Raw genomic sequence first — 288,358 nt, forward strand, 5'->3', positions numbered from 1 at the left:
TTTGTTATCTTCCATACTTAGAAACCACATATTATAAAGTGCTAAGTTCCTTCACAATTGCTTGCTCTGGTTTAATATCATTGCCAAGCGTGACTTTTCGCATATGTATCTTGCTTCAGAAAACATCAACCAGGGTAACCTAGGGAATACCCTTAAATCACACTTCATTAAATGTTGGTAGTTTAAGCGTTTTCTCATATGTGGCTAGATCTACATTATTATTTAATTATCGGAACGCGGAAAAAATATTTCAGAGTACCTTTAATTAAGGATAATCTGCTGAAATCAAGTACCTATTCTAGAGAAATGACAACCGAATATGAAATTATGACCTTAAATTACCTATGTATTTTTTCGGTTATATTCGAAAATAATATAGTAGATTGGTTGATGAGATCAGGACTAAGAAATCATAATTAATGTGTCGAAATCGTCTATAGAGTGGCAGAATCGCTTGCTATTCCCATTTATTTATATAAGTTGATCGTTGGATTTGCAACCCTCCTAAATGAGGCGATCGAAGACAGCTATTATGACCTCCGACTATTACTAAGCAGTCCTCATATTGATTCATCTTTACAATATCCGAAGAGATTTCTCAATTCAAGGACATCTCTAGTTCTGAGTTTTATATGCTGGAAAAGCAACAGAGAGAGAGAGAGAGAGAGAGAAAGAGAGAAGGAGAGTTCTGAGCGATCGCTGTCTCGGATCGATACATATACATATATCTCAGATACATATATAAAAATTTCCCACATTTATCCTGCCATTTATTGTGTCAAGCCCTTTTCACCGTATCTGCAGTACACTCGTATAGAATTATACCAAGTTTATCTAGGAGTTTTTGAGAACGCAACGGTTGTATGTTATAATGCTTTCTGACGCTTGGCCGGTTTTGAAGGACAACCAGAAGATGCGCGAGTTTTTTAAATGGTTGCACGTATAAAAAATGTTTCTGATGGTACTTATGTTAATATATATATGTTGTCTTGTTACTATTTTTACCAAAAACCCCGATTTTAGATTGGGAAGTTTTTTTAAGATTTTTTTAAGATATCATATGTGTATGTATGTATATACGTTACACATATCTAATCGCCTTTTTAATTACATACAAAAAATTACCGCCCTAGTATTAATACCTTATTTGTGCTCCTGATCACACCGGTAAACAAACCAATTAAATATTACGATTTATTTGGCGCCGAAGTATTTACATTTTTCCTAGAAAGTCAAAATTATTCATAGCCTAAAGCCCGGTACCAATGGAAAATATACGAACTTATCAACACCGCAAAAACAGCAAAATATAAACAAATACAACACAACAAAAACACAAAGCAGCATCCGCAAAACCAAGGAACTAAATAAATATCACAACAACAACACTGTGTACGAATAAAACAAAATAAAACCTGAGACTGGCGACACAAGGAATTTCGCATTTGTTTAGTACAATATGGCAACAACAAGAAACAACAAATATGTTGACGTCAATGAACAGAACGGTAGGGTGGGGAGGGCTTATCAGAGATCCAACGCAGTGCATAAAAAAATTCCGGTGGCTACTTTGAATTTTCTCGGCTATAAATTTGGAAAAACACCAACACCATAAATTAGGGCAGTGCGGTCTCAACGAGGGAAACAGGTCGACGCGTCTGACTGGAGCCACTGTGAATGCGGGATTAATCGGTATGAGGCGGTTGGAGCGATCCGAAGATGTTTGAAAGTCTTAATACAGTTTTTATACGCTTGACAAATTGCTAATTAATTGGAACGACGCAGCGCGACAGACCAGTTTATCAGCATCAAAACAAATATTTACCATTCACCGAATATCAATTTGCAACGCAACATGAGCGGTGTATATACTCGATGACTCTCAATCAATGTAGAGTATGATGTTTGCTTCAGCTTCAGAAGTCGCACGGTTCTCTTGCTGTAGTGGAGAGTTTCGCTCAACTTCATCATGAGTGGTATGTCTGCAAACTGTAGTTGCGAAGCACAGTGTTTTGTTTGGTAAAAAGAGTGTTTATAAAATTTAAAATAATTATTCTAGATATTATTTGCTTCTGAATGACTACGAAATAAACAACTTGTTTGTCAAGTTCAATCAAAGGTTGAATTACATTTTCTCAAGATCATTTTGTTGTAATTGTAGATGTGAAAATTAACCGAGGATCTTAGTTAAGGGAGGAATTAAGGTTATGGATGGCTTGCATCTCAAAAACTCCTACAGCATACTCGTAAGTATATTAATAATTTTGACGAATATACTAGAGTGTAAAATTCCATACTAAGTTAATTATTTGCCAAATATGCCCAAACAGAGCTTTGGAATCTTTTTCAACACAACTGCAACCTGAAAATTCTGCTGATACTTATCATAAAAATAAATTGACCAGATATTCGAATGAAAATCCTGAAGCTAATACATTGTAGTTTCCCTTCTACTTAATTTAACTCATATGTTAGCAGGCATTTCCTCACTGCCCAACTTGGAAACATTTATAAGATGAGCGAGAGAACGCTATACTTTTAAGGGCTATATTTTTATGGACTCAGTCTATTCAAAAACTGACTGACGAGTGGATTGCTTTTATATAATTTTTACTAAACAAAAAGTCTATTTACTTTTCAAACTATACCCTAAATTGGGTATAATGTATATACATATGTATATGAATGATCAGAGTGACGAGCTGTCAATTTAGACATGTCCGTCTGTCTGTATATACGCGAACTAGTTCCTTAGTTTCTAAGCTATCGAAATGAAATGCACACGCTGTTTTTCCCCCAAGGAGCTGTTCATTTATCCGAACCGCCGATAACGGACCACTATTGATATGGCTGCTTTACAAATTGATCGATCAAAATCATGTTCTTGTATGGAAACTGTTTTATTTGACAAGATATCTTTACAAAATTTGAAATGGATTATTGCCAAAGGCAATGGTGTAATTTCAGAATAAATTGTTCATATCGAATAACTATAACATATAATATACCTGCCGTACAAACTGACTGATCAAAATCAAGTTAAAGGTTTTTTAATACCCCTAAAAGAAATGCACCTGTGAAGGTTACTATAGCCTCAGTAAAGCTTAAGTTAAATCTATATGTATGACGATGCCTTATAATTTATAATTTGTGACACGCATTTTTCCTGTTTACGTTCGTGTGTATGCCTACTTCGACTGAGCAAAATATGTTGGTTAAGGTGCTTAACAGATTTTCTTCAACGCAAGGAAACCACGATGCATGTGTTGGTTAGGTGTAGAAACCGATTCTTTTCCTAGTGAGTAATTCTTTAAATTTAGGATTCCATATAATACACAAATTTTTCTAAACAAATAGATTTTTTTTTGTCTTATGTTAAGAACACAAAATAAGATTGATACAGACAAGATTGCGACACGAGGCGTCATAAATGAAACGAATTATCAAACTATCATAGAAAATGTTTAAAAAAAAATTCTACACCTTTTAACGTTCATGAAGGCACGCACCAATATATTTTTCTGTCATACGCACTTCAACTGGAAGAAACTGTTGTCTTCGATTCGCCATTTCTCTGCTTACAATCTTTTGACACTGTCTTGTCAAACAAAATTAACATGTAACAAAGTTAGCCCAACACAATTTCTGTAATTACAAGATGATGGCAGTCAATTTGAACATCTGCTAAGGTGTTTTCGATTTGCTGCTCTCTAAAATGCGGCGAGTCGATGAGCGCATTCTATTTCTTTCATTCTTGGAAAGAAAATCGCTTCTTGTGCTTACAGATATAGAAAACGTTTCCCATAATTCTAGTTTATTGATAAGTTCACTCGTATTGAAAAACCAAGAGCTTATGCTCTTTTGAATTTTCTGAAGATTTTTTTATTACTTAAGTGATTTTAGAACAAGAAATAAGTCTTTACTTTAGTGTCAGCTACCCGTTCACATTTTGTATGCCTACACTTGAGTTTTATTCCATGGTTATTCAGCATTTTTGGCGCATCACTTTATTTACAGATAGTTTCAACAAATCATGCTTTTATGGCATAATTTTTTTAATTGCTTATCAGCATATTTTCTTTAGATAGATAATATATGCTTACAGATATGTATAAGTGGTTATGCGAAGAGATCAAAATAATATTTTTGCCGAATCTCACTATAAGAGATCTTAATCTGTTCACCTTTCATCTCGCTATTATTTCACTTGCTAAATTTGTTGTATTTTGTTGTTTCGCTTTTCTGTTAGCGGATTCCCCAGTCGTATTGTCATGGCATTTTTAACGGCCAGCGAATATTTTACTGTAATTTTGTTGTTGTGTGATCTGTTTGTCCTCTTCTGTTTCTGTGACTATTGCATGATGTTCGTTGAAACTATTTTAATACGTATGTTTGTATATGTACATCTTGTACAAAAATGTGCTATCTCATAGTTCAGGTTAGTGTTCATTAAAGGTGGACAGAAAAAAAGCGAAATCAGTCGATATTTTTAGACTATGAATTGTCAACGATTTCAGCTGAAATTCACCAAAATTCATTGGAAATTCTGGCGAATAACTGTAGTCTGACGCGAACTTTATGCTTGTTGAATTTTGGCAACAGCTTGTTAATTACCTTTCCGCATGCCTAAGTTCAGGATATGCGGCAAGCTGTTGGTGGCGGTTGAGGTGTGAATTGGATGAATCACACACACACACACACATGTAAATGTAGCTGTACGCTAAAAACCATAAAACTGAGCACATAAATTTATTGCTGAAAGAGACGTCAGCAGACAACTTGCGAAAAATTCTTTAATATTTAATTCTAAAAATTATTTTTTAGTGCCACAACTTGTAACATGTACAACATGTAAATCTCACCAATTTAAAAATGTCCGCTAATTTTACAAGAATTTTAACAATCGATGGCGCCAATTTTTGTCATTTGTTTTTACTTTTTGTTTTGAATTTTGCGGTTTTCTAACTTTTTTGCCGCGGTATAAATAATAAATACATTTAAATTAATATACATATTCGGTATCATCACATTTAATTAGCACCAACAAAACTGGTAAAAAGTTTGTTGACTTAGCCAAGGCCATTTCAATGTCCAACAAGTTGATTGACACTTTAGATCAAATACTTGCAATGCATACATACATGAATACATACATACATGTTTAAAGTTCTAATTTGTTTTTCTAGAATTCTTTCAAGTGATATCAGCGAGTATCAAATTAAAATGGTTTAATTTTCAATCAACGCCAATGCCATTACATATTTAAAAAAAGTGCTAAAAAGCAAGGAGAGGGTTAGTACGTGCGCAACCGAATAATCAATACCTACAATGTCTACATACATAAATAAATCGGACTATCCATTACCATTTATAACTCCAGAACCTAGACCGGCGGGACAGATGATTTTAAAATATCAGAAGAATTTAATTAAACAAATAATCTAGATAAATGTTCAAATACATAAAAAATACTTCAGTGTAAAATTAGTATTTAAATACAGGCCTAAGTATTTGAAAATAAAATCTTTTATTCATTTAAAAATTATCCATTTTGATCATAATAGCTCTTTGATTTATGGCAGCTATCTTTTGATCTTATTATGTGCTAATGTCGACTAAATAGGAATACCCCGAATTCTTCATAATATTGTATAAAACGCAATAACCAAAACTCTAATTTAATACCCTATGTAACACATAACTAGTCTCTGGCATAATTAACTTAAAATTAAATAAATAACAAATAAAAGAGAACTCGTTTACTTGGTGCATAAACATTCATCATACCTTCGACGACAAGTAAGGAACTTGGGCATATTTGCTTGAAAGTAAACATATTTAACTACTTGTTCTCGCATAAAAATGTCAAGTCTGTTTCTGTCGGTCCATAAAGTTGACTTGTTAGCCATGCTACCAATAATTGCGTTGAAGTCATCAGAAATAAATTGATTTTAATTATTAAACTCCTTTGTTGGCATGAACAATGATACTTGTTATTTTTATCGAACACCGAAATTTTTGCAATAAAATAATTATTCTTAAATGCTTATTTAAGCAAAAATTTGTAAGAAAAGGAGAAAAATAAGATCCATAAAATCAACTCTTATAAAAGAATGATTTAATCCTCCTATATCAGGCATGTTTCAACATATAACTAATGGGCCACGAAAAGCAGACTGAATATGGTTAGCAGTGGTGGATGGAGATCCCTGCAAACAAGTAAGAAAATCTGGCCAAATTAATGAATAACGATAAATATTATAGCGTAGTATGATGGAGGGAGGAGAAGGCGTAAAGCTACGCCAATTCAATTTAGTGGAGAGACAAAGATCTCTAGAGTAGCAGGTATTATAAGAAATTTCAAAAGGTATGTGCCAATATTAACATAATATCTTCTGATTAACTCATTGTTCCTTCTTTGAAATATGTATTGCCTATAATTCATACATATGCATGAATCGTTCCCAGAATTTTACTCTCTTTCTGGTAACAATCATTCTAAGTTCATATTCAAAAAAACTCAGCAGAGTAAAATCTGTAGATACGTGTGGATAGCCGTTGTCAATTCTTTTGAAACCACGCGATTGGGTATTTTATGTTGCAGAGCTTTAACGTAAATTGTCAAGTCAATCAATTAGTACATTTCAAAGTAATTCAACATATCTAAGTAAAATGTTGAACTGTATTAAAGCATGCGAAGTAATATTAAATTGCGCTGCACGATGGACGAAAATTAATCTGGCACGACTAAATTCAAATTTTAAATTTTTATATTGCACTGATATTTTTTTATTTTTCGATGGACAATACATCACTGCAACTGTTGACAATTTTTGGTAACAAGTGTATATTTGGAAAATATACGCCGATCTTCCATGACGCAAATGTTATGTTGATTTGGGCAAATTCGGGCTAGTCATTGTTTGTTTTGTTAAAATTATCTATTATGAATATTAAATGTGTAAAATTAACTTCTAGTTTTTCCGTTTTCAAGATTTTGCTCTTTAAAGTTAAAGTGTCATACTCAAAACGCAACCTGTTTTTAATTTGGCGCAATGCAAAAGCACCAACAAAGAAGTTTTCTGCAATTGAAAACTATGTTCTGAATCAATTTATTGGTGAGAATAAATATCAAATCGATAAAATCACTCAACTAAAAAAGCAATTGCGAAATTTTCCCGAAATTTTAATTCTTTTTTTAAATAATATCTATTTTTCGAGTTTAACCAAGATTTGATCTTATTTTTTAACAATTAAAAATAAAATCCAAAAACGGAGATTGTTCTATTCGTTTAAAGTTAATAATGAGTCCATGCCAGATTGGTTATTCCGTCCAGTGTGCGTTGGTGTGAAATTAATTATAATTTTTTCTCGCCTGAAATAAAAAAATATTAATAAAAATAAATTTAAAAAAACTCATAATGTAAAAGGGCTACCACATTTAGTATTTAATTTATGTCTTAATATATTGTCTAAATAAATAATTAATACTGCTTATAATTTCGTAAAACAAATGTTTTTATTTTGTTGAGTGCACATAAAAATAATATTAATATTTCCATAATACTCAAATTAATTTTTAATATTTACCGTTTTTTTTGCAGGTAAGCGAAATTTAACGTCAAGCATTGCATTTTATAGCAGTGCCCACTTGCCCACAATCGCAATTCATGGCAATTAAATTTTTTTTTGGGCTTTTGTTTGATCAATACGATTGCCATACAAAAGACTTAAGGCACAAACCTGATTCGAAAATGTGAACAAAATGCGAGCAAGCCACTCACTTAAAGTACATTTCAGGCACTTAAATACAATTTACGAATAAAAATTTAAAATAAAAAAATTCGACCACTTTCGTGCTAATAACATACAATGCAATTATTGCGAGAATCCATCACAGTTTTATTAATTATGAAATCACGTTTTTTTTGCACAGAAAAAGCTCATTATTACGCATGCAAACGTCATAGCAATTAACAGCACTAACAAAAGAATTTACCAATTTCCAAATGAGAACATTAACCTTCAGGAAAGAGAAGTAACACGAGTTTCGTTAACCCCTTTTGCACGTCAATCACAATAGAACTCAAATATGTTGTTTTTTTTTGCATATAATTGGATAGAAAGAGTGCCAAGCTAGTTTGGTGAGAAAGCTGTTCACTTGTGAAAGCGATTTGTTAGCCTTGAAATGTGAGCAATAAGCGCCAGTGTTTATACAAACAATAACAGTGTTATATATTGGCGAGATGTGAAGAATGTTTCGTCCACTATTTGTAGTGTTGCGTTTGAGAACAATCTATGAAAAATTTCGTTAAGATATTTTGTCAAATAAAAAAGTATTTCATACAAAGACTTGATTTTGATCAATCACATTGTACGGCAACTATACTATAACTTTATAGTGGTCCGATATCGACTCGTCCCGCTGCTCATTTATATATGGTATATTCTTTATGGAGTCTTCGACGTTTTTTATGGGTGGAGCGAAAAAAAAAAGATTTTTTTTGCTTAGCCTGAGGGTAAAATCTGTAGATTATAAAAAAAAAAATGTTGGACAAAAAAAATTTTTTTTTTTAACATCTAGAGGCTTAGTTTTAAAGTAAAGTTTCGAGTTAAAATTTTTATTTCGTAAAAAAATTTTGATAAGTGTTCTGGAAGCTGTGGTGAGTCCTCTTTCTGGCCGATTAAAAGTTATCGACTTAAAAAATTTTTTGGTGGTCATTATTGGAGTTTTAAAAAAAGTCTTAAGTCTTTACTTAAGCGTTAAAATAAATTTTGAGTCAAAAACCGTCACATTCGGTAATTTTTATACAAATGTAAAGAATTTAAATCAATAATAATTTCTTTTGTCCAAAAAAAATGTTAACTCTAAATTTACTTAAAAACTGTCCAAAAATTTTCTTTTTTTATCTTTCTTTTATTTTTCGCTCCACCCTATTATTCATCGAACAACAAATATTGAATTCATATACAACATTTCTGGTTATGAAGATTTGCCAACACACGAATATATCATCCAAATCAAGATTAACTGACTACTATAAATAATTGTTTTCCTAAGTAGATCACATCTTAAGGTTGTTTCGGAATGGTATTTTAAAATTTTCAAAGGAATAAAGGAGGGGAGAAACAGAAGAAATATATAAAAAAAAAAAAATTTTTTAATTTCAATTCGAAAGAATATTTTGTCAGGGATTTTTGAGAACATGAGGTATTTGAACTTGGTCTCTTCCAGTTAAAAACGTAGATTTTACAATACAAAACTTTATGATATCAAATCTGTTGATTAAAAACACGCGCAATTTCAAGAAAAAAATAAAAATAAATCAACAAATGTACTTTTTTATGTCCAAAAGAGCATAGACCTCATTAATTCATTCAACGACAGCAAATTAAATGTCCAAGATACTAAATAATAACAATAAAATATGTTTGAAACGATCGTTAAGACTAATTTAATAGAAATGCGCAATAATTTATGTTAAACACAAAATGCAAAGGCGTAATTGTTCCACTTATATACAAACATACAAACACATTTGTACATCTACGAGTATGCATACATACACACTAACAGATGCAAAAGTAGACTATTTGAGGTTTGGCCAAAGTATATGGGCGCCTAAACGCTCAGTGTCACCTTTCTCTCCAATCAATGTGACGCATGCACATACAAACATAAATATTTTCTTCGAAACCATTTATTCAAATAAAAACCTAATTATAAAAATAGGGTATAAAACAAGAAATAACGTTATATTCGCCTGCACCAAAGCTATAATACCCTTCACCGGTGCATTTCTTATTTTTTTGATCGATCAGCATATATATGTATGTATATATGGCAGCAAAATACACTAGTGTTTCGATCAAAACAATATGTTCGGGGATTGTAGCCTTGACTTGAAAAACAGTCTTTATCAAATTTCATCATGATATCTTGTCAAATAAAAAAGTTTTTCATACAAGAACTTGATTTTTATCAATCAATTTGTATGACAGCTGTATGCTATAGTGAGTGGTCTGATATTGGTGATTCCGACAAATGCGCAGCTTCTTGAGGAGAAAAGGAGGTGTGGAAAATGTCAGTCCAATATCTCAAAAACTGAGAGACTAGATCCAGACAGGCAGACATGGCTAAGTGGACTCAGCTCTGATCATTTATATATAATATATATGTACATATACTTTATATGGTCTCCGGTGTTTCCTTCTGGGTGTTACAAACTTCGTGACAACCTTAATATACCTTGTTTAGGGTATAAAAAACTCAACGAAAGAAACAAGGCGTAGAACCAGTAGCTCGCATGGAAATGCAAAACACAACGCGCACTCTCCCGTGTCCGCCGTTTTAGAATTCGAAATTTATATGCGCGCATGAATAATGCAGACACATAGCAAAAACACACAAATGTGAATACATCAATATGTATGGGTGTTTGTGTAAAAGAAACTTACTAAAACATTCAAATTTCCATTTAGAGCATATTCAGTGCGAAGGTCATCTCACAGTAGCCACATTTCATTTTGACAGCATTCCACACGAATCGCGCATCCGGTTCGCTCAGTTATGCTCCAGAAATACAAAAACAACTACAAAAACTCACAATTTATTAGCAGTAGTAAGAGCATCACCCAAATGAGGATAAAATACCAATTTATATCATTATTATTCACCTGCTGTGAAAAAAAAACAAAGCAAAACAACAACACTAGTCAACAAACCTTACAAAAACACCAATAAAACAAAAATATTATTGATAGAGCAGAAAGAAAATAATTAGCATTTCACTGCCTGAGGCGATTTATGTTTACATTGTGCATTGTTGTTATTTACCTTTCTATTTGTGTTTCTGTTTTGACCGTTCTTTTGTTTGTGCAATTTAAAATTTAAAATGGGAATTCCCAGTTTCCAATTCGTATCGCACAATATGACGTTTGGCTATCTTTTTTTTTGGCGCTTCCTTTATCATTTTTCTTTCATTGTTTTGGTGTAAAAGACGCCAACAAATATGCTCACATGCGAGCATGCATATGTATTAGGGTGGAGCGAAAAAGAGAAATTTTTTTGGACAGGAAATTTTTCGGTTTAAACTACTTACATTTACATAAAAATTACCGAATGTGACGGTTTTTGACTCAAAATTTATTTTACCGCTTAAGGAAAGCTTGCTTGTTGTCGTTTAAGACTTTTTTTTAAAACTCCAATAATGATCACACATTTTTTTTTTTTAAGTTGATAACTTTTAATTGGCCAGAAAGAGGGCTCTCTACAGCTTCTATAACACTTATCAAAAAATGTTTACGAAATAAAAATTTTTACTCGAAAATTTACTTTAAAACTGAGTTTGGGGCAGCCTATCTAGATGTTAAAAAAAATTTTTTTTTTGATCCAAAAATTTTATTTTTTTATAATCTACAAATTTTATCCTCAGGCTAAGCACAAAAAAAATCCTTTTTCGCTCCACGCTAATATGAATTAAGGGAGGCTCATAATATATCATAAAAAGTTTAAAATTAGTATATACAAATTTTTTTTTAAGTTTTATAAAAACTCCTGCAAAACTTTTTCCCAAAAAAAGTTACTTAAACAAAACTTCACATTTAAGTATTTGTAAATCCAGTGACAATCTGACAGTTTTGCTATATTTCTACAATAATTTTGCAGAAAAATTACTACAATACTATTTTTCACGACTATTATCAATTCCGTTTAATTTAATTAATTGGTATAAAGTCGCCTATAAATTCATAACATCGATATTCGATTTGAGAAATTTTGGCTTACTCGGAACTGCAAAGCCACTCTTCACTCTTTCCCGTTTTTTCTCTTTTTATACCCTGAACAGAGTATAGTTTGTCATGATATTTGTAGCAATCGAAAGTCAACGGGATATCGATCTGAAATTTTTTCTCCAAGAAGCTGCTCATTGGTCGGAATGGCCGATATCGGACCACTATAGCATATTAGCATATAGCTGCCATACAAACTGAACGATCGAAATAAAGTGCTTGCATGGAAAACTATTTTATTTGAGGAGATATTTTCACGAAATTTTGCATGAGCTATTGTCCAAGGCAAGGGTGCAATCTTCAAAGAAATAGTTCAGATCTAGTCAATATAGCATATAGCTACTTTACAAACTGTCCGATCAAAGTTCTTGTAAAAAATCTTTTGTATTTGAGAAAGGTATTATAGCTTTGCTGCAACCGAAGTTAACGTTTTTTCTTGTTCACTAAGCTTTTGAAATAGTGCGCGCACTTTGATTCTACAATTTTTTTATTAGCATAAAAGTTATGTTTTACACTCACCCAATTTTTTTATATTTTTTTTTGTACTAAATAGGTACTATTAGCTGTCTTCGATTCACCAAGCGTTGGCGAGCAGTGAATCGAACAAACATACCGGTTGTTCAAACAAATTGGCAGCACTTGCGTTGCATCCATGGATTAAAAGTCAATTGCACAATGCGCAATTGCGTTGCGTTTTTTTTGAAATTCTTCTTTTCGCGACAAATAATATTTTGTAACCTCTTAACTTTTGAGATTTCTGTAAACAACTATACTTTATTACAAGTCTTAGATTTTTAAAATCAATAAAAACAAATCTAATTTTTTCATTTTATAGAACTATTTGTCATGTGAGCCATACAGAATGGTAAATCTGGTCTAAAGTGTCTAAAACAGAACTAGCATAGAAGATAATTCAAGATTTAACAACATCAAACGTTAGATTTTAAAGGGGTATTAGATAACTAGTATATGTTAATTCTAAGACAATTCTCTAGTAGAGAAATCAACTTCATTAGAGAGCTACTCTTTGACACGATTGGTGAATAAAAAATTTCTGTATTGGAGAATTATTATATTATTATGCCCCGTTTTAATGCTTATGCAGTTCTCATCTAACTTTTAGATTTAAAATTTAATAAAATAAAGAAAAATTCAAATACTAAAATATTACAGATTTATGTAGATTAGTTTTATTAAATAGCAAATAGCTTAATTTATTAATATTCAATATTTATTCATCCCAAATAATTTGAAATTTGTTGAGTATGTGGGCATATCTAATCGGTTCGGTGATTGTGAATAATCAAATTAGTGTTTTTTTTTTTGGTTTTTAGATTGTTTTTGTTTACCAGTGATTTGCTTTCATAATTCAGCATTATCATTGTTTATCTTGTTTCCTTTCCGAGCTATTTCTTTTGTGTCACACTTAATAACATAAATTTTAAACGCGACAAGATACGTGCTCCTATCGAACGTATTTTTCGGCCTCTGGTTTCATTTTGTTCAAAAATAATACTTTGGCGCCAGATAAAACATTTAGCTAAATGATGCTAGAGACCGAAGAAGTTTTATTGTATAATAAACAAAATAAGTGACAACCCCAGGCAAATTATTATTGATTGCTTTATCCCATATATTTGTCAAGAACTCTTCATGATTCTCAAACCACTTTAAAAACTCTTCAAACGATGATATCGTACCAGCCTCGGTGTGGTATACTCGTACACTGGTACAACGTGATTGAAATGAAGTTTTGAAAATTAACTGATGACGGAATTTAGTGCGAATTCTATTGACTTACTCCATTTATTATTATTCAGCGACTGGAACTATTGCTTGTACATTACAAAACAAAAAAAAAAAACAATTTTCACAATTTAAGTTTTGATTTAAGTGTTTGGAATGGTTCGACCTGACTTTGACGGTAATGATCGTTTCAAACTCTATCCTTATCTTCGAATGCTAACCTTAACTAGAATATTGTCAAAGATTTTTGACATTTCATCCAATTGCTCTCAAGTAACGCTTACTCTGCCATTTTTGAATCTTCGTCGAGTTGTAAGCACTTTTTCGATTGCCCAGGAGATTAAGATAAATTTGGCACAAAAAGTTTTTGAAACCATTTAAATAAAGCTGAACACAAAAACAAGCTCTATGTATGCTAGTTAACGCAAAAAATCACATGGACTGCATTTCAATCTGCGGAGCGCTGCTGAATCGCAAAAAGATCAATACATTTTTGAAGCGGATGTTTACTTCTGATAGTCATGATCGAATCACGAAGTTCACCACTCCAGGACTGACTGTCAAGAAGGTTTTGCTATGTATTTGGTGGGATTGGAAGGAAATCAGCTACTATATATACATATCTACCCGCTTAGAACCAAACTCTTAATTCGGACCTGTTCTGTCAGCAATTGGTTTTCAAACAAAACCTCATCCTAAATCAGACCATAACTATGCATAATGAAAGTTTCAAAATAATACAATAATAACGGATTTCTTATTATCCACCATATATTTAACAAAACTTCAAAACTATGAAAGTCAAAATTAACTTTAAACAAAAGATTATTCCTTGTTTCGTTATTCACTACATTATAATCTAGAGAATAGGTAATCAAGGGCGCAGTCGTGAGGACCGATCATTTAATGATGTTCCAATAAAACGTTATAAAACAATAATCCATGCCAAATTTCATTTAGATATCTCCTCAAATAAAGTCTTCTATACATTCTACTAAAGTTTAGTTCGCGTATATACCGACTGACGGACGGACATGTCTATATCAAATCAGGTCATCATGCTGATCATTTATGTATATATTTTATAGGGTCTGCAACGTTTCCCTTTAGGTTTTACAAATTTCGTTAACATACATATCCTGTTCAGGGTATAAAAAGATGCAACTTGTTTAAAGACTTGAAGAACTTCCTGTACAAATTTAACTACATTTCCTTAGTTTAAGAAACGTCAAGTGTCAAGCCACTTATTTACTAACATTCCTTATTTAATTATTATTTAATATTTAACGGTAGCTAAATGAAATATTAAACACTGTCACTATTTCGTGAACACAAAAAGTTTGTTCGGCGAAAAAAACGTACTATCATCAATAACATTTGTCAAATTTACGATGTGTTTAAAAAAGCAGAAGAACAATAAATTTTAAACAAAATTTGCATTTACTGTAACTTTTAAACATTCCCAAATTTATACATACATACATAGTCACATATGTTCGAAAAAAGAAATTAAATGTTTTGAAATTAATCTCCATAAATGCCAACTTTACCAACTCACTGGCGCCAGCATACTCATATATCAGACGAGCTGAATCGTTTTCACATTTAAACACAATTTACGGAATTAATTAAAACCTCGATCAAAAGCAATAGGTAAATAAATAAATTTATATAAATATTCGCAAAAATATTTACCATAATTAGCATATTAATTAGAACATTAGAACACTAGAATATAAATTGCCAGCAAGTATACTAAAGATCATATAAAAGTACATACTTATACATACAAACATAAATACGAGGTGTGTTCAAAGGAAAAGGTGAATTTTGAATTTTTTTGAAAAGTGTTTATTTATGCATCAATATATATTTTTCCCTCTACAAAGTATTCCCCTTCGTATATAATACACTTGTGCTAACGCTTATCCCAGCCCTCGAAGCACTACTGAAATGCGCTTTTCGGTATGGCCTTGTGGCAAAACGCTTTCCATTTATTGGTTCCTTCAATTTTGGCAATAGGAACAAGTCGGGATCCAAATCTGGTGAATACGGTGGTTGAGGCATGATTGAGGTTTTTTTTTTTTGTTTTGCCAAAAAATCACGAATTAGCGATATTAATGCGACATTGCTTTTGCTCAAAAATTAGCAATTTCGGAACTTACTTCGTTGTGACACGTTTCATACCCAAAACATTCGAGAAAATGGAATGGCATGAGCCGATTGATATGCCAATATCCTCTGCAACTTCCCTAATAGTGATTCGACGATTTTCAAGAGCAATTATTTTCACTATTTCGATGTTTTCTTTGCTAGTTGCTGTGGTCGCACCTCCAGGATGCTCATCATCAGCAACATCTTATCGGCCTTCTGTAAAGCGCTTGTTACACTTATATGCCACAGTCAACATTTCAAAAATTGAATAACACACAAAAACGTGACTAACCTTTTCTGTTGTCAAAAACTGTTATCAACCAGATGATAAACATATGTGTCCGATTATAACAAAACAAAAAATCGATAATCACACTTGTATGTATACAGCCCGCGAAAAATCAAAATTCACTTTTTCTTTTGAATACACCTCGTACATAAAGAGGTGAATATTTATACATAAGGAAGTGAAATACGAAACTTTGTTTACATGACATTTTCCGCACTTATACGATTCTAATCACTGATTTGAATTCTGACACAAGTTGCGTATTTTAATATATAATATATCGGACTTGACAAAAACTTGACCAATCAACATTTAATATATTAAATTATTTTTTTCATTAAAATAGATTTTATTTAGTTTAATTAATTAAAATTTTTGTAGCGTTCGTCATCAAATAACCCTCTTATTCGGAGACTGTTAATTGCTTTCTACAGTTCTATCTTTCCATAGTTCTATCTTTCTATAGTTCTAACATCCGGTTATTCGTCATGTACTTAACCTACTCGGCTACTACAACATTCTACAGCATTCTAATTACACATGTAAGCTGTCGGTAAAATTGTACAATGATGCACAGCGATCATTTAAGATGAGCACGAAGTTTATAACATTTATTTGAAAATGAAAAATTTAAGCCAAAAACTTATAATCATTACTTTTAAGCATAGTCACGGAGAACTTTATGACGTACCACTTAAAAAATCTCACCGATATATTCTCGATTTAAGTGCATGAATAAACATAAAATTAATTAATTTGAAATGTGAAACGTGAAATTCCCTCCCAGCTACCCACAAAGTTAGCGCCCTTTCTAATTTTTTGGCCCAACCCAGTAATTTAAATATTAACTTTTTACATTGGCGCGCAATTTGTAATAAAATATTAAAATTAATGGAGACAATTAAAATTGCAACGAAGAGTAATTACGTTTAAAATCGATATAGCAAATAATAAATAGTCGATTGTAAAATGCAAATTCGACCTTTAACGAAAATCGTAAAAATTCACTGAAATAAATTCAACGAGCTGGCGCTACTAATTTGAATTAAATTAAAATAAATTGTTCACCTTTAATTAATTAATTTGTTTGTTTGTCACCACAACATTCTTCGAATGACAAAATAATATTCTAAACGACTTATCACAAAGAGATGATCTTGTTTAAACTTGATATATTTTCAGAATATTTTTTTGATAATGTCATGAAAATATTGACAACAGCAAGGATGAGCTACTATTAAAAACTAAATTATCGTTTTAGCCACGAAAGATCAATTTAGCATTCAGTTCCTTTTGAATATTTGGAAGTTTTGTTTATGCAGGTTTTGGTAAAATGTGAAGTTGATAATCAATTGCTTATTTCTCTTCGACGCACTAATTTAATGTAAATCCAAAGTCTTATTTTTAGGGCTTCGCGCTCAATAATATCGTTATAATACAAATCGAGTAGATTAAATACATACAAGTATATAATAATGAAAACATCGTACTTAATCATAACGTGTTTTACCAATAAGTATGTATGTGCTAGACTCGTGCCAAAAGAATTGAATATTTGGCAAAAACGGCCACAAGTATCACAAGGTCGCAAAAGAGTTTCGGACAAGACCTGAGTTTATGAATATAGCGTCGAAACTGTTCAACATTCTAGCGAATGGCATTCCAAAAATGAGCCGAAACCGAAAAAACGAGGCTTATGACGAGCGTTGGCACACTTGTATTGGCTCGAACTAGTTCCTTAGTTTTTGAGATAATCGTCTGAAATTTTGCATAGGTCCTTTTCTACTCAAGAACATTTGTCAAAACCGTTGATATTGGACTACTATAGCATATAGCTGCCATACAAACTTATCGATCAAAATGAAGGCATTGTATGAAAAGTTTTTTTTTTATTTAAGAAGAAACTAGGCATAGATTATTTTTCAAGGGTACAATTCCCAACGAAATAGTTTAGATCGCTCCGCTATAGCATAAATGTATATACAGACTGACTTTTTGAACGTTTGAAATTTTATTTAACAAGATATTTTCACCAAATATAGCGTGAATTATTTTCCAAAGCCATTTTTTCATTTTCCATTTATCCAAAATGTTCGCTTACACCCGAACTAAGTCCTTCCTTACTTCTTAAACATTGAGCAAATGAAAAGAAAAAAACGTTAGAAAAAATATGCATTTCGAAGTAAATAGAAAAAAAGACGATAAAAACAAAAATGATCTCAATATTGATGTGAACAACAAACTAGTTGATGAGTAAGCAAAGAATTTTGTATAAAAAAATATTCATTGCATATTGCTATATATGTACAAGTATGTACAGTTACTGACAATAAAATAGTATCATCATTTTATTCACAACTATTTGCTAAAAAAAAGTATTACCACAGTTCTTAGGAAGAAACAATTGTTTTGTATAGCTAATAAAATATATTTTAAACATTTCAGAAGCAAATATAATTCAATTTAAATTTAAGTATTATCAGCAGACAACTATTAAAGGAACTGTCAGGAACTTGAATTACCAATAAAATATAATAATGGAACCAAAACTCGTAAATGGAAGATCAGTATTCAGTAGAATTTTGTTGCAACCCCTTCTTTGCGAGTACTGCAAAGCACCTTTTAGGCATAGATTACACTATAGCCTTATAAACTGAATGCGGTATTGAATACCACGCCTGTTGAAGTTTTTCCCATAGTTCCTCCCTATTTCGTGGTTTAATGGATCCCAACTTTTCCTTTACAATCTTCCATAGGTTTTCTATTTAAATACGGAAATTGCGCCGGCCAAGTCATAATATCGATTCCTTGATACTGTAGCCAAGTCTTGACCTATGCTTCGGGTCATTATCAAACATTTCTATCGCTACCTATCATATTTATTTTCAATTTATCTGACCAAGAATTATACGGCACAAATTTGTCCATTCACATTTTTTTGAGGTTTCAAAGCACTAAACACAAATTTTTGGGATCTTTTTATAATTTTTGCGGTTATCCTTTGGGTATAACCGCTATTTTGCTTACGCTCAGCCGCTGTGTACTGCTTTTTTGGGCACATTTCTTCTACAAATAATACCTGATTATACAAAATGTCAAGTTTTAATAAATATCCTTCAGATACACGACGACAAAAGCACTTTTTTTTATTTGAACACAAAGATAACAGTAAAATGTAACAGAGTTACCATCATGGTGTTTTAAAAGACAAATATTGTAGGAATCGATTACAAATAATAAAGATTGTTAATTATTGCGGAATCAACTATTTGATTCTATTTTATTGGCAGTAACTGTATGTTTGGAAAAAAGAGTTTCAAAATATTTTCTACGAAATTTTTATACGCAAAAATGCAAATTAAAAATTATAGCCAACATCAATTGAAGTGGTCGTATGTAATATTTAGAACTGGTTGAGTTGGCTTTGTCAGAATGAGTTGTAAACAATGGATTTAATGTCGTTTACAGCGAAAAATCATAGCAAAGTTAATATTCAATTGCTATTTTTGCAAATCATCTGATTTGAATCGAGCGCTTATAAAAATTAAAATATCAATTTTGAGTAAGCAATACGTACACATACATACATACTTTAAAACGGTTATCACTTGTTTTGTTTGTTGTTGCAAATTTAATTAAAAGCTCACCATAAAATCCAATCTAATGGGCGAGTATAATGTACAATAATTAATTTGTGCAAAAAATTCCAAAACATTTTAGGCATTAATTAAATGTAACCGGTTTTGCATTTCTCGGCGAAAGCGTTAAAATCATGAGTGCATAGCATTAATCTGATAATTGCGGTACGATTGGAAAACAAACAAAATTACCCATTCGGGTGCAATAGCCGCAAGAGACTACATCGCGAACACATTAGTCACGTGCGACCGATTATCCAGTAGTCGGTTTTTCAGTTACATACGCATGGCAGAACTTACAAGTTGATCCAGTTTAATAACCTTTCTGTTGTTATCGAATTTGCAATTTTTGCTACGTCACATTATGAGTTCAAATATGACAGCCCATGCCCGAGTCAACTGTAAATGTCACAAACAACTGTAAATGTAACAAAACAGGTCGGGAATGGCGAGATTGGAGTTCACACTAACTGCAAGCACACGTAGCGCAGGGCTTGAAGAGCATGCCAATAATCGCATATTTTAATTAATATTAATTATATTGTTCCTTTGGAAAATTACGAAGCATTGACCGTTATTCTTCTAAATGTTATTTGCTCACAAAGTTTTCCCCTTTCAGCAGGCAACGAGGCAAATAAGCATATATTTTTGAGAAAAAATTATTCTCGAAGAAATTCCATTGCCCTTCAAAGCTATCCAAAATTGTAGGAATCCTCAGTTGTAGTTACGATTATAGCTTCGTTTAAGCTAAAGCAATATGCTTCCGCCGTTAACTAAACCGACAATATTGTATAAGGTCAGCAAATGAAGACTGTCTTCTTGTTACTTCTAGACTGCGATATGTATATTAAAAAGTTGAGGCAATGAAATGATATGCAGTAATGTGGTATTAAGATTGCTCTGTTTTTAGATTTAACAAACGATTTCTTTACGTAATATGGTTGCTGTATTCCTTCCCGCTTTATTTAAAAGTAAAGACATCTTTATGAAACTTGGTACACACATATGTGTGTTGACACTCTGAATGGGTAGAATTGCATATAGGTGGACTGAATTGGTCTATTGCCCTGCACAACCCGGTTTTTTTGAAATAAGTGCTACAAATCAGTCACACATTAAGTTAATTACTAAAACTTAGCATACGGGTTCACTTTAGGGCAGAATTTTTCGAAGATAATCAAACGGCCTACAATTTGTTTATTTAGGATGATATTATATAGATTTTTTATTGGAGTGGAAAGATATATTTTAATCATAAATAGATGCAAGAATTAATGTGATGAATTTACTAAATTCAGTTCGTTAGTTCGTTTGAATATTTGGGATACTAACTACACTAAGTTCAACTGGCTGATGAACTTGATTTCACAACGGCTACTGAGTTGCTGTTACGAGAACCCTTTATCGGGATGGGACGCCATAATAAAAAGTAGGTATTTCAGAATCCAGAAGAGCGGCAAATGATAACAAACTTCTGACACGTGTCAGGCAAAACTGATACTTCCAGGATATTATCTTAAAAGGTTTAATCAAATTATAAATATTCTTATGGATAAATTTTGGCTACTCGTGACAATAAATAGTGGTCACTGCATACTCAAAAGGCACCTACCGAAAATGGGTATTATCTCTTCTGCAAGTTATCGGTTCTATGGCATGAAGCCAGAAACTCCTAGGTGACTGCTTAAAGATTGCGCAGCTTTTACAGACGCAGAAATAAGACCCTAGCATTCATATAATATATCCGAGTTCGGACCACGGTACCAGATCCTAGAATTTGTCAGACCTACATATAATATATGAATCTTTATGAAAAAGGGAAGGGCACAACAGACTTCATATCGCAGTGCATACCTCTATATTCAAGTATTTATTTATCTAGCCCTGCCATATTTTTTTTTCTGTCACTTATCATATTTATATAAAGTTTATAAAAATTGATTAAATCGGTACTATCACTTGGAAGAATGTGGGTTGGATAATAATTTGCAAACAACAACAAAAATGTTGTTGCTAAGAGTGATGGCTGCTCGGCAGGCTATGTTAAACATCAGATTGTATTTCGATCAATGGTTTGAAGGCGGCTTAAAGCGTTAAAAAAAATACGTTAACAATTATTTTATTTTTTTTTAAAGACACCTTTATACAAAACTAAATGAATCTACCGTTATTTTTGAGTTTTCACAAATATTTTCAGATATTTTTAATTTTTCAAACACTTCTTTCTACTAAGATTTTGACATACCTAAAACGCTTTGCAAATAAAAGTCTTGCAATTGTAACAAAAACATCAAGCTAAGTGAAGCAAGTCATTGCATGTTTGCATTTCAACTTCTGACGCTAAGGTTTTTTAAAGTGAATTCCAAAAAAAATATCTAATAAAAAAGTTTGATCGCATATATAATATAATATTAAACGAGTGCCCAGCACTACTAAGAATTTGACCGCAACTGTATGTATTTTGACAAAAAAAATTAACACTAGGCGTGGTCTTTAAATGTTTATGGAATGGGATCGAACTGTATATGTTTTGGAATTGGTGCCTTCATTCCTCGATTCAAAAATATTCCCAATATACCTGTACCGAAAGCAAATCGAGAAGCTCTGACAGATGCAAAAAAATGTTTACATAATCAATGGTACTCAATTCACTTCATTCAAATTTCTTTTTTTTAATTATTACTACTTTTATTTACAATATGCATTCATATATATCTATATTTTTACACAAATATCTGTGTGTATCGTCAGCTATCAGATATAACCAATTTATAACCAAAAGTTAAATTCCATTTCAATATGAGTAGTTTTCATTTTATATCGTATTTTCTCTCCTGTACTCCGCTCCTCACCTAAGAAAAGTGCTTTTATGTTTGAATTGGTTAAAGTACTTATTTAAAAATGGCTAATAACCTTGTTTTGATAGCCCAAAATTCTAAAGATCTAATATAATATAATAGTAATAATAAACTTTATGTAAAGTCGCTGCTTAATTAAAATTATTAAATTTACTTAGTATTTTCATCTAATTACTAACTGCTAATGGCTAAACATTTACACATCCTTACAAATGTTCATACTAATTTATTTGCATTCTGCATAAATTATCTTCTTGTTTTGTCTATTTTGCTCGGATCTGTTATTATTAATTCAATGTCTAAATTTTAAATGTTCTTGGCGCAGTTCACTATGGACATAAATCAGTTTAAAATCTGTTTGTTTGTTCGACTGAAATGAAAACAGATTAGTTATTAGCATTAATAAATTAATTGCAGCTACTCATTTGTATTGAATTATATTTATTAAAGCCTGAAATAGCTTTCTAATTAACCAATTGAATTGAATACTGTTTGGAATTTCTAGCCGAAACTTTGAGATAAATTACTTTTCCTTACTGGTAGCGATTCAACAAATTAAAGCTATTTTAAGCAGAAATGTTAAATAATAATATTTTAATTAATGCAAAAACCAAATTTATGTATGTATGTATATCGGTCAGCCCATTGAAACGTAGTACAAACGTTTTATACAAGCTGTGGTCGCGGATCTAAACTTATAATAAAAGTGTAATACATGCTAGAAATAACACATTACAATGTTGGAAATGTGTTATGTGGGTTCTGTTCTGAGGTTCAAATACAGATATATACACTGTATATTACATAAACATGGACTTTTATAGAAAAATAATTAAGTACTTACATAAGCGGTGAAAAAATTAAACAAGTCCTAACAAGTGACATTGTTACTGCCTCAGTCCACATGTAGTTTTTGGTTTAAACATTGATTTATACTTTATAAAGCTTTGAGTTTTAATTTCGCAAAACTAATATTGCCGTTAATCATATCACTTTTCAGTTCCGTGCATGCAAAATTATTTCATGTTTACGCGACTGTTAAATCAATATTTTATTTTTTTAAATAAATTTAATATCAATAAAATCGCACAATCGTCAAATACTTTCTTTTCCGCACATTATCAAAAAAAAATAAAAATTAAATGCAGGCACCGGCAAATTCTACCGAATCAATTTGAAAGCGATTAATTCAAAAATGTAAACAAACAACAGCTGTTGCTTCAACTGCTTGAAGACAACAGGATGTGGGTATTCATTACTTACATAAATACCGTAACAACAAGGTTGACAATACAAAAAGAGATAAAATAATGGAAATACAGTTTCTATTGTCAAATAAATGTCAATGATTAAAATATAATTTCGATATACGAAATTCCCAAGCTTGTTTTAATTGTTTACTCTTCCCCAAAGTTTTTTCCTTAAAGTTATCGCTTTTTCGATAGCATAGCAGGTAATGACAGCACTTTTCCCAAAAAAAGATTGTAATGGCAATGCTGTCTAAGCAAATCCAAAACAGCTGGTCAAAGGGAATTATTTACTTGTTTTTAATCAACAACCGGCAAAAATCAAACCGCGTTATATTAGTGAGTGTATTTTCTTACAACAATATTATAAATTGTGAAACCAAGATGAAAGATTTAAAGCTAAAGATTACGTACAATAATGTGATATCACAAGCCATTTCAGAATCTGGCCGTTTTTTGTTCGCCGGTAACCGCTTTGGAGATATATTTGTTCAAGAGTAAGTGATTAAAAAATTTAAACCCATGCTATTTTTCTAATAAATTGCTTTATTTCAATTTAAGTTTACACGACCTAGAAAAAACAGATACCCCAAGGTCTAAAGTACTTGTCTTCCCGCAGCCCAGTCAAACGGAGATTAACAGCCTCTGTTGTCATCGCGATTTTCTTATTGTGGGCGCCATCGGTGTTGTGTACGGTCTATCTTGGAACGAAGAAAAGCGAGAACTAAGCACTACACGTAAATGGGAAGTGAAAATACCGCTGGACGTGGATGCCGTTGAGGTTCCCGATGTAAATTTCTTATGGCTACGTGCCGGCACCGACACACTGTATGCGGGTTGTGGTGATAATATAATTTATCAAATCAATTTGGAAGATGGGCACATTGTACGCGACTATCGAGGTCATACTGATTATATACATGGTGTAGCCGGTAGCGACAGAGGTCGCATCTTTTCAGCTTCCGAAGATGGCACGGTATGCTTTTGGAGTGAGCAACAAAAAGAGGCAACCGCAAAATTAGAACCAAGTGCAAATGTACAACTAATGCGTCCGGAATATGGAAAATGGATAGGAGCGGTAGCTACCAACGATGATTGGCTCATTTGTGGCGGGGGACCAAAGTTTTCTATTTGGCATTTGGGAACTATGGAGTGTATGCGTGACTTCGAGTTTCCAGGTAAGGTGCATGTCTGCGATTTCGTCGAGGAAAACCTCTTCGTGGCCGGTGAACACAGTCATGCACAGTTTTATGCGATGAACGGTGACATACAAGCAAATATACCGTTAGAACATACCGCAGCTTATTCAGCTGTATGGCAGTTGGAGCCCATAAAATTCATCTCCATTGCGGGCTATAGCAATAAGTTACATATTTTAAATGATTTCCGTTTCTTAGACAGTAAAATTGATTTATATGGCAATACTGAAGAATAATAATAAATATTATGTGTACAATAAAAATCTGTTTATATTTTTTAAAAGGATGGCAGTGTTAAAATAGCCTTATTAATACATGTATCATTTGTAATAAACATTAGCTGATACTCCTCTTTCCCAACATTGTCGACAAATTTGCAATCACCAAAACTTAATTCATCACTAAAAAGGGAAAAAAATGTAAAATGTTAAAAAAAATTATAAATCACAATTTTTATCATTTTATTAATATGAACAGAATATTTTAAGTTTGCAACGAAGTTTGTAACACCCAGGGGAAATATCGGAGGCACTATATAGCATAATGTATATAAATGATCAGCGTTACGAGCTAAGTCGATTTACGGCCTCAGTTTTAGAGATACCGATATGAAATTTTGCACACGTCCTTTTCTGCCAAAGAAGCTGGTATTTTATCGGAACTCGCGATATCGGACCACTATAGTTTATAGCTATATAAATCAAATTCTTGTATGGATAACTCTTTCATTTTACAAGATATCTTCCCGAAATTTCGCACATATTATTATTCAAGGCAAAGATACAATCACTAAAGAAATTGTTCAGATCGGATCACTATAGCGTATAGATACCATACAAACTATGGTATCAAATCAAGTCCGTGCATCGTAAACTTATTTATTTGACGAGATATCTTTACAAAATTTGGCAAGGATTACTGTCCATGGCAATGGTTCAATTTCCGAACAAATTGTTCAGATCGAACCACTATAGCATATAGCTGTCATATAAGTCGACCGATCAAAATCAAGTTCTTGAAAAACTTTTTCATCTGTGAAGATTCTTATAGCTTCGATGCAAACGAAAGTATGGTTTTTTTTTGTTTTACCTCTTTGCTGTGAAATTTTCCAACATTCTAACAAATTTCTGCGATATTATTTGTTCATCGGCGCGTATTTTAGTTCTTCCAACTCTATTGAAAATTAAAAAGAAGTCGTCTCCATGCACAGTACCTATGAAGTGAAAAGTTTAATATAAATAAGTAAATATGGGAAAAGAAAAGATTGGTTTAATTTTTACTCACCCATTTTCACATCCTTGCGGTGTGATAATGCTTCACCTATACCCTCCTCCGCTGGATTATCATAAACATATGCATAAATTGGACAACTTGAATGTTGTCGCTGCAGACGTATCGCTTGCTCCACTCCATTCCGGAAGAGAACATCCGTGTACATGCGTTGCACATTCGGATAAGTGTCAATGGAGAATTCCTTCTCCCCTAGGTAGCGACGTTTCAACGCTACCGAATAATCATCCATTTGTTCTACAGTATGCATAGTGTCCTTATAGAACAAGTTATATGGCGCCAAATCATACCACCGATCGTTAAATACTTCAATCAACTCCTCTCTACGTGGCATACGTTGCAATAGCTCCGCAGCATTAAAAGCGCCATCCTGTGCTGCATACGACACTAGCCAAGGTAATTGGGCAAAATCACCTGATTCCACTATCTGCTGAGGTGAGCGCGTCAAAAATGCATCCTCAACAGCGGCATCTTCAATGCTAGGCCCAAAAGTGGTGAATGGATTATAACCGAAGACAAGAAAATTTCGTACACCGCGTACAATCGCCGCGGCCGGTTTACGCTGCAGGCAGTCTTTAATCAGCTGTGCGCTGCTGACGTCTGGACAGTTCAGGTGTTTCGCCAATTCAAAGGCGCGCTCGCGTGTCTTAAGCGTTATCGCCCACGGATTGAAGGCGACACCACTAAAGGATACGGCCACTTTAGCATATTCTGTAAAATTTCGTTGTGCCAGAATGTGTAAATGTACGGCAACGCCACCTGAAGAGAAACCCAATACCGTAATACGTGTAGGATCACCACCAAAACGTGCGATATTCGTCTTGATCCATTGCAGCGCCAAACGTTGATCCTTCATACCGAAATTACCCGATATAACGGTATCTGCAGTACTAAGAAAACCCAAAGGACCCAAGCGATAACCCATTTTCACAACTATTACACGTCCGTTACGCATAAAATTCTCATGACCATTAGCACGCACTGAACCGAACATAAAGGCACCGCCGTGTATAAGCACCACCACCGGGATTCCGCTTTCTACATCTGCAACGGCTGGCAACTTTGGCTTATAGACATTCACCGTGAGACAATCTTCGACACCGTGTAGTTTATCGGCGCCAGATTTATATTGATCCCATTGCATGCATTCGATTGGCTCACGGGTCGCATCAAATGTGTCGTTCCAATTTCTAACGTATGGACGCGGTGATTCAAATCGTAATGGACCGAGCGGTGGTTCTGCATACGGAATCGATTCATAACTGTAGTAGTAGTCATTATCGCGTCCGCGTATTCTACCGTTTGGTAAATTTACAATTAATGCATCGTTAAATGCACTTACATCAGCTGCAAACAGAACCGTTATAAACAAAAGCAAACATTTAATGTGCATCTTAAAGCGTTGTCATTTAATAACTGACTAAAATCTGTAGCTCGTTAATTAATTAATTCGTTCCATATATAAATGTATGCGTGTAAATAGTATATATTGTTTATATATAATTTTGTGTATATTTGTGTAAATATTGTTTTCGTAGCTATGCTTGCATCTCAAGCCAAGTAATTCTGCTGGGCGCCATAAGCGTTTAAATACATACACATACACATAAATACACTGCGCGTCATCAGATTAGCGCCCGCCTAAGCATACTTGAGCCGGAGCTACACACTTTTTTCTAACAATATACCTCAAAATGAACTTATAGGAGGACACAATACGATTCATTATTATATTTTATTTTATTACAAAGCAAAACAATACAAAAATTTGCGGGCAAAAATTGGGTCATCAGGATGGCGCCTCCAATGCTAACTTTTTTCTGTTTATTTCATATAAAAAGTGGAACTTAACACTTTAAATTTTAAACTAGAATATTTTTAAAAGAAATGAATAATGGGTGGTTCCACCTTTGTTGACAAGGACTTTACAATCTCAATTTGGGAGAGAATCATATAGTTTTTATAAAATCTAATGTATTCGTTGACCAAGCTAGTCTTATGCCGTCGATTAGTTCCTCTTTGGTGGTATATTGCTTACCACCCTCGTACACTTTTCTAGCGGACCATCCCCAGACGTTCTCTATAATATATACATAGATCTAGGGAGTATGATGGTCACTCCAGACCATCGACATTTTGACTTTGTATCCAAAGTTCTATAGACCAAGCGGTGTAAATTGGCGCATTGTCGTGCTGGAAATGCGAATTTAGATTGCCAAATATATTTGAAAAAACAGAAGGGAAATGTAGTTTTTAGACCGCACTTATATGCGTTAATTTTTGGCGTTAAAAACTGCAATTCGCAGCTGCCGTAATAGGATCTGGCTCCCCATACCATCGCGCCAACGATCCGACTGTGTAAGCGATCCAAATAATGCTCCTCAATTTCTTCTCATCAAAAAATACGACATAAGGCCACTCCTTAGATCAAGTCATGTGTGTTCGGCCAATACTAAGGCAAATTTCTTTTCGCAACTTGTTAAGTGGTGATTTTTTTCTTCTTCTTCTTCTCCTGCCTTTTTATACATTTAGCTTTCTTAATCATCCTTTGAATATTTCATTTGCTGACTTTAACACCAGTTTTTTGTTTAATATTATGCAAAGACAATCCACACTCATGAAACGCCTCGATTTTGACAAACAATTCATTTTCGTATATTATACACCAATTTGAAGAAAATTATTTAATTATGTACTAGAAAAAATTTGGTGACCGTAGTTGAAAAACTCCCCGAGATATTTCAAATCGTATTTGGGAGCGCTAATCTGATGATGCAAACACGTGTATGCTTTCTCATCGAATATAAAAAAAAAAACAATAATAAATATATAACGGTACCTCCCATAAGCTCTATTTTACTGTTAGAGAGAGAGAGCGAGAGAGAGAGAGAGAGTCTGTCGATTTAGAAGCAAAAACAATAATTAAGAATTTTCTTCTTAGAAAAATATTTAAGAGCAGTTAAAATTGAACGAAAGGCGAGCGTTAATCTGATGCGCAGTGTATATCTCTACACCCAATACACCCAAAAATTAAATGATTTTGTATATTAAATTCATTTTAATGTTTCTACAAGTATGTCTGAATTTATTAGCAAATAATGAAGTGACTACAGCCCGTTTAAGAATACATTTAAGTAAGTCTGTATATGTAATTATGTATATACATATATTTACTACAAGTATGTATATATGTACATATAAAAAATTTCCTTATCAGTAAACCAAAGAAATGCTGTGTGGGGCTTGAAAATTTTTATTTTTGAAACATGTATGTTTTGGTATAATTGGCAAAATACGAATTTATACATATTGTCTGATAGTATTGTGTGCAAGTCTTTGTTTGAGCGTGCCAGCGCACTGATAACAATAAAATATATATAGCAGCTGCTTTATACTTGATAAATAATACAATAAACTGGAAAGCCGGCTCTATGCCGCTAAACACCCACTCCAGAAATATTTGCGGAATATTCATGATTTATTTTGGTGATAAAATATTAATAATAAATTGAAAACTCCACAATATTACCATAAAACAAGAAAAAAGTTAACGTTACAAAAGATGTTGATCGTTCAGTTTGTATGTCAGCTATATAATATAATGGAGCGATCTGAAAACTTTCTTCCGATATTATAACGTTACTTTGGACAATAATAAATAATTGATTATTATCGTTCAGTTTGTATGACATCAATATAATATATTGGTCCGATTTCAGCGGTTGCGACAAATGAGTAGCTTCTTGGTGCAAAAGGTAAGACGGACATGGCTTAATCGACACAGCTCGTAATGCTGATCATCACATTATGGTATGTTACGAACTCCGTGGCAAATTTAATATACACTGTTCAAGAAATTAAAAATAGTATATCTCTTAAACAAAAGAATCCAGACATTTATGTGCGGTTATGAATACTTTTCAACCCATCCTTCAAGTAAATCGCCTCATAAGTAATTGTGAGACTTGCTTAATTATATTTATGCTAAATTCGCAAACATTGCCGCTTCTAATCTCAACATAGACTCTGACCTTCTCAAACATTAAACGAAATTGTAAATTTTTGTGCGCACACAAAGCTGTATAAATACATAGGTGTGTATAAGTATGATGTTTGTATATTAAAATTGCAGAATATAGCAACCTAATCTTAGCACACACACACTTTAAACATACAAACATACTTGTACCGAATTTTGTATCTGTACACGGTTATTGTTCTTACAATATTTTTTGGAATAATTTGACTAATCTTGTCTTATGACGTAAGGTCTTTGATTTATCAGCGTCTGTACAAAGGGAGTGCTCATACCCACTTTAAACGATTAGTTATTTATACTTTAATAATAAATTATGTGTGTTTTAGAGTCCAATAAAACCGATTATTTATTTTTATTATTGTTATTTTTTTATTTTTTTTTTTTTTGAAGAAAGCAATCTAACTCAAGTTAAGAACAACGGTAATTATAAACTGTATAGACTGCCTTGAATAATGTTAGTGAGTGGATAAAAAAGTACTATAGCATTGCCAATTTGTATCAGAATCAATAAATGTATAGCATATATATGTATATATGTATGTGCACGAGCGCTTTGAACTTTTACTGTTAAATTTCTTGCTCATTTACTCCATAAAACTTTAGAATTAACACAACTTTCTTTTTATAAACAACACAATATGACACTGTATTTTTTTTAGACACGCGCACTTCATTAGTAGCGGAACAATTACAAGCGGAAGTATTGTAATTAATCGCAATTGACCTCCAGACCTTTTGTAACAATTCCATTATAGGTATAATATACATACATACATTGAAACAATAAGAAAATTTATTTTTAAAACCGAAATTTCTTCATATTTTTATTGCGAATATCATTAATGGTTGTAAGGAGTACAATATGTATAAGTTAAGAATAATTCTTTGAATCGTTCCATTTCTAAATTTTTAATATGTATGTATATCAATTAAAGTATACAGCGAAAAATCAAAAAGTAAATTATCGATAAATGAGTAAAATTGCCTATATAACTGGCACAAAATTTTTGGAAGATTCTGTACAAGCCAGACTTAAAATGCAAATTGTTGTTATAAGCCAACTTTTTTAGTTTTCAATGTGTAATTTTTTTTCAACAAGCTTCTTTCCAAAGCATACTATTTTACTTAATAATTAGAGAAATCATGCAAAAAGAGATTTAGCATTTTATGAATTATTAATTAATTCGGCCAAATGTAATATAGTATGGCATATCAAATTTTCATTGAGCATAGAACCCGCACAATTGACACAAAATTTAAACAAATTATAAATTAATATGTATTTTTATATATATTTTTTCTAAATCCAATAAAACCCAAAATTGATCACAATTAGGTTTAACCTTAAAATGCGTATGCTTACGCTTTATTTCAATATCATGCTACAGTTTAAAAAATTAATAAATATGTGCTTTTCTAATTATATGCAATATTATGCGCAAGTGTAAATATAGTCAATTATACATTATTGCTCGATTTCTAAAGCTATATAAATGTTAAGGTTTTTTTAACATTATTTTCGGCAACCACAGTATAAATCGTAATATTGACGGCCATTGTCAAATGGCTTAAAGTCTACAAACAACCAATTCATGCTGTTTCATGGTCAGTAATAATTATTTATGATCGAAATATCGTCCTACTATGTTAAATAATTGAAGATAGGCTGTACACTAATGTTACTAATAAGTACATGTATATATGTATACTTTTACATGTAGTGCAGGTAATGGGGAATACGAATTAAAAATTCTGCCGAACTTTGCCCCTTTTACTCATCAAATTATTGAAGCAAACACAATGCTCATACTCGTATTATGAAAGTTAATTTATGGCTATATACATACGTTCTCATGTTTATAAAATTTGTAATTGTCGCTCGCAGAGATGCACTAGTACATATGTATGTATGTATGTATTAGCATGCAAGCTCAGAGCAATTACTTCGTCTTTGCATCCGTTTTCGATTCGGAACCGTAGGATGAAGCTTTGCTGATTTTCGACATATTGATTGATTTAACCATTAGTATGTAGACTGAAAAATGCGAACAAATAAGTTAGTATGAGAAAATATAATTACAACGATATGCACTTACATGCCCCAAGTATGCCCACAGCAATCGAAAGACCGATCCAATTTTGTGATAAAATTGAAAAAATCAAATAGTAGAGTATAAGCGATATGGAGAAAACAGCCCAGACGGCAAAGTTGATTAAACTGCATGGACGATATTTCAAAACAGTTACGGGTACCTCCTTAAAGCCAGATGTTTCAAAGAAACTGCCTGTTGTGTGGAAGCTGTCGACCAAACGATCCTTCTCGCGATACACATTTTGTAACCACTCAGCCGCCTCCTTTTCATTTTCTGGCACACTGTCTACTGGTATACGACGTGCATACAAATGGCCTTCGACCGAGTAACCGTTGAGCAAAGTGGAAATAGTCGGTGCGTTCTGTATAATATTTAACATACATATTGTAGATTTATAGTATTATAATTAAACATAATTCTTAATGTAAAATAGTGTAATACGCACCTTGGCATCCTTTCTGAAAGCCAAAGTAGTGCAATAAATGGCGGGACAGCGACCACGCATGCTCGGTAGGCTTGTTGTAAAACCTTTTGTACGTGGTATCAAATGGTGTTTCAATACGGGTAAACCACGCTCCTCCGCAAACTTAACGGAAGCTTCGTGCTTCTTTGGTGTGAAACGTGTACCCTCAGCATTGAGCAATAGCCATGTGGGGTCTGGATAAGCAAAGATCTCTTTTAATTGACGTGCAATTATCTCAATGTCCTTATCGTACGAACGTTCCAAAAATACAAATTCAGCAAATTTCCATGCCCAACCCATTACAGGCACATAAGAAATAGCTTTCTTTGCATAAGCTTTGCAATTGCCCAAACATTGTACTTTGTCGGCGAACATCCAACCGCATAGCCAATCAATTTCATATGAATGATTCTGAATAATCATAGCATGTTCCTTTCCACTGAATTTTTCTAACTCTTCTGGATCCATGTATAAATGTAGAGTACTATTTGAATACCATTCGGCAATGAATATCAACTCTAAAATTACAAAGGAAACGTTAATAAGTGATGATAAATTAAGTTCATATTGCATTTCAACTTACGCGAGTACAGAGAATAACAGAGATAGTACATGATGTGTCTGAAAAGCACGACGTTGAAGGGTTTCAAAGTGATATGCAATATTAGCTGCACCAAATTTATCACCAAACCCGATATGAAGAAGGTGACGGCTATGCCTAAATGCACAATTGTCAGCTTTTTCAACTCCGCTAACGAAATCATGATTAACGTGTTGTGCTAAAAAGCTAATCAAAAATCAAAAGAAAAACAATATTACTGTGGTTCATGCCCAAAATTATTTGTTTTTTGTATACTAAATTGAAAAAATTTGCATATGTGTGAGCAAATTGTTGCGGTGTTGTTTTTCCCTACTCAGTTGGAAGTATAAACGAAAGGAAAACAAATAGTGATCCACTACTAAATGTCTACGTACAATGGATTTTCACTTTTACAATATAATATATACACATATGTTTATTTGATTAATATTAAAAATTATATTTACTTGTTATATTTTAAATATATTTACGCCTTGGCGATCAATACACCACCGATCACAACAATCGCTAAAGAAAGACTGAAATATCTCTCCAAACAGGTATGAAGACGTAATTGCAGCTGATAGCGAATGCTTTCGTTAATATCATTTACATTAATTGAGACCAGATAGTAACTCAGTTTGGTTTAAGTGTGGCTTGAATAGCTCACTTTGGTGCAATACCAGTACCCGCACAATCTTCAAAAATTTGTTCCAAAGGTCACTTCAAACTATGCGCATATACATAAGTAAGTAAATATGCTACCACAATATACAAAAAATACAATACGGGTGTAATGATGAGGGTTGTGCAATAGGCGCCTGGTAACTTCGAAATGAATGTTGTTGAAATATTCTTTTCAAGTTTTAAGCTAACACTCACTTTATCACACTAATCTCAATCATTAAAAATTGATTTTATAACTCGAGAAGGTAATATAATTGATCATATACCTTTTTTTTTAAATAAATTGTTGTTTTATAAAAGCGCATACAAGCATACATATGATTATATGCATGTGTACAATAAGTCAAAGATATCGATTGGCTAAAACGCAAAGCCAAATAATAATCACTTCTAATAACAGAAGTACCTTAAGAAAACGTGGTAGTCTTTAGAAGCAGTAAAAATGTTTATCAATAATATAAATATGTATGTTCAACACAACGTGATAAGTTACCTAAATGTTGAGAACGAATTTGTTAAATAAAACAATAACAATAATTATATACTAGCTATGTAATAGTGCGTCTTCTTATATCCCAGCTGATTTTTGGCAATTGACTTTCGTTCGTGTCAAAATGGCAACAGAGTTTGACAATAAAATGGTCTGTTATCTAACGATTTATGAAAATTAAAATCGAATGTATTTTAGTAATGGCTATATTTCCTGTCATTCATTTATTATTTTTTGTGTGCATATTTATGTGCATATTTTATTAAATATAAAAAGTGAAAGTAATTAATACATTTATTCGAATTAATAAAAACTCAGATATGGCAATGAAAGAATTCACTGCAAACAGCTGATTGTGTTTTTAAAAATATCCAATGCCTTGGTTACTTTTAAATTCATGAAATGCTTTTCCCCACTGATTATAGTCAATTGTGCGTTAATTGATTGATTAGCTCAGTACATAAATGTGTGTAGCTATTTTCAAATATATACTTACATTTATGCATATTATTAATTTATAAATAGAATTTACCCATCAAAGTGCACTGTATCCGCCGCTTATGCAGTGTGGTTCAATTGTTTTTGCTCCTTCCATACAATTATTGTGTTCGTTGTAACAAATACATACATAGTATATATTCAAACTGTAACGGAGTTTCTAGGAAATAATTATTGCATTTTTGATTTAAAACTATTAACACACAAATGAATTTAATTTGAATTTACTGTTTAATACAATTGTACCGAGGCATATAAAGATTATAAAGAATTAATTTCGCAGCTTCAGTTATTAACTAGCCACTATGCTATTTAAATATATTTGACCTAATAGCATCAAGAAATTTAACATCAGACGAAAGTTCTTTCATTTGAATGAGATAACAATTCGCCCCTAATGTTATACTTCTATATTTAGGTAACCATATTTGTCCTGGCAAAATCCGGGACGGTTTTTTTTAGTCATTGATTTTTTCCATATTATAATTCACTGAAAATCGCGACATATAATAGGTGAGAGAGAAACACAATTTTATTCAATTCATTCTTTGTTTTTTTTTTTTTAATTTCTAAGCCTGGAACGGACGGGACGCTTAACTCGGAATCCGGACTGTCCCTCCCAAACCTGGACGAATGGTCAGCTAAGTCTATATCCACACGAAAATTCTCCCAATAACTGAAAATGTTAGTTTTTAGATAAGCATACTCCATAAAAACCACTCTAGCATAATGAAACAATCGTTTACAGTTTGTAAAACAAGTACTTCAATACAATTTTAATATAATTTTTGTAGACATTCATATATGTACATAATAAAAACAGATAATATTATTCGTGTACTTTTCTAATATATTACTATAAAATTTATTCGTACATAAAATTTTACCCATAAAGTCTATTTTTAATATAAGCCTAACCTCTAACGACATGTTCCTATAACAATAACATTCTAAATTGGTTTATATAATAAAAAATAGTTTTTATATCAAATCTTGTTACAAACAGTAGTGTACTTCCCATCAAAAGCAGCAAATTTTTGCTAGTAAATTACCAGATATACCAACACAAGTGTAGCTCAAATTTCCTGTCTGTATGTATGTATGTATTCCGTACTTTCTTTAGTCCCTTTTATTAGTAATTAATGACTATAGATATGATGTAGATAAAAAATCATAAATTGATATTTGATAGATACACTTCATAAATTCACAACTTGTATTATTTAAGCAGTATTGTCATAATTTTTCTAAACTTTAGACAGGTTTCGAACTATATGAGTGTAATTACTAAGCAAAATGAAATTTTTAATAATTCGATTTGTAGAACTATTCACATAAACACATACATACATTTAAATTTTCTATATATTAATTTTTAAAACATTTAATTGATAAATTCATTCCATATATGTACTATATTTACTTGCGGTGGTCCTATTCAAATAACTCATAGTAATTAACTTCTTATGGAATAAATTTTTTAAGTCAGTTAAATAGTGTACTTAAATTCCATATTCTGTGGGTAGTTTTCAAGCTTAATTCACAAAATTTTCTATGGTCCATTTAATTTTACTAATAAACAGCTTTTCGGAATTCACTTTGAATTTAATTTATGTACTAAACCTGGAAGGCTACTTGATTTTCTTTTGTAAATTCTAAATTAGTGCATTTTCACAGCTGTCTTTTCAGATACCGCTTTAAATATAACAAAAAAAAAATTATGAGAAATATAACATTGCTTTCTTCATATATTTCTGCTTCTATTAATAATAAGGTAAATGAAGCCATTTATATTGACAAGTTTGAAACCTGAACTTTGCCTGCTTTAATATATAATGATAATAAAAATATAAAAAACAATTGTAAATAAAAAACAAATAAAAAAGATGAAAATAAAAATTATAAAAAAAGGAAATACATTTAATATAAGGTTTGAAGTGAGCGAATTTGGTTATAGCTGCCAGAACAAAAAATATTATATATAAAAAATTTAAATAAATATTAAAATAGAAAATAGCGAAATATTGGAATAAAAAAAGTTTATAAATAAAAAAAAATTATTGAATTGAAAAAAAAGTTTATAAATAAAAAAAATTAATAACAGTACAACAATTTAATATTGGGTTAAAGTGCGAATTTGGTTAAAGCTACCCATGAGTAAAAAATAATAATAATTGTAAAACAAACATGCACCACATAAACAATATATTTTTTAACAGATTTTATTTGCATACTTACTTCAAGTTAGTAAAACTTCTGTTCGTCTTATTTCAGGTTACAATAATTATCTCCATTTAAACTTCTGTTTTGGTTTACATTTAAGACTAAAGGAAGTTTTTTTCTTAAATCTCATGCTCTAGGGCTGTTTTACAATCGTAAATATCTTATTATTACAATTAATAGGTGGTTTAATTCTGTTTTGTGATTATGTGGGAACATTTCAAGAAGACATATAAATTCTCATTCGAAGCTGAACCATATTACTGACATTGGAATGCTAGGTAGTTGTACAATTACACTTACAATTCATTTAATTTAGACCACTGTTGGCCTAACATATTCCACAGACAATGCTAATTTAGTATAATCCAATAAAATTATTTTAATTTAATAATTACAATGTGTTCTTCACTCACTTTGTTTTAAACACATTCAAATGTAAATTTGTGCCTATATATTTATGTAAATATATTTTCGCAAGTGTATCACAAATATACATTAATTGTTCGCTGATATTTAGTTTGATGAAATAAAAACTAAATGATTGCCGTTCTACTAACGAACATGACAGTTGAATTACATTTATGACTATTTATGCTACAATTTCGTCATTTGTACGATTGTTTTACGGTCTAAACTTCTGCGTATTGATAAAATTTGTTATGGATGGTCGCTCGCAAGTCTCATACAACTATATGCTTGACATATGTATGTATTACTTCGATTTCGATGTTTCCGAGCCATATGAGGAAGCTTTACTGATTTTTGACATATTGATTGACTTCACCATCATTACGTAGACTAGAACGATACAAGAGAGCCAAACGTATAAGACATTTTGCAATGTAAATTATATGCAGTTAACTTACTTGCTAACAGTATGCCGACGGCAATGGAAAGACCAATCCAATTATGTGCCAAAAATGAAGACACTAGATAGTATAGTATTAATGAGATGGAAAATAATGACCACAGTGCAAAATTGAGTAGATTATATGGCCGATATTTAAAATGCTTTACTGGCACTTCCTTAAATCCGGATGTTTCAAAGAAACTGCCTGTTGTATGGAAGCTATCGATAATACGATCCTTCTCGCGGAACAAATTTTGAAGCCACTCCGCAGCTGCTGTCTCATCTTCAGGTACATTCTCGAGTGGGATACGACGGACAAACATGTAGCCCTCTATTGGGTAGCCATTTAATATCGTAGAAATAGTCGGTGGGTGCTAAGGAAATTGTTGAAGTTAGTTGTTAATTATGCTTTGAAAGACAAGCAAGGCGAAAAACATTAGTTAATACAGTTAACAAACCTTCGCGTCATTTTTGAAGGCCAAATTTACATCGTAAATGGCTGGACAGCGGCCACGTAGCGTGGGTAAGCTAGCAATGAAACCTTTGGTACGCGGTATTAAATGATGTTTCAGTACGGTCATACCACGTTCTTGGGCGAATTTAACGGAGGCCTCGTGCTTTTTTGGTGTGAAGCGTGTACCTTCGGCATTTAGCAACAACCATACAGGATCTGGATATGCAAACACCTCCTTCAATTGACGCGCAATTATTTCTTTATCCTTATCGTAGGAACGTTCTAAGAATACAAATTCCGCAAAATACCAAGCCCAACCGATTGCGGGTACATAAGAAATAGCTTTCTTTGCATATGCTTTGCAATTACCCAAAACACGATTTTTCTCCGTAAACATCCAGCCGGCTAGCCAGTCAATTTCATATGCATGATTCATCATTAACAAAACATGTTCCTTGCCACAGTAATTCTCTAAGTCATCTGGATCTATATAAACATGTAGTTTGCTATTCGAGTACCACTCGGCTACAAATAGAAGCTCTGAAGGAAGTTTCATAAATAAGTAATTTATTTAAAATGATTTAATGTGCACAGATATTGCAGATATTACTTACGTGAGTTTAGCGAATAGCAGAGATAGAACATGATGCGTCTAAAGAGCACAACATTGAATGGCTTCAATGTCAAGTGAAGTATTAGCTGCACCAAATTGATCACCAAACCCGATATGAAGAAAGTGATGGCAATACATAAGTGTATCAGTCTTAACTTTTTAATATCCGCAAGTAAAGTCATGATTGGACTCATTTACTGCTCGCTGTCTTACTTCGAATTTTATTTTGCTGCAAAATTTTGAAAAAACACTAATTATCAATTTAATACAATATATTTGATATGCTTTAAACTATGTTAATAAACAAAGAATATGGCAAATTCTCGCTTTTTATTGATTAAATTAATTTTAGAATTCAATTATACAAAATTACTAACTTATTTATTTATTATTTTAAATTCTTAAATCTAATAAAAATAACCAGCGATCTGTGCACAACCAAACGCAACAATTTAACAAGAATTACTAAATTGTACAGCATAAAATGTTTACTAAATTAGTTCAAGCAATAAAGTTCCCTCGATACTAATTTCACCGATAGGAAATGAAAAAGTAAAATTCGAAAGAAACCGTAATACATCACTTGAATACAAAGTTTGAAATACAACAGTAGTAAAAGCATTAAAAACGCTAATCAAACTCTCAATATATACCATATACTCATTGTATACTTAAATATGTATTTATATATGTGAACCTTATAATGTAGTTCTAAAATCGATTATCGTATAATAAGTGCCTTGTGATGACGCCGTTTTATTCGTGTGAGAAGAATAAATAATCGTCCATTAAGAATTGCGATAGCAACTGTTATTATAGCAAAGCAAAGTCTAACTGAGACTACAACAAAAACCCTCTCCGTAGAACAAATATAAACAGTCTTTTAAGTAAACTGTAATTCGGCGCCGGCCTTTAACTGTAACTTCAACAGCACTTCCCAAAACTATATCTCCTTACAAATACAACAACAATCTGTTAATTAGTCTCAGCGAATGGATATACTGGAAGAAGGATATAATTATTAGAAGCTAAAATTTTTTATACAAAAAATAATTTGTGGGAACACACATTGTATGTGTCATGTAAATGGTTATTCTCTCGCTTTACTTGATGAATTTTTGTTTTTTTTTTCAAATATATTTGTCCAAAGTTTCAAGGAAAAATTTTAAAATTTTAATTAAATTTATTTTCTTGTATTCACTGAAAAATTTCCACACAAGAGATCTTAAGGTTGCCCGCAACCACTTTAAAATTTATCTGTAGCTTTACAGTAACATTATCTAGGTAACTGCGTACGATGTTTTCATTATTTTTTCAAATTATTTTTTGTATAAACAATTTTCTCTTTATATTTTCGGTCAAAACTTAAACTTTGAAGTCTGCCATTTTGCGAAAACTGTATGCAAAGCTAAAAACGTTCGATTTGTACTCTTAAATCTTGTCTATATTAAGATCCCCTTTTTTATTTTCTTTCAGAGAGCACGAGCTTCTAGGATCGTCGTCGCACATAGATACACACTTGTAAAAGGTTATTACGAAGATTGGTTATTGTTGGAATCGAAACACTATTCATAATAATTCGGAATTTTTAACACACTGTAATTCGTCACCTAAAATCCAAAAAATCGGATAGCAAAAATCATGCGTTATATTGAACTTTGGTTATAACTTAGTTTTATCTGATAGTAGAACTGAACTTTGTAAATACATATACATAGATATGTACTCTGCTTAATTTCGAATTACTTGATGATATGTTCTTTTGCATTTTAGATGACTATATATTTGTACATTATTTGTAAAGATTTTTGGACCTGCACTCCAACTAAAAATTAAAGAAAATACTACATATATATACTTGTAAAGTATGCTCATAGCTCGAAAGTTCAATGCTTCGAACACACACTATTATAAACCGCTCACTTGTTGCGTCAAACTATTACTAATATACTTATTGTGCTAAGCAGCTAAGAGCTGTGAAAAGTCAATTGCATAAAAAACACATTAAATTAAACGTATTTACAAAATAAAACACAACAAGCAATAAATTTTTTTTTTGCAGGCGTGGACAGTCCAAACAACTAGTTAATTGCCTTTCAACGCGAGTACCTATTATCATACAAATCCTAAATTTTTTTACATTAACGCAAATACTATTATAGCGCCGGCACACATGTATGTATATTTTAATTGAGAAAATATTAAACGCTGATTTAAAAATACCCTGTTGTAGGCTATAATATGCAATCGCTTTTATATGATAACACGTTTTTAATCTGAAAAAATACTATTTATTTCACATTTGTGATTGTTTGTATAATCACAGATACATACATTTGTATTAAAATGAGGTCTTTATACGACACTTGGCCTAAGATTCTTTGTGACTAACTCATATATAGAAATAATATACTGGAGCATTTTTTTAGATCAATTATTTGTAATTTTGCTGGTTGTATATTATCGCATAATGTTTTGTACCCTTTATATGTTCCTGATATGCCGCAAAATGCATTTAGAATTCATCAAGAATCTATTTATACCTCTCTTTGCTAAGCACAACTGCAACCTCTAGGCCTCATTGCGGTGAAAAAGAATATGTAAGCATTTACAATTGGTAAATAATATACGTCTATTTACACCGCTTCTAAATTTTTGCAATGCAAAACTGCAACCTGTAGGCTGTAAGCATGATTGCAGAAAGGGTACACTTATATGTATATTGTAAAGTTTGTATGTACTTTAACTATCTAGCCAAAAACTAATGATGACGCATGGATTTTCCCTATTTCTCACAATTTCTAATGCGTTGTGGCTAAATATTTATTACTTAATGTTAATCAGTCTTAATGGAGTTCAGCAAAAAAAAAAATCAATGAAAAACTCGCGATGCAACTTTGTAACCTGTATAAATCTTATGAACACTTAAACACCTAGTTTTTTACTTTTATGTCTTAAATAACATTTAAAATATAGTAAATCTACGTAACAATTTGCACACTATCTCAAAAAAACAAACGCACGAAAAAATTTTACTTTCGCCACACTTCAGCAATTTCGTGCCCTTTTAATTTTTCACACTTAACAACGTTTCAACTTACGTTCATTTACAACTTTAAGACACCTTTTTTAGTCAATATAAAAATACTTTAAAAAAACTTGGCAATTTGAAAATTTCAGTACTATCACCAGTTATCCAAATTTTAGAATAAACATAATTTTGTTGTTGGATCAACGTCAATTGTCATATGGTTTAATTCGTGATGTTGCCAGCTTACATGGTTCACTCAGTTAACCCTTAGAAGTCGTAACGAAGTTTTAGTGTGAATACACTATACCCAAACTGAGATAAATGTAATGAACATTATATTTATTTAGGAAATTCGCATATCAACTCTGAACTATGAACTCTGAAAAAAAAGTTATTACGATATTTGTATACTTTGTTATAAAATTCAAACTAAAATTAAGAAAAGTATTCGACGGCGTCATTTTAAATCAGTATGCTGCCACTTAGTGCTGCCAATATTTATAAATGAGAATAAATTTTGACAGCAGTAGCATAATACGAACACACCAACTATTTGTTTCTTATCATATGCGGTAGAAGTTCATTCATAACTACTCTAGTTAAATATTAACTCATATAGGATTGAACTTGTGAAATAAATATAATACAATTATCAAGCGAATAGGACGCTTACTTATAGTGTCGAAGGTTGAAGGTAAATTGCGAAACTTGTTAAACAATTTATAAGTTGATTTAATATTGTATGTTGAATTTATTATCGATAATTTAAAATGGATGAAATTAATAACAAGCTTCAGTTATATTTCCGGTCACTAAATCCTTCACTGAAATCGAATATTTTCGTATATAGTATTACTTTTTTGTTTTATAACTTAGCCAACTGTATTCGTCATATCAAAAAAATCAAATCAAAGTTCAATTACTTACATACATATGTATGTATATCTGCACCCCTATATTTACAGATTAATCATACTAACACAGTTAATTACTTTATTGGTAATACTGATATGAATATTAGTTCCTAATACCAAGTAAATTACTTTACGCCACTAAAAAGTATATCCAATTTTAAAATAAAGTCTACATTTATTTAATCCAAAATAGATTCTGAAAAAGGTATGGATTTAAAAAAAGGTGGAAACAGGCGTTATCGTCACGCAGGTGATTTAACGGATGAGCCACCTACTCGTAAGGTAAGTACTTTTGTTAAACATTTTCGAAAATTTGACTATTAATCGTGTATCTTAACTCTAGTTTGCTGAAGTTAGTATCCCCATGCCTTGGGGTCATATATCCGGTAAATGGTATGGTCCTCAAGATGTTCAGCCTATACTTGGGCTACATGGATGGCAAGATAACGCTGGCACCTTTGATTTATTAGTACCTCTTTTGTCGCCAGATGTTCCCTTCCTCTCCATAGACCTGCCCGGACATGGACTTTCATCACGCCTTCCGAATGGATGCTACTACAACACCATTGACAATTTGTACGTTATACTAAATATAATGAAACAATACAATTGGAAAAAGGTCTCCATAATCGGACATTCCATGAGCTCCATTATTGCTTTTGTATTTGCTGCGATTTTCCACGATAAAGTTGACATGGTTATTGGTCTGGATGCATTGAAACCACATCAACGTCTACCCGCCAGTGTTGTACGTAGCATGGAAACGCGTATGGATGGTTTTATAAAAGAGGATGAACGCAACCAATCGAATGAGGAGCCACCAAGCTATTCATATGACGAACTCATTGAACGCATTTTTATCGGAACATTCCATTCCATCAACAAAGATCTCTGTAAACATATGTTAGCGCGTAGCATACAAAAATCGGAAAAATATCCTGAGAAATATTTCTTTTGTCGCGATCGTCGTTTAAAGTTCTACAATTATATGGTTGGTACACAGGAAATTTGCGTAGAAATGGCTAAACGCATTGAGTGCCCCTATTTGTTTATTAAAGCACGACAATCCAGTTATTTCGAAGATAAAAAGTATTATGATGAGGTATTAGCCATATTGCAAACGAAACCAAGTTTTGAATATTTTGAGGTCGATGGTTCGCACCATGTGCACATGAATCATCCAGAGCGTATTATTGGACCAATCAACGATTTCATTAATCGTAATGGTCCTTTGGCTAAGCGAAGCTCCAGCAAATTGTAGAATGTTCGTTAGTTAATTTACACTAAATTTTTATCCGAGCAAATTTTCATAACTAATTGTAATAGTATAGTAATTGTAAATAGTTGTTCATACTTTGTATTACAGTAGAAGTTTGGAATAGACTTCGTTAAGTTTGAATACATAAATAATACACCTATAAAACAGTTAAGAAAGAGATAAGAGCTAACATTTTATACTCCCGCAACTTGCAAGAATCAATCAACCGGAGAAATTCTTTCAGGTGCTGGCTAAACTTTATATTAAAAAATGTTGCGAAAAAATTAAACATCCATTATTCGATGAAATGTTAATAAAGTACAATCAAATTTGGTATCTTCTTGACTTATATTGAAGCTTGTCCACCTAATTTCGCTAATATATCACACGTTTTTACCATCCTAATTGGTTAAATTATAGGTGAAAAAACGGAAATCATTTTATGGGGTATATTGTGGATAGAGAAAAGAGCACACCCATGCGTTAATTTTGAAATTGCTCAGGGATACTCGAGAACAAATTTTGAAGCAATTTTATACAATATATAAATAATACTCACAGTTCGACATATACGGCATAAAACTTGTTGAAATAACGAAAATAATTACAAGTAGTATATGGAAGTAAAGGATAGTATTGACTCGATTTTATCAATTTTTGCCAATACTACAATACATACAACTAACATGCCATAGGATTATAAAATGCTCCCGGGGTTTCATTAAAGTACCTCACATACCATCACCAATCAAATGGAGTTAAGTGAGTCGAATGTTTGAAAATCCTGATATTAGTTAGTTTTCGCCTAATTTTATCCATTTTAGACACAACGATACACTATTATGATTAAAACACGCTCTCTAGTTTTCATTGAGATAACTCACATATTGGCCGATATATGCGGCATAAAGTCACCCGAAAGTTCAAAATATTAAGATATATGAAGGCTAAGCGAAGTATCAACCCATTTTTTACATACAAATGAAAGGATCCTCTCTGAATTTCAATTAAAAATCTCATACATTGACCGATGTTTCCGATAAAAAGTATATACATATGTATCTACTGAGGTCCATATATAATATTCGGCACCTAGGAGCTTGTACAGTTTTGGTTCGATTTGGAAAATTTTTGGTCATAGGTGGTCGTAAAGGCATTATTCGTCCAAAGTTTTATCCCGATACATAAATGTTTGCTTGATTTGCATACTATAAAGTGAGAGAATCAGATGGAATTTAAAATTCCGTTATTTAGAAAGTAGGCGTGGTTGTAATCCTATTTCACTCATTTTCGCACTGTAAGAATGCCAGAAGAACGTTACGTACCGAATTTGGTTGAAATCGGTCGAGCAGGTCTCGAGATATGGGTTTTCCCTTAAAGATGGGCGGTGCCTGTCGTCTATTGTCAAATTTTTGTTTTGGCTCCTATAAAGCTTAATTGCATCATCCTATGTGTAAAATTCAACGTCTCTGACTTGTTTATTTAATAAGTGATCGCATTTCATAGTTTTAAATAAAACTGTTATATGGGAGTGGGCGTGGTTATGACCCATTTTCACACTGTCGATAGGGGTGTATCTCAGTGTGGTTATCTTAGTTATGACATTTTATATGTTTTCGATTAATGGCGTTATGTGGGCGTGGCAATGGTCCGATTACGCATATCTGCAATACCAACCGTCTTACGATGCCCAGAAATATGTGTTTCAAGATTCATCAAGATATCTCAATTGTTACTAAAGTTACAGCTTGCAGAGACGGACAGAGAGTCAACTCGTCTCTTCATCCTGATTTTTTATATATATATAATCCTATATCTAACTCGATTAGTTCTGGGTGATGGAAACAACCGTTAGGTGTACAAAACTGTGATACTCTGTAGCAACATGTTGCAAGAGTGCCTTCTTACCGAATCGATTTGTTTTTGCAGTCGTTGTTGATGGTTGTCCAGGAATAACCCATGATTTTCTCCGTTTTGGATTCTTAAAATAAATCCCTTTTTTATCGCCAGTGACAATTTAAAGGAAAACTAATTGTATTTCACAAGTGTTTCATCGGTTTTCCATTTATCTTTCATTTATTTCATGTGGTACCCATTTTCCACACTTCTGGATCTTTCCCATAGCTTTCAAACGGTCTGAAATTCTTTGCTTGTGCAACATTTAACATGGCTACTGTTTTCTTTTTACTCAAAGTATCATTTTCATCCAATATTGCTTGCGATTCGGCGTCTTCAAACTTTTTTGGTGGTCTTCCATGGTCTTCATTTCTCACATCAAAATCATTATCTCTTAACCGTTTAAACCATATTTTGCATGGTGCTTCTGATAGAGCATGATCGCCATATGCTTCGACAATCGATGCGACTCTGCAGCACTTTGCTTCAAATGGAAACAAAAAATTTATGCTTGCCGTAAATCATCACTTTCCGGTACAAAATTTGACATTTTTAACACAATGAAAAATATGATGTTATTGTTTCAATGACTGTAAGGTTATTGAATATGTTTGACAGATATCATGCCAGCCAAACAGAAAAAAAATTAAGACACATTCACAACAAGTGTTCCCTACCAACACATTTGTATCTTAACGCTCACTTCATTCCGGTACACCTGGTATGTATGAAAATCCCATATATGACTTTACCTTGCGAGGGTATGAAATGTTCGGTTACACCCGAACTTCCCTATTCCTTATTTGTTATCAATAGCATTAATTCCATACTTTTAAACAACTCGATTGAATTAAAGTCGTATATTGGTCTGGGAAAACACGATGCCTATTCTGCATAGTTGATTTTTTCTTCGAAAAAGTTTCAAAAATATTTTTGTCTTCCATTATACTTAGTTATTTATATTAACAATATTCTACGATTTATGACGTGGCTCAGCAATAAACTATGACGATATTGATTACTTTGTAAAGAACCGGTCGGAACGGATGTTACGGAAATCTTTCGCAAGCATTTAATGAAAAAAAACAAATCTTCTTACTCTTAAAGCTGCATAAAGTCAAGGACGCGACATATGAATCAAATTATTCAAACAAGTGTAACTAATGGATTAATAAAAAAAAAGAAAAGTGTGCAAATCGCTGAAAGAATGTGGTTTTCCGTTCTGTTCGATGAACTCATCAATTATTGAACATTAGAAACAAAGCTCCGTCGAGGCCTATGACATAAGCATACAGATGTACATTGCAAGAACATCGATTTGAATAAATTATATTAACTGTTAAACTTGGCATTTGAAAGTCAGCAGCGCACCGTAGCCCAGACGTGATTAAAGAGCTCATCGGTATCGATCATAACCTAAACTCGGATGGCTAATTCAAGCTGTCATTAATTATAAACAATAGTGCGCCAACGGTTAATTTTTTACGCTGTTAATTAAATATGTATTAATTACTTGAATACGACAACTATGGAAACTAATAAACATCAAGTTTATTATTAGCTCTAATCAACATCGAATGCCGATTAACATTGATTTCCATAAATAAGTCTTAGCCTCCGCAGCAACTACCGGAAATGCATTTTATAATTTTTATGTCAAGATGATTAATATTTTGATGAGTATTGATGATGTGACATTCATGATCGAAAAAAAAATTTCAATCCGATAAGTTTCATGTTATGTTAAGATAAACGGGAGGCCCAAACAAAATAATTATGTCAAATATATATATCAGAGAATGTAAAATATAGAGAAGGTTCACAGTGCGGCCATTAGCAAAATATTTCACGTTTCGAAGGGGTACTGAAAACGATGAGGGTATTTCACCACTTTTGGAAGGGGTACTGAAAACGATGAGGGTATTTCACCACCGAACATCAGGGGACTGAAAAATAGCAGAATTGAGCATTTTCAATGTTAATTGAGAAAAATAATGCTAATTTTAATGTTAAGAAATGTACGCTTACAGATTCGTATATTTACAATGAGCAAACGACTTTTCATATAATTTGAATATATTCTGCCTATACAGGGTGGCTAACGAATCGTGCTACAAAATTAAACCGTAAGAAGTTTCTTTTTAGTCAATGCATTACATTTATTTTTTTTATTGTATAGAAAATTTTATTTTATTTAAACAATTAATTATTCTTCCATGCTCAACCACGCATATGCGACACCTAATTCGGGATTGCCTCAATTATCTATTTAATGGACTGCTTCAGCTCAGTCAGATTTCTGGGTTAGATTTTGTACACCTCTTGCTTGACATAATCTGATAAGAAAAGACCAAGCGGTCGCAAATATTCTTATACATAATATATGTATAATTATGTGTGCATGTAAACAAATATGAAAGTACCCATTATAATTATTAATTTGTCTACATGCAACATATATGTGTAAGTATGTACGCTCATTGTTTCATGCGAAATCTCCGTTGCCACGGACAACCAATGGCCGAAGCTCATGTTTTTTGTTTTCTTGTCAAAGAGTCACTGTGTCGAAGGACTGACGCGACGACAAAGCGTCACAACATTGTGTTGTTGGTAGAAAATCCGAGCTATGCCGAAAAAAAATAACGAACGGCCGCCGATTGTCACCGCTTCCCTTGCCGCTCTAACAGCTTTGCCTACAAACTATCGTAAATATGTATGTTTATGTATGAGCATGCATACATATTGACGGAGATTTTTGTCATGGAAAAAAATGGAAAAACGAAAAATATTTTTGAATTGTTAAATATTTTAAATGGACAAAAGCTTTGTTGCCACTTTTGTCACTTTTTTTCTGTATTTTGTGGGCTTGCGGGGCTGCAACTTTTCCCTTCTAGAGGGAACATCAGAAAGTTTTTCAATTTATTTGTTAATTTGTCTACATGCAACATATGTATGTAAATATGTACACTCATTGTTCATGGGAAACCATACACACTTTTACAAACATATATCGCATATGGGCAAGTGCAAAATCAACCCCTATTCATATACAACGTGGCATGCGTTAATGGAAACAAAGTCAACAAGTCATGTGCATATATACGGGCAGATGTGTGTACAAAAAATTCGAATATTTACATTCTTTCACAAATACAGTCAATCCCGATTAAGTGCCAAAACCAAAGTTGCAGATTTTTTGTGCTTTGTAGTACATAAGCGATTGTGGTACTTAAGCGAGTGGTACCAAAAAAATAATTTCTATGTATTTAAAAAAAATTACCGTTTTCTTTAAAAAATTAAGAAAAAAAACGTGAGATGCAGTAAGACACTGGCAGATAAGAGGGATTGGAGGAGCGATACTTACCCGGGGCTTACTGTATACATAAATTAAAGGAATATTGAATATTTCCTTTAAAAAGTTTCTTGAATTGTAAATCGACAAATATACTATGTTGTGACTTTTATTCTAAAATATTTTAATACTCATATTTGAGGGGTTGTCACTTTTCCCTTCTAGAGGGAATATCAGAAATTTGTTCAATTTATGATTTTTAGCTTTTGCCATCGTCGTGAAAAGACGCTTGTAGGCAAACACGTGCTCGGGGAGATGTGAGGGTGTCTGTTTTTATGAATGAAGCGAGGTTGCTTGTTAAAAGTACGCCTGCGTTCATGAATGAAAATGTTGTTGTTGTTTGATTTACTATAAATTTGACCTTGGCCTATTTGGCTGACATATTGACTTGTGACGATTGTTGTTTTTGTAGAACAATGTTTGTAGTTTTTGCGGGTGACATATTTACATGTGTACGAATATATGAATGTAGGTTTGTGATCCATTATTTGTGTGACAATGTCATAAGCACATATGTATGTATGTACATATAGAGCAGTGCGCGCAAATGTTATTACTGATAAATGATAATAACTTGATTTGAATTTGAATTTTACTTACATAAGTACATACATATGTATGTATGTAAGCTTTAAATCATGAAAGGTGTGATTTGCATATATTACTATTTAAATATATTAAGATTTTTAAGATATTATGTTAGTGTGTTATATACTTATGTATGTATGTATATAGTAAAACATAGCAGATACATACATATGCATACATATGTACTTATATTTCATAATATCAAACATAAGCAATATCTAAAAAGCAACTGCAAATATTCCTTTGAAGTAGCATATTTTAATTAAAATGTAATACATTTTTCATGATATCATAGATATTCAGAAAATGAATTTCATATCTATGAATATGATTGCATATAAACGTATAAAAATATAAGCTAACATGCGGCTGTAATATCAATGCCAACTTCTGAGCATAATTTTCATACAATGCTCAGCTCTGTTCACGCGCCACTGTTAAAATTTCTCCTTCCGAGCCGACTGTGGTGAAATACCCTCATCGCATTTTGTTAGGTTTTGACAATTCACACGCTGGTCCGTAGTTGGACCTTCTCTATATTTTACATTCTCTGACCTAACATTAACAAGAAAGCAAATTTAATACAGATATAATGAAAGCATAAAACACTACGTCATATTTTAGTATATCAGTAAGTGGGAAAATTTGTAAAGTATTAAAAAAAATTCTTGTAGGTAGGGGCTCGCACTTTTTTACCTCTGGGCCCGGTTTTACGCGAGTTACGCGCTTCAAAACAGGTGATTTTTGAAATTTTTTTACAAGAAAACTACTACCTACAGAAAATGTTGTAAGAATTTAATATATACAAAATAAGCAGAAAATATAAAGCGATAGGATGTTTTAGTTACAACTGTAGATAATTTGAAAAATGTAGTTTTGAGAAAAACGGGTTTAAAAATAAACCGATCTATAGAGCTGATTAAACTGACCGGCAACACTTTAGAAAGCTGTAACACAAATAATATTAGAAATATTATATTAATTTTTTAGTATGTTACAAGTATTTTCAAATTTATAGACTATCGAAATATGGAAAAACAAAAAAATTGATTTTGTCGAATTTTCACCCTTAAAATCATCACATAGCCTTAAGGCATACCGGTTGAAGTGAAATATCTCATTCAATCAAAATGAATCAAATAATCAAAACTGGGTCATCAAATGCTGACTTGCCCTCAACCCATGCGACAATTGGTGGTCATGATTTTGAACATTTCTATATTTTAAATATTACATATGCAGCTGGTGTCTACTTTTGCTTAATAAAAAAAATTTATTTGCCGATTTCGCAATTGTGAAGACAGTTTACGCTTTTTTGTTTGCCTAAACATATTATTGTATATTTATTGAATTTTTATGCGTCAATTGATAAATAAATAAACAATGATAAAAATAAAAGTAAAAAGCAATAAAATTTGTAAATAATCCGTTAGTGATATGCCATTTAACTTGTTAATAAGCCGCTGCTGGAGCTGATGTTGGGACTGGAGCTGGTGTTGCGGCGCGATGGATGTGCTTCTTTGTAAATATGCTTGTGTATGTATGTCTACATAATTGGCCGAAAATACGAGAGCTATTAAAAACCAGATTACCGAAAAATAAAGAAGCTTAAATTTAGCCACAAACCAGCAACACACACACTCACATTCACACGCTTTTACACTCAACACTGACCTACATTCATATGTCAAAAAGTCAATTGGCGACTGCCTTTGCATGTAAGATACTTGTATGTATGTGTATAACATATACCATAGTATGTTGTACGAGTTGGTGCAGGCGGGAAATGCAGTATATGTATATAGTACGTATGTATGTTTGTATAGAGCAGCCGGTGGCTGGAAGCTGGATTGCCCCCACGCTGAGCGTTTAACCGACGCCAACAAAGGAGCTGCGGTTGCGGTTGAACTTGTGGTCGCTGCGAAAGCGAAAACAAATGAGGTATATAATATAGATTACGGTAATGACGATAATAGGGCTGGAGAATGCGTCACTGAGTGGACCTTCAGCAAGAATGCCAATGAACATGCTGTTCGCGGTACCTGTGTCAGTAGACAAGTAGCATTAGTGGTTTTCTACCTCATCCTTATTTGTTACTGTTTCAGTCAGCTAAAAAAAAGACAACAATAACATGCATAAAAGCATTAAAGCGCCGGTGTCTGCTTTAAGAGCATCTGGAGCTATGTGCTTGCTGTAACCAGCGCCATGTAAACTTCTTTACCTTCGATTTTCATGTCATTTACGTTGTTTTTTTTTCATTAACATCTTCCCCAGCTATAATTTATATGGGATTTTAATATGTGAACATGCATATTTATATTTCTTTATACTCTCGCAACATGTTTCTTACAGTATAATAGTTTTGTTCAACTAACGGTTTTTCTCACATGTTTAACTAATCGAGACAGTTATAAAATTTTATATCAAAGAGATCCGATTGACTCGGCGATTTGAATTTCGGATTTTGTTATTGTTGTTGTAGCGAATCAAACCAAAAAACTTCTACAAAGATGTTCTGACTTTGAAGTGACTTTTCTCTTAAACTATTTCAACTTTTAAGCTGCAACCAAAAGTAACAAAATGTGAATCTTATGTATTTTTCGTTTTTTTTTTTTATAAAAAATTGTAATATAATATTAAATCAATATTGATATTAACCACTGCAAAAAGTTTAAATATCTCACTTTTAAGCGACAAAAAAAAAAAAACTTGTCAATGTACGTTGGCAACACTTTAAATGCATTTATCTAGTAGGTGTCGTAATTTTTGTCTACTACACCACGAAGCAGGAAGTCAAAACGCTGATATATAAACATTTTAATAATACTCTCAAGCGTGGTGGAGGTGCATTATGGTGTGCGGGGCATTATGGTGTGGGGTGCAATGGGTGCAAATGGCGTTGGTAACCTTGCTTTCATTCAAGGAATTATGAAAATATTGGACTACTTGGCAATATTAAAAAAATGTGGCTCCGTAAGCAATCTGCTTTAGTAGTTAGGAAATCCCACTGATCACCTCTGAGCTTATATGGACACGAAGTTTCGAGAGCGCAAAGTGAAGAGCAAAAATTAGTTAACGCTGCTCTTCAGAAAATATGGGCAAATAAACCTTTTGAACTTATACAAAATTTGGTGCAATCTATAAATATAAGACTCTAAACCGTGATAGAAGCCAAAGATACACGTACAATGTATTATTTTTTCTTAAAAAGTGTTGTAATGTCAATTAATGCAAACTGTAAAAGTTTTTTTTTTTGGTTTTCGAAAACGGCGTCATTTTAGATTTTAAAATTTTTTGTAAAATACTAGATTTTTTAATTACTTTTTGAATTTTTAATAATATAACGGCTTCTTTCACTTTTGGCTGAAACTCAAAAATTTTAATAGTTTAGAATATAAGTTACTTTGAAGTCAAAACATCTCCGTGCATAAGTTTTTTCTTGGTTCACGTGATCCTTTGGTCGTAAAGTGTAGGGTTTTATAACTAAGTCCCAAAATAAGCTACAAAACTTAAATTTAGTCGAGTATAGTCTGTAGGAGGATGGAAAGTCTGTAGTTTCAAATTGTTTAATATCAAAATAACTATGAAAGCTATATCAACCGAACTTAATTTATTAGTATTTTGCTCCAACATTTTAAGACAAAGTGTAAAAATTGAATATTAACCACACCCACTAACCGAACTACAAACACGTTTATTTATCATATGATTATCTATTGCAGATCAGTTATAGTCAGTCATCAGTCAGTCATCAGTCATTCACATATTGAAATAGTACTTTGAATCTAGTGTTCTAAAGATTTGGCAACTCTTATTCAAAAATGGTCGAAACATTCTCAATTCCGCATGTACAGAATGTGGTAAGCTCTGAAGCTTTAGCACACTTTTTACGTTAATATATAAATTTGCAATATATCTTAATGAAATTATTTAAAGTGGTCGGTGTGAAAAGTTAATATGTTGGTTCAGCATGTCCCTAGCCCCATCTACTTAATATAATGATATTTGAACTTCAGGTTGACTTTATACTTTATATATCGATTATTAATAAGATATTTTAATAAATTTGGGTGAGAATATTTTCTTCGATATACGAGTATGAAATGAAATCCTTCCATGACTAGTTCTACACTAAATACGTTTTATGATAGCTAGTATAATGTTGATTATGAAAGCGGTCTACCACTTCGTTCAACCCACATACACTTAATATTATGATATTCACCATTGTTCTCTATTCTAAAGCCGAATATATTGGTTTATTTATACAATATTTTGAAGCAATTATGTGTACATGTTATCTAAGACATAGTGTGGTTTATTCCACGAACATACTTATATGCATTATAATCACTTCCGTCCTCGGGCTTGATTCGTCGACACCTGGGAATATTTCCCGACCTTTGAGCTTTGAAAATTACGATGTTATATAATATTCGGCTGAGCCCGAACTAAGCTCTGCCTTTCTTGCTTGTTATACATTTTAGTACAGTTATTGCATAATCTAATTAATTATTGGTAGACTGTAGATCGGCGCGCGGCTTTAGCAATATCAGCATATCTCTACATACATAAAAACATACATATGTATATACTATATGTATCTGACAACTGTCGCATTGGAACATTATGCAATTTGTTCATAATGTTGGCGCACATAAATTCTTTAAATAGCATTTTAAACATGTTGAGCCTGTTGTTCTTTTCAGCTAATTCAATTTTTTTCTGACTTCATCACTATCAATTCACATAAAATGCGTGCTTTTCAAAATTTAACGCTTTTCTATGTTCTGCTGAACATTTTTTTTTTGTTTGAATTTGCACAACTCGCTTGAATATCATTTGCATATTAAACTTATTCTATGTCTAGCTGTTTCACAATTTTATCACTACGTTTAGTTCGCCTTTTGTCGCCATTGTGTGATTTTCACTTACCGTTACTAAAATATGTGGTTACATATACTTGTATCTGCCAATCTTCACCTGTTCTCAGAGCTCATCGCGACAAAGCGGAAAGTTCATTCGTGTTCGCAAGCTCATAGCGAACCACGCGCTTCCCAGCCAAATAACAAGCGTGATGCTACTATACATATATGCTTATGTTTATGGCTTTAAGGGTGTCCGTTATTTTCCAAGTTGATTTTTTTTTTGTTTTTTTTTTGTAAATGTCTCTGAAGTTTTAGTTTTTACCAACAAAGTCGTTGTTTTCGAATTAAACTATTCCTAAATCATTTCATTTCATCAGACTTTTTTCATATGTTTGCCATGGCATTTTTTGAACTTTTGTAAGAGTTTTTTATATCCAAAGTAAATAAATCTACGAATTTAAAAGAATGCTGTTTTAGGGCAAAAACTGAAATTTCAGTACGCGGAAAAAATAAACTTGTTATATAACGCACACCCTAATAAACATATGTACATACATATATACGTTCTAATGAAGTACACATTGAGTTTAAGTTTTTATATTTCCATTTTCTGTGAGGAAAACTTTGTTGCAATTTTATTCTAGATATGAATTTTTTTGTAATACAATAGAGATATGTTTGTATATTTATTTATGTATGGATATGTACGTATGTATTTATGTATATGTATATATATATATATGTATATATGTTGGTATGTGAAACTCGCTTAAATTAAACACGTTTTAGCGCTTCGTCAATGTCTCTTTGCTATTTAATTAATTGTACATATGAATATTGAAATTTACTGTTATGAAATAATGGCTCTTCACCCACATACAAATACATACAGATGTGTGTGTGAGCGTGTGTACATGTACAGAACCACACTAGATAGAGTATGTAAAAAGGTAGTGTAGCAACAGCGCTGCTCGGAAAATGCATACAATTGCTGCGCTTTAGAAAACTAGATTGACTAGGTAACTATTATTTAGATTTATTAAATAATTCAGCATTGCAATTTAGCATCCAACTTGGCCATATCTACATACTACTCTAATCTTCACTTCACTTTGCAAAACTACATTTGATTAACGACAGTTCTCACATTTCGTGTAGTGTGTTTATAGCGCTATTCGTTCTCTCATCCGCTCTCTCCCTCTCACTTACTCTAACTTCCACTAGCCGGCTTAAGGGGCGGCAGGATGCGCTGCAATGTATTCCAAAGCGCGCACAATAGCTTCTGGAATTGGTGGTGGTGTGGGCAGATGTGCGCCGCTTGGTTGGAAGCCATTCTCATCGGCTGTGTAGCTAATGGAGATTTTCTCGCCCTCCGGTGACACATATTCGTATTGACCAGCTACACCCACTGTGTTGCCAGCTTCCTGTTGTTGTATGCCATTGCTTGTTTCGAAGGCGTACGCGTAGTTACCTTCCGGATCGGCGACGTCGTTTTTGAAGCTCAGCACTTGCGCATCTTTGTCGATGTTATCGGCGCAAGCGTAGGCTACGAGGGCGGTAAGGAGCAGCTGCAAGTGAAAGAGTGTTTAAGAGCGTTAACAAATTGAGTAGTAGAAATAGTGCTTAAACAAATATAAATTGAGATTAATTAAAGCAAGTAACGGAATTTTACTAATGATAACATTAGTATGTAAAAATGGAGGTTTCTTACAAACGTCTCCAGAGCTTTAATTACAAATAACTTTGTATTACAAAAGAAAAAAATGGAAATGTAAAAAGCGTGGCCGTATGGAGCAGTAATTTATTTAAGTCTACATCTAACTGAAAAATAGCATTTATATTATTATGAAGAATGTATAAATTTAAACTGAACACTGTGGGCTTTCACAAAGCGTATAATAAGTGATGATTTGCGATTCTTTTAGAGATATCGAAAAGAGAAGAGGTTAGAAAAGTAGTTTTTTTTAAGCAAATATGGTAAATTAGTTATAAAATATGTAAAATCCTTTACAAAAACAAAAAGTTAATACCTAATAATTGGTAAACGAATTGTAGCAATATCTGAAATTAAGGCTTATTTTGTGCAGTTCATGAGATGAATCCCATATTCGTAGCTGTTTACGAAATTACTTTTAAATATTGTATGTATGTCTATAATTTTCTATCTACGAATACTGCTGAAGCAAAGAATTAAATAGAGATGACCGGAAATTGATCTTAATGTCACATGATTATTTCTTATTTCATGAACAATACAAGTCGAGTTATTTACTGCTTAAAAACCGACTCTACTGAGTTTATATAGTTTCAATATCGGATACAACTTTCGAAATTTGCAGCGAACTTGTTTTTTACACTGTGAAAAATGAGGAATGCTTAATAATTTGTTTTTAAATTAGAATTTCGTTTTCTGTTTTCCTTTAACTGTAAATAAACTGCTGATGCAGCTTTCAATGTTTGCAGTTTTCAATGTTTGAGGTTATATTCTAAAGAAATAGTAATATATTTATGGTAATTAGTTATCAAAAAATTTCTAAACGTTCTGGGGATATATATTTAAAATTAAAAATATCAATTTTTATATAGAACAAAATATATTTCCGCCTAAAAATGCAAAAGTCATAAAAATAATTCTGATTTATTTGATTTTTTTACTTGAAGTTTTTTTCTCAGTGTAGTATCAGACACGTGTTGAAATGTTCGTGAAAACTTCTTATTTTAGTATGAAAGTTGAAAATTTTTAATATGATATAAACAAAATTATTGCTAAGTTAATAAATAAAATACAATATTTTTTTAAACTTTTAATATTTTTTTTTTGATTTTTCAGTTATGTTCCAAGAAATATTTGTAATATATTCATATATTATTTAAAAAAAAAGTTTAAATAATATTAAATTTTAAATCTCTAAAAACATAACTTTTCACTTCATAAACTTAACATTTATTTATAAAATTATAATTGTTTTTCTATTTTTAAACTTTTGTGCAACAATTTCTTAAGTAATATGAAAAAATGAATACAACAATCAGAAGAAATTTAAATAATTTGAACAAATTTTCGATAAAAAAAAACTATTTTTTTTCTTAAAATATTAATTGTTTTTATATTTTTTTTATAGTTTATTATTTTTTATTAAATATTTTTTAATATTTTTTTTTAAGTAAATTTATGGAATTTTTTATAATATTTTTACTTTATAATTTCTTAACTTCAATATATTTTTTATCACAAACATAATATTTTAACTCCACAGTATAAATAGGATAATTTTAACTTCACTCTCAATCCATCTTTCACACAATTTATTCGCTAGGAACACTTGCACAGGCATTAAATCACTTTTTTTTTATATAATCTAAGTTATTTCAAACTTGGTTAATACTTTTCTAACGAAACCAAAAATTTACTCACAATCTTGAACATGTTGAAGTTTTGTAAAACGTTTGCTAACTGTTGACAGATTCACTGCAGCAAATGCTTTTTATATGAAACTAGCTAAACAAGCTAACGTCTTAGCCTCAATATGTTAGGCGAAGAGCATGGCCCAACTTAAGCAACGCCAAAGTACTAGAAAAAAGCTACAACAACAATGCACCCAACTATGTATATAGCTTCCTCACTAGCAGGCGATTGGCAAGCTAGATGAAGTTGACGTCAAAAAATAAATAATAAAAGTAAATAAATATGAATGCATATGTATGTGTTTGTTTTTGAAATAGTTGGAAAATACTAAAAACGAGCAAAAGCAAAAACAATTGCTATGGAAAAATTACAAATTAAAAATCGCTGAAATCTGAACTCATTAAAAGTCGCTCTCAAGCTTTTAAATTCGAATTTAACGCCTTAACCGAAGATGATGTGCGCATTTGTCTGCATGTGTGTTTGATTGTACTTATGTATATGTATGTATAAGATGTGATATTATTTGCATACACACGCTTAGGATTTACCGGTGAAGTGCTACGCCGCCATATTCAATCAACAGCTTCTTCACATGAAAATTCCATTAGAAAAAATTTCATGAAAGGCCTAAAGACGATTTAGCTAACAAAACTACATACATATGTACATATATGGATATTTTGAATGCAAATTAATTGATCGCATTTTAGTTTCAAAGGCGTTCAAGAAACCTTAATCCCGGCTAATACACATATGTGTGTACATTGACGCGGCTTTGGACTTACGCATGCGCAACTGAAGCAACATTTCAACAACTCGCATATCACATGTTAAGCTAGCAGACAATTCATGACATTTTTAGTTTCAAAACTTAAAAGTAAAACTTGTATAAATATAAAAATATATATAAATAAATTTCAGAGTATTAAGCAAGAAAGATTTGTGTGGCTGCTTCTTAGCAGCTGACATTTGATGGTTATCAATTTATTGCGGTGGCAAGCGTTATTATAGATTATTTATGATTAGCTTACTTCTAGGTACTTCTGCATACATAGATATTATTGTAATATGTATATCTACATATCATACAGATGATGGTTGAGAGTTCAAAAACAAGTGTTTGCGCTAAGCCAATATATAACATACCATATATTAGTATGTACAGTCGTGCTAGAAAATTCAGCAAATTCTAAACAGAAACTTATATAAATAAATCCGTTTATTGATTATATATTGTATATTAACTTCTACTTATATATTTATGATTTTATAAATCTTGAGAATCCTACACATTAACATATCATGAAAATACTCCTAGTTAAACAATTTAACTCCCAATTGTTCTCATTATACCAAGCAATCTTACTATTAATAACTTCACAATCAACAACTAATTGTCCAATTAGTCTCTAATTGATAGTAAATTGATGTAAAATGACCCGTAGAACCGTGTTAAGAGTGCTCAATGAGAAGAGAAAAGCGTTAATTGAGTGGGGAATCAAAATACCATCACCAAAGGAATGACGGAAAACCAAAATGAGTACAGCCTCCGTTACCATTGTATAATTCCGAGATTATGCTTCCCTTTTACCCTGTACAAGCAGCAATCAATGCTTGGTTATTTTTATATGCAAACTTTTATTATTACTTATTCACTTTATGTATACGAAAGTTACCGCTCATAAAAATAAAACACTTTTTAGATTCGAGTCAAAATCGAATTGCTTAAGCAAAATGTTTCAACATCAAATCATGAGACAATTTAATTTTTAATTGCCTCAGCCAATTTTGCCGCTTCAACATTGAATTTCCTTGACTTGAAATGAACAATTTTAATTTATCTGTTATTAACCAAATCCACAGTCTATTTATAATTTATGTAATTGAATACATATTCCTAATACAAGCAAATTCCAACTATCAAGTTTAAGCTTTTATTGAAGAAAAACAATTCTTCAACTCAGTCGTACAGAATACGAACTTGCTTAATTAGACTTTAACTTATTGAATATTCATGTGTAGGAGGTATTCAATTATCTCAAGAAGTTACACAACCAGGTTAAGGCTCAATGTCATCACGACCAAGGCTTCATAGATTTGCAATGTGATCGATGAAATGTAACTTTTTGGTAGATTAAATGAAGCTGATTGTTCTCGAGTAAAAAACAATGGTCCGAAGGTACATAACGACGGTACAATATACCATACACATAATTCATCGGATATGAACATGTAGCAGGCACAGCAAAATGAACCATCATGTAAAAGATAGCTTAAAACTCAATTACCACAACACAGACCGAGAACGTACGTAAAACATAGTATGCTTACTTTGCAACCGCTTTACCTCGACAAATCCATTAGTTATAGTTAATAAACAAGTCGTAATTAGTAAATTTTTAGCGGTCATAAACGTAAAGAATGGATTCCAATACGAACGATTTGGTCTGCACAGACATTGTTAGAGTCATTACCAAAAACTATTCAGTTCATTGAAGGGTTTGTTAAAGCAATAGATGAACAGAAACACCACTGGTTTGGAACACCATCAGTATGTTATATGATAAATCGGCAGATTGGAATTATCGTTACTGTACTACTTTTACATTGTCGGCTATTTATGCCTATATATAGTTAAGCAAGGTAAGAGATGATGAAATGTTGAAATATTAACATTGCGAATTCTAAGTATTCAGCCGACGAAGTACCTTCCATCATCCACTTAAGAATTTAAACTAATCGGATAGAAATTTGACTTAGGGTGGTTAATTAATTGAACTGGAGCCTTATATTTGGGAACCTTATATGGCATTAGCAATATTAATAAAAAACATATATTAATTTTGTAAAATTTGATGATAGCCCAATATTTTCGGCTACAGAAACCCAAAATAATATAATATTATTTTGAGGTATTTATGATATATGCATTTTGGTTTCTAGCAGAACAGTTTTAAAGCATTGATACTAAAATTATTCGCATTACTATCGAAATTACCAAGACTGTTCAAATTTAGTTTTATTAATAATTTTAATTTAATTTAATTCAATTCTTAAAAAACCTTCAAAACATTTACAATTTCAAAGTTCTTCAATTTAATTTGGAATTCAGCCCAAAAATGTAAATGAAGATATTGTTTTAATTAGACAAACTAAAATATTAATAAAGATATAAGATATATATTCGACCCAGATATACTATATATACTATATGCTTTCATTGTTTTTATTTTGAGCAATATTATAACTATGTATGTGCTTTTGTTTGTAAAATATAAGTAAGTAAGTAAGCTCTGCTATGGAATAACATCGATTTGTTGTGCAAAGTAATTGAGATTCTCGAACGTGCAAATCTGCTTTAAAAATCTCCCTATTGATCATTTATTAAAGATATCTTCACAACAAACAAAAAGACAAGCGCAATAACGTATACATTTTAATACACTCTCATATATATAAATAAAAGTATTAAGACAGAAACCAGGAGTTTTACGAGTTGAAAATGAAAGTAAATCCATAAATCGTCTGAGTTGATCGTAATTATTTTCAAAATAAGTAATTAAGTATTTCACTCATTCCAGAAGAAACTGGATCATCTGATTTACTTGCTAAGACTTGACTATATTAACATTTTTACATACATGTATATATAAATATTATATGCATGTGAATTTATGCAATAACCCATTTTATTATTGAACAATCTTGTCAAATTTATAGAGCAGCTTTTGTGTAGCTGAAACACTTGTGGGCAACTATTAAAGCTAATAGCCTGAACGGGAACAAATACCCTGGACTCGTAACTTATTCACTTTAACATAATAAATTGCATTTTTAACACATTTCTAAGTCGTGCCATTTTATATTCAAAACTGTATTGTTTCTTGTGGGCATTAGGCATTCCAAAAATTGGTTTTCTGGCGTCTAATAATGCACACAATGCTACAATATGGATGAAATTGGGTTTGAAAGAAGTTTGAAACAAATGTTGCTTCCCTTATACTATTTCTTCTACCAGGGTTTTTCATCTCAATATTTGCTACGTACTCGAAATGATTGTATTTTAAATATTTTAATAGTATTGGGCGTCAAAGATAAGCTGTTGGGCGTATTTTTAACAAGAAAAGTTGACAAACGTATTTCACTTTTACATCCTTACATTTTCGCTGCTTGCGCTAACCTTTAGCCAATATCGATATTTTCGAGTAACTAAAAAATAATCAACCTGGTTTCACAGTCGTAAGACCTACATAACCGAAATGACCTCAATTTAAAGCCGACCAAGTACTATCAAACGCGACAAAATTATTTAAGAAATTATTTCCGCTGCTTTTCAGAGAAAGTGACACACGAATAGACAAATGTATTGCTATTAGGGGAGGTAGCATTCAATCTCGCTTCGAATATTGTCAAAACCAAATTCGATGTAGTTTTTACATTAAATCATGCAAGTCAAAGCACAAGATATTAAAATCCATTTCACCCAAGATATCAAAATGTGAAATGTACCAGCACCTTAGTTCTTGCCATAAAAAAACTCTCTAAACTAAGATGCGAAAAATTAATCTATTCAAATTGGAATTCGAATTGTACCAACCTATGCAAGCATTTTCAAATGTAAAACGTCAAAATTGAGCAAAAGTTTATTTAAGCTGTAATTACCTTGCTGAATTCAAAATAATTGTTCAAAGAAGCTTAAATTCAAATTCAAACAATTTTTTCGAAGTTAAAATTACTAACCTAAACCCTAAAAAATTAAAATTTTATTCTTTCATGAAGTCTTAACTTAAGCATTAACATCTTCGTAAGTGAGGTAAGAAAAATATGGTAGCAGAAAGTTAAACTCTTATATTTTTTAATTACTGTAATACAAGTTAATAAACCACCATTACGATTTATGACTTCAAAACAATCTCAGAATTAAGTTTTATTGAAGGCACTAAGCTTTGGCAGTAAATATCTCATGGAGAATACGCCTGGGTTTTTGAAGCGAAGCTTTCTAGTGAAGAAGTAAGAATGTGGCAGAATTGCAGGATATTTTACATAGTGAAAGTCAAACTAATATAAAGGTAAATATCAGCTTTCAAGTACTTTCAGATTAATTTGTTTATATAAACCACTTTACCCACTATGCCTTGCAGTACTTGGAGAGCTTCTAATAACAGAAAGCTGTACTTCTCCACTAGATCCAGAGATCTGACCAGGGTTTCTTTAAATTCTAACAAATTGCAGTAATTGCTCAGGAATAACCAATAATCATCGAAAGCCACTGGCGGTCTAAACTCGTAATACATTCCATTTCAAAGGATCTAGTTGCACTCAAAAGATATCGCATCTGAGTTGAAAAATCTGAATTCTATCTTGAGAACGATAGAATGAAAAAAGATTATTTTTATATATGGCTACTTTTGGATCAAGTAATGTATTCGGTTTGACAAAAGTATTAAGAAATCAAAACCAACTTTGTCTAAACAAATTATCCTGTAAACTAAGGCCCAGTATTAAAGTGGGGTAATGTCGTAATACTACAAAATGTATAAAAAGTATACAAAAGAACTTTATTTTTACATTTAACTTTCGTTTGTAACACTTCCTTTAATTGACTACGAATTCCTTAAACAATTTTCAGTAAGTTGTTGTTGAACCAGACGGTCATAACTAAATTGAAGTAAACTAGAGTATATAATCATTCTAGAAGTTTTTATTTCAACAGCCATATTTTAATTAAAGCATTTTCTAAGATGTTTTTGTTTGATGAAACTTAAGCCGTGGCATTGTAAGCTACAAAGTTATTAGCAACTTAAGCAAGAGTGATGGCATTTGAGCTTAACCTCGTCAATTTAATTAATTTTATCGGTTTACTGTTAATTATCTGTATACAATAAATATAGATTTGATTAAAAGCTACATCCAAATCGCGAGACTACCAGTCGGCCTACAAGATAACGCCATTTTTTACTGACTTGCTAAACAAGATTTCCAAATAATTTAAATAATTAAGCGAATTTTTGCATTTACTTATTTTGGTTGTTTTATTAGCACATGTGGAACAGTTGAAGCATATCGCTCATGCGTATATATATATAATATTTGTAAATTTTTTTTTGGCAAACGACAAGTAGCACGTTTCATTCTTTTATTGCGTCGCGAAATTAATAGAAAATTTATTGTATTACTATATTATTTGTGTATGGTTAAATAGTCGAACCAAATAGAGAATTGATTGTTTTAAACATTTCATAAATTGTTTCGTCACTATTAGATTGCCAGTATGTACCATACTTATCAATTCTAATGGCATGTTGCCAATACATATCGGGTATACAGTTATGTCATCTGACGTTAATTAAATTCTTTTGGATATACTTCCGCCTAAAAGAAACACTCTTGATAGGTAACTGAATTGACAAAGGAAGCCTTTTCGGTTACCAAAGATTCTTTCATGGAAGCCGAGCACCCTAACGTATTTATAAATATGTCTTGTAAACTCGTCCAATTTACTATGATAATAATTAGTTATGATAGCGTTTATGTGTCGCTATATACATTCAACCCTAATAAAATAGTATCTTTCTTATGAATGGCTACATTTCGCGATATGACCACATTCAGACTCATAAAAATAGTTCCAGTTTCTTTCCATGTCCGATAAGCATAGAATTTGATGTATCATTTATATTATTTTATACTACTCACTACTACAAAACTACTACTTTAAAAGTCGTCCTACGAAATTATTAGATGATATAAAAATGTTCATAAGAATTTTCTGGAAAACTATTCAATAATAATTTTTGTGAATTTCGCTTTTAGGTAGTTCAAAACGACTTTTTGACTTTACTTATATTATTTTTATATTTATTAGATGTAGTTGTTGTTGTCTTACGCTGAAATATTGTTAATAGGTTTTTAAAAATTGTATTAAATGGCTTTGAAATTAATTATGATTGTGTTTAACTATGTGCGAATCTAGCATGCTAAATACGCAATATGTTGAAGTTATAAATGTTTATATATTATGTTTATGTTTATATTCTACCATATTTTGGTATCTCAACCCCTTCTCTATATACAAAAACATACCAACGATGAGTATAAATTTGTTTCCTAATTTAAGGAAATGACTATTATCGAACACAAAGATGTACTATTAATTTAATATAGGATGTAACTACTGTATACTTATTTTAAATAGAGTTGCCAGATATCAAAAAGAATAGTACAGAAAATACCATATTACGAAATGTATAATCCATGAGACATGTGTGAACGAATTTCGAAATACATAAGCACAAGTACAGCTTTCATAAAACTATTAAACTCTGTAGCAGCATGTTGCGAGAGTATAAAACGGTGATATATAGGAAGTAGGAAATGTTGTGCAACAATTTTCCAATTCTTCAAAAACTGTTAGTTGACGATTAACTAAGTCGAAGATTTTTTTCTTATATAATAAATCGTGGCAAAATTAAGCTTGCCAAAGAAAGTTCAATGTTATTTTTGAGCAGTTCAGGCGTAGAGATAATTTTGTCTTCTTCCTTCTTTTCAGCAATATCCCGAAAGTATAAAAAACCAAGGGGCAGATTTATATTCTCTGATTGTATTCTTAGTTTTGGAAAATATATATTTTTGATAAACTCTTAAAAAATGACAAGCAACATCTTAACATAATCGTTTTTATTCTTAGCTTAAATCGGCACCATAATAAAATTCTATAAATAATTTGCATGAACTTGGATTGGAAGTTGCCAAAATAGACAATACAAATTCAAAAAATTTTAAGAATGTTTTGGTATAATGTACTATTTATACATTTAGAAGTACATTTTTTTGTTTTGACATTATTCAGATATTTTGCTTAGACATTGTACGTGAACTTGAAAGTCTATAATTTATGCTGCAACTAAGAATTAACCACAAAGAACATAGAGGAATTGCAAAAAATTTTAAAAGGTCAATGCAAATATTCAAATTTTACATATATGTACATGCATATATGCAAAGAAAATGAATAAATGTGAAGATCAAATATGCGTCACACTTATTTAGCTGCAATTTATTTAAGCTTGGACATCTTCACGTTTACTCCCATTCATAATTAATGAATATAATTTAACGAACTAAAAATAAAATTAAAAAATGTGTTAAAAGATAAAATAAAGGCAAGAGTTAAAAACTGAAAGAAGTTACTTTTTGCGTGCTCTTTAATCGCTTTCATCAAAACACGCACTCGAAATACTAACCTTGCACAAATCATCTATTACGGTCACCCATATAACTGCTTACCTGTAGACGTAAATTAACAAAAATAAAAATAAATAAAAAATGTGAAATAAAATCTGCCGCCGCACGCGTGACCACTGGTCATTATTCCCAAATTATGTCGAAGCGAATGCAAAAAAATGAAAACTATTCGCATAAAATACAAATAAATTTAAATTAAATGCTGCTAAACGAAAAACTTAAGATACAAAGTTATTCGAGCTTTGATAATTGGCGATTTATCGATTGGCAAATACAAATATGTAGATTGGTGTGTACTGATAGTTTATATATACTCTCAATTTGATTGTAACTAAAAGTTTTGGAAAAAGTATTTTTCTCGCAGTGTTTTAATTGCCGTTTCTTGACTTGACAATAGTAATTAAATTAAACAAAGCTTACTAACCCATAAACTCACGCCTGCATATATAATTTGGTAGGCGTGTAAGAGTAAAAGCGAATGGCTGCATGAGTAGAAAATACCCTCAAAGCAAGTGTTTACCAATCTGCAATAACTTTTTGATGGCACCCGGTAATCGATTAACATACACACACCCCCACACGAACGCACACACTCTTATTGGGAATATAAATAAATCACACTTTGGCTGCAAGTGACCTTCCGAACAATTAAAAAGCGCTACAATCAATAAATTTTGCTTGCTTAAGTGTTTTGTCTGAGACAAATTTCAAATCTTACTCATTAATCTTTGCGAAACCAAATATGTAGGCGACGCTTTATAATTTACGATACAGTTGTGAGTTCAGGCTACGCTCCACTTGAGTTAGAAATTGACAAGTAGTAATTGTTTATTGTTTGCCTTTGTCTCTTCTTCATATACCCGCGGCAGTTTTAATAAACTGAATTATTGTTTTATAATTGTGCAAATGAATATGTAGATAATAGAGTTATCTTATAGGTTTAATGTATTTAGAGCGAACTTTTCATATATTTATTACCGTATGAAAACGAGCAACATCGGCTTATAATCATGTTCACCTCTCCATATACATATAGCAAACTTTAATTGAATTATATCGCTACTAAAAATGTATGCAATGGAAATATATCTTCGTCTATGCCCCATAAAAATGCATTTCCTTCCTTGTGAATGACTTAATACTGCATAAAATCTGATCAAATTTGACCCGGACTGACAAAAATAAACTACATTTTCGCATATTTTAATACAAATCTATGTATCGCCTTCAAAATAGACTCCTTTTGAGCCAATACAAGCATGCCAGTAAATTTAGGTTTTTCCGATTTCGGCTAATTTTTGGATCTCACCTCTAGTCATCAGTAATGATGACTCTCTTTTGCGACCTCTAAGAGTTTCAGATCTTGTGGTACTAGTCTTACAATGACACGCTTCATATCCAAAACATTAACCAAAGTGACCTTCACTGAATGCTTTGTGTCACTCAAATTCTTATGTTCGAAATAAATTAGACTCCTCAAAGCATATCCACAACAATTTCAACGATTTCGTATACGTGATTTCGTTGTAAACACAAAACTTCAAGTAAACTCGTTGTTCAATTTTTTTAATGATAAAAATCGCTAGACAATTCGATCGCGGCGTAAAGACAGCTGTGAAACACACACTAATGGTCATATGACCATTTATTTATACAATAAATTATCTGAGTTTTGGGTCCTGTTTAAAGTTAGTACTATCTCTTTGACAATTAAATGAAAGTGGTAAAGCTCTATTCGTCGGATAACACAAGACATGTGTGATTAAAAGCTCAACAACAAAATTAGAAGAGGTAAAACATTATATACTCATATAATGTGGAAAAAGTGTTTGTTTCTTTGATGTCAGGACGCCTGATAATATTAATACACTTAAATTAAGTAAGTATGATTAAATAAAATGATTTCAGAAATAAAACGTAGAGACTTTTCATGTTCTATATAGGAAAAAAATTGTATCAACTCAAAATTAAGAGATGCGTTGGCAAAATATGGGTAATAGTTAGCGCTAGAAAAACACTCCTTACGATGATTTTGCAAATTTACACATCCTATACTCAAAAATGAGTATAGGGCCAATTAAGCTAATGACAGACAAAAAAAAACAACCGAGAGGCTCATAATTCAACAAGGAAGAACTCAGCTGTGATAACTACTTGTATGATTATAGTCAGAAACAGGTAAGGAAGAGATAAGTTCGAGTGTAACTGAACATTTCAAACTCTTGCAACTTGCAAGGATCAAAGCAAGGAAAATACCTTCAGGTGTTGGCAAAACTTTATTTTCAAATATTGCGAAAGGGTTCAACATTCATTGTTCAACGAAATCGTAAATCGATTGCAATCAAACTTGTATATGATTAACTTGTATTATAGGTCATATACCAAATTAGTTTTATAACTATATTTTACATCCTGTGAGCGAAAATTATATTAAAATCATCATCAAATAAGGCATATCTGGCATAAACTAATTCTATTTCACTAAAATATCACACATTTTGACCAACTTAAACGGTTTAAAGACAGAGTGGGAAGTCGGAAATCACTATGTAGGGGGCAGAAAAGCTCTGGTCTGATTGCACAAACTTTTGATATTACTCAGGTATACTCAAGAACATATTTTGACGAAATTTATAAATAAATAACTCACACACTGACTGACATATTCGACATAAGGTTTTTTAGAATAACGAAAATCATTATATGTAGTATATGAAAGTTTGTGTAATTTGTGGACCAATGTCACATATTAGGTGTAGTAAAAAGAAATACATTATTTTTCCAATAGATGGCGTTTTTTGTTTGTATTTCTCGTTGTATAAGTCCGATCGGGTTCGGCTAGATGGCGTTAGAAAGTTGACATTTCGTGCTAAGAAAACAATTTTCTGACAGTTTTGTGATTGGTTGATTTTTGCTTGAGCGTACGTCAAAGACCGACACTAGCAAAGAGAATAGAAGAAGCTATATTTTATAGTTTGTCTTCGATAAGGGTGAAAACGCAAGCTAGGCGGCTAAAAATGTGAATAGAGTTTATGGTCCTGATACTGTAACTCTGGAAGACCAATTATCGAGAAAATTGATCAAATAATGGAAATCGCCGAGTCCAAACATCGATTACGATTGTCCAGGACCTAAACATTGCACAAAAAACCGTTTGAAACCATTTGAATAAGGCTGGATACAAAAAGTAATAATTAAAGCATTCAATTTCATGCAAAAATAATGGAGTTCTTTTTACTACTACTACTACTACTACTAATATTTTTGGCATTAAACTATAGTACATCCAACACTATAGGTTCACTGAATTTTTATAATTTAATATATACATATGTATACGGTATAAAGCCAACCGGAAGTTTTAAAATCTTATATTAGGTATATTAGAAAGTGCTAATTTTGAACCGATTTCATCTATTTTTGGCAATACCACATACTACTAACAGAAAAAGACACTCTCTGAGTTTCATTAATGTACATCACATACCATCACCAATATATATTATGCGTTAAGGAATAAAAACAACTAGATGTTTGAAAATCCTGATATTAGGTAAATGAGGTCCGATTTAATCCTTTTTTTAGTCAAAAGTAACATCGTCATTAAAAAAAACGCTCTCACAATTTTATTAAGATAACGCACATATTTGCCGATAGATGCGGTATAACGTCAGCCGGAAGTTCGAAAATCTTTCTATTAGGTATATGGGGCTAAATGAATTATTGATGCAATTCATATACTATACATTTCATATTTCATTTTCATATTTATATACATACTCATATCATATCAGAAAAGAATTCACTGCGAATTTCTATAATATAAAATATCTCACACGTTTACCGATATTTCCGATAAAAAGTTCACAATAGGAATTGAATCTAACTTATTCAGTATCTGGGGGCTTGAATAATTTTGAGCCGGTTTGGAAAATTTTGGGTCGTTAGTTGGCATACCTTGAATGCACTATTCGTGCAATGTTTTATCGGGATACTTTAATTGGTTCTAGATTTGTACACTGAAAAGTGAAATAAGCAAATGGAATTTAAAATGGTGTTATATGGAAAGTAGGCGTGCCACGCCCATCGTTTTAACGCAACGGTTCCTATAAAGCTTTCTCGCATCTTCTCAAGAGTAAAATTTAACGTCTCCTGCATTTATTTATAGATTTATCGCACTTTTAATAGTTTTCAACAAAACCGTTATATAATATAATGAGTGAGCGGGGTTATAATCCGAATTCACCCATTTTTATAGAATGGGTAGAGATGTTGACATATACTTGTCCTGAACAAATTTGTTTTTATAGCTTTAGTGGTTTGGAAGATATGTACATTATACTTATTGGAGGACGGGGCCTTACTCCCCTATTAACATTTTTTTAAACCATAAATGCCCCTCCTTAAAGCAATTAATTGTACCAAATAACAGTCTTATATATACATTATTGTCGAGCTTAGTTCTGACAGTTTACAAGTTTTCGTTTAATGGCGTTTTTTTGGCGTGGCAATGGTCCGATTTCGCACATCTCTAATACTGACCCACTTTGAATGCCAAGGAACATGTGTACTAAGTTTCATCAAGATATCTCAATTTTTACTCAAGTTATCGCTTGCACATACAAACAGACGGACGGACGGACAGACAGACAGTCACTCGGAATTCAGCTCGTTTTGTCATAGATGTTGACTCAAGAAGGAAAAATTAAAACAGAGAACTTTAGGCCATTGTTGTCAAGTTTATTATAATTATGGTTTATTATATATAAAACTCCACTTTATTGTCTTCATTGCGTACATATACATGATATATGAGTATATGAAAATCAAAATTTTCACCGGTAAATCAGATATGTCTAAAAATTATATATATTGCATTACAAAAATATGGGCTAATCTTCGGAATCACTATTATTAAGAGATAATCGTCGAGGCGACGACGATTGTAGGAACTCCCGCTTTCGGTAAAAAAAAATGTGGAAAACGGTTGGCCTCAAGGGCCATCCCTGCAACTTCCCTCTAATTTCATACGCTAACGTTCAAATTTCGCTTTTTTCACTGCTTTTGAGCTCTTCGAAATTTTTCGTTTTCGATATCTAGCAAGTAAATCAACCGATTTCGAACCGGTTTGCGGCAAACGATGTGTTTCTTCAAGGTTTAGAACTGATTAGTTTTTGGTGTCGATCGGTCAAGTCGTTTGGAAAAAATTCGAAAAAAACGATTTTTCAAAATTTTTATTTTTGAGATTTCTCGAAATCTACTGGTCCGATTGGGTCCAAACTTACACGAAATTCAAGTGCAATGAAACCCTTTGGAATGCCGTTTAGTTTATTCAAATCGGTTGAGCAGTTTAATAGTTATAAGAGGGTCACATACATCCACACACACACACATACATACAGACATACGGACATCATCGTAGAAATGTTCGGGGAAGCTTCCTCGACCCTCAAAACGTCGAGATCTGTTGAGAACTCGATTTTTGCAAAATGGGGTGAAACCAATATCTTCCCGATTTTTAGAAAATTTTCCATTTTCTTAGCGGGAAGTTAAAAAAAATTGGACTTAAACTACATATGATGTACGATACTTACGTGGTTAGCTTTACATCAATTTATGACACTTAAATCAAAATGACGGCCCAAAAATTAGCGATAGATTGTGTATGAGAAAAGTGGCAATAATAAAAAAATCGGCTTTAGAGTCTTAGGTGTTGATGCTGACTGAACCAAACGCTTCCGGAAATATATATTTTTCTTCAGTATTCTGTTTCCAACTTTTGACAGCCTAATCCATAGCCATATAGAATCATAATTGAATCAAAAAGTATGAAAATCTCCAAATTTAGATAAATCTAGTCTACAGTAAGGGTGCCCTGGGTATAATAAACAGAATCACGAGCGAAATTTATTTGCTTTTCTTGCAAAGCTAGCACGTGGTTTTCAAACACCGCGTCGATTACTTTTGACCAGCAACTAAAGTCAAATAAAAACCGTTAAAAACAACAAAGCAAAAGCATAAAACAATACAGCAAAGCCAAAAGACAACAAAGGTACATTTGATAGACGCTTTGAATTAATTGTGAGTGCCTAAAAGTGTGCAACTAATTAAATGTATGTTAAGCAAAGCTATGATTAAGGTAAATGTTAGACGCACCAACACATACATACTTCAGACAAATGGAAACTTAGCTGAAAAGTTTGTGTCTTAAGTCTTTTGTTCAGGCGTATATGAGTTGCGAACGCCTTGTAAATACGTATTTTACGAGTATGGCAAGGATTTGTGTTTATGCTTTCCGCACAGTTTGTAAAAAATTTTCGACATGTGATGCTTTTTAATAGTTTTTTCTTAAATATTTTTTTTTCATAATTTTTTCGACTTGTTCACGCTTTAAGAGGCATAACAGAACTTGTTTCATACATATATCTAGTTACTTGGCAAGCAGCAACCCTTTTAAATACAAGCGTTTACTATAAAAAGACCGAAATTTTTTGGTTCATCGCACAGTTTCTGGATATCAAGCAACGAGTCCTGCTGCGTCTTCTTAAACACAAATCAAAGTACCCACAACCAAACTCAAAATGCTTAAACATGTAAGTATGTCAATAAATCGCGCAGACAAAAAGTATGTTAATAAGATGAAGATATATGTATAAGTATATTAATGTTAGCCTTTCATTGTTTCATTCATTCATCAAAACATTGAATTTGTAAATCGACTTCATTAAATATTGCATTATGCCTCAATTCCAGTTTAATGTCTCCACTGTTTTTTGTTTCTTGTTTATTGGTTTTGTGTAATCTTTCACTTCCAGCTCATCTGCATTGCGCTCTGCTCGTTGACCTTCGTCTGTGCCGACAACATTGACAAAAATGCCGAAATACGCAGCTTTCAAAGTGACGCATCTGATGCCGAAGGCAACTACCAGTTCTCTTATGAGACCAGCAATGGCATTCAACGTCAGGAGGCCGGCAGTTTGGCCGGTGTGCGCGGCTCACTGAATTACGTATCGCCCGAAGGTGAGCGCATCTCCTTGAGCTACACCGCCGACGAGGAAGGTTTCCATCCAACCGGTGATCACCTGCCGACGCCACCGTCCGTGCCGGCATATGTGTTGCGCTCCCTCGAATATATACGCGCACATCCACCACAACTCAAAGAGGAGCAATAAAAGCATGCATCTACAAGAATCACCGGTTTATGTTAGCTCTATGGGTCAAATGCCCGCCCGGTGGCATGTCCGAGTGACGCGACGTGTTAATTGCCGTATTTAAATTTTTGTATTGTTTTATGTTTTCACATTGTTTTTCTTTTTGTATTTTTGTATTTTTATTTCAACACATAATCTTTTCTTCGGCTAATTTGCTCATGCATCTTTCGCTTTTTCGCGCGCGCAGTTGGCGGTATAAGCAAGCGCATAGTCATTATTTGTAATTAATAGCTTTTGTTTAATAAATGAAGTGTATAAAAAAAGAAAGACAAACACTTTAGTAAGGTCTGTTTATTGGATATTTTGGGTTTGACAAACCGGTGGGCGTATATATGGTGGGATCTTCATATGTATGCGTGTGTATATGTTTTTCAAATATATTTTTATTTCAATCGTGGCACCAAAGTTACATCTAAAATCTATTTTAGCTAAAGTGGTTCAACAATAAGTACAGGCCGAAAAATACACTAGATTACAAATATCTACAAAATAATTTCTGAAACCTTCTAACAAGACTGTTTGTTTAAAAAATTCTGTGCAAAACTAAACTAAATAGCTGCTTTATAAATTCCAAACCTTTAGTAATAACACTTCGCTGGAAAATGTGATAATACTGAAAAAGATGCAAAAATGCAATATTACCACTATGAAAGTGTAAAATCTCAAGAATAGTAATTTGCAATTCAATTTGATTCTTAGCGTCACAATATTTCTTTAAAGCGTATTAATATTTTATAAAATTTATTCATTTTTGATTACTATATTTTAAAAATCTTGAATAAAACTGCATTTCTCTCTGATATGCTTTCAAAATGGCCACCGTAACACATTATTACTGAAAATTTTAACTATTTACTTACTATGCGGCCAATTTTATATTTGTTTTAAAAATGTACCAATACTCTTAATTTTAAGGTCGATAGAGTGTTCGAAAGTTATTTTTCTTCAAAAATTTCATTGAATCCTAATTTTCGAGGTTATATAGTTTTTTATTTTTGCAACTAAATTTTATTCGGAAAAGCACATTTACAGAGATCCGTGTTTCAAATTCAATATGCTCAAAGCGAGGGAAGGAAAAGGAAATCACTACGCCACACACAATTTACTTTGGAGCTTTCAGATAATTTTAATTTCTCGCACCGGTTATAGAATATATTTATCAGCCACGCAATCACCCAATAAACACAGGATTGAAAAAACTGAGATATATATGAGATGTGCCTTTTGACTCATGCTTAACCTAAATCGTTTCTTGAAGGACCAACATACATATATCATTAATTTCTATGTAGTATACCGAAGCCTTAAATATACCACTTTAATCTGGCAAAAGCTGAACCCGAACAGCGAATGTGCTCCACATTCTTTTCCAATTTGAAATATAACGAGATATATTACCGTATATCGTGAAATAAAATGTCCCATAATCTAAAGTCTGAACTGATTGCATTGTTTTTTGGCATTATTCAAGTATACTGGAGAACACATTTCCACACAATTTTATGAATACAACTCACACACTGATCAACATATTCGGCATTAAGCTCGTTACATAAAAATATTCCCTCCGAATTTCAATACTAGAAATTTTCGGTAAAAAGTCAGGCATGGGCACTGGGGTGTTAAAAGGGAGATGGCATACTTAAGATTCACGATTTGTGGTTGGCTTTATTTGGATAAGATCATTAGATCTCGATTTATAAACCGTAAAATAACATAATCAGATAGAATTTAAAATTGAATGTGTCGTTGTAGCTCCATTTCGTCCAACATAAAAATGTTAAAATAAAATTATATAATAATAATTTGGTTCAAATTGCTAGAGTAGCTGGTGGGTGAAGTTACGCTTATTGTCGAATTTTGACACCAGCTCCTATAAGACTTTCTGTGTCATGTGCGTTGTGAAATTTAATAAATTTTAAGTAATTATTTGGTGAGCTATCACATATTTATTGTAGTTTTTAACATAACCGTTATATGGGGAATGGGCGCGAATATCATTCGATTTAACACATTTTAACACTGTACAAGAAAGTGTTAAAAGGATTCCACAGTGAACGGGACGATTCCCACTTTTCAAACATTTTTAAAAGACAGATGCTCCATCGTAATTCGCTTGGGTGTGGCAGTAGTCTGTTTCCGCCCATCTGCAATTTTGATAATTTTTGGGTGCCAAGGAACACGCGTCCAAGATTCCCCAATAAATCCGAATTTTTACTAAAGTTAGCGCTTGACGGACGAACGAACAGACAGTCCACTAAAATTTAACTCGGAATTCAACAGGAGTCATCCTGTTAGATAAACTGCCTCAATTCATGATCTCGAACAAAATAACTTATGCGTTAAATCTGTAGCCTCTGCTTGATACTTCTGCATAAACTCGAAAAAAACAGGCTCAGAGTGACCTTCAATACCAGAGTATAAATTATTTATGGTATAATATATAAACAATAAAGAAATGCGAGCATCAAATCTTAACTTTCTAAAAATATTGAACTAATAAATAATCAGTAACACGTTTATCAAAAACTCTTGCAACTTAAAAAAATAGTATTTTTCACGTCAAACTAATTTACATAGCGACGTTCTGGAAAGAAATTTGTTGACTATAAAATGGTTCCACTGTACGATGATTATGCAAATTATTTAATGAGACTGTCTGTCACCAGGTATTCAACAAAAGAAATTAGTAAATTTTAAGTATCAATTTGACTATTTTTGGAAAACTGGCTATGTAGTCTTATATATAAATATTAAAATTCAAAATTATTTAAAATTCTCTTTCTGGTTGGCAGTTCCCAGCATTAATGCGAATGTGAATCACGTGAATCAGTCACTTAATCAGATGTCAGAGATCCCCATTGATTGCTCGTCTATTTCGACACGAAACTCATTAATTCGCTTATCTGTGCCGCAATTCCCAAAGCAGGCAAACAAAAAGAAACCTGTGTTTACATACATACAGACATACAAACATGGCATATCTATGTTTTAGCGGAAATTTGAATAAGAAAGGCTTCAACAGGTTTTATTTTGCTTCATCTTTTATACTTTTATGTGACACTTTTTTTTCATGTTTAAAGCTTTGTAAGACTAAAATGCATTACGTCATAGCTTTTTGCTGGCCATTAGTGGGTTTAAAACTCTTTTATAGTTATGGGAAAATAAAAGCATGCTTTGCTAGCAAACAAATAAATTATAAACACATTTTCATTCTATACACATTCATTATGTTTATTGAAGTTGCAGCCACTTGCGGTGAATATATGTATGTTAATGTGTTATGTATGTATAATTATTATAAATCATATTGAAGCTGAACAAACTACGTTGAAAGAATGCAATTTAAAATGGTTACACTTGTATTTTTTGTTTTTGTTGTGTAAAAATTAAGGGCAGTTGCTTTGTATGTCCCTTACAAAAGACAAAACCGATTTGGCCAGGTGTAAAGGAGCGACAGCTGATGTTAGCGTCGATAGCTACCGAAATGAAAACCCAAATTTTAGAAGCACTTATTGAAAACAATTAAACTTGTATTTAAATACAAAACATAAGGAATAACAGTAAGGCAAATTTCAACATTTATTATTCAAAGAAACCGAATGGATTACGAAAATAAATTTGGTTTCTTATTAAATTACATACATCATAAGTCGTAGATTCACTTGGTTTCATTACTACATTTTGCTTGTCCGAAATATAAATTTATGTGATATGAACTCTACCAAAGGGGCTAAATATAAAATTTGTTTTATTTGAGAAAAACATCAGAAGGCCAGAGGGTCGGAAATCATGGTATTAGGAATATGAGGTTTGGACAAAGGTCTAGACCAATTTCATTTATATTCAGCGCTAAACCACATTATTTGACCCATGTGAAGACAGTTAAAAGTCAGGCAGAAAGTCAAAAAGGATATAAATAACAAAATCGCATATGTTAGGGCTAGGGGAAGATCTGAACGATTACATTAACTGTTAACATAACTCAAGTATATTCTGACACATGTTTTCATTTTAGAAAAATAACTCATACACTGTCCGATATATACGGTGTAAAGTCAACATTGTGTTAAGTATATAGAGGCTGTTGGAAGCAATGACCCGATTTCAACCATTTTAGCACCAGGCACCAGGATTTTATTGCTTATCTTAGAGTTTCACCACTATTTTCAGTAAACAAAAAGTCAGCCAAAGACACTCTGATACACATTTTCGGTATCTGGGGGCTTGATAAGATATAGTCCGATTTCACCCATTTTAAGAAGTTATTATTTTTAAAAAGTTTTCTTCCGATAACTTCATTGGTATTTGCTTTCTACACTTAACAATGAAGGAAATAGATTAAATTAAAAATTTTACTATATGGAAAGTAGGTATAGTTGTATTCCAGGACCACATTTTTTATACCGACTCATATGAAGCCTTTCTCTACAATCTTATTTGTGAGATTGTATGCTTCTAACGTTTTTATTTACTAAGCTATCACTTTTTAAGTAGTCTTTAATATAACCGTTATAAAAAGAGTGGGTGTCCGAGTGGGTGTATAATCCGAGTTCATCCATTTTAACACTGTCATTTTAACACGGCCAAGAAAAAATGTAAGATATACATATACATGAAACCTATTAGGGTGCGGGGTCATACCCACTTTTGAAACATTTTCAGCCTGCAGATACTTCTAACTACTAGGATCCCCTGTATCAAATTGTAATTTTATAGCACTTTGTAAGTCTCGTTCAATGGCATTTTGTGAGCGTGGCATTGGTACGATTACGCTCATCTACAATATAAACAACCCTTGAGTGCCAAGAAACATATATAGCAATTTCATCAAAATGTCTAAATTTTTACTCAAGTTATTGCTTGCACGGACGGACAGACAGTCACTCGAAGTGCAACTCGTCTCGTCATCCTGAACATTTAGATATACATAACTCTACATCTAACTCGAATAGCTTTAGGTGATACAAACAACAGTTAGGTGAACAAAACTATTATACACTGTAGCAACATGTTACAAGAGTATAAAAATGTACATTTACAGAATTTAATGTACTTAATTAATTTGGATTCCCCGGATCTCGTAGCCGATCTCCATGAGGATCTCCGAAAAAAGGTGTCTAGCGGTGAGGACGATTTTTATGTATTCAATTTATCTCAAGTCCTAAAACCAAAAAAATAGTATTATTGTTATACGAGGAGGTAAATATATTTTGAGTCCAGCCGTTTTGGAGAAATTTTCCTGACAGACTCTGAAAACTAAATTGAGAGAAAAATGCGTTTAAAATTTTGGGAGATTAGTGTAATCAATTTAAATAACTCTTACAAATACGCTCACAGCTTCGAAACTAACCGAAAGTAGTACTACAATAGTTTCGTCGCAGGCAAAATATGCGTTAGTATTTTTGTTTTCGACTCAAAAAAAGACACTACTTATGATTTTAAATAAAATTGTTATTCTTCCATTCAAGTATTTAAATTTTGAAAATTATTTGAGTTCTATAATTTTAAGCTTAAAAATCTAAAATTGTTTTAAATAAATTATTCATTCTTGAAACTAATTATTTCTGTTTTCAATTTTCAAATAAGATAATTAGTATCATTAACCCTCTAAATTGCAAACAGTGTAATTTTTAAATTTTTATACATATATAGCTACTATAATGAACACAATAATATCGCTTCAAGCTGAATATCATAACACAAGAACATATGAAAAATCACGTTTTGTGGGTTAAATAAAGCGATAGTCATGTTTAAGTGATCTTGGCACCAGCCGAAGATTTGAATGATAAAATAAACAAACAAGCGCGTTAACTTCGGTGAATATACCACGTCAAATGAAAAAGTTTCCCATACAAGTACTTGATTAAGATTGTTCAGTTTGTATGGCAGCTACATATATGCTACAGTGGTCCGGTGTTGAGAAAAGGACAGGTGCAAAATTTCAGATCGATAGCTTGGAAACTGAGGGACTAGTATATGTCTATATATCAGACAGACGGACAGACAGACGGACTTGACTAAATAAACGTGGCAAACTTAATATACCCTGTTCTGGGTATAATTAATCAAATTCAAACAAACACAATAATGAAGCTATCTGAGCATAAAACCATATTCTAATGAATATACTAATTTAAAAAAAACGCATATAACCGAGATAATTTTATTTTACTATTTTATTTGAATTGCGATTAAAAAATTAGCGCAAACTAGTTTCCATAAACATTTTTAATCATTTAACGAATGATTTAAAGTACGAATAGTAGTGAATATCCACACGCTTGAGTATTTGTCCTGCTGTGCAATAGTGCGTTACATTGAACAAAAGACTTAAGCAACGAACTTTTTTCTTTTCTTTTTTTATAATCTCAATAAATCAAGTTTGCCACGAAGTTTGTAAAACCCAGAAGAAAACGTCGGTCAGCGTATCTATACTAATATTATAAAAAGGACAGATTTAATAATTTGTTTATTTGTATTGACTCCGAAACTACTTCACGAATTTAAAAGTTGGGAAATTACACTTTCTCCGATGAACATAAGCTATATTACAATATATTTTCAAACAAGTTAGAGATTCTTACTAAAATGCCAATAATGTAACCCAAGGTGTAAAAAAATTACCTAAAAAATGTCTCACATAGCGTTCCCTGCGAATACTATTGACTATAGAGCAAAATAGGTCGCGACAGCATATGTTTAACTGATATAGCTACGGCACAATAAGTGTTCTTTTATTTAAAAGTAAATTAAAATGTCGCCTCTGTAAAAGCTCTATATTTCTACCTTATCAAAATTAATTATTTCATATTCAAGACTTTTGAATTATTCCATTCGGACATTCCATTCGAAAGATATCACGAAATTAAAAATGTAAGTATTAGAAAAAAGTCGCATGGTGAGCGGCGACCCACTAAGCTACGCTGCAACATAATATGCGATGTAGGCGTCTTTGGGCCAGGAGAGGGTAGTAAATTGCAGCGCAGCTCACTTGGAGCTTTGACTCCTTACAAAGCTGTCGTGTGCTGAATTGCATATAAAAAATATTACAAGTTCGATGTTCACATATCATTGTCTCCATTAGGTCCTCTTCCCCAAGTGGGATGGCAAATGGGGTGATCTGCTGGTTATATTGTATATGTATATATGTGTATATCTATATATATTAGGGTTGAGCAAAAAAAAATGAATTTCGAGATAAAATTTTTTTTGGCAAAAAAAAATTTCTTTTGGGATAAACTCTTTACATTTATATAAAAATTACCGTATTTGACGGTTTTTCTATCTCAAAATTTATTTTAACGCTTAAGGAAAGCATGTTGTTAAAACTTTTTTTAAAACTCCAATAATGACCACAAAAAATCTTGATAACTTTTAATTGGTCAGAAAGAGGACTCTACACAGCTTCTAGAATACTTATCAAAATTTTTTTACGAGTGAGATGTTAAAAATTTTTCTTTTATTTTTCCACAAATTTTCTTTGTTTATAATCTACAAATTTGACCCACCGATTAAGAAATATATAATATAATATATATAAATATTCAGCGTGACGAGCTGAGCCGATTTAGCCATGCCCGCCTACCTCTCAGTATATACGCGAACTAGTCCCTCAGTTTTTGAGATATCGGGCTGAAATTTTTCTCACATCTTTTTCTCTCCAAGAAGAAAAGTGTTGATCAAAATCAAATTTTTACATGGAAAACTTTTTTATTTGACCAGATATCTTCACGAAATTTAGCATAGATTGTTGTTCAAAGCAACGCTACAATCTCCGAATATATTGTTCAGATCGGACCGCTATAGCGTACAGCAGTCATACCAACTGACCGACCAAAATAAAGATAAAGATTTTTTATACTCTTTTAGGATATAAGAAATGCACCTGTGTAGGGTATTATAGCTTTTTTAATTTGTGCTAATACACGTTATATGAAATTATGACGACTTAGTCAAATACACTAATGCTTAAACATAATACTCGCTTGAACGGCAGTGATGGATGAACAATTAGTTGCCACCTTTTCAAGCAAACATTCATACATAAATACGCACACACATATATACACATATGTAAAATATTCCACTGTGCCGCAACCGTACAAAATTAACATATTCATTATTATTTTATTTTTGGAAATTTATTTGTCAATACCATAATCCACAACACTTCCGCTCTAAAACGCCCTTAGTTATCATCAACACAAATAAACCACGCGCAAGTTAGAATATTTTTGTATAAATTTGCAGACAGAAAACACATTTAACGGTATTCGTTGGCTTCTTTTGGCTTACTCACTGCATTCATCACATTTTTCTTAATGCAAATAGTTGATGGTTTTTCATGTTCAGGTTAATGTGTAAAATATTAAAATCAAAGCGTGCGATTAGCCTTTTGAGGTACACATACACACATGCGTAAATATTTCTTAATATTTTCGGTGGTCTTCCACTTCGGCATAGCATTTTATTGTACAGATAAACGTTAATTAAGCAAATTATTTGAACTGACTTTATATTCTTATAAATCCATATATAGATGTTTTTATATTCATAACTTTAACAAGTGTAGCGAGTTTCCAAATATTACATAACAAATTAGAAGGCAATAACAACTCTATAGTTATTTTATTAAGAATGTTTCTTACTTCTTTATTATACCATCCTTATTAATTTACTATACTGTACAATTTTTATTTGAAATCGAAGGTTTTATACAATAGTGTTGGAAGTCTTTTGCAAGCGCAGCACAAATTGGTGGGCATTCTCAAACGAACCTTTCATATTAATATTTTTTTTATATTTTTATAGATAATTGGTGGGTGTAACTCAGCTGTTTGCTTCTTTTATCTCTACATTGTGCAATATAATTTAATTGTTTAGTCACAGATGCATAATAAAGCTCAAATATAGCATAAAGATAATCTCATGACAATAAATATTTTCTTACTATCAAAAAACATATTAAGTCTTTTCAAATTTTGATATTTGAAACTATTCTTGGAGGTAATCCAATAATAGCCAACATAACCGCTGAAAATTAGACTATTACTATAAGCAGTAATTTTAAATATATTTTAATATTTTCTAACGCATAAATAATCGGAAAGCATTTTCTTTATAAAGCTACACACTATTCACAGCATTTACAACATTCTAGAACCATCTAACCTGATTAGAACTAGGGTATATATATTATATAATTCATACATAATATATACAAGTAGCAGACTCGCCAACCATAGTTCTGTCATAACTCAAATACTTAAATACTGAATCACACAACGAAAATAGCATTATAGTTTTGTTAATGTAATTAAGTAATTTGTAATATTATGAGAAATTTTAGGCTCAATGTTTCGTAAATAGTTACAATTTCAATTTTCAGGATCTAGCATAATCAACCAGATTCGCAGCCTTTTTATTGAATATTTTGCCAAAATTGGGGCAAATTGAGACTTTCTGAAGACTGTTTTGAAACTTGATCACTTCAATTTCACTGTGTTTCAAAACACGTTTTAGCCCGCAGTCTACTCCAATAATTTCATGAACGCTCCTGTTTACATAAGTTAATTTTATCACAACTGTTACAATGTGTAAATTGTCGATTGCTTTTAGTTTTATTATTGCGGCAACTCTTCCCAAATATAGCTAAATTAAATATCATCCGGATACTTGTCGTAAAGGCATATTTTCCAATCACGAAATCTATTCTTAATGCTTTACGAAAACGGCTTTGGTCATATTTATTGAGACATCATTTAATAATAACTGCTCAATTTTATTTGAAACTGTTTGAAATGAACATAAAAGCAATTCTTTAACGTTTCATCATATTTAGCGTATGCCCTGGATTTTACAAAGTTTTTCCTCTGGTTCCTTTGTGAAAACGGCTTAGTATTATACTAGGATATTAAGCCGTTTTCACAAAAAATAAATAGTTTTTTGTTATGATGTAATTGATTCATTGCAAAAAATTCTTTAAAAAAATTGCCGAACTGAACTTGAGAATATACTTACGCAGATTGAAAGAGTGCAGGCATCATACTTTAAGAACGTAATATTGTTGTTGTGAGTTTTGGCAATGCAAATACATTCCCAGAAAGCATAATATCGACGAATAGCATGCAGAAATAACTTCGAAAAAGTAGATTAAGGAAGTTTTTTACGGCTTCCTGGTTTGCATGGTTCGCAATATAACATGGTCTTCGAGTTAATAAAGGAGCTTGTAGCCAATTTTTTTGTAGCTTGGATATAGCAATAGAAGCTAGAACAGAAACTCATATATAGGAAGCTCGTATCGATTCACAACGTTTTTGCCTTTTATTAAGTATATATCCGCATACATAATTTCGTCATCATGTTAGGTTATGATGTAAAACTTCTTCAACATTCAGGCACACAAATGACTTACCCGTAGTTCGTTAATGAAAACTTTTGATTACCTGCAGGCTGGACCTAATTCATCTCGGAAGAGATAAATATTGGTTATAAATCATTTTGTTCACCAAGTTGTTAGAAAATTATATTCAATGTTCACATTTTACCATAAGAAACTTATTAATCCCGTAGTTCCTCTTTTCTGTATGCTTTATTTGTAGTTCTTGTTATAATTCTCGTGGTGTATAGAAATATGTCTGAAATGTCTTCCGCGCCTTATCGTACTTTTAATGGTATATTGTCTTATCTATCTACAATAGTTTATACGTAAACCGATGCTACTCATGCAATTTCATGTTGCAGCAGAACGCTTACGAATCAAAAATTTAACAAAATAAATGTCCGGTTAAAATTCAGGTTCTACTAGGAACATCTGAAGCGCTTAACAAACGCTATTAATTAAGTTGCCGAGCGTTTATTTAAAATAAGATTAAGGCGACAACCAATTCGCTACTACCGAAATGTCGTCATATTTAACGGTATTTCGTTAACATTAATTTGATTATATAGATATATACACATATGTTTATTTTTTAACGATGATTAGCAAACTAGCAGATCGTGATTGCTTTTGATAAAGGAATTCATAAACACTTAACAAAATCATAGTCTAATCCGTCTATTGCGACTTTTTTTTTTATAATTCAGTATTAATGCATAAACATACACTCATACATATGCGCTATGGTATAAAACACAAATTGAGCAACACAACATTTAACTGAAAATATGTTGATTTAAAAAAAACGATAAAAATTAACAAAAAGTAATAAACCAGATATTTTTCGAAAATACAGATTGAAACAGATGGGCGGGCGAACAAACGAGAAATTTTTGCTAAAATTTTCGAAGATGACTGCAAACAAATTAGACTATTTCGAGGCAGACGATGGTCAACAGTGGGTACGAGAGTAATATATACATATGTATGCAAGTGTAGACTTAACATAGTTGTACATATGTCTCAACAACCGTACAATAGATATATGTACGAGTTTGTATATGTACATGTGCGAGCGAGCGATAATAAAGTTGGAACGACAAATATAGCTACTAAACAAATCAGCCTCCCATTTGACAAAACACTGGATACTTGCATACATATACACTTATACATATAGCTATCAGCTATCTTTGATGGCTAATCGATCGTGGTCATATTGTTTAATTTAAAACAGTTGGATCCTACGCTATAAAAAACATAAATTAAACGCGCTCGTCCGCAGTTGTGAAAATCAATTCAAACCCTAAACATACACAAACGAAGCGAAAAATATACAAAGAATTGTTTAGAAACACGAATAAAAAAATAAATTAAACGAAACATTAGCGATAAAACACAAAATCTCCCTTAAAAAAATTATATTAATTTTTTATTCAAAAAAAAAATAGTGAAAGAAACTAAAGTTCAAACAAGCGATCAAAGATGCGGCGAATAAATAGAACACAATCGAGCCCCGTAAGTGTCGGAGTAATTGTTTTTTTTTATCAATTAAGAAGAAAAACATAATAAAAAGTGTATAACTAAAGTGTGCAGTTTAATTAATATTGTGGCCAAATATTGAATGTAATAGTGCAAATGACATGTGACTACTGCTTTGTGAAATATGCAAAACAAAGTTATTATATCAATATTTTATTTATTCATTATAAATAAGTGTTTTTTTTAGTTCAGTATAATTACGAAATTTTTTTTATTCAAGTCTACATCGATAGTTTTGTAAAGATTATTCAAAATACTTTGAAAGAAGTAAATATTTTTTTTTTATATATTAGAAGTTAGTGTTAAAATTGCAATAAAAACTAAAAAAACATAAACTCTTAGCTGCAATAAATATAATATATGTGCCGTGGTTTATAGTGTAAAAATAATATGCAACGACGAAAAAAATTGAAATTATATTTAGAGGACCTTATTATATGTAAAATTAAATATTTATCAATTTTTTTCGAAAATACTGAAATAAAATCCCAAAATCCATCAGTTTTGTTCACAAAAAAATCACTAAAGATGCAGAGACTGGTAGAAATTTTACTTAATGAGAATTTGAAAAAAATTAATACCTCTTTTGATCGCTACATCTTCCTTGATGACCTTGTTAAAGAAATAATGGTCAAATTTCTAGCTCGCAACTTTAAAAACTATTCCTCATGAGTAACTTTATAACTTAGGCGAAAAGCAAATAAGTCTAACCACTCCTCTGATTGAGGCATTTGCTAAGAAAATATTTGTTATTTTTTGAAAATAACATTTAACAAAAAAAGTATATAAAAATTATGCGAAACTTTTTTGAATAAAGTTGGAAGATATTTAGAATGGTATTTTTATTTATTTTATCCAATTTTAATATTATCAACAGATGGCGCTCTAAACTAGTGCTTGATGAGGGAACAGCAAACGTCTTTATTATTCTATAGGTAGTTATTTGATCAAGTAGATTTTATATTCTATATCAGTGCACAGCATAAGAGAAACTTGTGACTATGTAGGCAGGGTTGCAAAGAATGCATTAAAAAATAATTGAGTTAAGATTTAATAAGCCCAACATCGAGAAGTGAAAATTTAACTTTTAATACCAGAATCGGCATTAAAAAATTAAATCTAATTTTTAAGCCAAATCTCGAGATTAAGAAATGAAAATTATTTTTTTATCTTTAGCTAAGAGAAAATGGGTCTAAAACCGATTTCGATCCAGCGATTTTTTCAGTGAGGTTTTTTTTGGGCATTATAAAAATTTATTCGGCAGTTTTTGAGATATCCGAATGAAATTTAATACGTAGGTGGATTTGGAGATTCTGATATTGGTCTTTTTCGGAAGAAACCACAATAACATACCTATAATACTAAGTGTGCTCCTAAAGGTATACTTCGTGTCGGTACTATTTGACTAACACTATGTGTGTATATTATATATCAAAGATCGAATATCTATCGAAGATAGACACGAATCTTAATTCCGCAGAAAGAGTTACTGCTTCGGAAATCAATAAAATTAGTCGCGATTAATTAAATAAAAGACTCTTAATCAAATTATCATATACAATAACATATGTACATATAGTGTATCTACCATATTAATTGTCACTTATATTGTTCTTAACGAATCACAGTGTGTCTTTTTAGTATTTGCCGTTATGTGCGTCACCAGCTCAGCGGTCAAACCGCTACATGCTGTTCAACTTGGCAATCGCGATGCAGTGATCACGTTATATAATGTGGCACCAGCCGACGACTTGGGTATCTATCGGTATGCATACTCGACGAGTAACGGTATTGCAGTACAGGCCGCTGGCAGCGCACTGGAAACCATTGGCATATTTAGCTACACCTCACCCGAGGGCATACCAATCGAAGTGCGTTATATTGCTGATGAACTGGGTTTCCATGCTGTTGGACGCCATTTACCCCGTCCGCAACCAATACCAGACTACATACTTCGTTCGCTCGAGTATATACGCACGCATGCGAATGAGGAGGATCGTGGCCGTTACAGGGTTTACAAATAAAATCATATTGTACACATACTACAATATATCAATTATATTTTAAATATTTTGCATTCTCATATGCGCACAGAATATATTTAATCATTAAAAAATCACGAAAAACCATTTTGAGCTGCCGAAATGGCAAAGTGCATACATTGCTAACGGTCAAACAAATTAAACAAATGCTCGTTGGTTCGACAAAAGTAATTTAGTAATTTTTGGTTTTTATCTAGCAAATTTATATAGCTAATAATAATTGTAAGCACTTTCTAATATTACATACATACATATGTAAATACACACAGAACTAACAGTGACCTTTTATTCATATACTCATAATTTCCGGCAACAAACAGACAAGCGGTACATTTTTTTTGGTTCATATACCGCAAAAATTTAAGAGTACTCTGTACAAATATGGATTTGTGAAAAATTTGGTAAGTATAGCGAATAACTAAAGGCTGTGTAAGTAAAAGTTCCCTGGGTAAAAATTTTATTTCAAAACATTTCTTAAATTTCGATTAAGCCTGATTTAAATTCATAAAACAGTAACCTTTCCGATGTCAAAATATATCAGAAGCAATAATTTTGAACTTGTTTTGTTCTTGGCCTATATGGAAATATTTTATTTCATTTTAACCCAATAAGAAATTTTAGACAAGTGGCAACCCTCCTCGGAATATATTTTCTACTGTTAACTTTCTTACAATTTTTTTGTCTGATTGATATAATTCTAAAAACTGGTTTTTTATATCCTGAACAGGGTATATTAAATTTGTCACGAAGTTTGTAACACCCAGAAGGAAACGTCGGAGATCCTATGAAATATATCTGTATATACAAACTAGTCGCTCAGTTTTTAAGCTATCGATCTGAAATTTAGCACCTGTCCTTTCCTCACTAAGAAGCTGCTCATTTTTTGGAATGGACCACTTTAGCATATAGCTGCCATACAAACTAAACAATCGGAATCAAGTACTCGTACATACCATATACAAGTATGGGAGGTATTAGCATGTAGTAAGAGGAAGTAAAATAAATGAGTGCGCGTGTGATATTAATTCATTTTCTATACTATTCATATACAGGGTAAGCCTTATGTAGGTAGAAAAAGGTCGGGTAATTTGAAGTACGATTAAAACCAAACTCGAAATTTTGGAATACAAAAATTTTAAATAAAGAAACATAACACTTTGGGTACCGAACAGAAGGTGTTAAAACTAAATAACAATACAGTTGTTAAACTCAAGAGGTTTTAGAGATCATACAATCGAAAATATTTTTGTCAAGTGTTGGTAGCTGTTAGATTTCTTAATTGCAATTAAATTTATAAAATATATGAAATATGATAATAGTGGCCTGAAACTATGTAAGTTTAAAAAAGATTTTGAGCAGAGAAAACAGTTTACTCGCAACAAATTAAAAACATAAATCACATTACTAGTATTCAATAAAAGGTATTTAAGTATATAAATTAAATGAGGTACTCAACTTCTTATTTGAAAATTTTTCATATATCCAAAAGCCGAATAATTAAATAAATGATGGATAACATCGAAGAATATGAATTGACTCCGCATTGCCTTTCTTGCTCTTTTTATGATTACACAGACATTTTATACACCTGCCAGTTGAACAACAAACGCGATGTGTTCTATGTGACGGGCCAATATGACATTTCCCATTTGTACGAGTATCTGTCAGCTATTATTTTTGACACATTAATCACGTTATAAATCAAACTACATATATTCAATAAATAAACCGTTGAAAAATCAGACGTCTTAAATCGATCATGTCATTCTAAAAAACATTAATAATTATTCATCATTATTATTGTATAATTCAAAACATACAAGATTCTCAATATTGGCAAGTAAAATAACTTTTTCAAACATTTTTTCACACTACCTAATGACCGATGGTCATCCCTGTACGTTACGTTAAATTATTTCCACCGGACAATGAAGTTTCAGTTTTCAATGTCATTATTTATGGGTGTGGTAAGTAAAACCAAAGCAATATTAATTAAAAAACAAGCATAAAATTAAATAAAAAGTTGCAAAAGGCGTTTTCAGTTGGAAAGACTAATGATAATGTGAAATTGTGAAATTTTAAACAAGTTTAGTCAAACAGGAAAAAATAATTTTTTTTTTAAATATTTAAAAAAAGACTTTCATTGGAATATTAAATTAATATTTTGTATACATATACTTTAAAAGTGAGTGGGCCTCTAGATGTTAAAAAAATTTTTTTTTTTTATCATCAACAAATTTTACTCTTAGGTTAAGCAAAAAAAAAATTTTCTTTTTTTATCATCTACAAATTTTACTCTTAGGTTAAGCAAAAAAAAAATTTTTTTCGCTCCACCCTAATATACATATACATTTGCACGTATATTTAGTTTGAGAGAGAAAACTACTTTTGGAGACATTTAACGGGTGTTTTTTTATTTAGACGTGTGGTTTTCAATGTTAGACGGGTACTTTTTTCGGAGTTGGTCTTTTTGAGAACTGATTTATACTCAAAATAATAGTTCGGTTCGCACAACGCATTGCGGTCTACGTTCAATATTCGGTTGACATAATCGCCCAGCAGAGTCGATAATTACAGCAAACATGGATCGATTTCGCACCACGTTTACTCTAATGGATAAGGCGCATCCTCAGAGATGTCGTACAATGCCTACCGAAACACTATTGCAGCTGTAGAGCAGAGTATCGAAAAATACCCGAATGAGTCCGTCCGTCATCCCGCGCAACAATTAGAACAGTGCCCAACTACTTTATTAAATATTTTGCGAAAAAGTTTTGGTTTGTCTGCTTTCAAAATCTAGGCCGTGCAACAATTGAAGCCGAACGGCCATCAAGCATGTCGTTCCATAAATGGGGCGATACGGATATTCACAATAAAATTTTGTTCAGCGATGAAGCACATTTTTGGTTCAATGCGTACATTAATGAACAAAATTTTCTCGTTGGGAGTGATGATAATTCACAAATCATTGTTGAGACGCCGTTACACCCTCAAAAATGCACTGTTTGGTGAGCTCTCTGGCAGAGGGAATCATTGGTCCATATTTTTCAAATGATGCCGGCCATACTGTCAATGGGGAACACTATACAGCCATTACTTAATCTTGTCAGAAAATTAACGATAAAAAAAAGGTTTGATATGATTTTTTGCTAAGCCGACTCGTTAAAAAGTTATTCGTAGTTAAAGTCTAACCTTAAATCGTAACGGATAATTTTTACATTTTTTATATATTATTTAATGCCTAAACGTTAAAGAAAATTTTTTCATCCACCATATGAAATGAAACATAATCAAAGAAATCGTTAAAAAGGCATTTTCTAATATCATAGTTAGAAGCACTAAAAAAGATTCAAGATTTTATTATGTCATACATTTGATAACTTTTATTATTTTTATATTCAGGAAATTTTTTTAAAATCAAAGTATATTATTAAGTTAAGCTAGGTTAAGATTATACATGTGTAAAAGCATGGTAGTATTTGTACAAATGTGTATATATTAGAGCTCTTGGTATTCGAATAATCGACTAACCGGATAGGATTGATTATTGGAATAATAATATTCGGTTTGCACTATCCGGATAGTCGTAAGTCGTCGACTATGCGATTAACCGGTCGTTGTTGACTATTCGACCAGTAAACGTTTTTTTATATTTATTAAGAAAAGTGAAACATTCAATAATAAAATGTGTGTACAAATCAAAGGCTGCTTGGATTTCAAGCAATTTTCATTTAATCAAATACACACAGCAGAGCAACTGTTCGAATAGTCGGTCGCAATGTTAATATTCATACGAGCAGCTAATAATCGGCTTTCAGCTTATTATTGTATTTCAAAACTTTTTTACACTTCAGAATGAAATGACTAGCGCATTTTCGAAAATGTATTACTTTCATAGATCGGGTTAAATAAGGATTTTTGTGCAATGAATGTTTCTTAATTTCGTACAACCAATACATTTAAAAAATTCTTATTTGTAATATTTATTTGTGTTATAGCGACATTTTATTTTAATTTATTTTATTAAAACAGAAAAAGAAAAGTATTATTGAATTATATATTTTTTCTAATATACATTAAGGTGCGTCAAAAAACGAATATTTTTCAATGAAAAAAAATCTATTTAAATTTTTCGATTAAGTTAAGCGTTTACTAGATATTCATGGTGTAAAATCAAAATCTATCAAAAGAAAAAAAAACACAAAAGAGAAAAACAAATAGATGGGAAAAGTAAAGTACAATGTTTTAGGCACGGCTTGTAAGTCGCTTGTTAAGTTGGATCCTTTTTTTTAAGGTAAAATCTGAAATTTAAGGGCGCGTTTGCAAAAAAAAATCAACTGGAAAAATAACGGAAATCCTAATGTATATGCATATAAGAAATAAATATTTTGAAAACAAGTTTTTTTTTTAATATCAAAGATTATAAGTTAATAATTAAATATAAGAAACTAATTTACATAACTACGAGTTTGTTTGTATATTGTGAGAAAAGAAGAAATTCGGAACAAGATTTGAAATCGAAAGTTCTAACCGCCGCTCAGCAACAGCGGCGACGCATTTGACTCACAGTTAAGCGGCACCATCAGTCATTAGCGCTCGTGCCAGCGGCGACTTGAACATAAAAAACTTTTTTACACAAATACCTCAAGCGTTTACGCGATAAAATCAACATTTTTTCGGTAGGATCACTGCTTCTGTGACCTTTTGATATGTGTTAATATATCTATGCTAATAGAATTGCTTTGGTATTTCAATTTTTCAGCGCAACGAGTGTGAATATTAATTAATTTCGATCATAAATATTTTTTCTTGATTTTAATTTAGCGTTTACTGATGAAGTGCATTCATTATAACTTAATAACACATGTTAACATGATTAATTAAAAGTATTAACAAAACCGAGGCTATGCAAAAACAGAAAAAGAAGTAATCGAAAAATCTCATTAAAAAGCCGAGGTATAGGTACAAAAATTCATTTGGCAGCAGTGAAGCATTTATTTGTTTGTATAGCGAAGTGAAGTGTTGTTACATTGCAGAAGATGCTCACATATATTATTATGTTCATGTGCTATATGTTTGTGAATTATTTGTATGAAATTGTGCCAAACTAAAAATTATAAACTGAAAGTGATTTTCAGAAAAAACACTTTTATAAACAAATATTATAATTAAATTAGTTGATACTACACGTTGCGTATTGCCTCAAAACGATATAATATAATAATATAATATTTCAAGTAAAATTTTTCAAAACAGACTTTATACTTATTAAGTATGTTCAATGTTTTACTGTATACATACAAAGAATAATAAATACTCTTCAAACCCTACTTAGGATATTCGTCCATATATCTACAAATAATCATTAGAACACGAAAACTTATTACAAATTTTTGTTCAAAAGAAAAACGCACAAAGCAGTTCATTATCACGATTTGAAAAGGTAAAGGTATATTTTTAGTTCAGTTAGTTTAGTTTTAGTTTTCGAAAATTCATATGGCGTAGTACTTATCAATCCATTAATGACAGAACGCTTCACCACAGAACGTTCGGTTGTATCACAGGAAATGTCCACAAAAAAAAATTTAGTTTTGTTACCAAAACAAGAAAAAACGATAATTTCAGCTGCATCAGAGCTATAATACCCTCCACAGGTGAATTTCTTATAGCAAACGAGCGTAGAAAAAGATCTTTATCTTGATTTTGGTGCTCTGATCTGAACATTTTGTTCGGAAATTACAACGCTGCCATGGACAATAATATGTGCCAAATTTTGTGAAGATATCTCTTCAAAGAGAAGAGCTTTTCATACAAGGACTAAACTTTGATCGCTCAGTTTGTGTGGTAGCTATATGCTATAGTGGTCCGATATCGGTTCCGACAAATAATCATCTCTTTGGGGAGAGAAGGACGTGTGCGAAATTTAAGAGTATTACAAACATCGTGGCATAATTAATTATTACCATCATCATCATAACATATTTGAGCTATATCAATAAATATGCATTAACTTGATTGACCAAGATAATACAAAAGGCCTTCATATTAATCAGCTGAAAATGGACTACTCAGTCTTAGGTAAAATTTTATATAATGATATAAATAAAGTATCAATGGCATGTGGCCACTCTTTTACCAAATGGTGTGGTAATTCCTATTTCACGTATCACAAACTTCTTTAGCAATTTCTACCAAAATTATAAAATGGCATTCTTATACTACCTTTTGGTAAAAATTTAAAACTAGCGAACTCATAACCTTCCATATGAACAGATTACATTTTTAGCAAAAAATACTACAATTTTAGAATTAAAAAATTATATTGCTCTTACTTAACACGAAACAAAATTTTTTTTAAGTACTTTTCTTGCATGAATAGAAACATCGGTCTTGTTTTGAATGCTCCAGCAGTAATCAGCCATCATACTTGCATTCCAACGATCCTGGTAACGCTCTTCAATAGTGCGAATATCCGGATGAAAGCATTTTCCTTGTTCTTCGCTTAAGTCGTCTATATTTTCTGGGAAGCGGTCCAAATGGCTGAAAAGGAAGTGCATCTTGATGCTCATATTAAATCCTAGTCTCTGGAAGTGCAACATGAGCTACTCAATGCGTTGAATGTAGTCTGGAGACTTTTTATTTCCTAAGAAACTGTGCACAACCCAAATAATACAATCAGTAAAATGTTCGTCCTTTATTAATTCCCTGATTTAAGGAGTGTCAAAAATACCACTTTTAATTTTTTCTGTGCTCAATTTCGAAAATATTTTACTGATACATTTAAAACATTCACATGAAACAAGGGTATTTGGTATATCCTCCTTGTGGACCCAAAAGAAAATTTACCATTTTAATTCATTAATAAGAATAACGATATTTTAAGAAGTACCTGTATCACTAAAGCTGCTAGAAAGAAAGAAGATTAAAGGTAAATTTGAAATCAGAAATCAATCAAATTATTACGAAACAGTTTATAAACTTCATAAAACAAAAAAAATGTAGTTTATTAAAAGATACCGATTACCTATTTAGGATTCATTCCTACAGTAGAAATTTTAAAATAGTCTAAATATTTAAAAATTAACAGTTTTACTTTTCCTGTCATGCCCCGTAAAAGTTTCTCTTATTAACCCGACCATACTTTCAGTATACTGGCCTTGGTAACGTCTCTCAAATTCCATTATAATTTGATGGAAGCGTTCCCCTTGTTTTTCCTAATAAGCTCCCATATTATTTTACATTTTTCTAAATGAGATATATGTGTATCTTTAGAGACATTCTACATGCCATGACGGAGAAATTCGTAATCATGTCAGTGATCAGCTCATTGCTAACTAACTTCGGGTAAATATCACAATCCAGCATTTTTTATTGAGGGCCTACAAAGAGACCAGTTTTTATTTTCACATCTGAAAGCTTTGAAAAAAGTTCTTCAAATATTGAAAGCTTCGAACCCTTATTAAGAGTCTTTACAAATTGTTTAATGCGGCATTAATATAGTTGTAATATTGACAATCGCTTTTCATTTAATATTAAATTTTCTCACTTCGTAATCGGTACGTACCGGTTAATGTTTTTGGCGGTGGAGAGAAGCATCATTCCTACTATCCCACAGGCAAAGATAACAGGAGTGTTAGTATACCCACTTTGCATTCCAGTCAAAAAATACACCATCTTGAAGTCTCCAATAACTTTCCACTTGTATTGGAATGGGAACGTAGGCTTTTGTTATGCTTTTAGACTTTTTGTTGAGCTATCAATAAAAAGGGCCTATTTAGTTGAATGGCAAGGAATGCCAATTTCTTCAAATAAAAATTTCATGTCATGACAAAAACAGAGTCCATCTTCCTTACTGAACTCGTTTTTTCAGGTCATCTTCTATGATGGGATATTGGAGTAAATTGCATTTTTTCAAACGCGATGCCAATAACTCTGCTTTATCAAACCCTGAAGATAGTATAGTATTTTATGTTTGCCACGAAGTTTTTATCACCCAGAAGGAAACGTAGGACACCCTATAAAATATACTCGTATATATATGTAAATGATCAGCGTGATTAGCTGAGTCGATTAAGCCATGTCCATCTGTCTGTATATACGTGAACTAGAACCCTCAACACCCTAAAATATCGATTTGCAATTTTGCACATGTGCTTTTCTCCTCCGCAAGCTGCTCATTTGTCGGAACTGTCGACATCGGATCACTATATCATATAGCTGGCATACAAACTGAACGATCGGAATCAAGTTCTTTTCCATTTCTTTCTGTTTGTATTCTGTAAGCCTAGGAAAGGAATGCCTGCGTTTTCAAGTATACTGAGATCAGGAGCTATACGCAATACAAAATACTGTTTTAATAGCTATGACTTATAGACTGCCAACTATACATTAGTTGGTTGACCTATTGGGGTCTTAATTTGCCATTCCAATCAGAACTAGGAATTGGGAATTCTTAAAAATGGTTATAGCCAGTGCAGAGAGCTCATACAATAACAAAGAAATACACATACAGCAACCAATACAATTAACATTACATCCTTCTACACGGAAATTAAAACACATATTACTTTAGTTAGTGGCTACCATATCGGCGCACAAAAGAAGATTTTATTTATTTGATACTGATAGAAATATTCTCGCTCCATAGGGCTTCACATGCTTACAAATTCGCATGTATGTATGTAGAAATTGGTGAATTAGGTATATTTTTTTTGATGTTTATGATTTATGCAGCGGTCGGCCGACAACTCCCTCTTTGGGTTCAATTAATATAGTTGATATCAAGTATTACATAATATTTATTTAAATCCGCACAATGACACATATTTAGCAAACGTGCCAAACAAGATTCAAAACGCACTTCACATAGCGGTTGTTTCATTACGATTACTCAGCGCTGGATATGTGTAAAACGCAGGCGTCACAACGCATCAAATGCTCGAGTTGACATAAACAACTTGCAGAGGGATGGATATGTCATTTTTGTGACACTAAACTAATTAACGTCGACAATTTTTCTCTTATTTTAAGAATTGTTTGCCGAATTTATTTGCATATCGGCGACACATCTATATAAGCTTTGAACGCACCAGAAACCTGCTTCATTTCGTATCGAATCCGGCAGCGGCAGACTCGTTGTGCTGTTCTGAGCATTCGGCGTGTACGCGTATATATGTATGTGTGTGGTAAAAATAAATAAACGGGTTGCTATAACTGAACTTCCAGACGGTGCTACCAGAATATATTCATTCCCAGTCAGCTATGTCATTGGACGCTACTTCGAATCAAATAATGGGAATGTTGTTTACAATGCGGGTGACACGTAAAATTCGATACAGTGTAGCTGGACTACGATTCCAAACAACGGTTTGTTCTTCATGCACCACATAATTTTAATGGATTAATTTCTATTGCTTTATGGATAATAAATAGTTAGTTGCTTTTTTCTCATCTCTCTTCCATCTGCAGTTTAAACGTCTCCTCATGTGTGTAGTCTTCTGTGATATCTTTGCACAACATTTGCAGCCTGTGCATGCGGCCGTAAAACCGCTTGATCCTGCTGCATACACCATTTACTATAAAAACCAGGCGCCGAATGAAAGTGGTGACTTTCATTACGAATTTCAAACATCCAACGGCATCACAACAAAAGCAGCGGGAAATGAGTTCGGTCATAGTGGTGTTGTGCAGTACATTTCTGCAGAAGGCATACCCATCACAATGACATATGTAGCCGATGCCGATGGTTATCATCCGACAGGCGATCACATACCAAAGCTACCGGAGCAAGTACTGACGACACTGATGCAGCATAAACCACAACAACGAACTGTGGAAAAGAAGACAAATGCAAAAACAATTGTTAGAAATATACCAACATCAAGTAAAAAATAAGTATGGGTTAATTAATTTAATGTAAGCTAAAGTTTCTCAGAAATTACTTTAAACTAAAAACTTAGAAAGGGAACTCAACCTGACAAATGCAGAAAAAATATTTCAGATTCTCATCACTTAAAATAGTGTTATATTAGTTATATAATATGTCGCACTGTAATTATGAGCATCTACATATAGTTTGCAAAATTAAAATATAATGAATTGTGTTCAATGCTTGCCAATAAGCTTTAAAATAGCCTTTAAATAATTTTAAAAATTGCATAGAATAGAGAATAGGATTATACTTAACATTTAAGCAAAGTATGAATTTCTTATAAGTAAATTTATATGTATGTACATATATTCAAATATATTGAAAATTTGGTTTAAGGGGTTATATTCAAAACTTGGGGCTAATCCGGCAAATAGTTGCAGAGAGTAAAAGCTTTTCAACATTTTTCTCGAAACGCTGTTATCTTAAAACAAAAATCTATGTTTCGACTATTCCTTCGACCTTTTTTTCGGAGGTCCTTTTGGAGATAGGCTACAGGATCAAAAATTTTCAATGAATCGCCGATTTTTAAAGTACATTATTTTCTGTAAATGTAAATAAAAATGCCTTTTAAAAAAAACAAGTTTTTTCTGACTTGCAAGTGGATACAAGTATAACCCCTTAAATAAAATAGTCGCTAAAGTCACATATGTAATACATTTCGAAAATGCGGATTCTATCTAAAATGGCTTTCTACACATATACATATATGCGTGCATATGTATGTGTATATTTACTTTTCAGTGAAAATACTATCAAACCGGACAAAGAACGATTCCAGATTAGCTTATGCTAACAAAATTATTAGAATTAAACAATGACAAAAAGAAATTCGAGTCATGCAACATTCTTATGCACACAAATGTAGATAGATATATTTGTATGTATGTGTATACATATGTATATATGTTTGTATGTATGTGTATACATATGTATATATGTTTGTATGTATGCTTGAATGTGTATATGTATATATGTTTGTATGTATGCTTGTATATGAAATTTGTGATAAATTGTTATTGAAATCGTGCAGATTAATTATTTGGATATATTGATATACGTATATACATACATTTGTAATTATTTTTCTTTGATAAATTAGCATATACAAGTATTATATGATAAAAGCACGAAAATTGCAATAAATAACATATCTACATACATACATATATCATTCAGATGTTGATTTATGCGGCAAGTCAAACGTTAAGTAAGAAATTAGCATACATGAAGAACAAATGAAAATTTGTGTTTTGGTAGCACCTAGATTTACATTCGTACATATGTACATAAGCATAAAGTTTGCCGGTTATACAACGACCAAAAAAATTGGCAAGTTTGAGATACATGGTAAATTTTAAATGCAAAAGCATACGTAATAAAGTTTAGATCAACGAAATTTTAGTTTTATATTGAATATGCCGAGGGAGCCTAAACCGGAATCAAGAGCTGGTAGCGCCGTTCATATGCGATTTAATTCCATTAGCGTTACTTTAAAACAAAACAAAAAAAAATGTTAAAATGATTTATACTATTTTAATTTATAGGTGATTTAGTATAACCGTGGCATATACACTGGTGGCAGAAATAATAGTGACAAACCCATTGGCTTATTTCAAAGCCCAAAAAACTTTTTATCAACATAGCTTTTAATCACTAGACACTATGCAACGATGCTTAATAACAGTACTTTGTGTTTAATTTGTTTTCCGTCAATTATTTCTAGACTGTAAGTTGACAGCGTTATGAGCTGGCAAAAATACAAGGTACACTCACCATACATTTGTTTATAAAGGAAAACTTCGAAATGTCAAAAACATTTTGAGTTTTAATGGATATATAAAAGATAAATAAATAAGTAATAATCTTGGGGTTTGGGGTTCTGGTCGTTCTGAGCTATTAAAAGGATCGATATAAAATACTTTGAAGGTTCTAGTTAAATTCACTAAAAGCTAGTAAGTAAGAATACTAACAGCTAAGGTGTCTATGAACGGCGGGTTTGTATTGCTCACCTCATTTCTTCGTTATATTTTCACTCCGCTGAAGGTTCTATTTCATGAGATTCTGGGGATGTTGCAAGTGGAAAGACAAAGAAATCACTACATTCAACGAGGGAAGATTTTTGAACTGAAAAGGGAGAAGAGAGAGAGAGAGAGGAAGATCTTTAGCATCACATTCGTAATAATTGGCGAAGATGTGCTCACTTACCGTTTTACTATTTCTTCTTATACTGCATTTGTTGGACCAGGTGGTTTCACCTGATTTTGTTTGTGGCAACTGGGGTTCGTTATCCATAAAGTAGGTTTGCCATATCTTAAGTATCGATGGAAATGTACGGCTACTTTTTCAAATCTATAATAAAGCTTCCATTCGTGTCGCTTCATTGTATTAAAAGAATCCTTATCTACACGTATCGTCACCACACTCTTTCCATCATCTACGCGTTCATTCACTAGCTTCCACACTTCGGTATTTAAATCTTCATTTTGTGAAGCAATCAAGGCCAATGTGCGTTGGAAATCTTGATCAATGCTCTTCGGCAATGCTGCTGTCATGACATAGGCATCTGGAATAACACGTTCTTGACTTGTCGTCAGCCCGGGACCTTCCCATTCGGCTAGCTTGGTGACGATATCTTTTAGCCAATTAACGGTTTCTTCATCAACGCAATCACAGAGTAATACACCTGGACGCAGATGGGCATTGACGAATTGCAATTTTGCACTGGCTCCTTTTGCTATTTCCGACGCAATAGCCTCTTCCAGTGCAATTATCGAATCCAAGTCCAGCATTTGATCTGGGAAATCTTTGGGATGTACCGCAATGCGGTAGTCCTCATTGATTTCAGAACTTTTCGCTGCCCTTCTTCGTAGCCGCTGGCGGAATTTCGACTCGTCTTCGACTTCTTTCGGTTGAAACTCTTTTCCCCATTGCGGTTCATATTCCACCGGTTCAGTACGGTGCTCCCAAGCTTTTTTGCATGCCACTTTCGGTTCTAGTCCTTCCTTCAAATAGCGCAAATACCATCGCACACCCGACTCGCACAGCCCCTTTAAATATGGATCCTCTGCTTTTGCTTTGCTTTCCTTAATGTCACCACTTTTGGTTTTGTCATCCGAAGCGATTTTTTTCTTTTCGGGTTCAGTTTTACTTTCTGCGACACTTCGCTTTTGTGTTGCAGTTGTTGACAAAGGTTTCCTACTTGTACTCGTACCGCTACTTGATGGCTTAGTAGTCGGTAGTCTTCGCGGTGGTGCACTGGCATGTGTTCTAATTGCTGGCCGACGTCTTATTCTTGTGGCTGTTCGTCTGATGCTGCCCCTTTGTCTGGCCCCACTACCGCCACTTCTTCCTCTATAGCCATTTGGTGAGTTGCCACTTCTCATCAATTGACCTATTAACTGGGTCAATGCTTGTTGATTTGAATTGTAATTTGTATAATTGTTAGTTGATTTCATCTTGTTCGTACGACCACCTGCTCGACGAGGCGAGCTCAGTAGTCTATGTAATATATTGGGGAATTCAAACGGTACACCACGACAGCGCCCCATGCCGCGGTAAGGCCACAGTTACTCCCTGAGGCGGCCCGGTGTCAGGAAGGCGCCGTTCAAATACAGCCGGTCTGTTAAACCCCCTGACTGCAAACCATCCATTGGGCACGGTATCGCTTTACACCCTGGATTAGGGGGGGTTGGCAGAACTTGGTCATCGTTCAAAAAACAGCCCGAATCAGTGAAACACAGTGTATACACTAAGTACTGATACTCAAATGTGTACACTGCCAACCGCTAATAAGGTCTGATTAATGATTCGACTAAGCCCCCGCACCACGGCAAGGTGCCTGCCTTCGCGGGGGAAAACTCCTATGCTACTACATATTTCTAACAAGTGATCACACTCACTTCAATCCTAATCTTGATAATACCACATCGGAATAATAAACTTTCAAGCAATATTAACATGCTTATAGTAATAAATAATTATTTCTCAATTGCATAACTCAGCTAACAAGAACACTTTTATAATCAGTGCTAATTTACCTTTTACATTTAATTATTATTGCTAGCAGTTGTTTCCCTGATTTTCTCCTTTTAATGTACAAAATTGTTTAATTTTTTTCCGAAAATAACAAAGACTATTTTAAGAGGGCCTCATTCATATCGCCATCTAGTAGAACTTTATTGATGCTGACGGTAATACAACTTTTCATAACGTATCAAGTGCTGACTAAGCAACTTTACATAAATAAATCTTACAATTTTATATGTATTTGAGGATTGGAATAAATTAGAAAATAATTACTTGCTATATCATTTCCAAAACAATTGACGTTCCGTACGGAATACAGGGCTCAGTCATCGCCGTATGTTATTCCTTTAATGTACAGCACGATTTTCCTATATAATTATCCGTTATGAATTCGATTGATTTATTGAAGAAATTAGCTGATAGAATTTTTTTGTATATCGCCAACGACCACTTTCAGGCATCCAACTGAAAAATGTAAAATAAAAAAAAAATAAAATCAGTTCAATTCTGACAGTAACATATATGAAATGCGAACTGTATAATCAATGTAATAAGGATTGAAATAACTATTTTGTTGTAACATAGCTTTAAAAAAAACACTAAAAAAGTTCGGTAATTATCTATATTTAAACTATCTATTTTTTTTTAACAAGTGAAAATCCACGAACATTTTCCTTTCCAAAACCTATTTAGGGGTGTTGTGGAGTCCAAAACAGATTCGCTTAGTTGTCAGAATTGCAAACCAATACTGATTTTCAATGGTGTCACAAAATCCGATTCGATTTTCGTTCTTTGGAACATACAGACCACCAATATTCGAATTAGCTGATTGTGACAAAACTTGAGAATTAATAAATTTGAAATCAGTTCTATTAAAGTTTACAATGAGTTCCGCAATTTTATCTTTTATTTTATTAGAGGAATGAAAAGCAATGGAAAGATTAAAAGAATGATTTTAAGAGATCACAGTAATCCATTTAATGTACGAGGGAAAACGTATGTGAAATTTCGATTGCATTTACTTGCTTACTTTACATATTTATATTACATTATCGCCTGAATAAAGACACATTTGTTATGGTGTTAAATAACGTTTTACAAATCCTCTTAAAATATCTTTCTACTATAGAAATAGAGATAAGTTAAGACGTATCAATAAAATTAATTCATTTCCTAACTTACTTTTCAAATCTGTCAACGACTATCTTCTTGCTTTGCTTTCGAACATCAAACCAATAATATTTGAATTCATGACACCAACTACATTTGTTTTAAAAGGTTTCAATTCCGATTCTACAACACCCTGGATTATATTGCACAATAAGTAATCACAGTTAGAGTATCTAGTAAACCAAACGAAGTCAAAGCTAAAAACGTACGTTCTCTTTTATTTTGTTGCACTTAGCCATTTTTCTCCGAAGATTCGGAACAAAACTAACACTTGAGGCTTTTCCAACAAATTATTTAACTGATTCTAAAAATACGCCTAACTACACTGAATGATTTGACCAATTAATCGCATAATTTATTAACACTATTTTTTCTGTGAACACGCACATTTTAACTCGCTGAAGGATTATTATTAGACTAAAAACACAAAAATAAAATTAAACTTACCCATTATCAAATTCGTCGAACAAGGTCAATTGTTTCGAAAGGCTGATATGTCTTGAACTGAGAAGAATGTATTATATATAAGATGCAGATACCGCATACCTAAACAAAGTATAAAAAAATACATTTTTAGCAAAAAAAAAAACAGAATACGGTAATTTATTAATTCCTTACATTTTAAATTCATTTGCTGATTATAGGAGCGGGTGGCGGAGAAGGTGGGTTTTCGTCAGTTGTTTCCGCCGTTGTTTCTTTATCGCCTTCACCAACTGACTTTTCTCCTTTAATCTTAGTTTTTTCAACGCCCCCTACTTCATTCAAGCGTTTACTTAGGGCAAAACGTATATAGCGTGCAAAATTTACTTCTATTAAACCAAATTTGTAAAATATTTTCCACTTCTTTGCTTTAATTGCCGCGTGTGATTCCTTATCAACACGGATGGTGAGAATTGATCTATCACCATCTTCACGCTCTTGTACCCATTCCCATGAATCGGTGGCCAAATCGGTATTTTGTGACTGAATTAAAGACAATGTCTGATCATAATCTTGGCCTGCACTTCTTGGCAACGAGAGCGTCATTATATATGCGTCTGGAATGTCTTCTTCATAACAAATTGCCAATTCAGTACTTTCCCAATTCAATTTGGGAATAGTGTCTATGAGCCAATCTGCGGTATTCTGATTAACGCAATCAACAACCATCAAGCCCGGTTTCCGAAGTAACCTTTCAAATTGCAATTTTGATTCGGTACTACTATTGGCAACCTCATCGACGATCCGTTCTTCGAGTGCTGATAGATCATCGGTTTCCAATATAACTTCGGGAAAACCCTTCGCGAAAATCGCAAGGCGTATATACGTTTCCGCGGGTGGGGGATTTGTTTTTTTGACACTTTTTGCCGCTGTCGCCCCTTCAGCTCCTACCGTAAATGGCTTATTATTATTTTCAAAAGCCTTCTTACGGGCCTCTTCTGGTTTCAACCCTTTTGATAAGAAATGTTGGTACCAACGACCACCAGTTGATGTCAGCACCCGTCTAGGCTCGGCAGCGGATGTTTTATTTGCTTGAGCCGATCTTTGATTTGCTTGAGTGGATCTTTGATTTACTTGAGTGGATCTTTGATTTACTTGAGTGGATCTTTGATTTGCTTGAGCGGATGTTCGTTTAACAATATCTGCATTGGTACTTAGTTTTGCAGGCGGAGCGGAATTTGGTGGCGCTTTACGTTTCAGTGCCTGTACAGATTTTGAAGTATTACCTGAAGTTGAGGCACCACCGCTGCGACTACCTTTCGATGACAGAGACGTTTTCGAACCGCCCAAGTTTCGTCTGTCTTGTGTTGAACTGGATGAGCGGCTACTATTTCGCACTGGTTGCGACGCCAGATTGCGATTACTACGATTAGCTGCTCCACTAACCCACGTGCCACGTGAGCGACCAGGTGGCGGTGGCGGACAGTTATCAAACCCAGCCCCACCAAAATTATTATTTTGTGGAAAGTTATTACCCCCACCACCGCCGCTGCCAAAACCAGCATTGTTCATTCCCCTATTTGGTGGCATACCACCGAAGCCACCTTGATTACCTCCTGACATACCCATATAATTGTTTCCCTGTTGCATGCCACCAAAGTTGTTGTTCATACCACCACCTTGTGGCATGCCACCGTAGACATCGTTCATGCCACCTCCTTGTGGCATACCACCAAAGCCACCACCATCACCCCCACCACGTTGCATTAATGGCACTCTATTGCCACTGCCACCACCTCCACTCCCACTATTTCCGTAGCCGGCGCCGCCGCCGCCACCTCCTCGTCCACTATTTCCGTACCCACTGCCACCACTACCGCCACTTGGATTCCAATCATTTGGAGCATTTATACCCCAAGAACCTAAACCTCCACTGCCACCACCATTCGGTCCCATAGATGAACCTCCATAATTATTTATGGGTCCGCTACCACCGCTACTACCTCCTACACCTCCTCTACCATAGCCAGGTGGTGAGTTGTTTCTACCCCTCACCAACTGACCCAATAGATCGGCCAAAGCCCTTTCGTTTGATTTATAATTGTTATTTGAGTAAGTATTTGAATTCATCTTGTTCGTACGACCACCTGCTCGACGAGGCGAGCTCAGTAGTCTATGTAATATATTGGGGAATTCAAACGGTACACCACGACAGCGCCCCATGCCGCGGTAAGGCCATAGTTACTCCCTGAGGCGGCCCGGTGTCAGGAAGGCGCCGTTCAAATACAGCCGGTCTGTTAAACCCCCTGGCTGCAAACCATCCAATGGGCACGGTATCGCTTTACACCCTGGATTAGGGGGGATTGGCAGAACTTGGTCATCGTTCAAAAAACAGCCCGAATCAGTGAAACACAGTGTATACACTAAGTACTGGTACTCAAATGTGTACACTGCCATCCGCTAATAAGGTCTGATTAATGATTCGACTAAGCCCCCGCACCACGGCAAGGTGCCTGCCTTCGCGGGGGAAAATTTTGTAATCTTCAGGGATGCCAACTTCCTGAACAATATATACATTCCAGCAAAAAAGGAAATATTTTTTGTATGTTTTTTTTTAACCTCAAAGAAGCTTGTATAAAATATTCTGAAAGGGAATGGATGGACCTTATACGAAATTTATTACAAACATATCAATTAATATGCGTCCAAATGTACAAACATGAAATGTAATATATCCGCGAATTTCAGCGGAAACAGAGTAACCTGTTTGCTTGTCGGAGACTTAGTTTATATATACTGTTTTTTTTAATTTTTTAAACATTATCAAAATTGACCCTCATCCGTAGAAGAAATCGAAGTCATTAAACACTTGGATTTAACAGTTAGTGGCTTGATTTTTCTAAATCCAATAGTTCTATGTGTTGGCATCCGCGGTTCAACCTCTTGATTTAGGAAGTAAAAACCAGCAAATCATTTTACACTTTTTTAACAATTAAGTTTATTTAATTCCCAAGAATTTTATATGCAATTTAAATTAATTTTACTTTTTAATCCTTAAATTGTCTTAGCTTAATAATTTATAATTATTGTTTTTTTTTTTCAATTTCAATGTATTTATACTATTTATACCGTTCTCATATTAATTATTTTTATATCTTTTACGTTAAACTTTATAGACAAACTAAATGTGACTCATGTTTATTTCTACTTTGCGGCTGGAATTTTATACTTTATTTGCCATAAAAAAATAATTGGTGAACTTTTAAAATACCAACATGAAAAAGTAAAATTTTAACCAGACTCAATTTAGCAAAGTTTAGAACGTGGTAAAAGTAAGCGTAAAGGGGGTTCGTGGAAATAAACTATATACTTGTAATATGCTAATATGTCTGTCAACAGCAAATTTTTCATTATTATGAATTATGGTAATACGTTATGCTTTCCATCTAATTCATACATATTTATATTATTTTTTGTTTAATTAGATTTCATTCTCAAAATGTGTACACATTTCGCCCCCCTCCCCAAATATTTGTATTAATTTATTTCTATATATTTTTCGATACTCAACCCATAATTACCTTATAAGAATCAAGATTTAAAATTTCTATGTGTCTGTTTTAATATTATTTTATGTTATTTTCACATTATTTTACAACTTAATCATAACTACAGTTAATTAATAGTTATCTAGGTGCTAACTTCAAAACTGTTTTCTTTTAAAATATAAAAATCTATTAATTTTCAGTTTTTAACTTGCCATATTCGCCAAATTCCATCTGTTGAGTTATTCACCAGCTTCTTGAAATGCGGCACTTTTAGTTCCGACAAACTCACCATAGCATGCAGGTGCGTGTTGTTTGAGTTAAAATCTGCAAATCAAATTTGGCTTTCAATATTCTAGTTTTTTTTTAGATACTAGCTAAATAAACATATACCATATACATATATATATTTTTAGTGATTATAGTAGCACTTTTTATACGAATACAAGAATATGATTACAAAAATACAACAGAGTAAGTGAAACCATTTTTCTTAGAAAAGAAAACGCTATTTAACATGAAAAATGCAAATTCATTGCACTCGCTCACACATACACTTTACAAGAGTTTACATTTAATAAAGCGAATATTTACTCACCCTAGAAATTCCAATCGTCCGCAATAATTGTACAATTAATGCTTCCCTAAAGCCATTCCTATTCCGCAGGTTTACTCTCCGCCGACTGTTGCATCAGATCCTCTAAGGGGAAAAAATCGCCACCGCCACTACCACCGGCTCCTGCACCACTGCCACCAGCTGCGTCTGCATTATCCTCACTACCAGCTGCATTGCCACTACCTGAAGCATCAGCGCCACTTGTCGTTGCAGATGTTGTTGCTGCTGCTGAGTTATCAGCCGCCACCTGTGAAGCTCCTTCCTGTTGATTTGCCGCATCTTTTTCAAGCACAACATGCTGCTGATCCTCTTCACCGCCACCAGACTCCAACATTTGCTGCTGCACTCTCACTATTGGTTGCCCATCGGCAGTGTATGATACTGAGACAGGTATGCGGGTACCATCTTCGCCAATTACATGCGCACCTTCACCCAATTCACCGTCATGACCTTGTTGTATTACCAATTGACCATCGGCATTTAATAGTGAAGCATCAATCAATTGTGTTTCATTGTTTTCACCCTGCACCAAAACCATTTGACCATTACCGTCTGTCATCATTTGTAATGTTTCACCATCGATACCATCGCCGGACTGCAAGAGGCCGGCACTTTGTAAAAGTTGTTGTATTTGTTCGGGATCCTGTACCAGTATTTGATTACCATCAGCATCCGTTATGATGTGATTATCCAACTGTAGTAGCTGTCCATTTTCATTAAGTATGAACTTTATTTGCCCGCCTTCTACTTGCGCTTGCATTGACTCATCTAATTCCATTGCTACTTGTTGCTGATTATGATCTGTTTCCCCCTCTCCAGTCGTAGTACCATGTTCAGAGTGGGCCTCACCATTAGCATCTGCAGCGCCAACAGCGCTTGCGTTTGTCTCTTCAGATGCTGTTGTGGCCGGCTCTCCATCTTTACCTGTTTGTTCAGCTTCTTTCGGTTTTTCTAGATCAGATCGTGCACTTTCATCTGCTGTTTCAACACCTTTCTTGGTCACCAACGGTGGCATGTCATCCGGCGTCACTTGTGATTGAATATGCTCTTGCGTATCATTATCATCATCTAAACTTGGCATACTAACAGGACCAGAAATCTTTCGTTCTACGCCCAGACTGCCACCACTCTCCTGTTCTTCTTTGTTGCCACTGCCTTCGGATTTGTCAGCATTCGTGGATGTCATTCCTTCGTCAGGTTGATCTAAGACTGGCATATCTATGCTAACTGATACCGGCGCACTGCTTGTCGGTATAGATTTAGCACTCTAGAAGATGGAAATTTAATATTACATAAGTGAAATAAACTTATGGGAGAAAAAATGTACGAAAAAATATATTTTTTTTGTACACAGCTTAATAACAATTACCTCATTTGCCTCTTGTGCAGCTCCACTATCTGGCTGTGGAATAGTAATATTAAAGGTGATCCCACCAGATCCTTGCTGTGATGTAATAACCAAATTGTCATTACTGTTTTGTCCACCGGCAGACGCAGTATTCGTTCCAGCCCCAGTATTGGCTGCTGTTACAGATACTGAATCACCACCGTTATCATTTTTTTCGGAATGCATTTTTTCAAAAATGCTCTCAATATCAGCTTCCACACCGCTACCAACACCTTGATGAGACGACATATCACCGCCCTCACCGTTGTCGCCTTTGTTGTCGTCATTTAGTAATGCAGCAGCACTCGGGTGAAGCATATTATTACCACTCGAGGTTGCTGATGCAGACGTGGTAATAGTAGTACCACTCGTGCTACCACTACCAATACCTTCCTTGTCTTGACTATGCGCCTCCATGTGTTGATTATAATAGTTTTCTTGTATAAATGTCAGTGAACAGATGTGACAGGAGAAGAAGCGTATGTTGTTGGCTGCAGATACGTCGGTGTTGCCACTACTTACAACAGTGTTTACTGTATTGTCACTTAATGCCTCGTCGATAGTTTCTTGCAACAGTTTTTGTGTTGTTAATAGATTTTGAGACGTGGGTTGTTGTTGCTTAGTAGTTGTTATTTGTTTCACTACGGGCGCAGATTGTGTAACTATTTGTTGATGTTGCACTACTGTTGTATTAGTAGTCTGCTGTTGCTGTGGTTGCTGATGTACTTCGAAATGTTTCACCAGCAATTCACGTTTGGGGAAGGACATTGAGCAGGTGCCACATTTGAAGTAGTTCGGCTGATGTTGTCGAGCATGTTGAGTGGCTGCATCTCGTGTCTCAAAGCGTTGAGCGCATAACCGACATTTGAATGGTTTTGGTTTTGCACCAGACAAATGCTTTCTAAAATGTTCATCAAAGAGCGGCTTATCTGTGGACTTGAATTGACAATGATTACATGTATATAATGGCGTTGTAGCGCCAGCGTTTTCGCCCGACGTCTGCTGTGTTGCAGGAATTGTCGTAGTACTTGTTACTACTACATTTGTGCTGTGATTTGCTTCCATGTGCTTTCGCAAGGCCGGCTCATTTACAAAGTTTATATGACACACAGCGCATGTATTATCCATTGTGGTATTGTGTTCCCGTACCATGTGCTGTTTCATAGTACCAAAGTTCGGGAAGATTTTCTTACAATTTTTACACTGGAAATTTTGCGATTTGCATGTCTCATAATGGGTATTAAACAGCCGCATATCAGATGTCTTATAATCGCATGAAAGACACTTGTAAATTCTAGTTGTCTTGCGTTGAAATGTTTGCGTGCCTCCAACTAAAGTGTTTTGAGTTGAGCCTTGCGTTGATATTTTCATTTGCTGAACTGCGCTAACCACTAATAACATATTTCAAAAAATAAAATAAGGAATACAGTTTTTTAAAAGTAGAAGTGCATTACATTTAAAAATTTGAACAAAAAACAAAATTCGTTTAGGGTTTTGAAAAATAAATTTATGTTTAATATTAATAGGTTTACATGCATGCAATGATATAGTTTTGAATAACTTTGATTATTTCTTAAAGAAACATAAGTTCTTATATGTTAGTAATTATATGATGGGTTTTATGCAGTATAGTTTAAATTGAATTTACAAAATAAAAAAATTAATACCTGGTGGTGATTGTTTTCCTATATTTGAATCTCCAGTCGCTGTATGCAGTACTTTGCGTACTCGACCCAAATCATTGCTGCTTTCTTCCGCTGTACGTGCAACTCCTCCACTATTTAATTTTTGCATTTTAATCGGTGGTGATGCTCCACCTCCGCCACTGTCATCATTCAACCCATACTTCTTATGTAGTAGATTCATTAAGTTAGTTCGCACACGTTCCACATCATTCTCCAACCTATCCAAATAGTTAAGCAGGTTCGTACAACGCGCGCAAACCACATCATCTACGCTTACGATAACCATAAAAGCATCACCCACAAGTTGGCCAATTTTATTTGGGAATTTAGTCGCTGTATGTGATGTCTGCGTTTCAGTAAGCAAATTCTGTTGTTGACTGGCACTAAGTGCATCATCGCAGACATAGCAACGGTTTGCGTTATTTACATGGCTCTGTTGCAGATTTTGTGTATTACTGGACGTCACGATACCTGAACCTACTTTCTGTTTTAATATGCGAGGCTGGTTGAGGCCGGTAACTGTCACCGCACCGCTTGAATGCAAATTATGAATTTTGCGAACCGCGTTATTCATCTGATTATTCATTTTTTGATGAAGGACACAAAAAATAACAGTTACCGCGACGCGTTAAAACGACGTCAAAGCAGGATTTCACAATTTTTACAAAATAATGCTTTTAGTGTCACCTTATTACCTAAAAAAAAAAAATATTAATTACATTAGTGTCAATCGTAAATTTAAATTATAAGTAATAATTATAGTGCATTTTCAAGGAAACTATTTCAAAAGGAAGAAAAAAAGAAAAACAAAATATTATTTTTCTTTAAGCATTACCCATTCACTAGACGACTTTCGTTCGATTACCCCTAAATTAATTTCAGTGTTTTCTTCGTTAAAATTTAACGAACAAGTGACACATGCTTTGAGATAAAACCCGAATTGTGCTTCAGGCCATCATATAATTTAAAGAGCGAGATAAATATATTGCTAATTGAGAAAGAAATGTATCGTGGTTAGGCATCCGGCGGCTATTTTTTTTTATCAATTATTTTATCAACTGCATATATATACATATACCTAAATGCATTCTTTTTTCAATGGGAAGTACTCTCGTAATTAAGGCTCAATCCTTTATACTAAAGTAAACTTCGAACACTTCAAAGTCGCTCGTTAATTAAAAATACAAATTTATACTACTTTAATTTTATATTGCTTCAAATTAATAACCGAAGTCTGCATCTATGATCGCACTGTTATGACATTCTTTGAAAGTTGATTAAAGTATAGTTGACTTCTTATGTATTGAAAATTTGTGGGCAAACTTCAAACCGCGCCACTTGATCATACAACCAAATACTAGAGGCAAATAAAAACATTATAAAAAATATTCTGTTCCCACATTCAAACACGCTTCATTTAATCTGGCGGGAGAGTTTATTTATAATTCCATTGATATCCAAATATTCTTATACACGGACACTCGTTTCTAACATAATTAGAAGTTTTATAATTTATTGCTAGTGAAAATTACGTTTCACGAACTTTCTTACACAAATTATTTCTTGTCACAATAATGGCACTGCCGCTAACGCAGTCAATTTCACACTGTCCACTACTGTACGACATTTCAGCAAGCACAAAATGAAAATCAACTTAACGAACGAGAAATCGAAACACGAGTAGATGTAGCTAAATTTGCCGCCTCTGTCTACTCATTTTTAAGACCTCAAAATACCTTTTCTTATTAAAAATTGTATTTTCAATTAACTTTATATAGAATATAATACCAATTAACTATACATACAACTTTATGGTTTTAATATTTAACTGCTATTGCTGCATGAACACACCACTAGAGCCACAAAAAAGCAACACTGTACAAAAATTGCCGTTGCAAACAGAAAAATATTCCAAACGCCTAGAAGTGCAGTACGACAATGTCCAATTTAACGAATTGGGTTCGCGTTCGTTCGAATTTTCTACACCACCAAATCGAATCTTTCCCGTAAATGCCTGTGCGCAAAAGAAACAAATATACAATACCACAAATAACTGAACGAAAATTAAAAATTCGTCAAGCATAAAACTAAAATGGCCGACATGCTGTTTTCGTTCAATTTATTGTAAGATGCCAAGCGTGATTTCTGGCATTATTTATGCCGCCTATTATGTTCTCTATATTCCCCTTACTATTTAAACCCATTAACTAGATCCGACTTGTTCACCTAAATTTGATTTTATTTCCAATAAATATTACTTTTTAAATGTTAATGTATGCACTAGTAACTTAAAATTAGGATAGTCACCCTCAAGAACTCTAGCTAAGCAACGCGGCGTTGCGCTGCAACAGAACAAAAGCGACGCAAAAATAACGTATCGTATACCTTGTCCCACGCACAGAACACGTTCTTCGCTCTATCGCTGCTTTCTCAATACTGATCGGCAGAGCCGCAAAATCGTAGTAGCAGAGTGCTGACATTGACGTTGGCAGAACATCGAGGGATGCCAAGAAAACTCAAACTTCTGTTCACGTTTCCAACCATACATACGAGTATATGCATGTGTATTCATATGTATGTATGGATGAAAGTACACGCATGCTGTACTTTTTAGAAGGAAAAAGGCGGGTAGTAGCGCATTTAGGAGAACGATCGATCCGAACATATTTTTTTAAAACGACTAAAATACAAAAATATATAAATTGACATTTCCATTTAGAAATGTGGAGAAGGTGAAAAACACCATTTTATAACTGAAAACATTTTAATTATGCAATTTTAATCGCGAAGTATACAGGCAGCAATAATAGCCAATTTGGTACAAGCGACAATATGTAAATAAGTACATGACACGTATAGCTGTTAAAATTTGCCGGCTGGGAGCTTCTTTCCGCCAATTTCTTTTTAAAACCATACACATTATACATACATGTGGTTGATATTTCCACGTATATGTGTGTAACTCAATATACAAATGTACGTATATATATTTACATATATAAATACGAAGAAACGCGTTGATTACTTGCTGATGTAAGTTTTTGTCACCGGGTACTCGTTACCTTTTAATTACGGGTGGGTTATGAATACTTATTCGCATACAATTACAAGTTATTGTTTTTTCTTTTACATAGAATAAGTAGACTTTATGTTAAAATTATTGTCAATGAAAATTAATAACTGGGCGGAGATGCACAGTAGTTGCATCAATTTTTTGGATATAAAAAGGTCAAACTCATTAGTCTGTTGTGCAAAATTTTTAACAAAGTAACGATTAACCATATATCTACGCACAGCTCGCAACACTATGTTGATGCTTTCTTCATATATATTTACGATATTAAATGTATATATATGTATATACAGATTATAGCAACTTGGTTGCTAAGCAACATAGTAACTAAATTTTGTAAACAAAAATAAAATGTTCTCCTAACTGGAAAAATCATAAAATTGTTCTTAATACACAAAGAAACTTGTTTGAAACCACTCTTCATGTACCAAAGTTGGAAAAAGCTAAAATAATGCGTGGTGTGCTGAAATGGGTGCAGAAGATTGAATTTCCCCACACAAAAGATGACCAAGTCAGGTTGGTGAAATAACATATAAACAACAACTGTTACTCAAATTAACAAATTTTCAAATAATTATTTTGATCGCGACTTTATAAATAGTGTACACTCTCTCTGTTATCATCCGGAAGGCAAGCAACTAGTGGTTGCAGCCGGTGAACGTGTGCTTATTTATGACCCCGATGGAACCTTACTAAATACGCTTAAAGCGCACAAAGATGTGGTTAATTGTGTTGCTTACGCCCGCGATGGTAAAAAGTTTGCTAGTGGTGCTGTAGACAAAACTGTAATCGTGTGGACGCCGCAACTGGAGGGTCTGCTAAAATATTCGTAAGTTTTTATGAACCTGCCTTTGCAAGTGCAACCACTACCACTGCATTAAGCTTATGAAAATAATGTTAATTATTTTACAGGCATAATGACTCAGTACAGTGCATGGCTTTTAATCCGGTCTCACACCAATTGGCGTCTTGCTCACACAGTGATTTCGCCTTTTGGTCTGCTGATCAGAAAGCCGTACAAAAGTATAAGATCTCAACTCGCGTCAATTCCTGTTCGTGGACCAATGATGGGCAATATTTGATACTTGGATTAGCTAACGGCAGTATTTCCATACGAAGCAAAGTATAGAGATATTTTATAATATCACATAGCTGTACTTACCATTTATATATATATATTTTATACGTATGTTAAGCTCGGTGAGGAAAAAGGTCGCTTTGATCGTCCAGGTGGCTCTAGTAGTAATGTCTTCAGCTTACAGTGTTGTCCTATGACCAGTACCGATGTCATTGGTGTCGCCGATTGGGGCCAAACACTTTCCTTTCATACACTAAGCGGTCAAATGATTGGAAAGGAACGTGCGCTTGGTTTCGATCCGCTTTGCTTAATGTATTTTCCTAATGGAGAATATTGCATAGTGAGTGGCTGTTCGGACTCACTGCATTTATTTACTAAGGAAGGTGTACGGTTGGGCATACTCGGTGAAGGGTTTAAGTCTTGGATATGGTCTGTTGCTATACATCCAAACGGGCAGTCCTACACGATTGGATGTCAGAATGGTACAGTCGCATGTTTTAACATCGTTTCCAGTACAGTACACGCTTTGTACCGGGAGCGTTATGCATTTCGTGAAAACATGTGTGATGTCATAATACAGCATTTGATATCAGGACAAAAAGTGCGCATCAAGTGTCGTGATTTAGTACAAAAAATAGCTATCTACAGGAATCGCTTGGCGGTGCAATTGCCAGAGCGTGTAGTCTTATATGAATTGAGCTCCGGTGAGGAACAACCGATGCATTACAAAGTCAAGGAAAAAATACAGAAGAAATTCGATTGTAGTCTATTAGTAGTATGTGCACGTCACATAGTCCTATGTCAAGAAAAGCGTCTCCAATGCTTAGACTTCAACGGCATATTGCAACGGGATTGGATAATGGATTCATTCATACGCTATATAAAGGTGTTGGATGTTGAATTTTAAATTATTTTAATATTACATATTTGTTAATATATTTATAAAGGTGTCTGGCGGACCAGCAGGTCGAGAAGGGCTACTTGTTGGTCTGAAGAGTGGCCAGGTTAGTTTCATAGTATTTGTTATTAATACACTAGATGCTACCTCCACCCATAATTCGCAGGTATTTCGTATATTTTTGGACAACTCGCTGCCGCTCATGATTACAAGCGTTGTGTCAGCCGTGCGTTGTTTAGATATAAATGCGAATCGAACTAAAATTGCTGTAGTGGATGACACAGGTCGTTTAGTCGTTCGAGATATTGTGAGCGATACTCTACTCTACCAGGTTTGCTCAGGTTATACTCGTAATAATACATGGATAATTTATAAATTATTTTAAAGGACACTGGTGTAAACTCAGTAACTTGGAATACACACCTAGACTCGATGCTTTGTTACACGCACACTATCGGTGGTCTGAGCATTCGCGTTGGTAGCCTACCACCACGAGGACCACAGAATATGTTAGGTGTAGTTGTAGGTCTTTGTGGCGCTACTGCTTTCTGTTTACGTGGCAATGTTATGCATAACATACCACTAGCTCTGGGTGCAACAATGTGGCAATTCGTTGAAGCGGGTCTTTTTGAGTACAGTCACTTATGGACTAATTTAATTATCTGCTTTTTATTAAAAAGTTCTTTTGCAGTGAGGCCTATCAAGTTGCCTGCCTCGGGGTAACCACAGCCGATTGGGAGGGTCTAGCGCAGTCAGCATTAGAAGCGTTGCATCTGAATATAGCACGCGACGCATATGTAAAAGTGCGTAATCTTCCTTGGTTACAGTTCATTGATGAGTTATGCGAAAAGCAGAAACGTGGCGAAGTACCAAAAGAGGTGCTGCAGGGGGAAAGCTGTGCATATGCGGCGAAATATAAGGAAGCTGCACGTCTTTTTCAAAAATGCAATCAGCCTATGCGTGCCTTAGAAATGTATACGGATTTACGTATGTTTGATTTGGCCCAAGAATTCATCAAAGACGGATCCGATGAAGCTAAACGTGAGTTGGTGAAAAAACGTGCCGAATGGGCGTACTCTGTGAAGGAGCCACGCGCAGCAGCCGAACTTTTATTATCAGCTGGAGAACATCAAAGAGCTATCGATATTGTAGCAGAGCAGGGTTGGGCAGATATGTGGGTATGCTCATTGAGAGCCAATTGACATTGCTGATTTCAATTTTATTTACAGTTTATACGATATCGGTCGTCGTCTTAGTTTGAGCGAGCGAACTCCTTTGGAGTCGGTTGCATTCAATTTAAAGAGCTTAAAAGCATTGCCGTTGGCAGCGGAAATTTTTAAGAAGCTTGGCGATGAGGCACAAGTAATACAATTGCATGTTGAAGCACGTGATTGGACTGAAGCATTCAGGCTGGCTGAGAATATACCTGAAATGTTGTCAACAGTAAACTACCAACATGCGCAATGGCTTGCGGAATCAGATAAATTTATTGAAGCTCATGAAGGTTAGCATCATAACTATTTTTGAAATATTTAATTCTTTTAAACATAATTATACCTTAAACAGGGTGTATTAAGTTTTTAAAACCCAGGGCTAAGTCGATTTAGCCATGTCCGTCTGTCTGTGAATGTATACGTGAACTAGTCCCTTAGTTTTTGAGGTATCGATCTGATATCCTCACGCATTCGGCATATATTATTTTACAAGACAACGGCATAATCAATTTTGAGATCTTACCACTATAGCATATAACTGATCATTCAAAATCAAGTCGATGGAAATCTTTTATATTTGACGAGATATTTTCACAAAATTAAACATGCATTATTTTTTTGTGCAAAGCAACGATACAATCTCTGAACAAATTGTTCAGATCGGATGACCATAGCATATAGTATGTAGCTACCATGTAAATAGAGCGAACTAACCACCTTTTTGCATGCCCAGCGAACTCAACTTATCTAACACCCCCCCTCCCTATGTTCTGACCCTGTTGAAACAGCACATTTCCTATGCCTACCGTTAGATGACTTCGTTGACCGCCAACACGAACCTTACCACACAAGCGGTGACTAGATAAACGCACATCAAAAACGATCAAAATCAAGTTTTTGTATGTAAACTTTTTTATTTGTGAAGGATTTTATAACTTCTCTGTAACCTTAACAATTCTTATTTTTTTTCATTTCCTCACATAGCTTACTTGAAGGCGGGTCGCCTGAAAGATGCTAATCGTTTGCTTAAGCAGCTAAGCACATCGGCTATCGAGGAGGAACGATTTCTAGATGCCAGCTACTTCTACTGGCTGCTATCCAAGCAATACCTAGACATCTATTATAAGAAGGAGTAAATATAAGAGCCTTTTCAAGCCTGAACTTTTTTTTAATAAAACTTTTATAATATATATTAGCGAACAAACGCCTACTGACCACCACTTTAAGGAGTACCAAAATCATTTGCGCATTGCTAAAGTTTACTATGCCTACAGCATAATATTTAATTACATGAAGGAACCGTTTACCACATATTCGCCAGTTAGTTTATTCAATGTGAGTCGTTTTATATTGAACGAGGTGGAGTACAAAGGCACACCGAAGGGAGTTAGCTTATTGTAAGTCATATTTTTTTCTTCAAGATTACCAAAATATGGAAACTGTTATTTAATAAAATAATTGGTATATCTACTTACATATATTCTTGGTTATTCATGTTTCGATTCTTCAAACATTTTGCTCACCAGCGCTGTACTATTTACGTTGGCAAAACAAGCCAAATTACTGCAGGCTAACAAATTGTGCTTAGTGGTAAACAAGCGTTTGCAATCGCTTAAGCCACCGGCCGGCGTACAAGAGCAAATCGACGTAAGTTTTTTATTTAGTTAACTCAGCTATACCGTAAATTATCATTTTGTTCTCAAACACTTTACTTGTAGATAAACTATCTGAATAGTAAGGCATGCAAAAGCGGTTTCAACGATCCGGAGGAACTGTTGCCACTCTGCTACAAATGCTCAAATTACAGTCAACACTTGAATGGCAATAACTGTCCGACCTGCAAGCAGGATTACATTTTCTCTTTTATTTCATTTGGTATGGCCATATGGTATTTAATCGTAATTTATTCGGTGAACTTTTTTTGTTTTTAGAAATTTTACCATTAGTGCAGTTTCATCCAGAGGTTGATATAAATGATGCCGAGGCAGAACGACTGCTACTTGCTCCACCAAAACCTGCTGAGGAAGGTGACCCTTTTAGCGAAGTACAGATGCATATAGTTATTTTGAAAAGTACTACAACTAATATAAACATTTTATAAAATAGGATGTTGCTAGCGCATTACCACTAAGTCTGGATCGCAATGCATTGCGCGGGATCGACCCAAGTCACATTTTAATAGTTAAACGTCGTGAAAAAAATCTGAAAAATATATATTACCGCAATATTTTACCAGACCTACAAGTAACATTTTGTCCGGAATGTTTATTGGCAAGAATTATAAATCGTATCGACATTTCACTCTTATTTACTAAGAGATTTTTTCTTTTCAGGTATTTTATTCGGAGGACTTTGAGCTCCAGGTATTACAGAAAGGTTATTGCCCTTTCTGTCGTACAACCTCAGAGAAATTATTTGATGAATATTTGTAAAGTGCCTTGAGAAACAAATTTTTAATAAATATAAATAATTTCTAAAGAGAACAAGTATTTTCTGTGCCTTTAAAGAATTTATTACTAATATAATATTTTATATTAGACTATAAATGCTGGTACATTATTTAGAGTATACACCTTTTCACAATTTATATATACCAAGTATTATTATTAATTAAATTTATTGAAATAATTATAAATTTTACTAACCATTTTCTATTGCGTTATTTTAGGACCATGTCTCCTCTTGATACCTCCGACATTTTACCATCTGATCCAAATAATCCTCATCTCCATTCACCACTTCAATAAACGCCTCACGAACCGCCTTGGGCATACTATTTGAAGAACCAGCAACCAATATCACAGCCATTTTCTTCAACATTATTTCACTAATTCTTGCTTTTTCTTTTGTTATCAAATGTTGAACGTACACTTTGTGTTCTTGATCACGTGAGAATGCTACAAACACTTCACAGCATTTCTCGCTTTGCCAAGTGGTAAAATCATCAACAAAGTGAAAGTCCTTCGTTTTATTTCGGCAACCGAAGAAAACAATCAAATCGCCGATTTTGGCGCCACTTTTTTGTTGTTCTTTTCTATATTGTATTACACTCCGAAAAGGTGCGATTCCTGTACCTGGGCCTACCATTATAATTGGTGTTGCCAGGTCGGTAGGCAATGTGATTGTACCTTTTTTTACCATACCAAACACTCTACATCCAATAGGTAACGATTTTAACCAATTTGAACAAAGCCCAAGTCGTGGCGTTGACATTTTGGTTTTATACTCAACCACTGCTACGAGGATATCAAGTGAATGTGTGGATGGCATTGATGCAATTGAAAAACTCCGTGGTTGTATGACTGTGAACATTTCAAACAAAATTGACAGTTCTAATTTTGAAGCACTGTGCCGGAAGTCTTGTAAAACTTCTAGAATTGTACGTCTTGGGCGATTCACGTAATTTATAAGGTCATCTAAACCTTCTATTGTTGCGAATTCTTCTAATTTTTCCTTCTCCAATTCATCTTCACAATTCAATGACAACAGTTCGAAAACACGTTGATTTGGGCGGGCGCTCAAATCCCAAATATACTTTGCTAACATACCCACATTTACTGGATTCGCGTAAGCCAATGGCACTGGCATATCCTCATACACAGTTTCAAGATTTACTACTGTTTTTTCATTAAAGTCCAAATTATGTTCTCTGACTAAGTCGAAAAATTTTTGAAATTGCTCATTGGAATTAGTAGGTCGTAAGTCTAAGATATCACCTGCATTCCATTTAACATGAGAAGGAAATTCGAAACTAAGAAATCGTACATCTTGAAAATGACTTACGTCAGTAGTCCGCCGATTTTCACTTAATGTTAAACTAATAGCTTCACTGTTTATTGGCCATTTCAGCTTAGTCTCCTCTATTAGTGGCGTTTCTGGGGAGAGACAATTCAAACGATACTTAAAAATAGTCTTTGAATCACCATTTTTTTGCAATGGATTAAACGGTAGTGACATGTTCAACTTATTCCACAGCTCTGCAATCCATGGCAAAGCGGTCGCACCAAGTCCATGATCATGTTGATCATCGCATAGACCCAAAGGTTGGAGCATATTGCCACCCAGTTGCATTAGACGTTTATTTAATTTTTTAGCTGCAAAATTAAATTTAGCATAGCTGGAATCCCCTAATCCTAAGCAAGCGAATTGCAAGTTTTGTAGTGAATCTCCTGGTAAGCTTCGCCGCAATAAAAATTTCCACGTTTTTCTCATATTATCTGGTTCATCGCCATTTCCTGTGGTGGCTACAACAAAAATTGCTAATTTTTCCTCAATTAATTGCTCCACTGGATACTCATCCATTGGTAATACTGGGCCACTAAAACCCCACGTTTTGGATTCGCGCCAAATTTGCTCTGCAACATTTTGTGCTGTGCCCGTTTGACTACCATAGAGAATAACCAAACGCATTTTTACACTGTAATTTTTTAATTGTTTTAATGTATATAATTTGTTTAGAACGAAAGCATGGAATTAGCGGAGAAAACTTATAAATTTTTAAGTAAGGTTCGGATTATGAATGAAACAGCTGTGGTTAATATACTACTACTGGGAACAGAAGAACACTTTAACAAAGTGCCCATACTTTCCATTCCAAATGTTAGGCTTATATCTCTTCCCATTTTTTCATAATACTTATTATAGGAGTAATGCAAAGGTTGTCTGTACATGTAATCACTCTTTTGGTATACAAGTTGCGATAAAAATCACAATAATAAGATATTATAAAGGACAATGCACGATTTCGATTTCTTTGTCAACGCGATCTGATGGTATGAATGGATAGACGTGATAATATAGTCACTTTTGCAATTTTGAACTTTAAAAACATATATCTCGAAAACTACAAGTCTGAGGCGGGTATAAATGCATTTATTTTTTTTATCCTGAGGATAGAGGATCATCCATACCTTTAGATCGCGGCGCCAAAGAAATCGTAATTTTGCCAGGACAATACATATGAATATACATTTTAAATTTGACCGAAACTTGGTAAAAAAAAGTCGTCCTTATTTCTATATGAATCTTTTCGATTAATGGTTTTATAGTATTTTCAAGAAACGTTAAACTGTATTAAAAAGTTATAAAATAATACATATCCATTGTTGTTACAATAAGTTGACCGACATTTTATCGTATCAGTATTTATAATTTGTTTATTTTTAAATCATTGGTAACCACAAAATCATAATCAGCTGATTGTGCTACCGGCGAATGCGACTGCATTACTAAATATTTATTTACTGTATGTTGTGCAATAAAAATAGTAAAAATGTTAAAAATAGTTAAAGCCACAATAAATTGGGGATTTCCTCCCATTAAGGTAGTAGCAAACATTGGACAGAAACCACCTACATTTAGGTTTTTTTCAACGGGGCACCAAAGATGGCAATTTACCCGAGGAAACGGATCCACTACTGTGTCTTATGAGGGTCGTAAAAAAATAACACCTCTTGGCTGGTTTTTGTTAGTAAGTTAAAAATCTTCAAAATTCTTTGAAAATCCATAAATATTTAATATTATTAGCTTGCGCCTGTTTCCACATTTGGTCTAGGATGTTGGCAGGTGAAACGTAAAACTTGGAAGGAGCAACTAATCAAAGACTTAGAGCTGCAAAAACAAATACCACCGGTACCTTTGCCGTTAGAGTAATATTCACACACATAATAAAAAAACGAAGCTAGTTTTAATTTTAACATATATTTTTTCCTCAGCTTGACAGAATTGTCCGGTATGGAATACCGTTTGGTTTCTGTACGTGGAAAATTTATGCATGATAAGGAAATGCTTATGGGTCCACGATCATTTATACGTCCCGATGGCGGAGAAACTGCTGGAGGTTTATTCTCCCAACGTGATACGGGTAATGGCTACCTTGTGATAACACCGTTTAAATTGGCGGACAGAGAGTAAGTAACGTAGCTTTTATACATTTTTATTATATTTCACTATGTATTTGTATGTATTTTGACCAACTATTTCAAAATGCATTTACATAAATGTGTCTTTATAGTGAAGTAATTTTGATCAATCGTGGATGGGTGTCGAGAAAGCAAGTAAAACCGGAAACGCGCAGTTGGGGTCAAATAGAAACAGAGGTCGAGTTGACTGGTGTGGTACGCATGGGCGAGAGCCGCCCACAATTTTCTCCAGATCATAAAGGCGGTATTTTTCTGTACAGGTATGCTGTGCATTCTTCAAATAAAGTGATTATGCATTTTTTGTTTATATACATTTTTTAGGGATTTACCAAAAATGTGCGCATTAACTGGCGCATCTCCGATTATGCTAGATGCTAACTACGAATCATCTGTACCCAGTGGTCCCATAGGCGGACAGACACGTGTCACCTTACGTAACGAGCATTTGTCGTACCTGGTAACGTGGTTCAGCTTATCAGCAATTACTTCCTACTTGTGGTACCGTCAAATACTAAAGAGAATACCATTTTAAAAGTCGCATTGATTACACTTTTATTTTATGTTATTCGTAAAATATACTTAGTTACTGCGCACATACATAATTGGAATTTAATGAATATTTCAACGTTTCTTTTTTATTGCAAAACGAATTAGTAGGAGCAAAAGTTCGTGTTTAATGCATTATTTTATCTATTTAAATACCTTTATGTAAATTAAATACAATACAAAACTGTATTCGCTTATGTACCATAAGTACCGTTGGCAGGAAATCATATAACTAACTTCGCTACACAGAGCGGTATGAATAGAATGGTTGAAGTATGCATGGCGGTTTTAAACGGCGACGCATTTAAACTTTAAATATGCTTAATACAACGTATATGCGTTATTATATAAAATACATTTTCAGACGTATACATGTACACACGTATTTAGTAAATATTTACAATGATAAATGTTACACCAAAATAATAAATACTGTATATAGGCTACACTTTAAAGTGTTCGGAAACATTTTTTTCGTTTTGTTTTTCAGCAACTTTTATCAACATATTCGCCACTTCACTTGCGACATTAACTTATTTCTACAATTGTGGCACAGTGCCCCAGGAAGGCATTAAACCGTTTCGCTGATAGCGTTTGCCAATCGTTTGCACGTGGAAACCGATCTGCTGCAAGTTCTCATGATCTAGAATTTTACGTCCATCAAATATATAAGCTGGTTTCATCATTGACTGGTAAATTCGTTTATAGTCTAATGTCTGTGCGTGGTAGAAAAAATCGTTAATTCACTACGATTATAGTATACTAAAATTGTACTGCTTGAGAGCTTACCACAAATTCATCCCACTCGGTGCAAAGCACAATTGCATGTGTGCCACGCACCGCGCTATACGGATCACTATGTATCTGCACTGCCTTTTTAACATTTTCCGGCGATTCCGTTACACACGGATGTGTTAGATCGTCGATTATTTGCTCGGGCTCTACCTTTGGATCGTAAATGTCCAGCTTGGCGCCCTCTTCCAGCAATGTTTTGCACACCGTTATAGCTGGTGTTTCACGTGTGTCACCTGTGTTTTTCTTGAAAGCGAAACCGAAAATGGAAATGCGTTTATCTGAGACCGTATTGAAGAGACTCTCAATGATCTGCAAGCAAATTAAAAATAAGTGTTATATGCGTTTTACTAGAAACAACAAATTATTAAATATCACCTTTTGTGAAAACCGCGACTTCTGATACTCATTCATGTCAATCACTTGCTGCCAATACGCGGCCACCTCCGGCAAATTAAGACCCTCGCATATATATACCAAATTCAAAATATCCTTCTGAAAGCAACTACCACCAAAGCCCACCGATGCTTGCAAGAACTTCGCGCCAATACGTGAATCCAGTCCCACCGCACGCGCCACTTCAGAGACATCCGCGCCAGTAGCTTCGCAAACAGCCGACAATGAATTGATGCTCGATATGCGTTGCGCTAGGAATGCATTTGCGGCTAATTTCGACAATTCTGAGCTCCAAGTGTTCGTTGTGAGTATATTCTTTTTCGGTATCCAGTGTTCATAGATCCAAGATAACTTTTCAACCGCTTTGTGTCCCTCGGGCGTTTCCTCGCCGCCAATAAGCACACGATCAGCATGCACCAGATCTTCAATGGCTGTGCCTTCGGCAAGAAATTCAGGATTCGAGAGTATATCATAACGTATGCCAGGCCTTTGATTGGCATGTAGTATATGCATTATACTCTCGGCAGCGCGCACCGGCACCGTACTCTTCTCCACGACGATCTTATTCGATTGCGCGATTTCAGCGATCATGCGCGCAGCACTCTCAACATACTTCAAATCGGCAGCACGACCTTCATATTTAAATAAGTTTGATTATTGGTAATGTTTTAGAAATACAAACGTACTTAAATAAATAAACATATATAAGTAAATAAATATGTATATACTTGTAGTATATACTCGTACATACCTTTGCCGTTGCCGAAGTTTTTTGTTGGCGTATTTACCGATATGAATATCAGATCGGCTTCTTTGATGGCAGTTTCAATATCAGTGGAGAAAAACAGATTGACATTGCGGCATTTTTTGACGACATCATCTAAGCCGGGCTGAAAAAAAAAATTATGAAAAAAATTTTATCAAAATAATTTTTTTTTGTTTGTTTAAATAAAGTTAATTATTTTTTATAGCCTGAACAGAGTATATTAAGTGTGTCACGATGTTTGTAACACCCAAAAGGAAACATTCGAACTATTTCGTCAGTTGTTGAGATATCGATCGATTTTTCACCCGTTGTTTTCCCTGCGTTGGCCAGAACCTATTGCACTTACGAGTATAGCAGCTGCCATACAAACTGAACGATCGGAATAAAGTCAATCTCCAAATAAATGGTTCAGATCGGATCACTATAACATATATGTAGCGGCATCCATTTGGTGAGTTATCTTCAAGAAATTTGGCATGGATTAATGCCTACGGCAATGGTGCAATCTCCAAAGAAATTGTGCAGATCGAGCCACTATAGCATATAGCTGCCATACAAGCTGACTGATCAAAATTAAATTTTATAAGTAATCTTTTGTATTCGCGAAGGTTATTATAGCTACGGTGCAACAGAAGTTAACGTGTTTTCTGGTTTTTTGTTAAAATAAATGAAAATATTTTTTTTTGCTAAATAGAAAAGTAAAATTTTTCGATTCTAAAAGTAGCTTAATTGGCTATAAATATTACATTAAAAAGTAATCAATAACTATCACATAAAATATACATACACATATATGGGTAAATATTTCCCGAGTATGTACGAGTATGTATGAAGACAAAATTAACTATCATAAACCGCAAGTAAACGCTTTTTGGGACAAATAGTTCAGCTTGATTTAAGTTCTGCATACATACAAGTGTGCCTACACATTAGCACACAAAAATTAAAAGTCAAGGAGTCTACGCGTTTAGATTATTAATAAATGGCCAACAAATCTGAATTGACGAGCACACAGCCAAACAAACCAATGAAGTTCAATTAACAATAACGCAAACGTGTAGGAAATATAAATGAATTGTTGCGTGAAAAAATCAAACAAATTCATAAGTGGGAATAACGCCACACGTCTCTTCCCATGACTTTGCACACTGTACACATACAGGGTGTTGGCTGCAGAGGCGCTGAGTGGTGATCTTTCGCTGCTTATTCAGAATGTGTCTGTACAGAAATGTTTAGTTATTGAATTTGGGTAAGAAATTGCATATGGTTACACATAGTTATATAAATATGTTTGTATGTGCATTATTTGTGCTAAATAAAATTGCATATTGAGTTGTAGCAGACATAATGAATGTAAATACCCGCACGAAGTCATACATATTATATTACAATATAATTATTTTATAAGCTTTTACGTCTAACTTTTGCAAGTACAGCCATATGTATGTATGTATGTATATACCAAATATGTGTGCAGTAAGCAATTTCAGCTGAAGATAAAATACTTCATAAAAGGTATATTTTCGGTTCGTGCTGACTAAGAACGTTTAAATGTTCATATGGAAGAATTGGTGTGTGTTTGTGTGCATGAAAGTGTGTTTCGAGATACGTTTAGGAAGTGACCATGTGAAGTTATTTCAAGTGAAACGCTTCGTAAAAGATTTAACTGAGTACTTTTTCCTGCAAAAGCAAAAGAGCTTAAGTAAACAGAGTACTTGTATAGAAATATATGTACATGTGTAGAAAATCAAAATAATGGCAAGATAAAGCAATGTAAATGCTTGATAATATAAGTAGGTTTGTATTACCTACCATATACATTTATAAGTGTGTGTGCGTGTGCGCAAAAAGACTCGAACTCAATGCAAACCAAAACGGAAATGTGTGCGTAATTAGAGAAACTGTTCTACGATAAGGCATCTGTACACAGTACTACTGGAAATTTAGTTAAATTCAATATAGCACTCATTTGGAAGTTACTTTAATAATCCCCTAAAAAAGTATACATATTTAGTTTGTACATATGTACATATACTACATATAAAGTGTTAAAATATCAAATTTTTTTCTTCCGGCCTAGGCCGGCAACGAATTGCGATCGTTGTGGTATTTGAGTGGCACAAAGCATCCAGTAAAAGTTGTGGAGTCAGCGAAAACTTGCCTCTTGCGAGTCGTCCATCTATCTATCTCTGTTAATGACGAAAACATCAAAAAATTTAAAATGCTTGAAAATCGTCGTGTTAACATCAAATAGATAACAGAGGATCTAAAAATGTCTTATGAATCGATTCAATAAATTTTGCTTAATGTTTTAGGTATAAACTGTGTCAATGTTAGACTCGTGCCAAAAGCCCTGAACCTTTTGGAAAAACGCAAAAACAACGCCAAGTAGTGGTCGCAAAAGAGATGCTTGACAACGTAGTTGAGGTCCTTAAGTGGAAATTGTCAAAAACTTTAGCGAATGGCGCTCTAAAAATGAGCCGAAACCGAAAAAAACAAAATTGGCTGAAGGTCATTCCACCTGAGGCTTATAACAAGTATATGGATAGTTGGATTAAGCGTTGGCATGCTCAACTGGGAATTGTGGCTTTCAAATAAAAATATATGTATGTGTATATTAAAATTTAAAAATATTGTTTCTTGTTAATATACATATGTCAGTAATAACTATTTTAACATACTGGTATATCATTTCATATAAGGTTTGAATAAATATATTTGTATATGTGTATGTATATATATGTATATGTATAAATAAACTTATATGCACATGTAGACAGGAAATATCTGGTATCACTAGCGGAAAGAGTAAAATTTGTTAGCATAATACTACAAAACTTAGACGAAAAAAATTTCTTGTTTATTAGATTAATAAAAGCAATAAATATATGCATGCTTAATGACGAATCGGTAATAAAAATTTATAATTTTTTGCAGTTAGACTTTTGGACGTCCAATTTATCACTAACATATACATGTATGAAACACCATAAATATGTCTATATACATACTAGATCAACGATATAGTTTATTTTTAATGGGCAAATAGTTTTTTTTAAATTGTTCAAAATAATTTTATGACGCAGCATTGATGAACCAAGAAAAATTGTCTAATAGAATAGATACAGTAGTATCAGTAGCTCATATATAATATATATGTATATTTTTTATTATCAACATTTTTGGTATATAAGAGCCAAAATTATTATACGATTGCAATAAATTTATAATGAATTAGGTTAATAGAGATTTCGGTTATTGAACTTGAAAAAGGTCGCTGAAATGTATGTACTTGTATATATTGAGACTGTATGACCTATAAAATTAATTCGTTTTTAACTTTAGCGATTGGTAATAAACAATAAAAATGGATAAAACTAAATAATAATACATATGCATAAAACTACGACTAACGGTATAATCAATCGAAATTACCAGGATTTATACGCAGCCAAGAACTGGAATCCTAAAACCATTTTCAAAGGCTAATTAATTAGTACTGTTACAAATATTTTTTTTGTAATTAATTTCAGTATTTTTTATTCACTTACTTATATTCATTTGATGTGGTGCTCTCGATGCATCTGCAGTTCAATGGTAGCACATACACATGTACATATGTATGTACAATTATATAATTTTTAATTGCTGTTATGTTGGTCATTATCATCAGCTGTTCAACAATAAATTATTGCCGTAAAACAATAATAGGAAACAAGTAAGGAAAGATTTGTTGTTTGCGACCGAACATTTTCACCCCCGCAATTTTCAAATATTAAAGTGTAAGGGTTCAACATTCACCATTCGATGAAATTGTGATTGTATTGTAATCAAATTAGTATATTGTTAACTTACATACATATATTACATTTTTGGCATCACAACACATTATTACCAGAAAAAGATGTTCTCTGAGTTTCATTAATATACCTGACATATTGACCGAGGCCTAAAGTTAACCGCAAGATCGAAAATCTTACTACAACAAGACACAAGGGCGCTTTATTATCGGGCAAATATTTTCTCTGAATCTCACATACATCCGGAATTTAACTGGACTCGTCAACGTAATCATATTGAAATATAATTTTATAACTACATTAATATGTATATTAGTATAATGTATAAAAGTATGTATATTGATTAGGTTTAAATGACATTTTGTTAACAAGTTTGTTCAAACCAACAAGAAAATCATAACAAATAACAAAATATTTGCAGAATTGTGGCCGCAATAAAAGTGCTGTGTCAATACAAATGAAATTTCGGAGTTTACTTTAATGTCTACGCATGCATATTATAAAAATATGTTCTAACCATATACATATGTACGTAAGCTTTCAAATAATAATATTGTTCTAATATTATTATTTTATTTTATTTTGTCTATAAATGAAGCGTATATAAACAAAATACGTGAGACTATTTGTATTAAGTATTTATAGTTGAGTATAAAATATTAAAAATAATTGAACATACAACCTTTTCATAGTGAAAACAAAAAATATACAGCTTTTATAGTGGATTTTTGGTGTGTTAAAAATGACAATATATAAACGATAATTGTATATATGTATGTATATATATATATTTTAAATGTCGTTTGTGTTTCATAAGTAGCTTTACCCTTAAAAATGGTTATGTAGAGAAGACATCGCAGCACTTGAGTCAACTACAGTAACATGAAAGCTTTTGGCACACGCTTACAAACATCATTACATGTACATATACTTAGATGTTTAATTAATTTATACACACAAGAAGTTTAAAAATTAATATATATGTATATGTATGTATACCTGACATTGATGACTTCAATGAAATATTGATGACCAACTATTAAGTATGATGTGTTTCAGGACCGTGCTTGGTTATGCTTGATTTTTAATTATCATTTATCTTGATATTTATATTGTACGGCAATTATCTTTACATGATTTACACGATTTGTATTTTTGGTCATGATATTTTTATTTATGAAAAATTACGTAATTTTCTTCTTTATCGGCACTTTCAAAGTTCAAAAATTTGTTTTCGCTATTGAATAACTTTTCTGAACAAGCTTTAAATAATACCATATTTGTTTTTGTGTTACATATCTCTTGTATAAACTATGTGTTTATAAAATTATTAAATTTGATGACAAACTTTTCTATATTATACAGGTTTTTAAAAATTTAAATTAAAAAAAACCTTCACAGCAAGGTTAGAAACAAATAAGGAAAAAAAATATTATATTATTTAATATAGATTTTATCTGTTCTAACGTGTTAATTTCAAGACATCTTATGCTTACTACAATGTTGCCGAGGGTATGTATACTTTGTCAGTTTTTTATGATTTTTTTTACAGATGAGGAGAATAAAAATTAAAGTAAACTATGTATAAAAACTATCGTTCATACTTCAAAGACCATGAACTGTAATGCTTTTAGCCATGATTTAAAAAACATAAACATTTTGATAAATGAAATATTGGAAAAAATTTTCAACTTCTGACTTGCAGATTTCTTTTCATTAAAAGCCAATACGTATTGTACATGGAACGACAAACTTTACATTTATGATCAGAGTATGTATGGTATATGTACAGCGTACAAACCAATGCACTTTATTTAGTTCATTGACTCTTTCGAGCACATGTGCTTGAAAAACTTGAATTGTTTATACATTTCTATACACGCATCCATATTCACATAGTTTGTGTGCTTTCTTTGCATCATTCTCGCCTAACGATCTATTGATTACTACAATAATTTTCACAAATTTATCCAATGTTTGCAAATTTACTTATTTTGTTTCGCTTCCTCTTTTTGCACATTTTTTTACCGATGCTCTACTATGTGTACTGTTTTTTCCCAAGTGATCTATGTTTTTTTTGTAATTAATGCACGTTTTATAGAGATAAATGGAAATAACAAGAAAAAAATTTGAAGACCTAAAAGTTAACTAGGTGAGAGTATTAGAAGTGCTTGTACAAAAGGAAAATACCTAACAGCGCACCTATTTAAATACTTGGAAATAAACAGAACTAAATGCATAATCCGTGTTAATAATTTAGTTACGAACTTATATACATATTAAGTTAATAACATATGCATATACCTATATTTAAGAATTATATACCTTTACGTACATTGTTATCGAAACGAAAAAAACGTAGCTTTAAACGTAGCCCTGAAATACATTTTCCTAATATTTATTATTATTTTTACACTAATTTTTTTTTACTGTTATTATAGTACACGAGTAAATAATAAACATGCAATGCATTGTATTCAAAAAGAGATAACAAACACAAGAATTTAATTTTAAGCTTCACATTTTTAAATATACTCTTTAACTCTTAAAGTAAAGTTTACACAAAATCAAGAAAAAATGTTAACTTTGGTTGCATCGAAGTTAGGGAACTTGATTTGGATCGTTCAGTTTGTATGGCAGCTATACGTTATAGTGGTCCGATAACGGCGGTTCAAACAAATGAGCCGCTTCTTTAGAAAAAAAGGATGTGTGAAAAGTTTCAGATCTATATCTCTAAAACTGAGGGAGTAGTTCGCGTATAAACAAATACGCAGATGAGTATTACAAACTTCGTAGCAAACTTAACATACCCTTTCCAGGGTATAAAAATTGTCAAAAGTTCGTTGTAAGCAAAGCAAAAAAGCAAAAATGAAATTAAAAGATGTATTGTTATAAATAAACGATAGTTAAATAACATTAGTTTAGTGGTTCATATTTATAGCATATACAAATTTTGATTAAAGGAAGCAAGACACATATTCCCATGACATTGACCTTACTGTAAATAAGCGCTAAATACGACAAACAACCAAAAATCGAAGAGATGCTGAATATGGCTGAGCTTAGTCAGCTTTGAATCACGCACAACAGGTTTTACTTTTTACTTTTTCAAACAAAATTTACAAAATTATGTTTTCTCTCTAATATATATGTACACAAAAAATTGCTCAATTAAGTATTGCTAATCTATGCAGGTTTTGTTTACTAAAATGTAAAAGGCTGTTTTGTTATAATAGGACTTACCTCATAAATTGGCAATTTTTCTGAATTCCATTGGGCTATTCTCTCGGAACTTCTATCCACTACCGTGACTTGTATATCGGGACATTTAAGCGCCATTACCGCACAAGTCGGGCCACCAACGTATCCAGCACCGATACAACACACTTTCATCACGGTTAATGTATCCATTTTAGTTGCAGATTAAGCTAATTATGCACTGTACTTTATACACTTTAAATTTGTAAAAATTGCAGTATTTTTAATTGATAAATGCGAACACAAAAGTTGAAGTTTTTTTGTATACAAATGTGGAACTTTTCTTGCTTCGTATTTTTTTCAGGAGCGCTCAATTCATTTGTGCACAATAACTACGCTCGTATCGCGGTTAAACAAATGTTCACACCTTGTTGCTCGTCACAGAATAAAAGAATTAAGCACGGGCATTTTTTATTTATTAAGTTTTCCAATCGCTTTGTGCAGGCGTTTCGTAGTTCTTATCTAAATTTTTTTTTGTTGAAAATGACAGCTACCGGCTCTCTCCTGAAATGTATGAATTTTCTCTCATCACACAAACAGGGTTGCAAGTGCAATTGTTTAATATGTAATAGATTAGTTATACACAGAAAGAATGAAGTAATTTTGAATTTGCTATACATTTTGAACCGATTTAAAAAATTGAATTTTCACATATGTTATTTCTGTATAGGTTTTAAATCTTCTGCAAGAGATAGGTTTGGAGGATAGTGCAAAATCACCTGTCATCGAAATCCCTTAGTGATAGGTCCAAGAAATGTTTTGTTTCGCCGGGGTCGGATTAAAGGCGGAGGGTTGTTAAGTGAATGGGTTTTTCGAGTCATGCAAAGTTAGTGTGATGCGGGGACTCTTTTCTCGCAGGACAAAAGTTTTGTATGTCGGGGTCTATTCTGGATAAGTAAAAGTTTAACCTGCAACAGTATCCAGGACGAAGTTGCGCTAGGGTGACTCTAGTTTCACGCGGCAATTTCAAGGACGGCTCCACTGTGAATACCGTTCAAAACCTGTTTGAAGTTAGCCGCGTCAGTATATATTTGGGTTGGTTAACGTATTGTAGGAATGTTCTTTTGATGCTCCTAGGGGCCGCTCCGAATAAAGCATGTTAATATCTGCGAAAGCATCCCTACGGAAACTGCTAGGAGAGGAGTACATTATCTTCCTCAACTGGAAGCCTCCGGTCATCGCTAAAGAGGTGTTTAACGGGGATATCAAGAGACATCGTGTGGTATTTCGGAGTGCAGTGTTTCAGGATATCTGAATCTTTCTCAACTATGTCCTGTTGTATCCAGGTGACCATATTGCGGCTGCCTAAGTGATTACTTGCCGGTCGAATGCGTTGTAAGTGCCCAGTAACGTCCCCAGGTGATGGCGGGTAGCGGTTTGAACATTTGTTGTGGCTCAATTCTTTGAGAATAATCGCGGTCGTATGCGGAGTGAAGGAGTACAGACTACCAAAAGTAAAATTTTGAGGTCGTTCACCGACAAAAATTTTGAGGTCCAGTCTTTATTCCTTCCACAGTGAATAGGAACGCTGTGACGATCCCTATACAATGGTACTCTTATGGTAAACTACATTACTCTGGGATACAAAACAAAGGCGATTGAAAGGTGAGTTCGGAGCGGCATTGATTCTCATAGAAGCCTTTCCATTAAAAGAAATACAACACCAACGTTGGCGGTCATATTATTTTGGAGTAGTCAGGAATTGTACTGCAGACGAACTTAGTGGTAGCCACATACTGAACTGAATTATTCAACCAAGAAATCCACCCTTAGTTTGTTTCATTTGCGTTGTGTAATACTTAACGGTGAAAGGGATGTTAGCATTCAATGAATTTAACTTTCTGGTATTTACTTCATTATGCTACTGCAATTACATTTTGGTGGGATTTCAGTATTTAGTTTTTGTTTAGACAACCAAACAACCTTACAAGGTAACCATGTCAGATCTATGCCGGCTATGCCGCGCCATGTTCAAATATCAATTTCAACTTTTATTCCCCAGTAATTATACACCTAGAGCGCCAGAAATAAAACAAAAAAACAAATATCAATTCAAAACAATATGTTGAAATTAAATTGAAAGCATTCTGACAACTTGGAAAAGTTTTCACATTTATACAATATATTAATATATTCAACAATTATAAAAAAAAAATATAATATTATATATTTCTGTGCAAATACATTTATTTTGCTAAAATATATTTTATTAAAGCATTTAAATAAAAAATAAGTAATGTCTGATCTGTTGGTTGAAGTGAAAAAATTGGAGCCGCGCGCCATTTTCGGTGCTAATGGTAAGGTCGAAAATGGAGTCCAGTTGCATCCCGACAAGGTGAGCATGATATACTCGCTGGGCAACAAAATCGGCATTGCCAATACGTTAAATAATAAGCAAGAGTTCTTAAGCGGACACACACATGCCGTCTCCTGTCTGACCATTAGCAAAAGGTATGAAAAAAGGACAAAATCCGTTATATATAAATTAATTTGTAATTTACAAAATTTCGTGTTTTAACGCGGCAGTGGTCAATATTTAGCTTCGGGACAACGAAATCATATGGGCTTTCCGGCTTACGTGATTATGTGGGATTTTGCTACACGCACGCAATTGGCTCGTCATGATCTTCACAAGGTTTTGGTACAATCAATTTCCTTTACGGCGGATGAAAAGTGTTTGGTATCTGTTGGTGGAAAAGATGATGGCACCGTAATTGTATTAGACACTGAAGCGCGGTAAGTCGTTCGATTAAAGTCATGGTAAATTGGAAGAAAATAATTTAAGAACAGATGTGAACAAAACAAATAGTTTAGAAACAATTGAATCGAACATCGGACACTATTTGACCTTTTTTGGAAAATCGCTTTTATAAACTTAAATGTTTTGCAATGTCATATACTTCTTCTGGAAGTCCAAAATTAATCGCGATAGTGGTGGGCTTTGACTTCATGATACGAGGTCATTCGAAAAAGAAATGATCGCCTTAACCTACAAAAATAAAACACAAATTTTGGAAAAATAGAGTTTTGAATTTATGGCTCAACATAGTCTTCTTTTAAATATGGTAGATTAGGAGATAAGCTTTGTGGAGGTCTGCGGCTCCTTCGACTTAAATTTCTCGACTTAAATTTCTGCCTGGCGAGCGACTTTTTCAAGTTTAAAAACAAAAAGAAGTCGCAGAGAATAGGATTGGGGCGGCAATTCGTAGCCTAATTCCACCAAATTGGTTGTGAATATTTGTCTTCTTCAGTAATTTTAGCGTAAAATATATGTATCTAATAATTCGGCATATTGGTGCCATCTGTTTTACACTTTTCCAAGGTAATCGATGTAGATCGGATTAAGTCCATCTTTTCAGATACCTACAATCTCAGTTATCTCAGGCACCTTTAATTAGCGGTCTGCCAATACATAGATTTTGGTGACGCTTTTTCCGTAGTAGCACTTTTTGGGGCACGTGGTCGTGGTATACTGCATCTCTTTGATTTCACTGCACGATTTTCCGTCCGACAAGAATCGAACCCACTCTCGCGATAGTGGCTTTTATCATCGCCTTTCATTCCTGGATATTAGTCGACTTGCATACACACATACTCAAGAGAAGCTTTTTGGCAACTCATACTGATTTCAAAACTATTTCACAAAAAAAAGTTGAATTTAATTTGAATCTTCTTTTTTATTGCCTTAGTACCCCAATATGTCAGACGCCGGCAGCTCGCTCAATTTCCGGCAACGCACTCACCGTTTGCTCGCTACATAACAGTCCGTCTCATTTCATTGTCGCTGGTGACCGTAAGCGCCCTTAGCTCGATCTAAGTATTATTTACAATATATTAATGTTTGAACCTTTTGTGTAGGACATCTGCGCATGTGGAGCATTCAGCGCGAGCAGAAGAAACTTCATGTTCACGATATGCACGTGGGCAAGCTTCAACGCATCTATACAGGCATGCAAGTGGATGAGAAGGATGAATACCTTTATTTAGGCACAATGACGGGTGATATCGTTAAGGTCGCGCTAAAGTGCTGTGATCCGGTGAATGTTACGAAAATTGGCATGACTGCGTCGATGTTGGGCGCTTTCGGAAAGCATAATCCCCGTAAGCCATACGGCAAGGACTGTGAACGTTATGTCAATGGCGTACGTCACTTGTGCATTGTGAAGAAGGGACTGATATTGGTTGGTGCTGGCGATGGCACTTTGGAGTTGGTGGAAGAACGCAAAGACGTTACGCTAGAAATGATGAAGAATTATCCCTCTCCAACTTGGCCAATATTTCGAACAGTATATAAAATACTTGTGATTGTATTTCTATTTGTATGTAAAACCTATTTCCTTTCCAGCTCAAACGCGCCAATGTATATGCTGCCGTGACATCTTTGGTAAGAACCAAAACAACAAGCGATGAGTTCATAGTGTCTACAGAGCAAAATGAAATATGGTTTCTGAATATTGTGAAATTCTCGTGCAAACTGTTGCGGACATGCCATAGCAAGCCAGTTAATCAAATTGTGTTTCCCAAGTAAGCTCTACCTTAATCAGTATCGCTAATGACGTCATAGTTGGTTTGACAGATGGCGCACTAACGAATAACATTTGACAGTTATAAGTTATCTTTGAATTACATTTTCTCTTCACAGAAATTTATCGACGGTCTTTGCCTCCGCTGGTTATCAGAGTATACGAATTTGGTCGATTGGACGTTTACAAGAGATATTACGTATTATGGTATATAACTTCAAGTGTGTGTCTTTGCAGTTCACCAATGATGGCAGTAGCATTGTATCGGCTTGGAATGATGGTGTCATTCGTGCATTTACGCCTATAACGGGACGCTTGATATACGCCATACCGAACGCTCATAATAAGGGTGAGCTTGATGTCGGATTCATAGTGTTAAGTAGAGATGGAATAGCGACCATACATAGCTCAAATTTTAATGTTTCTCATTCCACATTATTACTCTACTGGAAATAACAATTGCAGCCAGGTCCTTCTTCACATGATCTTTCCAACGGAGTGGAGGACTTCCTATTCCTCTGGTTCCACCAGCGGGTACTGAATCGAATATTTTCAGTGATGGAGTATTCTCATCCATCCGGACAACACGACCTAGCTAGCGTAACCGTTGCCTCTTGATTCGCTGAACTATGACAATGTCGCCTTACATCTCGTACAGCTCATCGTAGAATAGACTGCGGTACTCGCCATTGTCAAAGTGTAAGGGAGCATAAATCTTCCGCAAAAGCTGTACACTCTTATAAAAGATTGTACCTTCTCTATCGTCATCGATTGGGGAAAAGGGTTCGCTATATATATACATTCATCAGGCTGGAGAAGTGTTCTCTCCATAACTTCAGTTCGCTCTGGACATCAGCACTAGATCACCTGTTTGGGTTCTACAAGTGTATGATCCTGTCTTGAAACCTTCCGTTAGTCGCCCCATCTTTACGTAGAACTTTCGAGCGATAACCCTGTCGGCCAGTCAGCCCTCATCGTACCAGCTGTTCTTTCGACCGTTCCGAACAATAATGATTTCGCTTTCAGCTGTACATAAGGAGCTTGAAATGCCGTTCCACAGATCCCTTATACCGTAGTTGCTGATGAGTGCTCTCAGAGAGCAGAAGTGCCAGTCGAGTAGAAAACCGTTTAGCTGTCTGTTGTGATTGTAGCTTCTCGATGTCAAACCTTCCTTGTGTTTGTTGACGGGCGTACTTTGCTACACAGGGTGCGTATCTTTGCTACAACAAGGTAGTGGTCCGAGTCGATGTTAGGTCCTCGGAGCGTCCGCACTTCAAAAACACTGGAGACAAGTCGTCCATCTATGACATCGATCGTTTTGAACTTTTTGATCCAGAGACAGCCAAGTAACTTGATGACTTTTCTTGTGCTGGAATCTGGTACTAATTTATATAAATTTTTTTCTGTGCCTTCAAGAGCGAGCCATCTGATGGGAAATGATAGCCAATATATACCGTATGAAAACAGATTTCGCTCCGAAATCTTTACTTATATTATTTTTGTATCATGAGTAATTAAAAAACTAAAGAAAATACTTGAATATAATAGTAAAGAAAGGGAATGGCTCTTGACACTTTGGATATCTTCTTTGTTTCTAAATTTTCTTCATAACCTATTTTTTACCCATGTACTCTCAATAGATATCTCAGCTTACTTATGGATCAAGTTTGAATAAGTATGTGGATCCCTGATATAACTATATAATTTTATTAAAATAATTAGGGTACGAAGAGGGTTATATTCCGCAGTTGTAAGGAAAGCTTGAAGAAATAATTTGAAAAAGTAATATAAGATAAATGCCTCTAATTTAAAGATATGCTCCACAAAAGTTTGGGGTTTAGAGCTGTTTAAATTTCCAATATGATTTTCCATATACAGACTTATTGGACAATTATTTGTAATGTATGTATGTATCCGAACTCTATTTATAGGGTGCAATGCATTGCGGGTCTCATCGACTGGCCGCTTACTTGTCACCGGTGGTGTTGAGGGGCAAGTGCGTGTATGGAAAATTGAACCGTACCGACAGAGTTTAATTGGCGTTTTAAAGGACCATTCTGGTCCGATATCGTCGTTAGACTTCAATCATTTGGATACTGAAATTATATCCGCTTGTGTAGATGGCTCTTGCGTTATTTGGGATGTAAAGTATGTGAAGTTTCTTAACAACACTTCAACTTCTTAAGCATGTAACTAAATATTTTTATTTTCTTCAGTCGCATGACTCGTAAATTCGTCGTCACCTCTAATACACAGTTTATGTGTGCTCGCTATTTTCCGACCGGTGTTCAGTTGCTCGCCTGTGGTTCCGATGGACGCATTAGCTATTGGATGGTTTACAATGGCAGTCTTATACGTGAACTTCACGGCACAAAGAAGAATTCAATCAACTTTTTGGACATCAATGCGACAGGTGATTACTTTCTAACGGTATCGAGTGATCAAACGGTTAAGGTTGGTGGTCTTTAGAAAATTGCCTTGGATTTTATATAGGAGTGTGTGTGTAATAATTTCGCAGATGTGGGACTATAATCGTGGCATAACGGTTTGTGCCGGCTACGAACACTCATCACCCGTTCTGAGCTGTGCTTTTAGTCCGAACGGTAGATTATTTGTTACTGGCAGTGTGGATGGTGCTATTATTATATGGGACGTGCCGGAAGTGAGCTTAAAAAATATATTTGGAAAATTAAATTATTACTGAAAACTAATTTGAACCTTGCCTTCATAAACATAGGAGTTCTGGGGTAAGGCAAATCCTCCCCCACAAACAGCGGTACCGGAAACCGCAAGCAAAATGGAAGCACCCGTTCAAGCTGCTCCAAGGGCCTCTAAGGCTGAAAATATCGACAATCTCTTGAAAAGCTCAGCCAAGGACAATGTTTGTTGCGTTGAATGTCCACCCATTAATATGAAGAAACAACCGGATATCAATTGCGATTATATACCGGATATAAAAAAATGTTAATTTATTTTGTACATTTATTTGACATTTTGATGAAATATATTGTACATATTCGAAAAATAAAGACACACTCGCTCTTACTCGTCTTCATAACCGATTTCAGGTAATGCATTGGTATGTGGATTGTGAAAGAACGATTTGGTGCCATCACCCCAGCTGAAGGGTTTGTCACGCTTATATAGATGTGGCCACTTTTTGAATTCTTGACGCTCCGGATGTGTTCTCGTTGTGAGTATTAATATATTCAGCAATACGACAGCTGGTAAAATGGCAAATAAACAAATTTTTCGGAATGTTCCCGCCGTGCTGGTGCCTGCAATTATAAGAAATATATATTATATTATATATAATATGAACGTATAATCAGATTTTTAAGTATAAAACCAAGTTTTTATTAAAAGTGAAAAGCAGTCGGTCCTCTGTCAAAATAAGTAATGCTAAACTCTATTCCTACCATTCTTTATAATCAGAGAAGACGTTTAAGACTCTTCGTCTGATGCACTTGATATTATAATATATTTAGTTTTGAACACCACTGAGCGAAACCTATGTATAATAATAACAAATATACCTATATGTGCGTAAAGAGCTTTGAACATACCTTTGGTTGGTGGCTGTTTCTTCGGCTTGCAACTGGACTCCCTTCCAGCGCCACCCAAAATTTCGGGTTTTTTGTCAGCAGTTGGTATACCGCCACACCTACTTGCTTTTGCATCTTTCTCTCCTTTTTTAGATTCACATAGATTTAATTTTTTTATTGGTACACATTTTGACTCACTTTTTCCATCTTTAGATGAGACTGAGGCTGCACTTTTGCTAGGCGGCGCACACTTTGAATCACTCTTCCCAGGTTTAGAGGATCCACCTTTGATAACTGGCCCACTCTTTGAATCACCTTTTCCATCTTTAGAGGAGGCGGAGGAGCCACCTTTACTACCCGGCGCACACTTTGAATCACCTTTTCCATCTTTAGAAGATCCACCTTTGCTTGCAGAATAACGTATTGTTTGAGTTAAAGCGCGTAATACTGATAATTTTGATATTTGATACATTTTCTTCTAATTTATATTATTGCTCCGAAAGTTATTTATACACAAGATGTATTGAGGAAAGAAAAAAATTGAATAAAGAAAAAATTGAAGTAAAGCTCCATGTTCACCAAAATGAGGAGTAGGTGTTCGGGAAGAATCATTAACCGCTTGAGAGCCACGCTACTGTGATTGAATGGAGACTAAACTATTTGAAACGTGTTTGTTACATCGGTGATTGGAGTAGAGGTTTAACTCAAACAAAAAAAAAAAAAAAGGGAAATAGACTCTTGGCACTTATAAGGTAATAGAAATGGTTTAGAGATTGATGGTAACAAAACAATAAGGCGAATATCAAAAGAAGGAGAACAAGGACTTTCAAAGGTGAAACTAAACTGAAAGATATGTAGTATTCACATCCGTAAAAGCCGAATAATCAGCATCATGAAGACTTGCATAGACCATATGTCAAAGAGGTATAGCTAAGATTCTATATAATTATTAAACCATTGGAGGTAACCACAAGCGGTCGGTCCTACACAATAGTAGTAAGCTACCGAGCTTCTTTCTGTCATATACTGGTATGTAAATGTTTATTGATAACGATTGAAGACGACAACAATCTAACGAATGGCGGACCAAAAATGAGCCGAAACCGAACCGCTTCAAAGTCGGTCAAAAATCAACGCGGTACTCATCGTTTTCTTCGATTACCTGGGTGTGGTTCACCATAAATTCGTTCAACAGCTTCAAACGGTCAATAAGGAATACTACTTAGCGGTTTTGAGGCGTCTATGTAAGGAAATACGTAGTAAACGACCGGCTTTCCGGACAGAAAGTTCATGAATTTTTTGCTACGATAATGAGTCGTCATATTTTATCATGATTGTGACTTTTTAGCTGAAATTAGAGTAATCGCTCAGTCAAAGTATCTGTCTGATTTGGCTTCCTGTGACTTTTTTCGAAACAGAAAAATCCGCTCCATGAGTCCATTGAAGCCATTAAAAGTCACTCGGCCAAGGCACTGAAGGCCATCCAGTCGAGGATTACAACTAGTGATTGGATTAGACAAGCATGTTTTGATTCGAAAGGAGAAGATTTTGAACCCGATCATTAAGATTTGTATTAATATACGTGAAATTTTTTTTTTTATCACTCCGGATCAATTTTATTCAATGGCAAACATACTATTTTCAATTAAAATATATTAGGTAATCGAATTTGGAATTCGTGGATGAGTACAAGAAGAAACTCGATCAAGCATCTAGCAGAGATTTAAGAGATATTACTATCTGTATTTGATATAAATATTAAAATGTTTTAATATATAATATAATCCGTCACTTTGAGCATTTTAAGAGCGTAAATCAGAGAACACCGCATTATTTATTTGATTTGGCTTTGTGTACTAGAATGTCGTGAAACCTCTCCGTTCTCAAAACGCCACATATGCGCATAGTTATATTCAAGAGCATGTGTTTCACGGAGAATAGCTGGAAGAGCAGTAGCTCAACGACACCAAAATCGCTCAGCTCATCATTCGTTTCGTAGACAACGCGTTAAGTGGACGTGCTGATTGTAATTTCTACACAATTTTGGCAAATAGTAAGTAGTTCAGCACAAATTTCTTTTTACTCAAAAATTTATACAATGAAATAAAATCTGCGCATTTGAAATGAAAAGGAAAATCAATATTACCTGTGAGGACAAATGGTTGCTGCAAGCTTTGTGCAATTAGCGGTGCTTTGCTTTTAACTGTGCGACTACCATTTGTGCATAGTAATCACTATGTACCGATAACCTCACTTAGTTCGAGACATACAAGTGTATATAAATTTATTCTCTATAAACAACGCCACTCTTTGCTTTTGAGTGTTTCGATTACATTTGTTTATTGACTCAAAAAATTTAAATAAATTTTGGTTCATCTTTTCTGATCTACAGAATAAAATCACAGCAATCAACTTCAATAAAATATACTTACACTAACAACAACGATTGACATATTTACGAAGACATTATTGTAGAACGGGTCAGCGACGAAATGGGCACCGCAAATGGAACCATTCCTAAGCACACGGCTTATCTATTGCGTTTAAGTATTGTTTTGGTGTTGTTTATTTTCGCAAGCATTGATAAGACCAGTGCATTGGGTCGATTCCGTAATGGGCGTTACGATGATGGATTTCTAGGCGAGCCGAGCAAATTCGAGTCACTGCGGCGCAAGCCAGAGCCGGAAGACAAATGGTTTGAGCAAAAGCTGGATCATTTTGGTGAAAAGAATAAGCAACTCACTTGGAAACAGGTATGTTTGCTTACGATTATACTTATATTTAGGTATTTTCAGTTTGCCACGAAATTTGTACCACTTAGAGGTAAACGTCGGAGACCCTATAAAATATATACATATGTACATAAATGGTCAGCATTACGATCTGATTCGATTTAGCCATGTCCGTCTATCTCTCCGTCTGTCTGTATATACATGAATGAGTCCCGCAGTTTTTGAGATATCGACCTGGGATTTGAACACGTCCTTTTCTACCCAAGAACCTGTTTTTTGTCGAAACCGACGGAAAGCTTTTACGTTTGACGAAATATTTTCAAAAAATTTGGCATGGATTATTGCCTAAGGCATTGGTGCAATCTCCAAAGAAATTGTTCAGATCGGATCACTATAGAATATAGCTGCCATACAAACTGAATGAAAATTTGACATGGATTATTTTCTAAGACAACGGTGTAATATCCGAAGAAATTGATCAAAACGGATCACTGTCGCATGTAGCTGCCATACAAGTTGACCGATCAAAATTAAATTTTATAAGGAATCTCTTGTATTTGTGTAGGTTATTATAGCTACGGTGCAACCGAAGTTAACGCTTTTTCTTGTTTGTTAACATATATGTATATATATACATTATTGGTTTTGCATTTTACAGCGTTATTTTGTGAATGACGAGTTCTATCGCAACGACAGCACAGCACCAGTTTTTCTAATGATCGGCGGTGAAGGTGAGGCATCGAAACGTTGGATGTCCGAAGGCGCTTGGATTAAGTATGCCGAACATTTCGGTGCGCTTTGTTTCCAATTGGAGCATCGTTTTTATGGTAAAAGCCATCCCACAAGGTAAGAATACTCAATAAATACTTTCCGATAATTAAGTTTATATTTAATTTTTGTATCCTTTGTAGCGATCTCTCCACAAAAAATCTGGTATATCTGACTTCGGAACAAGCGCTTTCTGATTTGGCTAACTTTATACGCAGCATGAAGAAACAATATAATATGAATGATAATCAAAAATGGATAGTTTTTGGCGGTTCATACCCGGGTTCACTGGCAGCTTGGGCACGTGAAAAGTTCCCTGAACTTATACACGGCGCTATCAGCTCGAGTGGACCGTTATTGGCTAAAGTGGATTTCAAAGGTAAGATTAATATTTTTTAAAAGAGAAATTGAGAGCTTAAAAGCAGCGTTTAAACTGTTGACTAAATTTGTGAAAGTATTGATTTGTCTAGGTAGAAGAATAATTTCTATGATGTCCGCTCATTCATATATGATTGGAATAAAAGCCTTTTATTAGTATTATTTTGAAGTAAAAGTACCTAATGTCATACATAAAGAACATATAAACCACTTTTATTAATTGAAGAGCGCAAAGTTCCTCGAAAAATACCCAAAAATGTAAGAGTAGGAACATTGGTACTATTTCACGAAAAAAAAAGTTTTGTACCTTTTTTTGTTTTGGACTTTAAATATTTTACTTACATATATTTTAATGCCACTAAACCACTTTTAAATATATTTACAGAGTATTTTGAGGTGGTGAAAGCTTCATTGGCCACATACTCTACTGATTGTTTGGAAGCTGTGAGACGTGCTTTTGCACAAGTTGAAATTTTAACACGTCACATGATCGGACAGCGCAATTTAGATGAAAAATTCAAGTATTTAACATCCTAAAAGTTCAAGCTTTCACACTTTTTAAACGTATGATTTTCTTTTGTTTTTTTTTTAGAACCTGCACACCTATTAAGGACTCTATAAATAATCCATTGGACATGTCCAACTTCTTCGAATCTTTGGCTGGCAACTTCGCTGGTATTGTACAATATAACAAGGACAACAGGCCTAGTGCCAAATACACAATCGATGATGTGGGTTTTTCAAATTAGAAATACTAAATGTTTGTAATTAAAACATAACTATTCAATAACCTTTAACAGCTTTGCAATGTTATGGTTAATACTACCATTGGTCCACCCGTAACTCGTCTCGGTGTTGTTAATGATATGCTCTTGAGTGAGTCGAAAGAGAAATGTTTGGATTACAAATATGATACAATGATTGCTGAGCTAAAGGAAACTTCTTGGGACGCTAAAGCATGTAATGGCAGTCGACAGTGGACCTATCAGACTTGCAATGAATTTGGCTTCTATCAAACCTCGAATAATAAGAGTGACACGTTCGGTGACCGATTTACAGTTGACTTTTTCATTAAGCAGTGCATGGATGTTTACTCAAAGAGGTACGCTATCTGTTTATTAGACACTCTTTTCGCAATAACTCTAATTTTTAAATATTTCATACAGCATGGACTCGAAATACTTAGAGCAAGTTGTCTCGCAGACAAATAAAAATTATGGCGCACTCAAACCCAACACTACAAATGTGCTCTACGTACACGGTTCCATTGATCCATGGCATGCACTCGGCTTGACTGCTTCGAGAAATCCGAAATTGCCCACAATTTACATTGAAGGTATGTTACCTATTATAGACTTATACTAATATCTTCTAATGGTTTTTTATTCCTTTTTAGGTACTGCTCACTGCGCCAATATGTACGAACCTGCTAAAACCGATCCGCCACAACTTGTAGAGGCTCGTAATAAAATTATAAAATATCTTGCCCAGCTGTTAGAGAACTTCAAGGTGGAACTTGCCTAAATATTACCAAATAAGCTTTATTGAGAACAATTATATGTTTTTATTTTACGCTAATACCAAATGAAATTCGAATATAACTGAACAAACGCTATCGAATATATGCCCTACTTGTAAATACATATATTTTTTATATTAATATGAAACAAAAATTATTTGTTGAGTTAATCAAAGTATTGCGTTATAAAGTAATGAAAGCAGTACATTTCCAGTTAACTAAAGGCTTCTTGAAGGAGTGCTCCGAGTATGGAATCAACATATTGGCAATAAGTACTTGTATACCCTGTATGACAGGTGACGGATGACGTATGGTTTTTTGCTCTCGCAACATATTGCACAGATTATAAAAGTTTTCCTCGCTTAACGGTTGTTAACGCATAAAAGTAATCACTATAGATGTCGGGTTATATATTGAAAGATATGAGTATGATTTCTTGATAGCTTGCGTTAAAATTAATACAACTTGGTGCATAGATTCCCTGGTACTCTGATAAGGTATAATATGAGACCATTTGAAATAGCATCGAATGCATTCATGTGAGATAAGTCAAGCAGCAATAGAGATATCGAAACAAAACTTATCTCCACGCTCATCTAAAAATTACCAAAATCATATATAGAACATAAGGTCCTCTTGGTCTCTCTTTATAACAAAAATATTGATTAGTTAAACTAGGAGCAGTCTTAAGAGAATGGTAATAATGTGGTCTGTTGGTAAAAATGTATAAAATCGGTTCAATAATTCTACATATACTGAATATAATGATTTTCGTTAATCTAGTTGCTATATATTATTGTATTAAAAATCAATAAAAAATCCGTTCAAGTTATCTTCGAATCATTTAAGGGATTCTATCCACTTATGAATTTTTAAACATTCCGCTTTCCCTGAAACGACCTTCTTAGATATATTTGTCAGATAATGATCGAAGGCATACGATATTAGATAATAGTTAAGCTTTTTTAACCCACTCAGAAGTGTAAATTTTTTCACAAAAACCGACTTTTTTCTGGGAAGCGGATATTTTGCCATTACCTGTACTCATCTATAGTAATAATATTTTTTTTTTTGCTTTCGGGTTTGTGACAATTTTAAGTAGAAAAATCTTTCTTACAGCCACGCAACTTTTTTCCTAGGTCCTCCAGAAGATCGGTTGTGTAGTAAAGAACATTAAATTTTGTAAATTTATATTTGTTTTATTTATTCAATAAACAAATTGCCTTTAAAAAAATTCACAAGAAGGCGTTTTTTCTGACTTACAAGGGGATATAATCCATTAAAAGTACTATTTAAAATATGTGAATCATAAGCAAACAGAGGAGACCACGAAAGTCTTTTGAACACAGGGAGTTTTTATTTTAAAACTAACCGACCGATGCGCTCCTTTGATAGCATTTGTGAGACTCCCTGAACCGGTGAGCATACATATTGTATTTTTATGTTTATTGGCATGCTTGCCCAAGCTTAAGAACATTATTCGAACTATCGTAAACTACCTAGCTTAATAAGTACTACTACTTATAGATGGTTTTCTAATCTAATCCACGGCAAGTTTCTTTATTTGTTATTTGTGGTCAAAAAGTCTATAAAATGATATCTAAAAGAATAACAAAAATTTAAAAATTTTCGAGTTTTAAGCAAAATATTATTTAATACTTATCAAATCTAAGACAATAACGACATATAGAGTTTTATATAGATTAATGTAATTAATTTCAAGAGCGATTGAGACAAAATGCGACGGGTTATAAATAATATATAAAATCATCTGTTAAACTTTCATAGTAATTTCTTTTTGTATTTTTCTGGGGACGAAATGGTCCATATCTTTATTTCTTGCTTATTTTATTTCTATATTCTAAATTAAACTTTAGTCTAAGAGAAAACTCTTAATATAAGAGAACTGTCTGTGGAAGTCTAATTATAGTACTAATAACAGCAGAAGAAGGACGGTTTTGAGCTGATCTTTGTATTGATGGCTTATAAAACCAATGTCATATCTGCAAAGAATCAATTACAAATTTAACGCCAAGCAAGCCACATATTTATATGTTTAATCGGAGTGTATTAAAAGAAAAATATATAAATAAACAATTATTAATTAAAGTGGGTTACAAAATCAAATAATAACAATATATACATATATGATTGTGATTACATTGATTTTTATTAAGAGGATATCAAATATATTGAAACTAATTAAATACAAACATAATCATAGAATTATGTAACAAAGTCAATAAATAGCTAACAACTGTAAATAAATTATATTTATTATAGAATAGCGTAATCGACGATTGGACTAAGAATGTCCTGTAGTTTATCGACACTTATTAATTCACACCTACAATTGATAACAATTTGCTTGTTGATATTTACTTTTAATAATCTTGATAATGCAAAGGCATTTGGATCACGTCGTAGTGTCCGTCACACTATTGATGAACCGAGCAAGCAGCTAACTCCTGACGACACACCAGAACCGGAAGAGAACTGGTTCGAACAAAAACTCGATCACTTCGATGACACACAGCAGAATATAACATGGAAACAAGTAAGAAAGTGTTAATGCCTTTGAACTCTTATATTATATATGTACAGTGAAGCGCAAAACTATCAACGTGTTTACTGAATGCGACTAAATGTTCTTATAACATTTTTTCTACTAATACCATCGGTAGCATTCATACACCCAAATAAATATAATACTTTGATTAATTAAAAATAGAAAAAAACATCTTTATTTTATTCCTGAACGAAATTATACGATACCAATTAAGAGTCATTTTGACAGTTTTTCACCACTGCATAAGTAAGTCATGAAAGTCCCTCTATATTTACCGGAATGGCTGGGTTAAGCAACTCAAACGATTCTGAGCAGAGGTAGAAATAAGAATTTATACTTGTATTAGTAACGTTTTGTCTACCTTGGCGATCACTAAAAAAATTTCAAAATTTGTGTTTTATTTTGTCGTTCGGAAAAATTCAATATATGTAGGTCGACAAATGGCAAATATAATAAATGTGAAGAAAAAGCAAAATATTGTCAGAGTTATAAACGCTGGAGGCCGCCCACGGTAGCTTACTGATGGCGATGCCCGTGCTCTTGAGCGATTATTGCGCATAAATGAATGTGTAGGACTTTTAGAGAGGCTGTCTCTAAGTTAGAACTTCAAGCGAGTATAAGGACAGTTCGACGCTCTTTTAATAAAATTAGTATGGTTGCTGCAGTAAAGCAAAATAAACCTGCTTTATCTGAGCGAAATGTTATAGTATAGTATTTATAAGTAATATATAATATAATAATTATGTAAAAGTAGGTAAATACAGGGTTTCTGGTAGTCCGCCTGGATGTTGTACGGCAACTGGAGAGTACCAAGTGTTTTAAAGCAATGTTTATCTCATAACAATTTTAGGCTCCAATTTCATTCAGCTTATTTTTCAGACCTTTTGGAGATCATAGATATCTTAGGATGTGTTTCCTAAGACATTATAAAAAATTTTGATTGCTACATTACATAGTACAATATGTACACTAGAATTTGATAGGAGAACGATCAGATAAGTTATATGTTGGTATGTTGAAATATACTAATATATATGTTACAAAGAAGTTAGAATTCCACCTTATATTGGAGAACGTCATGCATCTCTATTGCTTTTCGAGTCGTTCTCTAAAAGTGGAATTTAGAGAGAGGTCTAGTTGTCTTATCATTCTCTGGTCCATAACTAATATTACTTATTAAAATGGGTTTCTCTCAGTACCTTAAAACATCTCGTACTATTGCAACCAACAGTTTCTACCATAATGCCTAAGTTTGGTCGTCAATATTACAATAAAATATAATGCGCTATTAATCAATTTTAATAATATTTTGCCAAATTTTAATAATCTTTCTTTAGCGATACTTTATGAACGAAAATTTTTACCGCAATAACAGCAATGCCTCTATTTTTCTCACAATTGGTGGAGAGCTTGCGATATCGCCGCGTTGGGTGACCAAAGGGTCTTGGATTAAATTTGCCGAACATTTTGGAGCCATGTGTTTTCATTTGGAGCATCGCTTCTATGGTAAAAGTCAACCAAAAAGGTGAGAATAGGTGGTTGTATTACTAAGGGTACGGTTTTGTTTGAAATGCTCAACCAATATGTATATAAATATTTATATAGTCTTTTAAATTTTGGAAGTAAGACAGATAGCGGCGGAAAGGTTAATTTAGTTCAAAATTTGATCTACAATATTTTAACAGTAAGGGTGTAAACTGCGTCGAAAAGCAAGCCGGGATATTAAATTTAAATTTTGAAAGGAACTGCAAACTGTTCCATTTAGGACTAAGAATATTATGCCAAGTATTTTCTCTACGACTAGTAAGTAAACCATAATTCAGGGAATTGTTAAAGCGATTGCCACAATATCGGTCGCGGGTAATATGGTTCTCGAAATACATTTCGAAAATTGATTTTAAAAATGGTTGGCCTTTTTATCAGAACTTGGAGTAACAGCGTAAAGATATGGATGTTAGTAGTATCTAAAGCCCAAAACGACAATTAAATGAGAATGAAATTATTAGAGGAATCTGAGAACTTTTCTCACTTGGCAACTATTTCCTTTGATGGCAAAATAAATCAAAGTTATTTCTTAACTAAGTTTTCTCACAAGGCATACTAACGGTGTGGTTGTCCTCCCCTACTATGTTTTGAAGAAATCTGAAATTAATTTTAATTAATTTTCTCTCTGTTGCAGCGATCTCTCTTATGAAAACCTAAAATTTCTTTCCTCGAAGCAAGCTTTAGCTGATGTGGCTCATTTCATCCGAAGTATGAATCAAAAATACAGCTTTAGCAGTAAGCAAAAATGGATTGTCTTTGGTGGTTCTTATCCCGGTTCATTGGCGGCTTGGGCGCGTCAAAAATATCCGCATTTGATATATGGCGCCATAAGTTCGAGTGCACCACTTTTAGCGAAAGTGGATTTTGTTGGTACGAATAAAAATAAATATTTTCTAAAAACTTTCTAAAACTTGTCTTAGAGTACCTTCAGGTCGTCAAAGCCTCTTTGGCAACTCATTCCGACGACTGCTTGAAGGCTTTCGGTAAGGCCTTTGCTGAGATAGAAACACTCACAAATCATGCGATCGGTCAACGAAATGTGGATAAAAAATTGAAGTAATTTTATTTTTAATTCCAACTTACGAGTATTAAAAAAAAGTATGTTTTATAGTACCTGTACACCAATTGGAGAATCGGTTACGATCGAATTAGATATGTCGAACTTCTTTCAAAAATTAGCCGATAATATTGCATTTGTGGTGCAATTCAATAAAGTCAACCGACCCGAAGCTTATCATACTATCGATGATGTGAGCAAAAAATGTTATAAAATGTTCAATTTACTTGTACATATATACATTTTAATGGTGTTTTTTTTGTAAAAGGTCTGTAATGTAATGGTCAATGAAACTATTGGAGCTCCTTTTGAACGCTTGGGCATTGTGAATGACATGGTTTTAAAGGATTTGAAGGAAAATTGCATCGATTACAAATACAACAATATGTTGACTAAAATGAGGAATATTTCTTTGTTCGCCGAAGTAGCTAACGGTACACGCCAATGGACCTATCAGACCTGCAATGAGTTCGGTTTCTATCAAACGTCGAATAATAAAAAGGACACATTCGGTGATAGATTCAAGGTGGACTTTTTCATTAAGCAGTGTATGGATATTTTTTCCGAAAGGTACGAGGATACGAAAAAATCTTTTTTAATTACCGTTAGCTCTTAATTACTCTACTTTTTAATATTTTATATAGCATGAACGCAAAATACTTGGAACAAGTTGTTTCCCAGACAAACGAATTCTATGGTGGACTTAATCCCAAGTCAACGAATGTGCTTTACGTACACGGCTCAATAGATCCATGGCATGCGCTCGGTTTGACCGCATCAAATAATCCAAATATACCCACTATTTTTATTGAAGGTACACTCTTGTTTTATCCATGTAGATAATATTGAGCATCCTATTTATATTTTATGTACATAGGTACTGCACATTGCGCTGAAATGTATGACCCTGCTAAAACTGATCCAACTCAACTTATCGAGGCACGTAATAAAATATTGAATTTTCTTGCACAGCTATTGGGGAATTCGGAGATTTAAAGTGCCTAAAAAGGCCTCATAAATGATTTTTTTTAATAAAGTACTTATACAAAATATATTTTTATATACAACATGAATCATGTGGCATAAAATACCATTTAAAGACAAACAAAATATTTTACACTTTTTCACTCTCCATATTCTATGCTTTAAACGCAGGTGTGGATCTAATGTGTTTAGGGGATTGTTCAGTACAAATATCTGAAGAAACTGCTAATCTGTGAAGCAAAGAAGAACTAACTCAAATCATAAATTAGTCTCATTCGTACTTACCTCAATATCTCTGGCATAACATAAGCCAACGTGATCTATGTTATCGTCCTTGTCTATTTTATACAAAAAAAAAAATGTGAATCCAAAAACGTAGACATTTTAGATAATCTTTCTACAGGTATACAAAATCCTATATAAATGCAAAACCATATTCATAGAACCGTCACAGTTCAGTTCGGCAGTGATTATAATCTAAGTTAAAAACAAAATCAGTTTCCTAGGCCGCGGTGGGTACCAATTAAAACATTGTTTTTGTTATTTGTTTATTCCTCCATGTAAAATAGCATATCTTTAACCACACAGTTAATGTCCAATATTCCTATGTATAAAAGTGTGCATGCGTTCTTATAGTGTTATTCATTAAACTTTGAAGAGCTTTTTCGCTTAACTATAGATTTATGATTTCACTGCTTTTAAGCAGTAATGTAGTTGTAGTTCTAGCTGTTACACAAACCAAATGAGCTGTTTAAAAGGTTGTTCTTAAAATTCAAAATTTCATCTATTATTCAGCACAGGCTCCATCGAGTGTGTGATAAAGCGATTGTAGCGATCTTCAAACTTGTGGATATTATTTTTGTGGTATATATGTATATATGTAGTAATTGTTGATCTTTTATTCTTTTTATAGTAATCCGAGGATTTATTTCCAGAGACATTCTTTCGAGGCTGAGGTTAGAAAAAAGTTAATGGTGGTCTGATGCGGAGGGTACGGTGAATCCGTAAGCAATTGGAAGAGCAATTCAGGAGATTTGGCGATCGTTTTCGTTAATTTGTCACACGGGCGATTATAAGTTCGCGTGGCACCGACTTTTCAACAAACTTTCACACACATACCCATACATGAACGATATTTCCAACAAATTTCATTGATATGTTTATATGGTCTGCTATCACGTTTAACCGGAATAATTTTTTTGACGTTTTGGTATTTTGTTCACAACAACATTTTTTAAAGGTTCACTGGTTTCATCATTTGCGGCACTCATATGACCTATATGGAATGTGGCAACACTATTTAGGAATGATTGCTTAGCCCGGCGCAAGGCCCAGATAATACTGATACAAAGCTAGTTTTTTGGTATCAGCAGTGTATTTTGTGTCAAAAATATAATAATAGTTTCATTAATACGCGAAATCCTTTTCTACAATTTTATCAAAATACCAAAACTTGTATCACTTAAAATACTATATGGTATCACACGCATTAATTGTTCAACAGTTGCGAAATTTATACACATATCTTTTGGAGATTGGGTCTAACTACAAAATAATTCTATTGGCTCCCTCTCATAGAAACGTCTGTGTTGAACGTTGGTTGTTGGGGTTGGGGTTGGTCCAGACAGCCATTAATCTGATCTGATCTATATGATCCTTTAATCGTTAAAGCCCGGTTACCAGACTACCATATTTGTAGTTGTGTGGTAGTAATATAAAACATTCACCTATAGCTAAAAATGTTGCTGACTTAAAGTTAAATATCAACATTATCTTATGAAACTATCTATTCCAGTATAGCATTGGGAATATATAATATCAAGTATACCTATTTATCAACTTGATTTATTTTTATTTTTATTACATAAGTAACTAATAAATATGATAACATGGGTGCTAAATATGAAATTTATCTAATCAAATACAAACATATTAGCTAAATTAATAGAAAAATTGTGGATCAAATGGAAAATATGAATGAGTAGTATAGTTAACGTGCTTCCTTCGAAATATTCGTAGTGCATCTTGCACATACATTTTACCATTCCTTCTTGGCCTTAGCCATCCGTTCGTGCATTCGCTTCCAATACCATTGCACGGAATCATTAGCAATTATGTGTGTATCGATAAGTTTCTTAGTATTAATATAGACCCACACGCTTACATCCCAAAGCAAAGCAAGCACACGGAAGAGGAATCTTTCAACTTGTTCGCGATCCGGTAAACTGGGTGCAGTCACATTTTGCGTTGAGCTGGTGGTTTGATGTTCTCGCTTGGCATTATCCGCATAGAAGCGCACGGCTGTCAATGTGAAGGGGGCAATTGCGTTGAATCTGATGAAATCGCTTTGTATGCGTACATTATCTGCATCAAAGAAATCGAAAGTAAAAATAGCGAAATACACACACAAACCAATAAACGATTTAATTAAATTTATAAATTGTCTATAAATACGGCGAACCAATTGCATTCGGGAATGCACGACTTACCGGTCAAACCATTTTGTATGATTGCGTTTGTAAGAACCAAATTTCTATGCTGATCCAGATTCGCCACTACACTTGGACCACTAATTCTTGCTGCAGTTGCACTAACAAGAGTTGGTGTTATTCGCATGGATTTGGAAAGTAGCATTTCGCTTTATTGATTTAATTCTTTATTTGGAGTTTCGAAAATGACGAAACGTCACTATTTTGCAATGAACAACGTCAAATCAATGGAAGAAGAATATTTTATATATACAAAATGTCGCAGCCGGTTGGAATTGCGTTTGTTTGGCGTTGATGAGATCACTAGCGGACTGATTCAATTCGTACTTGTATGCGCCTCGCTTGTGTAGCTTTTTGTCTTTGCTTACTCGCTGAGTAGTTTGTTTGAAACTTTTGTGCGTTTATGTGTTGTTTTACCTTTTTATGTGAAAATAAGCTTTTGACAATTTCAATTTCACAATTTGCTTGTTTTCTGTCGTAAACTTTTCTTTTAGCTTTTGACAGTTGTGTTTCCATTTATTTAATTTAAATTTCAAAGGCTTCTTGATTTAATTATTGTGTTTTTGGAGACAAATTTGAAAAATGTGTTAACAGTTTCTCAAATAAATGGTCGTATTTTGGTTGCTGGTTCATTCTTTATAATTTATTTTATTGTATTAACTATTTTATGACTCTTAACGTTGTAAATTAACTATAAAATATATTGTTTGATTCAAACAAAAAAATATTATCTTATGGAAGATAGTAAGCATTCCCATCTTAGTACAGTCAAAACTGAGCAAAGAGAACTGGGTAAGCGAGAAAACTCTATAAGTGAGAATAATTTTCAGGTCCCAAACTTTGACCTCTCAAAAGCCTTTATAAGTGAGAAACAAAAACTTCCATAAGTGACAGTCGTTTTTCCCACACTGACCTCTATAACTGAGAGCCTCTTTTGTATTTACCTCTATAAGCAACAATTTTCCTCTGTATGACTCATTCTGTTTTTTCAGGAATCAGGAACTATGTTGTTTTCTTGTAATTCAAAGAAATAATATTTAACTGTATTAGCTTATTTTTCATGCTCACTGCAGCTCATAAATATCATTTGCAACGAACAGAATAGCTCTTACAACAACTTATAATGTCTAAACGAAAAATCAACGTGTTGTGTTTTTTAGTGAGAAACTCGTTAAGTAAGAAAAAAATCATAGTTCCTTGAACTCTCTCTTAACCAGGTTTGACTGTATATTCATATTATATGGTGTACTTGATTCAATGACATAAGGTTGTATCTATAGTCGAAAAACAACGATCTGTCATAAGGGTTTTAACGCTTAATGTTAAAATTAGCCATATTGTTAAATATAAAATAAAATATTTTTTTCAAAGGTTTTAACCAACACAAATGTGTTTTTTGATTGATAACTGGATAGGAACAGGTTGTAAATAACACTAAATTATAAAAATGTAAACAAGACATTCATGAGAAAAACAAAAATAAATTATTTGGACATTATGGATAAATATTTTTCTTCGTAAGAGTAACCCAACCTGTATTCGTATATAATTGAATCTTCGATTTCCATTTCATTTGAGTTTACGAGACCAGATTTTTTCTGCATATTATAAAAACAAAAACTTAGCACACTTTTCTATTTTCTCAAAATCGTTGTGTTTGTTATTAATTCATTAGAAAATAATACATGTCTTTCTCAGGATTTTAATTCGATTTGACGATTAAAATAATATTTTCAATAATTAGGGATTTTTAAACGTCAGCTGTTGTTGTAACCGTTTTCATCTCCAAAATTTACGGTTGATTCAGAAAATGTGTTATTTCGACATGGCAATTCTAACGGTGCCCTTTGTAAATTCGAAACTACTGCATCGATCGTTTAAACATTTTTAGCACTAATTTTATAAATAATTTACGCAGTAACGCTGGAGTTTTTTCACATACTCAAATTAAACGATTTTTTCACAAAAAATCGCGTTTTTAGACTATTCAGCACCGAATAATGAACCGCAGTTAAACTTTTTTCTGAGGCGCTTCAGTGAAAATCAAAAAGTGGGACTTGTTTTACACGAATTAACCCTACTCCCTACGCAATGTACCACTTCTGTCTTAAAAAGTAAGGCTTGGGTTTTTCTTCTCATGACTCATGGGACATTCTATCAATTGGTGGAGAAGTAGTACTCTACTGCATAATTTTTTTTTCTAAAATTTTACAGTGGAATACTGTTTTGAGAACTTTCAGCGCATGTTTCGACTTTCTGAACTAACCATTCATGTGACGAACTACCTATTTAAATGAAAACAAGATAAAACATTAACTTCAGCTGTACCGAAGTTATAATACCCTTCACAGGTGCATTTCTTATAGCATAAAAGGGTATAAAAATATCTTCATCTTGATTTTGATCGGTTATTTTAAGTAGCGGCTATATGCTGTAGTGGTCCGATCTGAACAATTTATGCAGAGATTGTAGAATTGTCTTGAACAACAGTCTGTGCAAATTTCGTGAAGATATCTTTTCAAATATAAAAGTTTTCCATACAATTATTTGATTTTGATCGGGCAGTTTTTATGGCAGCTATATGCTATAGTAGTCCGATATCGGCGATTCCGACAAATGAGAAACTCCTTGGGAATAAAAGGACGTGTGTAAACTTTCAGATCGATAACTCAAAACTGAGGGACCATTTTATTCAACTCAGCTCATTTCCTACTGGGTGTTACAAACATCCTGGCAAACTTGACATAATAAGTAATGTAACTATTCCAAAATAGGTTTTTATCGCATAATTTATTTTTATTTTAATAATTAAAATTACATTATATATTTTGTACATTAAAACTAAAGTTACAAAATAAAAATCGTTTTTTCACTAACGTAAAAAATATGTACTAATTAAATATGATTACTATTAGTAGCAGTAGCAAGCAGACAATACATCATTGAAAAATGTCATGCCAAAATTATTGCATTTCGATAGCATTAGTGCGCTTAAAAATTGCAAATTACAAACAAAAGCTTTCGTTCGGAAAATATTAATATTCGACACATTACACACTTTGTTGGAATGGAAGATAAATGTAATGGAATGCACAAGGTTTCTTATTACAGACACAGTACTTAATTATTGTTCATATCAATTTTTGTTTTTTTTTTGTTTTCTTTTTTAAAAATTGTGCTGTTATACATTATTTATTAGTTATGTATGTAAAATAATTTTTCTTATTATTATTTAAATATGATTTTAATTAAATAATTTGTGTTTCAGTAGTATACTTCGTTTTTGTTGCTTTTAGTCAATAAATATTATCATTTTTGCGCATTAAACTCTTTAATTTGACCAGAGTAGCTTATTGTCAACTCCAGAGGAGTAATAATTCGATTTTGCAAACATTTTTTCCTACTTACATAACTATACATAAGCTACAAATTTCAAATTGCATTCTCCAGTAGCTTTATACATAATAATACTAACATAAACTGTATATATATTATTTAATTTGTGCATATGCCGCAAGATTTAATGATCTTGAAATTTTACAAAAGCAAAACTACTACTTGTAAAATGATTGCTCTGATGCATATGTATGTTTATATATATATATATATAGTACCTACATCTTAGGTATGCGTAGTGGCATGGGAATGTTTGGATCAATGATCTATAATGAATACCAGTAAAACACAAGCGAGATGCACTGCTCAAATACATACGAGCATACATATTTATGTTGAAGGGATATGCATATGCAAATGCAGTGTGGTAAAGATTAACTTAAATGTAAATGTATCAACTAGTTTGAATGTAATTTTAGAAAAGCCCACAATCTCTGAGATTGTTCTTAATGATAACATCGGTGACGGCATCAAAAACAAAGCGCACATTGTTTGTGTCCGTTGCACATGTGAGATGCGTATAGATTTCTTTCTGGTCTTTTCGTTTGTTGAGACTTTCGAATTTTATACGTATATAATTGGTAGCGTCCTCATAAGTGTTGGGACCTAAAATTACGAATATAATAAGAAAGGTTTAAATATGTGTTATCATCATGAATAATTATTGACTAAACTCACCTGTATATTCTGGAAAGCAGATTGTGAGTGGAGATCTTTTGATTTTTTCTTCGAATAAATCCTTCTTATTCAAGAACAGTATTATTGATGTTTCCACAAACCATTTGGAATTGCATATAGAATCGAATAATTTGAGCGATTCAATCATACGATTCATTTCTTCGTCTTCGGCAAGCACCAGATCGTATCCTGTATGAAGAGATTTAGTGATTTTAGTAAAAAATATAACAAAGAAATTCGTAGGAAATCAATATAACGTAAGATTGGGTACATATAGAAAAATATAACACATATTTTTATGTAAAGAACTTTACTTCTTATATGAGAATTAAGATCGCACAATTTTATTTAAAAACCGGTTTAACAGTGAGTCTCCCACCTCCTCAACCCCATGAATCAGTTACCGGGAAGATAAAAAAAGGACTTATGAAATTGTTATTCTTATACATATATAAACTGTCTATGTTGAAGCAAATTGTTTCCTGGACATATCGGATAAAGTGCTGCAATTTATCATGTCAACATTTCCAGGGTCTAACTAACAGGAATTGAAAACGATTATTTAAGCATATTTTCAAAACAATTTGGTGATTTTTTGTGCTAAAAAAGGACATATATGAAAAATATTCCAAAAAAAAAAACAAAAAAAAAATATACAACGGTATTCTTAAAAAATTTAAAAACTGCAGTAAATTTTAAAGAAATAACTCGTACGAAATTCCCTGCCAAGAGACAGTTTCAAAAAGTAGTGACAAGTAATCTGTCAGTTTCCACGCCTATTATAATATACCCTTTACTTTGACTTTCGTTAATTTGGATGATTTTGAAACAAATACTTCTGAGATATTCCAACGAAAATGGAATAAACAATCTAAATCGATTTGACTTTCACTCAAATTACTTTAGGTCAGTTTCTGTTGTACAGAAAAAACAGCAGTTATTCTGAAGTCTAAAAAAAGTTTCGGAGAGCCTATCGGCAGGTTCATAGTTATTAATTCATATTCCATTTAACTTACCCGACAATGCGACACAAAATATGATCGCCGTTACACCTTCGAAGCAGTGAATCCATTTCTTGCGTTCCGAACGCTGACCGCCAACATCAAACATTCTATAACACAAATCAAATATACAATTTAACAAATCATAAAAGATAAAGAAATTTACTCACTTGAAATGCATTCCTTTACATGAGAACTGTGTCTCCACAATGCCTGTGGTCTTGACGCGTGTACGCAATACATCCTCCAGTGTTGGTATGTAATTTGGCTTTGAAATTTCATCCAACAGGTTCAGGTAGTAAGCAGCCGAATCGTTCAGTTGATATTCACGTGAACGCGAAAACGACTGTTGTACACCAGCATCGGCCCAGAGTTTCTTCATAAGTAGCACGATTTCAGGTAGCAGTATACCCTCTTCCGCTGTGGAGGCATATGTAAAGAATTGACGAGCGATTTCCGTTTTCGATGGATCCGCAAAATCGATCTTCAAATGACCCATAGCACGTATGATGGCCATCATACTCTGTATGGTGTTGCTGTAGACAACGCGACGATATTGTTCGCATTCCTCTTGTGAGTAGCCCTTGTCGTGGATAATTTTCATCTGTTTGACAATGGTGGACTTGCCAGATTCGCCGGCGCCTAGAACAAAAGAGAGTTGCAAAATAAAATGTAAAATTAGTGTGATTTAAACAAATTATCGTGTGTGTGGTTTAAGAAATAATTGTTTTATTAATATCTAAGTATTTTTTTTTCATTATTTGGGATTAACTTACAAGGTAAAACAATACACACACCTTTCATCACGCATTATTTCAAAAAATAATGGCATGTAAAACTCCGAACATTTTCTTAACCTTACTTAAGAGTGCTCAATATGCTAGAGTATTTAACTTAAATCGGAGAGAAGCCGATTAAATTAATATTTGCGTTTAAGAGGAAGTTTTACAATTTTTCAAAGTAATTTGTAAGGTAAAAAATTTATTTAGAAATGGGCTTGTTACCCACAGTCTGATTTTTTAAATAATGCGAAGTTGTGACATGTCACTGCCTCCATAATTCCTTAGATATTAGTTTTAGATATTTATCGCTTGAGCCGACTTATTGTACATAACTAAATCTATGAGCGGAAGGCTTAAAAACTTACTTGAAATAATGAATGCTAAATATTAGCCAAATACTAGTTCGGATAAGAGAAGTTTTGTGACAATTCAAAATGTTAAACATTATCTTAAACGCAAATCTCACTCTCTCACTGGAAATGTAGTACAACTTTAAATCAAGCCACTTTTGAATAAAAGATTAGAATTTGCGAAAACTTACGGAAAACACATAAAAAATAAGAAAAAACGTTAACTTCGGTTGCGCCGAAGCTATAATTCCCTTCACAAATACAAAGGCCTCTTACAAGAACTTGATTCCGAACGTTCAATTTGTATGGCAGCTATATGATATAGTGATCTGATTTGACCAATTTCTGTGGAGAATAATTTGTTGCCTTAGTTTGTATGGCAGCTATATGCTATAGATAGCATAAAAACTGAGGGACTAGTTTGTATATATACAGACAGACAGACAGACGGACATGGCTAAATCAACTCAGCTCATCATGCTGATCATTTATATATATACCTATATTTTATAGGGTCTCCGACGTTTCCTTCTGGGTGTTACAAACTTCGTGGCAAACTTAATATACCCTGTTCAGGGTATAAAAAAGTTCGAAGTCGAAATGTGGTTCTATATATTTATTCGATATCGGGAACCAATATTAGAAGGAGGCTCCAAAACCACATTAAATACCAAATACAAGTCACAACTGCTAAGTAGGATCGGATAGCATATTAATGATCTTAACCTCACAAACTCAATTTATTATATTTTTTTGTCCATAAAAGAATTGAAGACCACCTCATCCTCCGTGATTGAGTGATGACAAATTATTTCAATATGATTCATTAAAGCAGAATACATATAATATGTATATAAACAGCGAAAGTACAATACATAACTTTTACAAAGCAACAAATTTCAAACTAATGAAATCTTTCTATTATTGTCTTGTATATAGAAAATTATATGAAAAGAATATCGATTTCAAAGCTGACAATTTCAGCAACATCTGCCACACCCTCGCGAACGAGTAATAAACACAAACATACATTTTTTAACTTTGGAAACAACAAAAAATATAAAAAAGCGCGGCTGCTGTAAATTTATGAATGGAAAAAATTCTGTCTGCTTTTATGAATGAATGCAACAAATTGTCCAATTGAGAAGTTCAAAGTGTCAAAGCATAAATTTACGCTAACCCGAGGCGTACCAGCGAAAAAAAAAGATAGAGCAACAAAAACAGATGACACAGCGCCAAAGTGTGCAAGGAGAGAAAAGCACACTCAAACAATAAATACAATAAATAAAGTCCATATACCAAATAGATGAATACGGATGTGTTCACCCTGATCATGAGACGCTGCAGAGACAGGCATGTGGGTGAACTTGTTAGAGAAGTGGACACAAACAAAGACGACTCGCCATTATACCAGAGTAATTGCACCCAAATATAAAATGTGTGTTAGTCAGCAACTCGAAAAAACTAACTGGTGGATCAGCTAATTGGGTGTGCCCGCCCGCCTCTCGTCTGCTGTGCGCCACACAAATGACAATGACTAAGCGCAGTGCTAACCGCAAATGCGAAGAATTCAACAGATACACTCATACATTGTATATGGTGTCTGTTTATATAAGATGAGAAATTGTATCGTATAACGTTATTTCGATCGCAGCGATTTGCAGTGACGGAGGAATGTGTTTGTAACATATTTAAAGTATTATCAATTGAAATTACTCCATTATTTTTGTAAATTGAAAAATTATACAAAAGTTGTATAAAGGAAGTTTCTAACACTTTACAAAGTGACAAACACGAACTACGAACAACCTTGAAAGTTTACTATTTTTAAGCAGATCACCTTTTTTAATAAATTTGCTTTCCTTTCTGGTTTCGATAATTTTTTTTAGCATTCCCGCAACAACCTGAGAATTCTTAGATTAGAACATACAATAAAAAAAAGAAAAGTTCCTCGTCGGGTCTGAATCTGGAGAATACGATGGAGAATCGGATGGAGCCACTGTTTGTAGCTCAATTCGACTAATTTGGCCGTGGCAGCGGCGGATGTATGAGCCAGTGCGTTACCATGTTCAAAAAGCACCTTCTTCTTCAAAATCGAATAATTCGGCATAGTTAACAGTATAAAAAACGATTCCCTTTCTAGTCGCCGTCGGGTCAATAGACGTTTCGAAAAAACTCACCAAAAAAAGTGTTAATGTATAAAGCATAAAAGCGATCTTTGTTTTCATTACGAGATTTCTCTTTTAAAAACAGACTTCCGACCAATATTGTCTCATTTAATTTTCTAAAATCCGCGCACGCCGCTGCGGTCTAAACAAAACTACCAATTCGGCTGACATTTATATAGGTATTGTAATAATATACTACAATACATTATGGTCGTTTGCGATAGTGGTGCCAACGGACGTGAGGCTAAGTACTTATTATTATAGATGATGAAAGAAATTTTATAATCAGCGCCAAGCCCAATTTAATTTTTTAACTCTTTCAATCTCGCCTCAGTCTCTCTATAATACTAAAAATAATCGAGATTTAGAGTTATATGTATTCTTAGCAATCAAGGTAGGTATATCCTATAGTTGATATATAGATATTAATGGATTATAGGCAGCTTTTTGGAAAAAAGAGATCGCGTACAAAATATCAAATTCGCGTATATATAAACGGACAGACAGACGGACATGGCTAAATCGACTCAGCTTATTAAGCTGATAATTTATTTATCTACTTTATAGGGTCTTGGACGTTTTCTTCTGGGTGTTACAAACTTCGTGGCAAACTAAATATACGAGTACCTTGCTCAGCGTATAAAAGTTCAAGAAATACTCGTATATGTACCATAAAAATATTAAAAGTGCAGACTCAGCATGCGCAATATGTATTTTACTTATGCACAATTATTAAAAAACATTGTATATAATATATATATATATAATACATTATATAATACAATATATATGTATACGTGTATTTACTATATATTTATATTAAATTTCTGATTTGTCGGCACAAAATTCTACGTAAAACAAGATCACATTTAAGCAGCTTCTTCACAGAGAAAACATTACAATGTAGTCGTGCGTGGTTTGGGTCTCGGTTACCACAAATGAACTACTGGTATTGCTTGGCCTACTGTATTGTGCGGTGCTACACACCATGTACGATTATGTGGTAATATAGACACTAATAACAATAACAATGACAGCGACACACGCAAAAGGCTTATTAAATTCCAACATTATTATAATTTAATTACATGTCACGTATTAAATTGCCATACTTAACGCAATTAGCCGATGTCAAAACCGATGCCGGTGCCGACCAGCCCACAATGTAGGGAGTGCAGTGGAGTATAAGTATAATATGTTTAGTGATCGTAAGGTTCAGCGCCCAAGCGACAAACGAATTGACCGCCACATAAAAAACTTCTATATAAAGAGTGCTTCGTTAAGGGCCGGTAGATATTGTAATTATATTTGCGGAAGCCTTGAAAGTCTAACAATGGCCAAACACGAAAGTGAAGCTATTAAGTTCTAGACTAATCTCTGTTGCCTTAAGGGATAAGGACAGTCTATAGTTTTCAAAAAATTTATATTCTTTGTTTGGCTTAAAGTATATATTATAGTTTCAAAAACTTTAGTCAATTGGAGGATTATTAAAACAAAAATTAAAAAAAAAAATTAAATAAAAAAAAACATCAAAAAAAAATATCAAAATTTTAATATACATTTTTGCTTTAATGTACTTAAATAAAATTAACTTCGATTCGATTTTCTTTTACTCCCAGCATAAATCTCAATATGTCGTTGTAGTCATTGATATATCTTTAACCAAGTGCGGTCTAAATTTTCTTAGTCTTAAGCTTCGTGAGCCGTAATGGCATTTCAGAGATCCACTTACTCTTGAATTTAGTCTACATATAAGTTCGTGACCGTTTCCATGACAATGTGGCCTATGTAATTCTGTAAATCTTCTGTTCTTGGAACAGGAGAGATTTATCTGAGGATCATTCTATAAAAATTTTATAAAATAAAACAAATTAAATGGTTTTATTGCTAGAATCTGGCTGAATCTATACGAAGGTCAAAGTAATGAATAAATTAAAGCTTTTTGTCAGCGACTATTTTAAATAAAGCAACTTACGGTAAAATATTTGGGTTTGAACTAAAAAAAAAAAAATCAATCAGAATCATCATAATGTAGCCCTACCGATCACTGCTACACGCCGTAACGCCTATTGGCCACCAGTTAAAGCACCCTGCACTTACATAGTACGTATGGGCGTGTGATTGTCATTAGAGTGAGCTTGCGGTGGCCAATACTGCCTTCACATGAGTGATTGCCTCAGCACAATCAAAGGCAACAAACTATTTATACTCGTATATGGAGTTACATACATACATATATATGTATATGTTCATACTTTCACTTTTGTTGTGATGGTCTGACACACGTATTCACGTACCACATTGTCACAAATGCAAACTGACATATGTAAAATTTATTGTGTGCTTTTCTGTGCGATTTCTTCAACTATCGCTGAGCTGTTCTCCTGCATTGCTTTATTGCTTTTTTAGTGAGTGTTGTCGTAACACTTGTTGCTGTGTTTACAAGTAATAACCGGGCAATTTAAAAGGGGATTCGAAGTGTGGAGAACTGTTTGCAATTGCGTGCAATGTATTTAAATAAAAGAAATATTTAAATTAAAGGAAAATTAAAAGAAGAAAAATAAGCTAAGCTCTTTGTAGTTGCGTGCACTTGATTGAGGTTGGGTCAGCGTGGTTGAGCAGCAACAGAACAGCGCTACTATTCAAGGGTGTAAATGGACTCGGATAATAAAAATCTTCGCAAGAGATTGAGTATATATTGTTATCCGTCGCACTTGACCAGTTGGCCGGCGAAAAGGCGGTTATCTAGTTGCTCTAACATCTGCACTGATTAAACATGAAAGGGAGTTCTTTCATCGACTAGATAAATATGGAAATGGGAGTAGGGCGTACTTTATGAAATGTGTGAATTTTTAATCTTTTTTGCGATATAAAGTATGTTATATATTTGTGCTAGATGATCAGTAGTTTTGCATTTTAAATATTTTTATCAACAAATACGAATGTCGAATACGTTCTGCTTTTGCCAGACGACTTTAAAATCGCAGGAAATTTTCTATATAATTCATAACTACAATTTTGTTCATATAACGATTGATAAAAAAGTATTTTACATAACGAATATTGTTTTTTTACAAAAGTTATCAGAATCACGAAAAGCTCTCAAGTTACTATTGAATTTAAGATGACAGTCATATACATATGTATATAATAATGATTTCATATTTCGTGAAATATTTTTACCTTGTGTCACTTGCTATCTATTAAATTCTGAAAATTAGGAACTCTCTAATTCAACTTAACAATTTTCTTAAAAAATTGTCGTTCGACCAGAGATACACATGTTCTAACATTTCAGGAAATCGATAAAGTAAAAATGTGCCCCTGATCAAAATTGACTCGGACTGGTCCATTTAAACTGCGCGCGTAAACCGAATCGAGAAATATTTTGAATCATTTCCTAGATTCTTACAACACTTTTTATATTCATATGAAATTTGATTTCAGATAGCAGAGGATCTTAACAATTCTCATGGGTTGACTCCACACATTTAAGTTAATGTTTTGGGTATGAAACATGCCAATGCTAGAGTTTTACCAAAAGACCTAAATCTTTTGCAAAAAGACGTCGAGTAGAGATCGCAAAAGAGATACCTGACAACGTAGCTGAGGACACTACATTCCTCGAACGCATCATTACTGGTGACGAGACTTGGGTTTATGAATATGACGTCGAAACAGTTCAACAATCTAACGAATAGCGTACGAAAAATTAGTCGAAACCGGAAAAAAAAATTAGCTGAAGACACTGAAAGCCATCCTAGCTGAGGTGTATAACAAGTGTATGGAAACTTGGATTAAGCTTAGGCATGTCTGTATTGAATCAAAAAGAGTCCTAGATGAATACATAATATCTTAAAAATGTCTAAATTTCAGTCTGCGTTGATCCTAGCAAAATTGACGAAGTTATCAGTATTTTTATGTCTTATGAACGTATTACAGATTTCAAAACATTAAAGCGTTTTGCCCACCACTCACGTTTTCAAAGTCGGTGCTCTTCATAACTTCAAAACTACTGCAACGATCATTTTGAAAATTTGAACACTATTTCGATATATATTTTAAGAGGTAACGCTCGGAAATTTTGTTTTCATATGTATTTGTTGAAATTTTTGATATTCCAATAAAAAAGATCGCGTTTTTTCTTTAAAAGTATTCTCAAAAAGTGAAAAATTTTAATTTCGAAACCACCATCCTCCGAACTGTTAGCTACGCAAAGCAATTATTTGACGATATAATTTTGACTTTTTGACTTCAGATAATTCAGCACGGTGTTATGAGGGGCACCGCAGTTCAACTTTTTTTTTGCTGCCATTGCCGTTTGGTTTTAAACATTTCTCCATGAAAATGGATTTTTCAAATGTCATGCACGAGAATGTGAGTATAGTCTGCCCTGAAAGGTTTTTAAAATACATAACCTACAAATTTTGAATCAGTTTGAAAAATGTCGTGCTCGCTATGCCCCAATCAGTTTAGGGTAAAATAAAATACTCCAACAAAAAACAAAATTGAGTATATACTTAAAAAATGAGACAGATCTAGCTGTGTTAAATGCTTTTATTATATGCATTATTTTACCTGTTACATACAAAAACAATAGGGCCTATATATGCACATAAATTATATCTCAGAGAGATTAAAAGTGATTAAACCTTTGTTTGAAAAAAAAAATTATTTATATCTACATTTATGTATGTCAACCCTTGAAGTTATGGCATAATATTTTCCTTCTACTCAAATATCTACCAGTAGGGTGAACTTAGTAGAGGAATTGTATTCGGTTGGTGTGTCTCTACACAAGGTTCTACAAAAATTCAGTTAATAAAGAAAGCAGAAGTTATTTCTGAATTCATCATGTTGGCATCCATAAGCAAGCCCTCGTACTTACATACATACATACAAATACCATATATGTACTGAATGATTAATGTAGTTCGAGCAAAAGTTGCGTAAAATTCAAAAGTGTTTCGAGCGATTCGTGTTATGCAATTTGGTAAAAGAAAAAAAATATATATTAAGTCTTATCTCATTATGTATTGTTAATGGCGTTCGCACAATGTACAAATTTAGTTAAGTTGCTTGGATATGGCAAGGCGCAAAAAAACCAAAAACAAAAGCAATGCAAAAGCAAACAAAAGCAAACAAAAGCTCATTGAAAGTACTGATAAAGTTGGCATCAAATGTCGATAAAAGAAATTGCAACATAAACTTGCAATCAAAACAACAAAAACAAAAGCCAACACAATTTTTTTTAGCGCCAATAAAAGATTACTCGACTGATTACTTAAGTGTGTGCATTCATTGGGTGCAGAGCGAACAAATTGTGCATGTGGTATACTTATGTAAATGTATATATACCTACATATGTTAAGACATACATATATATATAATATATATAGTTACAAATATAAATTGGGAAACATTTAAGTTTTGTTGAAAGCGTGTTGAAGTGCTGCAATTAGCTCATTGTTCGTCACTTATAGTTCTATTTTATTCATCAATATACTCGTATGTACATACATACATATGTGTCAATAAATTCCGCTTCTCTTAAAATTACTAAATTATATTTTCGAAGTCAAAGTTCGAAAAACAAGAAAAAACGGTAGCTTCGGCTGCACCGAAGCTGTAATACCCTTCACAGGTGCATTTCTTTACAGCAATTGTTTGTATACCCAAATCTTAAAAGTAAAAGACGGTTTGCATCGAACGTCAAACGTTCTGCTAGTGCTTTCTAGCTTTCTTGATATAAACAACCTTCAAAACGAATTAGGGTTGCTTGATAAGTAACTTTATCTCTTATTCAGATATTTACCATATATTGATTTTGATCAGTCATATTATTCTCTCTGATAATAATCGATGGCTAATTTCGTAACGATATTTTGACATATAAAAAAATTTTACACACAAGGACTGAATTTTGATCGGTCAGTTTGTATGACAGCTGTATAGTATTGTGAACCGATATCAGCGGTTCCGACAAATGAGCAACTTCCGGGGGAGAAAAATATATGTTAAAAATTTCAGAACGATATCTCAAAACTGAGGGACGCGTATACATATACAGATAGACGGGCAGACGTTTCCTTTGGAATTTATAAACTTCGTGACAATTTTTATACGAGTATACCCTTCAGGGTATATAAAATCAAAAGCAACATATTGAATGAATGACTGCAACATAACCCAACTCCCAAATTTCAAATTCTTACAAGTGGAACGCTTTCATCCACTAGTCCAAAGAAAAAAGAATTGTGTCGTAGCCTGATTTAAGCATTTTTTAGTGACGCAGCAACCAAAAAATATCAAAAGAAAATAATTGCATAATTTATTGGTATATTATAATACTTCGACAAAGCACCGTTAACTGTGTTAACAATAGGCGCTCGAGTGGCAAACAATAAACAAGCGAGTGGCTTTAACGCTATCGACTTCAAGTTTAAGAGCAAACAATAAATAAATACGAATATATTATTGCATAAATAATACTCTCGATTCAGTATCAGAGCGCTTATTTATATAGTAGATTTGTATATATTAATATAAATGGCCAATCATCGCTGAACGAGCTTATAGGGCAGCTGATGACATGCATTATGTATGTATTGTGGTGTCATTTACCCCAGTCAAATACAGACGGCTTTTTGTGACACGCCTACTTTTAAGCAGATAATGACTTGGTTGTAATTGGGAGATTCAGTATTAGCTACTATTAAGAGAAAGAAAGAGATTAATTGAGCTACAACAAAATAACTTCACGGCAATCCAGCCCTGGTTCTAAGATTTCGCGACTTTAACGAGTTGCTTTCACTGCTGGGTATTTGCGATTTACTCTTATCTCACCTCTCTAGCGGAAATTGATGTATATATTACTCGTTGTCTATCGTAAACTTACATACATACATACATATATAGACGTCGAGACCATATCTTGCTTTAATATTTATGAAACATTACAAAGTTGTTAAAAAACCTTCGCATACTTGCCATGAAATTGGCCTATAAAATAATAAAGATATTAATTATCCCGTTACTAACTACCTATATTAACTTACCTTGGATAGGAAATATTATATTAAATTCTTATCGTTTAAAGTTGATACTAATAAATTACTTACAGTTAAAGTAGTCATTATCATCTTTTAGGAATTTTTGTGTCATCTGATTTTAGTTGACGCATAATTATCTATAACATACAGTTTTACTTCACTATCGCTCTTTCGCTCTCTCTAGAGATACGTGAAACAAGAATATTATAAATCAAGGAAACCTTTAGCTTCAGCTACTGTCAGAAAATCAGCTGACTTATATTTAGTTGATAAGTTTTAATAAGCATATTGTGTGCATAAAAATGTCAATACACAGATCGTCTAAATAAAAATACTAATAAAAAATATTTTTATCATACTTCTGAACATAATTTAATATTTGTAATTTTTAAATTACCGTGCGGATGTAAAATGTAAATGTACGCATACCGATAAAAATTGGAGGCGATAAAATAATTATTCATCAATTCGCACCAGCATTAGTAACACTTTTTTATTTATATACCTTAAGTGTTGTAATTATTGTGCAATTTAATGGGAATTCTGGTAATAAATAAGTAAAATAACAAAAATAAATAAATAATGCAAAACAAAAAAAAAAAGGAAAACAAAATATAAAAATAAAGTAAATAGAAAAATTGAAATTTTCTATGAGTCAAGCAATGCTTTATTCAACCGATAGTGTCTTCTTTACGCAAGCCCACTAGTAGGTTTATGATTTAAGCACGTAGTGCCTATCTTCAGCTGCCAATGTCCACGATGAAAGTCGAACCAATACAGAAATTCAACGAAGAAAGCGAAAGGGAAATGTATACAATATTTTAAATGATCCATAATATTATTCTAATTGATAATGAATAATCATTTTAAATAATATATAATCGTTTTATTCTCAATTGGTTTTCGATATCGAAAAGAGGTGTTAATTATGAAATTAGGACATTAGTTTTATCGCCAGTAATTCACATTTTATGGTATCTTTAAGATTTATTATAAATACTATATGACTGTGTTATTGACGACAAAAATCTAAAAAGTAGTAATCGAGCAGATAGTAATAATTTGGATATGTATAAAAGGGTAACTTTTCTTTTCCTATATAAAGATTACTAGCGATTTCTTCTAAAAATTAATGCCAGTGACCAATGATTTAGTACTCAAAGACATTATGCATTTTGTTTGGAATTATTTTATTTACATTCTCCCAGATCATGTTCATCGAAAAAAAAACATTAGGTGTAATTTATTTAACTAATCACTGCTGACCAACTTTGGATTTCTATATTGTACTGTACTATATGACACTGGTTCTCTAGACGAAATTATATACAACGTCGATGTAATACGTTATTTGTAAAATGCTAGAGGTCGGAAAATTTCCCTTTTAGTTTCTTTCGTGACCCTTCGTAGCGTTTGAGATATTTCAAAAATTAAGTACTGACAGATATATTTAACTTATGTATTTGAAAAATGTCGAACTTTTAGATGTGGACGCTATATCATTTAATGGCAAAATGAAATGTTATCACAGAGTTCGGTTGACATATCTTAAGTAGTAGGTCGGATCCATTCTACTTTCCAAATATTATATGTTCAAACTGTAGTGGTTCTATTATAGCACCTGTTTTATATGTTTCTATATTACCAGAATGTTTTCGATCTATAAAGCCAATTCAGCTTGTATCCAGTACAAACCCGGAAATCCGGTATTCAACTCGACTCGTCAACCCGATCATATTGTTGTATTGGGTCTATAATTATATTCGTTTGGTTTGCCAAGAGATGACGCAACTTGATTATTGCACTACTACCATCCTTGTGCGACTTTTGCAATATATGCCATTCATTTGAGGCGTAAAAAACAATAATATCCTTTAACTGGAATGTGTCGAACTTTAAACCTAAAAAAGTGTATTCGCAGGGTGGTCTTCTTCATTACTTTAATATGAAGAAAACCTTAGCCGAAAGTCATCGTATTTTGTTGGAAGTTTATGATGAACATGCTCTAGCTGAGCGAACGTGCCAAAAGTGGTTTGCACAACTTAAAAGTGGTGATTTTGGTTGGGAAGACAATGAACGTCCTGGGTGGTCAAAAACGTTTGCAATTCTTGATGAAAAATGCTGCCAAATACAAGAAAAGCTCGCATAATTTTTGGCGTCAGTCAAGCAACCATTTTAAAACTTTTAAAAGCAGCTGATTAAAAAGGAAGGAAGTTATGCCTCAACCGCCTTATAGCCCAGATCTTGCCCCTCTTGTCTATTTTTGGTTCCGGTCGATGTAGAACGCCCTCACTAGGATACGGTTCACATCAGATCAGGTTAAATAAATTCACAAATTGCTAGAAAGATGGAAAAATGTTATCGCTTCAGATGGGTAATACTTTGAACAATACTATTGAACTATCTCGATTAGTTTAAAGCATCGCTAACAACCGTTAAGTGAACAAAACAATTATTGCATGTTATGTGCAATATGATGTGAAAGTATAAAAATTAAAATAGCGTACTTACTAATTCGGTCATGTACTTAAAGACTTACTTACTTATGTACATATGTACTTAAAGACATACATATATATGTATTTCATATACATAAGCGCCTCAATCAAATAATAAATTGTTATTAATTAATTAAGTAAAAGCGAAAGCTAACCTAACCTGAGTTTAATAAATAATAAGTGAGTAATTTCACTTTCCAGTGAAGGCGACTATTTGTTGCGGTGACAATGCTACTGGGCTGATTGTAAATCGCAGCGTCGGCACTTCGTCGGCAGATAGCCTAATTTGTTTGCACTTACGGTAGCAATAGTCAATAATTATAAAAAAAAAAAATGAATATAATAATTTTAGGAAAAAAAAACCACATGTCTTAACGGAAAATAATTGTGAATGCACATACACACAAATATTCTATATTACTTTGCTGCACATTACAATTTCATAAAAATTTTAGTCTCATAAATTTCGTTCGTTACATAAGCGTGTGGCACCAGCTGTTGCCGACTTACTCATTTATGTCAAAGTGGTGATTTCCATTTAATTCGCACCATTATTTGTTGCTAAAGCGTAAAAAATTTAAACAGTGCCAAGCGCTTATCAATACTTGAGTATATTCCCTCAGCGTCATTCATTTACCATATGTACACATCCATATTTATGTACGTATGCATGTGTGCGTATATTTCCGTGTACTTCTTATCTGTATTGACATTGCTCTCTTTTTTGCCATCGATTTTGCTGGGTTGTTATGCCAAGACAACTGAGCAAATAAGCATATTGAATTGCTCTATAGATACCATACACACAGGCACATACATATGTGCATATATACAAATGTATACATATACCTGCATATGTTGTTGATTAAATAGTTTAGTCCGAAATGCATTAAATCAAAATACGAAATCAGACTTTAATTTACTGCCGATTACTCAGCGTTGCTTTAAATTATAAATGTAATATGTTTGAACATTCCCATATCCACCCTCCACTTTGCTGTTACCCAAAAAATTGAGTTTACAAAAAAATTTGTTATATTGGAATGCAATATAATTTTGGGATTAACACTGTAAATATGTACATACATACAGTACAATGTAAAATAGTCGTGGTGGATTAAAAGCTTTCTATAACCTTTAAACAATGTATGTACTTATGTACGTATCTGCATATGAACCCGAAACTAAACAAATGCTTGGGTGTTCCAAGTTTAAGCCATAGCCAAGTTGCTCTTATTTTTGCCATCTAATTTTCGTTAAGCCTCTAGTAAAACAAGATTGTTATTATATATTGTAATTCAAAGAAAGCCTTAGCTTCACCTAGCGTCGTGAGGGTTTTTTTCCAAAATTTGAAGGTCTATTTAAGAAAAAACATTTATAATATTAGTCAATCACTTCAATAAATGTTTTCGATCCCAGGTATAACGGTTTGATTTTTTTGAAATAAATCTTTCGGAGTTTTCAAAAATTACATTTCTTATAACAACGGATATAAGGATATAGTTAAATTTGAAAAGATAACCGGTCAATGGTTTGCATGAAATGGAAAACGTTTTGCTAGTTCTAGCCACATAGTTTGATATGATCAACCTTTTAGTCGAATTAAGGTTACTTAATAAGGAAGAAAGATCTTATATGAAGGTCTTTATCTTGATTTTGATCACTCAGTTTGTATAGCAGCTATACGATATAGTTGCCCGATCTGAACAATATATTCTGAGATTGTAACATGTTCTTGAACAAATTACATGTCGAATTTCCTGAAGATATCTCGTCAAATAAAAAAATTTTCTATACAAGGACCTGATTTTGATCGATCGGCTTTTATGGCAGTTATATGCTATAGGGATCCGACCTGAACCCCCGAGCATAAGGGAATGCTAACATTGTTTTGTACAGTAATCTAATAAATAATTTGTCAAATCAAAAAGTTTTCTACTCAAAAACTTGATTTTGATTGATCAGCTTGCAAAGCAGGTATATCGGCGGTTCCGACAAATGAATAGCTTCTAGGGAAGAAAAGGACATTTGCAAAAAAGTTCGCGTATGTACAAACAGATAGAAGCCAAATCGATCCATCACGTCACTTTTATCATTTAAATATATATTTAATAGGGTCTTCTTCTGCGTATTCAAAAAATTAAGGATAGGTATGTTCCCAAGGACCAGGGCATTAAAAGCAAAGCATAAAAGTCATGGCCGTCTTTGTGAACATTTGTGTCTGGGCTCTTTTATATCCAGTATCAAATCGTTTTCATACTATGTTGTTATTGTTGTTGTAGCGGCAAAAAAACATCTCTGAAGTAATTTGGTGGAATGCTGCCGAGTTGACAGTTATTGGCCGGATAAAAATCCGCATCGGTTTTGCTTACGTAGAACCGACTGTCGTTGGAACGCCAGACTGCCCTCCGGAAATATTTAGATTACCGAAATTTTATCAAAATTACGATTCCAGCGATAACTTTTAGTTTTGACTCTGTATAGCTCTTAGCTAACCTAAATACTTGTACATATTTATAAACTATATATGTACATTATATATATATGTATGTACATATATTATAATTTTAATATTTAATTGGTCGACTTACTTTATATGGGACTTATACACATGCACACACATCATATTAACCCAACAACTGGCCACCCTAAATAAATAATGCTCATTTAATACTGGCAGACTGAGGGTGCTTTTGCGACACCACGAAGCGCATGCATAACGGAATTTATGTTTGCAGCACATAAACAAAAACAAACCAGAAACAAAATAGCAAAAAACGACGACTTCCTCGTGCAACAATTGCGAAAATTCAAATAAATTAAGGCTAAATTGTATGAGTATGTATGCAGAAAATGAAGAAATGAACATTGTGGACCACAATTTGAAAATTTAATTTAATAGAGGGAAACAAAAATGAACAGTGCAACAACACAGCTGTATTGTTATTACAGTGAACACCCTTGTTAACAATTAATAACTTCCATGAAATTGAATTCATTAAGGCTGCAAGCCAAAAACAATTATTCGGTCGACAATTCAGAGATATTTTTAGGATTTCATAGATGCAAAGCTTTAAAAAATTTTTTTTTTTTTTGCATACCATAAAGTGAGGTTAAGTGGTCGCTAAAGACAGCGGACTGACACCGCATGTGTTTTGAGTGAGTTTTGTAGTTATGCTCTGAACAGGGTATATTAAGTTCGCCACGAAGTTTGAACAGTGTGACAAGCTGAGTCGATTTCGCCATGTCCGTCTGTCTGTCTGTTTATACGCGAACTAGTCCCTCAGTTTTTGAGATATCTATTTTACACATGTTCTCTTCTCTTCAACAGCTGCTCAATTGCCAGAACAGCCGATATTCCACTATAGCATACATATAGCTGCCACACAAACTGAATGATCACAATCATGTCCTTGTATGGAAAACTATTTTATTTGACAAGATATCTTCGTGAAATGTGTCATGGAGAATTGCTCAAGGCAATAATACAATCTACGAAAAAATTATACCATAACGTAATAGATGTCATACAAACTGAACGGTAAAAACAGGTTTGTGTATGGAATCTTCTACATACATATGTCAAGGGTATTATAGATTCGGTGCAACCGAATTTAACGTTTTTTCTTGTTTAAGCAGCATGAAGTCATCTATAAAATACCACTGTAATTGTATTGCACTTACACATACACACATATATATAATCATACTTATGCATATCCAACATCAACCAAGTGGAGATCAGTAATTTCATTTACAAACACCCGCAACAATGCAAAAATTACATTGGTGTAGGAGATATCTATATATGTATATGCATATGTATGTGAGTAAAACCGCAAATTAAAATGACACTTTAATCCAAAACAAAGAGAAATACATCACAGATATGTACTTGTATATAAATTTGTATGTGTTATTCCAAAACAGGCCTGACATTCAACGCTGTCAAGCAAATGCTGTTCGCGGCATTTACGCTTTGAGGACGCCATCCACAACAAACACAGGCACAATTGTGTGGCATATGTGTGGAGGTAAATTGGTTGATATGATGGTGTGGCGCATTTTCATTTAATGTCAATTTATGTGTTGTGACGAGTGTGTCAGCTACAATGCTGCTGCTTAAAAAATACAATAATAATAAAAACAATGGCACTTCAAATAGGCAAATTAAACTCTTTTTTTCTCGCTCTTTAATGTAGACATCATACGATTATGATTACGATCATTGAATGAGATTCAAGAAGACGGACCAATGTCTTCGGTTGACTTACTAAGTAAGTGACTCGCCAAATCTACGATAAACTTCACATTATTAGGCTACTCGTTGGAACTGGGATGAAATATAGCAAAGACAAAATTTTGACTCCTTAGACGAATTAAAAAATTTGCGAAAAATAAAAAGATTCTTGGGTTATTTTCTCTATCTCTTCTATAAGTCCCGATCACTATGTACCGCGTACTAAAGTTATGCTAGAAATATGAGAGAGTTGGCATCTCAAAAGATAGCATGAGCCATATCCTGCATGAGAATGCTGTCGGTACGTTGGTTGTCGTGTTTCCTTACTCTAAATCCAGGTCAAAAGTCAACTATGCTTGCTGCGATCATTTAGCATGTTGTCCTTAAAAATGCAGTTTTTCTTTTTGTAAAAGATTTTTTCGGAGCAACTCGGTGCCCTTTGATGTTGTTGGGACCCAAACGAAGCAGCTATGGCGTGAGCATTCCTGCTCTAGACAGCAAGCGTAACTGTGAAACCCTGCACAACATAATCTGAAGGTGACTGTCGGATTCATTGGTATACACTAGATATCAAGGAACAGTGGACTTCACACAAAAAAGCGAAAAGCTTACCTATCGACAAGTTGTATTTCCAAAAAATTTCCTAATTATCCATCGTTGATCTTGTGCTTTCCTTCCTTTATTTTTACAAACTTGGAAAAGAAGAGATTATCGCTGCTATAGAGGCCTACTTTATAGATCTTCAAAAGATATGTATATATTCCAGACCAAGTATATCTAGTTAAAGACTAGGTTGAGAAATAAATCACTTTTTTTCTGAAATATTTTGCTTTTCTTTTGTAGATTAAGTAACAATTTGAAACAAGGTTAACTTACACTTGTTTTAAATTCCTAACCTGGATATCTCATAGCCTATAACTTTGGTTTAAGTCAATTAATATAAATCGTAATTTTCTTGAGAGAAAGTAAATGGCAGCGAATATATAGATCAAGCTCTCTTCTCCTATGAATATTTGACCTTAGCTCACGCCCTTCTTCCATTTCAAAGCTTGGTAAAATATTTTCCAAAAAATTAATCTGAGTATTTACATACATAACATCTGATTACATTTGACTTGGTGCGCGCAAATAGAATCGATACAATATTTGTTTTAAATTATGTGAAAATTAAGATCTTTTTTTGTTAGTCCAAGCCAAATTTGATCAGATGGTTGTATACATAATTTTTCTAAGCCTGTATATGAATTGGATTAACAAATTTTCACAAAAGTGGCGCACTAAGTCAGTTTTTATACTATACTAAGCAATTTAATTCGATTTCACAACAAATGAAATACTATATTTCACGTAAGTATGCACATATGTACATACAAACATAACTATTGAACTTACTTATAGGGTTCATATTTCCTAGCGCGTTACTTATGCTGTTACTTTTATTGCATTTTTACCGTAGTAAATACAAGCCAAGCATCCACATACATACATAGCTACGTAATATATTATATTTACATAAAAAGTCGTTTACCTAGTACTTGCTACGGTGTAATTTGTATACGTAATTAGCCACATACACGGCAAATCTCAGCTGTATTTATTTCAGAGTAATCCATTGTTTGGCTGGTACTTCACAGTAAAAAGCAACAAAATAAAAAAGGAAAACTGTAATAATTAAATAGTCAGACAAACTTCTACGCTTTGCTATCTAATCTCCTCTTGAAGCATTTTGAGGTCAATGAAATTAAAGCGAAGTTGGGAAACTCCTGACAAGATCAAAAATTTGTCACGCTGTCACCTTCTGCACTGAAAATTTCATAATTCATTTTCGTTCATAAAAAGTAACTGAAGGCGTCACAATAAAAAAGAACCGCTCAAATCAGCATTTACTTGAAATATATCTGATCACCAACTAAAACAACAATGGCGCGAGATGAAAGCGACGGCTGCCGCATTTTTCCCTAGTAAATGTATGAGCTTGCATTTGAGTCATACTAACGACGTTCTCGAGAGTATATTTCGTCGGCTGTAAGGAATGCCAAACAAAACAGAATAAAGTTTGTGATGTGTGCGCATGTGTGGGTGTGTGCTTGTACTTTACGCGATAAAAGTATTCTTCTGTTTATGACCAGTTAGTGACGCATTCCAAAATTAAAAGCCATTTCATCGGTGCGGTTCAACTTTTCTACGGCCAACATTTTACCCTGCTTCCACGGCTACCTATACAGATGAGCAATTATAACTTAAACTATAACTTATACATACTTGTATATATAAACATATACATGTTTTAATGTGTGTTTGTAAATACGCAACAAATGTTGAAGAAATATTAAAGTTGTATTGTTTTCTATTATTTTTGCTGGTTGGCAATGAAATATTTAATTGTCGTTGTTTATCTTATAGATTTAACTGAACTGAGCAACAGTTTGTCTCTACAGAAGGCATAAACGAGTGAATTTTATTTGTAAATTCCTACAGTGTTGAAAAAAATAATGGAATGGCTTTAGACTTAAAGTAAAATAAAAGTTAAAGATATATGCACGATGCACAATCTGTTTAAATATTTATTTTTTAATTTTTATATTGTATAAATACAATAATTTTAACTCAGAAAAAAAGGTTGGAATTAAACTTTTTACAATAAGATTTGGCATGATTATTATAGGGCAGCTTAAAGCAATAAATGTAGAAGTCGTAAGCAAAAATAAGTCAAATTCAAAAACATATCATTCCATAAAAGTTCATTTTATCTACACATTTGTTAAAAAAATTAAAACAATTAAAATTGGCATTCTCTGAAGAAGCCACAATCACAACATGTTTCGATTACGAATAAAAACAAGAAGAAACTTTAAGAGAGGTTCCAGTCAAAAATCCGTAGAACAATAACGGGCTTATCATGATTCATACGAAATTAAAATATTAACAAAGATCTTGGTATTCCTATGGTAAAGAAAGAAGTAGAGAACAGCAGAAAGAAATAAAAATATAAACTCCAGAATAGTACAAATCCGACGATCCTTTATGAAGTCAGTTTGTATGACAAATCAACACATATGTACTTGTATATGCTATAGTGGTTCGATCTAAACAATTTGTTCGGAAATTTTACCGTTGCCTTGGAAAATATGTGAAATTTCGTGAAGTTATCTCGTAAAATAAAAAAGTTTTCCATGCACCAACTTGATTTGGATCGTTCAGTTTGTATGGCAGCTATATGCTATAGTTGTCCGATATCGACGGTTTCGACAAATGATCAACTTCTTTTGGAGGGAAAGGGACGTGTGCAAAATTGAGGGAGTAGTGGGCGTATATACAGACGGAAGAACAGACATACGGGCATGGCTTTACCGATTCGACTCGGCACGCTATTCATTTATTTATATACTTTATAGGGTCTCGGACGTTTCTTTCTGGGTGTTACAAACTTCTTGGCAAACTTAATAAACCCCACCTACGGTATTCTCTGAAGAAGTTTCTACTACAATAGCTATCTTCGATTCGCAATTTCTCTGCTCGCTATCTTTGCGCGCTGATCTCTTGCATATTATATGTAAAAGCAACAACAAAGCTATCGGGTTGCCGCTATCTTCAATGTTACTACTGTGAATGACTCAACTGACAAATTAATATATACATTTCTTTTTATTCTCTGATTTTAGAAACTAAAGACTTAAAATCAATTACAGTAGCTTATAGAAAACAAAACTAAGAGGTTACTAAACCGTTTGTTGATAAGGCAAAGGGTATTTCTCTACGAAGCAAGAATCGCAGCACACATACGTCTGAAGACATGCCAGCGTAGGGTTGTATCACAAGAGCTGCCTCTTTGTTTGAACAACTCTTGGCGCATCGAAGACAACTAATCAGGATATCCTATAATTAATATTAATAAATATTTGTGATTAATGTTGGAATTAAGTGATTTGTTGAGATACTTGCAGGAGTGTAATATGCCTACGGCAGAATTTCCTTGATTTTTGACGATTGATATCTCGTAAAGACTTAATCGAAAAATTACAATCACTACGAAACTGTGACTGTTGTAATTTAAACAATTTTTTTTATTGAGTTATAAAATTCATAAGAAATAAATGTTGCCTTAAAATATTCAAACTTCAAACGTTAATATCTTTTAAACGGTTGGATTTACAAGAAAATCGTTTGAGACCATTTTGTAGAGCACTCAATTTCCTACAAAATCTATGAAATTAAATATTTTTTCAAATAGTTGGAAACGAAATATGAATTTTTCTATCTGATAATAAGAAAAAATAGGAACTGTAAGGCGGAGGACCATCCCTTTACAATTAAGAGCTCATACTTAGGGAGATTTTCGTAGAGGTGTCTAAGAACCTATTTTTCAGAGTACCAAGCGAAAATATAAATTTTTCGTATTTTTTTTCCTACTACATTATAAGAATTATAAATATGTAAATATTAAATTAAAATTTTTATTTACTCGTTTCTGTTACTTTTCACAACACTGTAGCTACATTGCTAACCAAATACATACTTGAGTTTGTACTGGCGTAGTTATGTATTTATATTTGAAGCGTGTGAACAGCTTTTTATAGTGCATTGTGTTTTGAGAAATAACCAGCTGTTGCTGTTTTACTTCATCATCATTCACCCAACACAGCAGAGGTCAAAGTTGACGGTTGTATATATTTAATTACTGTTACAAATGTGTTTGTATATATCAGCATAATAGAGAAAAACAGGTGAATAGTTAGGCGATGTGAAATTTAATTGCAGAAGAAGGTACAGGTGGACAAAACTACCAATGTACACATATTTGGGGAAGAAATGAAAAGTATATTTGTTGCAGTGCCTTCTTTGGGGTTTTTTTTATAGTATTAGAAGAAGCAAACAAAAGTTGTTAAGTAAATGTGTGTGTAAGTTTCTACGAGTCTTGAGATATGTTTTTAAATATGATATTATAATCATACAATTAACCACTATTCTTCCAATTTACTTCCGAATTACGTACAATAATTTAGCTAAAAGTTTAAAAACAGTAAAGGTCGATTAGTTGATTTTTGGTCAATTCACAAAAACTAGTAAGTCATTATCTGGAGGTTGATAGTGATCGGATCATTTGTCTCCGAGTAACCACTCAAGCAAATTGAAAAAATGAGATAAACGTGTTTAAAGATAAACTGTTAGAGCTGATTAAACACTTCTAACCCCTTCTCACTAGAAAACTATTTGAGATATGGATTTAAAAATTTAGTATGTTATTTTTAAAAGTATAACCACTAGGTACATATATAAAAAAAAACATGTTTCGATATTTTAATTTTCAAACTAGGTTACGGGGAGTGTTTTCGCCAGCTTAAAAAGCTGTCAACTGAAAAAAAAAGAAATTACATTAAGATAAAATTTCATTTCATTTTATCTCTAAACAATTACTTTATAAAAAATTCATCATCTCAACATCTAGCATAACTATGTGCTTACTAATATTATCCGGAAACAGCTTGATATAATTGTTTACTACTTCAACAATTATTTATAATAAAGTCAAGCCTTTTTATTTTGCAAAGTAAATTCCGAGTAATGCGTACATGTTTACGACGGTTTTTTATTAGGCTTAAAACACTCATTATTTATAAATATGTGTGATTTACGTGACATTTAAAATTTTTTTAAATCTCGTGATAGTCAATTCTTTAACAAAGATAAGAAACACTGAAACAGAGAAGTTGGAGTACAATAAAATCGGACTTTGGTTTTTTATATGTAAATAATTATGAAATATTGATAATTAAAAATAATAATAATAATTTAAAGCACTTCTTGACTATTTTTTAGGGTCAAGGACCTATTTTTGGCGCCGGGTATGCACTAAATTTCAAATGACATTGCATCGAATTACAGCGGCACATTTATATACAAAACATAACACATACATATGTACACATGTCGGTAGCTACGTGCTAACACCGCTTGCAATATGAACATGCATAATTTTATGATGTTTGCTGTACTATGCATACGCAAGCGCAACGCTGCAAAATAAACGAAAAGCAATTAAAACGGTTGTGAGGACGAGGCACAACATTTTCACCACACACACCTTTTTCACACAGGTAGAAAATGTGTGAATTTCCCCACACACGCTGCAAACATAACAACAACAAAAATACTTATATACATTCGTATGCATGCAATACTCTCCCCTCGCTTTCAACGACTCGCTCACAATGGAAGCAACAACAAATTTATGCAGCAAAAACGTTACCCTGCCGCCGGCGCGACGAAGTTATTTCTTTTAGACGTTTTACAAGGTTTCGAAAAACCGAATATGTAAGTATGCACAGTGCCAATAATTACTGAACACTTGGAATTCGTGCAATCACGGGATTTTCAGGCCTTTTATAATCAGCAGAAAGATAACGACTAAATTTTAGCAAAAACTTTATGAAAAATGCCAGCAGTAGCAATTAATCATTAATAGTTGAAGTTAATATGAAAACATACCCAAAAGCAGTAGTTTCACCTCTGCAGCCGCACGCTCTGCATCCCTTTGCAGCACCCGATCAATGTTTTTCGAATGTTCCACCGCCTCCTTATCGCGCGACGTACTCACAGCACAACCCATTTTTTTAATGGATTTATTTTAATTATTTCTTATTTTTTGCTAGTTAGTAGCGACACTTCACACTACACCAACAGCCACGCAATTTGCACCGAAACTGTCCAAACCACGCAGACCACCGATAAATGGTTTATGGTTGAGCTACTCCAGCCACTAAGTATTCACAAATCACAGATATGGATTGCAATTTGCAATTAGGCCTTCGCGTGTTAACTTGTCGATTTTTAGATCAGTTATTTTTCCACCAACTGCTATTTCACGGACGCACGCGATGATTCTTTTCCTTTCTTTTTCACTGTCGCGTCTGCGCGAATCCACTTTCCATGGTGTTTCAACCAATCGATTAACTTCACTTTGTTATATTTCACTATTAAACGCTTTGGTTTTCACTTTCTTGCCTAATTTTCTTGTACTTTTTATTTCTAATCGTAAATGCACAAAATTTTTTTTATTTGCCAATGCAGATTGTTATTTATGATTCACCACTTGAATATTCCTTTTGCTTCTTCACGCACAAATACAATTTACAATCCGTCCGCTATTTCACACCACACTACTATTTGGTAAAATGTTTGCGTTGAACTGTCGATCGGCAACAGTGCTGGCAACACATTCGGGTAAAAAATGTGCCGCGTGGTGAAAATAATGGGGTAGGAAAAAAACTTTTCGTTAGCAAATATTTTTTAATTTCTTAACAGATTGAAACTCGTTTTCTGTAAAAGATATTTTACTTTTGCTGTTAATATTTTTTATATATAAATTTAAATATTCCAGATATCGGAGAACAATTTTTTATATATTATTAAGTTTTACACATTTTTGAAAGTTCTTATAAGGAATAGTAGGGTTGGCATTACTATTTCTTTGTTTTTGACAGTATTATTCACCACTATTATCTATGCTGCTGTAATATACATGAATGTTATAAAATCAAATATAAGATTAATTCGAATATAGAAGTATATTGATGATTTTAATTTCTTTAAAACAATTAAGCATGCATAATAATTATACAATTAATATTTATAAAGTGATATTAGCATTCCTATGAGCAAGTGGTGAATTCATGAACGGTTGTGTTATTTGCTAAAATGCATTTACTGTTGGAAATAGTGCTGATATAGCAAAGTTAGCTGCAATTCGGTGTGGTGATCGTGTTCATTAAATTAGTAAGAATTTGAATTTATTTTCAAATTGTAAAAAACGAAATTTGCAACAACTACCAGTGAATTCTGAGTAATTAATAAAATTCTTAAATTTGAGAACGAAGCCATTGGATCTGACAGGTATACATCTTATTCAATTTTATGTTTTCAACTTTTTACTCTCGCAGCAACTTAATGCTGGGTATAATAATTTGAATTATGAAGACATATTTTCATATATGTATGCCATTAGGGGGATTCTTTGGCAAATTTGAACGAAAAACAAAAATCGTATACCAAAATATGTAGGAGCACGAGAATATGTATGAGTATATGTAATAGGACAGCTATCGCAGACTTGCCACGCCTAATTACACGAAAATTGACACATTCTTGAATGAAGGATTTTTTCAAATACAACTACTAAAAGAAATAAAAATTGCATTTTTTTGTAAAAACGTCTCCAAAAGTACAATTTTACTTTTTTTCCTTCGTCCAATATCTAGTTTATGGTCTTAATTAAAGCACGTCTTTTTAGTTGAGATGATCCTGTAATAAATTCTGCTGTCAACGCGGAGGCACGTTTTTACCAAGGGACTGCCGGATATGACTTCGTAATATTTTCCTTTGAGAATTTCAAAAAATCTTTGTAAAATATATAGCTTTGAAATAATAAGAAGTTTGAATAAAATATTTAATTTTTTTTATTTAAAAAAAATCGTAATTTTTTGCTCAAAGGAAATCCATGTAACCTCTCAAAGCATATAAAATAAAAGAATTGTACTATACATAAAGTTAATAGCCCTATGTAAAGGGTACGACGAATTTTACCCAATCTCTTAAAAAAGGCACTATAGCTACATAGGTATATACTTATGTACATATGTAATTATTTTCACACCTCTATTTTTCCTCACATCTCCGTATATTTAACTGAAACATTGTATTGGAATACGAGATGAATGCATCAAAAGTGTCAAAGGGTTGTCATCAATGGATCCATCATCGCTAATGATTTGCTTCTCTTGTTTCATTTCTTTTTAGAATTTAACAGTGAAAAATTTGAAGTGGTTTCCGAATATATTGAAACTATGTCGGTATACCAATAGAATATCCTAGTGCACGCTTATAGACTTAGTAGGAAATACATAAGGAGGTGCAAAAGTACTTGGTTTCACAATGTATTACAGGTTGGTAAGGCAAGACAGTCCAATTAAAAAGTGCTATACTTGACGATGAAATTATGTATACATATGGCGTATGATGAAGAATGGGTTGAAAAATGCAGTTAAAAGGTTCTCATTTTAGTTGGTGCTTCCAATCGAAATGAGTCTATTTCAGCTATTACCTTAGAGACAATATATTCTTCTTTGGCTTCTATATTATTTACTAATTAAAGGAGACTACGGTTGATAAATAAAGTATCAGAAATAGCAAAAGTTGATTAATGTGGATATAAATGGCTAGAGACTGATTTTTATCAAAGTGTGATAAATATACATATATATTCCTTATTTCTTACTCACTCAAAAAATGCCTAGTGCCAATGGAATTTCCTGTTGGGTAAGTAATTAAAGTGCACACCTTTAATCCTCAATTACTACAAAAATTTGTTAAAACGATATAAAAAGGACTAAAGCGATAATTTTAAGAAGAGAGAGCGATCTTAAGAAATTTTCTTCTTTAGGTTTTGCTACAATACTAAACATCCGCTGAAAGCAACCCGAAAAAGTAAAAATTAAGAATAGCTAGAATTTTGTATACTCTTACTATATTTATAACTATTGATCTTTTAAGGCCACACTTTCTTCTGCTAACGATACGACACGACAAATATCAAAGTGTCGGCTAAGAAAGTTGAGTTTGCTTGTTGTCTGCCAAACTAATATTTCCAATGCTTAGCACCCCATTATTGGTTCGAATGCATAAAGTTCAAATTATCTGTTTATTAGTTTACGATTTTTTAATCAAAAGAAAATCCCCGATATTCCGCTCCACCAAGTGATCGTGTGATCGTGAATTGTTGTTCGATATGTCTCGAGCGTAAATAAACAATAAAGTCAGGCGAGCAGGCATTCTAACGCAACATACATATGTATGTATATAATATACATATCCAAGAATATATTCGTAAGTGTTGTTGTAAAAGTTTCGGTGCGGTGATCGACATTATTGATCGACGCTATTCCGGATGGTTGGCAGGCCGGCCGGCAGCGCAATGTTTACGGTAGCCAACGCTCGTGTCTTTCGCTCGGCGGACCGTCGACGGGTTGCGGTGCAGGTGTGCTGCACATGCGACAGGAAATAAATTCCCAGGCCTGTTGCGCGTTGCATTCCAATGCAACAGCAGTTCATGTCGTTCGCCCAGCCGATCTCACACTTGATGATCGCTGGCAATTATGTAAAAATGTGCATGTGTATTTATGCGTTTGTGTGTATGGTACGCGTGTGCAATGCCAAAGATAATTTTAAGTATTATAATTTATGCATGAACTTTCATATATGTATATCTAAGTATGTGTCTGTGCGCGTATAAATTTGACATGTTTGCTTATGAAAAGAAACATTTTGTTAAAACTCTGTGTTGCATATTTGTGCATTGTTGCAGGGGTCGCCGTTTTCTCTGGCCACCAAATGGCCGCAGCGGTTAAAAATCTATTGTATTTTCATTTGCGCTTTTATTTATTATTTTTGCTCGGATTTGTGTGATATGAATGCTTCCTTGCAGTTGGGAGGCTGAAGTCTTGCTTCTTTTTATACTCTTGCAACATGTTGCTACAGAGTATAATAGTTTTGTTCACCCTGCGGTTGTTTGTACATATCACCTAAAAATTATCGAGTTAGATGTAGTCCGTCCGTCTGTCCGTCTGTCAAAGCGATAACTTGAGTAAGAATCTTTATATCTTAATGAAACTTGGTACACATGTTCCTTGGCAAAAAAGTGAGAACGAGTTCGTAGATAGGCTTAATCGGATCAAACGCCATTAATCAAAAACCTATAAAATGCCAAATACTAAGCACTAATTTAAGATATAAACCTATAATTTGGTACTAGGGATCGCAGTAGCAAGGGACACCTGTGGAGTAAAATTTTGAAAGAATGTGTGCAACCCCGCCCTCTAATTGGTTTAATGTTTATATTTCCTAAACCCCTAAAGCTACAATGACCAAATTTGCGTAGGCAAATATAAGAAGTCCTACCGACAGTGTGAAAATGGATGAAATCGAATTATAACCCCAGCCTCCCCTCATAAAACGGTTTTGTCAAAAACTACTAAAAGCGCGATAAATCAATAACTAAATGTGCCAGCGCTTACATTTAGGTAAAATTACATATCGCCAGACCTACTAACATTGTAAAAATGGGCGCAATCGGACAGTAACCACGTCCACTTTTCATATAACACAGCTTTAAATTCGATGTGATTCTTTCACTTTTACCCAAATCAATATATTCGGTTAAAACTTTGCACAAAAAATGCCTAGCCTCGAGTCTAAAAATGGTGAAAATGGGACCTCACATACCCAATATGTGAACCCCAGTGCATATGGCTGACTTTTTGCCAAAAATATCGGTCACTAGGTCAAAAAAACCGTCCTGCAGTATGAGTAAAAGACAAGCGTGTTTTCCATCGAGTCCCTTGGACATGATCTTCGGGAACCAGCGTTTTTAGTGACTAGCATATTTTTTGTACTGGTCCGGTATCCAGACGCATGGCACTTTTGGCAATTTCATTGGCTATTTCGTTTCCTGGAATGTTCTTATGGCCTGGAACCCAGTATATATACAGCCCCTTTCCGGACATGCTCTGACGTAATAGGATGAGAGATTATTGCTTTAACTGTCGCTTGGCTATCTACGTAAAGAGTCTACCAACAAGAACGACGTGATGTTAAAATAATATCAAACACTTAAATTTGGTCAAAATTTGTTTTGTTTTATTTTTTTTGTTATGCAGATAATTGTATGCGATTTATGATTTGAACCAAATGTCAGCCAAAAGGTCACCTCGGTTGACGGTGCATCATTTCGCCGAAATTTCGGGTACAGTGCGCTAAATGTTTTCTTCGAGTTCCTCAAGCGTTGTTGGTTGATTGGAGTAAACCTTTAATTTAACATACCCGCAGAGATGTAATCCAGAGGCGGTAAATCGCATGACCTTGGCGGCTATTTTATTGAGCAATTTATCGAAATTAACGAATCGCCAAACTTTGCACGCAATATGTCCATGTTTAGAGGTGAAACATGGGGCGGCGCAATATCTTGTTGGAAATAGAGATCGTCCGCGTCGATTTCATCCAATTCCGGAAAAAAAGAAACGGCATATTCTGCCTCATTTGGAAATAAATAAGTCCCGATGATACCGCCAAATCATAATCAGTTTCCTGTACCACACGAGGATTTGTCTCACCCCAATACCGACAATTCTGTTTGTTGACCACGCCAGAAATGGGCCTCATCTGAGAAGATGATTTCTCGTTGAACGTGAATTTTTGATTTTTTCAGAGAACGTGAATTTGCGTAATAATCTTGGGCAATTTCCAAGCATTGTACCAAAGTGAAACGTGACAAAATAAAATACCAGGTCATTACTTCAAAGATCTGGCCGATCAGTTGATTGCTAATGTTAGCTTAGGTTCTACGGCTAATTCCAAAGTTGGGAGTCAAATTTTGACTGTTAAAGACAATTCTTTGTCAAGACAGAAAACTCTTATGGTTGAATGTATCGATAAAGCGCTTTGAATTCATCACAAATCTGCTTAGGCTTCTTATTTCTATACCCACTGGTTCACCTGGATGTTTAAATATCGAATGTGTTATAGCCTGTATTAGTAAAGGTGTAACATTCAAGAAGGAAGTGTTGAGAAGATACTTCTCATCCACATTACAGCTACTTTTAAAACTTGCATTAAAATGTTAATGCTATTACTCAGTCTGCAATTTGTTACTGTGCAACCCTATTAAAAGATCAGCATTTTACGTACGGGTACATTAGCGTACGATTTTATATAGAAAAGTTTTGGCATTCCTAAAATCTAAATGTGAGGTGATGTTTAAGAGGTTGGTCTCATAACTTATATGCCATACAATTTGAAAGAGGCATTTATTATGACAGAGGTATTTTTTTGTGTTGTTAATTCTATGTACCTAGATTAAAGTTCATTGCCTCGAAATGGTCCTGCCTGAACGTAAAACAATCAAACGAGCTTAAAAGTAAATAATACTGACAAACTCTCAATTGTGGCTCTATAGAAAGTGCTATGACCGTAGATTAATTTTTCCAGCTATGATGGCCAATATATTGCTAGTTTGCCATCCTTTAGGTTATGGAGAATTTATTCAACATAGAGAAATTCGCTTGAAATTTTCATCAAAGCGCTAAGAAAAGTTTTTTTTCTAAAAATCGCTTTCATTTTCCCGCTCCCCTTTCCCTCAACTATATGTGTCTACGCACGTATGCATGTTTGCTCACCTCATTCAAGGCTGCTCATGCCAATATTTCTTTTTTACCAAAATTTTCCAGCCACATCAAGTAAACAATGAAAGATCACCCCAATTTTCGAGCCATCATCGACATCATACGTCACACGTTGATATCGTCGACGGCGGCGCTGATGGCAGCTCCTTTAACATTGATAGTAGCGGCAAGCAGACAACAGGACGGACGGACAGACATGATTTACACATGTTTACAGCACAATCACAAACGGCGGCAACTACAACTACAACACATATATGTAGCTAAAACTACCAACAAATTGACGTAGCAATAACAACAATGGCAGAAAGAACTCCATGCAACAATTCATCAAATGGCGAGCAATAGACGCCGAATGAGAATTGCTCACAATGAATTTTATAGTTCCACATATGTACACATGTAACATATCTAGATATGCCGGTCTGTTGGTTTCTGAACAATATTTATAGGCATTTCATATTGTACATTTATTCCTGCTGTTGTTGTTGTTGCAGCGCACTCATACTCACTCCATTCAATTGCTGTCTTGCTGCTGAGTAAAATGCGGTCGCTGCGGTTTTGTGGGAGCGTAATTTTAAGCGCTGAGCGATAGCTATTCTGCCACATCGACGGTGGCCGCCGCAGCGTTGCACAAGCTGCCACGCATTGGAGACTTGAAAGCTGCTGCAGCGCATTGGGTGGTCCCCGCGCAATGCCTTAATATGCTAACGAATACAAATATGCGCTTATGTACTATCCATACACACACCTACATATCTACATATACAGGCGGCAAGAAGCTGGTTGGCGCGCGGTGGCATAAGACATTAAAATTTAATATCATCTTCCAATTGCGGTCGGACCGTTTTGTTTTTCCTTAAGTCAGTAGTTTCTTATTATCACCGATATTGTTGTTGTATGGATTACGAGTGCCGATCTTTAGCTGACAACAGCATAAAAATTGCAGCAACACTACACACTTAAACACCTCGATAGGAAGCGGCATGCCGCTGCTGCTGTGGCTGCTGTGGCTGCCGTGGCTGATGCCAACAAAGTTGACTGACAGCGACGGCGAACTTCAATTGAGCCACTCAGCTGTGCCATGGGCAAACCAGAAACCAATATGGGCATAAAGGAGCTGAGAAAAAAGACAAGAGCAACAACAAAAACAAACAAAAAAACAGCAACGAACAGCCAAAGCAAACAGCTCAAGATTAACACAATTGCAGCGCTAGATTTCGATAAGTCGCAATCTATTTGCTTCACCGAAAACGTGTTGCGATGGATGGCCTGATGGATGGACGTAGAATGGATCGATGGGTGAATGGATTTACTTTGAACGACGCGTGATTTTCGTCACTTCTGAAATACATACATACATACTATGTGCGTACATTTGCATGTGTTTGTTTGTATGTAAATATATAAAAATATTAGTCTAAGTGTACATGTACATTAAGGTAGTCCTTTTAGGTGCCGTTTCAGACAGGGATGCAAAAGAGTCTGATGTTTTTCAAATTTTCTTTTGGTGTCGCTCTGGGCATTCACACAGTCAAAAACGGTCAAAAAGAGTCCAGCAACTCGAGTCTAGTTTTTCTGCATTCCTTTTCACAAAATGTTCGTAAATATTTGTGCGGTTCGACTGCGCAACACCGCGCAACACTGCATGCTGCGTATTTCATTTGTATGTTGAGATGATGGTCACACATTTTGCTTGCAATGAATTACCATGAATATGGTAGAACAATATGTGCCGTTTCAGACAGGGACTCAAAAGAGTCGCATTTTTTTCAAATTTTCTTTTGGTGTCGCTCTGGGCATTCACACGGCCAAAAAGAGTCCAGCAACTCGAGTCTAGTTTTTCTGCATTCCTTTTCACAAAATGTTCGTAAATATTTGTGCGGTTCGACTGCGCAACACCGCGCAACACTGCGTGCTGCGTATTTCATTTGTATGTTGAGATGATGGTCACACATTTTGCTTGCAATGAATTACCATGAATATGGTAGAACAATATGCATAATACAAGTACCTACCCGCTAAATAGTTTCAAAAAAAATACTAAAGACGGGAATTCCCTAATCCACAAGAATGTATTGAATATCCGCTATTAATATTTTCAAGGCCAAATTTATAATAGGAATTTCCTAATCTTTAAGTATTAAAAACTCATAATTTCTTTACTCCATATTAAAAATTCATAATTTCTTTACTCCATAATCTATATCTTAATTTTCTCCTTATTTACAATTTGTCATAATATTTCTATTATTCTATGCATACGTATTTGCATATTACATACAAAAATAGATAACAGAACTCAAATTTGCGATCGAATTCATTTGAAACCGAGCGCTCTTGCAACCATTCAAAGGATTTGAAAGTGAAAAGGAATGCTGAAAAGGGTAGCAGCGAGCTGTTACGAAAAAGAACACAAAGCGTGCCACCCGAACACGAGTGGCACGGTCCCTTCGTCTTTCCTCGTCGTCCCCTCGCCCACAATAAACTGGTATGAGACTCTTTTGCGTCCCTGTCTGAAACGGCACTAGGCAGTGGTGCTATAATAATAATCACATAAATATAGGGTATATACTACGTATGATAACAGCTTTATTAGTATAACATAGATATTGGTAGATGTTAGTTGCGTTCGATTTGCCATTTCTTTGCTTCTACTCTCTTGTCAAAAAAATTGCATTCAAAAGCAACAAAAAAGTTATCGAGTTAAATTCGTACAAGAGAGTATGAGGATACCTCATTAAAGTGGTATAGTCGTTATCGTAAATGCTGCCAAGTTTTGTTTTGCATATTTTAAAACAGTTTTACTATTTTGAATGGAATCAATAAAACTCCACTAATGAAAATACAAATTTTCTTTTTTTTCTTGTATTTTTAAAACTTAAGACTTAAAATAAATTATAGTAATTTATAGAAAAGGAAAATAAAGGATTACTGTAACGCTTTTTAATGCGAAAAAAAATAATTTCTCTACTAAGAGTGAATCGTAATGCTATTGCGCATGCGCACAGGGTTACGCCACAAGTGCTGCAACTTTGTTTGAACATCAGATACAGTTCGATTAAAACGACGAGACCAACTATTTTCCGGATGTCTAGCTGTTCGTTTATCCATCTGGGATATCTTACTGAAACTTGGTTCACGTGTACCTTAATACACTGAAAATATATGTATTCCAGATGAGAAAGAGGACCCTTGCCATGACCAAAAAAAGCTATAACTAAGACACAGAGGGAGTGACCTCGTTCTCTAATTAGTTTAGTGTATATTATTCACGAAATAATAATATCAACGAAACTTAGTGGAAACATTTATTTTTAGCATTTCTAAATGCAGTGTGAAGAATGAAGAGAAAGTGAAATCGGATAATAACTACACCCAACTCCATATAAATAACACAAAACTATTAAAAAGACAGTTGTTGTCAGAAGCACTAAATTTTAGCGTCAAGATTGTATAGTAGACTTGTTAATCGGCATAAAAATAAATATCTCAGCAATTTTCGTGCATACCATCTTGATAAACTTATGCTATAGTTCCAAAATTGGAGAATACAACTACGCATATTTCACCTATAACAAATTCAGTAGTGTTCAATAGATAAATCAAACATTCATGAAGATAATGGAATAGAACATTAATGAAATTTCAGAATGTATCGTTTACTTATAATAATTGGTCTTGCGCTAAAAATGGATAAAATTTATTTATTGTAGTACTTCCCTTAGCCCCCATATAAACCTAATACTTGAATATAATATTTTAAAATTTCCGATTGGCTTTATAACGTATATATCGGGCAAAATATGAAATATCGTGGCAAATTTATATGAACGTATAATCTTGGTTTGAAATCGACGACGAATTACCCCAGCCTTTATATACTAGCGCTTCCCTTAGACCCCATAAACCTAATATATAGATTTTTAAACTTCCGGTTGGCTTTATAATAAAAATCGTTGCAAATTTAAATCACGTATAATCTCTATATATATACTTACTTATAATATAGCTTAATTCCGAAATGAGTGAAATCGATACACGAATTACCTCAGTCTCCATTTACTACACATGGTGTACAGCTTAGCGATATTCTAGTGGACTCTATCGGTCAATATGTGATTTATCTTAATGAAATTGAATAGAAATATGATATTTTCTCGATTATACTTAAGTTTAAGTAGATGAAAACAGTCCAAACCATATCAAATGCAAAGCATATATAAAGAATGCAATTTACTGGATATGATTGTCAAATAGCTTGACTTTAAAGAAACTGCTTAGTGCAGATCTAAAAAGTTGAAACTAACCTTGTAAAGTAGTTTGTATATATTTCCATAATTCCAGTCGCACTTAAAAAATAACAACAAAAAAATACTTTTTCGACCACACGGTAAAAATTTATTGCAAAAGCATTCTTCCATGACATGTTTGACAACACCTTAATAATGATGACTTGCTGAAAATTCAAGTACACAAAAGAGTTTAAATGACCTTTGCAACTGCAAAAAAATCCCGCTCCCTGTTATTACAGTGCGTAAATTTTGTATGACCTTTTGGAAGGCCAAGCATATGCTTCCGAAGTTTTCATCCGGTGCAAATAAGTAATTATATATATATTTGTAAGTATGTATTATCGAGATTCTAGTATGTATATTTGTACAAGAAACGCTGCTGGAATATTCTCAATTCAGCTGTTGTCTACATTGTTTGCTAATCTGCGGCATCTCATTCGCAGATACTTAAATTGCTCAACGCAACGCAACCTGATTATTGCTGAAAATTTCGGCTAAATAAAGTTTCGTCATTGTTGTTTCACCTGAAATAGTCGGCAAGTGAATGGAGGCGATTTGAATGCTTGCAAAAATTCTTTAGAAGTGGAAAACAATGTTTTTTAGTCATTTAGTTTTATAAAAAACAAAAGCCAAGAACTTTATGTTTTATAAATTGCTGTAAATTACTTCTAATTTCAATTATTCGCACTTTCAGTTATTAAGAGGTTAGGCTAGACTAGATTTTTTATTTTAAATTATTAGTTTTTCTTAAACTTCCTTTTAAAATTTTTAAAATATTATGCAATTGGTGAAATAGTGAAAAACGAAATACCTTGTCCAATCCGCTATAGGGTGAATACGTGATCTCAGCGTTCGCGAAACCTCATTTTTAAAATCGAGCGACGGTGATGCTCGGAGACTATCGTAAGTATTCATTTGAAGTTTTGACAGTAGCTTTACAGTAATATTATCTAGTGAGCTACGTACGATTTTTATGTTCTTAATACAACGTTTTATAGTCCCGTTAAATGTGTATAACAGTTCTGTTCACCTAACGATTATTTGGTACACCTTAAACGAACTCAGATAGATATAGAGTTATGTATATCAAAATGATCAGGATGATGCGATAAGTTAAGTAAACTTTTTCCACAACCACAAAATATCGTTAAACGAAAAATTGTAGTGCAGATGATCACAATAAGGAGCATGGCTCTGCACCCTAGTAACTACAAAGGTTATATCAACAATACTTCCTTTAACTACACTACACTGAAATCTGATAATAAATCTTCGCCCACCCCTCATAAAAAGCTATGTTGAATACCTTCAAAAATATGTTTAATATACTTAGGCGTAAAGAGAAAAATTCGACTCCATTTTTCTTACTCCCAGAATAAATTGTCAAAGTTAGAGCTTTAGTCTGAACTAACCCCTTAAGTTTCATGATTTGCCCGACGCTGTCCTGCAATATATTATCTCAATGTCGTCTTGGGTTCTAGTTAATGATGCTTGTTATTGCCCTTTTCCAATGCTCAATGCCGTTGATTACAACTAAAGGGTCGCGCAGGCGGTATCATCCAATTTTACGATTATATTCCAGCTTCTTTGCGTTTTTCAGTGTTAAAAAACGCGCAATGTAAACAAAATTCGACTTCAATTTTTCCATAGGGTCGTCATTTTTTGTACATACATATGTGTTACGCGTGGCGGCCGCGCGATTATAGTGGCAGGATATACGCACATGTATGCGTGTGTTAGCTGCCGCACGATTTCCAGCAGCCTTAATCGATTGCGGGGGATTTTCGAGTGTGTAGGTTTGAGAGTAATTAATTTTCATAGTCAAAATTAGTTGGTATGACCGAAGAAGATAGAAGAAGAGATACCCACACACACATACATACATATCACATATCGCTCTGACTATTCTCACTCGCCAGGGGTGCCGCCACTGCACTTGCTCCTCCATGGCACTAAGTGTGTAACTGTGTATGTCTGTGCGTTTGAAGCGGGTGCCAAGCGTGTGTCGCTACCGATGCCTTTGCCGCCAAGTGTTCTGCCTTTCGTTCTTGGTGGTGATGTTCTGCTCAGTTTATCCGCCTGTACGAATTGCTTTAATTATTACTTTTCTGTTAATATAAACATTTCTAAATATAGCGCAAATAATTTTATTCTTTTTACAGTATTTTTTATTTTTTTTTTCATTCGTAGTTTTGGCTTTTTTGTTTGGCGCTCGTTTAGTGTTGAGCGTAAAGGAAATTTTATGTGTCGATTCTAATAGTTTATGGCTTTGAAATTGTGATAGTAATGCAAATAGCACTCGTTCCTTGTACATTTTGTCCGTTTAGTGGTTTTGTTGTGCAGAGTTTTCGAAAATGAGGTGTTTATGAATGCCGTAAATTTTTGAATAAGTCTGGAGTAATGCCTTTGTTTCGTCAGCTAAATTTCAATTCATGGAAATTTTCGAAAGTAAGTAAAAGCAAATCCATTTTAGCAACCATAAAAATGTTATGACCTCGATAGTGATTGCGTGGGAGTGTAATTACCTTAATATGAATATAGTGTGCTTGAAAGCCAACAGATATGTTATCTACCTTATGTAAATAATACTATACGATTGGCTATACTTTGTATATGATTGGCGTTCAAATTTTTCAAAGTTACTTGGCTGAGCTTTTTCGTCAATTGTGATGTTTGTCTTGATATTATCCAACAAGTGACCGGGTAAACGAATTCTAAGACTTCGAATAGCTAATCGATATTTTTAGAACCTTGATTCATGGTAGAAATAGGCTCGGACGTTTGTCATTGCCTATTTTTCTTTTCATTCGCTCGTATAGTAGCGGGAATCTCTTATTATTACATCACGGCTGCCGTAAGTGCAAATAATACTGTACTTATTAAATCCCTTGGTAATAACCATTTTGAGAAATCTATTACTTTGTTGTTCTTTAGAATCTAATCCGCATAACTGGCAGGTCCGACTGCATTAGAGCAATATTTTTCCGATTCCATATATTTAAGGAGTAACGATTAGGAAATTTATTACTTCGATGTTCTTTGTAATGCAATCCTCAGATTTTGATTGCATTAAAACACCACCAGATATTAAAGGGGTCGCTCTCTAGCAATTCCTTAGGGTTAAAAAATGGTTCCATGAACTTAACTTTGAGACATTTTGGCGATCCTCATGTGATTCATACTTAATGCTAAACATATCTATTCATGGAATCAACAGCAGTTAACTGCCTTTAGTTAAAGTGCTCCAAAAAACCTGTACCACGATTCCGTATACTACTTAAATACATACGTACTTCTATGATGAAAGTTGACAAGCAAAATTAATCATCCTAACGTAAAACTAAAATCCTAGTTCCTGAATACGTGGTATTTAACAAAATTTCTGTATCTAATCAGCTGATAAGTTTAGAAGCAATAATGCCAATCTGATTTTTGCGAATACTGTATTCAGCTGATCAGGTCATCCATCTTTATCTAAGGTATTTTAGTCCGCCTTTCCATGCACAATGATCATTTTATAATGGTACTTCTTAGTTAATCTTACCTGCTCGTTGTTACCATCTGTTTCCAGTAAAATCCTGAAAGGGTTATGGTTGTCGGATCACTATCTGAAATTGTCTACATACAAATTCTATTCGCATATTTTTCTTTACCCCCATAACATTCTGTAAATTTCAAAAAGCATCTTGAATTACTCCCAGAAAACACTGAACTGAAAGAATATTTATAAAACTGACCGAAGGTTATTGAACAATCCACTGTGCTACCATCAACAAAATAAAAATATGGTATGCAATAAAAACTCCAGTTTAGCTTATCAAAACATCTTGCAAAAATCTGAGAACCCACTTAAAATACTTAAACAAGTGCGCGTCAGAGCTACTGGTAATACTTATGCGAGACCACACACCATAATTTCAGCCAAATGTTGGCAACACTAGCGTATAATAAACTATACAACTGTCAAAAACTATAATTAGACTGGCGCCAGACACCTTAAACTCTGGCCACAAGACTGACATAAAATTTGTTATCCTTCTAATTGGACTTCAGATACGAGCCCCTAGAATCTCACAATACTATGCGATAATGTAACTAATAGGAAGTCAAAATATTGTCACTTCTTTGTAAAACAAAAATAAAATTTAAGAAACAGAGATCATTAGCTAGATCAATTATTTCTGGCATCGATAGTGTTACTGTTTGGGGTCTTGTAACACATTAGACCGTAATTATGCCCAAATTTGCTTGCACAAGTGTCTGCATCTATAGATTTTCAAAACTTTCTGACAATAGCATAACTGGAATTTTCACATTTTCGAAGTAAAATACTAAATTATTTGCTTACGAAAAATAAAGAGAATAAGATAGAAATGAAACACTAGAACATACGTTTCTTGGACATCTAAGACTCCACAAATATTTTAAAAATAATTGCGTGACTTATAAACCTCTGCTACAATATCAGAAATTGTTAAATTTAGTTTTGCTGTTTTGACATAAAATTTCAAAGTTATTTTTCTGCTTGTGTGCGATATGTAATGACTTTTTTGTTTCCTTTGTGTTATTCAAGTGCTGCCACTTGAGTCGATTGTAAATGAAACCGGAGTAGAGAAATTGTGGTGACACCAATTGTAATTTGATGCCTTATGTGTTAGTATATGTATTTGTGTATTTTCAAGGGTTGGACGACATAGAATACTTTGATTAGTATTGGAAAAAGTGAATTTTTAAAATTTAATTAATATCAAACTAATAGAGTTCACGATGTTTTTTAAGTGAGCAAATTTGATCAATTTCTCTTTTTATTACCACAAGTATTTTGCGGATTCTTTACCAAGCTTGCTTCATATTTGAAGGTAACAATTAACTCGTTCAAGAAGATGCGTGAATATACATATAGAAGTACTTATATCTTATATGTATAATTTGTATACTTGTGGTACGTAAATTTCTATAAAAGGTGATTTTATTATATCCTGAAAAGGGTAAGTTTGCCATGAAGTTTCAAACGTCGGAGATCCTATTAAATATGTACAATATATAAATGATCAGCGTGACGTGCTGAGTCGATGTAACTATGTCCGTCTGTATATAAGCGAAATAGTCTCTCAGTTTTTGAGATATCGATTTGATATTTTGCTTTCGTTCTTTTCTCACCAAGAAGCTAAATATGTGGGTTAAATAAAATCTTCGCAAAATTAACATAGAAATTGTGGCAATTCGTCAAAATAATTAATCTTGTGGATATACATATATACAGCAATTCATTTATATTATTCCGAAGTTGCTTAATTTTGAGCAAAAGCAATGTCACATTAGTATCGCTTAGGAGTTGTTAAATGTTGTCAACAACGATCCGGGTTAGCTCAAACGATTGATTTGGCTCCCTGCGACTTTTTTCTATTCTTAAAACTGAAGAAACCAATGAAAGGAAAGCGTTTTGCCACAATTGATAAGATCAAGTCAGAATCGAAAGAAAGAGCTGGTGAGCATTTCAGAGCATTTCAGAAGTACTTCAATGATTGGGAAAAGCGTTAGCACAAGTGGATTATATCCGGGAGGATTACTTTGAAAGGGACAAAATATATATTGATGAATAAATAAGTAATTTTCAAAATTCACCTGTTTCTTTGAACACACCTCGTAGATGATAACTTGATAATGATCAGTAGGAGTCGAAAAAAACATTAATGATGATCTGAAACAAATTTTTTTTCAATTGATACTGACCGCTGAGAAGTCTTACATTATAATGTTACATGCAATTATTGTAATTCAAAATGGCAAAAATTGCAGTGAATTGTTGGAGAAAAATGCTACAAAAAGTTGTTGTAGACCAACGAGGCCTCCCTGAGAACTCCGGCCCCTGGAGGAACTGTCCCGGTCTCTCATGGTGTTATGTGGTAAGTAGGTGTCAGTATTCTCCATATTCCATACTCCATAATTTAATTAAAATTAAGCTAGCAATTTGTGAAATATAATATTTCACTTAATTGCCCAATTCTTTATGTGATCAATATGGCGTCAAAGGTACAGTAAGTTCCTTATAGTTAGCTTCAATGTTTCAGGCTTTTAAAAGTTTCATCTGAGAGAGGTTTCGTAAGTATTTTATGCTAATATGTGATTCTGATTTAATAGCTGGCAATGTGTACTTAAATTATACAGATTATCAGTAATCAATTAACAATTTCAGATTGATATCTCTAAAACTACTAGTTCGCGTATATACAGACAGACAGGCTTCGTTTTATATAGCTTTGTTATATGGAAGTCGGAACCACACCTCTTACATTTAATTCGCTGTCAATTTACACTAATGACTTTGCTTGTGTTAGCTTATACATTTGAGGGAATGTACATATGTGTGTACTCGTACGTTTGAGTTATATGAATACAGTTTTGTCCCCCATTTTGACAACGGCCACAAAGATTTGCTTAGCGCCATAACGTGTTCCGCTTGAATTGCAGCAGCCAATGCGAGGCAGGAAAATGTGACGGTAGGAATGTTGAAATACATACAAACATACATGCATGTGTACGAGTTAATTTTATAATTGGAACCGATTGCCAACACCAATGGCAGTTTTGAAGCCGCGAACCGTTGTTCGATGTTTTGGAGTATATAATATATTATATTTACACAGATACAGTAAGAAAAATGTGGAACTAACTATGTACATACGTATATGTGTATGTAGTCATCGCTGGTGGTGCTATTTTAAGGCATATAAAACCGACAAAAAATAAATAAAACTTGGCATGCTATTGCGGCATTTTCCACTAAATGCTGTCGCCTTAGCGTAAAACAACAACAAAATTCAAAAGAAGAAGTACCAGCCACTATTGCCTTGGTGACTTGGGTAGCGTTGTGGCTATGTATAGCAACGGATGACGACGACAACGATCGTCGATTGAAATGAAACAGACACGCCATGGCCTGCCGTGGCCCCAATCGAATCAGTGCACATGCATACATATATACACACATACATACTACATACATACACATGTATGTACATCATACGGAGAGCATACGCCACCGGCATTCGCATTTAAAAACTGAGCGGCTTTCATCACGTGTACTAGATGGAAATCCAAGAGCACAAACTAATATACATATCTATATGTATGTATGTACATATATGTACTTATGTATGTACATATGTATATACACATGACTCACTGTCGCTGCATTTGAAATTTGGCTGTTATTTTCCAAATGATTTTGTGCCAATGGCCTCTATCGCAAGGAAATGTCGGCGAGGAAAAATCTATGAATGACTGCAGGAAATTCCGTTTCCTCTACTTGTTTCCATTGGCTGAAATAAATCAATGACTTGCCATTGCCAATATTTTTTGGAAAAATAACATAGCATGTCAATGATTTGTGAGATTTGCGAATGTGTGGCAGAACGAGCAAAATATGCAAAAATATAATTTATGAAATTAAAATGTTTCGTACATTTTAGTGCTTTATACACACCTTGTACAAGGTATATTAAGTTTTCCACGAAGTTTGTAACGCCCAGAAGGAAACGTCGGAAACCCTAAAAACATATATATGTATAAATGATCAGCGTGAAGAGCTGAGTCGATCAATCTAAAATTTTACACACGTATTTTTCTCCCCAAAAAGCTGCTAATTTGTCGGAACCACCGATATCGAACTACTATTGCACATAGCTGCCTTACAAACTGAATGATCGGAATAAAGGGATTGTATGGAATTTCATTTGGCGAGATATCTTCAAAGAATTTGGTTATTTTCTAATGCTCACTATAGCATATAGCTGTCATGAAAGCTAACCGATCCGATCAAAATCAAACTCTTGTGAGCAATCTTTTGTATTTGCGAAGGATATTATAACTTCCACCGAAGTTAACGTTATTAGTATTTTTTTTTAAAGATCCGATTATTTTATTAGTTCTTCAGTCAATTAAAATTAGTGACAATGAATTTAGTCCTAAAAGAGAAAAACTGACACAACATTTTTTTTTCCGTGCAACTTCGGTGATGTCCAATAGTCTCAAATAATATACTTAGAGAAGTCCTTTCTCTTATTTTGATATTCCTTGGACTAAGCCATCTCACACATTCTGACTAATATTCCAAAGCTATTTTATGTATATTATAGACGATCCATGGCTCGGATGAACTCCTTTATGTGAGCTTGGTGTTTCGTATATTACATAGTTGGCAATATATTCCTTGAACAGAGCTCCCGTCCCTTCCTAGTGACATGCTACAAGGTAGTTTAGAGTACTCTTTGTGGTTGAGATGGATGAAGCTTATGTGGGTTAAATCTATGTTGGGTGTATCTTGGTGATAACAATTTAGTAACGTCGAAAACTCGGTTGTAGCAAGTTCTCCTGCTCATTCTCATTTACTTATACCCATAAACTCACAGCAACGCGTTCGCTGACAACAAAAAATGCGCATATATCTTATTGACCTTCCCGATTTGTTGAGCTTTGAATGGGCGACTGTTCGAAAATCCATAAAATGTGTTGTTATTATATCGCAACGATCATCATTTCTCACGTTCAATGCTCGATTCATTTGTTTTTTCAGCTTAAATCCTGTTTGCGAGTAGCACAAAGCGCACAGCCCACCAGCAATCGGCAGCAAATAAACGCCAACCGTCAGTAGTCGACGATAAATCTTTGCATTTTATTGCCGTGAAATTGGAAATTCGTAGAAATAACGACATTTAAATTGCGCACCCCAAGAGCAACAAATAAAGCAAGAAAATACCAAAGCCAGAGCAACAGCAACAGCGGCGAATAAACATGTAGGAATATAAACACACACATACATAAATATGTATATAAATATATATGTGCATATGATAGCTTTGACCGGCGATCGCTCTTCGATCGATTTGCCTTCAAGTGGATTTTGCAATTCATATTATGGAAATCCATATATCTGTGTATAAGATGTATGTGTATGTGTACCTGTATGTAGGTGAGTCGTTGTGTAAAACGAATAAAACTGACTCGCTTCGAGAGTCGGCTGCTATTGGCTCGGCCATCTTTAAAGTTTCACATTTTTATTGCTTTTTCGGCCGGATTTGTTGTTGCAAGCTAGCGGTGCGCAATACCATTTGCAAATCACTATTTAATTGCTCACTCTGCTTACTTTGCTTTGCTATCCACGCACAATGGGCAATAACTGCTTTCCGGTCATTTCGGCAGGCAAACATCACACATATATGTATGTACATATACTCGTACATAGATATGTATGTACATGTATACATACATGCACAAGTACATAGGTATTACCATATACAGTGTTCTATATGCAACCTACTGGTCGCTTTTGATGTTGCTCATAATGGCTATGCGCTCAAAATCAAAAAGGAACAAAAAACAAACTTTCGCAATTTCTTCTATTCCAATCTAGTACATTGCTATAAAATAATTTGGGATTGTAAATTTACGCAATAAATGCGAACAACTGTCATTAACGTATTCCAAGGCGCTTCGCATTTCCTGTGTGCTATGATATTACAGCACTAGAAAATTCTCTAAACCATCAAAATATTTTATAATAGTAAGTTTCTTAATGCTATATGTGGCTGAAACTATTTGTGTTTGCTCAATATCAAAACATGTTTTCAAAGGTATGCTCCATTTCTATCATTTTCTAGAACATTCAATTTTCCATATTTGGAGCGATTTTTGTAAAGGTGTCTAAGAACCTATTTTTTCAGAGTACCAAGCGAAATGGTTTTTTGAGCCACCCTAATATATAAAAGGGCTGCCTTTTATATTTCGGGATTAGAGAACACAAACAAAGTTTAATCATGGAAAATCGCTTTATTGTTTTAAAAATATTCTCCATTAAGATCTATTATCTCTTGTCTATTCTATTGTGGAAGCACTTTTTTTGATTGGGGTATCTCCAAAACGTTCTGAAAACATTAACCGCCTCTTCAGGTGTCGAAAAACGTTGACCTCTTAGTTTATCTTATACATACATAAGAGATTAAAAAGAAGTGATTTCGTGCCGTACAGTCTTGATACGGTGTATGACTCATCAAATCGATGTTTTGAGTGCTCAAAAATGCAGTTGTTTCAGTCGATGTGTGAGAGCTCGTATTGTCGTGGTGAAAAATGATCTGTCTTTTTTAGCTGATTTTAGTGATTTCTTGAAAGACAACTGGCAGAAAAATGGTTGTGTACAACTCAGAATTTACTGTTCTGCGTTGTTCTAGTGGTATGCTGCGACATGTTCAGTTTTTCCAAAGAGAGAGGCGACCATTTGCTTGGAAGTGCTTTGTGCGCGAACAACTTCTGTTAGACTCGGCTCATCTTGAAACACCTACACAGCTGTTTACTCTCGGGTGCATGCGCATAAATTCACGATGCATCACCTTTCACGTGTTTCGAAGCACCGCAGAAAGTTACTTGCTTCGTATTTGTTCGTTCTTGTCATAAATATTATTAGTTATGTTAGAGGCTCGGGAAAAATGATCAGGTTTTACATAATAAATAATATACATACGTATAAGTATATTTATATTTATTTATGCCAACATTTATACAGAGGCGTTTACTAGTTTTAAAGTGCTCACTGTTGACCTTTGGGGAATCCCTCAGCTTGGAAACTACAGTCATACATAGTAAGTGCACATATTTAGTAAATAAATATTTACAAGTGATTCAGCACGTGAAGCGCCGCCAACCGAACAATAATCAAAATGTGTTTATTTGAAGCAAATCCTAAATTCCCACATAAATACATAAGTATGTACACATGTATGTTTGTGCATATGTGTGTAAATATTATAACATAGAAATTGTTGAGGAAAAACAAAATGACAAAAAAGAAGAAGAAGCCGCAGCATCGGCGCAGGAAGAGTTGGTTGGGATTTCGTTATTTGCTGCAAGTATAAATATTTACAAAATCATACTTAACTGGCTTTAATGAGCAATTTCTTTAATATTTTCCCCCCCACATGCATACACACACACAAAAACTTATACATATGTGCACGTGGGAAGACTTAATGACAGCAACAATAAATAACACAATAAACCACAAAAAATTTGGCAGTGTGGGCCTAAAACATGAATAAACTAGTCAATAACCAATTAACGGTATTCACACCGCTGAACTTCGTTCAAAACAATGAGCGAATTTTTTGTTTGTTTGTGATTCGGTAAATATAATTTTTCAAAATTTCAACGAATTGCCAAGCAATGCGTATGATAAATGGCGCAACACATGTGCAACCAATCTAACACAGGTGGTCCGATAAGTACTTAGCCTAGAAAAGAAAAATTAAAATTTTCAAAAAATGGCGACTCAACTTTGTAAGCTTCTAGCTCGATAAACTTAGTCAAGTGATGTTCCAACTTCTTTAACTATTCTGAGAAGTACGTTTTATGAAGGTTTGTAGGAGAAGTTCATTCGCTTTAACTTTCTGGCTGTTGAGTTATCTTTCATGTTTGGAAAAAAGAAGTCACATAGAGCCAAATCTGGAGAATACAGTAAATGGGCCTATAGTTCTTAGTATAATTCGAACGATTTGGACGAGGCGACAACGCTGCTGTGGACCGCTCCGATGTCATGGTAGTAGACTATTTTTTTCTTCGTCAAATCGCGCTGTTTTTCTGTAATTCGGCGTCGATTATCCAGCCAACTGATTCCGCGTAGTAAAGTTCTGTGACCGTTTTGTCCTTCTTAAACCATGTGCATCCCAGAAAACGGTAGGCATAATTTTTCCGGCATACATCAATGTTTTCGCTTTCTTCGAAGTAGATGCGCTGGATGAAGTCCACTGCTTCCACGGTTTTTTAGCCTTGGTATACCAGTCTTTCATTAATAGTTAAGAGGTAACGCAGAAACTCCTTTGTATTGCGCTTAAACGGCGTCAAACGCGGCACCAAGTTAAAAATTCATACGATACAGACGTCATGGAACGCAACACTACGTAGTTACAAAAACGTTTATATTTTAAGTTTAAGTTTTCAGTTTCAGTTTATAGGAAAGTTTTGTAACAACATTTAGTAACAAAAAGATATGTGGTAACGTCTTACGGCGCCGACTCGCGCTAAAATGGCCCATTAATATTATAAATTCAAAAAACGTTCGGGATAACGTCTTAAATCTTTATACAAATAGTGAAATTCGAAAAATTCATTTCATGAAATTGTCTTCCCATACTTTTTTTTTTAATTACTCTCCGCTCGGCTTTCAGTGTCCACTCTGCAGGCACCCTTATGCGCAATATACAATAAGTATCTCATGCAGGACTCACAATCGAAGGAGAAGAGCCCCTATATACGAGTATCGCATTCAAGTGTTTTTTGATTTTACTGCGCGATATGCCTTCCAAAAACTGACCGATATTGTTTTTTTTTCTTATTTTTTTAAAAGACTGTGGATACGCCCGCTTTAACACGCGTTTAAAACAAAGCTACATACTATTCTGAACCCGCTGAAATTTTGACAGTAGCCGTCTACTAGAATGTACTACCTAACAGTCTTTTACGATAGTGGCGTCATCGGGCGGTGAGGCTGAGTACTTTTCGGATCGCCCTTGTGTAGATATGTGTACATTTAAACTGCCTATATAGTACTTAGACGAGATCAGTGTAACACCTTTGGAGCTAAACAAATATTGCATATCTACATATCTACATACATATTTACATATGCATATGTTTATTTCTTTTACTACGTATGAAGCAACTGTGGGTCGTTCACTGCAAACTTTACGCATCATTTGATTATTTTGTCCGATTAACGCATTTCGTAAATATTTAAAAAATACTACGCGCACGCGATGTCTTGGCCCGTTTGGCTCACGATCGTCTACAACAGCAGCACTTTGTTGCTTGTTAATTCATTTTGTAAATATTTGTACTATGAATATTTATAATCAAATGAAATCAAATCAAATACCTTATGATTATGTATACAGTTATAGTCGTATACAAACCGGCCACAATCCTATATATATATATACCTATACATATCCATGGCATTTTGATCCTCTGCAACAGGTTGTTCTAGGTCAGTGCGTGAGTAAAAACAAATAACCGCTACGCCTAGATATAACGCTCAGCGCGAAACAGCTGATGCTGGTCGAGTTTTAGATATTGGCGGCGGCAGCGTCGGTTGCTTGACGGGGCCATCGGTTGGACGCGTTTCGTTGATGCTGGTGTCAGCGTTTGGCTATTGCATTAGCGGATTATTTGTTTCATGGATCATGTACACAAAGTTGGTTAGATTGTTTAGAGAATATGTTCGACGCTTAATTTTACATACAGAACAGTGTTTATACCCGATGCTAAAGCGGGTTAGCGGGCAAGCGGGGGTGCAGCAAACGAGCGCCGCGGTTTAGAACAACCGTCTGGAAGTTTGTTGCAAGGCGCACATATAAAATTATTTATGTGTGTGTGTGTATGTCTGTATCTATGTAAATATCAGTGTGCATATGTGTTCATTTGTTTTATAACGCCTGATCGACTGTTGACGCCGTTGATGATAATGTACTTTATACACAAGTAGATTAAACAATGATTTTGTATACTCACTTACACATACACACACACACTTACATACATAAATACAAACATTTAGTTTACTTATTCGTTTACGCTTGTTTGTCTCGTCACAATCAAATCACAAAAGCGTAAAGTGAGCAAAAATCCAAAAGCATGAATGAATGCTCATACAAGTAGTTGTATGCCTATATGTGTGTGCCCGTTGATGAGTTACGTTGCTAATTTGTTTACAAATCTTCATAATAGTAAACAATTTGGTATTTAATAACATTTAATATAACAAATCTCTATTCCTTTTCTAAATAACACATTGACTCAATGACATAAAGTTGTTGTTGTATGCTGCTGTTGTTTTTTGTACTACTGAAACTGATTGAATGATTGTGTATATGTAATGAAAATAATTTTTTTTTTAATTTTCAGTTCAATGTTCTTTATCTATTAATTTGTTTTTACTGAGAAATTAATTTGTTTGTTTGGGAATTCCCACTTACAGACATTTCAAAGTCATAAGTCATTATGGGATTTTGAGATTATGTACATGTTTAAATATTTGTAAATTTCTCACATTATGCATATCCTTTATCGGTTGCTTAAACAAGCTGACTGGCAGCACTAGTGTTGCAACCCTGCGCTGACATGTCGCTTGACGCCTGCGCAATTGTGTTGCGCTTCTTTCTTTGATGGAGATATTCTTCTTTCAGCGACTAAAAATATTTTAGTAACCACTTAGTTTTGAGCTTGCCGTAAATATGTATATATTGTTTCCTATGGCTCGGCGGAAGAGCAAAAGCTACACAATGAGATTCTTCCATTAATTTCTTTGCCCTTAAACATTTCGATGTCCAAATAATAAGTTAGGTTAGAACGGATTTAACTTTCCGTCGGCTGCCTTGTGGATTGCAGTTGAAGGCATTCCGGGAAATTGTGTCTGTAACTTGTCCCAGAATATGCACGAGCCAGCGGCATTTTCTTTTGAGAATTCGGCCCACAGTCCTTGCTAGAAACGGTGTCGGACCACAAAATGAGTCAAATATTGCGAAGGCATTAGTTTGTGACGAGATTCTATGTTTCGCAGCCGTATAGAACTGTTGATTTAACACTGAAGCTTTATCAACAAAACTTGCTGAGAAGAAGTCGTTTTAGCATTTCTTTCTACAAAATCAGATAATAACCACGCCCACTCCCCATATATGAATAAAAGAGCCACAAGCATTACATTTCACAGCCAGGACGGTAGGACAATGGGCGTGGCACCGCACATCTATAGGGGAAATCCTATATCTCAGGAACTACTTAACCAATTTCCATCAAATTTGGTGTGTGAGGTTTCATTTTACAGTATACAAATAAAACATCAATGAAGTTATAAAGGTAAAACTTTGCTCAAATAGTGTCCTTAAGGTATTTAATTTAACTATCAAAAATTGTCGAAATCGGACTATACATTTTCAAGGACCCATACACCGAATTTGTTGACACCAGTGCGTAAGATGATTTTTTTTTTAGAATATATCGGTCATTCTATGAGTTCTAGTATTGAAATTCGGGGAGAACATTTTTGTGATAACAGCCTACTCTTGTGCCAAAGATGGGTAAAATCGGGTCAATACTTCCCTTAGCCTCCAAATATAATACCTAATATAAATATTTTCGCATGTCCGATTGACTTTATAATGCATCTATCATTCAATATGTAAGTAATCTTAATGAAATTCCGAAAGAATCTCTTTCTATAGTGTATCTTCTTGCCTGTGATTGTAAATAAGCGACTTCCAATGTTTATTTAAAATATATTCGAAAATCCCGTATATCACTTAACCTTGTGCTTATAAAATATTCGGTTACACCCAAACTTAGACCTTCCTTACTTTTTTTTATTGGTACGCCGCGTAATGATCGAAGAGCTCCAGACCGCATTGAGGGCGTGGAAGGCTTGCTTGGCCTTCTTTACACGGTTACTGTTGTCATCCTTTGATTCTCTGTTTGCAGATATAATAATGCCCAAGTAACTAACAGACTTCCTTTTGGACTTCTATACCATTGACTTGGAGGTTCTGCCTATAGGTGGTGCTGATAAGCATTTCTTTGGTTTTGGCGATGTTAATTATGAGAACTACTTTTACTGGAGCTTCTTGCACCATAACTAGTTTGCCATGCCAGCAAAGGTGTTTGGCATTGAAAATATAGCGTCCGCATAGTCTAGGGTTTCGAACCGTCTATTTAGACCACAGCTTATACATTTATAGAAAGAGTGTAGCCTTTTCTATTATGATATCCAATACGAGATTAAACGAAAGCGGTTACAAAACGCAGTCCTGAAGGACACCCACTTCTACTTTCATTCGATTACTGAACTCTGAACTGAAATGCAACAAACCCGCATCTATAAATAACCAGGGGTGTACGCGAAGGGGGTTTATATGGGTCCAAATGAATCGTTATCGACGATATTGCATAGTTCATTCGATAGAGTATCGATTATCTTTTTAGATCGATAGATGAGGGAGGGAGCACTCGTTGTACGGTCCTTTCGATCCAAACAGACTCTGTTGATCCCTGTTTAATCACAAAGCAGTACCTTTTCGCATTCACTTTTGTCCATTGGTATTGTTTTTAACGAACTTTATATGATTTTTCTTACTTCGATCGGTTCGGCTAGCGACACTTAGAGCGTGATGCAAAGTTCATTTGTATGTTGGTATGGTGATCTCACTGTTTGCTTGCTAGGAATTACCATAAATGTGGTGGAACAATATTTAGAATACTCGCTATTAATATTTTCAAAAAAAATCTTATGACGGGAATTCCCTTATCCATCAGAATTTATTGCATACCCACTATTAATATTTTTAAGGCCAAATGTACGACGGGAACTGTCTAATCTATCGGGAATTATTAAAAACCCGTAATTTTTGCTCCATATTTTTCTTTCAGTTTATTATTAAACAATCATAAATTAATTTATTTCTTGTTTTAAATAAAAGGATTTTCAAACTAAATCCTTTGCGGTGAAAACAAATAAATATGAAAACATCTTAGTATTTTTATGTAAATATAAAACAGTAAATTTAACTCCATTTTTATTAAAATTCATTTATATATATTATTATATTTAATACTGCTAAATGTTATTAAATATTTAAATTATATATTGCTGAGTATATTTCTTTACTTTTTCCATGCATGCAATATATGTATACGATTATGTATATAATTTATATATATTTACATACATATTTTAATATACTATTTGTTATTATATTCACAGTTTGGTCACCTTCGATGCGCTGTCATGTTGACTGAGCAATTTTTTTTGTTGTTTTGTTGATCCATTCATTCATACTTGCGTAGTTTTCGCGGCTGGTGCTTCGCTATGTAAACGCCAAAATGGCGCTGCCTAATTTATGAGCAGTTAAAACAAATACATGATAATATATGCAATTTGAATAATATTTTAAATTATACTTAGTTTTTGTTTTTTTCTTTCGTTTTTGTCCTGAGTTGGAAAATGCGCAATTCGAATGGAAGACCAGTGCAAAATTCAATGCAAAAATTCGAAAATCACATCGAAATATCGAAATACGAATGAATGACCCAATTAAAGCAACACAGCGGTGGCGTTGGTGCTGTTTGCCAAATGGCCAAGAAGAGGCCATTAATTTCTATCCACAGCAGGCAGATTTATCCGGCCTGGACGAGGCCGACCTGACTGGCAATTTATGTACATATTTCTTACGCACAAACACACGCGGCGAATGGTGAGTATGTAAGCATATATAGCATGTATTATATGGATCGGTATATATTTATATACATATACATACATATGTATATATTTGCAAAATCGCGCAGTTTTCGTCTTCGCCCAAAAATTCGACTGTACGATTTGCAGGAATGTGAAGCGAATTTAATTTTTCACTTTTATTCGTTCGAGCTACGAGTATTTGGCATATTTAATTTTATATTTTTATATACTATATACATAAATATGCTTGTGTGTGTGCAATTTGGAGATTCTACGAAATTCATGAACCCCGGCGACGATGCTTAACGCTTGTGTACGCGGAGGGCGATCGCAAAGGTGGACAGTGCGCTGAAGGGTGGCAACGGCAACGATAAACGCAATTGAAATATCTTTCAAGCGCGCCTACGTTGAGCATCAATAACAACTACAAAAACACAGCATAAGCACCAGCAGTCAGTATCTATGGCACCACCGCCAATCTGAACGCTTAAAAACATTCGACAAAAATATAATGTAAACAAAACTCCGCCCCTCAACGCACCGTCGCGTCGTTTCTCGGAATATATGTGCACATACTTGTACATATGTATATATCAATGTTCGAATGTATGTGACTCCGAGTAGTAGCTGCCGAACGTTCAATTGAAATGTTTCGCTTGCTAGTGCGCATTGTTGTTGTCATCACTTTCGTCATCGTTGTTGTTGTTGCGACAATTTCACTCTGCCGATTGCGCGCTTTACGGTATAGCGATCAATATGACAGTCGCATGCGTTTATCTTCACGTTCGTAGCGTCGGTTGATCGGCGATCAATTTGAGGAACGACGACAGCCGTGTTGTTGAGTGGCAGGCTACAGCGCTGGCAGCATCAATGACAGCAACCAATGCTGTGACGTTGTTGTAATGGAAGCGAAAGCAATGGCGTTTGCCTGCTCCGAATGGTCGCGTTCTTCAGTTCCGCTAAACCTGTTTGCTTTCTACGCGATCTCGTCGGCGTCCTCAATTAATGGCTCGTTTGCCACTCGTCGCTGCACTCAATCAACAGGCCATTAATCGTGGGCTTGGCAATAATTGGTCTCACGTCGTGGCGGTGGAACCGGTATTTTTGCTATTGTGTTGTTATGCCCCGCAACTCTTTCCTTTGAACGGATTGCTGCATACATACATACATTCCTATGCACATATGTATATTGCAAATGTATTCATAAATTTATGTACATATAGTGTACATAAGTACATACATATGTATGGTATATCGTATAGCATTTTAGGCGTTGCAATCAATTCTATTTGGTGAATGATCTGTTGCTACGTTGATGAGTGTTCTATTATAAAGAGAGATTAAGAAGTTGAGAATATATTTTTTAAAGGGAATCGTTTTTTTACCATATTTCTACAAGCCTTATGCCCCCTTCCGATATTTTATGAAATGTATGTATACGAAAAATTCCACAGCCTAAGGTGTAACATTGTCAGCATCAAATCCTTTTCTATTATTTTATCAAATAAAAACTGCTCCGTTTGAATTTTCGATGACTAAAAATAATGCTATAATTGTTCTGCTTCTCCAGATTGCCGTTTATTTAATAAAATTCTGTAAATATGAATCCAGATTTAAGCGTATATGTGTATTCTCTTATAGACTAGGGCTGAAACCCTTTGAAAATGGTAACAATTGAGAAAAAATAATAATAAGATGAAACCCATTAAAAACGGAAGAGACTATTACAAAAATGAAAGCAAAAATAAGGAGGGGGTGATTGTAGGTAATAACAAAAAAAAACGTTAACTTCGGTTGCATCGAATTCGGTTGTAATAAATACCCTTCACCAATACGAAAGAGACCTTACAAGAACTTGATTTTTATTGGTCAGTTTGTGTGGCAGCTGTTTGCAATAGATGATTTTATCTTTTCTATTTTTTTATTTTTTTCAAGAAAGAAACGATTTAAACCGGCCGTTTTTACAGCTGCTAATACAAATATACAGGTAGATGGAATAATTGATTGTACAGCTATAAATCAAATTCCATCATATGATAATAGCTAAATTGGAGGACAGAGACTTAGGGTATTACTTTAGTCTTTTAAACATATTATAAGCTAATCTAGAATACTCAAAAAAGGCCTTACTTAGACAACTTGTTCGGGAATTGACATATTCGCGCCTTCTGAGCCAATTTTGGAATCGCCTTTCCACAATAGTATTCGGAGGCTATCGTGCAGATAAGGAGGAATTTTTCAATATTATTGATTACCTGATTAGCGCATTTTGGAATAACCCTTCTTCCAAAATACAGCAACAGAGTGAAGTAGAAGTTTTCCTGTGCTCTGTTGCAGAGTTCATCGACATTATTCGAATTTTTGGCTTAGCATCATTCAGTTTGAAGGGAAATGTTTTCTTCTGAAACCAATTTTTCTTTCGCGCTTGTTATTAGAATCCTTGGCAACTACAAAATTCCAATTTTTTGGCAAAACCAAATCGAACATAGATCTATTTCATTATTGATTATATCAAAATATATAAGTTTATCTATACCTCTCTCAATATTTACCAGTGGTTCAACACCGCGATACATAAAGAGCCTCAAGACCTTCACCGTGTTTCATAGTTTTGCATATCATGGATTGATTTATTGGATTTTTCGAGATGTACACTTTTTTGTGCATACTTGTTTTCACAATGGTAAGTATTTTGGGGTGCTGTGCACTGACATTAATAATCCATTAGTGGACTGTAAATCAGCTTTTAACGTTACAAAAAATCTCGCCTTACCACTTTGTCTGAATTTTGTAACTTCGCAAAGTTATACGACTTTGTTAAATAGGTAGCTAAAGTGGCTGTCTAACGATGCACCTAGGAATTAAGGAGGCCCGTTGTGAAACCCCGAGACAAAAATCACCGCACTCTATTGTCTCTTCGCTGAACCACCCCGTACTTCTGACGAATTTCATCAGTACAAAAAGTTGTGCATGCGATGGTTGGGGTTCTTTTTCAAAGCTTTACATTCGCATATATGATGTTTTATAGTCTTCTCCTCTTCTATCTTCTGATTCTACAATAGTCATTATATGGCGTTCCTAGTTTGCTGGCATGTCTGCCAATTTGACAGAAACCCCTTAGAACTCCTACTAGAGTTCTAATGCAATTCTCTTTTTGAAATATAACAGTTAGAAATATGAGAACGTCAGTGGAAGTATGATAGAACTATTCTAAACCGTTTGATATTATACGACGTTTGTGACGGATGAATCTGTTAGTGAACGACTTTAAGATATTAGAAGATGAGATTTTCTTGGTATCTTGGAATCAAGCAAAAGCTAGCTTATAATTACTGTTGTAAACAAAATGCGCTTTAGATTTAGTAAGCAGTTTATAAATAAGTGCTTTCTCTTTCCAATCGATGTATTCGATTAAAACGCTCTGTGAAAAGGACACTTAAGCGTTAGTAATGTTGAATGACACATAAGATCTACTGAATCTGATATAACATTTACAAGTTTCCTGTTCGTAAAGTATTCAATCCGGTACAAGATGGTAGTGGGAGACCTGCTCTGCATTAAAAGTACCAAATAGAGAAAGATTTGCCTTCATATTCGGTTTGCAATTGGTGGAAGCGAACGAATGAAGTGCTTTTTTGGATATGATCGAAATCAGGGTTACAGAGTGAATAAAGAATCAGAAGAAGAACCATTTGTAGTTAATAGTTATTTTAAGAATTCTGAAGGTTTCTATAATAAGGAATTTTTTACTTCAATGAGCTTTCCATCTTTGCTTTATAGTTTCAGCACCTTCATAAGAAAGTGTATATTTAAATTTTTTTTAATCGCCGGCCATCAAGGGTTAGGGATATTTTATATTTTTTACATACATAAGTATGTAAATACATACGCTGAAGATGCTTTCAAACAATCATATATATTTACATACAGACATACATATGTAGATATTTCGATGATAACACACACGTGCAGTTTGCTTTCTTCTTGGACGCCGTTTTATACAATCCTCTGAGAAAAAACTCTGTTCAAAAAAAGGCGAACATGTGTTAGCCCTATACAAACAAGTATAGCTATAGCAACAATTTCGAAGCGATCGCCACTTGAATGCAAATCGCTTACATATAGTATATGTACATATGTTTGTGAATCCATAGATACACATATATACATACATACGCATATAGAGATGTAATTAGTATTGTGGAATAGCCCCGTACATATTGTATTTTATGCTCTTATTTGCTAGCCAAATGTAAACAAAAGACTTCGATGTGGGAGAAGCGACGCCACCAACATCATCGTAGTCGTCGCTGTCGCAGCCGGCGTCGCCACCGCTACTGGTACTACAGTATTGGCACCGAAATGCAGCACCTCGGCACCGGTGGCTCGACGTATGGCGGCCACGAGTGAGTTTGCTCGTACGCGCTGCGACTGCGGAAAGGATGTGTGTACTCAACGAACCGATCACCGATCGCTGGCGCGACTGACGCGGCTGGCGTAATTGGAGCGTAACTAGTGCAAAGATTTTTTGGTTAAGAAGCATTCCTCACTAGATTCAGTTGATCGAGAATAGCGAAAGAGAAAAGTACCGAAACGCGTGAATACATCAATGGTGGAACCTCGCAGCGATACAAACGTACAAAGTGAAATAAAATAATATCATATTCGAAAAAGTGCAGATAAAAGATTGAAAACTATAGGATACACAAACGTAAAAACATAGCTCAGGGGATTTGTGCAAAAATATAAATTTCTGAACGAGCTGAAAGTGAAAAACAAAAATTTATAGCGAAGTTCCGTTGAATTTCCGTCCACATATGTTTAGTGCTTAAAAGAGCCAACCAACTCGTATAAATGAAAATAAAATGATCAAAAGCGAAGAAATTATGGATTCAAATGGACATACGACCGGCTATAATGGCCTGCATCACAGCACACATTTACCTCATCACAATAGCATCTACCGTAATTTGCCATCGAACATCATATCCACGACCAACTTCACGCCACTAACGTATGCCGATCAAAGCGGAATGCTGCGCATGCCACAGGAGTCACCCGAATTGCAGGAGGAGAAACCCGATCTCAATTACCTCGATCGCAAATACTACGCGACCATGATGACGCAGCAGCAACCGGTGCATGTTTCGGAAGCTGCGTCCTATGGTCTTACATCATTGCACACTATGTGTGCCTCACCGCATCCGAACAATGAGAGTGACATTGGCATGCTGATACCGTTATCACCCAATTCATCACCGCCCAATGAGGGTGGTCTTAAAGTGCCGACGGACGGTGAGCTGCAGCAATATGCAGCCACACAACAGCGCATCATCGCCTCGAAAGTGGTGGACATGAATTCACATTATACACCGACCATCAAGTATTGTTCGAGTAATACGATTTTCAATACATCCGAGTATTTGCCGCACAACGAGAGCGAACAACCGCCACCGCCGTCCGCCATACCTGTGTCTGCAGCGGTCAGCTCCAGTGATATTTTGACACAATCTCTACAACGCATGCCAAATGTGGTCGGCAGTATATCATCGGTGGCAAGTTCGTCGACGGCGCCGTCAGGTGTTATAACCAGTTCGCATAGCGTTTCCGGTCAATTATGTTCCACCACCGACACAATGTCCTATTCGAATAGTTCCTCGCCGGCTAAGTCGGTGCATAGCGCTCAGAGTGAGGCTGGTCAACAACAACAACAGCAGCAGCAGACACAACAGCAGCAGCAGACACAACAACAGTCGAATTCGTCATCTTCACAGGAGCTTACACCGCCAGATACGACGAAAAAATCCGGCACCCGACGTCCTGAGAAACCCGCATTAAGTTATATCAACATGATTGCGATGGCAATTAAGGAGTCTCCAACGGGAAAGCTAACGCTTAGTGAAATCTACAGTTTTCTGCAGAAAAGGTAAGAGAATATTTAAAATAAACTTGTGAAACTCAGGGCTGAAAGATCAATAATGTTTAGGGCAAATTTGTTTCGTTAAATTTTTGTTTTTCGATTTTTCTCAAGAATTCTTTTTAAATAATTATATACCCTTTTTTTGTTCGAACATTTTGGTAAGATGTCATGGAAAAGTAAATAATAAAATTAAACTGAAACCACGAATTTCTGTAGGCGAAAAAATTTTTTTTAATAAAAATTAAAAATGAAACAAAACTTTAAGAAGCAGATTAAGCGCTTAAGTCTACTCTATAATTATATTCAAAGTGGATTTTAATATGAGACATTATTTCTTATAATATTCTCCTATTCTAGCACAGTTTAAAGTTTCCTTATTCTTTTAAATTAAAATTTTTTTATTCGCCTACTAACCAAAGTCTTACCGCAAATATGTTTCGAAGTAATAATCTGTCAAAAGACAGACCTTCCAAATCTTGGTTTTATTGTTTAGATCATCTGATTAAGTTGTGATTATTGAATTAGACCGAATTACTCAATAAGATTAATATAGGTGACGATATGACAATCTATTATGTCAAATTAAATTGAAATTACTGTGTAAGAAAATGAGAGAACATACTAAATAATAATCGTTTATCATGCTTTATGAAACCAAGTTTTCATAGTGGAAATCGAGAAAGCTATCTTTCTTCATCATATTGTTATTATCGGATAATGTTCATATTCATTTTATTCATATCAGTATCAAATCGTCAAAACCTTCGAGAGTGGCTAATCGAAGTAATAACTGTAAAATTGAATGTAGAACTTTGTTGCTTTCACACGTACATTTTTAGCAGGAGAGTAAAGCTCAAGCATTATGAGCAAACAAATTTACCACACGAAAAATGTTTATGTATGAAAAAAAAGTATTTTTAAATAGTCTACAACAATTAGTGAGCTGACTGCCTTTTTCAATTCAAGTAAATGATAATTTATTACGCGATGTCCCACAAGTTGTCAATTACCACACTAAGGTCAAAAATATTATACACTCATCTCATATTAAATTACTTATTGTCTAATAAGTTAAGATTGAAAGTATTATTTTTTTATTCGCTTGTATTATCGTTGTAAAAAAAATTTAACCTAACCTCAATAAAATAACAAATTAGTAATCATTTTATAGCTGAACAAGTTTGATAATTTTCAGATCAGTTAATTTTCCGTTCAGAAATTATAATCTTTTTTGACCAGTTCTTACTATCTTCTTAGCTTTGATATATAGACAAGGGGATGGCCTCTCTCTCTTTAATATGTATTAACCATATGTGTAGGCCAATGATATGCTTTGGTTTAGACCACAATTTGAGCATAAATATTCCATAATAGGGGTGCAACCACCTGGGATAAATCTTTGAAATATGTAATTTTAAACTGAGAAAGCCAAAGAGAAAAATCTGATATGTAGTTAAAAAGCTGATAAACATATGAAGCCAGACCATGATGACGAATACCAGATTCAGCTCAAAGAATGACATCTGAATAAAGCACTTTAGGGGTTATACTCAGTTGTAAATTTAAACAATCTGGTTTTTCAGGAAGTTTTTGTGAAGAGGTATTTTATTACATATGAAAACATCAAATGCATGTATCAAAATTCCGTTGCTTCTATAGACAATTTCCTCAAGGTCCTCCGCTCAAAGGTGTCTGAATGTGAGCAAGATATTTCTGGTTCAAGCTCATTTAAATTTAAAAAAAATCATAAATTTATTTTCTGTATAGATACATACAGATAATGAACGAAATGGTTAAAAATTTACCTCCCCAAAACAAAAAAAATATTTTTTTTCGACAAAAATCGTATTCTTCATTAATTGGGGAATGTATCTAAAAATATTTGTATACATTTTAAAACGAGTATTCGGAATTGTTTCACATATGTCTATGCTGCTCACTCTTATGCCTTTTTCTGAGTCATTGCTGACCATAAATCCATCATTGCTGAAAATTGTCAGTTATAACTGAAAATCTGTCATAGCTGGCATTTGTCAGTAAAAATATAATTTCATTTGAAACTTATTAATAACTTACGTATATTATATTTGAAATATCCTTCTTTATTTATTTATTTTTAATAAAACATAAGTTGATATTGCACAGAAGCACGCAACATTTTTGGTTTATCGCACAGAATAACAGCTACATAGGTATTTCACTGTTTCCCGAAACTCCTATGGAAATGTGTCTCTTTTCGACGTATACAAATTTTGTTTTCGGAAAAATCGTTAACACTGACAGTCATTTTACTGTTCATTTAACTATCAGTGGTCACAGTACTAAAGCATTCAGCTATTTCATTTTTACACATGTAAGCAATATAATTCGAAGATGTCACTATTTAACAATAACAGTGATGGTCAGTTGATATGTAAACTGTCCATCACGATTGACAAAAAAATTAAAGTGCATTGGTGAACCCATTAGCAATTTCTTTTAGGGATAATAGATAACTATTCATGGAATGTTAGAATGCAAGTAGGCAGAGTTTCAGCTAACACTCACTTGAGCGAAAAGCTCGGCTTTTCGAATTTAGACACGGAGATTGAAGTTGCAGAGACATTTATGAAATATATATAGTCAATAGCACCATATTCTTGTAATTTTGAGAGATAAAATGGCCTTCAGTTGATAATGCTCAGAGGATAATTAATACAAAAGTATATTTGATTTGATGGCAAAAATTTGTTATTCAGCTCGATAGCGCATAAGTTTTTTGTTGTAGAAGCGGCAAAAAACATTGCTTACATAATTTGAAGGTATTCTGTGTAGTTGATACTTCTTAGCCATACAATTTTCGGATTCATTGGAATAGTTGTGCGATAAGCAGATTAATCGGTTATTTCATGTAGAATCATATATTGACAATAACAATTGGAGTAGAAAATTCGCCTTTGAGGTGAAACTATTGCAATTTATTTATTGAAGGAATTATTTAATGAAATATGCGACATTTTCATATATAACTTTTTGATAGTTCTAAAAAGTATCGTTATAGAATTTGCGCTGAAGCGTCTTAGCGTAAGGATGAACAGAGTTGACTTTTGTTAATTCAGCGGAAATACGCTAATACACAACAAGCGGCATACATACATATGTGTATGTGTGTATGTGTATATGAACTTTTATTAAAATTATTACTCACAAAAATAAATAAACTGGAAGTGGACACACACGTTAAATCGTTTGGGGCCAAGTGGCACCCACGGTGCTTGTGACAACCCCCAAATGTTTACACATAAACATATACAAATAAATAACAAGAGCGACAACAACAACCACGTGGGACATTACTAAAAGCCCGCACTTTACATAAAGATTTATTTATTGATTTTGTTAAAACTATCGTTTCTTTTTTGTTAACTTTTTATTGAGTAAACATTTGAGCGACTGGCGCTCAGAACGGCTTGGACATCCCCCAGTGCAGGCAATGGCACGGATACATACATATGTACATACAAATATACCGACTTGGCTTTTTGGCTTCACTTTAATTTCAGCAATTTGAGAAATTTTAATCACTTTCGAGTATCCATTTAACTTTATGTGTGAAAGTCACACATTTCTTCGGAGCACTTGTGTGCCTTGGTGTCAGCTACACGCTTGTCACAACGCTACAGAAGAGTTGAAGTAATCAAAGCTTCAAATTCGGACCGTCTCAGGTTTCTTGGAAAATAAGCGTTTAGCTTAAATTTCAATTAGGGCGCCTCCAAATACATTTGTATGTGTGCGTATAATATGTTTGTATCATAATATGATATCATTTAGTATTCAGAAAACGAATAAGGAAGAACTGAGATCTGAAGAAAATGAACAACATTCTCTTCTAAAAATTGATTGCCATTGTCTCTTAAAAGGATCAAGAGCACATGTAAATAACTTATTTTTTATCAAAAAAAAATAAGTTTCTTAAGAAGTTGTTTCTTTCAATAAATGTGTATTAAACTTTTCTAATTTGGATTAAGACGATACATTTTCTCATGGAAAATATATATTTTTTTTAATTTAATTTTCAATCTCTCTTATTATAATGACAATAACTAAATTTGCTGAAATTTTACAATACAAGCATGCCAACGCATAATCCAATTTTCCATACAGTTGTTATAAGGCGCCGTTGGAATGGCCATCAGTGGCGAATTTTGATTTTTTCTATTTCTGCTCAGTTTTGGAGCGCCATTTGCTAGATTGTTGGACAGTTTCGACATCATACTCACAAACCAATGACTCGTCACCAATAATGAAGCGTTTGATGAATGTTGGGCTCAGCTAGCTACTTTCTCAAGCATATCATGCGCGACCTCTAGTCTAGTCGTTGACACGCTTCATATTCAAAACATTAGTCAAAATGAGTTGAGTCGATCCATAAGAGAGATCCATATCATCAGAGAGATAAAACGACAATTTTTAAGCTTTGTTTCTTTAACTTTTTCGATGTTTTTAACCGAGCTGATGGACGACGTCAAATATTTGTGTTCGTGATAAATTAGATTCTCCAAAACACGTCTGTTCAAGCAAACTCGTTGTTAAATTCTTTTTTCATGTTAAAAATCGCCAGACAAACTTTTCGCGTCATAAACAAATAGCTGGCATATGGAGATCAGTGTTAAATACAGCAATATGTATTGTTTTTGCAATAACCCTGTTTAAATGTCCTCTACGCTTTTGCCGATTTAAACTTGTTTACTCTTTGCGATCGGAAAATTAGATGTAATTTTCGTGATTATGACAAAGTGACTTGATCGATCTTACTTTAACATATGTATTACCTCCATTAAGATCAGATATGTTTTCGATCGTAAAAGACGAAATGGACTGTCAAATTGCCATAGCAACGCAAAAAAGCCTTTCTCTGCTTTCATCCTGCTAGTTTAGTTAAGCCACTCAGTATCTCGAGACCTAAAGCTGAGTAACAAAAACTAATCAAATATCTTGTAAGTTATATCAGTAACAGAGTTACAGAAAAAAGAAATAACGGGAGTCCTTTTAACTTTTGTCAAGTGAATAATAAATATGTGGTTTCAGTCAACCATAAGAGAGGAGAGGAGGAAAATTGTATTGACTTTTAGGATTACCTATGAATAACGAATTTTTCTTAATTTTCCAGATTCGAATTCTTTCGCGGTCCATATGTGGGTTGGAAAAACTCAGTGAGACATAATCTTAGTCTAAATGAGTGCTTTAAAAAGTTGCCGAAGAGTATGAGTGTGGGCAAGCCGGGTAAAGGAAATTACTGGACCATTGAACAGAACTCAGCGTATATGTTTGAGGATGAAGCTAGTTTGCGTAGGCGACCGCGCGGTTATCGATCGAAGCTTAAAGTGAAATCATACCCAAGTACAAATGGATTTTACGCAACTTCCTCCTATGATCCTAGCATGGTAAGCACATGACATACAAACATACATAACAACCTACCATAAATAACATTCACTCTATTACCAAAAGGACAACGCCAATTTCTACGCCACACAACCGTATGCTTCCTATGATTACGCTACCAGCAGCGCTGCCGCTGCAGCGCCATTCACAGATTCCTGGAATTCACACGCTGCCCATACACAGACCCTACCACAGTATTCAAATATAGCCGCCGCTTCATCGGTGCTGCATGGCGGCAACAACAACAGCGCCACGCCGCCACTGGCACACACACTGACATCCTCGGCGTTGGTGAGCGGCTCGGGCAGCCCTTCGCATGTCACTTCGACGGCGCTTCAAAGCTCGAATCCGGGTTTGGATTATGCGACAGCAACCATGGTGGCCGCCAATTATCCATACGCCAGTACGGCTGGTGGCGGTGGCGGCGTAGGAGGTGGCGCAAGCGCCGCTTACAGCCTTGATAACGGTGAGTTATAGGAGAAGCGCGGAAGTGCGATTATTTAATGTGAATTTGACGATGAAATCGTCTGTTGAGTACACCACATATCATACATTACAATTGCTGTAATTTCATGGCGATCATGTCAATCAAATATCTAAAATGTGTCTTAAGCGCCAGAGAGAACCATAAAACTACTGTAGAAGTGTCTGAGTGTCTGAATTGTGAGGAAACTTAAGATTGATGGTGCGGATTTGTAAGATTTTATGATCTCCATGTGTTGGCGCTGTAAGTCGAGGTTGCCGATAATCACACTTCATGCAGCGCACATGTAGATATGTAAGGGTGTTTGTTTGTGGGCATTTAGCTATACTACACATACATATTTACATACCGGCATATGTGCGATTTGGCAATCAAATAAGAATCGTTTTAATACTTGACAACTCTTTTTTGATGTAGCCGAAGATGACGTATGGAATCCAAGTTCCCTTCGTGGCTACTTTTAATCTCTGTATACATACATGTATATGCATTTACGAGTGCGGTCCGATAAGTACTTAGTCTACAAAATGAAAATTTTTGAAAATTTGCATCTTTTTCAACATAGTCTTTATTCAGCCTAATACACTTCACCCGATGATACTTCTCTCTCTTTATTAACCCATATGAAAAAAACGTGTGTCAATAACCATATTATTCGACTCAAATTTCGATCCGGTGAGTGAGTTTACATGTTTGGAAACAATACGAAGTTGCAAGTGGCCAAATCTGAAGAATACGATTGATGAGGCAAAAGTACATAGTTGAATACTGTCAAAATGGTTGTGGGACGCGGTAGTGTGAACTAGTGCATTGTCATGGTAGAAGTTATTTTTTCGCAAAATGGGGACTTGTTCTTGCCGAATCAGCGTCGATTGGCTCAAAATTCGACATAGTAGAGCTCTATGATCATTTTTCCCTCCCCAAGCAGTTGATGTAGATTCTCAAGTAGTCGATGTGAATCTCACCAAATGATGGTGATCACATTTCCGACCGACGGAACTGTTGCCACTGTTTCTTGGTCTCTTGTATATACCACTGAACCCATGTTTCATCGATGGTCACTAAACGAACTGTGACGTGGTTGAAATAATCATCTATCTATCATATTTCACCCACTCCGTCTTTTGGGATGCCTACTATCTCATCTGTCACACGCATCTTCAATCGGTGCTCTTTTTATCTCACGCCTGTTTCCACGTGAGGTCAAAACGAAAGTCAGAGTCTTATTCGGCGCCGTCGGGTAGTAAGGCTAAAAGGATCTCAATTGGAAAGCTAAAAGCGTTGGTTTGTTGTGATGCCTTAAACTACTAAAAATTGATGATAAACACCGACATAGCGTTTCGAGCATGTTAAAAGTCAACAGGTTCGCCGAAAGTATTACTACCGTGATGTTTTAACCTCAGTCTTGTAAATGTTGGACAATAGAGAAGAAAGAGCCTCGATATTTTCACCTCACCTTCCTTTGTACAGATTTGATAATTTTGGATAAGGTTAAGAGATCGATCCTAAGAGGGATCTCACTTGGACAGCTTAGAACGCCGGGCCGTTGTGGCACCTAAAACTCCTTAAAGCTTTGACAACTAACGTTCGACAATTTTGCATTACCGCATATATTAATATTGGACAACGCCCGGTAAGAACTCCTACGATTGCGACAAAAGCAAATAGTACAAAAAGACATTGAGTGCCATTGTTGGTGTTACAGTGCACCACTGATGCCAGAAGAGCCGTCTTTGTGCCTCGTCATACAAATTATTTTACTTACTCCCCTTTCTTTATTATATTTTCTATCATTTCAGGCTTGCGCTCAATGACCATCTCACACATGCACCAACATCAACAACAACAGCATCATCATTCAGCGATGACACCACCACCACCACCTTTGCCGCCCAGTTCAACGTCAATGGGTAATGCGGCGCTTATCGATCGGAAGCCCATCTTCTTACCCTCTATGACACCACCCTCGTCCGGTTCCATGTCTACGCCGCCGTTGCATCACCAGCATTTAGTCGGGAGCAATAACGGCAATGGCGGCGGCTATTATGAACATATCAAGTTCTCAAATTAATAGTTCCGTTAGAAAAATTAAATTAATGTATTTTATTATTAGAGTGGAGAGCTTGTGGCCGCTCCAATCACAAAGCACCAAATAATCCCTGAAAGGGTAAACTAGTATTTATTTGCAAATTTAATTACTTTAATTTTATTTTATTTGTTTGTGTGAAAAATTTAATTTGATAAGAACAGCATTATAAGTTTTGTAGCTACAATTTAAATATAGGGCTTATATAAAGATTTAAATAAAGTATAAGAGATTGAAAGCAGTTATTGCCCACTTGGAGTAGCTAAAGCTAACTTTATTATAAGGGGTACAGACAATATCTAGGAATCAACTGGCGGCAACATTAATACAAACAAGAAAAAACGTTAACATCGATAGATACCCTTCACAAATTACAAATATTCCCTATAAGAACTTGATTGCCAGTTTGTATGGCAACTATATGTTATAGTGACTCGATCTGCACAATTTCTTCGGAGATTGCACTGACTAATCGAAAAGTTCTGCTAACAAAAGTTACAGTTTCGGACTTCCACTTGGAACTTGTAAAACGTTTCAGCGAATAGGTTTATATATATATTTATATATACTTGTATGTATGTATATAATAGAACTTGCCGTATTTACGACAAACTTTATAGATTTGCATTACTTCCCGTACATCTTGATTAACTATAGGAGCAAAACAGTAAATAAAATTTGATGCGTAACTAGAATTTTAGAGCAACAAGTTGAGTACTATCAGAGAACATACAAGAATGAGAAGTTACAGGTTCGATATTGAACATTTCCAAAAATTTTATAGGGGAATTAACCTCACATCAAGGCAGCTCATCCCGTGAAATATTAACATTGTTACAAGTTCTCTGGTACTATCCTGTGTTTTCGTGACCTCTATGCACCTAAAACCGTCTTCAACCGTGTTAGGTGCTTCCACTAGCATCGTTAATCAACCACCTAGCAATACCTCAGACAATCCTCTGAGAGGCTTTTCACATTTTGTCCAACTATAGCGACCGAATACCATGTACATACACCGCCAACGGTCACCACTATATGTTTTTTATTCCTAAGTTATGGCAACTTGAGCTCAGAGATCTGTGTTTGAGGTTCACTCGGGAATAATTTTGGTGCAGTGGTTGTGAGTATAGATGACAAAAACGGTGGGCTTACGTTACATTATAAGTAAAGCAAACAATACCTATGGCGCAACAACAAACACATATACAGGAAATACTTTAACAGGAAACATATTCAAACGAAGAAAAACACGAAAGGTGGCAGTGATGCAGTCAGAGGCAGTGAAAAGTTTTGAACCCGTACAAGCTTAAAGATAAACATACATAAGTTTATTCCCGTGTTTAAAACACTTGAAAACCACATGCATATTCATAACATATTATATACTCTAAGGATATTTTCCAGCAAAATGAGATTCTATAAGAATTTTTTTACGATCTCTGCTTAAACCGTATGTACATAATTACGATAATTAGATATCAACGAGTAAATCCGGTGTGAAAATTAAACAGCTACTCGCCCTTAGAGGCCGCCGTGGATACAGCAAATTTAACTCTCCCCAAATTTTAAATTTGTGAGCAGCTATGCAAATCTTTTTATACTGAAATTTGTAAAAAATTGCGCACATTAAAAAATATAAATTTTCGGAATATATAATTATTATTAAGAACTGAATTTATTGCAAGATTATCAATCATTTAATTTATTTGTAATATATAAAAAGATTGCTGGCTGACATTTCTATGGAGAATTATGATTTTTAGTACTCGCAGCGTCAACTATGGAGGAGGGGCTTAGTATGGTTGCAAACCAAACACTTGAGACATAAGGTTCAAGTTGTTGACTGAAATAAGTTTCAGTATAAAACATTTTCGTATAGTCTACTTTTGGGTGCAAAGATATAACCAGAGAACGTAAATGAATTCTCTGATTTACGTTCTCTGATATAACGCTGAAAAAGTCGATTTTTTGATTTTAAATAAAGAATTTTTAGAGCATATACATTTTTTTAATAGAGAAGAAAAAACGTTAACTTCAGTTGCACTCAATCTAGAATACCCTTCACATATACAGTTTGTAAGACAGCTAGCTATACGTTATAGTGATTCGATCTGAAGACTTTGTTCGGCCTAAAAGATAATCCATTCCAAATTTCGTGAAGATATCTCGACAAATGAAAAAGTTGTCCATGCAAGCACTTGATTCCGATTGTTCAGTTTGTATGTCAGCTACATGCTAGAGTAGTCCGATATCGGCCGTTCCGACAAATGAGCTTCTTGGTGAGAAAAAGACGGGTGAAAAATTTTAGATCTTAAAAACTGATTGACTAGTTCGCATATATACATTGAGTCCCGTAAGTAAAAATAATAAACCAAATAACTAAATACATTATGTACACGAATACTATGCGATGATCATCTTCGTGGTGAAGGTGGTAACCAGCGTAACCGAAATTGTGTCTGATTTACGCTTTTTTTTCAACAAACGATCATATCTGCCAATATAATTTTTTTCACAAATCGTTAAAAATTTTTGTATTTATTTTTTAATTAAAAATTTTCTATGTCTGTTGATTTTATAGGGTCTCCGCCGTTTCCTTAGGGTGTTACAAACTTCATGGCAAACTTAATATACCCTGTTCAAGGTATAAAAAGTTGGTTAAGCTGATTTAATCAAAAAAATATGTTTAACGAAAGTTTTTACACCTAGTTCTATTAGCCCCCGTTATAATAAGGCAGAACCTTAATTTTATATGTACACACATTATATTTATCAAAATGATGAGAATAATAAGACACATTGATTTCACAGCTTCTTCTCATACAGCCCCATAAAAAAGTTTTAGATCGCATCCGTTTAGTTTACTGTATAATAGATGATTCAAGTAATCATAAAGTTAGCGAAACTAAACTTATTATATATACATATGTAAATACTATAAACTGATTTCTGGCAAACGTTTTCCGGATAAAAAGTACTTCGACTCAGCGCCCGATGGTGCCACTATCGCATGAGAAATTTGTAGTAGACTCTTGGCGATTGCCCTTGACCGATTGGAAGTGGGAGTGTCCGCTGGCGGTAATTCGATTGTGGTTTTGGGACGAGAAATCGCACAGTGAAAAAAAAGAGCACTTGAATGCTGTATATGGTGGCATTTCTGCTTTGATGGTGATCGTCAAAAATTATAGAGTTTCAACGTGTTGAAAATGGCTATCGAGGAAGGAAACATGGCAAATGATTGAAGCTACTAAAAATAGTTCAAACAATAGGCATCTCAAAATAACGCATGAATCATAATGCCGTGGAGGGTGGAGTGATTGCTCACCCAGGTAAGACCAGTTCACAGTAGTGTTTGTCGCTGTTTAATTGAATTTAAAGGAAGTTCTGCAGACCATGGCTTCCGTTTTCTGAGGTTCACAAGATATGATCTACATCGGCTACCTGGAGAGGAGCAAAGCGTTCACAGGATTTTACTGTGCTGAATTATAGTGCCGCAAAGTCTTTGCAAAGTAAAATGTGGTCTTCAAATTTGTTCCCTAACACTTATTTTTGTTTCCAAACTTAAAAAAGTCACTTGCTGTGTAGGAACTGCCTCGGTGATCTACTTTGTAGACCTCCAGAAAACATATTTTTCAGAAGGCTAAAGAGCTTAGCCAAGTGTATCGCAATAAACGGAGGCTATTGAGAAATATATCGACATTTTTCTAAAAATTTTCTTTTTCTTTTGTAGGTTAAGCACTTATCGAACATTGCCTATCGAATAAACTCTTACTAATGAATTGAATTGGTTAACTTCATTACTTTTGATTTAAGAAACAATAAATATTTTCAGATTGAATTTCATTTTAAAAGAAATGGCCGACCTGGTTATGCAATAATTGTCTTCCCTTCCTTTTGCTCATTATGTTGACCACCTTAGTATTCTATCGGCTGGCAATTGCCGTAATCAATATTTTATAATAATAAATATTGTCAAACTTGATAGCAAAGAAACTATCTAAGGTGGCAAGTCCGTATGCCCTTAGAATTAAAAGAAGATAACTACTCTTATTTCTAAAGAGATGTCTTAAAGCATATGGAAAGTAGTAGTAATCGGCCAACCCATTACATTAAAATAAGGGATCAGGCTTTATTTCGGTTACAAACTGTCATATAAACTTATCGCTCAAAATCAAGATAAAGATATTTTTATACACTTCTATGCTATATAAAGTGCAGCTGTGAACAGTATTACAAGGTGCGTTCCAAAGTAAACAATAAAAAATTAACAAAGTAAACTCTAGTGGCGGCCATCTATATGTCGACTAGTGCGTTTGAATCTACTATCCTTTATCGACTTCAAGTAAAAATTTTATGATATTTCATCTATTGGAAGTGAAGTTATTGCGTTTTAAGTGTCAGTATGTTTTTTTCATCGGTGCGAAAATGAGCTTCGAACAAAGAGCCAACATTAAATTATGTTTTAAAATAGGTAAAACTTTTACCGAAACGTTTTAATTGATGAAACAAGTTTATGGCGATGATTGCCTATTCCGTAGCAGAGTGCACGAGTGGTTTCAATGTTTTCAAAGTGGTCGTGAGGACATAAATGAGAAATGAGCCGAAACCCAAAAAATCGCGCCTGGAGAAGTCAAAAGTGAAGACAATGCTGATTTGTTTTTATGAGACCAAGGATATTGTCCACAAAGAATTTGTTCCACCCAACCAAAACGTTAATGCGGTATTCTACCTTGGAGTTTTGCAGCATTTGGTGCGCCGTTTTCGACGAAGTTGGCGTTTGTTGCACGATAATGCGCCGTCGCATCGATCGATGCTTGTGGCCGATTATTTGACCAAAAATCACATTTTAACAATCAACCACTCCCCGTATTCACCTGATATGGCACCGTGCGACTTCTACCTTTTCGGAAAAATATATTTGCCGATGAAAGGAAAGCGTTATGCAGACGTGGAGGCCATTCAAAAGGCTTGCACCGGCATACTGGCGGCCATACCGGGCAACGAGCTAAAACACTCGACAACATGCTTTTGAACCGTGCAAAAAGCTGTATTAAAGCAGAAGGAGACTATTTTGAATAAAATTAATTGATTTTGCCGATAAAACCATTTGTTATGTCTTTTTTTTAAAAGTCCTGTTTACTTTGGAACGCACTTTGTACACAGTATTATAGCTTCGGTGCAGCTCAAGTTAATGTTTTTTCTTGTTGAGCTTAATATTGTTACCAACAAATATCTAATAACAGTTGCACAAAGCCATCCATACAAACCTCAAGAAAAAATACGTTGAAAGCCCCAGAAATAATACAGAATCTGAAAATTGTACAAAATCTGTGATGACAATATGATATTTTGATATACTTGTCGAATCACTACTTCTTTGCTGGATATATTTATGTTTAAAAGGTACATGTTAAAGCTAAAACTAGTATATGGATTTAAAAGTAGATAAATTATTAAACTTCAGACACTTGCTATTCTATTGCCATTTGATTATAAGAGTATAATTTATTTTTACGAGTTGTTTGTTCGATTCGCCAAAACTATAAGGGCAAACGTCAATTACATTTCTACGCATTCAACTACTCATACAAATAACAAAATCACTGCCTATAATATTCCAAGTTGACCGCAAAGTGACGCTGATACCCATAAGTATATTAGCATGATAAACTCAATCCAATTACATTTGTAATTGTCTCACTTTTGTGAACAAATTAAAATCTCGAAAAGTCAAAAGAACCTTCGTCCATGCCGATATATGCACATACAAAAATCACCAAGCGGCATGGCCATTGTCACCGAAGAGAATAAAAATCGCATCAAAAAGTCGTCGAAGCCGGATCTGCTCATTTGCAAGTTGAAACCCGATTTGATCTTATCTTCCACAGCAGCCGCACACACACTCACCAGTATCTCGGTACAGAAGAAAGGACCGAAGCGCACAAGCGACCGCGTCCAATTGAAATAGTCAGTGAACAGACGGCAGCCGGTAGGCAGGATAATGTTGTGCGAGACCGTCGTTGCTGCGAAAAATGCACAGTCAAAGGATAATCAGGATTAAATCTCTTTTAAAAGTTAATGTTTATGTACGCACCTACCAAATGAGACGGCAACCGTGGAGCGGCCAGTCGGAGGAGAATGGTAGCAAATGGAAAATTGTGTGGAAAAGTAATATGAAAATTATGAAAATATTTACATAAGCGCAGCCGGGTGACTTGAGCGGCAGTTGCACACACTTGGCAGGACAATTGGTCAAGGCATCGATGCGAATGCATTTGCGGCCATTTGGCAGTAGCTCGCAGACAATTGTCAATCGTATTGCATGTGTGTGTGCATTGAAGCGCTTTAAAGCAGTCGGGGTTGCAGTTAAACGAAGTGGCTTAAGGATGTCATTGGCGGTTAGGAAGGTGGTAGGATTTGTGTGTCATGTGTAAACAAAGTGTAAGCAAAAAAAAAACTAATAATAATAATAATAATAATAATAATAACAATAATACTGATGATTGGCTTTGCAAAAATCAAAAATAAATATTTGATTTGTAAATAAAAAAAAATGTGTGGTACCCGCACAACTATTTATTGGATATTGTTCACAAATTTGCTGAGTGATTAAGACAAATATTTATTTAAATTATTCTGTGGCGAAATTTGGAAAATTTGCGAAAAATCTTGGAACGCTCTTTCTGGAGAATTCTAATTTTGCTTTGCATGCTTAAACTCTTATAAAAATATTAATAACTAATAAAGGTTCCGCATTTGTCACACTGTAAGCTGAAATTTCGATACAAAGAATATAGAAGATTATTTAAGGTGAAAAGTAGTTCGCAAAAATTCAAAGTAAATATTATAAAAAAATATATTTATAGAAAATATTAATAATAAAATTTGCTACTATTTGTTATTTTTTTCCATTTTTTTTAGTTCTACGTACATATGCTAACCTTTTTCTATATTCCAAGCTTTATTTCTGCCCCCCGATCAAACAAACAAGTGGGATATAAAGAAAAGTGTAATCGATGAAGCGGAGAAAAAACCATACTTCCAGCCGATAGGACTAGAATATCAAGCGTTTATACAGATCCTAAAATTTTGACCATATTATTTTTATAGTAGAAGACATATTCGCTTCAAAAAGGGCTTAGTCTTTGCAATTATCTCTTCACGGCCCTTAAATATATTTCAATCGATTATTTATGCGAGGTCTGAGAACAGTGAGAAGTTGCTTGTCCAAAGCATACTGCGAAAATGTAAGCAATACGGGTTTGCTATACATTTTATTGATTTAAGACACGTTGCGGTTCGGTTGTGTGTCTTTGGAGTGTTAGCTATCTCTAACAACTTCAATTTACAGTCATCTTCTTCAGACTTCTCAGTTTTTTTGCTCGATCTGAAATTTTGTACACGTTCTTTTCTCTCCAAGAATCTGCTTATTGGACCGGACCAAGAAAGGGTATAGCTGCCATAAAAACTGATGCATCAATATCAAGTTCTTGTATGGAAAGCTTTTTATATCCTGATGTATGTATATTAGTTTGCCCCGATGTTTGTAAAACCCCAAAGGAAACGTAAACGGCACTAAGAAGTATATACAGAACTACCTAGTCTCTCACTTTTTGAGAAGTCGACCTGAAATTTTGCACACGACCTTTTCTCTCCAAGAATTTGTCGTAACCACCGGTATCAGATAACTATAGCATATAGCTGCCATGCAAACTGACCGATCCAACTGAATTCCTTGTATGGAAAACTTTTTTATTTTATTTGAGGTATCTTACCGAAATTTGGCAAAGATTATTATCCATAGATTATTATCTCCGTATATGTTTGCGGTAGATATACTCTACATATTGAAAAAAAAAAATAATGTCTATTTTGAAGAAGCGTATACATTGTATTTTGGTGTAGGTTGTTAAAATTTAAACACATACTGGACACCACAGTAGTGGTTTCTATTCACCCAGCTATTTTTATAGATGACCATGTAAATATCTTTATAATGTGTCCTGTATATAGTATATAATTTTTCTTCCGCTTTTTAGTTAGTTTTGAAACAATTATCTCAGAGCTTTCATTCATTTAAAGATTTTTGGAAGCAGAAACTCTTTATCTTTAGAACTCCTATTTTATCATTAGGCAAATTCTATTGGGCTTTCTCATTGTTTCAAACCACCTTTTTATCAGCTATTTTAAAACAAGCTTTGTTTCATTACATAAAAACTGTATGTTAAGATTGTGTATATGATTGAAGTAGACATACTTCACTGAAAAATTACACATCTAGTACACAGGTTGACTACCGTTTCTTCAGTCTCATTAAATCGGATATATTAATTTTTTTATTTTAATCATTGTAAATGCTCATTAAATTCTCAGCCGAATACTTGCTCAAACTAATTCTGTTTAATACACGTATTATATTTTTGATTTACAATACAAATATATATAGTTTTTTGGTTACGTTCTTAAGAAGGTGGCAACTACGTAACAACCTGTTACGGGACAGTTCATAGACACAATTAGTAACGTGATGAATAACACTCTAAGGGTCATACACCAATGGGCGATATCGGCTAACTTAGAGCTAAACCCCGGTAAGACGGATATGGAAACTCTCTCTTTTCAAGGAGATACAAAATCCGGACATGGAAACCCTCGAGGCTCAACGGGGTTGAATTAATAATTAAGGAGCATACCAAGTACCTGGAAGTAATCTTGGATAACAAATTGGTCTATCAACTGGCCTTATGCATTGGTGTTACACAGCGGTAATTACTCAACCTACCACCAATCGATATTGCAGTGGAATGTTCTGCAGCAAAATCAGCTGCTAGATTGGTGGCGTTAGCTAAATTCTCCACAAGGTCCTTTTGGCATAGCTCAATAAGCAGGAGGTTGGTGGATAAAATATACCACATTTCCTCGCCCTTTATTTGGGAGAGAAGGTTTCAAGTCACACTAATAGAGGGTGGATGGCGCAAGAGCATGCGACTCGCCAGCGGGACTTACAACATCTATACATACAGATCACAAATGGCTAATAGAGCGCGAGTCGAAATCTATTGCTCGCAACTGGATCTCAGACGACCCTTCAAGCTTCCCGAATATTGCAGTATTTTTCAGGCGGAAGTCTTTGCGGTCGGAAAAGCGGCTAAGATAGCTACCAATGCAGGAAAAAAATAAAGAAGATTAATATATAGTATATGAACGTTGATAGCCAGGCGGCAATTAAGGCAATAATTTCACTTCGCATTACGTCAGAGAATGTCTGTAGAAGCAGGGAAACTGCGACTTAGTACAATGAGTATGGGGTTGCCAAAAGTGCTATCCGTCTTACTACCAGTACAGGAAATACGGAAATCAATAAAAACGATATACAATGAAATTTCCAAAAGGGTTGACAGACGGATCAGGGCGAGATGGAATGGCTTAAAGACATGCAGGACCAAGGATCACAACCTACGGCATAAGTAATGACGATACATGCAAAAAGTGCAGGGAACTAAGTATGAAAGAGACGCTGAAACACCTCCTATGCTTCTGTCCAAAATTATCTGGAACTCGCCTTAGATATTATAAATAAGAGCTTCGCAGTTCAGGTGACAAGCCAGTATAACCTAACCTAACCCATATACCATATATATAATATTATCAAATAAACTCGACTAACTTGAGCTTGAGGTTGAGCTAACATTGGTATTTTTAGATAGATCTAGAAATCGTTTCAACTTTTCTGTTTCTGTTCTAATTGGTTTTTTTTTGTTATTCTTACACCTAAAAATTTATATTCCCATAAAAATCTATTGTTTTTAGAATAAAAATGCCAAGTGCTTCCGGTTTTCTATTTTCCAGTGCATTATAAATTTTCAATGAATACATTTTACACCGTACATATTTATTTGTTCGAATTAAATTACTGAAAAAATAACAACAACAAAGCAGTAAGACTTTCCAGAGTTAGCGCTGATTGTATTGATGGAAGAAGCGATGCTTTTACCTTCACCATTTTCCATTACTTTTCAATTGTCTCACTCTTGTTCGTTATGTTCATAATCATTATTTTGAAATGTGGTTGTTGTCTTACATATGTACATACATACGGACATTTGTTGGTCTTGGCAATATCAGCGCGCTGTGAAAAGTTTATTTAATAATAAACAAAAGCGGTGAGATAAGTAAATATGAAAATATAAATTGTTCGTAGTAAGTAAATATAGAGAGAAGAGTCTATGGACTATGAGTACACATATAAATGAAGTACTTCTCAGCTGCTCAGTTACTCATTCATACCCTGTAGGAATGTTCGTGTTATAAATAATTTCATAAATCTCTTAAATAATAAAATTTAAACATAGCTAACATTTGCATTTTTCTCTAATTGAAACACTGGATCATTCAAGTGGCGTCTCGTAATGTCTAAATTATATGGAAAATCGTTTTCAATTCGTCAAGAGTAGTGTCAAGGTTCCTAAAGTAATTTTGACCTGAAAGATGTGTTTAAAAAAATAAGTTAGCCACGTAGAGACTCGCTTGAAAACTAGTTGAAAGTTCAATTTGTTGAATACTTTAAGGTCAGCAATATATACATATATATTCTTTAGCAAAATCGTGGTCATTTTCCAGAAGGTTTGAGTTCGTAAAGCTGCTAATGGATATCATATACTCTTCAAAACACCATATATATATCTAACTTTTCTCCCGTAACTTCTCTATCATTACATCTAGAGTTTTTTTTTGGCAAATAGAGCGTGTCGCGGTTCGAATTCTACTTAATTTTTATGCGCTTCCGATTTCGATATTCCGATGTTCGAATATGTCTAAACTGTCATATTACTATCATACAAGTATATAACTTCTATTTCTAATAGTGTAGCAGTAAATTTCTCATTAAAGAAAACTCTTATAGTCTCTGAAGTACCACTAACACTAACCTACAAAGTACCATTTTGAAAGATTTCGCAGTGAAATCATCGAACTGTTTTGTTATAGGTATTATTAACTCGATTCTTGAAATATGTAGAGACAACAATTAAATTGTTAAATTTTTCCAATAGGGTGGCTTCATCATGAATGCATTTAATAAATTTGATTTTCATTCATTCATAAGAGATTCATTCACAAATGCACTTGCACATAGACATAAGGAACACAATAATGGCGACCATCGAAGTCGAGTGACTTGACAACGAAGTTGCCATTTGGTAATTTGTTGACCCGCTGCATCAAATGCCAAGCATTGTATTTTATTTAAGAGATGGAAAAAAAATATTTATTAAAAAATCCCATCTTTCTCACACCACCATTCTATCCGCTCTTTCCAAAAGTAGGTGGATTTCTAGTAGTAGCTTCAAATTGTCAAAGTTGGTACACTCTATGTCCCTGAAAAAAACAGAACCTGAGTAGCCGCTTAAAGAACTGTATATTTCATAGTTTTAGAAGCATCTTCACATTTGATTTTTTTATTTAAAAGTACAGGTGAAGAATAAATACTTTTTTTTTTTTACAAGTGCGAATTGTTCCTTTTAACAGCCCTTGTAATCGAAAGTATAATTTTTCAATATCAAAAAGTTAGTAGTATATTTATAATTGATCATTTATAAAACAGCTCTATGGCCGTTAAAAACACAACAATGGTAAAATATTATATATAATTTATTTGCTCGAATACGATTGAATTATTTTAGTATCGTGCTTCAAAAATTTTGTTAACTAAATGCTCTTGCCCGCACCAACGATATGAGGCAAGCGAAAAAGAGATCCCATATCGAATGTACGTAAAGCAAGGCATATGAAACGAGTGATTCCTATTCGTGAGTCAAACAATTTTTGTCGACACTCGCTAAAGTTAAACCGTTGGTTATAGCCCGAAATGAAAAACACTTCTCACAAAAATCATCACAGCTGCTCGGAGGCTGATTTGAAATCGCGAATCTATTTGTTAAGATTAGATTCCAATATTTAATATACAATAGTTTTCAACCGAATTTTGCGATCTTAAAACCATTCAATATTAACTTTCTATTTCGATCTGTCTTTAATCTAAAACGGACCTGTAAACTGAGAGAAGTCGTTGGAACATATCCAAGTAATAAGGTGGTTGCAGGCTTTGATCAATGCAATTGGCATCCTATTGCAAATAGTTTTCCTTCAAATACGAGTAGTTTCGATCATCATAAGTCTCTGCCGATGGATTTTCATATCCAAATAACTTTGCCAGCTGAATGTTGCGTCTATCGATTCGGGTTCGGATACAAGTCATTGCGTGATCTGGCTCAGGATTATTACAATTAAGCAGCCCGAAATTTTTAGCGCTTACTAAAAATAATTTTGTGTTTGTTTTTTGCTTTTTTATGCAACAAACTCTAGTTTTGTCGTCTTCGGTGTGCATATGGCCTGTACGTAATTATTGATTTTTTTGCAAGAGCGCGCGGGCCAGACAACACCCATCAGTAGCATATTTTCATCAAATAATAGTGATGTATGTATTTATAAGAAACTAAGTAATGTTTTTTTTTTTTTTCAAACACTAAAACTTGTATCTCACAAACCAATTATCCGACAGCATACAGGTGTCTATTGATAGATGAGACCGAATTACAAAACAGTAGATTTAATTTATACACTTCGACTACACTTTTATACAGCTTGCCTGTGATATATTTTCGATATATGTATGTGAAATATGGACATAAATATGCATTGAAGCTTAAAATAAGGACAAATACATAGTGATAACTACTGTAATAGAGAAATACAATGCTTTATCTGTTCTGATAAATTAACTAGCAGCAAAAACAAAGGATCGCGTAACGGTGCGCAATAACCATAGAAATCATATAATATTTTTCATTGTTCAAAACACGCGTGTCCGCTAAAGTGAAACCACAAATGACCTGCCATTTGACTCTAGAAATAAATATAGCAAGCGTTAAGTCAAGGACTAAGCGCCGCGCTGTCGCAGCTCTAGGTTACTTAAGCATCCGCCGTTTACGTGTTTTGCATAAATTGTCGCCGCGACGGAAAACAACGCGAACTTTCGTTAATACGTTGCAGATGTGTTAATACGTCGATTGGTTGATCGGCGTTTTCTTTTCGACTGACACACATCCATACATTCCTGCCAAGAAAAGGTGAGAGTGAAATTCGGAGACGGCATGGATTACTTTCATATTTTAGGTAGTAGAACGGTATTTATTGAAATGCGCTACCGTTCGGTGGGGAATTCCCATCATTTTCACACTTTATGGCGACACATTTGGCGGACAGAGCAAGCGTGTAGAGTGTCCTGTTCAGCTGTGGCTCGAAATTATCCTGCGGTTATGAGATTATTGTCTATTAGCGAGGGATTAGATGTCAGAAGAAGGAAGGAAGGATTAATAATAGCTAAATTACCTAAGGACAACGGACAATAGCGAAAATTGTGGCTAATGTCGGGAAATACGCGATTACGTAACCTTAGAAAGTATTATCTGGTTTCCGCGAAAAATACATATTTATCTGAGTTTTTAGTGCGCGAATATTGGCTGGAATCATATTTGCTTTTTTGTTTGATACTTGTTAAGAAAGGGAACATATTTTGGGGAACAATATACTAATTTAGGCACACAAATGAAGATGGAAAATACAGCATTCAGTCTCCATAGCTACTTAAAGTATTTGTACCAACGCATATGTACTTCGTTATAGATATGTTGTTATTATTGTGACTGTGGAATACATTGCTCAAATAGTTTTGTTGCATACTAGGGATTTTAAGGTCCTTGCCGCTATAAAAGTTCGGCTTCGTTGCATTTAGGTGGACCCACTAAAGCTATATAAACCAAACTTGCTGAGAACGAGACTTTCTAGCTTCTCTTCATATACTGTGAAACCATTTGATAAGCCCGACAACTCACCATATAACGGCTATGTTGAAAACTACTAAAAGTGCGTTAACTCACTAAGACCAGATGTTAATTTTATGCTCAAGATGGTGCGGAAGCGTGAAATCCTATATCTCAACAACTATTCGACCAATTTCAACAAAACATGATGTGTTATAATATACGAGTATTTGTATCTTTATGTTACAGTGGGCGAAATCTGACTACAACCACGCCTATTTCCCATATATAACAATTTTTAATTTTTTCTCGGTAAATATGTCAGTTGATCTAGGAAAATTATGTGAAGGTATAATATTATATATACTATAGTTTAGCGCCGAAAAGGCGAGGATGTGGGTGACTTTATACCCAATATGTCAGTCCGTGTGTGAATAGACTTCACAGCATTGCGTGAGAACATGTTCTCGAGTATACTTGAACTCAGTCAAAAATATACGCAATCTGTCCAGTCTTTTCCATAGCAATATACCCGAAATAGTGAATTACGACTTTCCAGCTGACTTTGATCACTTTATGCCGGTCAATATCAAATGTATTTCCATAGATTTTTTGCTTACTAATTGCGAGAGTAAAAAATGTTCGGTCGAACTTAGCCTTTCGTTAGTTGTATTTATGTTAAAGTTTTTTAGTAAATCTATTGCAAAATATATTTTTAAAATAAACGAAAATATTGACTCGTTCTACAGTTGTAAGCCACTAAAGCGAGTAGCTCTCCTGCAAGCTCCGCGCAACAGACTTTTTGAAACTTTTTTTGTACTTACGCACACGTTAGTTAAAAAAGTCTTCAACCAATCGCTTTAAAGTGCTATATGAACTCAAATCGGTATTCCTTAATACAAATTTCTTCGTCAGTTTTTTGGATATCCGAATGAAATTAAATACATAGGTGCATTTTGACATTCTATTGATCATTTGTCGGAATTGTTCAAATCGGACAACTATATCACATATCTTTTATGCAACCGATATTTCAGATATTCTATTTTCCGGTTGCCTGACTTTAATTAAAAAGCCAAGACCGCGTAATTTTGCAGAACTGTTCTCTTATATATACTTAACAATGAGAGTGAAACTATGAACATCGGACAACTATGTATAACATATATCATTATAATGTCAAAGCGCAAAATGCATGTATTAAATTTCATTCGGTTATCCCAAAAACTGCCGAAGAAATTATTATAAACCCTTAAAGTTAAACCTTGATTTGAAAATCGCTGGCTTAAAACACATATTCTCTTAGACGACGTTGTTGAGAATTATACCTAGAACATATACGCGATTTTTGAGTTTTTTGGCATTCTCTATATCAACCCACTCTAGACTACATATCTTATTCTACATGCCAAATGTACATATGTGTAGATTGCCTACCGATTGCATATTGGATTTATAAATAACCTGGTGGCGGTAAAACCGAATTTTATTCATGCCCCACATCCCGGGGAATGGATTTCATATTATGGAGCTTTCGGTTATATTTAATATGAACCCATCTAAAAGATACTCTCTTCGAAAGCTTTTCCAATTTCATAATATGATTATACTTATGTACAGAACTTTTGCTGCTGTTTTTGTTTATTTTACGATGTCTAAATTTTTACTTTTGAAACTCTTCTAAAGTGAATATTTTAAGGTTATTTATGTCTCATCCCCAATAACTGCCACCGCCGACAAGCCAAGTTAATCCTTTCGTCATCATTAAAATTGCCCAAAGCTATGCAAATTTGTGCGGTAATCATAAGCAGGCTGCTGATCAATTTAATCGGTAAACTTCAATTTAACTTAACGTAAACTTAGAGAAAACTCAGCTCATAAAAATTAAGTGCACGCACACATACACAATAATGGATATGCATTTGTGTTAGAAAACATTTGAGTAAGCTTTAAAAATCGATAAAAATTCAACATACCACACCATCAAATATATGTGTGGTGAATAAAATTCTGAGTTTACGGCTTTACACACTTGTAAGAAGGTGTGTGCGTAACAACATGGTAGCAAGGTAGTGCGAGTAGGAAGGCGATACAAAACAGTGCGAAAAACCGGTTGGCAGCGAAACTCATAATGGTGGCTAGGTGCGCACAACAACAACAAATATGCAATGTTAGCAGAATGCTGACATCGCCGCAAATGGGATGTGTCTTGCGCACTCAACGTCAACGCCTCCTTTGCATGTGTGTTGGTAGCGTGCTATCGCACTTCGTTATATATGTGCGTGCGCTGTCTCGGCTGTGGTGGTGGCCGTGGTGGCATTACGCTCATTTGTATGCGTGGCAGCGCTACAGCTGCGTGCGTATAAGCAGATTGTTTGTATGCATGCATGTGTGTAATTATGTGTATGTATATTTGGTGGTAATTGGCAAAAAATGCATATTCATGAAGTTGCTCGCATATTGGGCAGATTGAGCGCATATTTTCGTATGGTGTACCTTGTAGGCACCAACCACTACCACTACACTTTCCGGCCACTAACGACCAACTGTTAAGATTTAATAAATTTGTAGATCTATATTGTTGTTGTTGTTGTTATTGGTTTAGCATACTTTTTTAACAACGTCAGCTTCCGCAGCGAGCTGATCCTTTTTAACATTTTTAAATTATTATTGTTGCAGCTTAAATCTTTTTAGTCGATTTCGCTTTAAATACACACGCGTACACATATATATATACATATAAAATCATGTATGTACCTACATACATATATAAATTACTATATGCACTTGCGCGTGCACATTTATGCCTGTCTGCATAAGTAGTTGGAAAATATGCTCATAACTGCAGCGTACTGCATTTAAAGAAAATATTTTTGTTAGTTTGTGGAAAAAAGTTGCAGCGAAAATATAGATTTGTCACACTTCCACGCCAAAAGCGTAAGCGCCACATGACTGCTTGCAAATTTCTTTCACAACTTTTCGCCTCCAAAGAATTCCAAATGAAAATAAATTAACACAAATAGCAGAGGGAGAGAAAGCGGGCAGCGCGGTGTTGCGTCCCACGTCATTGGCCTCGACATTCCCTCGCTTGTAATTTTCAAATTTAATTTTGTAAATTTTTTATTTATTTTTGTACTTTGAACAGGTTACATTAAGTTTGCCACGAAGTTTGTAACACCCAAAAGAAAACGTCGGAGACCCTCTTAAATATTGTATATACATATATGATCAGCATGACGAGCTGAGTTGATTTAGCCATGTCCGTCTGTATGTCTGTCCATCTGTTTGTATACACGCAAACTAATCCCTCAGTTTTTGAGATATCGCCCTGAAATTTTGCACACGTCCTTTTCTCTTTAATAAGCTTCTCATCTCAGACCACTATAGCATATAGCTACCATAACAACTGAATGATCGGAATCAAGAGCTTGTAAGGAAAACTTTTTAGTTTGATGAGATAACTTCTATAAATTGGGCATGGATTATGTTTATAGGCAACGCTATGATATCTGAACAAATTTTCTAGGTCAGATCCCTTTAGCATATAGCGGCCATACAAACTGAACGATCAATATTATGTTCTTGTATTGAAAGCTTTTATTTGTAAAGGGTATTCTAACTTCGGCGCAAACGATGTTAACGTTTTTTCTTGCTTTTTTGTTTTTGTTCTTGTTGCTGTTAAAAGAATTGCAGTTTCCTCTTTGCCATTTGTTGCTGTTTTGTGGGCACTTAACTTATGCTTTCAGCTTTTTATTCACGCTTTAATTCGCATTTCAAGTGTAACGAACTTTAGGCGTCGCCTTCGCTGTCAGTGCACGGCTGCGTACGTTCCAAAGTGTTGACTTGCAAATTGAGCGTGGAAAATCGCAAATGCGCCAACTTGATGGCTTACATATGTACACATATATAAATATGTATAGTTATGTGTGTGTGTGCTATTTAAAGTCTATGTAGCCGACTGCTGTTTGTCATTTGTTCGCGTGCTCGCCACATGTCGCCATGTTGTTTTAACAGTGGTTGTTTCAAGCGCTATCTTTGCGGCTATGTTGTTGCTATTTAATATGCAAGCGTAATTTGTTTTATTTTCTCATCATCAAGTTGTTGGTTGCTTTTTTGTTAGCCCGCTCCGTTACTTGGAATTTGCAATATATGAGCAAATTTTTCAATTTTTAATTCAATGACCCTTTTATAAGCCAATATATATATTTACTGTTATATACATATATACGCACATACGTACATACTTTAGCTAGCGCTACAATTTTCCGCTTTTTATTTGTCAATTCATGTCACTTGCTGTAATTTGTGTCACAAAAAATATGCCATTGGAAATGTGATAATTACATTGAAAATTAATTTAACGCACACGTGTCATGAATTCCCACACTTTTTTTTAATATTAAGCTGTTAAGCTGTTTGTGGAGCATTAATTGATATTTTTTGCAATACATTTATAAGCAGCAACAAATATAAGACAACAATTATTATTGAGGTTATATAAATTTTATATTATTTGGTTGGTTGATAAAAGAGGCGCAGAAGCGCCAGATGACAGGCGAACACACTAAGGCCATCATTGGGCCAATAGTTCTACCAAGTACTAACTTGTTAAGCCTTATCCAGCAACTAATTGGATTTGGTAAAATAACTGATTATTTTCCTTCTCAATATCTTTTAAGTTGGAATATTGGAATCTGTGCAAGATGTCCCCTCTTAACTACCTGAAGGCTGGGCATATGCAAAGCAAATGTACCAGCGTCTCGTGGCCCTCCGCACATGCCCCGCATTCCGCCGATCACACTTTACCGCTTCTTCTGATGATGGGATCTTTAAGGTAGAAGAAATAGAAGCGTTTTGGTCTAATCACCATCAAAAGCACCGTTGCTTGTATTGCTAGTGTTTCAAGATCTGAGGTATTCCTCCAGAGTCCATTGCCTCAAGCAATCCTTAAAGGAGTTGAATTGTCTGTAGCAGCTTAGTAGAACTGTGCTACTAGCTGCCCCTCGTCTGCCTTTTCGTTTCCTTATATTTCTATATGACTTGGTACCCAGATGATACCAGTAAATCTATATAGATTTTCGGCAGAAAAAGGGGTCACTGGGTTGTTTGATCGTCCACAACTTTTTTCTTGGCAAAGCTTTCGAGAAGCCTGGCATAGTTGTAATGTAAGTGTTCGCGGTATATAAAGTAATCATTTCGTAATTGAGTTAGACCAAAATCTTCTACTACGTGTCAAACTTAAATCTTGTTTTGCACAATAATATATTCGTATGATGCTGCTATATGCAAAGACTGAATACGAGGGTATTAGAAAACATTGGAAAATATATATATTTCAGTAGAAAGTTAGATACAGCGGTGATACGTAACCCCAGTTCCGAATTCGCCGCTTAATACTGAGATTGTCTGCAAATATGCAATATTTTAAAGGATTTAATAAAATAATTTTCTGGTATAAAACTGCTTTTCTAGCTTAGAGAAAATATGATTACAAGAAAAAATCTGTAACTTTAGTGGATTATACTAGGGTAGAGCCTTCAAGGCCTTAAATTGACCACTTATTCTGGAAGTAAGGAAAAATGAATCGAATTCTTCTCCTTTATACTTTACTAAAGATGTAGTTGGCGGCTACTTGGCCTAACTTAAGAATCACCTTTTTCACGAGGATCTCCACGTGTCAGATTTTTTAAAAACTGCTGCTATCTAAAAACAGGCAATCTTAATATATAAAGGGCTTGCTAGTAAAGGCATTTAAATAACTCTACAGATGGGGCATGGCATTTTTTCTCTATTCCACCAATTGAATAATCCTTTTAGGAACCGAAAGCGTACTTTTGGCAAAAAAAAAAATATCTTTTTTGTTAATCCTAGATTGGTCTAACACATTACAGTTTGTAAGGTATTAGTAATACTTGTTTTTTTTTTTTATATAGCAGCAATTTCTAGATAATTATAAAATAATATTTATCATTATCCTTGTAAATAAGTCTAAACAATAGGAAAATTTATAATTAAGCGCGAGTACATAAAATTTGGGTCACAAATCTCTCAGAGCATTGAATGTTATATAAATAACCGATAGTATCATTTACTTTAGTGCTGTAATTAATAAATATGCAATAATATATACATATTTTTTTTTTTTTTGATTTAAGAACTGCATTTATTTCTCAGTTCGTAGCGTAGAATCTGCAGTGCTTTGATTACAAACCAACTTATACTCATACATATGTATATATATACATAGCTATTTGCATCTATACGAAACGCAATGTTCTAAAACTTATTTAAGAAGCTTAAAAACAAATATACATGCATACTTCTATATGTTATATATAACATACAAGTCGATATGCAGCCATGATGTACTTATATATACTATCTTTATATGAGAACTGAGAACTCGCGCATTATTACTTCGTGTGTACTTTTTTATATACTGTCGTTGTTATTCTTTACGGTTCCTTTGCTTATTGAGAAAATATTTACTTTCAAAATTTAATTATTTATTGTTTTTGTCAGCTTTAAAGTAGAGCAAATTAATGGCGACAAACAGTCAAGTGAGAAGTGTTCGGCAAAGGACCACAACGCGCTGTGTGGGCAGTAAGCAAATTTAATGTATAATGAAAAGTTCATTGAAGCAAGACTACGCCATAATTTGAGCGTTTTAAAAATGGTTGTTAAGAGAGAAAAAAAAAATTGAGCATTGTTCTAAAAATTTTAAAGTGGTATTATTTGTACGCGTGGGAAACAATGGCGCGCATATGCTTATACCTATGTACATATATAATAAAACATACATAATATTATATAATATTTACCATGTATTCCATTTTCATACCACTAACATATTTTTTATTTCTATTCTAAACTTATTAACTGTTGAAATTACATGACCGTTATTATTAATTCATACTCTACGAGTTATGTTAGCAATCGCATTATTTTCAACAATATTTTTATTGTTTTAACATAATTTCTATAGTAAATTGAATAGCTCTTGCTACATATGTATGTAGACATACATATATTTATAGCTATGTATAGAGACAGAGCCGTATGCTTAAGGAGGGTTTTCTAAATAAAACATCGTATTAAGCTACATATTGTACATGCGTCGTCTTTGTGCTATGTAAAAATTACTGTTTTTATGATTACAAGTCAGACTTAAGGGGACAGGCATAGACAGTTCTAGACTTATTTTTTAAAATATTATTATAATTTTTTGAGCTTAAGGCAAACTTTAGAGTCCTAAAATTTATATTTAGTTGGTAGAATAGTGAAAAAAAAACATTTCCCAGTCGAACCAGCTATAGTTTTGAAGCATTCCAGTCAGACATCTTCAGCATGCTTAAAAACGTTTTTCACAACGCTGTATTTCAAATCTGGCGACAATGATTCTTTGCTCATTTTTTCAGATTGAATAAATTATATTTTAAATGTAGAAGTTGGAAGGCGAAACAAAGGAAGGAAAGCAACTTACTATAAGAAATTCACGTCGCGGATATTTCGTTATAATTTCTGTTTCATAGACTTATAAAGCCCGATTCAAATATATAAATTTGTGTATTTTATTTTCACATACCAAAGCCAAGGAGTTAAAACCCCAATTAGGTTATATTGGTTGAAAAGGAAGTGCTTCTTGATGCTCATGTTAGATCCTAGTCTCTGGAAGTGCAACATGAGCTGTTCAATATGTAGTCTGGTGGCTTTTTATTTCCTAGGAAATTTTGCACAACCCAAATCAATTCAATCCATGCAGATTTCTTCCTATCTGTCATACAATCAGTAAAATGTTGGTAGTTTATTAGTTCCCTGATTTGAGAACAGGCAAAAATACCAGCTTTATTTTTTTGTGCTCAATTTTATAAATATTTTACTATTTTAAATATAAACATTTCCTATTCTTGTTTAGAGTTTTTTCAAACTGTTTCATCAGTCCTAACTTTATATGAAGAGGGTATAATATAATGCGATCTCTGGCTGTTGGAGAGGCATTCGTGACATTCATACTACCCGGTACTAAATTCACTCAAATGCCAAACTTTTTAGTTCAGCGTTCTGTCTTGGCTCGGCTATCCCGTGGGCACATGAAACAGGGATATTTGTTATATCCTCCTTGTTGACCCAAAAAGAAAAATGCCAAAAGAAATATGCGCCAGTTATGGTCAGTCTATGTATTTTATTTTGAATGTGCAATGGACAAACAGCACATTTTATTTCCATTATATAAGAGCACACATTCAAGAATGCAATCCGACGAATCATTAAATAAACGTCAATCTCTTGGATCATAGTTTGTTAATCTCATTTCAGCCATCAAACCGGGAATATTGTTGCGAAATACAAAGTACTAGAGTTGCTAGAAAGAAACTGAGGGTAAATTTGAAATCAGTGAAGACAAATTCGTAAGAAACAGCTTATAAACTTCATAAAACAAAAAAGTTTAATTTTGTTTACCAGTGCAATCTTACTACCAATACTCAAAATATTGATTAAATTTTAAGTTGAAAATAACAAACTCTAAAGTATCAGTAAACAAGAGTGCCAAAATATTCTTCAAAACAAATATTTTTTCTGAAAAGTGGTCTCTAACCCCGGCTCCCTATCGACACATCTCACCTATGCCACTGTAAATGCAGTAGTATATGTTTTTCTTAGAATAAAATTGATTCCATCAAGGCCAATTCGAAAATTGAGTTGAATACTCGTACAAATTGAATTGTAAATTCGCATAATAATAAATGTATGCACATATATATAAGAAATGTTTCAAGTCAATATACTTGTTAGCAGCGAGATTTTTGTCTAACCTCAAAGTTGCTGTTTAATCGCGAAGAAGACGAGATAAATGTATGTTTGTATATAAATATTATATATAAAAACTAGAAAAAACGTTAACTTCGGTTGCAACGAAGCTATAATAGCTTTCACAAATACAAAATACTCTTTGAATCAACTTTGCGCGTTCAGTTTGTATGACAGCTATATGCTATAACAATCCGTTCTAAACAATTTTTTCGAAGATTGCACCATTGCTTTAAACAATAACTTATGCAAAATCACGTGAAAATATCTCCTCAAATGAAAAATTTTTCCCTACAAGCACTTGATTCTGATCGCTCAGTTTGTATGGCAGCTATATGCTATAGTAGTCCGATATCGATATCGTTCCGATAAATGAACAGCTTCTTGCGGAGAAAAAGAGTTGTTTCAGACAGATAGCTTAAAAACTGAGGGACTAGTTCGCATATATCAAAAAGATGGACATGGCTAAATCGACTTAGTTCGTCACGCTAATCATTTTTACATATTAAAAAATACAGGGTCACTGACGTTTCCTTTTGGTTATTTCAAACATCGTGGCAAACTTAATTTACCCTGTTCAGGGTATAAATCTGTGTGCGTGTGTGTTGTGTATGTGTATATATGTATAGCTTTGTGTGAAATTGAGCTTTTTGTAGGACTGCGACTCATCTTTCAAGGACATCGCTCTTCTTATCCTTCACTTTCGATTGTTTCACTTCAATTCACGCACTGAAAACTCATTCAATTTTGTATGCATACATACATATCTGCTCTCATATATATGTATGTACATATACATATACTCATATCTGTGCATATATTATATATGTCTGCATTTAAGTACATCTTTCTTTTCTCAGCTACACTTTTAAATGCTACTTCTTCCGCATCTCGCCATATTCAATTCCACAGAACTCTCAGCCATCAATCCCAACAGCCCGGAAGGCAAGCAAGTCTGGGCAATATATTTTTCTAGCATTGCGGGTACTACAAACTTATCATATTCAACATTTCGCACAATCGTCATCGCAATGCATCGTTAGATAGCAACATACTTGTACATACGTATGTGCGAGTGGATGTGGCGTTGACGCGCACGACGACGATTTTGCCATTCTGTCAAAATGTTAATAATGTTTTCATTTCATTGTTTGGGTATGTCTGACCTATGAAAATATTTTCTCAAACAATAAACTTTACGTCTACATTTTTTGTTTTTTTTTTTCGTTTTGTTGCCTCAGCGCTCGCACTGCGAATTATCTCTTGCATTTCAATTGGTTTTTGTTGTATTTTTTGGCATTTTTGCGAAATCTTTAAGAAATAGCAGCGACAGCAAGAAGTAGCAGTGTTTAAGAAATTAAAGGTTCTTTTGAATAATTCAAAAATGTGAATCGAATGCACACATACCAACATATGCTGCATACATTTAGGCGTTTACACGCTCATTGGCGGCATGTCACATACATAGCTTCGATATTTACATGTGTATTTGTTTTAGAAATGTTAATATTATTTGTGTTTTAGATGTCAACGGGTCAATAGGTTTAATCTGTGTACTTTTTACACCTCCGTTATAAAGTAAATGTGCCTTAGGCAACCCTTTAAGTGTGAAAAGTTTGTGAGTGTAAGAAAATTTGTAGATCGCTCAAAAATGTAGTGCTCATATATTATATATTCAGCAATGAGGTTGATGCAGTAATTGAATTTCTGCGAGGCTAGAATAATAGTGGAAAGAGAGGGCTCTGCATATGTGAGCGACTGCAACCGAACAGTAAGATGGCATTAGGAATAGTTTTAAAGGGAGTGACAACAAAATGGAAGGTTGCCAAAAGTTTTAGTCAAGACGTCGCTTAAGATGATGACAGATATGAATATTCAACGACGTATGCAAGTAATGACGGTTCCAAACAATTTTTTATTTAATGTTGAACAACGAGAAAGGCTTGAAATTATATGTTTCCAATGGAATTCCGTCTACGGAGTCGTTGAAAATATTTGCAGAAGTATTTTGGGGAGTCTAGTTTATCTCGAACACAAGTATTTGAGTGACCAAAAGCATTCAGTGAAGTGAACTCATCGAAAACTTGCTTTATGTTTGTCGTGCGTCCACATTAAGGACGGTTACATCGAAAAAGTTAAATAAACAGTGCTTGAAAATTCATCGATTAGAAATCGCAAAAAAAATGTTTGACAACGTAGCTGACAACCCTGAGTACCGAAAGACTTTTTAACGTGTTACCAATCGAGCAGAAAGTATTTTTCTTCCGTTCTAGGAGAATAATATTTACCTTATTTTTTTTTTAATGTGATCGAATTTCGGTTATCATTAGCCTATCCTTAACTCAAGGAATTTTTGGTGTTATCATCATATTCTCATATTTTCCTCGATATTTCCAAAAATTACATAAAAGCCATTTTAAGTCGTCAAAAACTGTTTGAGCTTGATCCAAGTTTTAAATAAGAATAATTACTCAAAGCACTGAATCCAATATCTGGCTTTTTGTAACGTTTCAATAAACTTAAGGCACAAAATTTCGCCTCGAAAAGTTTTCATACAATAACTTGAATTTATCGGTTAGTTTGTATGGCGATATTTATGTATATTCGTATGCTATAGTCATCCGATATCGGCAGTTCCGACTAATGCTTCCGCATTTTGGGATGAAAAGGAAGTGTGCACAATTTCAGATCGATATCTTAAAAACTTAACGTCTACAAGTAGTTCGCGTATTTACAGGCAGACTGACGATTAGACGGACAAGACTAAATCGAACTACTTTATAGGGCGTCCGACGTTTCCTTCTGGATGTTACAAACTTCTTGGCAAGCTTAATATAACCTATTCAGAATATACAAATACATGGTGTGTACATAGCTTTGGAATATTATGTAATCCGTTATCCACCTTGCACTACTCGCATAAGGTAAGTTTTCGATGACTTCACGACCTTTACTAAATGCTTTGTGCTCCTCAAATATTTGTGTTCGAGATAAAGTAGATTTCCGAAAACACTTCTGCAAATTTTTTTAACGATTCCGTAATCGCAACTCCATTGGATATACATCGCCAGACAAACTAATTGACATATGGAGATCAAACTTCACATGAACATAAAAAAATTTGTACCAATCTAGCAAAAAAAATTGTATTGACTTTGATAACGCGCGTAGTTTAATTGTACCAGTCCGAGCGAACTTTGTTCAGACAAGTTCATAGTTTACCTTCATTATCATTACAGCTAGCACAACAGCCAATTTATGCTGATTTCCCTACAGAGTACGTTTCCACGCATTCAATATGGTATATGATGACTGAATTAGAGTGAATGCATTAACTTCATTTGCAGATGTGTAATGGTGTTGAGTCTTAACCCAGCAGATATGCAACTGAAGTGTTAAGGACTTTACATCTTCAGATCGATGGTGGGAAAAAGTTGCGGAATTTTCGATAACAGCTGGATTGTATAAATGGCAGCTAAGATATTTTGATTTGTTGTTGTATTTCCCTGACATGTGGGTTTGTGTGTTTATGTATCGAGTATCGCTATGCCGAAATGAAAATAATAACAACAACAAACACAACCACAAAAAAGATGGCAACGCTAATAAAACGCAGTAAATAATTAAAGCAAACAACAGCAACCAAATAAAGTGCGTAATTTACGGTTATTTGAAGAAAATTAATTAGAGTCGAAAGGAGGCTATGCAAAGCTTGGCACTATGTGGTGAACGCTGGCGTAGAAGCATTAAATGAGATAAATAATGTAGAGACATAAATAATGTAATGAAAAATTATAGCAAATAAAGCAAGCAATTGAAATTGTTGTGGTATCGTAGTTTTACTGAAATGTACTGTTGCGTCAATTGACGTGTGGGGGTTTGATGTCCTAAGTGGGGTAATACTAGTCGGTGCTGGTATTATAGCGGCAGAAAATATTTCTGAAATAATTTGGAAGAATGCTGCTGAGTTGAATACGGTTAGTTTGTATGTATTGTATAAGTATTTCCCGGCTTTGATCCTTGCAAGTGGCAAAATTATAAAATGTTCGGTTACAGCCGAATTGGGCCTTCCTTATTTGTTTAATATAAATTTATATTTTACTTCCCGTCAGCGAAAATTGTACTGAAATCATTGGGGGCAGAGAATTGCAAGGGCTATTTGCCAGATATACTTGAAAATTTATTTTCAAGCAATTTTATAAATATATATAAATATATACATTTATATGAAGTAAAGTCTACCGGACGTTTCAAAATCGTGAATATCAGTTATATGCAACTGGAAGTTCGAAATTCTTTGTATTATATATATGGGAGCTAAGGGATGTATTGAGGGTATAATATTGTCAAAGAATTATTTTCCCCGAATTCCAATAAAATATTTCACAGATTGACCGATAGTTTCGCCAAAAAATAAACCACACGCATTGGGGACCACATATTTGGCGTCTGGGTTCTTCAAAAGTTATGGTACGATTATGACAATTTTTTAGCGTAAGATGAAATACCTTGAAGACACTATTTTTGCAAAGTTATATCCGGATACATTGGTTGGTTCTTGATTTGTATACTGGAAATGCTATATGGGAAGGAGGCGTGGTTATAGTCCGATTGTGCCCATTTTACAAGGACATAAGATCGTTAGGATAATGTTATGTACCAAATTTGGTTGACATCGGTCGAGTAAGTCCCGAGATATGGATTTTCTCCTAACATTATACACTTGTTGGTATCTTGTATGCAGACTTTTTCTGCCGAGTGTATATTTCTGATATATAATATATAGTTAGTTATTGATTTTTAGTGGTTTTATTAGTTTTTAACAAAACCGTTATATGGGAAAAAAGCAGGTTTACAATCCGATTTCATTTATTTTCACACTGTCGGTAGGGGATTTTAAGGAATTTTTCCTAACCGAATTTGGATGATATTACTTGAATGATTTGGGAGATATATACATTAAACCTCTTAGAGAACGGGGCCACGCCCACTTTCAAAAAATATTTAGCCTTCAGATGTCTCTTGCTACTGCATCCCCTGTACCAAATTACACTTTTATATCTTAATTTAGGGCTTAGTTACGACATTTTATATGTTTTCGTTTAATGGAATTTTTGGGCGTGGCAGTGGTCCGATTACGTGCATCTGCAAACTCGTCCTACTTTTATGCCAAGAAACCAAAGATACCTTTTTGCTCAAGTTATCGTTTCCACAGAGGGACAGACGGACAGATGGACAGACAGAGAGTCGCTCGGAATTCAACTCGTCTCGTCATCCTGATCATTTATATACATATTGTAGAACCCTATATCTAACTCGATTAGTTTGAAGTGAGAGAAACAACCGTTAAGAGAACTCTACTAAGCTTAGAGACTTTTAGACATAACGACTTTAATATTCTCAATGTGCGACCTTTTACCTCGAGATCAATTTCTATTTAATTACTCGCTGTTCTGACTTGATTCACCAATGTTGACCGTGACTCTATAGCCGTCAAAACTTACGACGACGGCTTCAAGCTTCTTACTGCCTGTAATCAACACCGCTTCGGTTTTTTATATATGAATATTTTTTTTTTTTTTTTATATAGTAGCGGAAAGCCGAAGCACGGAACTTTAATCTGCTGAACCTAACCTACTCCCAACTCATGTCTCTCCCACGGAACCACCGGATTAAATATATCTCCTCCTTACTCCAATCTGTTGTAAGTACCTCAGTTTTGTCATAATTAGAGCTGCCGCATGACAGCTTTCTATTTATCAGAGATCTGACACATATGTTCTGTCAAAGTTTCCACCGTTAGACTACCGCCGAGTGTAGATTTTAACTTTTCCCTAATATTTAAAAAACATTAGTATGTATGTATGTAAGTGCGCTTATAAATCCAACAGCGGCACATCCAATAATTGGCCGAATATGGGATGGACCCTACTTAAACTGAATGAAGCAAGCCCCAAACCGATTTTCCAAGTATTTTTCATTACACAAATACTTGTGGACTTATGCATGATATATGATAACATAATGAGTTAGTGAGTAGGCCTAATCTCGAGAAAACTTGATACTATTTTCGTTTTTCTCAACTTTTGTTTTTGTTTTTTCGATAAATATAAATTATAATCCTGTTTTTATTATTTTTATACAAACGCAGCAGTATCTCAGTCTAACTAGTTGACTGCTGAGTAGCGGCTCGACTCGGCTGGGCTATTTAACTGTTAACCGTATAAAAATCGACGCGGCCTAATATGAATGACACCGACGGCTGGGTGCTAAGTGGCAATAACGACAAGACCAACAACATTGATATTATTAGTAGTTGCAATAACAACAACAATGTGTGTCCAATAACGACAACTACACTAGTTAAACGACAACTACAACAACAAATGCGCGAGAGCAGTAAAACAACAGTAGGTGGCCACTAACACCGGCCAAACAACAACAACAAGATTGCTAACATATGCTAGCGTTGTATTCGGACTTGTACTATATACATACGTGTACATGAACGCACATATATAGTATATGTATACACATGTATGTGTGTGTGTATGCATTCGCTGCAGCAGACTCTTACCTACACAAATACCAAAGTGTTGCTATTGCGCTGCATGGTTGGGCCTTCACTTTCTGACTGCCACTAATACAAAGTAAGAAAATAAATACACGCATACACACACGCACGTATACATACAACGTTTGCGCATAGCACATCCTCCACGTTATTGTGACGTCCTGATTAGTCGGTTGTTTTCATAGCTGTACGTGCAGCTTGCGGTGGTAGTAGTAGTGGTGATGGTGGTGGAATACATTGTTGTTGTTTGGCTGCATGGTGGATTTTCACAAAAACAACACGGCAAGTCAATTTCACAGACGCACACATACACACATTTACATACATATATGCGCTATTGCGTTGAGAGTAGACCAGAGCGCAAGAGCATTGCCTACAAATACAAACACAAAGTGCGGGTGCATGCATACACGCACACGGTGACACACACACATACGGACACTTAAGTAAGCAAGCAGAAAACCAGCCATTCAGGCATACTTCACGCTGCTCTTCATACACCAACACTGTGTGTGCCTGTGTGTGTGTATTATATTTAAGTGCGTGTGTGTGTCTTGCCCTCCGCACCGCTTGTATGCGCGCCTTGCTACTTTACGTTGCGTTCGGACTCGAGGTGAATGTTATTTCAGCTACAGATTCAGTATCTGACGTGTTACTATCCCGAACGGATCGTTTAGCTCGGTGAAGTGCTGCAGTCAGCAAAACAAAATAAAATAACAGCAAGGCAGAAAAGCGCTGGACCAACGGCATTTGCAAGTGGAAAGGGAAAAAATAAAAATTTAATGAATAAATATAAATGTATGTGTATATGCACATAGAGATTCAGTGACGACACTCGCCACACCACTTTAACGCGCTATTGTTGTTGTTGGTGCACAAGTAAAAATAATAAAATAACATTTTAGTTGCAAAAACAAAAAACACACACAGCAAAGCAAATAGAAAATAAATATATAAAAGTTTTAAGTCCATGTGGAGCAAGCGCCCCATTACCGTGTTTGTGGCTAGACGCGTCAAGAATCTGCGACGACGCGCACGTCTGTAGCGACGGAGTTTACTTAAAAAATACAAACAAGTGAAATTAAGTAAATATTTGCTAAGCAAACAAAGAATTTGGCGAATAGAACTTGCGACTTGCGAAAACAAATACGCGCGACAAGCGTTTGCAGCCAAATTAGGTAACGGTAAAAAACGTGTGAAGTTAAATTGAGCAAAGAACTTTAAGGGATGTTTAAAATTTTATTTGAAAAATAAATAAAAACAGTAAACAAGTAAATTGGTTAACGTGTTGCATATGCCACACTAATAGAAAGTGCTACTCGAAATTTTAGTGACAACAACAAAAAGTTGTGCCGCTGCAAACAACTTTCCTCGCCTGCAATTTTTCAACTGATAGCCACTTGCACATCAACCAAAACCATGCATACACTCTTCACCGATCAGAATTCCTTCTCGCGCCATTACGCGCAAACCGCCGGCTATCCCAGCGCGGCCACCGCCGGCGCCATGACGACGGCATCCGCAGCGGCCGCGGCACACTATGCCTACGATCAGTATTCGCGTTACAGCTATCCGGCAAGCGCTTACGGTTTGGGCGCGCCACATCAGAATAAGGAGATCGTGAAACCGCCCTACTCCTATATAGCGCTCATTGCCATGGCCATACAGAACTCGGCGGACAAGAAAATTACACTTAACGGCATTTACCAGTATATAATGGAGCGTTTTCCCTACTATCGCGACAACAAACAGGGTTGGCAGAACTCGATACGTCACAATCTCAGTTTGAATGAGTGTTTCGTGAAGGTGGCGCGTGACGATAAGAAGCCCGGCAAAGGTTCATATTGGACGCTCGATCCCGATTCGTATAATATGTTCGATAACGGCTCGTTTTTGCGACGGCGTCGTCGTTTCAAGAAGAAAGATGTGATGCGCGAAAAGGAGGAGGCCATGAAACGGCAGGCGATGATGAACGAGAAGTTGGCCGAAATCAAGCCGTTGAAGCTAATGACGAACGGCATTTTGGATCACAAGCACATGGCAGCGCATGCACACTTCAAGAAGGAGCCCATTATGGAACTAGGCTGTCTGGCGGGCAAAGATATGCACACCGGCCTGAGCACCGCCATGTTGAACTCCTGTCACGACAGTTTGGCGCAAATGAATCATCTTACCGGCACGGTAGAGCATGCTGGCTTTACCGTTGACTCACTCATGAATGTCTACAATCCACGCATACATCACAGCGCCTATCCGTATCACCTGAACGAAGACAACTTAGCCGTCGCTTCGACGCAAATGCACGCTCACCATGCCGCCGCAGCGCATCACGCCCAGCTGCGTCATCATCACGCCGCCCACGTTTCGCATACGCACCCGCTAACGCCTGGCGGCCATGCAGGTGTGCAGCTGGGCGGCACAACCGCCTTAACATCTGGCGCCTCACCAACAACGATCTCAACGCCACATGGACCGACACATGGCGGTTGGTATACACCTGAAACACCACCATCCGAGCCGATCGGTAATGGCGGTGCTGGTGGAGGCAGCGGTGGTGTTACAAATGCTGGCGCACAAAGCAATAATAATAATAATAATAATAACAACAACAACAATAGTAGCAATAACACTCATAATCATAATGGTTCAGCAGGTGTGCATATCGGCAATCACAATCACGCTTCAGTACTCACCGCTACCAGCAGTCCGTCGGCTGTGGTAGGTGGTATCGTTACGGGTCACACATCGCTGGGTTTCCGTGATATGCTCTTCGAGCAGAATCAACCATGCCAAATGGACACGGGCAGCCCGAATGGCAGTCTACAATCCGCCAGTCCACCGGCGAGCGCCAGCGCAGCAGCGGCCTCCGCAGCAGCCGCGGCGTCGGTGATTAGCAGTCATCATCATCACCACCACCATCATCTGAGCGGGAATCTGGGAAATTTGAGTAATCTGAGCAACTTAAGTCATTACCGTTCGCATGTGAGCCATTATCAGGACTACGGCATCAAATATGGCGTCTAAGTCACCCAGCAACTGTGTGCCGCTGAGTTTATAAAAGTGGAGCGGTGCTTGTAGCTGTTTCAGCGTAACGGTATTCCATTCGTGAAGTGCACATAGTTGGCGGTTACCGTTATAAATTAATGCATTTAAGTGACTGACACACTAGTTTGACTTGAATGAACCGACACGCTTTCGAGTTAGCAACTGTAATGCAACGAAGTTTAATTACTTTAAGTAGTCGTTCTCAATACACAGTTTAAGGTATACGAATTTATATTCTAAGTGTTAATAATATTATGCTGTAGACTTACATAAATACATATTTATTTTAATTTTTTGTTTTTTGATTGCAAACAACAAACTCAAGCTTCAATATATTACACGTACATATTTACATATATCTGTGGATTTGTATGCAATTGTATGCTTTGTGCGCCAAAAGGATTTGAAAATAAATATTTTTGAACTATGAAAAAATACATTTTTTGAAGTGCGTTAAATTTTTTAAGCAAAAATTCATCAAAAATATTAAATAAATAAAATTTAGCAAAAGAATTTATTATATGGTACATATAATTAATTTTCAATTAATTGCTATTCATTTTACTTCTGAAATTTTGTATATAAACAAAAAATAAAAAATTGTTTATGTAAAAGGTATATGAAAAACTTGTATATGTATTAAATTTACATATATTAAATTTTTTATAAAAAAAAATTATAAAAAATTTTTTTACAAACTACAAAAAATCTGAAAAAAATATTAACATTTTTCATTATTTTTCACAAAAATTAAAATTGCTTGCAAAAATTTCCCTTACATTCACAAAGCGCACTTTGGCTACTGTAACATATATTTCATTTCTCACAAAATGTGCATTAAAAATTCACAAAAGTATTTCTATACGTTTATATACATGCATATATAGATATATATATGTACACACGCTGTTATTTATAGACACATTATTTAAAAACAAAATTAGTAAAGAATCGCAATAAAAAAGGCAAACATTTACTTTTTAAAGCGGGCGAAATGTGAGTGCGTGTGTGCACATAAAATAAATTATACGCGAAAAACATTTGTTGTTGTATTTGAAATAAGAAAAAAAATTGTAATATTAAATAATAATTAAAATAAATCGTTTTAAGTCCATAAGTTTTAGCGAATAGCAAAGAAATTTTGTGATCATTCGAAATAAAATCTTAAGCCTTTTAATTTTAACATAAATAATTACACATAAAATAAATATAATTGTTTGTAAAAAAATATTGAACGAGTTATAAAACAAAACTAACTCTTATATAATAAGTAGTTCTTAGTAGTACTTAAGTATGGTAATTACACTGTAATCATTACCTTTCTATTTTTAAGTAAATTTGATCAAAATGTCGCATTGATAATATACATACGAGTACATAGCTGAAAATCTATGCTTATACATATATAGGAACAAAATTACAAAAAATATATAACAGTAAAAAATATTACACTGAAGAATTATAAACAAAAAATGGTGAGTTTTATTTTTACAAAGAAGTTAATAGTAATGATCAATTGCCTAACCTCATACTGATGAATGAAAACGTGTTCTGCATTTATATTTGAATATAAACGATATACGATTAGAAACATCAGAAGTGAAGACCAAGCGGTATAGCTTTCATATAATCTAAAGTTTCAAGGAAAATTTACAAAGAAAATTTTCTGAACACCTTCATATAGGGTATAAGGTATATGAGAAGGTGAGATTGCATTCTAAAAATGAAAATCGTTGTTTTTTACTCTTGATACTAGAATGTCAATTCCTTAAAAGTATATTTATACATATTATATTTGAAGAATAGACAGTAAAATTTTTGATGTTAAAAAATTTATTATTTTTCGAGTTACAGGCGATCTCCGACAACACTAAAAAAGGTTCTCCATTTCCTTCCTGGATGAAACCTATAAAATGATCGTTTTTAGAAGCTATTACCCGTACAATAACCTGCGGTCGAAAAAAAATTAAAAAATGTACAAAGTAATGGCGTTTTTAAAAGAAAACTTTAATTTTACCCAAAATTTGGTCAGTTTTGGCCTGCCAAAATCGTTTTTAGAACAGATGAAAACACTGTTAGGTTACTGTATGAAGAACTATATACAAAAAGGGTAAAAAAATTAATAATATCATATGTCTCCGAGTACTCACTTAAGAAAATTTGAAAAATTTAGTTTTCAGAAAATCGCGTTTTAAGAAAAATTGATGAAACTGATTGAACCGAGCAGCTACAATTTAAAAGGCTTTAATTCAGTAACTATTTGAGATATCGATTTAAAAGTTTAGTATGTTATTTCTTAATGTATAACCTATCGATATATGAAAATAATATCGATTTTTTTAAATTTTATGCTAGGTGTACCACTTCAGAATTTGAAGCTTGAGGGGTGAAAATTATGATAGTATATGTATAGCACGCATGAAGTTTAAAGTGCGAAAAGAAAATTAGGAAGAAGTATGTGAACACTCTTTTAAACTCCTACATTTTGTTGCTTAAGTAAATATCAGAAATATTTTGCAACTGTAATTTGCACGAAACGGTTGTTACAAAGTGTCATTAATTTGATTGAAATACCATGCTTAACATTTATTGTTTCATGTAACACATTTTTGAGATATTTTTCGATAATTTTGAAGATTTTGAAAACAATATATTCTTAGTTACTTCTTCCGAATCATTTATGGATTACACCGTGATCAAGGGACTATCTACAGTGGTTGTTCCGATGAATTTTTTTAAAATTATTATTGCCTATATATCTGATCACCAATTTGTAATCCTTTTTTGAATTTCCAAAAATTGAATTTTTGGCTCATATATTTGGTGCGTTTTTGTAAAAAAATGTTAACTTTGAACGCGACTTTCTAAAAACGATGTTTTCAGAGTAGATGAGGAAAATTAGTCCGAAACTGGATTGCCTGGACTAATCGACTTGAAAGTATCTCCTGATTTGCAATACCATAATATTCAGAGCGGATGGAAGGATAGACAGATGTTAGACAACAAAAACATGGTTTCGATTTGTTAACTTTTCTTGATTATTTTTGTACTCTTGCAACATGTTGCTACAGAGTGTAATAGTTTTTTTCACCTAACGGTTGCTTGTAACACCCAAAACTAATCGATATAGATATTGAATGATATGTACATATATATGTTCAATGATCGGAATAACGAGACGAGTTGAATTTAAAGTGACTATCCAACCGTTCGTACAAGCAATAACTTGAATAAAAATTGAGACGATAAAACCTGGTGTAGGTGTATTATGTCTAAAAATTTTCGAATTTCCAATTAACTTTATATTGTATATAACGTTTAATATTAGAGTTGTATTATTTTGATAATATTTTTTCTAGCCCCCATATAACTAATAAAGTAATTTCTAACTATCCACTTGACTTTAAACAGTTTAACATATTTAGGTCAAAATGTGCAACATTTTAATAAAAATAGCTATTTTCATCACCACTTCATTAAGTGTTTTCTTAACAGCTAGGTGATTATGAATGATATTCTACAGTTATTTTCCCTTCATATACCTAAAAATTTTAAATTTTGCACTTTTGGTTCAGTTTCTATATCATTTATCTCAATAGTTAATAGCCTTTAATAAAACCAATACGTAACAAATCCGCAGGGTCCGCATTTTGAATGTTTCAAGTTTCAAAATTTTGCATTATATTTTAGTCCGATATGATTTTGTCTCTATATATTTATGAACTAGTTTGCAGTTATTGCATAAGTTATCAAAAAGATATATAAACAACTGAGGTATTCACTCAACTTAAAACATATTTTCATATCACTTTATCGCTGTTACACTATACTCTTGCCATAGCCATATTGGGTGTCCATGAAACTGGTGAACGGCAGTTGTTCACTTGCAATATCAAAACATGCCATCGCAGTGCGTCAACCAAATACCAAAACAATGAAAACTTAATTGTTAGATTGAATTACTGTTAAACCACCGTTTGCAGGCGAAGAACACAAATTCCCCGTCAAACTGAAAAGAGTGGAAGTAGTGAATGTACATATGTGTGTACAGCAATCACCAATCTGGTAACAAATCGTAGGCAACACCAAAACAACCTGTTTTGCTATAATATTGCTGTCGAAAACCAAAAAAAAATAATAATAATGGAATGATACAAAATATTGATAGAAATAAAAGTTACTATGAAGAGTGTATGGACAATAAATAGCCGCCCTGTTGGAAAATGTAACAAAAAGGACAAGAAAAACTATAATACTACGGTTAAGAAAAGACAACATATTTTATCTACAGTTGTATATGTAACCTTTGGCGAAACTTGTAGATCAGATGAAGATTTATACATAACTTAGTTAGTAAAAGTTAACAAAAAACACGTTGAATTTTTCTTTATTCTAATAATCGAATGATATGTACTAGGTATTCCTTGAATAACTGTGAAACTTTTAAGAAAACAAGCCAACGTGTCTAAGTAATGATTACTAAATTATTATGGCCCTTCGACCAATCGCAGAATGTAAATTATCGTCGAATTGTTCTCAAAGAATTTTTATACCCTCAACAGGGTTAATTAAGTTTGCCACGATGTTTGTAACACCCAAAAGCTAACGTCAGATACCCTATAAAGTATTGGGTGTATGCATTAATTCGTGCGGTTTTCTAAGAGAGGGCTCTACTAGTATTATTTCGCGTCGTATTCATCTGTGGCTATATTCATTTCAAAGGTACTGCCATTTCGCGTCGTTTTCAGTAGATATAAATTGTTTGAGCGTGAACAACAATTTGTTTGAAAAGTGGATTCATTATGATAACCCAAAGCGCCAGAAATCGTATGTGAAGCCCGGCCAACCATCAACATCCACGGCAAAGCCGAATATCCATGCTGCTAAGGTTATGCTATGTATTCGGTGGGACCACAAGGGTGTGCTCTATTATGAGCTATTGAAATCGGGTCAGACGATCAATGGGGACCTCTACCGAAAACAATTGATTCGTTTGAAAAAGGCCATCACGGAAAAATGACCAGAATATGCGACCAGACACGAATCAATAATTTTTCATCATGACAACGCTCGGCCACATGTTGCAAGGCCAGTTAAAAACTATTTGGAGAACTGTGGGTGGGAAGTTCTACCTCACCCGCCTTATAGCCTAGACATAGCCCCTTCCGATTACCACTTGTTCAGATCAATGCAGAATGCCCTCACCGGAGTACGCTTCTCTTCAGAACAGGGTATCAGAAATTGGATTGATTCTTTCTTGACCTCCAAGCCGGAGAAGTTCTTTTGGGATGGGATCCACAAACTGCCAGAAAGATGGGCAAACATCATAGCTTCCGATGGGCAATACTTTGAACATTAAATGTATAACAATTTTTTCACAATAAAGTCTTAGTTTTCGTAAAAAAACCGCACGAGTTAATGCATACACCCAATATATATATAAATGATCAGCGTGACGAGCTGAGTCGATTTAGCCATGTCCGTCTGTCCGTCCGTATGTGAGTATAAGAACTAGTGCCTCAGTTTTTGAAACATAAATCTAAAATTTTGCGCTGGATTACTATAGGATATAGCTGCCATACATTGAACGAGCGAAATAAAATGTGAACCTTTTTCATTTGGCGAGATATCTTCAAGAAATTTGGCATGGCTTATTGTCTAAAGCAATAGTGCAATCACCAAAAAAATTGTTCAGATCGGATTACTATAGCATACATAGTGCTATACAAACTGACCGATCAAAGCTCTTGTAAGTTTTTTTTTTTTTTTATTTGTGAAGGTTATTTTATACTTCGGTGCAACAAAAGGTACGGTTTTTTCTTTCGAAAATAATATATATCACGAAACCCCGAAACAATATACATATTGGAGGGCACATATCTTTCAAAACAATTGAACAATTCTGAAGAGCGTGCTTCGAAAACGGCTAAAGCGAGTTTAGCCACCGGCAAAATCATTTAGATAGCTTTTTAGACCATAATGATATTTTTTCTCCCATTGATACGGTCCAGTATAGGGTTTTGCAGCTGAGGCAGCATATTAAATTGCGCCTTCGTAAAGATATGTATGTTGTGGTTGGAAGTTACAAGTGTTATCACTACAAAAGTGGATATCACTAAGTGTTTTGAAAAAAAATAGTCTTTGGATTTATAAAAGTTCAATAACGGGAAACATTGGGTTAATTTAATCAAGGATTTGTTAAAAAATAAAAGCCAATTTTTTTGTTTAAATATATATATAATATAGTATATACATACTATTGTATTCGTAGAGTTACTAATTTATACTCGCACAGTCATATATGTTTATATATATAATGTCACCACTTTCTCTTACTGAATTGAATTATTACAAAATCAAAAGCTGACAGAAATTAGCGCCCTTTAGTTAAATTTTCAAAAATAAAAAATTATAAATACTATTTTTACCCAACTTTGTATGTATGTATGTATGTAAGTGCCATGGACAAATGATTAAATTAATTTCATTGAACGATGATTTAAACATCAAAAATACAAAAGTTGGATTAGAAATTCATTTCGTTTGATGACAACTTGACAGGTGAGCCAATTTGATTGAAATCGCCAATAAATGGTATTTACCGAAATGACAGACGATGCGAAGCAGACATACAGTATGGAGCCATGACTTTTGAATGGTGACGAGCATGCTTCGAGTGCTTCGAATAGATATAAGTATATATAAATATACACACATACTTAAGTTATGTGTATATAAAAATAGTATATAGACACACTTTCATCCAGCACAACAATGAGATTGTGACAACCACAGTGGCTGTAGAAATCCCAATTCGTACCGTTTGGTTCAAAACGCGAACATTTCATAACAATGTGCGATACATTTCGATCATATGTCTTTATTATAAGACATTTTTGTTAATAATTAATTTATATGCTTCGCTGAATACATTTGCGAATGCGTTTTCATACATTAGAGGCCTGTCACAGTGTGTACTTTAAGTATTGTCAACACACTGTAACCTAGAACAAAGATATTGGTACGTCCGAGCGGAGAATTTCTGAGTGAAATGGCAGAAGAGTTTTTCGAAAGAGTTATTTTAACCAAATGCCTTCAATGTAGAGATAACATTGGTCCTGTCATAACTGAGTTTCGAGACGTATGTATATGTACATCTAGAAATATATATCATTCATAATGACTCTTAAACATTTTGTATAATTCAAATAACCTATATACGATTCATCAAACTGAAGTGTATAAAGAAAATCGTTCAAAGGGTAAACATTGGAGGTTTTTATCACATATACCTATTAGATGGCCTTCCGGAATTAAGCTCCTGAATGAACACGGAAAGCTAAAAACTAAGATAATTCTAAATGATTACCATAAATGGAATTCGAGTGGGAATTATTTATTTAGGATTAAAAAACTGTTGTTAGTGATAGTCGCAACTGAAATATTCATGGTTTGAAACCATTTTCAAAAAAAATTAATTGAAAATGTTGTACTTGTATTATATGTAAATCAATAAATATTGGCCTTTCAGAAACTCTACAAAAACGGTTAGATAAAATTGCTCGGAAGAAATCTTTTGTTATACAGTGTAATTAGTCAAAAATTGTAATTATACCTGGATGTAGTTATACTCACATACATATATAACGTATACACAACAGAATACAATACGCATATAAACGGTTAATTTTGAAAAAAAAAATACTCACAATTGCACACACCCACCAATAATTGGCTTTGTTTGTTGTTATTGTTGTGTAATGAATATGATAAACTTATGAAAAAGAGGAAAATTAATAAGTATAATAAAAAAAGTTAAAAGTCCTCAATAATAAAACTGGCTGGCGCCAAAATTGTCGTACTCAAGTGCACGTGGGCTAGACGGTAACAAAAAAGCGAGAAAACCTGATTTGAAAGAATTACAACAAAAATATCAGACAATAGAGCTAAAATTAAAGTATTTCCATGGTTTTTTTCGTGCTTCAAAAAGTATACAAGATATGCATGTATGTATGTATGAAATTACAACAAAAACTAACTAAATTATTATGACAATGCCTATGAAAAGTAACCGTAAAATTGGTGAAAATAATAACAAGAATCTGATGGGGCACAAATGTTGATAAAATTATAACAACAAATAAAACAGATCACAACAGAAATTAAACGTGGGTATATTTATATTATGTATTCTTATATTATTGTGCTGATAGAAATTGTGGTTCTCATGACTGCTTTGTTGCTTAGTGTTTCCGCAGCCAATTGACTGACTCCAATTGGATTCGAATTCGATAAAAATCAATTTAGTTTTTAGACCCTGAACAGCATATACTAAGTTTTCCACGAAATTTATAACACCCAGAAGGGTCAGAGTCCCTAAAAAAAATATATATTTTTTCAGCGTGAGTAGTTGAGCCGATTTAGCCATACCCGATTGTCTGTCCGCCTGTCTGTCTGCATATCTCCTTCGGCCTTTTCTCCCCAAGAGATATACGATTTGTACACGGATACTACTAATACCAATCACAACCTGCGATGCCTTTTTTAGACAATATTAATAGTAGGCAATAGTTTAACCTAAGGTTCTATAGTTAATTCCCAAAATGGGGATAACGCTGGGATTGTAGGAGATAGTTCTTTATAAAGCCAGTGAACACTCGTAGTTGGATTTCATGGATCGGGAAAGAGCCTTGAGTCTATCATAAATCTACTTAGGAAATTTATTTCTCTTCCCGCTAGTTCACTTGAATGGCTGGAAGAGTGAGATCCAAAGATTGCGAGGACAAGACATTCAACAAGGAGTGTTGAGTCAATTTTCTTCATCTTGCTTATACAATATCTATACCTAGCATCTGTAGACGGAAATTAAGCTCTTATAACTATAAGAAGGTGAACCCTGTTGAGGACGAAGAGCTCACTACACCGCTTGCGATTTATCTCAATCCAGAAAGATCTGGCGAGTACTCATAGCTGACTACCACTTACAAAGTTCAAGTGAGCCCCTGCCTTCCAGTAGTAAACCGAAAGGGCAGCGGAGTTCCAATTTGTTACCACTCTGCTGACAATGAAAGACATTTGGACGGGGAAAAGTCACTAACAAAGAGACGCAGTGTGCGCAGTCTCCGTTAAGCTTAGCTTTAAGCTACTGGATTATTATAGTGTCTTTCAGGCAGAAGTGGCTGCTATTAAAGTAGCTGTAGAATTACTGCTCCCAACTGGTGTTTTCTTTCTGGGAGGTGAGCATTTACTCTGACAGCCGAGCGGCAAAACTAGCGTTGAGCTCACACATTCTACGCTCCAAGTTAGTCAAGGAGTCAATCAGACTCGTTTAGATGCCTGGTGATAGCGGAATCGCTGAAAACTGCATAGCCGATAGATCTCCATTGCCACTTAGGGTTCCAGCACTGGACATATGAAAATCGTGTGAGCTTAGTCGATGTTGGTTAACGATCAGCCTCTGCGCGATTGCGAGATCTTTATGACCTAGAGTAAAATGTAGAAGCTCTGCTGAACTACTTGCCCATAGCAAAGTTCGTCTTGCCGCAATCTTAGGAGTTCTTACTGGATATTGTCCAATAGGAATTCATGCTGTCATCCAGGCACTTTCTCCTCCATTGTTCAGCGTTTTCAAGACTGATGTTGAAACATCTCTTCGTCGATTCATGTGGATCTTTATGATCAATTTTATAGGAGCTCTAGGTACCACAATGAACTGGCTATAAGCAGTCCAAGTGATATCCCTGTTAGAATAACCTTTTAATCTAACCTAACCTGTCAATGATACTGATGTACCCGGATGAGGCACGGATATTCTGTGAATTTTTGAGCGTTAAATAAGAATTTGCTACAATGTCAGTCAACATAAAATAAAGTCATAGAAATTAAAAGCAGTGCGCATACAAATAAATAAACATACAAGTATATATGGAGCCCAAGCTACAAAACTATGCACCCACCAATCCACTCCACTTCATTCTACACCACACCACACCAGGCCACTTCTTCTAATCTTCAGTACACAAAATAATATGAATGAATGCCTTAAGCTATGTACAATTGAAGTGGTGGCACACGTGCATAAGATCCCAATCTCTACATACAACGCATCCACCCCACGCATACATTCGAGTGTGTGTATAACCTGTTTGCACCGCACTCACCGCAGTAAAAATGTTACATTGTACACGCATACATATTATTTGCATATATGTATGAGAGATTTTTACCACCAAAAATTTCAATATGTTTACTTAAATAAAAAAGCTGCTGCGGTTAATGTTGCAGCCGTTTAGTCGTGTGACGTTAATTTGTTTGCAGCACTTTGTTGTTGGTGTTTTCAATTGGAGACCGCAAATTTTTCAGTGCAAACATTAGATAAAAAAAATGTTGGTAATACAAATAAGTTTATTTTATTTGATAATACATTATAGGTACATACGTATATAGACATACATACTTGTATGTATCGAGTTGACACCTTGACAAAACATATTTGCTAATAAGCTTAAGTTTTGTTCGCATTTGTTTATCAAAAGTAAGCTTTGACTCCTTTAGTTACTTCTTGCCTTCTTGCCTTGAATAAATTCAAAGTCTATTTTTACACCTCGACACATGGAGACAAATCTTTAAAAGAACATGTCTGAGATTTACTGTATGCTTCGTTGGCAAGCACTCATCTCAACTCTACTCGATCAATTATTATAAGAAAATTAAGCTCTTTCGTTAGGAATCCGACAGCGCCACACTTCACATCCAATCAAAAAAGAATTTATAAATCGAACCATAATATCTTACTTCTCTTAATATCTTTTGAAACATTTGTAAGAGTGATTTAATAGGAAATGTAAGATTTTGTTTCCTCTCTTCATTAAGAACTTTACATCATTTTGCAATAGTATAATAATTTGCAGATACTCGTATATGTAGATGTATGAAAATCAACTTTGTGACCAAATTTTCCATGAAACTTCTGCAAATAATCGCATAAAAAAGTTGAGTAGTCTTTATTATTTTGTATTAAGATAATGGACGACGAGATGATAGCTCGATCACTGCTAAGCGAGAGATAAAATCGTTTTTAAGAAAAAAATCATTTTTTATGTAAGCACAATTTTTCCGAGAAATCTCAATTATGTTTAATTTATACTAAAATTTTAAATGAATAATTCAAACATTTTTGGATTTACCTTCTAAAGTGTAGCCGCTCAGCTCAATGAAAACTACATCTTTAAAATTGGCTGCTGTTGTAACTCGAAAACAAATCATCCTATTGCTTTGATTTTTTTGCTTATTTTCTTATTTATTTCCCCGTAAAATTACGTTCTAATTTTTCGATGGTATGAAAGATGTTACTTTGACGTGCCAAACATCACCTAAATTTTAAGCAAACCCATTTTGTTAAATTTAAATTAATTTTTTTGATTATTTTTAAAATCGTATGTCATTGTATTGACAATACCTTATTTATTGTATTTTTATACTCTCGCTACATGTTGCACAGGTTACAATAATTTTGTTCACATAACGGTTGTTTGTATCACCTAAACACTAAACGAGTTACATATAGGGTTATGTATATATAAATATATTATTATTATATATATATAAATGATCAGGGTGACAAAACGAGTTGAATTGCGACAGACTGTCTGTTCAAGATGTCTCTTGCTACTACGATCCCCTGTACAAATATCAGTTTTATATCTTAATTTAGTGCTTAGTTATGGTACTTGAAAGGTTTTCGTTTAATGGCGTTTGGTGGGTCAGTGGTTCCATCTGCAATATCGACTGCTCTTGGCAAAAGAACATACATATATAGCAAGTTTCAGCAAGATATCTTAATTTTTACTCAAGTTATCGCTTGCACAGATACAAGGTGCAATGCAAAGTTTCAGGACTTTTATTAAAAAACGAATATTATTTGTTTTTTTTTTTTGAAAAATTTATTGGTCGCCTTCAAAATTGTCTCCTTCCGCCTGAATACAACGTTTTGCACGTTCAAGAAGGTTATCGAATTTTTAGGTCATTTGTCGGTATAGCGTTGAGGATGGCGGTCGTCGCCTTTTGGATGGCATCAACGTCAGCATAGCGGTTTCCTTTCATGGCCAAATGTAGTTTTCCGAACAAATAAAAATCCCAGGGTGCCATATCAGGCGAATAGGGTGAATGGTTGATGATATGAATGCGATTTTTGGTCAAAAAATCTATCGTGAGTGTCGAACTCTGAGGTATTTTTCGTGTTGTTTCAAAGTGTGCGGAACCAAGCGAGCACAAACTTTTCTGAGGCCCAAATTTTCTGTCAAAATACGATAAATCGACGCTGCGGATATTGATAATTCCGATTCCATATATTTAAGCGATGATTTCGGCTCTTTTTTAATGAATTCACGCACAATCGTTTACAACATCTTTTAGCCGACCCGAACGTTCGTCGTCTTCCAAGTCCTCCCGTCCCTCTTGAAAATGTTTAAACCACTCGTGAATACGGCTACGGTCTAGACAATCATCGCCATAAACTTTGTTTTTTTATTTGATGAGTTTTGGTAAAAGTTTTACCAAGTTTAAAACAAAACTTAATGTTGGCTCTTTGTTCGATGCTCATTTTCCGACCGACACTACAAATGTAATGTCACATATAGCGCGATATCTCAGCTGTTATACAAGTCAGCTGTTTTATAAATTTTATACGATAACACTGAAGAATACACAATTGAGGGATAACAATTTCAGACAGATGGTGCCACTAGAAGCCGCGTTGTTTAAAAAGTCCTGGAACTTTTGAATTGTACCTTGTATGTCTATTAATTTCATGACTTTACCTTTAGGTAGAAATTGATGTAAGTAATTAAAATTTATTACTACAAAAATGAGAGTTAAATTTTTGCAAATTATATAAATTATTGTTTATTATTCCATCAAGCTTTAATAGCAAAACAAATATATGTAGATACCCAATAGTAGTGCTAACACGAAGGACAAAAAATATCCTGACGCTGAATGTTTACGCAGTCTGCAGTTTTCCAACAGACTGCCTGAACAAATAAGCTGAACGCAAGTGATAAACAAGTCATGACCATAACATCTTCATATCAAGAGATACCGTAAATTGCTGTCAAATTACAGCTTATAATTTAAATTATCATCCTAATATATATTAAGAACATTATTGTCAAATGTATATAGTATCCTTACCAATAAATTACTAAATACCAAAGTATATGGACCTAACCTTCTCTCCTTTTGAGACTCTTTGATACAACAACCTGTCAATAATGCTGCATTGATGATCATTATCGAAATGCAATCCTGCACATAGACAAATAAAATGTCCAAAATTTTCGTTAAATTTAATAAGCGCAGTTGGATATCAACTACTATTGTGGTCCGAGTGGAGGTAATTTAAATATTTATGCAAGCCAATTAACAACTGCAACCAGATGTCAATAAAGCGTCAGCTGAGTGAGCTCATATAAACAAACACTTTATAGTCGCTTGCTAAAGTAACAAACACCTAAATGTATTATAAATTTACGGTAGCAAACCATTTTGTAGTAAGATATGATACGATTAGGGATATATGTACAGTAGCCTCTCTATAACAAAAATATATGTTATATTAGAGTGAAGCTTCTTTCAATTCAATGTTTTAAAACTCTCATTCATTAATAAGATTCTGATATTTTTGAATTGATATGAATTGACTGAAATGCCTTAAAATTCATTGCAGCATTGCATTGGGTAGTAATTCATGCGAATATTTGTGAAGTTATCAGTTATTATATGCTATAGTGACGCGATTTCGGTGGTTCCGAAAAGTGAACTGCTTCTTGGGGAGAAAAGGAGGTGTGTAAAATTTCAATATTTCCCTTAACCCCATATACCTAGTATAAATATTTTCGCAATTCCCGTTGGCTTTATACCGCTTCTATCAGTCAAAATGTAAGAAATCTTAATGGAATTCAGAAAAGTCTCTAACTAATAACAATGTATCGTCTTGCCTAAAACGGATGAATTCAGAGCAATACTTCCTCTGGTCAACATGCACCTAAGATTCGGATTTTCATACATCCGCTTGATTTTTTACCTTATATAATGGCCAATCTTGCAAAATGCGAGAGTATAAAATGTACGGTTACACCCGAACTAAGTCTAAGTAACAAGTATAACAAGTAAGGAAGTTGTTTTTAAATATTTATTTATTTTAATTTTGCATTACAAAAATCAAAAAAAATGAAACAAAATAACAAATATAATTAAGGTCAGTTTTGCTCAAGAATGCATTGAAGTAATATATAATATATAATTTACTAGTCGACAATTTTTTCTTTAGGACCAGCATTAACCTGCCAGCATTAACCTGACGATCCCATCAACCTTGACACCTTTCTGCCATCACTTTCAGATGCTGGTGGAATTGCTCACCTTTTTCCTCACTGTAATTTCCTAAATTATCCGAAAATTTATCCAGATGATTGCGGATGTAATCAAACTTGATACTCAAATTTCCTTCTAGAGTCTGAAAGTTTGGAATCATATTTTGCACGATTTCTTCGATTATCAACACAAATATTTTCTACGTTTCGCTTCCCAGAACAGTAATCACAACATATAGATAAAATCTATATCTCTCATTAATTGTTGTATCAAATATTCAACTTTTCACGTGATGTTTGTATACTTTTTATACCCTGAACAGGCTATAATAAGTTTTATACGAAGTTTGTAACACCCAGATGGAAACGTCGGAGACCCTATAAAACATATATATTGTATAAATTATCAGTAAATGAGCTGAGTCGATTTAGCCATGTCTGTCTGTCTGTCCGTTTTTCTGTATATACGTGAACTAGTCCCTCAGTTTTTAATATATTCTTCTAAAATTTAGCACCTGACCTTTTCTCCTTAGAAGCTGCTTATATAATATATCGGAACTGGCGATATTGGACCACTAGAGCATATAGCTGCCATACAACCTAACCGATCAAAATCAAGTTCTTGTATGGAAAATTTTTTTTGACAAGGTATCTTCACAAAATTTGGCATGGATTATTGTCCAAGCAACGGTAAAATCTCTGAAGAATTTGTTCAAAAAGGAGCATTATAGCAATTGCAAAAAAATATACAACTATAACATATAGTCGTCATACAAGCGGACCGATCAAAATCAAGATAAATACCTTTGGCACTATACCTTAATTCTGCTCGAGAGAACTAGCAAAACGTTTTCTGTTGAATGCAAGCCGTTGACCGAGTACGTTTTCAGATTTATTTATACATATTTTTTCGCTTAAGAAATTCACCTGTGAAAGATTTTTTAGCTTGGGAGCAACCGAATTTAACGATTTTTCTTGTTCTTTCAATACAAAAATGTTTTTATAAACAAAAATTATTGTTTAATAACTCCTGAAAGAGAAAAATTCGACTCTTTTTCCTTACTCCCAGAATTAATGGTCAAAATTAAACCTTTTTAGACTGGCCTAAACGCGTAACTCGGTTTAGTAGTTCGCATTAACCAAACTCCACTGTTCTTAACTTCACTACCGTTCGCTAAGCGATTTCCGTATCAGCGCCATTTGTGTTTGCGTGTGCGCGGGTATTTGCATTGCATCACTTTCATTTAATTAGGTTTAGAAAAATATTTGAGTTGGAAATTTGTGTTTCGCTTGCTTGGCCATCCGTGGCGTAGTTAGCATTGCAAATACACGCGCTGGCAATCACAAATGCATGCGTACATCGATAATATTTGTGTATGTATTAGTGTGCCTGCGTACACACATACCGTTACAGCATGCTGCCATTGCAATGTGTCAATATTTGTGAAAGCTGCTGTTGACATTTGTGATTGCCGCTCTCGCTTCTAACGCTTGAAACGCTGCCTTTCAAACCTCATCCTCGCTGTTGCTCTGCTGGTCAGTTAATGTGTCCTTATCGCTAATATAAACAAGCGAACATCAATATTGGTAGGCCGCAGCGGGAACAGCGAGGCGCGTGGGGATGAGGTGCTGTAATGATGTTGTTTTGCTTATTTGGTTTGGCCAAATGCCGTCGGTCTATTTTGCTTTTCTTATCGTTGTTGTTATTGTCATTTCGACAATGTACCAAAATGAAGTGGCACGACTCACTCATGTTGCGTTATCGCTTGCTATTATTGTTATTATAAAAGAAAAATTCTTTGTGTTTTCGTAGCTGCATCCAGGCGTGGTGTAGGTCGTTTTTGCGTCGAATGCATTTTGTTGTTTTTGACACCAAATTGCGCTCATACGTTAATGAGATTCGCGAACACTTTGCGTTCGAGTACCAGAGGGATTCCAGTAGTTACATACATATTTATGCATAATATTTCTTTTAATCGGAATAGTTAGGCACTGCATTGGTCCTCGATTTTTAATTATTTAACAAACACAGTGTGTCTACTGGAAAGACTAAAATGCTTCCGAAAACAACATTGGGAGCAAATACTTGGACAAAAACCGGCAAAAAAAATATATAAAATTTTGGACATTATTAATTGTAGATTTTCGGGACCGTTTTCAATCGTTCTATTATGTGGAAAATTTTCTGAAAATGTTTTATATCAATTAAATATTGTATGAGTTATTAAACGTAATATAACTTAACTTGATTTTTTTTAGCAAAATATTTTTTTTGAAATTTATATATTATACTTCTGTACATATGTCACCTCTAAAGGGTTTCCAAGAATACTTTAGAAACTTTATTTAGAATATGATATTTTTTTTTATAAGAGAACATATTTAATATCATTAGTTATGAAGCAATATCTTATTTCAGTATTCTCCATGGTAATATTAACCGGGAAGCTTTCTCAGTGCAAAAATTTCCATTGATCCGTCCAATCTTATTAGACTCAAATCATAATATGCTCAACAAAGCTTTATCACTTAGTTTGATAAAAATATTAGTCATATGAACTGATATCTTGGCACTGCCCAGATTTAAGTGAAAGCCACCTACTGATTTCAACCTAATTTGGTGGGTAATATTATTCTGACATTCCTACATTACGGTTAGAAATACGAGAATAACCACGCCTACTACCCATATAACACAAATATAAATTCCATCTGATTATTTCACATGCCAGTATAAAAAGCCAATATACACAAATAGTGCCTTTGAAATGTGCCACTTTATGATCTGTATTCGTTCAAATAGGACCAAAACTATTCAAACCTCCAGATACTGAATATGTGTACCCAAAACCTGAACTTTTTATCGAAAATATCGATCAATCTCTGAGATATATTATACAAATTCGGAGTGAAATATTTTATGATAATAGTTTGCCTGTATGTCAAAAATGAGTTGAATCGGATCAATAATTCTCTTGGCGCCCATATATGTACCTAATAGCACAATTTTAAAATTGAAAGGGTTATATATTTATAAAATTGCTTGCAAATATCTTCTCGAGTATATTCCTTAGAAATGTCAAAAAGTTGTGCAATCAGCGCAAAAAAGGTCTGTTTAAAACATGAGGGGAATTTTCGAAGTTTGTAACACCCAGAAGGAAACGTTGGAGACCCCATACAATATATACATATATGATCAGCATGATGAGCTGAGCTGATTTAGTCATGTCCGTCTGTATGTCTGTCCGTCTGTCTGTATATATGCGAACTAGTCACTCAGTTTTTAAGCTATCGATCTGAAATTTTGAAATTTCCTTTTCTCACTAAGAAGCTGCTCATTTGTCGGAACGGCCGAAATTATAGCATATAGCTGTCATACAAACTGAACAATCGGAATCATGTTCTTGTAAGAAACAGAAGTTCACGTTTTTTCTTGTCATTTTGTTATGTTGCTACACTTGTCTCGAACATACATACATATGTTCACAGTTTCAGCTACATAGCATATTTATTTTGTTTATGAGAGGCATAAAAGTTAGATGTGTTTTGCGTGTTCGGCGATTTTCTACTGTCAAAAAAAATGGATCGAAGAATTTGCATTAAATTTTGTGTCGAAATGGAATTAAGTACTCAATAACACTTGAGATGTTGACAGTGGCATACGGTGATTACTCTTTGAGTGAAAAAAATGTTTACAAGTAACACAAGCTTTTCAAAGGAAGTCGAGAAGAGCCCCAGCACATCAACAACCGATGGAAATGTTTAAAAAGTGAAGAAAATTGTTATAAAGAATCGTCAAATCACTATACCAGAAGTTGCTGAGGATGTTGGTATATCGCAATTTTTTCAGAAATTTTGTGCATAAAGCGTGTAGCAACGAAGTTCGCTCTAAAATTGCTGAATTTTGACCAATTAAACTGTCGCATTAGCATCGCTCAGGAATTGTTGAATGACGACCACGGCAAGCAAGATTTGCTTAAAAGGGTCATAACTGGTGACAAATCGTGGGTATATGGTTATGACATCGAAACCAAAGTCCAATCGTCCCAGGCGAAAAGCCCAGGAAGCCAAGGCCAAAAAACCAAAAAAACAAAATGCCGAGAGAGCTCAAGGGCAGACCAAAAAGTGTATATCAGAATGCATTAGAGGATTGGAAAAACGCTGGCACAAATGTATTATATCTGAGAGGAACTTCTTCGAATGGGACGAAATATAAATTGATGAATAAATAAATTTTTTTTGAGAAACATTAAAATTCAACTTGTTTTTTGAACAGACCTCGTATTGTGATTTTCGATTTCCCACCTGCCTTTAAACCGTTTAGGTAGGTCCAAAAGTGTGATATTTTAGTAAAATTATATGGACCAGTTTTCTTAAAAATTATGTGACATAACGGATAATATGAATGGAATTGGTTGAGATCTTGGTCCAAACCTCATCTCCCATATGTAATGAATTTCGATCCTCAGGTTGACGTTTTGCACATCATCTAAATATTATATATTAAATTTATCCTCTTTATTTCAGATATGTGTTATTTGAGGATGATTTTAATATTATTTCCAATGACGGGAAGGAAAATATAGTAATAAAACTAATTTAGTCTATGAGCTATTATATAAGTTGATAAGATAAAAATTTGATTATATTCCAATCAAGATTTTGATTTTTTAAATTCTTTCGCAACATTGACTTTGATCTTGACAAATTGCAAGAGCATAAAATGTTCGGTTACATCCGAACTCATCCCCTCCTTACTTGTTTTAACTCATTCGTATTAAAAACTAATGACTCATTCTGCATGCCTAATACAAGTACATATATAATACTTGTTATAGAGAGTTATTGTACTTGAAATATCCATTCAAATATTGTGGCAAAGCTATGTTGATGATGTCCAAGATTTTTAAAAGTTTTTGTTGGTCAGTTCTTACAGTTTCCCAGCTATGTTTGTTATACATTATAACGCGTTGTACAGAGTTAAAGTGTATCTGTTTCACTCTTAGTTACAGCTTGTCCAAGTTTCATCAAGATATTTTAATATTTAAGCCTTTTTTCGCTTACACAGTCGGGTAAACGAGAAGCCAAAACGGAATTAAGAAATCAATTTTTAGTTTAGATATTACAAACAACCATTGACTGAAAAAACTAAGGTAATTTGGCAAATGTAGGTGAGTAACATAGTAAGTATTCTGGTATATTCAATAAGATACTTATATTGTACTGTACCAACTTAGAAAGGAGAAAATACACGTAGCCAAAATATTACTTTATTTATTATTATTAATAACTATTATGTTTTAACATATACATTAAATCTAACCTAACCCTAACATATACATTTGATTTTCTTTTGATTTCAGTTATAATTTCGGCTATCTTAAAGTTACGCATACGTCATGGTATACATTTTAAATGTATGTGCACTCAACATCAAATTTTACCCAGACTGGTCTACTCAAAGTGTCCGCGCAACCAAGCCGATGAATATTGGTGCTTTTTTTATCCAAATTCAAAATATTTACAATTTGTATATGCGTATCGTTCATTCCTAGTTTAGGTTATGTCAGCTGCGACAAATCACTATGGCAATGAACATAATTTTTGAAAAGAAAGAAACCTGTATATCGGCAATATTGATCACTAGTCTGCTAAGGTGACTAAGTATAATCTCAAATAATGTTAAGGTTAGTCATAATCTACCGAAAATAGGTCAGTCTAGAAAAAAGAATTAGGATAATTCAACCTTGAATTCGGTTTGATGAACTCGAAGATATAAATTTGGCAAAATTTTTAGGATTACTCTCTTGTTATTAAACGATGACCAATCAGAACGCTAAATACCCCAAGAGGATAACCTAACTCTTATGCGTTTTATTCCGATTTTAATGGAGTACATCAGCCACACAGCTTCCTGTTATTCCGCATTGACATTGCATTTATATATACATTGCATATATATGTATACCTATAAAAAATTATTGGCAGTAACTTGAATCTAACGACGTAGTTTCAGTTTCGAGTTTTTTAGTTTACTTTCGATTAATCATATAATATATATGTATGTGTGTTTTTATTTCTTATTAGCAGGCTTATACTACTGATAGCGTTTGCTTTTTTTCGAAAATGAGTGATACTTGGCTGTCTTAAAACTTCTTAACTCAGCTGAGAACTTTCTTCTCAGCACTTTCTTGGTGTTTACAAAAAAGTTTGGAGTATTTTACAAATTATTGTCTTAATTTTTTTTTAAAACCCGTACGTTCAATTACCTACAGGAACCCTAAAAAATGTATATACAAACGATAGCTATGTTTGTCTGTCTGTCGGTCTGTCTGAATTTACGCGAACTAGTCTCTCAGATAGCGATTTAAAACTTTGCACACATGCTTTTTTCGCCAAAAAACTCATTTGTCGGAACCGCCGATATCGGCAGACTTTCTTGCAGAATAGCTCTCACACAAACTGAACGATTGAAGTCAAGTTTTTGTACGGATTTGGTATATTGTCTCAGATAACGCTATAATATCCGAACAAATGGTTCAGACCGGAAAATAACAGCAATTTTCAAGTTTCGCGGGTTTGGAGAGTCCAAGTTCAAATTTTTTTTAATATGTTTATATACATGCCCCTGAAGTACGATAAAAATTTCAGCCGTATGCATTGCCTACTTTGCCTGCAGCAGTCGCTAAAGTTAGAAGTTTTTTTATGAACTTGGTGATTTGCGGTATGAAACGCTTGAAGGTAAAATGTGTCCCAAAATTGTTGAATTTTGAGCAAAGACAATGGCGGATGGTAGTAGCTCGGGAATCAATAATAGAAGTCAACGACGACGCAAAATTACTGAAACGTGTTATAACAACGTTGAAACTATGACTCAATTATCTCAGTGGAAGCATCATGGTTCCCCAAGACCAAAAAACGCTCGACAAGTGTGTTTGAACGTGAAGGTTATATTTACTGTGTTCTTCAACAATGGCATAGTGCATCATAAGTTCTTGCCTCAAAGGTCAAAGGGTATATAAGGAGTACTATCCATACAAGTTCAACGCCGTTTGCGTGAAACAGTCCGAAAACAAAAACACTTGGATTTGTGGAAAAACCATTCATGGCTTTTGCTCCAGATAATATACCTGCTCACACTTCGTTGTTTGTTTGTGAATGCTTGGCCAAAACCAATACTGTAACGATGCCCCAGCCTCCATATTCAGCAAACATGGCTTGCCGTTGTCTTTTTGCTAGTTCCAAAAGTCAAGAGAACTGTAAAGGGCCGACCTTTTACAAACATACTTGTAGATGCAAGTAAAGTTATCCCAAAAATCGAGATTGTGCAGTGTTTCGACGATTGGAAGAAGTGGTAATAGTAATATCTAATGGGGACTATTTTGAAGGCGACAACATTAATTTAGTCGAATGAATAAATACTTTTTTCAAAAAAGGAAAATTCTCGTTATTTCTTGAACACGCCTCATAAAGCTGCCATACAAAATGGCCGATCAAAACCAAGTTCTTGTATGGTTACTTTTTTTTGTGAAGGGTATTAAAGCCTCGGTGCAACCGAAGTTAAATTTGTTTCTTTTTTATTAGTAACTTAAATGCATTTAGCTTATTAAACTTCATAGAAAAAAAATTTTATCAGAAACGTAAGTTTAATTTGAGCGAAAAAATGTTAAATTTTGATTTTTTTTCGCTAAAGAGGAATCATTACTTGTGCTCATTACTTTTGCGAACAAAACACGACGATCTTTGGATTTCCATCATATTTATCGTGTTTTGTATGTGTTTCTAATTGATTGGGTTTTCATTTGAAAAGCGCAACAGTAATCATTTTCTATGGTCCCTCGTTACTTTTTTAATTGTATGAAATTTTTTGTCCAACATATTTTTTCCGTTCAACGCCGGAGCCGAGCTGTGTTCTATAATTAAACCTAAAGTTAATTCGGACAATGGAAAACCATAAAAAAGCACTAGCTTTACATTTTTTAAGTTCCAAAATATTTAGTGTAATAAACATTGTATTGTTTCTAAAATTATATTAACCAGACTTTCATATATTCATATTTATGTCGGCATGCTTTTATTTTTAAAACAAAGTCTGAAAATTGTTGCTCTTTTCATTATTTGTCGCCATACTAATTGTATAAATATACAATATGTACATAAAAATTTGATGATCTTACAGAATGATGGATCGATCAGAAGTTTCGACATCGCGCTTGTAAACAAACATGGATATGTCTATACATATGGTATGCACATATCGTACATACTTAAACTCTTATGTCCATTTGTATTGATTTGTGCGAGTACTTCGATTGTTTAGAACCAACTGGACCACACACGATCGTTTGCATGATGTACTAGTATGTTACCATGTACGTATTATGAATCATACAATCATATAAAAAAATACGTGTTTATTTAATTATTTCATATTTTGCGCTTATTCTGTTTGGCAGTTCTTAAACTATGCACTTGGTTTTGAACTTTTTACACGCACTGTTTTATATATATATATTTTTTTAGGTGTGTACGTGTGTATCTATGTATTGGCATGCGAGCCACATACTTATTGCCCTCTTGTTATTGTGCGCTTATTTTGGTAATGTTTTTCCCTTGTAATCTGGTATCTAAACACCCAGCGTGGGTGATTGTGAGTAGCTGCACACGTAGATATGTACATTTTTATACATACATATGTATGTATGGAAAGTAGATCTCATTGTACGCCCAGTTTACCAGACATTATGTCGACTTTTTCTACGAATTGCCCATAAATCAAATACAAACTAAATGCTAACAACAATAAAAAGCGCAATATGTGTATGCTATGGTTGTCTTTGTTGTTGTATTTGATGAGTTTGTGGAAATAAAATTTGATTACATTTAAATTTTTTCATTTGTACCCAGTGAACTACTGTTTGGGGTGTTGCCGCTTTGTCGTACTCTCCTATTGCTTGTGACAGACGTGGTGGAAACTTTTTAACATAGTTTTTTACCCTGAACAAGGTATATCCACGAATTTTGTAACACCCCAAAATAAACGTCAGATACCCTATAAAATACATCTATATATATAAATGAGCAGCATGATGAGCATAGCCAATTTAGTCATGTTCGTATGTCTGTCTGTATATACAATATATGATCTAGTCACTCAGATTTTCAGATATCGATCTGAAATTTAGCACCTGACCTTATCTCACCAAGAAGCTGCTCATTTGTCGGAATGACCGATATCGAATCACTATAGCATATAGCTGGCATACAAACTCAACGATGGGAACTTAAGTGCTTGTTGCATGGAAAACTTTTTCATTTGACGAGATATCTTCAGAAAATTTTGAATGGATTATTATCTAAGGCAATAATGTAATCTCCGAAGACACTGTTCTGATCGAATCACTATAGCGTATAGCTGTCATCCAAATGAACGTTTGGAATCAAGTTCCGCGAAGAAACCTTTAATTTTTGTGAAGGGTATTATAGCTACGGTGCAATCGAAGTTAACGTCTCTTCGTTTTTGTATACTTATTTTGTGAGCTTGTAATTAAAAGTAAAATTTTAAGAAATATGCATTTTATTTCAATTTATAGCTGTATCAATATTACTATTGTAGTATGGAATAAAGTAAAACCTGCAAAAAGCGTTCGTTGCAAATAAAAAAATGTTCTACTGTACTTCCGGATCTAACGTAAACATATAATGTTTATGACGACAATTTCGCGTGATCATATACATATGTAAATATAGCCTATATGTATATTCCCCAACCAGTGTGACGTATGTATACCTAAATATGATCTTGTTGAACTTTTCGGTGAGGGTCTCACCTTTGCTATTATAGCCGTCTGCTTTAGTGGAAAAAAATTGGTAGATCAATAAAAATAAAATTACCCAGTACAATACAATACAATAGAGACTGTGAAAGCTCATTCAATTAGATACTCTTTTTCAATTTAATTATACCAGTCTATTCTATAAATATTCTGTAACAACTGATATTTGATTGACTCTTCAAGGTTTCAACTAAGATACTTCTGATTATATTAGCTGTCATCTGAGTATAGAAAATGGTGAAATATCTCTATCATATTTCTAATAAACATGGTCAAATACCTAATTAAATGACCTTTTTATTAAGGGGTTAGAATAGTATAGGATTTAAACCAAATTAATATTCTGTCTGTTTATAATGATCGAGCATATAAGTATATCTAATAAATTTTGATTAAGAATGTGTTGCTCTATATATACAGTTTTCCTATAAACAGTGCAGTAGATAACTTGATATAACATTTTATATTATATATATCTACATATAAGGTATAAGTGGCTTTAGGCTAACTAATTAATAATTATTTTCGTTGCGTATTTCGTTTGGCCTCATCTTACTTAGCGCTTCCTTACATATTTATTTTAGTTTTTTATTTTTATTTACGAAAAAGTAAGTGTAAGTAAAATTTCAATTTTCCGATCTAGTACAATTTAAGATTTACGTGGAAGTTTTCGTGCGCATCTCCGCTAAGGTGATCAGGTGGTTTGTGGCATTAACAGCGGATATAGGCGGATGTAAATGTTGCAAGCACAAGCTCACACACACTTCAGGCCAAATGAATATGTATGTTTGTATGTATGAAGATCACAATTCCATATGTAATTATTAAATTGAAATACGCGGAAGTGTGTCTGGAAAATTTTATGAATGTAAATTTTATGAATGAAATTTTTGATGAGCGCCAACTGATCAAAACTCAATGAAATTCGCTTTTCTGCGAAATAAGCATTTCAAAAGATGAAGCATTTCACATTTTTTCGCTTTTCAACAATTTCACTGAATTTATTGTCTACATATGTATATGTATGTATATTTGTATCAATATAAAGGCTTAGGCACTTAATAACTGTTTGTATAATTTTGTGCGCCAACGCTAAGTTACGGATTGAAAAGTGGCTAATGCACCTGGAAATGCACATACACGTACATATGTATATACAAACATACTTGTATGAATGAACGCATGTACATACTTGTATGTAAATATAATCGGAAAAATGTTTATATCAATTAAATCAGTTGATTATAATCACATCTTATTATTTCTATGGTTGTGTGATGCTTGTAGCGAGCGCTTGTCGGAAATGACGATCTCTGAGGGACGATCATGCGATGAACCGCGCATACATATATGCGCAACAGGTGTAAAATTTTCAAGTTACACTTTTGTATTCGTTTTTGTAAATAATATTAACGCTTCGTACTTACATACAAACACATGTGGTAGTGTAAAAACACACGTAAAGATACCTATGTTGTTCTGTTCATGTACATACATATCTATGTATGTACGTAGGTATGTGTACTTGCTCGCGTGTTATTTTTAAAAACGCATTGTTTACAATAGAAATTGTAGTTGCATGCAATTTATTGCTGGTATGGTGTGATAAATCGTCCGCTGAAGAGAGTTTAGTGCGATAAGTATCTGGTAAATGACGTTGCGAATGATAGCTAGCGCCATATCACGCCGAGACAATGAGATGAGATGTTAAACTACGAATTCTAAAATCAAAATTCATTATTTAGACATACATATATATATGGTATAAAAATTATATTTAAATTACATTAAATATCATCTGGTAATCGTCAAAAATGGATGACAGTTTAGGTGAAAAAAAATCTAAAAAAAATTTCGAGTCAGTAATTTTGTTAACAAATTTAAAAACAACGACTAATCTATTTACAATTGATTATGCCAGTCTTTGGAAATTATACCAGTTAAATTTGTTCTATTCACAACTCACCAAAATATGGCAAATCACAAATCAAACTACTCGTATATTAATGAACTAAGTTAGAATTACTCATAAATATTGTTGGATCCTAAATCACAGCAGCAGAAAAAAGGTACTGAAGAAAATATGTGCGTCAATAACGAAATTATTATTAATTCTAATTATAAAATTTATTTGCGGGCCACGGTCCTATATGTAAGCTTAAAAAAATGTCCATATCACTTGTAATTTATCGCTGATTGCAAAGAAATCGCCACCTTAAAAGCATATTGTTTGTAGCCATGTGTCAGTCATTATCATAAATTTCAAGATAAATAGTCGTAAAGCTAGAAATATTCATCTGGAAGAATTTCACATAGTCGCGGTGTACCTAAGTACACACAGATACTGTTCGCTGCAGAGTTTTGACTCGTTTCATCGACGAGCATGAAGAAGTATGAAGATATGTGTCGGTTACTTGCTGTCGATTCCTTAATTATCGTTAAAATTATTTTAATTTTCTTAGCTCTGTAAAATTACATAACTTATATGCAACCATAATAACCAAGTATATATAAAAAATAAGATTTATCTAATTAATTTTCACTTTAAATTTTGAATCTTTGTGGTGAGGTGGCGTAATTTGATTAATGCTTCATTGAACCTGCAAAATCAGTCAAATAAATGGAAAAGCCGAATATCCATGACGCTAATGTAATGCTCTGAATTTGGAGGGATCAGAAGTGCGCGCTATGAGCTTCTAAAACCGGGTGAAACCATTGTTGAGGAATGCTGCCGACAATAATTTATCAAATTGATATGACTGATTGCCGAAAAATGTGCGACTAAACACGGGAGAACAATTTTTCATTATGGCAAAGCTCGGCCTCATGTTGCATGACCGGTTAAAAACTAATTATCAAACAGTGGCTGGGAAGTTTTGCCTCACTTGCCTTATAGCCCAGACCTTGCTTCTTCTAACTACTATTTCTACGTTTCACATCAGAACAGGATATCAAAAAATGGTTTGATTCATTCTTGACCACCAAGCCGGTGTATTATTATGGGATGGAATCCACAAATTATTAGAAAGATAGGAAAATGTTATAGCTTCAGATGGACAATATTGAACTTGTTTTTAAATAAACATTAAAATTTTGAACAAAAAAAAACCGCATGTACTCATGTATATACATACATAGTTATAGACTCAATAAGAAGTTTCGCAAGGTCCTCCAATATCCACAATAAAGTTATCCAGTTGAGTTCAACACAAGAGTATTTGAAAAAAAAAATGGTAATGTTCAGTCAAATTTTTTTTAAAATGAATAAAGAGTTTTTTTGCTTAATGTGACGATCTAATAAGACGCAATATTGAAGAAAAGAAATGTATATCTTAATATACACCGACTAATCAAATCGCTCTCGCCTATAAGCTTCAAATTTTATGTGCTCTTTGATGGTTGTGCCGTTAATAAGCAAACTTTTTCATAATTGCACATATTTATTTGCTTAAACTTTGTTTCGTTCGACGATTACCTCGATCGCCGATTTCGCAGAGAACACTGCACAATTCTTGCACAGTAAAAATTTCGATTGGAACATAGAAAAAGGAGACAAGATTTGTAAATAAAACCGAATAAACAAATAACTTACGCTATTAAAATAAATAAAGCAGTTGTTTAGCTGGATGGAATGAATCGTGGATTTGTTTCGAGTACATCATGGCCACAGTGACGAAATGCGAAACCGCGTTGAGCTAGTGCCGTTTGTGCCGTTTCAGACAGGGACTCAAAAGAGTCTCAAACCAGTTTAGTGTGGGCGAGGGGACGACGAGGAAAGACGAAGGGACCGTGCCACTCGTGTTCGGGTGGCACGCTTTGTGTTCTTGTTCGTAACAGCTCGCTGCTACCCTTTTCAGCATTCCTTTTCACTTTCAAATCCTTTGAATGGTTGCAAGAGCGCTCGGTTTCAAATGAATTCGATCGCAAATTTGAGTTCTGTTATCTATTTTTGTATGTAATATGCAAATACGTATGCATAGAATAATAGAAATATTATGACAAATTGTAAATAAGGAGAAAATTAAGATATAGATTATGGAGTAAAGAAATTATGAATTTTTAATACGGAGTAAAGAAATTATGAGTTTTTAATACTTAAAGATTAGAAAATTCCTATTATAAATTTGGCCTTGAAAATATTAGTAGCGGATATTCAATACATTCTTGTGGATTAGGGAATTCCCGTCTTTAGTATTTTTTTGAAACTATTTAGCGGGTAGGTACTTGTATTATGCATATTGTTCTACCATATTCATGGTAATTCATTGCAAGCAAAATGTCTCAACATACAAATGAAATACGCAGCACGCAGTGTTGCGCGGTGTTGCGCAGTCGAACCGCACAAATATTTACGAACATTTTGTGAAAAGGAATGCAGAAAAACTAGACTCGAGTTGCTGGACTCTTTTTGGCCGTGTGAATGCCCAGAGCGACACCAAAAGAAAATTTGAAAAAAATGCGACTCTTTTGAGTCCCTGTCTGAAACGGCACCTAGAGGACGTCTCTGCTAAGCGATCGAGGTCGTATGTTCATACTCGTTTATATTTGAGATCAAAGTCGTGCAGACGACAGACACGTGCTGTGGTGGTTGCAACAAAATTGCAATAAGCAACTGTAAACTAATAGAAAAAGACAATCATAACTAGAAACTATCACGATAACAAATTGCTGCATTTTGACGGCAATGATTTCATCAATTGCGGCAATTTGAAGGATTATACATATTTACATACGAAGGCGGTGCGATAACACGGACTCGCAGTTTTGAGTTCACAGGCGAACTAAGGCCGAGGAACGCGAGACTGCCGTTCTCTGGAATTTATAAAGTGTGATCTACATCGACTACCTGAAGAAGGGCAAAACGATTCCACTTCGAATGGCAGAAAAACGGTTTATATAGTTCAGAAAAAAGTACACTTATACCATACCAACCCACTGACTGACCCCTCCGCCGTGGTCACGGCCACATTGATCGAATTAGGCTACAAAGTGCTGCCCCATTCACCGTATTCTCCAAATTTGGTACTAAACAGTTTCTTTTTGCTACCAAATTTGAGAAAGTCTCTCGGCGGCAGGAAATATCCTCCAGAACACTTGTTATGCAGACGAATCAAAGTAGTTGTGCAACACAGAGCTGACTTATCCTTTTGCTGTGCTGAAAAATAATCTTAAATTTTTTCAAAATTTTATCTTTTGTAGATTTATCGAACCGCCCTCGTTGAGGCTTGCATGCTTTATTTCCACATGTCACCTGCGACTGCGCCATCTGGCGGTGCTGAAAACCAAATACGCAAACAAGACAAAAAAACAACAATCGCAAACAACCAACTTATATACAAACATTGCATACTTTAACATATAAGAAGTTTTCGCCTCATCCACTCACTTATCGCCGCTTCACCCGCGCCATTGTCACGATCATTTGTTTGCACTGGCGCTTTGGCAGCGCCACCACCATCACCAACACCATCAGCACCAGCGATCAGCGTCGATCATCATTGTTGGCGAATATCTTGCAATTTTTGAGTTAATCAAAGATCAAAGCGCGGCAGCACGTCTGTGGTGTCAGCATGCCAGCGCCTCGAAGTCAATCAAAACAAATTCGAGTCTACTCCGCCATTGCAACGTTATTGATCGGTCGTCATCATAATTTTTATACAGCGCCCCCCTTTTTCAACTCTTTTCCAATATTTCATCTTTGAAATTTTTAGTATTCTTTGGTGCCTGCGGTTGCTCCCCTTTTGGCGTACTTATTAATATTGAGTTGAAGCGCCCGCTGATGTGGCAGTGCCGCAATTTACCGAGTCGTGCCGCCGCATTTTGTTGTAGGTTCATTTCATGATATAAATCGATCATAAATTTGCAGCAGAGAAAATTTGCTTTTGCGCCAAATTTTATGAGAATTTTTATTACAGTTGTTGCATCTTTTAACTGGCGCCTAAACTGGAGTAACCTAGAACTAGTTAAAGTGTGCAGCAATATGTTGTAAATACATATAGGTATGTATGTAAACTTGTGCAGTAGACACGCAACGTAGCGGAAGAATGATGTTGGCAATTGAAGTTTTCAGATATTTGAAACGAAAATATTCAAAACGAGGCTTAATATAAAAGGTGGCTCAAATAATTGTTTTGTTTTTTATTATAGAAAATGTTCTCATATTCAGCTTGGCTGGCTTCGACATATTCGCTTTAAGCGCCTGTTGACCGTGAAACCTCGGTTATATATATAGAACACTATCCCTATATCCTTCTGCCACTTTCGCAACATGTTGCACAAAGTACAATAGTATAAGTTTACCTAACAGTTTATTGTAATACATTAAACTAATCGAAATAGATATAGGTTTACATATGTCAAAATTATTAGGACGATGAGATGAGATAAAAATTCAATTTTTGGATGAATCTTTGCAAACGTAGGACGGGCATCTGTTAGTTAAAAACTTAAA

The 288,358-nt window shown here is 34.0% G+C and overlaps 24 protein-coding genes, 1 long non-coding RNA gene and 1 pseudogene across 38 annotated transcripts; 13 read left to right on the forward strand and 13 right to left on the reverse strand.

Annotated features, from left to right (window-relative positions):
* The first annotated feature begins 23,975 nt into the window (after positions 1–23,975).
* thoc6 (THO complex 6) lies at positions 23,976–25,187 on the forward strand. Its single transcript, XM_014239264.3, has 2 exons — positions 23,976–24,222; positions 24,287–25,187. The coding sequence occupies exons 1-2, from the start codon at positions 24,110–24,112 to the stop codon at positions 25,158–25,160; spliced, it is 987 nt and encodes a 328-aa protein (XP_014094739.3). The 5' UTR covers positions 23,976–24,109; the 3' UTR covers positions 25,161–25,187.
* Positions 25,170–30,901, reverse strand: Est-P (Esterase P). The gene is made up of 3 exons (XM_036359185.2): positions 26,209–30,901; positions 26,014–26,137; positions 25,170–25,325 (listed from the first exon to the last, which is right to left on the reverse strand). Exons 1-3 carry the CDS (start codon positions 27,605–27,607, stop codon positions 25,202–25,204), a joined length of 1,647 nt encoding a protein of 548 aa, XP_036215078.2. The 5' UTR covers positions 27,608–30,901; the 3' UTR covers positions 25,170–25,201.
* A 689-nt stretch (positions 30,902–31,590) lies between these two features.
* LOC106620695 (1-acyl-sn-glycerol-3-phosphate acyltransferase gamma) lies at positions 31,591–34,657 on the reverse strand. Of its 3 annotated transcripts, none has more exons than XM_014239261.3 (5): positions 34,570–34,657; positions 33,393–33,596; positions 32,792–33,327; positions 32,350–32,707; positions 31,591–32,288 (listed from the first exon to the last, which is right to left on the reverse strand). In XM_014239261.3, exons 2-5 carry the CDS (start codon positions 33,571–33,573, stop codon positions 32,194–32,196), a joined length of 1,170 nt encoding a protein of 389 aa, XP_014094736.2. In that variant the 5' UTR covers positions 33,574–33,596; positions 34,570–34,657; the 3' UTR covers positions 31,591–32,193. The 3 variants fall into 3 exon arrangements, with proteins under 3 accessions (XP_014094736.2, XP_036215081.2, XP_069968199.1); XM_036359188.2 differs by lacking the exon at positions 34,570–34,657 and adding an exon at positions 34,343–34,457; XM_070112098.1 differs by lacking the exon at positions 34,570–34,657 and adding an exon at positions 33,857–34,272.
* Positions 34,658–37,270: 2,613 nt separating this feature from the next.
* LOC106620694 (1-acyl-sn-glycerol-3-phosphate acyltransferase gamma) lies at positions 37,271–42,441 on the reverse strand. 4 transcript variants are annotated; one of them, XM_014239259.3, is made up of 5 exons: positions 42,306–42,441; positions 39,206–39,433; positions 38,596–39,131; positions 38,154–38,511; positions 37,271–38,085 (listed from the first exon to the last, which is right to left on the reverse strand). In XM_014239259.3, the coding sequence occupies exons 2-5, from the start codon at positions 39,396–39,398 to the stop codon at positions 38,000–38,002; spliced, it is 1,173 nt and encodes a 390-aa protein (XP_014094734.2). In that variant the 5' UTR covers positions 39,399–39,433; positions 42,306–42,441; the 3' UTR covers positions 37,271–37,999. The 4 variants fall into 4 exon arrangements, with proteins under 4 accessions (XP_014094734.2, XP_069967184.1, XP_036215077.2 ...); XM_070111083.1 differs by lacking the exon at positions 42,306–42,441 and adding an exon at positions 41,063–41,123; XM_036359184.2 differs by lacking the exon at positions 42,306–42,441 and adding an exon at positions 39,626–39,741.
* A 329-nt stretch (positions 42,442–42,770) lies between these two features.
* On the forward strand, positions 42,771–44,743 carry LOC106620697 (probable serine hydrolase). The gene is made up of 3 exons (XM_014239263.3): positions 42,771–42,929; positions 43,343–43,431; positions 43,493–44,743. Exons 2-3 carry the CDS (start codon positions 43,357–43,359, stop codon positions 44,408–44,410), a joined length of 993 nt encoding a protein of 330 aa, XP_014094738.2. The 5' UTR covers positions 42,771–42,929; positions 43,343–43,356; the 3' UTR covers positions 44,411–44,743.
* Positions 44,744–55,697: 10,954 nt separating this feature from the next.
* LOC106620683 (pupal cuticle protein Edg-78E) lies at positions 55,698–58,635 on the reverse strand. The gene is made up of 2 exons (XM_014239236.3): positions 58,527–58,635; positions 55,698–56,679 (listed from the first exon to the last, which is right to left on the reverse strand). Exons 1-2 carry the CDS (start codon positions 58,536–58,538, stop codon positions 56,341–56,343), a joined length of 351 nt encoding a protein of 116 aa, XP_014094711.1. The 5' UTR covers positions 58,539–58,635; the 3' UTR covers positions 55,698–56,340.
* Positions 58,636–73,226: 14,591 nt separating this feature from the next.
* On the forward strand, positions 73,227–74,245 carry LOC106620692 (pupal cuticle protein Edg-78E). Its single transcript, XM_014239257.3, has 2 exons — positions 73,227–73,354; positions 73,577–74,245. Exons 1-2 carry the CDS (start codon positions 73,343–73,345, stop codon positions 73,931–73,933), a joined length of 369 nt encoding a protein of 122 aa, XP_014094732.1. The 5' UTR covers positions 73,227–73,342; the 3' UTR covers positions 73,934–74,245.
* An 11,409-nt stretch (positions 74,246–85,654) lies between these two features.
* Positions 85,655–88,272, forward strand: Cpr78Cb (Cuticular protein 78Cb). The gene is made up of 2 exons (XM_014239258.3): positions 85,655–85,877; positions 87,530–88,272. Exons 1-2 carry the CDS (start codon positions 85,845–85,847, stop codon positions 87,923–87,925), a joined length of 429 nt encoding a protein of 142 aa, XP_014094733.2. The 5' UTR covers positions 85,655–85,844; the 3' UTR covers positions 87,926–88,272.
* Positions 88,273–96,510: 8,238 nt separating this feature from the next.
* Positions 96,511–101,740, reverse strand: LOC138857961 (uncharacterized). Of its 2 annotated transcripts, XR_011397213.1 has the most exons (3): positions 100,080–101,739; positions 99,884–99,998; positions 96,511–97,772 (listed from the first exon to the last, which is right to left on the reverse strand). XR_011397213.1 is itself a non-coding variant. In XM_070112273.1 (2 exons), exon 1 carries the CDS (start codon positions 101,420–101,422, stop codon positions 100,097–100,099), a length of 1,326 nt encoding a protein of 441 aa, XP_069968374.1. In that variant the 5' UTR covers positions 101,423–101,740; the 3' UTR covers positions 96,511–97,772; positions 100,080–100,096. The 2 variants fall into 2 exon arrangements, 1 of the variants encoding a protein (XP_069968374.1); XM_070112273.1 differs by lacking the exon at positions 99,884–99,998 and having other exon boundaries at positions 100,080–101,740.
* Positions 97,427–97,852, forward strand: LOC106620681 (pupal cuticle protein Edg-78E). The gene has a single exon (XM_036359182.2). The coding sequence runs from the start codon at positions 97,427–97,429 to the stop codon at positions 97,835–97,837; it is 411 nt and encodes a 136-aa protein (XP_036215075.2). The 3' UTR covers positions 97,838–97,852.
* A 269-nt stretch (positions 101,741–102,009) lies between the features above and the next one.
* Positions 102,010–106,007, reverse strand: LOC106620688 (uncharacterized). The gene is made up of 3 exons (XM_014239250.3): positions 103,689–106,007; positions 103,518–103,616; positions 102,010–102,365 (listed from the first exon to the last, which is right to left on the reverse strand). The coding sequence occupies exon 1, from the start codon at positions 105,711–105,713 to the stop codon at positions 103,698–103,700; it is 2,016 nt and encodes a 671-aa protein (XP_014094725.2). The 5' UTR covers positions 105,714–106,007; the 3' UTR covers positions 102,010–102,365; positions 103,518–103,616; positions 103,689–103,697.
* Positions 106,008–107,087: 1,080 nt separating this feature from the next.
* Positions 107,088–113,184, reverse strand: pzg (putzig). Of its 5 annotated transcripts, XM_070112269.1 has the most exons (7): positions 113,031–113,161; positions 112,529–112,737; positions 112,275–112,464; positions 110,706–111,418; positions 109,021–110,429; positions 107,634–108,918; positions 107,088–107,362 (listed from the first exon to the last, which is right to left on the reverse strand). In XM_070112269.1, the coding sequence occupies exons 4-6, from the start codon at positions 111,307–111,309 to the stop codon at positions 107,692–107,694; spliced, it is 3,240 nt and encodes a 1,079-aa protein (XP_069968370.1). In that variant the 5' UTR covers positions 111,310–111,418; positions 112,275–112,464; positions 112,529–112,737; positions 113,031–113,161; the 3' UTR covers positions 107,088–107,362; positions 107,634–107,691. The 5 variants fall into 5 exon arrangements, with proteins under 5 accessions (XP_069968370.1, XP_069968372.1, XP_036215072.2 ...); XM_070112271.1 differs by lacking the exon at positions 112,275–112,464; XM_036359179.2 differs by lacking the exons at positions 112,275–112,464; positions 112,529–112,737 and having other exon boundaries at positions 113,109–113,184.
* An 893-nt stretch (positions 113,185–114,077) lies between these two features.
* Oseg1 (intraflagellar transport protein Oseg1) lies at positions 114,078–119,472 on the forward strand. Its single transcript, XM_036359178.2, has 16 exons — positions 114,078–114,312; positions 114,398–114,625; positions 114,709–114,919; positions 114,993–115,760; positions 115,822–115,878; positions 115,939–116,103; positions 116,160–116,404; positions 116,464–116,946; positions 117,002–117,276; positions 117,971–118,118; positions 118,183–118,383; positions 118,513–118,633; positions 118,705–118,861; positions 118,918–119,030; positions 119,093–119,257; positions 119,320–119,472. Exons 1-16 carry the CDS (start codon positions 114,248–114,250, stop codon positions 119,416–119,418), a joined length of 3,501 nt encoding a protein of 1,166 aa, XP_036215071.2. The 5' UTR covers positions 114,078–114,247; the 3' UTR covers positions 119,419–119,472.
* LOC118679683 (NADPH-dependent diflavin oxidoreductase 1) lies at positions 118,801–122,020 on the reverse strand. 2 transcript variants are annotated; one of them, XM_036359181.2, is made up of 2 exons: positions 119,632–122,020; positions 118,801–119,004 (listed from the first exon to the last, which is right to left on the reverse strand). In XM_036359181.2, exon 1 carries the CDS (start codon positions 121,394–121,396, stop codon positions 119,651–119,653), a length of 1,746 nt encoding a protein of 581 aa, XP_036215074.2. In that variant the 5' UTR covers positions 121,397–122,020; the 3' UTR covers positions 118,801–119,004; positions 119,632–119,650. The 2 variants fall into 2 exon arrangements, with proteins under 2 accessions (XP_036215074.2, XP_036215073.2); XM_036359180.2 differs by having other exon boundaries at positions 118,801–119,001; positions 119,632–122,017.
* Positions 122,021–122,173: 153 nt separating this feature from the next.
* Positions 122,174–123,908, forward strand: Surf1 (surfeit locus protein 1). Its single transcript, XM_014239256.3, has 5 exons — positions 122,174–122,456; positions 122,513–122,634; positions 122,701–122,895; positions 123,000–123,167; positions 123,229–123,908. The coding sequence occupies exons 1-5, from the start codon at positions 122,259–122,261 to the stop codon at positions 123,437–123,439; spliced, it is 894 nt and encodes a 297-aa protein (XP_014094731.2). The 5' UTR covers positions 122,174–122,258; the 3' UTR covers positions 123,440–123,908.
* On the reverse strand, positions 123,434–132,925 carry sgl (UDP-glucose 6-dehydrogenase sgl). The gene is made up of 5 exons (XM_014239251.3): positions 132,451–132,925; positions 125,393–125,531; positions 124,624–125,273; positions 124,243–124,557; positions 123,434–124,169 (listed from the first exon to the last, which is right to left on the reverse strand). Exons 1-5 carry the CDS (start codon positions 132,616–132,618, stop codon positions 123,993–123,995), a joined length of 1,449 nt encoding a protein of 482 aa, XP_014094726.1. The 5' UTR covers positions 132,619–132,925; the 3' UTR covers positions 123,434–123,992.
* A 1,756-nt stretch (positions 132,926–134,681) lies between these two features.
* LOC106620700 (cilia- and flagella-associated protein 52) lies at positions 134,682–140,017 on the forward strand. Its single transcript, XM_014239267.3, has 10 exons — positions 134,682–134,916; positions 134,992–135,201; positions 136,155–136,258; positions 136,324–136,751; positions 136,811–136,989; positions 137,108–137,337; positions 138,920–139,136; positions 139,205–139,442; positions 139,507–139,650; positions 139,726–140,017. Exons 1-10 carry the CDS (start codon positions 134,702–134,704, stop codon positions 139,954–139,956), a joined length of 2,196 nt encoding a protein of 731 aa, XP_014094742.2. The 5' UTR covers positions 134,682–134,701; the 3' UTR covers positions 139,957–140,017.
* Positions 137,616–138,615, reverse strand: LOC138857708 (uncharacterized; annotated as a pseudogene).
* LOC106620701 (micronuclear linker histone polyprotein) lies at positions 139,919–141,114 on the reverse strand. Of its 2 annotated transcripts, XM_014239269.3 has the most exons (3): positions 140,732–141,114; positions 140,555–140,677; positions 139,919–140,266 (listed from the first exon to the last, which is right to left on the reverse strand). In XM_014239269.3, exons 1-3 carry the CDS (start codon positions 141,003–141,005, stop codon positions 140,031–140,033), a joined length of 633 nt encoding a protein of 210 aa, XP_014094744.2. In that variant the 5' UTR covers positions 141,006–141,114; the 3' UTR covers positions 139,919–140,030. The 2 variants fall into 2 exon arrangements, with proteins under 2 accessions (XP_014094744.2, XP_014094743.2); XM_014239268.3 differs by having other exon boundaries at positions 140,555–141,114.
* Positions 141,115–142,475: 1,361 nt separating this feature from the next.
* Positions 142,476–146,084, forward strand: LOC106620680 (putative serine protease K12H4.7). The gene is made up of 9 exons (XM_036359173.2): positions 142,476–142,586; positions 142,926–143,286; positions 143,924–144,111; positions 144,177–144,412; positions 144,797–144,932; positions 145,004–145,142; positions 145,212–145,513; positions 145,578–145,747; positions 145,808–146,084. The coding sequence occupies exons 2-9, from the start codon at positions 143,026–143,028 to the stop codon at positions 145,933–145,935; spliced, it is 1,560 nt and encodes a 519-aa protein (XP_036215066.1). The 5' UTR covers positions 142,476–142,586; positions 142,926–143,025; the 3' UTR covers positions 145,936–146,084.
* A 1,441-nt stretch (positions 146,085–147,525) lies between these two features.
* LOC106626287 (putative serine protease F56F10.1) lies at positions 147,526–152,235 on the forward strand. Of its 2 annotated transcripts, none has more exons than XM_036359175.2 (8): positions 147,526–148,487; positions 149,837–150,024; positions 150,679–150,914; positions 150,965–151,100; positions 151,156–151,294; positions 151,370–151,671; positions 151,746–151,915; positions 151,979–152,235. In XM_036359175.2, the coding sequence occupies exons 1-8, from the start codon at positions 148,242–148,244 to the stop codon at positions 152,095–152,097; spliced, it is 1,536 nt and encodes a 511-aa protein (XP_036215068.2). In that variant the 5' UTR covers positions 147,526–148,241; the 3' UTR covers positions 152,098–152,235. The 2 variants fall into 2 exon arrangements, with proteins under 2 accessions (XP_036215068.2, XP_036215070.2); XM_036359177.2 differs by lacking the exon at positions 147,526–148,487 and adding an exon at positions 148,862–148,927.
* Positions 152,236–153,910: 1,675 nt separating this feature from the next.
* Positions 153,911–155,055, reverse strand: LOC106620684 (uncharacterized). The gene is made up of 2 exons (XM_036359172.2): positions 154,575–155,055; positions 153,911–154,449 (listed from the first exon to the last, which is right to left on the reverse strand). Exons 1-2 carry the CDS (start codon positions 154,717–154,719, stop codon positions 154,124–154,126), a joined length of 471 nt encoding a protein of 156 aa, XP_036215065.2. The 5' UTR covers positions 154,720–155,055; the 3' UTR covers positions 153,911–154,123.
* A 2,294-nt stretch (positions 155,056–157,349) lies between these two features.
* Galphai (G protein alpha i subunit) lies at positions 157,350–183,927 on the reverse strand. Its single transcript, XM_036359171.2, has 5 exons — positions 183,226–183,927; positions 159,820–160,291; positions 159,665–159,759; positions 158,649–158,837; positions 157,350–158,576 (listed from the first exon to the last, which is right to left on the reverse strand). Exons 1-5 carry the CDS (start codon positions 183,344–183,346, stop codon positions 158,386–158,388), a joined length of 1,068 nt encoding a protein of 355 aa, XP_036215064.1. The 5' UTR covers positions 183,347–183,927; the 3' UTR covers positions 157,350–158,385.
* LOC118680262 (uncharacterized) lies at positions 181,217–183,718 on the forward strand. Its single transcript, XR_011396855.1, has 2 exons — positions 181,217–181,463; positions 182,557–183,718. It is a non-coding gene; the product is annotated as an uncharacterized lncRNA (long non-coding RNA).
* Positions 183,928–216,114: 32,187 nt separating the features above from the next.
* Positions 216,115–225,693, forward strand: bin (biniou). The gene is made up of 4 exons (XM_036359170.2): positions 216,115–217,464; positions 222,608–222,881; positions 222,949–223,348; positions 225,166–225,693. Exons 1-4 carry the CDS (start codon positions 216,404–216,406, stop codon positions 225,435–225,437), a joined length of 2,007 nt encoding a protein of 668 aa, XP_036215063.2. The 5' UTR covers positions 216,115–216,403; the 3' UTR covers positions 225,438–225,693.
* Positions 225,694–255,315: 29,622 nt separating this feature from the next.
* croc (forkhead box protein crocodile) lies at positions 255,316–258,189 on the forward strand. The gene has a single exon (XM_014239438.3). It carries the CDS (start codon positions 256,074–256,076, stop codon positions 257,676–257,678), a length of 1,605 nt encoding a protein of 534 aa, XP_014094913.2. The 5' UTR covers positions 255,316–256,073; the 3' UTR covers positions 257,679–258,189.
* The last annotated feature ends 30,169 nt before the right edge of the window (positions 258,190–288,358 follow it).

The sequence above is a fragment of the Bactrocera oleae genome, chromosome 6 (assembly GCF_042242935.1).
Source record: "Bactrocera oleae isolate idBacOlea1 chromosome 6, idBacOlea1, whole genome shotgun sequence".
Classification (NCBI taxonomy): Eukaryota; Metazoa; Arthropoda; class Insecta; order Diptera; family Tephritidae; genus Bactrocera; species Bactrocera oleae.

What these genes read in the sequence shown, in the direction of transcription:
- bin (XM_036359170.2), top strand. Translation starts at nt 216,404, where the DNA reads ATGATCAAAAGCGAAGAAATTATGGATTCAAATGGACATACGACCGGC. An exon ending in TACAGTTTTCTGCAGAAAAG is followed by an intron (nt 217,465 to 222,607) that starts GTAAGAGAATAT and finishes TTAATTTTCCAG; the next exon opens with ATTCGAATTCTTTCGCGGTC. An exon ending in CGCTTACAGCCTTGATAACG is followed by an intron (nt 223,349 to 225,165) that starts GTGAGTTATAGG and finishes CTATCATTTCAG; the next exon opens with GCTTGCGCTCAATGACCATC.
- croc (XM_014239438.3), top strand. Translation starts at nt 256,074, where the DNA reads ATGCATACACTCTTCACCGATCAGAATTCCTTCTCGCGCCATTACGCG.
- Galphai (XM_036359171.2), bottom strand. Translation starts at nt 183,346, where the DNA reads ATGGGTTGTGCTGTGAGTACGTCGCGCGATAAGGAGGCGGTGGAACAT. An exon ending in GGTGAAACTACTGCTTTTGG is followed by an intron (nt 160,292 to 183,225) that starts GTATGTTTTCAT and finishes CTTTTGTTCTAG; the next exon opens with GCGCCGGCGAATCTGGCAAG. An exon ending in ATTTTGTGTCGCATTGTCGG is followed by an intron (nt 158,838 to 159,664) that starts GTAAGTTAAATG and finishes CTCTTCATACAG; the next exon opens with GATACGATCTGGTGCTTGCC.
- LOC106620680 (XM_036359173.2), top strand. Translation starts at nt 143,026, where the DNA reads ATGGGCACCGCAAATGGAACCATTCCTAAGCACACGGCTTATCTATTG. An exon ending in AGCAACTCACTTGGAAACAG is followed by an intron (nt 143,287 to 143,923) that starts GTATGTTTGCTT and finishes TGCATTTTACAG; the next exon opens with CGTTATTTTGTGAATGACGA. An exon ending in AATTTAGATGAAAAATTCAA is followed by an intron (nt 144,933 to 145,003) that starts GTATTTAACATC and finishes TTTTTTTTTTAG; the next exon opens with AACCTGCACACCTATTAAGG.
- LOC106620701 (XM_014239268.3), bottom strand. Translation starts at nt 141,005, where the DNA reads ATGTATCAAATATCAAAATTATCAGTATTACGCGCTTTAACTCAAACA. An exon ending in GAAACAGCCACCAACCAAAG is followed by an intron (nt 140,267 to 140,554) that starts GTATGTTCAAAG and finishes TTATAATTGCAG; the next exon opens with GCACCAGCACGGCGGGAACA.
- sgl (XM_014239251.3), bottom strand. Translation starts at nt 132,618, where the DNA reads ATGGATACATTAACCGTGATGAAAGTGTGTTGTATCGGTGCTGGATAC. An exon ending in AAACTTCGGCAACGGCAAAG is followed by an intron (nt 125,274 to 125,392) that starts GTATGTACGAGT and finishes TTAAATATGAAG; the next exon opens with GTCGTGCTGCCGATTTGAAG. An exon ending in CCGAGTGGGATGAATTTGTG is followed by an intron (nt 124,170 to 124,242) that starts GTAAGCTCTCAA and finishes TACCACGCACAG; the next exon opens with ACATTAGACTATAAACGAAT.
- LOC138857961 (XM_070112273.1), bottom strand. Translation starts at nt 101,422, where the DNA reads ATGGGGCGCTGTCGTGGTGTACCGTTTGAATTCCCCAATATATTACAT.
- pzg (XM_036359179.2), bottom strand. Translation starts at nt 111,309, where the DNA reads ATGAATAATCAGATGAATAACGCGGTTCGCAAAATTCATAATTTGCAT. An exon ending in AGGAAAACAATCACCACCAG is followed by an intron (nt 110,430 to 110,705) that starts GTATTAATTTTT and finishes ATATGTTATTAG; the next exon opens with TGGTTAGCGCAGTTCAGCAA. An exon ending in CTGCACAAGAGGCAAATGAG is followed by an intron (nt 108,919 to 109,020) that starts GTAATTGTTATT and finishes TCCATCTTCTAG; the next exon opens with AGTGCTAAATCTATACCGAC.
- Oseg1 (XM_036359178.2), top strand. Translation starts at nt 114,248, where the DNA reads ATGCGTGGTGTGCTGAAATGGGTGCAGAAGATTGAATTTCCCCACACA. An exon ending in GAGCAGGGTTGGGCAGATAT is followed by an intron (nt 116,947 to 117,001) that starts GTGGGTATGCTC and finishes TTTTATTTACAG; the next exon opens with TTTATACGATATCGGTCGTC. An exon ending in GCGTACAAGAGCAAATCGAC is followed by an intron (nt 118,634 to 118,704) that starts GTAAGTTTTTTA and finishes CTTTACTTGTAG; the next exon opens with ATAAACTATCTGAATAGTAA.
- LOC118679683 (XM_036359181.2), bottom strand. Translation starts at nt 121,396, where the DNA reads ATGCGTTTGGTTATTCTCTATGGTAGTCAAACGGGCACAGCACAAAAT.
- LOC106620700 (XM_014239267.3), top strand. Translation starts at nt 134,702, where the DNA reads ATGTCTGATCTGTTGGTTGAAGTGAAAAAATTGGAGCCGCGCGCCATT. An exon ending in TGTCTGACCATTAGCAAAAG is followed by an intron (nt 134,917 to 134,991) that starts GTATGAAAAAAG and finishes TTAACGCGGCAG; the next exon opens with TGGTCAATATTTAGCTTCGG. An exon ending in TGCGTTATTTGGGATGTAAA is followed by an intron (nt 139,137 to 139,204) that starts GTATGTGAAGTT and finishes TATTTTCTTCAG; the next exon opens with TCGCATGACTCGTAAATTCG.
- LOC106620681 (XM_036359182.2), top strand. Translation starts at nt 97,427, where the DNA reads ATGTGTGTAGTCTTCTGTGATATCTTTGCACAACATTTGCAGCCTGTG.
- LOC106620695 (XM_014239261.3), bottom strand. Translation starts at nt 33,573, where the DNA reads ATGATTTCGTTAGCGGAGTTGAAAAAGCTGACAATTGTGCATTTAGGC. An exon ending in CTTTCAGAAAGGATGCCAAG is followed by an intron (nt 32,708 to 32,791) that starts GTGCGTATTACA and finishes AATATTATACAG; the next exon opens with AACGCACCGACTATTTCCAC. An exon ending in TGTGGGCATACTTGGGGCAT is followed by an intron (nt 32,289 to 32,349) that starts GTAAGTGCATAT and finishes CGCATTTTTCAG; the next exon opens with TCTACATACTAATGGTTAAA.
- LOC106620697 (XM_014239263.3), top strand. Translation starts at nt 43,357, where the DNA reads ATGGATTTAAAAAAAGGTGGAAACAGGCGTTATCGTCACGCAGGTGAT. An exon ending in ATGAGCCACCTACTCGTAAG is followed by an intron (nt 43,432 to 43,492) that starts GTAAGTACTTTT and finishes TCTTAACTCTAG; the next exon opens with TTTGCTGAAGTTAGTATCCC.
- Cpr78Cb (XM_014239258.3), top strand. Translation starts at nt 85,845, where the DNA reads ATGCGGCGAATAAATAGAACACAATCGAGCCCC. An exon ending in ATAGAACACAATCGAGCCCC is followed by an intron (nt 85,878 to 87,529) that starts GTAAGTGTCGGA and finishes AACGAATCACAG; the next exon opens with TGTGTCTTTTTAGTATTTGC.
- LOC106620684 (XM_036359172.2), bottom strand. Translation starts at nt 154,719, where the DNA reads ATGCTACTTTCCAAATCCATGCGAATAACACCAACTCTTGTTAGTGCA. An exon ending in CATACAAAATGGTTTGACCG is followed by an intron (nt 154,450 to 154,574) that starts GTAAGTCGTGCA and finishes TCTTTGATGCAG; the next exon opens with ATAATGTACGCATACAAAGC.
- thoc6 (XM_014239264.3), top strand. Translation starts at nt 24,110, where the DNA reads ATGAAAGATTTAAAGCTAAAGATTACGTACAATAATGTGATATCACAA. An exon ending in GGAGATATATTTGTTCAAGA is followed by an intron (nt 24,223 to 24,286) that starts GTAAGTGATTAA and finishes TTTCAATTTAAG; the next exon opens with TTTACACGACCTAGAAAAAA.
- LOC106620694 (XM_014239259.3), bottom strand. Translation starts at nt 39,398, where the DNA reads ATGAGTCCAATCATGACTTTACTTGCGGATATTAAAAAGTTAAGACTG. An exon ending in CTGCTATTCGCTAAACTCAC is followed by an intron (nt 39,132 to 39,205) that starts GTAAGTAATATC and finishes AACTTCCTTCAG; the next exon opens with AGCTTCTATTTGTAGCCGAG. An exon ending in CCTTCAAAAATGACGCGAAG is followed by an intron (nt 38,512 to 38,595) that starts GTTTGTTAACTG and finishes CAATTTCCTTAG; the next exon opens with CACCCACCGACTATTTCTAC.
- Surf1 (XM_014239256.3), top strand. Translation starts at nt 122,259, where the DNA reads ATGTTAAAAATAGTTAAAGCCACAATAAATTGGGGATTTCCTCCCATT. An exon ending in CTCTTGGCTGGTTTTTGTTA is followed by an intron (nt 122,457 to 122,512) that starts GTAAGTTAAAAA and finishes TAATATTATTAG; the next exon opens with CTTGCGCCTGTTTCCACATT. An exon ending in TTTAAATTGGCGGACAGAGA is followed by an intron (nt 122,896 to 122,999) that starts GTAAGTAACGTA and finishes GTGTCTTTATAG; the next exon opens with TGAAGTAATTTTGATCAATC.
- LOC106620688 (XM_014239250.3), bottom strand. Translation starts at nt 105,713, where the DNA reads ATGGGGCGCTGTCGTGGTGTACCGTTTGAATTCCCCAATATATTACAT.
- LOC106626287 (XM_036359175.2), top strand. Translation starts at nt 148,242, where the DNA reads ATGTCCTGTAGTTTATCGACACTTATTAATTCACACCTACAATTGATA. An exon ending in AGAATATAACATGGAAACAA is followed by an intron (nt 148,488 to 149,836) that starts GTAAGAAAGTGT and finishes ATCTTTCTTTAG; the next exon opens with CGATACTTTATGAACGAAAA. An exon ending in AGCGAAAGTGGATTTTGTTG is followed by an intron (nt 150,915 to 150,964) that starts GTACGAATAAAA and finishes AACTTGTCTTAG; the next exon opens with AGTACCTTCAGGTCGTCAAA.
- Est-P (XM_036359185.2), bottom strand. Translation starts at nt 27,607, where the DNA reads ATGCACATTAAATGTTTGCTTTTGTTTATAACGGTTCTGTTTGCAGCT. An exon ending in CCGCAAGGATGTGAAAATGG is followed by an intron (nt 26,138 to 26,208) that starts GTGAGTAAAAAT and finishes TTCACTTCATAG; the next exon opens with GTACTGTGCATGGAGACGAC. An exon ending in GAAAATTTCACAGCAAAGAG is followed by an intron (nt 25,326 to 26,013) that starts GTAAAACAAAAA and finishes TTCCCTTTTTAG; the next exon opens with TGATGAATTAAGTTTTGGTG.